The following is a 210,576-nucleotide window of genomic DNA, read 5'->3' as shown; positions in this document are numbered from 1 at the left end:
GCACTGTAACAAATCATCTTTAAACACCTTTTCAATGCCATCTTTGTGTCATTTAAAAGGAAGTCAACCCAAACATATTTTTTTTCAAGAATATGTTCTATGCAGGCTCACTAGTCTAAACACGGCACTCTGATTAATATTGCGTTTGTGGAATATGAAAAATCCACCCATTTTTAGATAGCACAGAGGGCGGCCATTTTGCCACTTCTGTCGACTGAAGATGACATTGAAGTTGCTCAGGACTCGAATAACCACAAATCATGGCTCAGCTTCAGACAACAGCCGCGATTGGTCATTATCTACTCTGAGATGGCTAAAAGTGGGTGCATTTTGCTGCTTAATTTATATTCCACAAACGCAATATTAATCAGAATGCCGTATTTCAACTAGTGGGCCTGCATAGAACATATTCTGGAAAGAAACATGTATGGGTTGACGTCTTCTTTAAAGGAGGTTCATGGGGCCTAGATGGGTACATCCCACCTGTGTAGCATACTGAAATATCTCAGCATCACATATTAACACCAAGATGTCAAACTGTGCTTTGAAAGCCATGTCATTGTGTCACATTAAAAATGTTCATGGCCTCAGCAGGCATGTCTCGCTTGCTAGGGATGTTCAATACCACTTTTATTCAGACCCATACTATTCACTCTTTGAGTACTCACCGATACTGAGTGCCAATACCTGTAGTACTTTTGATTCCTAACATTTAATTTAACACAAGAACAACAAAATGCGATCAAAGACCTTCTTTGATGATTTGCCGATGTGTCAAACTGGGGCAGTATAGCTCGAACTTCTACCAAGGGTTTACTCAAAGTCAGATTTTTTCCCCCCATACTGTTAAGTACTAGTGACTGGTATTAGCAGTGAGTACCCGATAACTTAAAATAAAGCCTTAGTATGATCATTTTGGGTCGCATGAAGCTACCGTACATATGTAGTACACAGCTGATCAGCATGTCAAACTGTACTGCCAGTCTAATCAACAAGTCTTTAAATCAATATGTCTTTAAATGTCTTCTTCCCTATGCCATTCTTAACATTAAAAGAGGTTCTTGGGGCCTCACCGTGTCTGTCCCACCCGGGTAGTTGGCCTCCAATGAAATATGAAACCGTGCCGCTAAACTAACCAATAAATAGAAATTTAAAAGCCCTTCCGCTGTCATTTTTGTAACGTTGAAAAGGTTCATGAGATCTCGTCATGCCTCTGTAGCACAATAAAATACCTCTAATCGATTTATATTCATAACCCCTTTCAATGTCATTTTTAACATCAAACAAGATTGACAGGTATGTCCCACCTGTCGACAAGTCAAATTGTGTTGGCCTTGGCAAACTAATCAATACCTCTTGAAATCATTTTTCCACATTTGAAAAGTTCAAGAGCGGGCAATCCATGTGATGTATTTCATCAGTGTGGTTCAACCTCTTCAGGCTCAGCTGCTCAGCTGGCAAGAAAAAGTCAATTTGCAACATCTCACATGATGCAATAGCCAGCCTGGATGCAACCATCTTTTTTTTTTTTTTTTTTTTTAAATAACAAGAATGTACATATCCCATTTCGAGGAACCCGTCACGCTACTTTTTGATTGTCTATGTGCGTGCATTTAATTCTGAAGTGGTAATAGTTATACCACTGTGAAAGATTTAGTGGCAAGAAAGGAATTTCCGCCACATGAAGGGAAGAAAGGGAGCTGGTGGAAAAAGCTGTCATTGGCTCTCTCTAGTGGACAAAATGAAGCAAAACACAATTTGTTGCAGCTTTACAGTTCCTCATTTAAATACTAAAGTACTCTTTAGTAATTTAGGGATTATTCTATTTTAAGGAGCTCAAGTACTTAACATACATGCTACTTTCAGCCAGCTGTTCCTTATTTCTATTTTTCTTTTTATCTAATGGAATCTATTGTTCTCATAACAACACTAGACTACTAATACTAGAATCTTTTTTTTTCTTTTGAATGAATGATATAAAAATATGAATAAATAAAATAATGTAAAAAATAAAAACTGAAAAAAACTACAGTATTTATACCACTTACAGGTGTCCCACCCCCCCAGATTAAAAAAAAAGACTAAAATTATGTGGTGGTCAACATTTTAAATCAAATATAAATCCTAATCTATTGCAGTTTGTCAGAGACTATGAATAGTTTTCCAATGTTTTTCCTCCTACCCCTTTTTCATAGCGCTTATCTTTAGGGTTGTGGGTGTACTGGAGCCCAGCTGACTTTTGGCAAGAGGTGGGGTACACCCTAGACCGGGGGTGGGCAATTCCGATCCTCGAGGGCAAGTATCCTGCATGTTTTATATGTCACCCTGCTGCAATCCACCTGATTCAAATAATCAGGATTGGTATGCAGCTTCTGCAGACCTTGCTGATTATATGATCATATGAATCAGGTGTGTTGCAGCAGGGAGCGGTGGAAAACAGGCAATAACACTGGAATTGCCCACCCCTCCCTAGAGTGCATAGTCGCCAGCCAATGGCAAGGTACATATAGACAAATAAGCATTCACGCACATTCAAGCCTATGGATAATTTAGACCAGGGGTGTCAAACTCCGGTCCTCGGGGGCCGCTCTCCTGCAACACACCTGATTCAAAGGATTAGGATTGGGATCAGGCACCTGCAGAACTTGCTGGTGAGCTGATTATTTGAAACAGGTGTGTTGCAGCAGGGAGAGATGGAAAACAGGCAGGACAGCGGCCATTGAGGACCGGAGGTCGACGCCTGTAATTTAGACCCTCACTTGTATGTTTATGGAATGTGGCAGGGAGAACATGTCAAGTGCCAAATTCCAACTGTGAGGCAGTCGTGCGAACCACAAGGACACCATGCCACTCCAAATTATTTATACAGTATTTAAATGTTTTTGTTTTAGCAGTTTGAGAGTTTGGTAAACAAAACATAAATGATATTTAAAAATATGATTTACAATCATGCTTTATTCTTGATTTCTTATAAAAGAATCAAATAAAAGTCTCTCGCAGCACGCTCTTTGCTTTTTCCCCCCCATTCAACTCAACTCCACCTTTTTACGTCTCTTAAATATCCTTTTTTTTTTTTTTTTTTTTTATTAAGTTTGTGATTCAAACCAAAACATCATTGATTGTCAACACAAAAAAAAAATCTATTATAGCACCAGTACAATAAAACTGTACTTTCGCTTGCTCAAATACTGTTCTCAAACCAGGGTCAGGGGGGCAATAAAGGGATCCTAATAAGTATGTGAAGCACCGACCATACAAAGCAACTTTTCATACATACACAAAAGGTCAAATATATTAAGGAATATTAAATAAAGCACGACAAAACGAGGTGTCGACAGATGCAAAGAACACGGCCGCACCGCTCCTGAAAAGTCCCCAAAAAAGTGATTCAGCGAGGGAACGTCAGGGGGGCTGTGTCGTTGCAGCTCTGAGGTCCATCCATCACAAAGGTGAGGAAGAGGAGGGTGGAGTAAAGGTGTTTGGGAAAGGGTGAGGGGGTCCAACGTTTGACTATTGTGCGGAGGTCTCGTCTCTGCGGACCACCGACTTCTCGTAAAAAGCCTCGGATCAAGTCAAGTTAGGAACCTGAAAAGTGAGTGCTCGGACGGAGATGTTTGAGTTTGTCATATGGGGGGGCTACCGACCACGTGGCTTCTCCTCTTCCTCTTCATCATCGTTGTCGTCTTGTATGATGTGAATGGAGGAGCCCAGCAGTCTCTGGAGCTCTGGAACACAGCGCACCAAATCCACCAGCCCATCATCCTCGTCATCTTCCCTCTCCTCGTCCTCGTGCTCCTCCTCCTCCTCTTCTTGGTCCTTGCTGGGGGAATCCAGAGGCAAGCCCACCTGACTGATGAGAACCTGCCGGCCCAGCTCGGTGCGAGACAGGCTTGCCACCTCCAAGAGAGGGTGGCGGGCACGGAAGATCCGCGGAGACATCTTCAGGCGCTTCAGCACGTCCGACAGCAGGAACCAGTTGCAGAAGCTGCAAGACAAGACGGGAAGTGTGAAAAGGGGGACAGCTGATGGAGAAATGACTTTTTTTTTTTTGTTTTTACAGAGTGAAAATATTTCTCTCCTCATACACAGTGAATAGAAATAGTCTTCTCATCCCTGGTCAAGTTCCATTGTTTTGCAATTCTGAGATAAATAATTTCACATTTATCCACCATTAATGTGACCTGTAACCTGAACAGTATGAGAGCAATAACTCCAAATTTAACATGCCTGCTTCCCATTCACACCAGAGACTTTGCAACATAAGTCACATGCACTTTTGTTGCCTGTTGTTCAGACATGAACAGTGGTGTGTTGGGTTATTTTGAGGACCCAGTAAATTTACTACTGTATGTAAACTACTTTACATTGTAACAATGTGTCATTTCTTCGCTGTCCCATAAAAAAAATGAATAAAATATTTATAAATATGTGAGGAAAAACCTACCAGGACTTTATTTGGGGTTAATGAGAGGCACTTGAAATGGTGGAAGGTGTTGAGTTTGAATGTGACCGGGTCATTAAGAACCCAGCCACATCCCCACGAGGACGTGCACATTTATTTTATTGTTGTTGTTTAGTTTTTTTTAAACATCCCCGCCGCAAAGACACCGTGTTAACTCACCCCTGCGTTACAGACACCTGCACATGGTAGCAGGGCAAAAGGGGCTCCGAGGAGAACTCAAACACCAGGCTGTCTTTGTTGGATTCCCCGTCGGTATTCGCGCTCTCGCCCTCCGCACAGTCCTGGCTCTTCTCCGACAGCAGGAAGTCCCAGCAGGGCTCCTCGCCCGTCTCTGCATGGGAGAGAAATGTTGGACGACGATTTAAAAAAAAAAAGTGTGTGTGTGTCACGGGGATTTGAGTCACAATTCCCAAATAACATGATGGAACACCCTGAATTCAATTCAATTCAATCATAAATATGCGGAAAAATACATTACGAAAGTCGCACAAAACCTTGGCTTCATGCTGACATCACAAGAGACCTCAAAAGGATTCAGTCTTTTGATGCAATACATTTTAATGGAACAAGTTCCTATGGTTGTTTTATTCACCTATATTGAAGAGCAGCGTTAATGTTCAAACTGTGTAGAATGTTACAGTGACACTGCTCGTGCAATTGAATGTTGGTCATTCTGGTTTTCGAGGTTACTTGCTGAAAAAAGTTTGAGAACCACTCTTCTAGCACAGAAATATAAAATTCAAGTTTCTTTCCCTCTGCTTTTGATACACTAAAACATTTCAATTGTTTCAACATTCCTCATGCATGATTCGTACTCCTACGCCAGCAGGCCTCGACTCGTCTTCCTCTCAGAGGATGAAGGTGCCTCAAGTCTCTCTTTTTCTAACCACCAACCAACCAGTGTTTTCCTGTTTTACTACATTGGTAGAGAACTTACCGAACAAGGAGCTGCTGTAGAAGTCCCAGTGCAAGGTGGGATCCTGCTCACCACGCCCCTGCAGGTCGGTGAAATACTCTGCAAGAACAACGGTGGGAACAGTGTTGTCATGCCAACTGAATTGTACCAGCAGACAAGTATGAAGATGAGTGAGGTGGCAGCGGAAGTACTGACAAATGTGATGTGCAGACAGATGTAAATATATTGCGGCCAGAGCAGAGATTCGAACCCCCCGAACCTCAGGAGTGTGGGGCAGTCTGCTAACCACTAGCAGACAATGTGCGGCCTCGTTCGTATTTGAACATTAAAAGACATTTAAAAGCAGAGTAAAGAAATAAAAAGTAACTTATTAAAATGAATAAAAGAGCAGACAGTGCAAGAACAAGATTATGGAAAACATGATTTTAAAAATGCTTTGAAGGAAGTTATTTATTGGGATGGAAACGAGCAGAGGTGGGCATTCCGTCTTGCTGATGTTAGACGGAAACTTAAAAAAAAGATGGACTAAATACAGACGGAAGTGGATTTTTGTCTGTCTGTTTAATCATCACTAACGTGATCAAGCTCTCAACGGCCTCACAGTCCATTATTGGCGGACGTCCATTTTGCTGACGAGAGACGGAAACGTACACCAGGTGGCGGTATGCACCAAAGGGAGAATGATGAGTTCCTCAGGCTGACTATGTAGTAATAAAGTTGCTTTTTCATTCACAAGGATGCCAGAAAATCGGGGGACCATATTATACACAAGTACAGAGGGAAAAAAAAAACTTTTTGGGGAAGGGAGGTATTATACTGGGGTGTATGTTATGCACGGGAAATTACAGTACTTTTACTGTAAGTGACTCAGTAAGATGTTGTGATATTACACATTTTTCGTACAGGATGAAGAATATTAATTCGACCCGAGGCGTTAGTAGTAGCAAATTAATCCTTAGGTGGACTTGGTTTTTTTTTCAGAACCGAACCTGCTGAATCTTCAGAACTCCCCGACTAAGTACGATTTTCTATGATATGGCAAAAAAGTCGGGAAATTATTTATTTCATTTTGCTGGACAAATACTCTTACAGTATGAATGTATGTACTGTATGTACTTTGCGAGAATAGTTTTGAGGTTACAGTGGTTAAATTGTCCCGTTTTGTTAGGTATAGTCTAGGATAAATTCATATGGTGAGGGCTAGAGTAGTCATGTTGGCACACTGTGGCATGGGAACAGCCAGCCAGCCTCAACACAGCACTAAACTAATTTGCGAGATAAATAGCATCAGCACTTTACCTTTCAATGTCCATCCAGCAGTGCTATCTATCCATCATTTGAATATGATATCCACCCATGAACTGTTGTTAACATTTCGCTAATCCATCTGGTTGAGGTCCTGTCACTGACAACTGGTTTAAAATAGGGTTAGCCCGCACAGAGATTAAGCAGCAAGTTAGGGCCTCAATATTTACTTCTCATATTTTTGTAACACGCCACCCAAAGTATGGAAGTGGAGGGCGGGAGGTTGCAAATTGACTCCACAAATTGCAAAAAAAAAAAAAAATTGTTAGGTGTGATGAAGTGACACTAAGGTCAGATTTTTAAGATCATATATTATGGACCACATTTTAACAGCCTTCCATTAGCTTCTGTTCCTTGTGGTTAAATTCAAGCCCCCACAAAAATCTTAAACATTATCAAGGTGAAGTAACAGGCTGGTGGCGCTCACCCGTGAGGAAGGTCTTCATGGTGGTGCTGTGTGCCAGTTTGACCGGCGTGTGTCCCGAGTAGGTGGCCAGAGTCGGGTCTGCGCCGTGGTTCAGGAGCAGCCAAACGATGGGAAGGTTGTCGCTAGCCACCGCATCGTGAAGTGGCCTGTGCGGGACAAAAACAACGAAAAAGGGATACAAGATTAAAAATATGATACAAAATAATCCATCTCTGGTTAACATTGAATTGTAACCATTAAATTGGAGAAGGACTGCAAATTAATTTTATTTGACTGATAATATACAATAACGCATTAACTATTGACCTCAAGCAAAATGGTAATGGCTCAGTTTTGACACACACAAAAAATAAATACATGTATAAAAAAATAAACCTATTTTGACCTGAAATATCTTCAAAATGGACAGTGTTCTTACTTCGGATGAGACAGTATAGTTTAATGATAAATGTCATCAAATTTAAAACCTTCGACCTTTTCTGGCTCTCACTGTTGTGCCGCCACTCCTCTTCCGGCCGTGACCCCCCGGCCATATTCAGAAACATTGTCGGCCCCCGCCCCGTTCCGCCCCCCGACCCCCCCCAAAAAAAGCGTCCTTGATCGATGTCGCTGCGGGAGAGACGCTTACGGCAGAGGCTTTTTAAGGATCATTAGCTGGCTAATTTACTATTCGAACCCACAGTGGAAACGCTTCAAACACGCTTCAAAATGCGCCACATAGTACTGTAACGTCTCCCAATGATAAACCATCAGTCTTAGTTCAATGAACGCATTTTTATTAATTCAATCGGCTACTGTGGGCCGTAGCCGACGCCAACACAAGTACAAGAACCATTAGATCCACCCAGTCACACACTCTCTCTCCTTCGTCCTCCGCTCCTCCTCTCTCGCCCGCACCCCCTCCCATCCATCGAGCCGCGCGACGCATTCAACAGGCTCGGAAACAACATATCTCTGCAAAACACGAATTCAACCACCGAAAAGATAACTCAGTTCGTTACAGTACTTTACTACTTACCAAACTGCACGTGCTTACTTCCATTGCGAGGCCCGGGGTTGGTTTTTTTTCGTATTGTATAATTATTTGGGTTCAACAGTCCGCCAGAAATGGCAGTCAACAAGTTACTTGTTTATTTTTCACTTCCTCTCCTTTCCGGCCTTAAAATAAAAGCATACCAGCAAACCCCTACACAGCAAGTTTGCTTTGTCTTATTTCGGGTAGTGAACGCCAGAAGAAGTGCATGAACGCCACCTTGATGTGCCAACGTCAGTTGAGTTGAGTCAGCAATATACTCGTGGACACAAGTTGTTTTGCATTTCATGCATTTAATTTCATTGCGAAAACGATCTGGAAGGTGGCGGCTTAGGGGGAACGTGGGTGAGTAGCTTGTTTACTTTGAGTGATGGGACTTTGCGGCAGCAGCAACGAGCTGCGTGGCTCATCCGTCTCCGTGTGAGAAACTGTATGTCATCGCAACATGTGAAACAGCAACGTGCGCTCAAGCGTGTTTGTATTTCCTCATTGTCACGTCACATAACCCGCGCCTCCCACCTGCAACTGGGGCATACCATTATAAGAGGGGGCGGGGGTCCTGGCCAGGGGTAATACCACAATCCCTATAACAGCAGTTGTCGCTCACGCCGACGCGGGACTAGAAATAAGTATAAATATATTGTATAAATATACATACATACATACATATACATATACATACATACATATATATGTATATATACATACATATGTATATACATATATATATATACATGTACATATATGTATGTATGTATGTATATATATGTATATATATATACACATATGTATGTATATATACATATATATGTATATATATGTATATGTGTATATATATGTATGTATATGTATATATATGTATTATATATTCATACAATATATTTATACTTATTTCTACTCCCGCATTTATACTTATTTCTACATACGTATACATATATATCTATATATATGTATATACATACATACATATATATGTACATATTCATATACATATATACATACATACATATACATGTGAATAAAGTATAGGTGGACACAGCAGCAACAATGAAACGTCAGCTAACGCAGCTCATGCTGACCAACTCAAACTCATATCACCGCGATAGGCAAAAGGCATGACCAACCGTTCTCGGTGTTGGAAGACACCGGATTCCGGCGTCTGCTCGCCCACTTCGAGCCTCGCTACGTGCTACCGAGATACAAATACTTCACAGACGTAGCTCTGCCTGAGCTCTACCAAAGAGTGTATTGTCGCATCAAAAGTTTCCTAAATGAAGGCCTATTATCCGGTTTAAGTTTTGCAAGTGTTAAATGGAGCTCGGATGTCAGTCCTGTGTCGATGTTGAGTCTAACAAGGGAGTTTTTATAAATGAGCGACCGAGCTTGGGGTGTATGGCACGCACGCTGCAGCTTGTTATGCATGGTGCATTACTGTCACAGCGCAGTATAAGTGGCATTATTGCCACAGGGAGATGCATAGTAGCTCGCTTGTGGGCAACAGACACGCTATATCATTTTATAATTCACAAAAAGATTAACAGTGACTTTTTTTCTCGTTGACAAATGCACAAGATAGTTTGTCTATGCATAAGACAATAAATCAAGTTCCTGAATCGTTTCAATTTAGGAACTCAGTGAATAGTTTATTCGTGTGAAGCCTGCATGTGACTATTATTTTTACTTTGATTATATTCTGAACCATGCAATGTTTAGGTGGCATGTTATTTATTTGACTTTTTGCATAATTAAGTCTTTTGAGACTGCTCTTTCAGAATTATGTTCTATCAGTCTCATTCGGAATTATGTTCTATCTGCTTCAGGGTCTGAGATATGAATTATTTTGTAGGTGGCGAAAATGTCAGGTTTTCAAGGGTGACTCCAAAGACAACCGCAGGTTTTCGAGAGATGTCTCACGAGGGGCTTCAGGCTTTAATGGGTTAACCAATGAAACACATCAGAATATACACGTGACGGTGTCGCGAGCCCGCAGAGGATGTTCCGTTATCCTTTCGAGTCATAATGACAGACGCCGTCGAATGCGGAACCTCTGAAATGTGTAACGGTAGTGGTATAGATTAGGGGCTTGTGGACTTTGAACGAGCAGAACCAATCGAACGTGACATATGGTTAAGGCTAGGTTAACACAACAGGCAAATGCGACCCAGATCGGATTTTTTTGCCCATATGCGACCTGTATCAAGATTTATTTTATGACAGTCTGAACGGTTCAATTCTGATTTTTTCAAACCCGACCTGGGTCGCTTTCATATGTGGTCCCGGATCGGACAAGTATCCAAAATCTTTTCCAATGCGACCGCGGTCTGACCGGCCAGGTTGCATACATCCGGCATTGACATCACCCGGAGCCCAAAATGCCCTCCGCGCAGGCAGGAAAGTGCTGACAGCAGGGGATCGAATCTGCAAAGTTGTTTTGAGTAACACTATTGACTTTATATTTTACTTTAATTTAATCCCACTTGAAACATGAAGCATAAAGTGGACATTTATGGCGATCGTAGTAATTCAGCCACGGCTCAGATCGATTAATTTTTTTACGCACGGTTATGACGTGACATTATCGTTAGTGATGTCTCCAACAAATGAGATTTTAAACAGTCGCCTCATTATTTTCCCCAAATACTGTATTTATTTCTACCTCTTACCTATTCGCTTCACACTGTATAAACGCCCCGGCAAGCTGGACCACATTTACTTCCGCAAATACAATGTCGGGAGTGACGTCGACCGTCTCTTCTTCTGCGCATGCGGGTCACGTTGGTGACGCATGTGTTCATACAGCAGACAAGATCGAGGTCGCATTTAAAATGTAATATGAAAGCTCACACAAAAAAATCTGATTTTTGCAAAAATCCGAATTGAGCATTATGACCTGTGGTGTGAACCTAGCCTAAGATATAAATATGTTTGCCGACAATAACAATATCGACGGCTTTGTAACAGAATAGAGGACGGTAATTACCACTTGATTTATTTAAAATTAAAAATAGTGCTTCTCTTGGGCTGACACTTTATTTTTACATCTTCAATTGAAACAGTAAAGATTAATCAACTAGGGCCTGTGTGAAAACCACATGTCTAATCTCTCGAATCTTTAGGAATTATGTTTCTGCTACAGGGGATGAGATATTAAATATTTTGTAGGTGTTTAATTTCTGGGAAAACTTCAGGTTTTCGAGGGTAATTCCAAAGACGCCCTTAGGTTTTGGGGAGCTAGTGAGCCAGGAGCTTTAGGCTTTAATGGGTTAATACCATTTCTATTAAGTGCTAGCAACCAAGTTTGTTCAACACATGTAATGTCACATTAGTTTGTAATAGTGTGTTATTTAGGCTAGTATGCTAGCTAATGCTAAAGAGGGGTTCGGGCTTTTTTGCATTTCTCACAATGCATTGCCGAAGGGACATATTGGAAGGCTAACGGCATTATTCGTCATTAGTCATGCCTTGTATGTATGTCATTGTTGGCTGTAATTGTCAAGGGGGGAGGTAAAAGAGGTTTCTTTAGACTTTCAAAAATCATTACACTGCCGCTTCTTTTCTGTTGCATTTGGTTGAACAACTTGTTGGCCTGGTTGACTGCCGCTTCTGTTCTCTCTCCTGCACTCTCTTCTTGGGGAGGGTGCTAGGTGACAATGACCGAATTGGAAGTCACTGTATGGACTCTGCAGCAACTGATCGGTACAAGATCGGAGGTTGACCACCTCCTCTGAGGAGCTGCTACTGAGATTTCTGCATTGACTAACTGGGCTGGGACCCACTTCACCTGAGGCGTCTTCCTGCAGCGCTTCATCTGAGTGAATGGACCTTTACACTATTTCAATTAACATTGCAGAGCATCATAATATGTGTTGAATGTTTCCCACTTGGCATCCACTGCAGCCTGATCATCCTGGAAGGGGATTCCCCCATCTGTGGTCCCTTCTCAAGGTTTCTCATTTTTCCCCAGATGTTTTTTTTTTTTTTTTTTTTTCCAGAATTTTTCCTTGCCCTCCTGGGGGTTAAGATTATGGGATCTCATGTGAAGCCTTTTGAGACCCTTCTGTGATTAAGGGCTGTATAAATAAATTTGACTGGACTTGACTACAATCCAGGGATTTGTCGACCCCTTCTTTTCACCATGAGCTCTTGCTATGGTTGCAAGGCACAAACCGTCGGTTAGCATGCTGGAGAGAGCTTCATATTTCAACTGGGGCTGAATGATTAATTAATTGCATTTGCAATATAATCACAATTTGATAAAACCCGTTTTACTAATAAAGCTGCGATTTAAATGGCATACGGCTTGGTATGGCATGTCGTGAAAACGAATCTAAATATGTATACTTACCAGCATACCGGGGTTCGCAATGAAAACGCAGAGTTGCCCACCACTATGGTCAACTGCATAGGATTGTGGGATATGTTACTATTTTTAAGCAGAAAGGTAGAACCCCTCCTTTTGATGAGCCACATGTGTTTTTTTAATCTATGTATAATGTGATATATATGTGATAAGTGAACACTATCCATTTTCTTTTCTTTTGCCTTACCGTGTTCCATCCTGAGCACTGCAGTTAACATCAGCTCCATGTTTGAGCAACATCTGGACAATTTGAGTCCAGCCACGAGAGGAGGCCTCGTGGAGTGCCGTGTAGCCTGCGTTGTCTCGCCGATTCACCTCCCTGATGTCCTTTTCTAGACAGTACTGCACCACTTCCTGATAAAACAAACCACCAAAAAATGTTAAATTACTGTTGAATTTAATATTAAATTGAATGTGATTTTTACCTGGTAGCCCAAACGGGCAGCACGCTGCAGCAACGTCTCCCCGGCGTTTTTATTGACAATCAGCCGCCGCACCTCCGGAGGGATCGGACGTTTGGGAGGAGACTCTGGGCTGCTGTTTTTCCCGGGTGAACTCTTCTTGCCGGACGGAGATGATGGCACACTCTTGGAGAGAGGTGGGGGACTGCTGTTTTCTGTGGTTGCGTCCTCATCCAGAGCTGCGGGGACGCCGCGCTTGCCCGAGCTGCCTCGCTTGGTCTTCGTCTAAAACACATGACAATAGAGGAGAGTGACGACTCAAGTCAAATGGAACGCATTGTGATTTCAGTCAATGGCAGACAGATTAAAATAAATAAATAAATCAAAGACAAATGTAGAGCCACAAGGGGGCACTGTTGTCTTATATACCGTACTCATCAAACAACTGCATTTAAAAATGCCAGCTTTAAACATGACTTGGAATGTAATGTATTCACTTAAGTTGACTTGTGTGAAATAGGTTGAATGTAAAATTGACACATAAGAGAAGGTTTTAAATTACCCTGCATTAAGATTTAAACACTTGACTTTGAGGTGTATGTCGTAATCAAAATCAAAATCATATTTGTATTATCTTCTTAAGTATATTAAAACAAGATAACTGTCTGAGGCTGTTGGAGACACTATACTATTACTATCACAAAAGACACTATGACAGGGACAGGACATAAACACAGTTGTTTCATAATCACTATACAAATTGTACTGAACAGCTTGGTCAGAGAACCATGTATTACTGCATTGCTAAATCACAAAAGACGCAAAAAGAGTTCATTGTCTTTTATTGTGACAAGTGGTTAGGTTCTTCTTTTATTATTGATTTCAACTAATCATTGATCAATAATACTTTTTTTTATTTACAGATAAAGTGAGCACCCGCTAGAGTGCAGTTCATCGTTCGCACCGGTGCTACATTGCAGATTTTGAAGTGATCAATTTTTACGGGTTTTTGCAGTACTTCGGCAAGTCTGAATTTAGAGATGTGCGCCTTCAGTGTAGTACCACGCATTGCTGCAACATGGCAGGCAGCACTGAGGTCTACTGGAACAGATGCAGAAAAAGAGAGAGACGATTCCCAACAAATCTCCAGGGCTAGTTGTTGTTGCCACAAAGCAGAGAGAATACAGTATGTTCCTGTGAACTGTTTCATTTACGCTTTAGTTGTATGAGTTGCTGGTCCATGTGTGTTACAATAGCAGTGGTTTGAAATTTTATAATGACTGTAACGTCTATGCTAATTTGTTAGCCCATCTGTGGCGTTTTGGTGGTGTAATGACACCATATGTTAGCATCAAGCTATCTTAAATATTCAACCATTTAACAACAAAATGAACTATCAAACTGCATAGCTCGGCTGGTCCATCCACATGAGAGGGTGACATGGGATTCCCGTGACTCGCGGGATTCCTGAAAAATGGCAGCCTAATCCATATGTCATTTGCTGAGTGACAGCACTCCTCAAGCTGTCGCACACCTTTTTTTCAAGGGTAGAGTTCTATAGGTGAGACACGGCGACCACGGCAAAATATTGGCACTATGCGGCAAATAACCACTCACACACATATTCACACTTATGGGCCACTTGCAACTTGAATTAACGTTTGTTTTTGAATGTGTGAGTAAGTCGTAGAAAATCCACGCAAGTACGGGCAGAACATGCAAGTTTCCCACAGGAAGCTGCGAGGCGCGCAACTGAGGCAAACGTGTAAGCGCTAGTGTGCTGAGCTGCTGTTTTTGATTGTTTGTTTAAAGGCATCTAAAGGCAACTTCAGTGGCAGTCGACTTCAGAAGTCTAGTTGAAAACAGAAGAAATGCGGCTCACCTTTTGCTCATCACTGTCACACAAATGTTTGCTTTTGAACTTCCTCTTCCCAGAAGGCTTGTCGTTGGATTCGAGCGCTACGTCGCTAGCCTGGTAGCGGGACGAGCCCGAACGTGTGAAAGAGGGTCTCCGTGGTGGCGGCTCTGGACTGGAAGTAGCAGGACTTGGACACTGAATCTTCTGGGAATCTGCAAAAATCAGGTTGCATTTTGTTACCATTTCTAACACTTTGCCTCCAGAGACCCCTTACAGAGGAGAAAAAGTTGGTTTGCTGTATTTTGTTACTTTGGATTAGTTGGAGTTTTGATACCATTTAAATTCCAACATATTTGGTCCAGGGATCCCTTACAGGGGAGTCTTTTTTCCAAGAACCCCCTCAAAATCCTAACGCCACGTAAACATAGCAAACATTTGTACCCCTAAATTCTAAGGGAATTAAAAAACTGCCTACTACAACAAATTCAAGGGTTTTTTTTTTAGAGGAAAAACGTTGGAACGTTATGAGAAAAAAGTTGGATTTTTTCAAGAAAAAAAAGCTGCTTGACAACAAAGACACTTTGTTGGTATAAAAATTCATGATTTTTTTTTAAGAATAAAGTCCATCCCTCCATCCATTATCCTAACTGCTTCTCCTCACGAGGGTCGCGGACGTGCTGGAACCTATCCCAGCTGTCATCGGGCAGTATGCGGGGTAAGAATAAAATCTTAAAGCTAAATTTAACAACAGAAATTAACTCATTAATTGAATTTCAAAAATACAACTTTGTAATATTATGCCAGTCATTTATCCCCCGTGTTATTCTTTAAAACAAAGAACAACTCCATATATTGTCGGATTTTTGTAATGATATGCCACAATTATATCGTACACACACATATTTTATGAGCACACACGGACCCCAGATTGAAAACCACTTATTAAAAAAAAGAAAAAGCAGCAGGCCATATCTAAGACGGCTTTTCTCCTTATCTCAGTATCGTACGAAATGATTTCGCGTTTCTCGCCACACACATAAATTATTTTGCGCCACCTGTGACTGCAGAGGCTGCTGTTTCCCGGTGAAGTTACATCTTCAAATTTGCTCTTGCAAATGACGAGTGCGTTACAGATCACTGGTGGACTTTCAAACGGTATCCTTAAACAGTATAGAGAAGAGTCAGGGTGAGCCGCTGAGTTTGATAAGCCAGCTACGTGGATCATGTAGAATCATGAATATAAAGACAACAAACATGCGACCAAATTCATTCTTAACATTCTAATTAATTTGTTAAATGGCTTGATAATGAGATATGAAAATGGTAAATGACTTGTAAGATGTGAATTGAGGGGTATTAATGGAAAAATATGGGTCACTTTTGTTTCCTAAACTTAACAAAATTATTAATATTCCTGATGTTATTGGTCAATATTTTAAAGCATTCAAGGAACCTGGCCAATTTATAATATAATCTAACGCATTCTCATGAACTAAGCCTGTATAGAGTAAAACGTTTAAAGGGCTGGTTGGGATGGCCATGTTTTCACTAACAAGTTCATTTTATATATTTTTTGATTAGGAAAATGAAAAGAGTTGTCATTTTCTATTTTATCCATTCATTTTGGAGAAATTAGGAAATAAGTGACTCCATGAATGAGGCCCCTTGTTAATGAGGAGAATGGCCGCGCCCCCTACCGTTCTATCCTTGTTCGGTCAGAGTCACTGGAGGAACCGATTACAAACTCTCCATTGGAAATCATTGTACTTTCATTGCTTATAACGTCCAAAAATTGTGATCAATTGGCACCAAAATGTTTGTGGACATCCCTACTAATGACCACTTCAACATTTCAAAAGGATTAACCTCTCTGGAGCTGATTTATATGAGGATGAGGAAATTTGGAAGTGAGCAGAGCTACATAGATTTATGCTGGGACGAGCGCACACTGCTTCTTTGATTAAAAAAAAAATTATCACAGTTAGGACGGGTGAGGCATTTAACACCTGTCAGGATATTTACAGAGACTGAAGTGGGAATGAGTGGACGTGCACATTTATTTGGATGAGGAATGGCCACAGTTTTTCGACTGACAACAACCGTTCAATGGAACGTAACAGCCGAAATGGTGCATTCCAATGCGGCCACACTCGGCTGTGGAGTCAGATGCGCACGTTCAAGACACCCCCAGTGTTTGATGAGGTCTTACTCTCGTGGCTGCAAGCGGTCTCGAACAACGCACGCGACTACTTGGGAGTAACCCCGCGACATGAAGACGCAGGCTCATGTTCACCTCCACACGCTGCGCGGACAGTAAGGAGCTAATGTTGTTGTGCTAACGCCTTTTGCTTTCACGGCCTGAAGCTAGTTGTTGCGATTAGCTGTACTGTTATCCTACTGTTAGCTGGGGGGGAAGGGGGGCTGGGGAAATAAAGATCCATGTTTGCCTGATTGCTTGCCCGCTGCCAGTCAGCGTCTGCCACCTGAGAGTTGACACGAGTTTAGCGTAGCTAAATGTCCAAAATATAACCAGTCGGGGTTCGTGTGCGCATTCATGCTCTTGTCCGCTTCTGCCGGTGTAAGCGGAGAAACGATCGCCACGGTATTTTTGATTTTGTGGAGGTGATCACGATGACATCACATTTTATGTCAATAAATCCAAACTATTGTGCAGAACACTTTTATACTCTCACAGGCTGTGGATGGAAAAGGAGGAGAGGAGGGTAAAAAGACAAAGATACTGCAGGCGCACAAATAGACACAATTGATACACTCTGCGCATGTTCAACCGCAAGGAATCCTGGTCTTTGTAGTACAGGAATTGCTTGTATGCGGAAGTACGGTGTTTGGCACGCAACCACCCCAAATACACTTGCAGAGGTAAACAAGCTCAGAGACACAGCACAAAAGCCCACTTTTGGAGCAAGGAGAAAACCGGCTGCTTCATTCCTGTGCTGAGTGACATGAATATCAAGTGTTTTATTGACAGTTGAAAGTAACAAGTGGAAATGATGTCCTTTGAGTTACGACGCTGCGTGTCGCGGTTCACAGTGGGTTATTCAAATGCCGGAGCAACTCTGTCCGCTCAAGTATGTAAACGTGTTATTCCAAATATTTCAGAAATCGGAATTTTGACCTTAAACCAAATATTGACTGCATGTAAACGTAGTCACTATGGAGCTGGGGACAAAATGGTGGAAGAGGCACAGGCATTGTGTAGTCGAAACGTCGTAGGTCGTGTACGTTGCAATTCGAGGACTTCCTGTATATCGAAACAATATCATCAACACAAAAATGGCCCTGTGCAAAGATGTGCAATAAGTTTCATAATGAAATTGTATGCTTTTATCTAGGGGTGGGAATCTATGGGTACCCCACGATCCGATCCGATTCCGATGCCCGCGATTCGATCCGATTCCGATTCAAAGGCCTACGATTCGATTCGATTCGATTCCAATGCATCACTACAATGGCTTACATTTTTTAGTCAATCTAAAACTGACACCTTTTTTAAAACAATTGCATAACTCAAAGAAGAGCAAGGATTTATATTTCACACTTTGACTTTTATTGAAGTGGCAAGGCAACCTTGTTTATGTGTGTCTACACAAATCTCAAAAAGTGCCAATGGCAGCATTTGTTGTAACAAATGTCTGTAACTTCTCATATAACAAAAAAATTATAACAACATATTTAAACTTAATCTGATTTAGCGTAACCTGTATTTTAATACTTTAACTGCAATGTGCATCATCTGATTGACATTACTGTGTAACTTAGCAATGAACGCTGCTTTTATTGAACCTAATGTAGCATCCGATGTAGTATATTTTCTTTTAAATGATATTGCAATTTGCCCTGCGATTGGCTGGTACCAGTTCAGGGCGTACCCCGCCTACTGCCCGAAGAGCACCCCCGCCACCCTCATGAGGATAAAGCGGTATAGATAATGGATGGATGGCTGATATTTCAATTGGTGACCTTTATTTCACATGTTGGACGTGATATTGTGCATTACAGCAGAGGGCAGTGTTGAACATTGTGGGAAAAATGACTGTTGGCTAAGTGAACCAGAGAGCAAGAATCTCCCTGGGCGGACAAAAAGAGGGCGAGACTGAAGAAAGAAAGAGGCGCGCGGTGCTGTTAACCATGGCTGGTTGAAGTACTGTGTACCTGTTCCTCTGTTAAGAGCAATAAAAGTTCAAGCTCATTCCACCACTTACTGTGAGTGGTGTAATTAACACTAATATTAAGCCCTGGGAAATTGCCATCAAACAGAATAGCTTTGTGATTCAAATTATAAAGAAGCATATTTTGTAACAATAAATAACAGACTTTAAACTGTTAATCTTGCAGAAGGTGTGTATATTCTAGGTTTTTGTGTGAGGAAAGAAGTAATCGACATGCTCTGCTCTTATGTTAATACGCGACGAGAATTATATATCGTGGATACAGTGTCACTGTCTGCAACGGGGCTGCGAAAGTCCCTTCCTTCCACAACCGATTATAAATCTTACGCAATGGATTTGGTAATTTTTTCTTACTCTTTCAGCGTTTGGTGGGAGAGTTGCGAGAGCGCCTGACAGAGTAAGTCGGCTGTTTCATCTCCGACTGGTCAGCCTTTCGCCGCACTCAACTCTGGGTGGTCACATGTCATCTTTGTTGGGTTCCCGAAATATTTTTATCAACGTCTCACATTTAATAAAGAAACGAAATGTCTCCAAACCGATGCTCTTAACGAGGATAGCGCCGCTCGTGTGAGGTTTTGTTTGTCCCACCATCTTGTCACGTAAGCCTCGGCACAGACGTCTGACGTACGCATGTAATCGCTTGCACATAGGGGTGGGCGATATGACGATATTAGATCGTTAAGCGGTTTAACATGTTGACGATCTCATGAAGCCGAAAGATTGTTTGATCGTCTACATGGCACATTCCAAACAGTTTCGCTCTATGGCGGCGCAAAGCCACTGGCGCGTATAGCCGACCAACCAATCACAGCATGTACAGTAGTACGTGACACTCCCCACCTTCCTGTTTGTTTGTACAGTAGGAAGCTATAGCGGAACATCACCACGAAGCAGAGTTGGTCCCGAAAAGAAACTCTGCATCCACACTGTCGATTTGGTTTGGCTTTCGCTCGGAGGAGAAAGCACAAACCAGTTATTTGCAAAGTTTGCAGAGACTCGGTTCGGACGTCAGCGCCGACAGCCAAAGCAAACGGAGATCACGGAGACACATGAAAGCCAAAGGCAGCCGCTAGCTGCAAGCTAACACAACCCACGGTAACACAGTCATTTAACAAGAGCACTCCATATGAAAAAGCTAGCAAGCAGTGTCAAGAAGTAACTGAGGCAATGACTTATTACCTTGCTGAAGACATGATTGCCATGAAAACAGTGGAAAACGAGGGCTTTAAAAGACTCTTCAAAGTACTAGACCTGCGTTACGAGCTGTGTTTTTATGTTTACATTATGTTACCTTTTGTTTACATTCACTGCACATTTTGATAAAAATCGTCTCTATTCAAATTAAAACCTGTTCATAAAGCTTAGCTGACATAAAATGTCATTTTTTTCTTTAAGAGTTTTATACACATTTTAAATATGTTTTATGTTTAACATGAGGAAAATGGTCAGAAATGTGCAAATTAGTCTTAAAAAATGATGTAAAAAAAAAGAATCATGATAAAATTGTGGTCGTGATTTTATTTAAAAAAAATTATGATAGGATATTTTTGCCATATCGCCCATCCCTACTTGCACATCTTTTTTTTTTTTTTTTTTTTAATGCTTTAAACATCGAATATTCATACCTCTGAATCGATGCGGAATTGTTTTAATAAAACGAACGATGCACCGAAAAAACAATTAGCGTTCCCACCCCTACTTTTATCTGACTTTGACCAATCAGATAAAATCTTAAGCCCCTATCCCACTGAGAGGCGAACAGTTGCCCCTCTTCCACACCAGCTACTGTTTTCGAAGTCAGCGAATGCTTCGTTCACGTCAGAGTTTGTGAGGGTTCTTTCAATGTCGCACTTGCAAGGATTGATAATGACATCAGTTGCTCAGGGCTCAGGTAACGACCAATCACGGCTCAGCTTGCCAACATCACATGACCAAACTCAAAACAGGTGAGCTGGGATCGGTTATTAGTGGCAAATTGGCTGCTCTCTGAGATGGATAAAAATGGGCGGATTTTGCCGCTTAATTCATATTCCACAAACACAATTTTAATCAGGATGCAGTGTTTAGACTTGTGGGGGCACATAAAACATATTATTGAAAAAAACAATTTTGGGGTTGACTTCCACTTGAAAGGGACAGTGTGTCGAAGTTTTTGTCATCTAGTGGTGAACAAATAGTACATCCTAAGCTCAAAGCGTATGCTTCAGTCCCTCAGAGAGACCACACTTCGCAAGCCTACCACCAATTTCTTCAGCAGGGGTGCATGCAAAATGTCATCACAAACATTCTAGTATCCCCTCAAGCGACGAAGAAAGTGAATTGCATTTGTTACACATGCTGTAGTCACTGATCTGGCAAATTTGCGATCGGGTGATTGTCACCTTCGGGTATCCGTAGAACAAATATGACGGCGGTACGGTAAGGCGCGACCCATGTAATATATTTAGCGATTACTAGACCTATGATTATTTTTAAAAATGTACCTTGATGCCATAGAACATATGTTTTGCATAGTATTGAAATTAATAGTGGGTTTTTAAATTGAATGAACACTGAAAAATCCAAACATTCTAGACACTGTCCCTTTATGGCCAAGGTTAATAATTGCCTACCGATACCGCAATGTGGCTGGCTTACACTACCTTTCTATTAGACAGGGCTTTGGCCAGACTAAATGAAGTTTCTCCTCTCACTTCAACATAGTTCCATGGAACCAAAATGCAACAAGATGGTACCAAAGCACTATTTCGTATTACTTTGTCGAAAATTAGAAATGGTTTGGGTGTGAGCACAATAAATCAGCTAATTACTGAGTTGTTCAACTTATAATAATAGGTTACAATGTATGGTGTGGTGACCCACAAGAGAGACATTCACAGAAACCTGTACCTTTAAGGGAGAAGAAAAGCTGACATGTTTCTGGGTTCAAAGGGATGAAAAACGTGAAAGCGTGAAAGAGACTAGCTTGCTGCTTGCTGTGTAAACAGTCAGTTTTGTATGTCGTATAAAGGGACATGACTTGCCTTCGTCTCCTCATCTCGTCATTTACCACATCTCCACAAGTAGTGACCCAGATGTGAGCAACAATGGCATATGTCAATGCTAGCATCTACAACACAACGGTCAACTTGCCCGACTTTTGGCAACACAACCCACCAGCGTGGTTTCAGCAAAACGAGGCCCAATTCCAGCTGAGAGCGATAGCAGATGTTATGAAATACTTCCATCTGGTGGCAGCATTGGATGCATCGACAACAGCCAGAAGCTATCGGAAAGTACGATGCGCACAAGTCATTTCTTTTGAGGCTGTTTGAACTGTCCGAACTGTAGAAGGCGGACCGCCTGCTTGCCCTCAATAGCTTCAGCGACGGCAAACCATATGAATTCAAGGAAAAAATGCCGGGCCGGGCTGTGCAGGACTCGACTGATACCTCATTTTTGTTCACACACATATTCCTACGGCAGCTTTTGATGCCAGTGCCATCATCTTTTCCAAGATCTGGTGCGCAGTCACCATCAGGTACCAGTACACCCGCAGGATGTGCCCAAGACAAGTCATCACACCCTTCTGCCTTTTTTAGTTCCTGCGTATGCCTTTTGGCTTCAAGGGGTAGCGTAGACGTTTCAGTCGTTTTTAGTCCTTAAGGCGCTGAAAACGTCTGCGCTGGTTGATTGCGGGAGGCTGAATGCTAGAAAAGTAGATCAAAAAAGTTCAAAAACGGTTGGGCAACCCTGGTATTGACGTTTGAGTTAGGCGGAAAGAAAAATGCAAGGTTGCTTTTACAAATGAGTAGAATGACACGATGGACTGATGTGTTGGCAGGTAACAAACATGCTCCTCCCAAACTAAGAACGAACATACCTGCTTTGATTCCAATGTGTGACTCATCAAGGTGCTCTCCTTCTTCCAGTTTGTCCTTCTCAGTGATGTACTCCCCCGTCTGGTACTTTCTGTTTCGGCAATGCCTCCTCCTTTTATGCGCCGGGGCGTCGTCCTCCACGTCGCCCGCCTTGCCCTTGTCCCGGATGTCCCGCTCCGACAATCGGCTGGAGCGAGGCCTCCCTCTTGGACGGCGGACCGGCATCCGCGGGGGTGAAGGTGAGGGGGCCCTTTGAGGGGGTGGCGGTGGTGGCGGCGGCGGCGGAGGCGGGGAAGGCGTCGCAAAGCCCCAGAGGTCCAGTCTGGCCTCGTCTGCACGTCGCCGTCCTCGCCTCAACCTCGGGAAGGAGGCCTCTTTAACAGCGGACTCCTTAGTGGCCGCAGCGGACTTCAAGGCACGAGTCTCGTCACCCTCGGGGCTGCTGCCACCATCTGTAACTGATTAAATCACATTTGAACGTTACTCTCCCACCGGCTCCCGTGCATACAGGTGCAGGTGACACATAGGAAACATTCAAATTTTCAGTTTATCCACCTGAAGAGTAAGAGTAAGCAGCTCAATAAAAGGCTATTCAAAGAAAAGAATAATCAAATCTGACTCTTAAAGGAACAAAGAGAATACCAGGTTTGTTGTGGGGGTCGTGGTCTTTCCGATTGTCCTCTTTACTCTGCGAGGAAAGTCGTTGCTCCAATTCAGATGTTTTTTCTTTCATCTGCTGAAGGACCCAGAGGACGGGATGAATGAACTTCATAAATTCTAGCACAAACATACACTACCCATTTAGCTTTTGGGTAAAATTTCAGAATTAACCTAGAATGCACTGTTACCTTTACAGGTGAATTTAATTTGACCTTGAACTTTTGAATGCCCATTTCCAACTGTTGAATGTTTCAGTGCTTTTTTGCAAAACAGACAAAATTCACAACAGGTGTTTGATCCATGAAAATTCCCAAGGATGTCAACTTCTATACATTTCAGTTTCTCTTACAATATCTCTGTTGCAAATGATGACACTCTGTGACACCATAAATTCATTGACCATTTCGCTCTGCGAAAATCCTGTTTGAAGCCTCATTATTAAGGATGCACCAAATGAAAATTCTTAGCTGAAACAAAAAAACAAATGCAAAGAAACCAAGGCCCAAAACAAAACACCAAAAGCAATTAAAATAACTTTAGGTGGAAGTCAACGCAAACATTTTTTTTTTCAAGAATATGTTCTATGCAAGCCCACTAGTTGAAACAGGGCATTCTGATAAATATTGCGTTTGTGGAATAAGTGTTAATCCACTTGTTTTTAGCCATCTCTGGGGGCGGCCATTTTGTCTTCCGTCGACTGAAAATGACATCACAACTGCTCACAACGACCAATCACGGCTCAGAGCAGTTGCGATGTCATTTTCAGTCGACAGAAGACAAAATGGCCGCCCCCAGAGATGGCCAAAAACGAGTGCATTTTGCTGCTTAATTTATATTCCACAAACGCTAAATTAATCAGATTGCCGTGTTTCAACTAGTCGGCCTGCTGGGAACATATTCGTGAAAAAAAATGTTTGGGTTGACTTCCCCCTTTAAGGGATTTTTTGTTGGGTTGCTGGCTGTGTGTAAAGTTTTAAAAGAATAATTGATTTACATGAGACCAGCATCACGCAATATTTTAAAGTTCTTTTTAATTCCAATCACTATGTGAAAGAATAGGTCAATCTTGGGATAACAAGAGTTATTTCAAAATTCTAAAGGCGTACACGTTAAATCATTTTCAGTAGATAGATGATACAATAGGCGCCATGCATTAAAAAAACAAAAACAAATTGAAAGTCGAGAATGAACAAACACTAGGTTGCTAATTGCACAGTAAGGAACAAACATCACAGTTACGAGGGATTTCTAGTAGATGAAATTCATGAAATTAGTGTTGGAAGCGATGGAAAATTATGAGTCATGACGGCGGGTCAGAGTAATGTCACAAAGGACCTGTCAAACTGTGAACTCAAAAAATATGTAAGTCGACCAATTTACTTCAAAGTTGGCAGAATCATAGAAAAATACATAATAAATATGATGTGTAAAAAATGGCCTAAGTTTTTGAAGGGGGCTGGTCAACTACAAGTTTGGGAAATTTTGACCAAGTCTTATACAGAGTTTACTTGATCCTTCAAGAAACTTCGAAGTAGGACAGTGGTGAGATGAAAAACGTAAACACAGGGAAACACAGAAAACAGCGGTTCTGACGTCACTCATAATGCACGAACATGTGCTCATCGAGTGACCAGTCGTGAAGCGTTCAGCGGCAGGGTACACACAAACCTACTAAGTGCTGTTTGCTTCCGAGCGATGCTCTCGCTTTTACAGCCGCAGGAAAGGCCGCCCTCGCCCCATGGCCGACTGTCACGTCAGGGAATTTTAGGCTAATTTCTCTGCGGCACACCTCAAAAGCAAAAGGTTGCGATAGAGGCCGGGTTTCGCACTAGCCAGGAGAGTGCTTCGTTTATGGCCTTCTCAGACTACACAGACTTTTTTTTTGTTCGCAACGGTCGCGCTGTCAGACTACCAGATAATATTGTGAGACGTCACACTACAAGTCCATCACCGATCAGACCCCGCCCAATCGTCATGTGCTTCCGTAAAGATTCTGTCCATCGACGCAGGTCTATCGCGGAGGCGGCGCAAGCAGCTGTGTAGTCATGTCGACGGAGGCATTATGTGCATGTGCGTTGTTCATAAGTTCAGAAAAGGAAAAAAAAAAAAGAAAAAGAAGAGACTATGGACCCTTTCCTGGATGGTGGGGAGAGGGCAGCACAGACTGTCTATTCTCCAAAAAAGAACTTGATGTAACCAATTTGTTTAATGACGCCGCGCTTGTTTGTTTGTGCGCACCACATCCAGTCGCTCGTCATAAGTAGGAGGGCACTGTCTTCCTATTGGTCAATGCCGAAGAACCAATCGAAGGATGCCGTAGGATACGTCACACACTGTGGCAAGGCGCTTTCATCGTGGTGGTCGTGAAGCGTCCGAGACGCCAAACGACCAATCGTTGAGTATGTCACACAACACGGGCTATGATGCGTCAAGACAACTCGAAGTCGGCTACGAGACACAACGTTTGTGTGCGGCTTATATTCGTGTAGTCTGACGTCGGCATAAACGGTTTTTGCCTCCGTCACCACAACATACTGTTCCAGCGGCGTTGTTTTGGTAATAAAAGTCTTTCAGACCAAAATGCATTTTGGGTGCATCCCTACTCATTATGGCAAGGTACTGTTAATCTGATGTCAAGGACTTTCAACACCAATCGTAATTGAACCAGGAAATGTACTGATCGAGTCATCAAACACCTGTTGTGATTTTTGCCATCCAACTCCTTGTTTGAGAACAGCAAGTAGCGCAAAAAGTAGTGAAACATTGAGCGATTGGACAAAGGTTATGGGGACATTACCAACCTTTTGTGAGCAGCATAATGTAATGTTAACAAGCCCAAAGATAAAGATACTTAACCTTCTTTTGGGGAGCTGCTGTGAGGTCTTTTTCTTTCTCTCCCGCCGTCTTCTTTGCCGACTCAGCCAGTGACTTCTCCTTTGAGGGCTTCTTAGGACTAACTTTCTTCTGTTTAACAGCTTTGGTAGGCGACTCCTCTTTGGTTCCGTTTGTTTTTTTCTCATCACCTCGACCCGGGGACCGGCCCGACAGAACAGATGCAACTAAACCTCCCAGATTTTCATCTGGGGGACCGTCTGACTCTTTGCTGTCTTTTTTCAGCACCTCCCCCTCCAACACTTGGGCTAGTTTGCTCTCCAGCCTGTTGCCATTTGTTGATGCGTTACTTCTGAGGCTATGAGACTGTCCAAAGGGCTTAGAGAAACTGTGCTTGTGTCCTCCCTGATGGCTGCGAATTTCTGCGTTATTCTCAGAGGTCTCGGTGGGTTTCAACCTTTCCGGCCTCTTTCTGGATGGAGTCAAGCCCCCTTGAGACAACACTCCAGGCCACTTTTCCGTGGACCAGTATGCTGGAGGTTCATATGGAGAGGCCTGTTTGGGCGGGATGTCTTTGAGAAGAGTCAGAACATTGTCTTTTCTTGCCACTGCGTGAGCGTCACTTGCCAGAGCGGCTGTTTCAAAGTTTTGCTGCTTCACAATGGACGCGAGGTTAGACAGCGGAGACGGTTTCTCACATGAATCTTCCGCAGGAATGGATGGACTCTGAAACTTGGAACTTTCAGCATTTCCTTTGGGTGTTGAGGAACCTGGTGATAGTTTCCTCTGAACCGAGGACGCTTGGTGGGGAGGATGAGAGGACTGTTGCCAAGCCGTGTGCGGACCCGCTTCTTTGCCAGGCCTCACATGCGAGTTAGTGGCGCTTGACAGTGCCATCATGAGGGCCCCTTTAGTGGAACAGTTCTTGGTGATTTCTGTGCTCGTGTTTTTAACGTGCTTGGCACTCTGGGCATGCTTCGGCCTCTTTCCTCCAGAGGTCACCTGTTCTCCTTGGTCGATTATCGATATAAACTCTTGCTTAGCAAAACTTTGGAACTCATCTGCAAAAGTCCCTTTTCCATCTTTGCCTCGAAGCGTAGAGGCCAGTATGGGACTAGCTACCCCTACGTATGTTCCAGGGATATTTTTAATGGGCTCTTGTGAAGGTCCCTTGCTCCATGCCGGCTTACGTTCAGAGACCTGGCGATTCTGTGGCCGGATCGATTGCTTTTGATGGGATCCATTTCTGTGTGTATTGGGTAAAATGGGATATTGCCCAGCTGCGCCATAGGTTGTAGAATGAGTCCTCTTTGAGTTTGGAAAGTCCATTTTATTTGACTCGCTCTTTTGAGGCTCCTTCGTCGAAAGTGGAGGGTCGTTTGTGCATTTTGGACGTTTCGATTTAGCTGACAAATCCAGGGGTACGTCCCTTGGCTCCAGCGAGCACGCTACTCTATGCTCGTCTGTTTTCAGAGCGCCCATGGCGATCTTGTCTAAGCTGAGGCTCTTTTCCACGTGATTAAGAAGTCTACTCTGAGAGGCGATGGTGGCTAGTGCAGAACCGCAACAAATGGCAGCAGTGGGCGACAATGTGTAGTGGGTTGGTGTTGTGGAGTTCAGAGACGGGTGCTGCAGTGGGAGGGCGATAGCTGGCGAAGCCACCACCGAGGCCAGGGACTTATGTTGCCCGGCAGATTTGGCATTCTTGCTGGACGAATGGTTCGCTTTAAGTTTAGAGGCTTTTTTCTCGGAAGCCGGAATCCGGCCCATGGAGAAGGGATAGTGATAGGTCCGCATGAGGGGCGTCCCTGCTACACCTGAGGTTTGAGGTTGAATGTCTTTTGGAAACTGGCTGGTGGTGGCTTCTCTGAGAGCCGCGATCTGCCCCAATGCTGGTGGGAGAGTGATTTTACAAAGGGGGGAGGAGAAATCGGTGGAAGGCAGGAAGGCAACTGGCTGGGCGGGTTTGAACAAGGAGCACTGGAAACCAGGTGGAGCAGATGGTGTTTGCGTATGTGATTTCTTGCTGTGACTGGGATTGGCCGAGTCCTCCCGGCTGACTTTTATGCCACTCGACCGCTGAGGAGTGGGGAAGGCCCCCGCGCCATCGGCCTTGATTTTAGCGGCCTCTACCACTCTTTTGTCTGTCCTCTTCTCAGCGCCGGCGGGGGCTGAGCTTGACATTGGTTCATTGTTGAGCTGCCGGGGTGGAGAAAGCTCCGGGCTGTGGTTGTAATTACTGGTGTCCGGGCAGGCTCTCGCTGTCTTACAGTCTGTTGTCGGAGTGGTCTTGTTTTGCTGACCAAGGGTAACATCGCCTCGAAACTCGAGGGGCAGCGTTTGGGGAGGATTTCCCACCATGCTCATGGACGCTTTATTTGGACCACTGATCTCTCTGCTCACCGTGTCTCCATCCCCTACATTCATTAGTGAAGAATCCACCTAGGTAATAAAGAAAAGAGCAAGCCATTTTTAATAAGCTACTCACATACAGTAATCCAGCCGTAATAAAAAAACAATGCATACCTGCATAGGTGTTTCTTTAACACAACATGCCTCAAAGGGTAGCTGAGTCAGTCTGATGACAGATTGTATTTAAATACAACAATAGGCTGCAAAGAAAAAAAAACAATTCATGACCATATATGAAATGTTTGATTCAGAATGAGAACATTTTCTTTCTACTAGATTGCCTCTAAGGCCAAAAACGATATACTCTCCGGACATCAAAGTCATCTATCCATGTAGAAAAGAGAAAACCACTCTGTACTTTTATCCATTTTTGTTGCTGTTGTCGCACACAAAAAGGGAATTCTTGTGGTCTTCAATCCCTGTGTAAATCGAAATTGCATGTTCAAAAGTCCAGTCTCAAAATGTGTGTCATTTACATATGTTTTGACTGACTCGTGATGGGGATTACTGAAACGATCTAGATTTATAAAGGACAATGAAATCTCTTTTTTGTCCTCATACTGACATACAGACATACTCCACACCATTATTCACAATCTGGGCAGGGCTGGATGAAATTGCTTGTTCACTTTAAAAACAAGGTTTTTTTGGGCTATATTTCTGTGCTCTATTAAATGGTGACAAACAGGTAGCCTCAAGGTTCTCTGCACTGATGAAGCCTTGCATGTAAAGTGAACAGATACGTGTTAAGCAGGATTGCAAATTGCAAGCAAGCACGTTAGAACAGTAATTTTTCAACTGGTGAGAAGCCGTGGGAGATCATCAGGTGTGCAGGCGTGTTATTTAATTACTACAAATTCAACGGTCTACGTCAGCAACATGGAACAACAGAACAATTAAATACCACGTTTTTGCGTATAAAGTTTGAAGGTGGTCACCTCCGACTAATTTCGGGCCACCGGCGGCTCTCGAAGGTCTGGCAGGAAAACTGTCATCTGACCAGCGCTGTACTAGTTGGGTGTTATTTTTAACTTGCAATTGCAGTATTACGTCGCAGTGATGGGGCGGTGATGTACCAGAAACAGATGGATGTCTCCCCTAAAACTGTCAAAGAAGAAGAAATGAGACGCAATTTTATCTGGTGATTCTGTGGATTTTAAAATGGGTAAATCTTGTATCTTTTGTAACCAAGCACATCTAATTTCTCAGGGAATTAAATGCGCGCTACACCTTTTGTTTTGGGCTTTTTCAGAGAAGTCACATAAAATAAGCGAATATTTCTCAAGGTCGAGGTGGCCACGAGTTCTTTCATTAAAGCAAAACGTTGAAGAACAATTAAGTACACATGCAAAAAAAGCACGCAATACTTCACTGAAAGTGTTTGTCTGAGCCATGCTAATGTCCACAATGGTACAACCTCTGCCTCAGTTTGAGCCAGTAAAAAACATGAATGCTCTTACACGAGATGGCACAAGGTACATAATTAATCTGCGTTATAATAAAAAAAATAATAATAATGTAATCAGAATTAATTTTAATTCTAATTGTAATTAAGAATTAATCTAATCTTGGTGGTGTGGTTATAAGATTTAGTCTAATGTAAAATGTGTGCCTTGGCTCAATAAAGGTTGGAAAACACTGCATTACAAGACACATGGATAAAGAGCACCACAAGTCAGAAAACCGCAAGTACAGATGAGTTCAGAGAACAGTTCTACACGAGAAGACGAGTCAGGAAATCATTTTCGGGGTAAGAAGGATCATCTTAGGGTCAGTCAATAACGGAGCGGGGGGGGGGGGGGTTGTTCACAAGACACCATCTCCAGTGGACGGTGCATTCGTGGCTTAGTTGTCCTCTCTCTATGTGGGCCAACACATGCACACACGGAGCGGTGCAGTTTATGGTGAATGCATCGCGCAGCTACTACTTTCGGCTTTCACTGTCCAGCACGAAGGACGAAAGCGCGGCCAAGTGCAGTCAAACCCTCCTAATGCCGCGAACATCACTCACAAGTCTGATGAGGACAGCACCGACATGGAGATAGTGGCAGTAAAAGGGGGGTCCGTGGCCGCCTCCCCCTCCACCTCCTCCAAAACAGCTCATCTCGAAGCCACATTAACGAAAGCAACAACAAAAACTCCTCAATACCCCAAACGCGTGTCTGCACAAAATCAATATCAAAGCCAAGGGGGATAAAGGATAAAGTCACACACGGGGGGTGGGCGACACAAGTTAATGCGCAAGCAAGCTTGTGTTCCGGAGCGGTCACCGCTGTCACGAAGGAAGGAGGAGAAGAGAAGACGGAACCCGACAACTCCGCGGCCGGGCAGTGGCGACCGCGACTGAGGTTCCCCCGCCGACTCGCACGAAGAGTCGAGCTGCTGTTATTTATCCTCAGTCGACCTAGCGAGCGTCGGGAGCAGCGGCGGGTGTCCCGTCCTCTCTCGCCACTTGCGAGGCTTCCGTACGCGGACCCCGACCCCACGAAACCGCCTGCTACCACAACCGCCCCCCAACACACACGCACACACACACACACACACACACCCCGCACACACACGCGCGCGCACGCGCACACACACACACACACACACACACACACACACACACACACACACACACACACACACCACCCCCTCCACCTTATTTTTCCTCTCTCCCCTTCCGAGTCGCCACATAAAAGATGTCCAATGACACGAACAGCCCGCTCACCCGGATGGAGCGTGAACGTCGCACGGCGGACGGCTCCGTTCCGCGGCTGCCTCTCCGGCCTCTGGCGGTCCGCGGCGCTTCACTAACCTCGACGGTTTTCGGTTCTCAAAGTCCGGGGAGGGGGGGTGGTGAGGGAGGGAGAAGGGGAGGGGGGGGTCGTCAAGACTGTCCGTTCCGTATCTCCAGTCTGGTGGGAGCGAGAAAGCGAGCGAAAGGGGAGAAAGCCTATGGGAAATGTAGTGCTCCACTATCCACGCCCAGGATTAGACGCTGGAGAAGCAGGGAGGGATGGTGACTACAGGTACCGGCATGCACCGCGGCGCAACGACCGCTTCAGGAGGCACGAGGGGGGATCGCGACCACAGCGTAACGGCGGTGGTGTTGGTGGTGCGATTGAATTGGGGGGGGGAGAAAGCCTTTATGTGAGCATGTCACCAAGTCATAAACTGTCACTTTAAAGTTAAAAGTTTTGACAGGTGGCCAAAGGGGAAATGTAGTAAAACGAGGAAACAGTGTAGGAGAATTTTGGGTTCGTTGGTGAAGATGAGGAAGCAAGTGTGCTGAGAGGAAGGAAAGAGCACATGTGCGCTTTCATGGAGGTGTTCCAATCTAATAGCACGTAAATAGCCATTTGATGTCACTGCTGAGAGTTTACAGAAATCCAACTGGGCTCTGCCGTGACGGTTATAGTGTTTATTTGGAGCAAGGTTTACTTTATTTTTTCAGCTCTGGACTTAAATCAGAAATTTGGATACAATGAAATGATACCATTGCAGCCTGGCGATGTGGTTCGTACAGCTGCCTTACAGTTCTAAGGTTCTGGGATGGCCTTCCTCTGTGGAGTTAGCATCATCTCCCTGTGCTTTGGTTGAGTTTTCTTAATCCATATTTCATCCCACCCAAAGCATGCATGTTAAATTTACAGTATTTAAGACTAACTTGACCAAAGGTGTGACTGTGAGCGTGAATGTTTGTCGATTAGTGCCCTGTGATTGACTGGCGACCAGTCTAGGGTGTAAACCGCCTCATACCCAAAATCAGGTGGGATAGACCACAGCTCAGGCGTGACCCTAATGAGGACCGGCACTGTAGGAGATCGATGGATGGATAAAAAAATATATCGTCGCTCTCCTGTGAAAAACACTTCAATGTCAATTTTTACATTAATGGTGTTTCCGCATTACAGACATCGTATTAACGTGAAAAAAAAATGCAAAATTGGACATACGTGTTTTTCACAGGTAAGAGACGATATACTATGTCTTAACACAAGTTTACAATAAATAACAACATGATTAAGAACACATGTGCCATCTTAACAATGACTATTAAAACATAGCCCACTATTTGGGAACAGTTTTGGTTACGGACCTCAAAGTCTTGAAGGCCTTGAATAAATGACGACGCTTAATACATAAACATTCATACATTTTCTACCCCGTGCTGTCAACCACAAGCAATTTACTTTAAGTGTTTGCTTGGTAAAAATCCCACTTGTGTCTACTATATTTGTTTGTTCATCAAACTGAGCTGTGTAATATCACAGACCCCAAATTCCAACTTAAAATATTTTTTTCAAGACTTGTAAGTGTACCAACATGCAAACATGAGCATCATGGAACATGCATCTGTTGTCCATCACAGTTCTTGTCCATCATTTAACTTCGCTCCCAAAATTCCGGTCTCAAAATGGGTATCCTGTCAACTTTTATTAGGTGGCTGAAATCTGTTTTTTTACACATCGAGTATACATTTTGTCAAAGGGCTTTTGGAAACAAAATCACAATATCTTTTTCTTTATCATTAGTTAATGTGCAGTCATTTGCACAAAGTACATGTTCTTGTATAGAATAATTTTCCATCTGCTGAGCAAAAGCCTCAACATAACAGAACAATCACCATCACCCATTTAGATAACGGCACAATATGTACTAGGGGTGTAACGGTATACGCGGGTGTATTAATACGCTTTGGTACGGCATGTTCGGTTCGATCCACTTACGTACCATTTCTGATCAGTTTTTATTAGCGCGAGTTTAGGCGCGACTAGGTGAGTTTTCACACGGACGCTATTGAGTGTTGCATGCGTAGGAGAGTAGGGGCACAGATGAGGAGCAAGTACGCCAGAAGCCGTGATAAATCATAAATGCATGGATAAATGGCATTATTATGGCATACGCAAACAAGCCACAGCTCAATGGTCACTGCGGTCTCCAGTTTGGGAACATTTTGGCTTTCCTGTTAAAATCGCTGATGGAGAAAGGTACGTGTAGAAGTCCCAAAGTTTTGTGACGACATTGCTCCGTGGAGATTGGCGCCTATGTTGCAGGTAGCACGTCTAACATAATAACGCACTTAAAACGGCATTATCCGACTGTGAATGTTTCTTCGACGAGGAAGAAAGCAGTCTTTTTAGCCCAAAACTTCAAACTTAAATAGCGAGATTTATCATATGCTGTTGAACAAGCAAAGATTTCAATGCCTAAAAAGTGTATACAATTACATAAAGATTTTTTAAGTTTACTGTATTTTTTTCATTGTAAAAATAGTTTTAATATAGTTAGCAATAGTTGTAAGTTGTTGTTATTTTTTCAGCACAAAAAGTGTATACATGTACTGTAATGACAACTTGTCTTTAACTTGAATACTTGGATGTGTCATAGGCTTAAGAGATCTTTATTGTTAGTGTATTTATTATTGTGTTGTAATTTTTTAGAATATCACCCAATTGGTTCGCTTTTATTTATTTTTTCCAAAAAATGTACCGTTTACTTGTCATCTTTTCAAAATAAATACTTTTTTTTTTTTAATCTTTTTTTGTAGCCAAAATATACCAAACGGAAGTTTCAAGAAACCCAACCGAAATGTGATTTTAGCGTCCCGTTACACCCCTAATATGTACTATTTATTATTGTGGTTGTAATTTGCAGTGGTTTAGTTGCCGATATTTCTGTGTTTCCCAGGGGTAGTAGCCTTGTATTAGTAAGATGCAACCCAATTCTACACAACTGCAAACTACAAGCACAACATATTGTTAAATTAACATCTCTCCCAGTGTCAATCAAAACAGAGCACGGTTATATTTGTAATGGAAGATACAGCTTTGGATTAAATCTTTTAGCAGGGTCCGACATTAACAGTGGCCCGGTGGCCCTGGACCAGTTGGCACTGTGTCAGGCCACCACGTACCTTACAGACGCTGGCCCAATCAGAACAGTACAAATTTCATTAATAAATATCACAAAATCAACACATTCTTGCTTTTTACCCCAAATATTTTGAGTTAAACTGTAGTACTTTAATACATCAACTAATTATCAAGTCATATTTTCTCTGAAAGCCTTAAATAATGCAGTGTAAAGACGTGAAATGTGAAATAATCATTGGTACTTATCATAATATATCATGAATATACTGGTCATGTACCCTCGTTTTAGCTTCTACAATTGTACCGCAATGTTGTGCATAACGTTCCTTAGTTGTTGCGCTTTGTTTCGCTTTGTCTCGTAGTTAAATTGTCACTCAGGGTGGGTGATATATCGTTATTCTATCGGAATCAAGATATGAACATTGAAGATATTAACATTGAAATAAGGACGAGATGAGCCACGTGACCTTGCCACATTTGCGTTGCGGGTAAAGTCAGTCCAACCAACCGCATGCCTGCTTTCAGGTTTGGTGTTGATAGACAACTAAAACCAGCCAATGACAACCATCTTGCGGTGGGAAGGAGGGAGAGCAGGAGGGAGACAGATGCAGTCGCTGCTAGACGGCACACACACGAGAAATCAACGTCCGGGTCAACAAGAGTTCCGAGACAGCCGTTTGCATTCCAGCAATAAAATATAGTATCTACTGTGCACATATATTGCGTTTAACAACATTACATGACCATTATTTAAATTTAACTTATAGTAGTGGATAAAACAGCAAAGCTTGTGCCGGTAAAAACGTATGAGCAGTCCGCGCTTCCTCTGTCAATTCAATTGAGTAGGAGTCTCGCCTTTCTAAATATCCACAATTTTCTCATGATTATCACTCACGTTGTGTTTCTGTAGCAACGTGCAACTTCCTTGACTGCAACTATAGCTTTCTTTATATTAAAAAAGTCTTGTATGGGGAGCCTCAAACACGCAATCCAGGCTGGCACATTCACATCGCTGGGAGTCCACACATCGGGTAAGTGGCCAACTATTGTTGTTGTTTTTTCCCCAGACTACGTTGGCTTTAGACACATTATTATGTCCTGTGCTGGGGGCCTTAGCAAGTAAAAAGCTAAGACGCCATGTCAAGCCATATGCATGGACAAATTGGTATAGAACAACACGCGTTGATGTAGTTAACACATGCACACATGCAAACACAACAAACACTTCTGTTGTAGCACAAAATTGTTACTTACCATTAAAGCACAGTTGTAGTATAATGTGAATTTAATTATTTATAATTTAGTGCTGACTGTTAATGTTGATGGCTGCCGGTAAATTCAAATAATGAAAAAAAAAACGGCACTTGCTCTTTGTTGAAAAAAAAAAAAAAATCGTAGTTTTCTCCGAACTCATAATAATATCGTTATCGTTTCATTAACAAGATATCTGGAAAAAATATCAAGACGTGAATTTTTTTTCCATATCGCACAGCCCGAATTGTCACAATGATACATCTGAAAATGAATTAGGTAAATGTTGGGAATAGATTAGAAAGGTTCAGAACTGATTTATCTGGGATTGAAAAAGATCTACATTAATCAGCCTTTCCCAAACTTAGTCGGATCCCAAATAGGGCCGTCATCGATTTTTGGAGGGTTGACAATTTTGATTAAAATGTGGTAATTTCTTAAAGGTCTATTTCCATTTTTACTTAAGTCCTTCAAGGGCCATGCGAAAACTGTGCAAAAACATGACAAATATGATTATGAGCCCGTTTTAAGTTATTTCATTGATATATTGAGCTGCAGCATACCCCTGCTGCAAGTATACAAACAACTCACACTCATATATAGACAATTCAGAGTTACAATCATGATAAAAATGCAAGTTTTGGGAACGTGGGAGGAAGCCAGAGTACCCAGAGAAAACCCACACAAGCACAGGGGGAACATACAAACTCCACATGTGAAGCCCCTAGCCTAGATTCAAACCCCAAACCTCAAAAGTGTCTGGCAGACATGCTTACCACTGTTATGACCAGGGCAATTCAACCATTCAGAAAAAAACAGTCACATATACAGTGATCCCAGTGTTCCTCTTTTATTTTTCTTGCCATAAGATGTCACAAAGCCCTGCCTAAATAAGTGTGGTGTCTAGAAAGTACGTTAAGTGATACATCTTGATTGAAAGATAAGCTTTTTATGTTGGTTAGGAGGTTCAGTAAGTTTAGCCTGGGTTGTAAGTGGAATTTACAAAGAGTTTGCACCACGTGTGAGTTTGAAATTACATTAAAGTGTTTTGCGGTAAGTGTTCGTGGTTTATTTTAATTGCTAAAAACAAAAATTAGAGGGTGAGGCCACACTGAAGCGCAGGGGATTTCAAAATGGGATTCATCATCTGTGTCTAATTGCATAATTTGAATTGTTTTCTTTTTGAAATTCAGGCTCATACCATGTCTTGAACACTGATGAGTGATTCAAACCTCGTATCGTACCTCAGAGCTGTGTGACAAACATGATACCCTTATATTAAAGGTCAAAAGTAAGAAATATAATCTTTGAAAATACTTCATTTTCAACCTGGCCCATTTGTTTGTGTGCATTTTGCTTGTGACATCAAGTCAGCAACACACACCTGGAAAGAAAACTTGCACTAGCAAGATGCGTGTCTTCAAAAAAACACACACACACATACTGAAGACAATCATTATACGTTGTACTATAATATGACCATGCACTCATCTCCCTCCATAATCACATTTTGTCTCGGTAGTTAAGCAGCCCTCGCTGTAATTAGTCCAATTGTCGTATTAAACCAAAGGCCTGGATCAGCTTCTTCAAGGCATTTCCTACTTTTCTCAACACTTGTGCTAGTGAGGAACGAGACAAATACAGACACGAGGAGGTGATAGGTGTTCGGGGGCTTGTTTTGTTTTCGCATCCAGCCTGGTGTCGAGGCGGTGCAGTTGGTGACGGGTGGGGGGCAACGCTCAAGCCAGCGGTCCGGACTGAAACTATTTGGCTGCGTGGATCATCGGCATGTGGGAGCCTCTCCGACATGCCCTTCGTCATTCGCCCAGTAATGGCTGCGCACAGGCGGCCACATCGCTGACAGATTGCCCAATGTGAACATGGCAACCTCCGCTTTTATGATAAAACAAATAGAAAGGGACATTTATAAACCACAAACGGGGGGCGACGGAGAAAGAAAAACGGAGCACGATGGAAGCGTCGGGAGTGCCAGTGCCACACACACAAACACATCACGGATCGAGAGCTCCACCGCCCCCGACTGGGGCAAGCGGCAGCACTCTTCCCGGTAGTGAGAGCCCATTCTGGGGCTTGGGCGACCTGTGACTCGGCATCGGGTGACGACGTCAGAAGTGCCCCAAAAAATAATAACAAAAAATATTGCAATTCAGCGTTGATGTTGTCTATCGCTTAGGGCCTATGTGTGTGTTTTAGGGACAAGACACTCGGCTTCAAAGTCCCCCCCCCTCTTTTCCCTTCTTGTGAGACTATTTTAGGCCGCCATGGCTTCACCAAACGAGGATGTCCCGTCTAAGTTCACCTGGAGCAGGGCAACTGGGTATCCATTTTAGCTCAAGTCATTAAATACATCGGGAAGGGAGGTTGATGTTCCTGTTCGCTGGGGTTAATAATGCATCGCTCGTCCACATGATGTCCAAAAAAGCTCGGCACCTGAATGCATCACTTCTCGTGTAGTTTGGGTAACCGCGTACCTCCCAAAGCATTCGCATTCGCCTTTGCAGGCACATGCCGTGTCATCCCAACTTGCTCGTGTGTGTGAGCCCTTAACACACAATGCCGCGGGATAGCAGCGAGACGTCGCTGGGGAGAAGATAAAAACCGGGGGACGACGACAATGAAAACACATGCAGGTCAAAGTTTGGCAGAGTTTGGACTCGTCCTCGATCTCCTTGTGCAGTGTGCGCCCACCTCCCCTACCCGTAACGCCTTTGTTATTAGTAATCGCACGCTATTGCGCTGTCTTCTTACCTTGGCGCTCCGAGCTGTGTGCAGCCGCAAAGCCTGCGTGTGCACACGGCGCAACAAGCGAGCCGTAGTCCGAGGGGAGGGAGGGAGCTTCCGAGCCGGTGGTCCCGCCGGGGTTGCTTCTCCGCTAAGAATTAAGAGAAGTGGTGTTTCACCCCAAAATGTTTTTTTTTGTTGTTGTTGTTGCTTGTCCTCGCGATCTTCGCTCATTGCCCGAGCTTTCGGTCTGCAGCAGCTGGAGATGAGAATCGCGCACCCTGGGTCCTAGCGCCGGGTGGAAGCCCTACAGGTGAATTGAACAAACAGAATGAAGTCCAGTGGGTTTCTATCCTTATGTTCTCGGGAGGGGTAATCCCGTCACGGTGGACCGCACAGGCTTGCATAGAGTGCTTACCTGATGGGAAGTCCAACTACAATCCGGAGGCTTATTTGGTCTTTTGGGAGCACAAATGCAGACAAACCCAGTCGCAGGGGCCTCCACATCCATTTCTCATCAATTAAAAAAAAGAAAAGAATTTGAGAAAATTATCCTATTTGCCGAGCTAGATTAAGTCCTTAAAAACCTTCTTGAGGATTGTTATCAGACTAACAAGTCAATCCTCTCTACTTTTTACTGTAATTGATAAATACAATAATCAACACGAGTGAATTCAGAGATGTTTGAGAATACATTATAAACGAGTGAAGGTAATTTCTGAAAATGTGTGCAAAGACCAAGAAGTATGTGGTAATGAACAGTGGAGATATAACTTGAAACTGTTTTTCACTATTTCAGTTTTCCTGATTTTCTGCTGGTGTGGTCGAGTAACTCACTTGAGCACCTTATCGTTCAAATACAGTAAGTGGTTATCCAGTGAAACTGTGAATTACTTATTCGGCTTACTTAGCCTATTCCTCTCCAAAAATGCAACTTCATTGGATACAACAGTTTACAGAACAGCCATTATTTAATGTGAGGAGATGACACTGCGGACAAGCCCATTGCACACCCACCGGCCAAGGAGCGCCCCGGAAGCCTGTTAGCTTGAGTAGTAATAGTTTATCCTAATTGGAAGAGCTAACGGAAGCCTGTTTAAAATGATAAGTGGGCGATTACTACTTGGTCCAGCCCGACAGTGGACAATTAACGTGCATTTACACAGAGCTGGGCATTCCGTCTATGTGACAGAACGGTCCGTCTATCCGTCACTGACGGACGCCCGTTTTGCTGATGGTTGATGAATGACAGGAAAAAAATTTAAATAGACGGATTAAGAATAGACGGAAACCCCTTTATTTAGTCCGCCATTCGTCTGCAGTCCGTCATTCGTCCATCGCGACGAGGCTTCGATGGCCGCGGCGAGTGCGGCAAGGAAAATAGTGAGTTGGTGTTTCTTGGGGGACAGATTTGAGTGAGGGACCATGCTGTGAAGAGGCTTCCAAAGCGCAGTGAGTCACTATTTCTGTTCAAATATCGTCCAGCAGGGGGAATTTCAGTGAAAGTTTATTCGGACTAGCCGGACTCACGGACAGCCGATTAAAATTAGAGGCGGATTGGCCTATAGAGGGTATTATTTTTTCCCCCCGGAAAAAAAAGGCGAATGACGGATGGCAGAAAGGTACCTACGCTGCAGACAGATGACGAATAACGGACACACCATTTTTTGTATAATGCCCAGCTCTGCATTTACACACTAACATACATATACAAGTTGTCGTAATAATACTAATACCGTATTAATATTGTAAAACTGTTGTGGGATGAGGCGGACATTTTTGGCTAGCTGCAGCCAAGTTAAACTAAACAGAATCGTATGCAAAAAGGGTGAGACCAGGGCCGCCGCTAACCAAATTCGGGGTGGGGGTGTGGCCATGGGTGGTTTTAGGGCTGTCTAATAAAATGCTACAACAATAAACACAAATCAACTGTGTATTTTTATGTACCTGTACTAGCAGCTTATTGTGCAGAGCGGCTTAGTGGGTGGGAATCACCTGTCGCAGTAAACCCATATTTCAACTAAGTTTCCTGGTATTGTCTGTGAAATGAAACTTTCTTTTTCTTCTCTGTCATACAGTAGGCTCTTGTGTTATCTCATCACTGAGCCTTTTGCCCGTTGCAAAGAAACTTTCCAAATAGGTCTGTTTTTGTACTCATTTTGCTAGCTTGTGGGTAATATTAGTGTTAGGCGATCAAGACAATTAGAATCTTGACTTGTGTCAAGAGTATGTCATTGATGAATGTAACACAGAGAATCTGATCCCACTTTTCAAAATAAATAATGTACATATTTTTCAGCCTTGGATAATAAATAAACTGAAAGTACTGTAAGTTTATTATTGTTTCATCTGTGCGGCCCAATGCGGGCCTATCCAAACTGTTCCGTAGGCCGGGACGGGACCACTGTTGAACAGTGTTTATTTTTAACCACACATCATCAACAAAAGGGTCGCTGATGGTGTAGTGGTACACTCGCTTCACTTTTGTGTGGGAAGCGTGGGATCGGTTCCCGCTCCGTGACGGTGTCTGTGTGTGCCCTGCAACTGACTGGCGGCCAGTTCCAGGTGTAGTCCGCCTTTCGCCTAAAATCAGCTGGGATAGGCTCCAGCACCCCCCTGCGACCCTGTTAAATAAGGATAAGATGACACACTTCATCAATAAAAATAAGGTACATATAACTTGGTTCAAGGTCTGAAACGGATAAATCGCCACACTACCTCTATTTGCTTTGTGAACAGAGTCACATAGCAAATTGAATTCCTAAACCAAGGTTCCACTGTATTTTACCTTTTGGACTGCTTTAATACATCTTTGTGATGAAAAGCGCTGCTCTTGTGACTCTCCACTTCATCTCTACTGCATCCTCCTCAGCTGATACTGAAGTCAGTGCTACTGCACCTGGCAAGAGAATCTGGCTCTTACTGTTGTCTATTATGCATATTGGCGTCACCGTGCAAAAAGTTAAAACCTTTTGTAGTTTTGATCAAAAATGTTTTTCTCCCACCTTCTCCTCTTCTCCGCACCACTGCAGTAATTCTGCGTCGTTTTCCTCACAACGCGCCAACAAGTTTCTTTTTCTACCCTTTGCCTTCAATCAAGTCTACAATGTTCATTAGAAATGATGGAATAGTCCATTGCATGAGAAGGGAGTGTAACTCTAGAAACAATCATGATAGACTAAGCATTTTGATGTATTTTTAGTGCTTGGATTGAGACTAGTAATAACTGCTTTGAAGAGAAAGTCAAGTCAAAAATTTTAAAATGCTCTATGCAGCCCTGTTAGTCTAAACACGGTATTATTGGAATAATGGCGTTTGTGGAATATGAATTAAGCAGCAAAATCAACCCACTTTTAGCCATCTCAGGAGGTGTCCATTTTGCCATTTGTTGTCCACTGAAAATAACATCACAGTGCCGAAGGGCTCAGCGTGCGAACGTCACATGATCGAACCCAGAAAACAGGTGAGCCGTGTTTGGTCGCTACCTGACCCCAAAGCAACTGTGATGTCATTTTCAGTTGACAGCAAGGAGCAAAGTGGCCGCCCCCTGAGGTGGGTTAAAAATGGGTGGATATTGCTGCTTAATTCATATTCTACAAACACAATATTAATCAGAATGCAATATTTAGACTAGTGGCGGCGCAAAGAACATATGAATTCAAACTTACGCTTTGAGTGTGTCACTTAGGCACTTTCATGCATGTACACACTCTGGGTGAGGCAACTCTTAAAAGAGAGCATTCCCTGTCAAATCTCGCCATGACCGCATTCCCCCAAAGACCTCCTGCGCACTCTAGAAGCTGTAGAAAGTAGAAAGTCCAGTGCCCAGTGCGCTTGCGCACGCATGCGCACAACGGCGATAAGTATTCGTGGGAATTTTGTAACTTTTTGTTCTACCTGTCGTACGTTCGGTTAAAAGCGGTGAGTACTTACTATTTTCGTTTTTATTGAGTCTTATTTGGCTTTTTCATTGCATCAAAAATATTTTTGGAGTGTGATTTTAGTCATAGGATCCGGTTCCACACATCTTAATAATTTCACATTGAAAGTGTGACATCGTTTCCAAATGGATCTCTATGTAATTCATTTCTCATGAAAACTCCACACCCTGTGAATTAGGGCTACTCTCAGAAATCAACGAGTCATGCGTTTTTGGTGGTTACACGCACAAATTTCCAGGTTTCCAGGTCTATCAGAATTCTGAACGGTAGAATCGGTTTCCCTTGAAAGTGTAAAAAAAAAATGGCTTAAGCATCAATGGGAGCAACAAGTGCCCTGATCTCATAAAATGTCAATTTAAAGTTAATTACTGAATTTTTTTATTGCAAAATTCAAACATAGCAAAAATGAAATATCTTTAGACATGTTTGGTGAAATGAATTTGAAAATGATACTATTCTCTTTCAGACATTTTCTGACTGTTGTCGGATGGGAGAAGGCCAAGTGGTAATATTAGTAATGGCCCCGATCTACCCACTCAGTTGAGACACTTGCATTGTGCAAAGGCTCAAGAAAAAGACCACGCAAGTGAACAAGTCTAGCAGCTAAATGGAATTAGGCCATCATTCATTTGATTATTTACACCAATGCCCCTCTTACAGTGACATATTCAAATATCCTCTTGACACTGCGATACAAGCCAATTGGGGGGAGGGCGGGGAAATAAATAGGAGACCACACCGGAGAACACATAAATATAGTCAAGCTACAAAAAAGAGAAACAAAAATTGGCGAGGAACATCTGCATCATTGGCAAAAAGGGTCTGTCTTTTTGTCTGTCCGTCTATCTATCTATCTATCTATCTATCTATCTATCTATCTATCTATCTATCTATCTATCTATCTATCTATCTATCTATCTCTCTATCTATCTATCCATCTATCTATCTATCTATCTATCCATGCATCCATCCATCCATCCATCCATCCATCCATCCATCCATCCATCCATCCATCCATCCATCCATCCATCCATCCATCCATCCATCCATCATCCATCTATCTATCTATCTATCTATCTATCCATCTATCTATCTATCTATCTATCTAAGAATCAGTTTGGAAAGCTCACACCAACAAAGGTATTTTTAATTACCCCCTCCCGCCCTGCAGAGTGTCTGCTCAGCATTTGAATGTGTGCCTTTTTCAGTGCTTGGACGGAAAAACATCATTCACAACATCTACTTTGTGGCCCTGTTCACTTTGTGAACCTTTTTTTTTTTAGTTTTTCTCCATTGGTTGGCTAATTTCTTGGAACAGAAATGACATTCTTAAAACTAAAAGATCATGTGGCCAAAAAGTCTTACATTTCTGCGCAACAATACAGCTCATTAACAACAGCTCATATCTCTCTGAAAATGGTTCACACATGCTTCAAACTAGATCCCTTTCTCATATAAGGAGCCAGTACCACCAAACCTGTAAAGATCCTTCTCAATTGCTTTGGTTCGTCTTTGGTGCATTAACTTTGTGCTTTTGCCAAATAAAGTATAACCTTGATGGTTCAGCACAACACGCTTAAACACCTGCATAAGCTCATATTTCTACCCAAACAGTTTATTATGTGTCAAAACTACATTTCTCTCTCATTTCCACCCAAATCATCGTCACTTTGACATTGTGTAAGTATTGCAAGTCAAAATGATTAGATGTTTTTTCCCTATGGCAGAAGTTTAGCTATCAGAATGCAATTATTACTATTTCCCTGCTAAGAAAAAAACAGCATGGTTTTGTTATGTTTTCGTGTTGAGCAAAACAGAAGCAAAACAAAACAGCTGAGATGCTGAATGTTCGGTCACTGGGAAACCTGTTCTATGCGCCGACTCGCATAGAGTCACAGCCGCCGAGCAAGACTTGCATGTTGCTGGGGTCCAGCCAGGAGATAGTGAGGGTAGGGGCCAGCTGGTCTTGCTGGTGTCACCAGCTACCGGCAGGGCAAAAACAGCATGTTGGTCTTGCTAGATGGCTTTGACTCAGTAGAGCTGATTGCCCAGTCAACAAGGCTTCGACGGTTTGAATCCTGGCTGTTTTGTTTTGCTGCAACTGATGTTTTGCTCTTACTGGTAACACCAGCAAGACCAACACAAAAACACAACAAAACCATGCTGGTCAATGCTGCTTGTTGTTTTTTCTTTTTGTTTTTTTGTTTTAGCAGGCTTCACAGTAAGAGCAGCCTCCAAAATTTTGACGTCAGGAAATTGTAACCATTTTTCTTCACAGAGTAACTTGAACTTCCATACATTAATGTAGAATACATAAAAAGAGAACGTATACAGTATTTTGTACATGTAAGAAATATAAAAACAAAAACAAAAAAAAAGAAAATATACATCTAGCCTACAGTGCTGTTAAGTTTCACAACAACAGTAACACTTCCACTGGTTGCTGTCATCACCCTTCATCTCCTGGCCATGCACGCGCTGCTCTCAGTTTGGCCATATATTTTCATCCACATTGCAGCGAACATTTTCTGTTGCGATGTAACGAGGGTAAAAAAACAGCGTAAATGTCTCAACCATCCCCTTTGATGTCCTCGCACGCAGCATCCATTGCATGGAGGAGGGATACACTCTACACCTCCAAGCGGGAAAAAAAATCCTCAATCGGATTCAGGATAGGTGAGTGTGGTGGTAGCAGCTCCATTTCATGAACATTTATCAAATGTTCCGGAGAATTCGTAAATGGTTTATGTTCTTGACTAATTTTGACAACTGAACAGACCACTTCGCATAAGATAACTTATACAATGAAATCATGTTTTGGAGAGAACAACCATAAGACTGAGAATCAACATATAATTTAGACCAGCAAGATGTATATATTTGGAAAATGTGCTAAACCTGGGCTCATTGCGTAAGCTACCTGTACATAACCATTTGCAATGATGCACTGAGACATTTGAGAAATATACTAAGACAATTTGCAATTTGATGAAATCAATGAGAAAAGGTATTCGCTTGTGAACAATTGCAAAGTGGTTTGGGGATTTGTTGTTTGACAATGTCATTTCTGCTTCAAGAAATGTGCCAAACCAATGGAGAAAACCTGTGATATGTGCAATTTCAGGCTCCAAAATATTGTTTGTATAAAGGAGTGGCCAAGACTTTTAAAAGCAGTAATTCGTTTTTCAGTGTTTGCTTGTACAAAACAGAGAAAACAAGGGATTTTTTTTTTTAGTTGTCTCATTTTTAAATGTAGTGTGTCCCATGGACATAAAAACTCAAGACATCCCTGTTCAAATGCCAGGATTTTGTGAGACCACTAATGTGACCTATAATCTGCACAACTAAACTGAAGTGGAAAAAAAATAAATGTTTCGAGAGGGGAAGTAAAAACAAACAACTGAAATAATGTGACTGAATTTACAAGGATGCACGAGCTCTTTTAACTGGGGATGTGGCTGTGTTCAAAATCAATGCATCACTTTCCAAGTCATGTGAAATGGGAGTCATCACACATCACCTGCCACCAAATAAAATGCCTCTGATTAATCCTAAATAAGGTTGAGCTGTTGGAGTCTGCATGCAACTTGTACTGTATAACTGTAAATTTGCTGACCCCTCAAAGTAACTCAACACACAGCCATGAATGTACGTATAAACAGCTGGCAACAAAAGTGAGTACATCACGATATGAAAATGTCAAAATTAGCCATTTCCCTGCCCTGTGTCATATAACTTGCTAGTGTTACATGTCATTGTTGTCATGTGTGAATGGGGAGTAGGTGTGTTAAATATGGTCTTATGACTCTCACACTCCCTCATACAAAAACTCTACAGCACACCACCAAACAAAAATGATACAAAAAGACCTGGATACATACTGGAATAAGAAAGATCCTGTCTTAGTTTACTCAACAGTTGACTCAATGTGAAATCTGGGCCTGTTAAACATTTCTACCTTCTGTCATTAAAAGATAATTTAATTGTTCTGCCTGTCATTATACGTTGCTGACATAGACAAATGAAAAGAGATACATTATTTGTAAATAAATAAGTTGAGGACCAATTGAGTGAAATGTGATCTTTTTCCACGACACACCTGAACAAAGGGAATCGCCGGTTTAGCATACAGGTATGTAAATATAAAGCTTAAGTCTATGAAACAACGGTCTCTGAATACATAATCAAGGTACTTGCACTTCTGATGAATAGCAAGTGAATAGCACTTGACAGCTGGCCAATGCCTGGCGATCTGTAAATGTTGCAAACAAATTGCAAATTTTATTTTTTGTGGAGTGGGGAAGTTATGCATTTATCTGGATTTAGCATTTACAAATGGCTTTACAGATGTCTGTATTGTTTCCAGCCGTGTTTCTTGGATGCCAGCACATGGCACGGAAGGTCAGGACATCTTGGCAATCTGTTAAAGTGGCTTAGCCCCGCTGAGCAAATCGGGGCCGCTGTTTGTTGAGCGCTGGCTCAGATTTACATCACATGGGTGGAGACTTAACTAGTAGCGAGTGAGAGTGCACAGTGAACGGACAGCATGTTGTAACATAGTGTAGAGTCATTTCTTTGTAATGAGCTATACGCGCGGATGACACCACTGGCGATTCTAGACAGTTTTACCTGGGGTGGCGAGGAGGTGGAAGGAAGTTGAGTTGGGAGGGCGGATGTTATAACCCCCGCCACATGCACGCAAAGGCACACACTCGCGCACACACGCACACACGCCCCCCCAACCCCCCAGCCGCCACCCCCACCCCACCCCCCCCACCCCCGCCCCCCACACATTTCTAATTCATTTCATTTACTGCATTCTCTGGCTAGTTTTATGTGTGTCACGTGAATAAGATTATTATCTTAGTCTGTATGGGCTATTCAATAACAATTCTCAACTAGGGCTGCCACAAACGATTATTCTGCGAGTCGACTAGTCACCGATAGTAGTTGCAATTAGTTGACTAATTGGATCCTGGAAATTACAGCATATCGCTCCAGCACACTGCTGTTCTTATATAACCATCATTTGATTACAGTCTGAATTATTTAAGGTATGTACAAATTAATAATACAGACAATTCAGATGATAAAACATTCAACTTGTATTAAACTTTGCAGCTTGTACCCGCATTCCTGGCATGATTATAAATAATGGTGTAATACTGTGGCCTTAACATTTTTTTCTGTAAATGTTTAGTGCATTTTTAAAGTGAAACCAACAACTACTGTATACACTATGCATACTTGTACTTGGAATACTATGAAAGTATGTAAAACAAAAAGAAAAATTTGTAACCATACTTCACTCTTTTAATAGATTAAAAAAAATGTAATGCATAAAATAGTGAAATCGTGAAATAGTGATGACAAATTAGGAAAAAGATCTAAATTAAAAACTGAGATTAAAAATTTAGATGGTTTTTAAAAACTAGTGATCTATTTTATTTAGCTTTTATGTAACCATTATTTATCCAAAGACCAAAACCATTTTGCTTTGCTTCACTAGTAGTATGTAAAAGCACTAAATTAATCAACAAAATAAAAATGTGGTATGCAATCTGAAACTGAAAAAAGCCCCTCAAAGGTTAGAAGAACTTTTTTTTAAGCACTGTAACATTGTATTGTAATGAGCTGGGTAATGGATATTTTATTGTTATGTGTTGCTGTGGGGTGGAGGTGTCACTTGAGACAAACATGTCACATTCTGTTACTATAAGTACTTCAATTTATGAGTTCTTCAACACACCATTTGATCGCAATTGTGGCAATGAGCAGCAGGGAGAAAGAGAAGGAGAGAGAGACGGAGTGCCTGCGCGCGCTCTTAGTGTTTTGGCGTGTCACAACGTCCATACACTCAGTGTGTGCTTTGTTATAAATAAGGGGGGGACTTTACTGTCATAATGCCTCCCGTCGATTTTGGAAGACTTTACATATATTACTATACATTGTTTTCAAGATCTTGTTTACTATAGCAAGGCAGCATGCTTCAATGTAAGCTAAATAGCGCTGCAGATGCGTCTCAATAAACCCCCAATATCTAAAAATACTACTTCTAACCACTTTCTCGCATATGGCACACTTGACAGACCATTTGACCATTACATTACTCACTATGGAGACAATGAAAGGAACATTTATAATAAAATTTTGAACTTCGCATTGACTGATGGATTCATTGCCAATGGTAAGGGTGGCGACTGGAAGGTCAAGGCATTTGGTAAAGGTGGCAGCTGCCACCCCTTGCCACCCTGTAAAACTGTCTCTGGTGGACAGGGCACGCACATGGCCAATTGGTCACACATTTGGTGCAGGTAAACAGGACACCACTGTTTCACACACTCCCAACGTAGATAATGGTAACACAAAAGCGGGCTTCTTTCCAGGCAGAATGTGGTTTTGGCTCATGTACTAAAGATGTATTACTACAAATGGAATGTCTCTCATTAGAACACGACTTCAGTAAAGAACAAATTCTTAAATGGGGAAAATTAATTGCATTTGTTGGTTTGTTAGCTAGTCGGCTCCTACTGATTCTTCCTAATGGATTTTTGTTTGGCTTGCGTACGTAAGGATGTTTCATGAAGATTTGACTGTTAATTGTTGTATAGTGTGTATATTATGGATTGTACTAGATGATTGACGATAGAATAAACAATGTACTACTACTACTACTACTACTACTGCTACCACTACAAGATTGGCAGTTATTGCCTCAAATGAAATCCATTTCTATCATCCAATTCAGACTTCAATAGTTTTAATATCTGGTTCATATTGAATCTATTTAAGAGTGGTCTTGATTGGGAGGCTGTTTATGGTTGTTTATTGCTTATTGTTTGTTGGATTCTCATTAGCCCTATGCAATATACAATAGCTAATCTTCCTGGGGTCCACAAAGGTGGAACACAAAACACTTGCACTTACACAACACACATACAAAATATAAGAAGAATGAGGCATACTAACAATAAAATAAAACAATAATATGAATAAATACTAATAAAAAGAAACCATGATAATAATAAATTCAGTAAAAAAAAACAACAACCAACCAAACAAAGAATAAAGCAGACACATTAATGTCACATGTTCAGTGCAAATTTCCCCCTTGCACACTGTACAGATTCCTAAACCACAGTACGCATGCACGTATCATAAAAAATTTGAAAAAAATGAAACAAAACACTAATCCCACTTAAACTCTCACACCCACATTAGCAACCAACTAAATACACCAAAATACTCATGTTGGGCGGTGAACCCCACATGCCTTTGTCATTCTGACTTTATTTTCATTAAGTGATCATTTCTTTGATGCGGCACATGGCACGGAAGGTCAGGACATCTTGGCAATCTGTTAAAGTGGCCTAACCCTTTGTTCTGTTTTGTGTGTGTGTGTTGTTTTTTTGACTGCATGTTCAAAAGACAAAAAAAATCTCTTCTTGAAGGTGGCGTTTGTGATTATATCAGCTAATGAGTAACATCCTGGAATACAGAGGTTAGTGAAGATTTAACATTTGTTCTAGGTTTTCTAATAACTAGATATTTTGAATTAGCTTTTCTTTTAATTGATTATATTGGCTTCTTATGTCAAGTCAAGTCAATTTTATTTACGTATTTAGCCCTTAATCACAGAAAAGCCTCAAAGGGCTTCACATGCCCACAGTTGACAAATATTAACGACATCTCCTGATCTAAGCCCCCAGGAGGGCAAGGAAAAACAAAACAAAAAACATGGAATTATGAGGAAAACTTGAGGAGGGGCCGCAGATGGGGGAATCCACCTTCCAGGAAGACCAGGCTGCAATGGTTGCAGTGGACAACATTGAACACATCATGTGATGCTACACAATGTTAGTATAAATGGTGTGAAAGTCCATTCAATCAGATGAAGATGAAGTGCTGCAGGAAGACGCCTTGACCCAGTTGGTCAATGTAGAAATCTCTATAGTGGTGCCTCTGAGGTGGCTGTCCACCTCCAAACCTGTCCCGGATGTGTACACTACTTGGTCTGAAAAGGTATCTGTTTTGTTTTTAATTCAGACTTCTCATTGTACTGATATGTGTGAAAATGATTAGCCACATATAGCAATACCTCAGAGTTTCATTATTCTGTTAAATTTTCTTGATGAATGAATGATTTTGATGAGGACATCAAGGGCATGTTATAGTGAAACGGACCCTTAAGGTACACAAGTAAGCTACATAAATTGGGAGATTTTCTTTAGGTGGTTGTAGTTGGGTCATTCATCTAATTTTAGAACATTCTTAAGTGTCAAACAAGTGTAAAAAGAACTTAACCATGGTCAAGTGAAATAGCCTTAAAAGTGACAACCGTTGTGATACTATGGAGCAGTGGCGGTTTTTGGTATGTGCAATATGTGCGGCTACACAGTTTAGCGTTTTCATAAAAACGCTATGTGAAAGGGTGTTTTCTTTTGGCATTTTGAGTTGTAAACATTGGCCTTTGAATGGGGAATGTGTGCCCCCTTGTGGAGTTGCTTTGCTATCCATAAGTAGAAGAGAAGAGATGGTGGGTTTAGGGGTCATTCCTCTCCAAATTTACTGTTCATTTGGAGAAGAAACAGTCAAAAGCATTAGGTGCACAATTTCGTAAGAGGAGGAGGAGAAATGAGCAAAGGAAAGGTGGGGTCGAATGAGAGTTGACGTTACATATCGTTCATTGTTTGGTATGTTCTCTTCATACATTCTTCTGAAGCCCTAGAAAAAGCAAAACACAGTAACACACATGCACTGCCAATCCTTTAATGCCTGGTGGACTGAGGTCTCGTGAGGTAGGCAACGCTGATATCCAAGTCTGCGTGTTTTTTGAGACTTCTGAGGTGGACCTTTTCTGGCAATATTGAAAATTCTACAAACTCAAGGGGCACTCAACTTTACAGGTTCTGTTGTATGATGTATAGTAGAAAGGGGAGTAATACGATACATTAAGAGGGCACTGGTGATTGTGGTTTTCATCTCCAAAATCCAACTAACCTTGAGGTTTGTCTTATCACACCACACCTCTCTCACTCTTCCTATCTCATCTCAATTACTGTCACCTCTGTAATATCCACCGTGTAAATGAGTGGCCAAATATCCATGGAAAACACTATTATATGTATGGCACCACGGCATTACTAACTCATATTGTCAATCAAATTGCGTGCCTAAGGAATAGCTCTTGCTTGCCTTGAATTTTGATCCAGCTCATATATGAATCTGTCGTGTTTAATAATGCTGAGTTGCTGAGTTTAAGCCTGTATTAATGTACAAAGCCTGGCTATATATACCTCTCAAAGTGCGCTATTGCATTCCATATGACAAACAGTTATAAATTGGTGTTTTTTTTCACCTTCCATCACTGAAATCCCTTGATCACGCTGAAGGGCTTTGGATAAAATGGCTACTGGTCACCCTACATGGAGACTACATGTTTTTTTTCAAAACCCAGCATGAACAAAAATAACGATGGTATTATCTCGAGGAGGAATTGGATAAATTTCCACCTCTACTGATTGCAAGCCAGCTACATTTTGACTCAACTGCTTCACAACACAATTGCTCACCAATCAATTCCACACAATTGACCAAATTCGATTGCTACGTGTATTAGCTATTTTTGGAACCAAGTAGTCTACCGATTTATTGAGTTTTATATATTTTCCAGAACTGATCGTGATTAATCGTATTTTTCAATTACAATTTATTTTGCAAAGCTTGGAAACGATATTTACTTGAGGAAAATGTTTAAATTAATGTGGAAATTTTTTTAATGTATATTTTGATTCAAGGATTGTTCTACTAGCTCTCTTTAGACCTTGAATACAATTCGTTTCCCGTAAAATGCAACAGTTGAACGATACACCAAAGACAACACAATATACAATACAATACAATTTTATTTGTATAGCGCATTTCATAACAGCTAGAGCTGTAACAAAGCACTTTACATACAAACAACAAAATAGCCACAATACAATGAGTGGAATCAATAAATTAACATAAAACACTATATACAATAGACACTGGAAAAGAGCCGAAAATTTCAGGTCGGGTCAAAAGCCAGAGAATAGAAATGTGTCTTTAACCGGGTATTAAAAGTGGAGAGAGAGGGGGCTTGCCTAACATCCAATTGGAGGTCATTCCAAATGGAAGGACCAGCAGCCGAAAAGGCTTGATCCCCTCTGACTAATGACTATGGTACAGTATTTCACTTTGGCTTTGCAAAGTGCGCAAATTATTTGGGATTTCTCCAAGGAGCCATCGAGCAACTTGTTAAAGTAAAACTACATAAAAGTCTGTCTTTGCGACAGTGACTCTGCTCTAAGTTTGGCTGCAAAGTGAGCAGGGGTCATCTATATATATATATATATATATCCATCCATCCATCGATACCGCTTCTCCTCACAAGGGTCGCGGGGCGAGCCTATCCCAGCTGTCTTTGGGGAATAGGCAGGGGACACCCTGAATTGGTTGCCAGCCAATCGCAGGGCACGCAGAGACAAACATCCACACTCACAATCACACCTAGAGGCAATTTAGAGAGTCCAATCAGCTTACCATGCATGTTTTTGGAATGTGGGAGGAAACTGGAGTACCCGGAGAAAACCCACGCAGGCACGGGAAGAACATGTAAACTCCAGACAGGGAGGCCGGAGCCGGGATCGAACCCACAACCTCTGAACTGTGAGGCGTGCTAACCAGTCGACCACCGTGCCGCCTGGCCTTGTGAGTGACATCTGCATCCGCGCATGAGAGTGTAGTTGGCTGTTGTTGGCTCGTGTATGAATATATTTTGTGTTTCTTTATTTTGTTGTCAGTTCAATTAAGTGACTGAAAGTGCACCGGCAGTTGCGTCTGTTAAGGGAGTAGAGAATGGGTGAAACACAGCCCAAACTATGCTTACATCCAACATTAAGGCAATTATCGATTGGTAAAATATTACAGGAAGGGTACTGTGGTCAAAAAAATGAACAACAATATTATTGTAACAATGTATTACTTAAATGCTGGGTATATCCTGGGTTCAACCCCCCTGAACTGGTCAGGACGGCATTTGTTCAGATAAACATCCAATTCACAGCAACATAGCAGCATCATTGCATCGTTTCTAAAGGTAAGCAATGATTGTCTTTAGCAAAATATGATGTTGGGCTAAACCTAAACATATTCTCAACATTGAGAGGTTTAATCTGGATATTTGGTTCATTTGAGTGTGAAACCAGTGGGGTTCGAACATAGAGATCAATTTATTTGCATGGTTGTCTTTTAGGGGCATTTGTGGGTCGATGTTAGTCTTTTAGGATATAGCTAAAAACAACACTGGGTTCCAGTGTCCCATGATCCATGATCTCCAAACTTCAGACAGACCGGAAACCGGATATTGTTCCTTACTATTTCCGGGTGTCTCATTCATTTTCGTCCCCCCGCAAAATGGCGAATCTTGCCGCAGCTGCTGCTGCCGCCGCTGCCGCGGCTGCTAACCGAGACCCGGCCGTCGACCGTTCACTACGTTCGGTGTTCGGTAAGTCTTTTTTCTGCTTATTTTTGTGGTTTGTAAAAGCTGTGGTCTGTACATTGTTACTTTCGTGAATGTCTGTATGAGCTAAGCAGCTAACACAAGCAGTAGGCTCGAGCTAAGCTTTTGTTAAGCCAAAGAATGAAACAAAAATGAAACTTTTTGTACAGAAAAAAAGAGGCACGTAGGGTGCCATTGTCAACCTAATTGTGTTAAATGTATGTGTTTCAGTGGGAAATATTCCTTATGAAGCAACCGAAGAACAGTTAAAAGACATCTTCTCTGAAGTCGGACTTGTTGTTAGCTTCAGGTGAGCATCCTTCATTCATTCCCCTCTGTTCGTCTTTTATTAAATCTTTTTAGTATGACTGCATTTCATTAAATAAAGCACAATAGTGATTCAAAAGAGATATTGCACATTTTTCATAATTTAAACCAGCCCCCAAGCATCTAAATTATACTACTTCATTTATATAGAGACATTTCACAACAGCTGCACCTGTAAAAAAGCTCTTGACATATAACATAAAATAAGAATAATACAACAACAAATACAGTGAAAGCAGTAAATTAAACACAAATTAATGATACTAACACATATGTGCAGTAGACACTGTAAAACAGCACATCAGGTTCAGTCTCAGGTTGGGTCAAAAGCCAAAGAATGAAAAAATGTCTTCAAACGAGTTTTAACCCTCTCAGGCTCAAATTAAGTTTTAGTAATAGTTTAATAGTACTTCTGAGTAAAAAAAAAGGCTCATATAATATGAATGTGTATTAATTAGGGGATTACCTATTAGTTGTTGTGAATCTGCAACACCTGCCTGGACAGGGTTTAAAGTTGACAATTGATAGTGTAACGAAACAATTGAATTATTTTTTGTTCTATTTAAATGCTGTACTGTATGTTCTTACAAAGCACAGTGTAAAATATCAAAATCTTCAAATATTTGGCACTTTGTTTTTCTCTCGAAACTGCCTCGTCTCGCGCTTCTCCCGCTGGTTGTAAGCCTCGTCAAAGACACACATGCTCAGTAGTGGTAATCCTGGGTGATATAAACAGAAGCATTGTGGGTAAGGCAGTGTCATGGCTAACCTGTGTTAGCAATAGAGTCTGAAAGTTCCGGGACTTTTCACCAAAAATACTTAATACCATGCAAACCTTACTTTCATGGCAGCACGGCAGTGATAAACAAGCATCTAAAAAGGAAGCACGTTGTGACTGATGTCTGGTTTCATTTCTGACATAGGGACAGTCGTGTCTGGATGCTAGCATTAGCACACACAGGTTACCGTGTGTGTTTGATGTAACACGATGTCCTGTTTGGTACGCTAACATATTGTAGTCTCTACTATGGATTACGGAGGCGTTAGTTAGTGAGCACACGTTTATGAACAACCAAAACACAGTGTTTGTATGCCACAGAACACACGTGCTCCCTCACGTATTTCTCCTTTCCCACACTCGGGACCATGCACAGAGTGTTGTGTTTATGAACTTGGACAGAGCAGCACTCTAAGTACCACAACATGACATTTTTGCCACATGCCCTCAACGAAAACACACAACAATGAAACACACAACCTACTAACCAATTACAATATACTAATTTATATTGCAAAAAAAAAAAAACATTCCCCCTAATCTTTAAGTTCCCCCCATGTTTCAGCCAGTTGCATACCACATTTTGATTTTGTTGATCAATTTCAATTTCTTTAGCGCAGTGCAGTTTCCCAATTTTACTTAGCTGATTTCACTACCTTCTACATAAAAAAAAAAAGGCTTGGTGCCCAATAAGAGTGAAATATGTTAACAAGTATTTCCTTTCTGTAAACATGTCAGGAATGCTGGTACAAGCTGCAAAGTGGAACGTACTATCATGATAATTGTCCATCCATCCATCCATCCATCCGTTATCCAAACCCCTTAACTTTATGATTAACTTCTACATTTTTCTATAAGAGAAGAACAGCTCAATTTTACTTGGTTAAAATAAAAAAGTAATAAAAATGAGGCATTTGCGTCAAACTAAAAACTCAATTGCGGCATGTAAGCTGTACTGGATAAGACAGCATTTATCCACAAGCAAGGATTGCTCATTAAAGTTCAATTTCCCATAATATGTCCCATTTAATATAAGACTGTTAATGCTGATTCTCATGACTGTTGTTGCTTTCAGGTTAGTGTATGACAGGGAGACAGGCAAACCAAAGGGATATGGCTTCTGTGAGTATCAAGACCAGGAGACTGCGCTCAGTGCCATGCGCAACCTCAACGGCAGAGAGTTCAATGGTCGCGCCCTACGTGTTGACAACGCAGCCAGTGAAAAAAACAAGGAAGAGCTTAAAAGTATGCATTTCAAAATTGCCATACGTTAGGTGGCACTCCGGCTCTGTGCTGTGAGGTGACTGTGTCAATATGTATGGGAACAGGTTTGGGAACAGGTGCCCCCATCATTGAGTCTCCATTTGGGGACAGCGTCGCACCAGAGGAAGCTCCTGAGTCCATCAGCCGGGCTGTGGCCAGTCTGCCTCCTGAACAGATGTTTGAACTCATGAAACAGATGAAGGTGGGCTGCTTCTTCTCTGCGATGCTCTTTCAAGCATCAACAACATCAAGCCGGAACGAAAATGCCTAAGAGGCCCTCTCTGATTCAGCCTTCAGTATGTCCAAAAATGTACTAGTTGTGCAAGTTTGTGCATCCCGGTGAACAGTTTTCTATTTTCTTGGTCCTGAACGCAACCCCTTGAAAAAGGCACTCAGTAGTAGAGTCTGGAAAGTTAGGAAAAATTAGCCATCGAGGCCGGTTTCACTAATCAACAAGAAATCTCTTTGACATGTCTATCATAACAAGATGCATGAAAAATCCGCAAAGAACCATGCCTAAAATTGAACAAGAAGTCAGAGATTTTAATTTGAGGCAGCCATTTTCCAGGGCTAGGATTTTGACGAGCTCCTGCTAGTGAATTCACCTTATTGAGCCTCAATTGGAAGCAAATGTCCTAAACCAATGACAAATCTATTTTGCATCCGCCATTTTATGTGGCTTGAGCATGATGTCAAAGTTTGATCATTTTGAGGATTCGCCATGAGGCGCTAGGGCCTGTTCGTTGCTTCTTGTGGCTTCATTTGTTAATTTTTTTTTTTTTCGCACCCAAAATCCATCTTCACTGTTCGTTTACCGTTTAATCAGCGAATCAACTCGAATGTGTTACTTATGCTTTTGCAGAAAAACACATGATATTCCATCCATCCATTTTCCGAACCACTTATCCTCCTTGGGCTTTGAAAAATGAAAAATCCATTTTGATCATAATGGTAAATGCAGTGCAAAGAAAGTATTAGCCACCCTTGAACTTTTTGACCTTGGCCACATTTCAGTTTGCAAACATAAATATATATGTACATACATGTATATATATTTTGTGAAGAATAAACACCAAATGTGACACTGTCGTGAATTGGACCGAAATGTATACAATAATTTAAGCTTTTTTTTTCTTTTTTTTTTTAACGAATCAAAAACTGAAAAGTAGGACATGAAGATTTTTCACTCGCTTTTTTGTCAGTGCAGCCAACTAACTCCAGAAGTTCCCTGATGAATTCTGAATGATCTAATGTTGACCTAAATGACTCATGATGATAAATAGAGTGCACCTGTGTGTAATCTTGTCTCGGTATAAATGCACCTGCTATGTGATGGTCTCAGAGGTTTGAGATTGGGGAGCAAAAATGAAGGAACACACCAGGCAAGTCAGAAATAAAGTTGTGTAGAAGTTTAAAGCAGGATTAGGATATAAAAAGATTTCACAAGCTGTAAACATCAGGCAGAGCAGTGTTCGATTAATCATACAGTATTGAAATGGAGAGCGTGTCAGACCACTGCAAACTAGGGGTGTTCTGATCATCCATTAACGTGATTGGCCGATACCGAGATTTGGTGTAAAATTTTCAATTTTAGTGATGCAACTCCCTTTTTTATTATTGTAATTGATTAATCTGTTTTCCTTTTTTTTTTTTTAATATTAAATTAAAGGAAGGTTTCATTAACGTTACATGTGTGTCATGATTAGCCTGCATGTTTAGCCTGGAAAACACATAAGAACTGAAAAATACACCTCTATATTGATACATTTCACTTTTACGGCAACATTTTCAACATATGGGTTAGGTCCAACGAGATGTAACGTTTGCAATTTACTGCTGCACAGAGGACCAAAGAAAAACTATGCCATAATGCATAGCAAAGATTTGCAAGCAGTTGACCAGAAACCGCAAATAACTGGCACGCTACTGCCCAATTTATACAAAGTGTTATTAGGCAAGCTTTGTCGAGACCCCGGTGTGCACAAGGACAGGCAGGCATATACGTGTGCAGCAATTTCCACGGCATGTATGCTAGTTTTGTTAATCCATCTATATCATTTTGCATTGTGTTAAGGTCGCAGACTTTTGCAAGACTAAGTTAATGTGGTTTTGTTCACTTTTACCATGAAATCGTTTTTGTATTTAACTCAACAGGCACATATTTCACACCGAGTACATTAATGTATGGGTAAATTAAGACTACTATTTCATTATGTGTACTTTTTGTAAGATTTTTGTTTGGTGGTGTGCCGTGTGTAAATTAATGTTCATTAGCTCAATGATGGTTGGGAAACACTGCTCTTTAAAATATACTCGATATGGTGTAATAACTGTTGTAAAAATGTTTCTCCTCCTTGTGTAGCTGTGTGTCCAAAACAGTCCCCAGGAGGCACGGAACATGCTGCTGCAGAACCCTCAGCTGGCCTATGCCCTGCTGCAAGCCCAGGTGGTCATGCGCATTGTGGATCCGGAGATCGCCCTGGTGAGTGACCAACCGTCCGCAAGTCTGCCCAAGCTACTCTTCTGTGCAGTTATTAATGAGAAGGCCACTTTTTCAGAAAATGCTCCACCGCCAAACCACAACCCAGCCGCTCATCTCAAGCGGACAAGGGGGAGGAGCACCGCCTGTTAATCCACAGCCTGCCGTGCCCAACATGGCGGCCCCACAGCAGCAGCCCGTGGTAGGCAGAACACTGATAGTAACTCCTGCATGCTGTTTTTGATATGGTCAATGTCTGTGTCCCCAAGTTCTCTTTTTGTCCTCAGTCTGGCATTTACACTCACTCTTGAATTCTTGAAATGGTTACAACTGAGCCAAATGAATGGACATCAAATCCCCCTCCATCGCAGGGTTTACGTTCCAGAAAAACCTAGCATTAAGTGAAAGCCGTGATATAGAAATACACCTTAGGTATGTTTTTATAGCATTTGCAGCACTTACATTTTTTAAGGTCTTTAAACACACTTTTAAAACGATATAAACACATTTAATCATGTATAACATGTTAAGGAAGCAAAAGATGAATGAATAACAAAAATATTATACAAACAGTGCAACATTGTATACTGATGACGATGATGAAGAAGCTGTCATAATAGAGTACATTCCCGTTTTAACGCCGAAATAAAGGTGAAAGGATTTGTTTAAAAAAAAAAACACAACTGGCAAATGTGTCGTGTTGAAATTGAAATTTCGTGTCGAAAAGGTTTGGCCGGCATGAGGATATTACAACTGCGCATTAACATGGTCTCAGCCCATCTACATTGTGACTTGTTTTTTTTTTAATTTATTTACTTTTTACGGACATGATTATTAGCAGTTGCTGACTAGCTGTGCTTTTTCCTCCCTTTGGCTCACATTGCGAACGTCACGGCACACCTGTTTCCTGGGTTTGGTCAGCGAGTCCGTGGGCACTTTGACGTTATTTTCAGTCGACAGTAGGTGGCACTACAGGACAAAATTACAGCCCCCTGAGATGGATAAAAACGGTGCATTGTTGTTGTCCAGTACAGATCCAGACTGATATTTATTTATCATGGTCATGAAGGATTTAACCTGACGAACAATAATAGTTGTAAAATGTCTTGCACAGAACGTTTTCTTGAAAAAGATATGTTTGTGTTTGATTGAAAATTAAAAAAAAATAATAATAAATTGTCTCTGTGCAATTATAATGAGAGTCAATTATTTGTAGATTTTTACAACTCGTGGGCCAACCCAGTCTCTATCCCCTATTCACTGTAATCTTATTGTAACTGTTGCACTGAAGCGAATGTTTGTTGATTTTAATAAAGCTAAGCCACTATTTTGATCAGTGCCAATATAGCTCGTTGGATATATACTGTATATTTTCATCCTTTTAGGGAATTTATGAAAATTGCTGTTGTTATCTGGAGGCTATTACTCACCAACTCCACATTATGACCTCAAATCACAACTATTTTGTAATTGTTATTTTATTTTCCCCCTCTGTTATGTGATCAGGCTGGGATGCATGTCAATGGAGCGCCTCCGATGATGCAGCCTCCCAATATGGGTGTCGTGCCTGGACCTGGACCTGTGGCTGCCCCGGGACCCGCCGTCCCTCCAGGTAATGAGCTGAACAATCGTGGATTGTTTCACATCTGGCGAATGTGCTTCGCTTGTTGCCTAAACTTGGGCTGCTTGCTTTCCAGCTGTCTCGTTTAATGTCATAACATCTTAATTGACTTGACACTTCAAATTCGTACAGAGAAGCTCCCTATAACTGTGGTTGAGTTTTTTTCTCAATCCCAACTGAAAATGTAATGAGATTTAAAAAAAAAAAAAAAAAAAAAAAAAAGATGGGCTTGTTAGTGTCACTCTGTGGTTATTTCTATGGATGTTCCACTTTTTTTCAGCCAGTACGAGTACTCAAATCTTGAGTCTTGAGTTACTTGGTATCAGTGAGTACTCAAATCTTGAGTACTCACTGATACCAAGTAACCCATACAACAAGTACTTTTGATACATACCATTTTTATGAAACCAATGACGGATAATGTTGAATAAAGACCTTTCGTTCATTCTGACAAAAGGCAGAACAGTCACTCTGCAATCGAGAACATAAGTTCCAAATAAAACACAAACAACCACCTCGGTACCACCTCAGTATTCATTTGTAATACATATACAAAAGTGCAAACTAAAACTGACAATTTTTTTTATCAAATAGATTAAAGATAAAACCATTTCATAGGAAAAATACCGATCACGTTACAAAATATAGGTACAGAAAAGGCAGCAGCTGAGTATAGTACTCTGTATAATACATACAAATAAATAAACTAGCTAAGGGTGCCTGTACTGCTTTCAGCGTGAAAAATAGACCTTATTAATGCAACAGAATAATAACGACATTTGATTTTTCTCAGTCGGTGAAAGCAGGTGAATGTGTAAAGTAAGTTTATACATGAAATCCCGTAATGGAGAAAGTCATCATACCACCCAAATTGATTTACTAAATCAACATCTCCATTTTGGTAGCAACACACCAATAACTCTGCAGTCAGACCCAATGCAAGATGAGTGTTTCTGACGGTGTGTTTCCATATATAGTCAATGTAGATTGTGCTGATGCTTGCTGGTTGGAAGGCGCGGATGAAGTGTTTGAAGTGAAAATTATGCTCCTTTGCCAATTTTGACAGGGTTTGCAAATGTGAACTTTTCTTGGCATGGCGTCACCGACAGCCAGTCAGCGTCCAGAACGTAGTTCAGGGGTGTCCAAACTTTTTGTAAAGAGGGCCAGATTTGGTGAGATGAAAATGTGTGGGGGCCAACCATTGCGATTTCAGTTGCTTTAATTTTTCACTCTGTTTGTTACCAGTCACCTTGTCATAGTTTGCATGTTTCGTCTTGATATTGAAAACAGCCAGTCTCTTGGCGAACTAGGCAGATGCAGTTGTTTTGTATTTATTCTGCCAATTTCCACTTGTCCTGGATGCAACGGCCCTATGTTGTCGACTTACTTTTACTTCGCTACACTCTCTCAAAAACGGTTGGAAAGGGCCACACAGAGGTCATGCAGCGACGGGTTCACTTCACTCTGACACCAAACAAGACTTTGAGGATGGTGTGTTCAGAGAGGCAGGGCAAGCTCGGAGTGTATTTCCAAAAGCCCCCGAGCACGGCCACAAGTCTGCTGCCATGTTCTGGTGAAATATCCAATAGTTTTTTTGTACATGTGTATTTTCTATTGTGGTCAACAGTAGGGATAGACCGATTATCGGCCGGGCCGATTATCGGGGCCGATATTTGGCATTCTGGCGATTATCGGCATCTACCTTTTTTTTTTTTCCCATTTTATAATTTAAATTAAATTAAATTAAAAACTGCTTTATTTGTGCTTCTCTCTCTCTCTGTTTGCTGCACGACTGGCCCTGCCTCCATACTAGGCAGATTGGCCCGCCCAAAGCACCATCTGATTGGTTTCTTGTGCAGTGCGTAACAGCCAATCAGCATAAAGCTGTGTGCTTGCTCCCTGCTCGCTCGCTCTCTCTGTCTCCTGGACGAGCTAGGCACATACACGACGGGAGTCGGCGAATTAGTAGTTCAGGGTAATGCAATAGACTTTGCCGAAATTTTAGTAAATGTCAGTCTACTATAACTCACTTGTAACATTACTATGAGCCCTTCTATGTCATATAAACACAAGGGGCAGTTCTGCTCGCCACAGTAAGCTGCCTTGCGGCTCAAGCTAACCACTCCCCCAATGTCACAACAGTTCATTTGCTTTGTGAATGACATGGCTCCTGAGAGAAGTTGCTGATAATATCGGGAAATGGTGATAAAAGTAAGACGTTGTTGAGTGCCAGTGTATGCATGTCTGTGTGTAAGCCACGTAATGAAAAGCTAAACTCAACTTTATTTATAGAGCACTTTAAACAACCACCGCTCCAAGTGCTGTATATGGTGCAAAAATTGACGACAAAGTACTGGATGTGAAAATCCGGTCTTGGAAACATGCTTATTTTTCTGGCTGATAGCTGCGTTGAGGATTCACTTTTATGTTTTTGAACTTTAAAACAAAGATGTGTGAAAGATAAACATTTCAGTTATAGTGGATTTTTAGAAAACGATTTACTGTAAGGAGATGTTTGTTTTCATTGAACTATAAGACATGCAGCTGAGTCCGGGATCTCCCTGCACTTTTTTGTGAGACTTAAAACAAAGTTGTCTATTTTTTAAGATCTAGAAAAGCTTTAACACCTTGTACATCACTACAGTTGTTTAATAAACATGGACTTAAAGGTATTTAAAATAAGTCAAGTTTTGGAGTTTTTATTTTTCAGAAATTTGACACCATTTTACCCTTTCTCTACAAATATAGTCTTCAAATATCGGTAAACGGCCTCCTTGATGACTAATAATCGGTATCGGCCCTGAAAAAAGCATGTCATTGTACCCCTTTTCTCTACAAATAAATATCGGTTATCGGCCTCCTTGACTACTAATAATCAGTATCTGCCCTGAAAAAAGCATATCGGTCTATCCCTAGTAAACAGTACAGACACATTATGTCAGGTGCTGCGGGCCGGTGGAAATTTGAACATGGGCTGCATTTGGACTTTGGACATGCCTGATGTAGCTAGTTAGTCACATGCAGCACAATTATAGACACTCAGTGTAGTGAAATCAGCATTGGGGGACAACATAATCCTGGCCGTCTGTAGGACCGAAAGGTATATAACACAGCCCAATACTGGACTCGAGCTTCCAATACCAGCTGGGACCGAGCTAAAATGCTGCGGGTTTTGGAGGATGGGGAGCGAGGAAATGGGCGTCTCTGGTGAGTGGATTGACTTGTTTACGGCTGTTGGGATGTCACCCAAGATAGCATTTAGCAGCCAAAATAACACAAACACTGGTCACAAGATTGATTAGTGACGGTCCAACTTTTTTTTTTTTTTTTCTGTTGGAGGAAGAGGAGGAGCCCCTTCTCTTGTGCGCGTGAAGCACCCGCCCATCACTTAAATTTTAATTCAACTGCGATGCATTTGATTCTTTTGCATAGCACTTGAGGCAGCCCATGCACCACGAGAAGTGTACCTTACTTTGAGAAGCACTGCTCTACATGATACAGTACACACCTGCTATACAGTATTGCGCCCCAGTTGGCATCCATGGCTACTTGTGGACTTCTAAATGGAACACATCACATTTCCTTGCTATATTGCGGCAGCTAAATCCTCAACCACATCCAGGCAGTCCTCGTATTACGACGTACGAGACCTACGGCGTTTCGACATTACGACACCCTTGCCTCCTCCTCCATTTTGTCCCCAGCACGATAGTGACTACGTTTACATGCAGTCAATATTCGGGTTAAAGTCGAAATTCCGATTTCTGAAACACTCTGAATATCCCGTTTACACGATTGAGCGGACAGAGTTGCTATGGCATTTGAATAGTGTGTATGCCGATGTACGATGTCATGACTGAAATGGACGTCATTTCCGCTTGTTACTTTCAACTGTCAATAAAACACTTGATATTCATGCCACTCACCACATGAATGAAGAAGCTGGTTTCCTCCTCGCTCCAAAAGTGTGCTTTTGTGCTGCGTCTCTGAGCTTGTTTACCTCTGCTTGTGTATTTGCGGTGGGTTTAGCGCCAAACAACCAGCATTCCTTGCGGTTGAGCAATGAGCATGCGCGCCGGCAGTATCTTTGCCTTTTTTGCCTCTCCTCCTTCTCCATCCGCTTCTCAGCAGTAATGCTAAATACAGCATCTTATGATTTTTTTTTTAATCTATTTTCATTTTTATATACGAAATATTTGGACAAATTTAGACTTTAATGGTGAAATCCGACATACGCGGAAATTCGTGTTAGGAAGGAAGGTAGGTAGGAACGGAACTCGTTCGTATAATGAGGACTCCCCGCACTGGTGTTATATAATTTTATTCTTCCAAAGAGCTGTAAGCACTCTGCTTTGCTGTGCAGTATGGGTGGAGGAATGCAACGCATCGAAGAGTCACTTCAGTACGCCAAGCGCACCCCCTCGGCCAATTCTGAAAGCACCGACCCCATCCCCTCACCCCTGCCTTTTGTATTTACTTTGCAATCATCATAAGTTGAAACATTTTCTCTTCAATGATAATTGGGCTGACTTAAATGAGTTTAATTTATGGAATATACTATAGAAGAAAGCATTTTTATCAGGGGTGGGGTTGGGGTTTCGGTATTTGTTAATTTTCTCTTTTCAAAACTTTTTGCGGAAAGTATGGGGGTCGGCTGTAGCTCATCTGGTGCATGCTTTGCACATGTCATTCCTCACTGTGATCCCTAGGCGGCACCACCCCTCTTAATAATAATCGTGCCACTGTTCTTGTCACATAACCACAATATCCTCATTCCCCACGTGGAAATTCATTTCATCTCACGCACGCTTCCCCGATGCTTTTTTCAAGTGCCGCTTTGCTCTCTTGAGTCTTGTCTCCTGTTCTTTTCCACCTTTAACGCTGGCTCAGGAAACCTTCAGCATTCCCCCACAGGATCATCTGCACAAGCTGCTATCGAGCGGCCTCAAGGTATCACCGCCCTCTCCCTCAGTCAGTACCGCAGTCAGGTTTGGAGTGGAGAATGCTCGATAGTGCAAACTCTTTTGTGGTGTGACGTCACATGTCCACGAACATCGCCTAAAGCAGAGGCGGGCAAACTATTGTGCTCAACGGTCACACTTTATTTGTAATAATATAAAGATGTTAACATGCATGTCAAATTGTTTATTTCATGTCAATTTCGACACCCCTTGGCCTTTACGGTGTGTGTGTGTATGGGGGGTTCGTGGTTGGGCTGCTGGAGCCTGTTCCAGCTGGCTTATGGTGAATGGCGGACAACACCCTGAAATGGTTGGTCACGCCAGCCAGTTGCAGGGCACTCACTGAGACGAACAAGCATCCACACCGTCACCGTGCGGAAACCGATCACCCGACGCCCGCACATAAGTCGGCCGAGTGCACCGCTACACCGTCAACGACACTAATATACTCATATTAAAATTATGTATTTATAATGTAATTACAGCATATCAAAAGGTATATGTATGTATTACATGTTTTTTTTTACAATTTATTTTCAATTGGATTAACCAATTATTTAACAAAATAAATACAAATGTTAAACGTATGTGAACTTGTTTATTTTTAGAGGCAGAATGATTAATTAATCGACATCTTATTGATTGTCAATTTTATTTGTTGATAAATTGATTATTGAATAAAGTAAATGTTTAAATGTTACGCATGCTTAAAATTGTTGCTTTTTTATTTTCAATAAATTGCTTAATCAATAATTCACCTAAATTAATTCACATATTTAATGTATGTACAAAAGTTTATTTTAGTATTTTTTTATTTGTAAATACATCACTTCAGTTATGTATTAACATAAGTTAAACATAGTGTATGTGTTTAATTGTTACATTACAATGGTAGGTAACTGCATTTGGTCATGTGATGTTTGCTAGCTGAGCCCTTAGCCACTGTGACACTCAGTTGACAAAATGGCTGCCCCCTGAGATGGATAAAAATGGGTGGATTGTGTATCTTAATTAATATTCCACAAATTAATTATTAATCAGAACACCGTATTTAGAGTAGTGCGGGTGCATAGAACATGTTAGTGTAAATACAATTTTGGACTTCACTTCCCTTTAAAGAATGTGAGCCACCCCTGAAGCAAAGACTCTCAAGTGCACTGTGGGACTTGTTTAGAAAGTAGCACGAGCTGTAACACAATTAAGAGTTGAGAATCTGGGTGAGGGACTTGGCGGGATAATGGCATTTCTCTCATGTTGCGGAACCTCCCACGGAGATGCTGGAGAGAGATCAAGTGCAGCATAGTGAGGTTGTCATTCGTAGTCGTTGATCTTTTCCCCACAGCTTCCGCGTCTCTTCAGCCACCATGTCCCTCACTCGATCCATTTTGGCACAAGATGAGAATAAAGTTACAATGCTACTTATATGACTTGGATCAGCTTAAAGATAATTTCCTGTTCATCTTACACAGTGGTTTTCTCAAATAATACTTCTCTGGGATTCTCTTAATTCCTGTCCCATTATCTTCACCAAACATGCACGGTGCTCCATGTAACCATGGATGTTTTCCCGTATCCCAGGCAGATGGTCTTTTCGGACTTTGTCAAACAGAAAGCATGCCTCCAATCCAAAACGTACACAAGGGTTCAGTTATTAGTCACGAATAAGCTAGTCAAGACATTTATGTAATTCCATAATGGATATATTTTCCATTACGCTGCTAAGTGTACTGAAAGGAAAAAGAAACATTTTGTGAAGGGTCTGCAGCATCGCTCAAGAAAGAACCAGTTCAGTTACGGTGCGAATTTTCAAGTATTTGTGCCACTGAAAATGGCGCACATGACTTCTTAACTCTTTTCTAATACAGTGGTGCTTTGAGTTGAGATACAAGTTTCATTCATTCTCTGACCACGCTCTGAACTCAAAACACTGACATCATAAATCAGTTTTTCAAATACATTGGGATTCATTCCGTGTATTCATTTTACACACTTTTAGTCCCCTCTCTGTCCCTCTCTCTCTCTCTCTGTCTCTGTCTCTCTCAGTTCATGAGCTACCTTGTTCTGTCTGCGAAGCCTGTTAAAAAAAAGGTCAGGGTCTGAAATTTTGTGCAATTTGTGCTTAATTTATTTCTTTTATGCGATTATTATTTTATTGTTTATCAAAGTACTTGAATTTACCTTAAGATTATTTTAAGCTATTCTTTAATTAAATGTTATTCATTTTATTGATTGGATGGACTTTAATTTGCCTGAAGATGATTATTTAGTATTTTCGTCTGATTGAATGGTTGTTTTAAAAAAATAAAAAATGAGACGTTGCTACAGTTACTCAGTACTTGAGTAGTTTTTTCACCAAGTACTTCTTTACTTTTACTCAAGTAATTATTTGGATGACTACTTTTTACTTCTACTTGAGTCATATTATTCTGAAGTAACAGTACTTTTACTTGAGTACATTTTTTGGCTACTCTACCCACCTCTGTTCATAACTAGCCTGTATTCCCAAGACATGTTGCTACGACGGCTTATTAGTGTGATGCCAGGATACACCCAAACATGAATAAAGTCATTAGTCTACATATCACAGTGATGAATGAGTGGGAAAATGCACTTTTCGGTAAATTGCAGTTTTGTTATTCAACTTTATTCTGAATATGGTGGCCAATGTATTCATTTTTTTCTCTCGCTGGGTGACACTTTGTCACACGTCACATATCAAATACATTTTTTCTCATTCTGATTCCTCTAGTAGTTGGCAGTGGTACACCAGTACTTACTGCAGCTCAAAATGTCACATCATTATGGAATAACAACAGAGACATTTAAATGACAAATATTCCCAAAAATCAATGTAAGTCTAAACATATTTTTGGGTTCTTTATTGTTAAATATTGCCGTAGAATATCATTGTTTTGCAGAAGCTGTATTTAGCAATTCAAGAGATGTTCACAAATGCTGTCCATCCACAATTGGTCTGTGAAGCAAGTGCACATTTAAAATATTTTTTGTAGAATATCATCAAATGATCGTTGAGTTTTAAAAAAAAAAAAAAAAATCAAACTATTTTTTTTTTTTCTCCCCATCTCGCCCACCCCTACCTCCAAGTGCACCACAGTACAAGTACTGTACGGGATCAGAGTGCGAAATGTATATTACATACATATTCCATGAACCGCACAGCTCGGAATGGACTACTGTCTGACATGACTGTTTGGCCTTGGATGTATGCTCCCTCCAGAGAGCCCATGTAGAAATGAATAATACTTTGCGTCTCACATCAGAAACAGACTTCAGTCCACCATGCTCAAGTATTCTTCTTGATGTGGTTTCCCTGTCCACTCTAAAATCACATTTTGATTCATAGCAAACAGAGAACAGTCCTCCCCCAAGGCAGAACAATCTTAATTGGATCAATAGTGTCCTTTATACATATTCATCAATATGAGGAATACATTATTCATTGAGAAATTAACATCATTTCCGTATCTGCACCTTTACTCATTTTTGTGCCCCCCCCCAACCCCACCCGCCCCCCGAAATGCAGTCTTCCTTCCATTGCTAGATTCATTTCATACTAAATATTAAATGTGTTTGGCAGGATTTGGGGGTAGATGAAAGCTGCAAATGTTCCTTTGAAAATTGTAACAAACAGGTGAGCTTTGCTTGTGAAACGCCATGTCAGTGAGAGACAACGTGGAGGCACCTGCCGTCTCTTTTAGACAGCCCGCTGCTGTTTATTTATAGCATACATGTCAATGAAGGTGTAATTAACCTTAAAAACACTGACACACCCATCACTTGACATTTGCATGCATACCTCTGGCAGCAATATTCCACCAGCAGATAATGCAGTACTTGTCTTAAGTCTTTCAACCATAATTGCTCTTTCTTCATTTGTGTGTGTTGTGACATCAGACTGCTTGCTGTGGTCTTTTTTTTTTTTCCCAAGCCCCATTGTTCTTCCTCTCTCCCTGGTTTGATTCATGCTGACTAACGGCTGTGTTAATAAATTAGTTGTGAAATGCACTGGCCTGGCCCGAAAAAAGCCAAACACTTTGTTTGGTTTACACCCTATTTTGCTTGATTCTTTATTGACCAAGCCATGTGTCAAAAATGAATGCGTGCACTGTTCTTTTGCAATAGGGAAGACCATTGCTGTGTAAAAACCTGCGGCTTCATTATTCCTCTGGTCATGTGATCTCCTTATGGGGGTTTCCCGCATAATGTTGCTCAACCTTGACCTGACCAACAGAGGCATGCTCTTATCACACTTCCGCCACACACTTTATCACCTGTGCACCCGTCAGACCTCACATTTTAAATATTCAACAGTTGAACTATAAAATGAGCATTCAAGCGGCATGGCTCATCTAGTTCATATGTCTGCAATCCCCTCGTTCTCGCTCATGCTCTCACTGGAGGAACCGATTACAAGCCCTCCATTGGAAATCATTGTTCTTTCATTCCTTATAACGTCCAAAAATTGTGATCAATTGGCACCAAAATTTATGTGGATATCTCTACTAATGACCACTTCAACATATCAAAAGGATTAACCTCTCCGTGGCTGATTTATATGAGAATCAGGAAATGTGGCAGTGAGCAGAGCTACATAGATTTATGCTGGGACGAGCGCACTCTGCTTCTTTGCTAAAACAAAACAAAACACACTGCTACTTTGCTGATCACAGTTAGGACGGGCGAGGTATTTAACACCAGTCAGGATATTTACAGAGACTGAAGTGGGAATGAGTAGACGTGCACATTTATTTGGATGAGGAATGGCCACAGTTTTTCGACTGACAACACGCCGTCCACAATGGAACGTAATAGCCGAAATGGTGCGTTCCAATGCGGCCACACTTGGTTGTGGAGTCAGATGCGCATGTTCACGACACTCCTGGTGTTCGATGTGGTCTTACCTCACTCTGACACCGCTTCACTCTCGCGGCTGCAAGCGGTGCCCGCGACATGAAGACGCAGGCTCATGTTCACCTCCACACCCTGCGCGGACTGTAAGGAGCTAATGTGGTACGCCTTTTGTTTTAACCTTGCCTGAATCTAGTTGTTGCTATTAGCTGTACCGTTATTCTACTGTTAGCCGGGGAAGGAAGGGGGCTCGGGGAAATAAAGATCCATGCTTGCCTGATTGCTTGCCCGCTGCCAGTCGCCGTCTGCCTCCCGAGAGTTGACACGAGTTTAGCGTCGCTAAATGTCCAAAATATAACCAGTCGGGGTTCGTGTGCGCATTCATGCTCTTGTCCGCTTCTGCCGGTGTAAGCGGAGAAACGATCGCCACGGTATTTTTGATTTTGTGGAGGTGATCACGATGACATCACATTTTATGTCAATAAATCCAAACTATTGTGCAGAACACTTTTATACTCTCACAGGTTGACGAGGACAAGAGTAGTAATGTGCATTTGCATTTTGGTGGCGATCGGTCGCTGTTTTAGACAACAGAACTGACAAAGCCAGCAATATTACCACGCTTGGCTCCCTCCCGTGACGTAGACCGCTGAGACTGAAAACATAACATAAGCCACACCCCAAAAGGGGCGGGGAAATTTGTTGTAAATCTTAAAAAAGACCTTAAATCACGCCAGAGTCTTTTGAGGGGGGGCACTTCAGTCCTGATGTCATTACATTACATTTGCATTTACCTGCAAACCTGATATATAAGTGCCAATGTTAAGCTCATCCAAGTGTCCCTTTAATAGCATTTCCATTTTAAAGTAGAACGCCGACTTGAGATACAGTACGTGTTTTGAGTTACGAGCGTGAGCATTAATCTCCAGTCACCGCTATACTCTAGTAAAAAGAGAAGAGGAAAAAACATGTTATTCAGAAAACTGCAAGAGTGCCATTGCACTGTATTTTTTTTCTCAGTTACTTCAAGACTCGATGAATCAACAATCACTGAATCACTACTACTCAACCCTCACAATTCTGAACGTGGTGATGAATGTTTTTGGCCGGCCAGTGTCTAGTCGCATGTCGTCATGTCTTTTATGCCTGCTGTCATGTTGTTTGCTTTCCCCCATAGGAGGGGGCAGCATCCCCCCCAGAGGCCTACTGGGCGACGGGCCCAACGATCCCCGAGGGGGCAGCCTGCTGTCGGTCACGGGAGACACCATTGACCCCAAGTGAGTGTACGGGCGTGTTACGCAAGCAGCGCACCTGGCGACCAATGAACAAGTCATAATGTGTGCGTGCTTTTCTCATTTTGCAACTACCTCTCCTGAATTGCCCACCCTGAGTCATTCCCTATTGAATGCAAGGGGCTGCATTTTTTTTTTTCTCTCCTCAATATTTTTGTCAGTTGGTGTGCTAGGGTCAGTCGCCTTCTGTTATTTGCTTGCGGTTGTCCGCACCCGTCTAGTTCAAGCAAGCACTTGACCAATGCCAACTTTGCGTTTAGCCGAGGCTACATGGGAGCGCCTCCCCCCCACGCCCCGCCGCCGGTGCACATGGGCCCAATGGGAGGCGGACCACCACCGGATATGCGAGGACCTCCGATGGACATGAGAGGGCCGCCGATGGGCGAACCGCGAAACATGATGGGTGACCCCAGAGGGCCACCTATGCTGGAGCAGCGCGGACCCCCGATGGAAACCAGAGGTCAGCCCAAGCAGCCGTGTCGCACTCTTTCACCATGTTACAGCATTGCTGCTAAATGCGTTAGTCATTTACCCTCTCAAAATGAATGAATGAATTTAACCTACCGTATTTTACCAGCCATTGGTGTGATATCAATGAAGGGACCTATTTAAAAAAAAAATAATAATTCACACATACAACACTGGTTATAAGGCATATTATATTTGTGAAGCATTGTATGTTACATAATTTATTCTAATTTAGCTGAATGTTTATTTAATAGATGTAGCGCTATTATCCTAGGTTCAAAGTGGTCAAAAACAACGGGTAGCGCTGCGTGTCTCGCACGCTTTTGTTCGCCGCGCAATTACACGTGGATTGCTTCGAGCGGAGGAGGGGATCCTCTGACAGATGGGGGAAAAAAACAGTTTGAACATAGCTAGTCAATCTGGTGGGCGACAGGGTTGATAGTACACCGTTTTACCGTCTTCTCATTACACCGGGGTGTACGGTAATACTGTTGCTAATTTAAGACTTACTTTGTAGCTCGCGCCGACCACCGTGAATCCGGACTCGTTGCCCAAATCCGCCATCGAATTTTGTTTACCTTTCAGTCAAGTTAGAATGGATTACTAATCGTACTTTTGCCGAAAAAGATGTCATAGTCCCAAAATATGAAACACCCGATTTGATCACAATAGTAAATGGTAATACGTGAAACAAAATGACTCATTTACAACTCCCAACTGGCTGCAAGAAGTTGTCAACACAGTAAAAAATAAATAAATTACAATAAAATCAAAATGTCCATAGCGTTAGAGTATTTCAACCTTCAAGCAGCACCTTCAGGGTGAGCGCTCTAGCCACTATGCCACCAGCAGACACTTTTTGTAGGAGGAGTGGCGAATTTCCGTTCAACTGCAAAAAAACCACTCACCTTTTCGCTCTTAACTCGTTGTATTATTTTGTTTTTTTGATGCACATTGGTTTTTACAAACATCAGACGTGCAGCTATGATACAAGCCGCATGTCTCGTGTCATTTCAACGCGGCAGCCGCTCAGAGTGAAGGCTCCATCTACCTATGCGTATGAAATGAAATGTACATATTTTGCTTCCTTTTTCTAAATGATCGTCAACCCCCATAGCATTTCCAAATGTCTCGCGCAGCTTGGCAATGCCAATGCGCCGGAGTCGTGAGAGCCGCACGACTGGCCAAGCGACTGAGCGTTTGGCTCTGCTGCACGGCCCTTTCACACTGAGCCAGTGCCGTGTGAGAAAGGCTTATATACTTTAAGACGGCAAGTAAGCGCCAGGAAACTCAATTTCAGGATTGTTCCAAAAGTATGCTAATTAACCTTTTGTTTGTTTCACACGACTTAATGTGCGTGTGATGTGTCTTTTGTGTTTGCGCGTCTTCCGGCAGGCCGCGATCCCCGAGCCATGGACGCCCGCGGCCCTGTGGCAGGAGGCCAGAGGGTTCCCATGGCGGGAGGAATGCAGGGCCCCATCCCCCACAACATGGGCCCCAACGCACCCCTCGCGGCACGGCCGGTAAACGTCTCTTCCGCTCCTTGCTTGGTTTTTGTTTTCCGTGTGTTTTATCTGCGCAAGTCATCAGGCGCAAGGCTCGAGTCTTCTTCCTTCTGTCTTGTTTGTTGAGTCACCGTGACATCAACGGTGAACTCGAGCAGCCAGTCTACAATCAGAAGGATGCTGTCCAATTGTTTTTGTTTTTTTTACCACTAGATCACTCATTCATTCACTCTTTCATTTGCATGAATGAACTGATTATTTCCTTTTTTTTAAAAAAAAAGTCAGAAATGTTTAATATATGTTTAGAATTGTTTATTTTACCTATTTTTATTTTAACAATTGACAATAACAAATATTTAACTAGTACTTGAGTGAAATACCAACAAATAATCAAAAAAGCAAAGCAAAGTACCCAAATTTAATGTATACAATACATTGTTTTTAATTTTATTATCTGTAGTTAATTATTTTTTGATTAACGTACAAAAATGGCAACAAAATGTTTTATACAGTATGTGAAATACTTTATTTGAATGAATTGACACATTTTAATGTAATTTTTTGTTAAAATTGTTTTTATCAATTTTTAAAATTCTTAATGATTTTTTTAAAATATATATATTTTTTTAAATGGCAAAATACATCTTAAGTGTTTGAAATATGTTATTAATACAATAAGATTCTCATTGTATTATGTATAAAATATTTATAATATAGTTAAGGAATTTTAAAGTGGGGAAAAAAAGTTGAATGTTGTGTGTTTTCAAAAGATTTCAAATGTGTTTTACCAGTAATATTAAAATAAAACATTCATATTTTTAATGCTATAATATATAATAATTCATTAAGCAATTGCCAAAAAATGGTCAAATGTGAATATAAAATTGTTTGTCATAAATTAGTCCAAATGACTTGCTTTGAATGAATTTAATTATAGAAAATTAAATAAACTGATTTAAAAAAAAAAAAAAAAAAGTAATTTCACAAATGTTTCAATTTATTTTTCAGTTGCTGAATTAGACATTTAATGAGATAAATTAATTATAAAAAAAAAGAATGAATGAATGCATATGAATGAATGACTACCAAAGTTGTGCCATCCCTTGCCTGGCCTTGTAGTAGATTGACTGTAATAAATAATGATACATTTTTTTTTTTACACTGTGCACATTGTATGAAGCATGCTCATGATAATTTTGCATACAGATTAGCATTTGTTTTTTTTGCACATGCTGCAATTGCGTTGTAGTGAGGAAGGCAAAGAACAAGGCAACTAGTGTGCAATATTCTTCCTTGACCCTCCAAAGTGAGCAGCTTCTGTCCAGTCTGGCTAATCATTACTCAGCTTATCAACAAGGCAAATGTCCGCCGTGTTTTTTCTCCACAGGGCCCCGTTATGTCTGGAGTTCCTCCTTCGGGAGGGGCAGGGGCAGGAGGAGGCGGCGGCTTCAGTCCGGCTCAGAACCAAGTTTCAACACAAGACCAGGAGAAGGTAGGTGTCACTAAGGGATGGTCTTCCTGACTCAAAATGAGGGAGGCCGAGGTGCTACTGTTGTCAAAGACATTTATTTCCCTGATGTGCGTACATCGTTAAGCTCTTCTTTTTTTTTTTTTCTTCAATCAAAAACAAAAAAGCTCACTCTGCATTTTTCCAAGTTCTAAGAGCACTTGTGTGTCGTATGTAATCCTTGAGTGCAGGCGCCACACCCTGTTGATCCCTTTTTGCGTCCCCGTTTGCAGGCTGCCCTGATCATGCAAGTCCTCCAGCTGACCCCGGAACAGATCGCCATGCTGCCCCCCGAGCAGAGGCAGAGCATCCTCATCCTCAAAGAACAGATCCAGAAAACCACCGGCGCACCTTGATTGGCCCGCGGACGCCGCGAGGGGGCAGGTATGTGCGTCGCCACAACCCACACCAGGCTCAAGCGCGCCCAGGTGCTTTTGTGCACGCCACCTACACTATGTCATCACTTTGCCACGTTCATTGGGCACAATTATACCTGTTTAATCAATGAAGAAAACGTGATTTCCCCCCCCCCCCCCCCACCATTTCAGCTCTTTAGTTTCCCAAAATTGTCCTTTCCTTTCTTATATTTTGCAAACGTATTCTATATCCTGCTCTTGTTTCATAATTCTAACTTTGTTCTTCAAAAATGGACTTTTACCTCGCGTCATACAGTTATTCCGGTAGCATGACTTTATTCTTTTTCGTTGTTTTCATGAATAGTAAAATTACATTTTATTGTATTTTTGTAAATTTTATGCAGTAATTAAATTGACTATTATTGTTATTCTCATAATATAGAATTTGAATTTTTAATATTACAACTTTTTTCTTGTATGCTCACTACGCTGTGACATTCTTAAAGTAAAATTACTCATAATCATAATGATCTCATAATACTCTCTCGCTTATAGGGACATTTTTTTAAATTTGAATTTTCAAAATTTGGATGATAGCTTGCAGCTAAGAAAAACCAGCAATTCACCCTCTGAAGAAATTTGAACATGATATAAGACACCATTACTGTTATTAGTAAAATACAAATTGAATAGGAACTGGCCCTTTGAAAAGCATTTTCTTGAGTTTAATGATATAATATTGTGACTTTCTTCTTATTCTTTTAGGACTTGCAGCCTGACCTCAACCTGAAGTTTGCCTCTTCATTCGTTTGGATGGTTGTATAGTTTTTTTTCCCATATCCTTTTTTTTTTTATGGAGTCCCGCCAAAAAAGTGTGAACACAAACATATCCCGTCATCCTTTATTTTTCCCCATGCTTCATGAATAAAACAAAACTACTAAAACATGACCATGTATTCTTTATTTACCAGAAACATAAAAACATAATAGAAAATTAGCACTTGAGTTCGCTATTCAAATTGAGCTTAAACATGCCTGTCCTTGGTTTCAGTGGATCATTACCAACACACCACGGGATTTTTTTTTTCCCGGGTGCGCTTCTTCCTTCTTCCGTCTCCAAACAATAGGGATCAAGATAATAAAATTGTATTAGGATACTTTGACAATACGCAATAATGAATCATTGGTTTTGTTTACCGGGAACTGCCAGGCCTCATCATGAATTAACTCATTTTTTTTTTTAAAAAGTGCTTTTCATATTTACAGAAACAAAGTGCTAGAAGTATGAAATTTCGAAAAAGATACATTGGTAACTGCTCGGATGCAAAATACATGATAAATGCAATGTACAATACAAAATATAAACAAAGTAACTGCAGGAAGTCCTCAAATTATGACCTACGCGACTTACGAGGTTTCGACTTTATGAAGCCCGTGCCTCCTCCGCCATTTGTCCCCAATACCATAGTGACTACATTTACATGCAGTCAATATTCGGGTTAAGGTCAAAATTCTGATTTCTGAAACATTCTGGATAACCCCCATTGACATGATTGAGTGGACAGCATTGCTCCGGCATTTGAAGACTTCGTGTATTGCAACATTTGGTGTGAAAGCGTACTGCAAAAAAGAACTATGACGCTCAAGGCCCAAAATTGGTCAGTTACATTTATATTATTACACTGGGAATACAATTTTGGTTGAGTTAGGCTAGACAGCTGTTTTTAGCTCATTTTTGGGTGCGGAGTCCAAAACTGATCTCAGTTTTAAGTTTTTGAGCACCAGTCGAAACATGGCATTAATATTTCATTTGAGGAATATGAGTTTAGCAGTAAAATCCACCCATTTTTAGCCATCGCTCGGGGCAGCCATTTTGCCACTTGCTGTCGACTGAAAATGACAACGCAGTTGCTCAGGGCTCAGGTAACGGCCAATCATGGCTCAGCTTCAGAAAACAGGTGAGCTGTGATTGGTCGTTACCTAAGCCCTGAGCAACTATGATGTCATTTTCAGTCGGCCCAAAATGACCGCCCCCTGAGGTGGCTAAAACGGGTAAATTTTGCTGCTTAACTCATATTCCACAAACGCAATATTAATCAGAATGCCACGTTTAGACTAGTGAAGGCGCATAGAACATATTATTGCAACAAATTTGGGGGGGGTTTGATTACTACTTTAAGAGAAAAGCCAGTACTAATCCTCTTAATTCCTACTATGCTAGATTTCTGTTTGCAGATATTGATAGTACTGACCTATTGGGAGCTGCACACACCTCTCACCGCACTCTCTCTCAATTGTGACTGCACAAACGGAATTATTTTTCAAATTGTTCCCCAGTGTGATATAACTGTTATTCCTTGTAATGTATGACTTTTTTCACAGATTTTTTTTTATCACTCTTCTTTTACACCAGTCTTATTTTTCTAACGTGGCTGTCCTTTATAAAGCACAGCTTTTTTCAGATTATGAATGGTGATTCTTTTGGCCATTTTTAAATTAACACCATATTCTTTTATTTGAGTACTCCTTACAAAGAATTAATTTTTTAAATTTTAAACTTTTTTATTCATCATGATTTTTTGGTGGAAACTTTAATCTTTTAAAATCAAGTCTGTTTTTCTCATGTGTGCAACTTTATTCTTTTTAAATTCTGACATTTTCCTGACAATATTGTTGCTTCATTCTTTTAATTGTGACCGTTTTTCCCCTCACAATAGTGGGACTTTATACTTGTATTATTACTACTGTTAAAATGTGATTCTTAGCTTCCACTTCACATACACAAGTTTGCAGCTTTTGTAATAAACATGTTCATGAGTTGAAGGAAACCCTGTTCTTTAAATATGTTAGCATTTTTTTTTTTTTTTTTTACTAATTAAATAACTTTTATACAATATTTTTAACTACCATCATGACCAGTGGTAGAGCGAATAGGGAGAATTCAGAGCAGTGGAGCACGCCCAGCATTGTTGTCAGATTTTTTTTTTTTTTTTTTCCCCCATGTGCGCTTTCAACACATGCGTGTGTGCCTTAATTAGCAGTGAGCAACATTCCCCAACAGGTCTTCCCGAATAGAAACTGCTTTTATAGTTTTTTTCTCCCCCCAGCTCAGAAATTCTCCTTGTTGAAGTAGAACTTTGTCTTGCGCGGGTCCACGTCAGAGTATTTGGCGCATTTCTTTTCCAAGACCTTGGCCAAAGCCACCGGCCCGCACAAGAAGGTTCCCACCACGGCCCTGAAAATGAAATGCAAAACACGAGACATTTTTGACAATGTTTGATTTGGTTTGGTAATTCAAAGAGGGAAGACGATTGTCTTACGAGGGGTTCTCTTTGCGGACTTGTTCAAACTCCTTATCCCAGTTGGGTCTTCCATAGTGAGTTTTCTGTTTGAGTCCAGTGACCACGTCGGTCTCCTCGTCAAAGTGTACCATGGCATGATTGGCCTTAAGAGAACAGGAAGAGCTGACATGAGCAAACAAAATGGACGTTCCAAAGCCACCCGCAGTATCCAAACCACTAAGGACTCAGAAAAGGCACAAGTGAAACCAGGTATCAGCTCACACAAAGTTGAGCTTGAGAGACTCAGAATGTAGTGCTTTAGCATGTTAGCACAGGTGAATGGTATCCATTTCATGAAATATGGATCAGTTTGACGGCTGTTTGGAATTTGACCACTACTACGCTAAACCTTTTTTTCCTGATCACTGTTTGGTTTCTTTCAGACAACACAGATGAAGTCTAAGTTCTGTATATTTGGCAAAATGGCCAAGGAAAACTATGAGTTCTGTGAAAACAAGTACAGTACTCAGAAGGAGGAATTATTGCCATAGAAGTGGGCAAGTTGTAAAACCCAGATTTGATTGCAGCCATAAATCTTGCAATCACTCACCTGCAAAACAGGCAAAATGAAGTTACCCTACATGAGCTCTTCATGTCATCCCTGACTCCGATCACCCCCCCCACCGAAAAAGATTTATAATTGCCTATAAAAACATTATATGAAGCTCCGCAATTAGTTCCTTGACACCAAGCCCCTACTTCTATATCATACAGAGAGCTGAGCACAAAAACGGAATACGTTGTGTTTTTCAAATATGCAGGGGAACACTGTACAGTAAAAACCATTCAAAACAATCATCGCGGGCGCAAAGGATTTTCATTTTGGCAAGAACATACATGACTCTGATCCCATCCGGTCAGAAAGAGCTTGTAGGTGAGGAAATCCCCAATGCCCCTCTCCTCCATCTCCCGCTCTTGGACCTGCAGGAGGTCGGCAAACCACTCAAAGGCATTTGTCTCCCGGCACAGCCAGTAGAAGTAGATCTGGAACCAGGAAGTAAAAAAGGTACGAAAAAAAGACAACGACAATGAGGCGCTTGCTCAAAGGGTGTGTTTACGTGGGCAGGTTACATCACTTTGCTTCATTCAGGCAAGGGAAAATGCCAGCGTGGGACAAACTAGCTCAACTGGAACAAAAGACGACCACGACACACAGATGGAATTTCAACTACAGATTCAGTGTGACATGCATGGTCAACATTCAAGATGTGTTTTCAAACACCCGTGGGGAATCAATTCTAAATATGTACAGCGATGCCGTGCGATACGACTTTATTCGTTCTGTGACCATGCTTGTAACACAAAACGCTCGTATCCAAAATCATCTTTCCCCATTGAGATGAACGCAAATGCCATTCATTTGTTCCAGCCCCCAACCACCCAAAAAATTAAAAAAAAAAAAAAAAAATGTTCTCATGTGAATTTTCGTTTGTGTTCAATCTTTTGCTTAATGCTACCGCAAAATAAATGCTATTAGCAGACTAAAATGCAAAGCTAATGGGGGGGGTGCTTTAAATGAAAACAAGGTGTGATTTTCTTTGTCTACTGTTTATTTGGATGTTATCCTTCAACTGGGCGTGGCATTAAACACCTTGAAGCCTCCTTTTTGAAGAATGCTTCACTTTTTGCCAAAATGCTGCTTAATGTGAGGTGAATTGACTGCCAAAATCGCCCCAATGACGGCTCATATTAAAATTATTTATTTATTTATTCATCTATTACTATCAAGGCATCATGTAGTAGGACATTTGTCAGGATGATTTTTTTTTTTATAGCAGTTTCCGCATTACATAGCGCATCATTGCACTGCTAACTAAAAAACAAGGCTGTGAACTGAAGGGTAGGTTTTCAAAAGCATACGCAGTGTTGCCAATGGGGGGGATCTTTAAAATCGTGTTTGCTATCATCAGAAATAAAATCAGATCTCAGAAGTGAAAAGCAAAAAAAAAGGAAACCAAAACTTGTTTTGACTGTCAAAGCTATTTGTTTGTCTACGAGCCAAGAGAAGAAAAAGGTCTAATTGCCCAGCCCAAAAATGTACTCGAAAAAAATGGTGCTATAATAGGTTGCCTGAGAATGTCAAAACTCAGTGGCCTAAACCAGTTCGACCTCACCTGAAGTGTGCAAACAATAGGTGTCAGACTGCATGACAGCACGCCTTTTGCCTTGAAAAGACAACAAAAGCAGAAAGCGAGCAGTGTCGTCGCGTGGTTGCGCGTTACCTTTCGCGTGCGCAGAACCGGGTTGGACTCCTTGAATTTGTACCAGATGGACTTGAGGATTGAGGCGAAGGGGGTGACGCCGATCCCCGCGCCCACCAGCATGGCCACCTCGTAGTCGAACACGTCCTCGCTGGCCGTACCGAAGGGCCCGTCCACGCCCATTCTAGTAGGGACCAAAGACACGCGTCGATGTCAAGCATCGAGTTTGGCTGCATTGAGACACCGGTGACCCCGCCGAAGAGCTTTTTGAGTTGGGATAACAATTAAATACAATGTATTGGTCAGTGTGTGCATCATCTCTAAGTGCTGCAATTCCATTGATCGTGCTGCACAGCAATTCTTGCCTTGCATTCGCACAATCCGTTTTTATTTGCAAAAGCATGAGTGTGAATGCTCGTCCCTCAGCATTCACTCAGTAATTGGCAATAAGTTGAGTGGGAATGCTCGTGCTTACGCAAGTATTTTGATGAACACAAACATTTAAGACACACAATCGCGTGAGTGCTTGTCTCTCAGCATTCACAACAAATATTTTGACACGTTAGCTTTTGTGTAAATGCTTCGCAGCATTTTAGAAACACTAACAATGTGACTGCTTGTCTCGGCGCGAACAAAAATATGATGGGCCCAATGCTGCATTGGTGTGAATGCTTTCACAACATTCACACAAGTGTGTAAATAAAAAGCACAAATGCTCCTCCATTGTTTCGCTGCATTGATTGGTGAGTGATTGTCTGTCAGCATTCACTCACTAAAGATTTTCGACGCAACAGCATTAATGTGAACGCCTACCAGCGCTAACGCAAACACAGGAAGTCCTCGAGTTACGATGTATTCGACCTGCGACGTTTCGACTACGACGCCCGTGCCTCTTCCGCCATTTTGTCCCCAGCACCACAGCGTTTCTTGTGCTAGTGCGTGTCTGTGTTTGTTTGCCTCTCTCTCCCTCCCCGCCTTCTTCTCCATCCACCTCTCAGCAGTAATGTACAGTAAAGTACAGCACCTGAATTTTAACGTCTTCCAGAAACACGACGTCAGACATCAGGTTAGTACTTTAGGTTTTTCCTATACAAAATAAGACGTCCATTCCGACTTTAACGGTGACATCCGACTTAGAGCGAAATTCGGGTTACGTCGCCAGCGTAGGAATGGAATGTGTTTGTAAGTCGAAGTCTTCCTGCACGGTTGCTGAGCAACAGCTTTACAGTGAACGCTTGTCTCTGATAGCACGAGTGTGACTACGGTCTTCTCTCAGCAGTCGCATAATGGCAGCAAAACATTTGAAATGAACTGACTTGGGCCCTTGGGCGCCCTCGGGCAGCTGCTGCATGATGCTGATGAGTTTTTCCGTCCAGTCTCCGGCCGAGCGGATGTGCACGCTGAAGAAGTCCTCCTCGGGGGCCGAGGTCATGGTGAACGGGTGCCACTCCAGTTGCGAGATGACCGGACAGTTGAGGAACACGTACTGGCCCACCTCCATTTTGAAGCCGCTCTTGACCAGCTGCAACTCCAGCACCTTGGACGGATGCATCACGATCTAAAAAAGAACAAACAAAACAAAACAAAACTAAAAAAATTAAGGGACGAAGGTGAGATGGAAAGACACGATCCGAATTTCAGTGGAAACTTTACCTTTCGGTATCGGACCGTCTGCAAGTATCGGACCAAACGCAGCAGCCGCTCACACAGGTACAGAATCATCGGACCGATCACCCACATCCAAGTCTGGGGGGATGACAAGAGGAGGATTGTTAGCAGTTATGGCCTCAAGTTTTGTTCGTATTGTTCAAATATGGAGTTGATGCATGTCATCATTTATTGAGGTAAGGCACATACAGTAATTTTCTTAATCTTGGACTTTAGAGAAAAAGCTAAAACATGTCATTAAATAGAATACCATTTCAATGGAGTTTGTGCATGATAATTTAGTGCTGCAATATTATTCATTGTGCTGCTGCTTTTGGTATGCCCGTCTTGGGAGGCAGTATAACACTGTGATGCAGACACAAAGAAGAGTAGTACTTCCGCCACAAAGTGACTCCGTAAGATGCCGTTATATGACCCGTATTCATTTTTCATAGATGACAAACAACATACAGTATGCCTATGGGTACTGTTATATTATCTGTCGACAGGAGTTGCTCCACCGTTTGTATTTTCCCACGTATATGTTTCGTTTGACGGTAAACTTGATCTGGGGTAGGCATTAAACATACCGAAACCTCTTTTTTGATGAATTGCTCACTATTTTCTGCTTATTGTGAAGAGTTGAGTGACTTCACTGCCACCGTGCAATACTCATGTCTTCAGTTTGCGCTCGGAAGATAAAGCAAAAAAAAACACTTTAATACTGAAGCGAGTAGTGACCTGCAGTTTTGTTGCTTGGATGTGTTGGACTTGAACAAGTTCTGACTGTCTACAAGGCCATGAAGGTCTCTAAATGTAGCCTGGGACAGCGGGCAAAGCGAGCTAGCTTGCATTTGAAGCAACGACCGAAAAATACCACTGACGTCACTGATTAATCAACATTGACTCTCATCACCTTATCAATCTAATTCAAATTATTAGTTAGTTCATTAATTCAAGTGTCAGCCGTTATATGCCTAACGTTTTGTGAATGGTGCACGTTCTCACAAAGCTGTCCAAAACAAGAGACCAACCTGCGGAAAGTTCCCTGAAAACTGCGGGACAGGACACTCGGGAATCCGCCCCCACTCAGCGCTGCGGTCCTTGCAGATGGTGAAGTTGTGTGCTTTGGTCTCGGCCTGTTTCCTCACGATGCGCCTGAAGGGGACGCGGCAAGAGTTGATGGCAAACAATACAGCAGAGAGCGAGGAAGGGAGGGCACGGCGGGGCGTTCTCCTACCCGGCGCCATGAATGACGAGGCCGGCGAAGAAGATGATAAAGAGATGGTGCGTGTACCAGAAGACCTCAAAGTAGCTGCGGCGGATGACCTCCATGGAAGACGTGATGATGAGGATGAGGCACAGGGTGATGATGACCCCAGTGATGCCGGCGATGGTGGTGAACACCAAGTAAGTGGGAATTTGCTGCGGGTCCTGACACACAAAAACAACTTCATGTCATCTGTGTTCATTGGCCACTTCATTGGGAACGGCCATTAAAGAGACAAAAGCTCAATTCTGCCTATACAAACCACTGATACTAATACTCAGGTTTAATTGACACTGCCCGAGACGTATTAAATAAAAGTACTAATTCAACACTATTATGGTGAGACTGTGATTTGCGATGGTCTACATCAGAAGGTCTTCCTAATATTTACCTTTTTAGTGGCTTAGTTATTATTATCCATCCATTATCTGATCCGCTTATCTGTTGCCTTAATTATTACAATTATTTTGCTAGAGATTAAAAAGAAAACTAATATATATATATAAAGACATTTCGACATGAAATTGGCGGCTATGTTGCGGCTAGCACGTCTAACATGCACGGCATCATCCGACTGTGAATGTTTCAACTTCCCTCCCGGCTAACAGTAGGATAACGGCACAGCTAATAGCAACAACTAGCTTCAGGCCGTTAAAACAAAAGGTTGTCGGTCGAAAAACTGGGGGCATTCCTTGTCCAAATAAATGTGCACGTCCACTCATTCCCACTTCAGTCTCTGTAAATATCCTGACTGGTGTTAAATGCCTCGCTCGTCCTAACCGTGATCAGCAAAGAAGCAGTGTTTTTGTTTTTTTTAAGCAATAAGCAGTGTGCGCTTGTCCCAGCATAAGGATTCCCAATGGAGAGTTTGTAATCGGTTCCTCCAGTGACTCCGACCGAACAAGGATAGAACGGTAGGGGGCGCGGCCATTCCCCTCATTAACAAGAGGCGTTATTCATGGGGTCACTTATTTCCTCATTTCTCCAAAATGTATTGATAAACTAGAAAATGACAACTCTTTTCATTTTCCTGATCAAAAAATATATCAAATGAACTTGGCCATCCCGGCCCAACTATCCCTTTAAACCACTCAACATAAAAGTAATCTAATCATGATTTTGAATCTAACGATCAAAGCCATGTAGAGTAGAGGCCGACTCACTAGGCTCATTATGCGAATGGGGTTGAGGTAGGTAGTGTTTTTCGTGTCCTCCAGGTCGGACAGCGCTGTGCTGAGCTCATCGTAAACGCCTTGTCTGCTGTTGTTGTACCACTCCATGTTCAGAAGATGAGCGATGACGTGAACAGCTGTCGGGACATGACACAGAGAAGCCACATGGGTCAAACATGACACACGACACACAGTACACACTTGTTTTGAGTTACCAAACACGCCTAATACATTCATTTTTGTGACATACTATGATCAGACACAAGAGCTGTACTCAAAATGGAGCAACACTCGTCAGGTTGAGTTTAGAACTCTCCAATTTTAACACTCGAGTCAGGTGGAAATAGCTCTCAGTTGGATTCAATGCAGTTATTCACCACTAGTGCAAGCTACAACCAGAATAAGGTTAGCCTAACTGCTTCCTGCTTGCGTAGTGTGTAGACGCCAATTGCTCAGCTTTTGCTTTGCTTGCATCCTTTTCAGAGATAAGTGCTTTGCGTTTTTTTTTTCTCTCTGGACTTCTGTCTACTTTTAATATCGAGGTGGCTGTACTTTTTCTTTTTTAATGCGTGAGTACGGCCAATTAGCACAAGACTGCTATTAGCAACAAGGCTAAAAGCAAGATGCCTCCTGTTTCGACTGACGACTACCACAAACTCCTTCAGAAGATGGCAGCGCTGGAGGCAAAAATGGTCGCCTCAAAGTGTTTGTGGAGGTGAATGGGAAATCAGGCAATGAGACCACGCTACCAGTGTCTCCAAACAGTGGACACAAGCATGCTAACAGACAGCTAGCTCCATCCACCAGCCCTCCCTGGAATTTGCTGGGAGCAAAGCCAAAAATGAACAGTTTTCGCCCAACAGCCAGACCTGACCGTGAACCAAGTAATGAGGAGTACCATCGGCTCATGCAAGAGGTCGTATCAACACCAAGAAATCAGTCTTGGACTTCGGTATCAGCAAGAAAAAGGAAACCATTTTACTGACAACGAAAACAAAACGTGGGCATTGAACTGAGAAACTGGTTTGCCTTACTGTCATCTGACCAGCAATTTTCCGTGGCTCACAGCACCAATGAAATGTATGAAAGTGGACCCTCTCAGCAAATGAGATGAGCTACTGGGCCACAAACACTGACAGTAGGCGACAAAGCCTTATTTGGCGTCAAACGTCCACGCAGCAGAAAGCACACAAAAGTTCAGTGTTTTGCTAATGACAAAGTTTCTAATATTTCTGAAAAAGTTGAGAAGATCGCTATACTGAGTATTCGACAGTCAGATCGGTTATAATTCACACAGGAGCATTTGATATGTTGAAAAAACAGTCAGACGCTGAAGTAAGACCCCTCTACAAAAAAATGCAATCTCTGAACGCAGAGGTATTTCTGAGTGGGCCTCTTGCTAGAGTCCGGCAAGAGGATGAGCGCTTCAGCCGGATAATGTCGCTGTCAAGATGGCAAAGAAGCGTCTGTGCTTCTCATTCAGTGAATTTTATTGACAATTTTTACATTTTTGGGAACGTCATCATCTTTTCCAACGCAATAGGACTTATTTTAATAAGCAGGAGATCAAATTACGGACTGCCAACATTGTCCAAAGTGCGCGTCACGGGGCTCCACGTTCTCACAACAAAAGGCCATGTTTATCCGCAACAACAGATAAGACGAGCACACGTTGAAACCCAATCCCCCACACCTCTCCCTCCAGAAGAGACTGATTTCTCCTCATCGGCCCCAACTTCTGGGCCACAACCACCGCTTGATTCAACCAAAACTTTGGAGCAGTCTTTACACTGCCAAACACCACCACCGGACTCACCCCTGGACTGTACATTGCCCCCGAACGACTGCACAAATCCCATCGTCTATGAACGACTCCCTCTCAGATTTCACCGACAAGATGAACAAGCTTGTCAATATTGGAAATCTCACACCATTTCCATCCCCCATGTGCTCACCTCTTACTCCTGATTACCATTTGACCACAGCCACCCCAAGACTCACCACAGCTATCTACCAAACATCTGACCCCACCAAGACTCCGCAAACAGCCACCTACCTGCCTATTTCCTTCTTTGCTCGTAAATAAACTTAACTCCAGTCCGGTCTGATATGTTCTGAGAAACGTTTCTGTGCTTTTATCTCCAGTAGACTTGATTGCTGTCACGGTCTTCTTACTGGACTCCCTCAAAAGAGCATCAAACAGCTGCAGCTGCAGCTCGGGTTCTGACCACAACAAAGAGATCAGAACATATTATTCCAGTCCTAAAGGCTTTATACTGGCTCCCAATCAGCTCTAAAATAGATTTGAAAATTCTGCTACTGGTCTAAAAATCACTTGGTACTGAATACATTCAAGAAATGCTGACAGAATATAAACCCTGCAGCGATCTGAGATCTGCAAAGTTGGGTCACTTAGTGGAGCCCAGAGTTCCGAGTAAACATGGTGAAGCTGCAATTAGCCGTAATGCTTCACACAAATGGAATAAGCTGCCAATAGAAGTGAAGTCAGCCTCGAGCATAAATGCTTTTAAATTCTTTGCTTGTTGTTTTTTTCCTCATACCCTTGATTATGGTCCTCTAAACATTTTTTTTTTCCTTTTAGATATTTTAGAAACTCTTTTATTTCTTTACTTTAAAATATTTTCAAAGTTTTCTGTTAATGTGTTGAAATGTTGTCAATGTACATCCTTTTTTTTTTTTTTTGCACATACATGTCTGTTGTTTTTTTTAACGACCCAGTTTATGAGCCCAGTTTGAGAAACGCTGTTGTATATATACAATGAGGTTAATAAGCATTCTAGCAGTCACGCTTGGTGAGTAGAATCACCCTGTGTCAACATTTAAATGGTATCACCTTTTCTCTGTCTGCCGATCACTGTGCAATAGGACTCTGTCATATAGTCAGAGTTAGGCATTTTTAAGCCTCGCGGAAAAAAAAACTGTTATCATTTGCATGCATCTTTTTCATGATCTCACTCAAACATTAGGGCCCCTTATCAGTGCACTTCCCTGATAAAGCAAAACAAAAGAAACACCTGATGCCTTGTCACAGTGAGGAATTGAATCCACAGACACTCACAGTATCACAACTCATGTTTCCCATAACCTAATGATCTGTTATGAGTACATTTGAGCCTCTCCCCCCACCCCGCGTGACAAGCTCACCTGTCATTAGGGCGATCGTGTAAGCCACCAACTTGTGGAAGTCAATATTTTTGTCCAGCTGCTTCCTCAAACTACGACTGCAACACTGAATAAGAAAGAGCAAATATTTAATTTAAATTTTAGAATTCAATTGAAAAATGTACAGCACCCACATATTTAGACAACTTCAATCACTTAATTCAAAGTTGCAAGGGGAAATTCCAGCCTCCCAAAATTGCAGTGCGAGTGATGATGATGACTCACATTTGAGTACCCATATACAAACAAGGGAGGGGTGGGGGGCACAAGACTTGGGTTACAAAAGATTTTTGTTTTCACAATGCTAACAATACATTTGATTTATTTTCTCCATGTCTTCCTTAAAACACAGCCAAAACTACATATGACATTTTTTGGTGTAAATTTCCTCTTTACACTATACAGTACCTTTGTCAAATTATCACGTTTCATGAACTTGTATAGTGTCTATAGAATGTAGCGCAGAACCTGCTTCTTGACAAACAACATTCAAGAATAATAACAGTAACCATAATCATCATCATCATCATCCTAGTACAAAATGACACTTAAGTGGTGCTTTTCAGGACGCCCAAAGATGCAAGGAACTCAACAAGTTGCAAACTTTTCACGGAAATAACTAATGTATAACAGACTATACGTATACTGTGGTGCCTGGAGATATGAGTAACCCGACATTGTATTTAGAGAAATGAGCCATCGTTTGACAGATTTTTTTTTTTATTTTACAAGCATACATTTTAGATACAAGCACTGTATCGAGGCAGTGAACTCAATTCACAACAACCAGCAGTTTGGTAGATAGTGAACAATTCTTAAAAAAAAAAAGGTTTTTGGTGTTTAGTGCAACTTCAAGTTGAAATAACAGGCATACATTCTTTATCCTGTTATGAATGACCAATATTAGTGTAGCTGGGGGAAGGCCAGAACAGATAAATGGCATTTGTATTCATTGCAATTGGGAAAGATTATTTGAGTTGAGTTTTGAGTTACGAGTGTGGTCATGGAACAAATTAAACTTGTATATCAAGGAGCCACTGGATGGGAACGTATATATGAATTTATTGGAATCATTGGGAATAAAACAGAAATGTGTTTGGTTCTATTAGTCAGTATTGTATTACTGAATAACAAATACCGTCAAGTGCCGTCTTCTTATGACAAACAGCACAAACTGTATGGTCCTTGTTGTTTGTGAAATATTATATTTCAGGTTTTAAAAATGAGCCTAAATTTCCAATTTTTCCCAAGGAAAGTTTACAACTTGTCCAAAATTACTGTCTAGAAATGTTCCATCCGTTTGCAACTCCTTTTTCCCCGTAGGGGTTATAGATCTCCAGAGAAGGCTTTGTGGTGTTGTTGCTCTTTAAGCAACGCATATCCGAACACAAACTGTACCGCAACATCTTGCAATATAATTTTGGGGAAGCTGGCATTAATGGCATTTCCATTCATTTCAGTGGGGAAATATGATTTGAGATACAAGGTTTTGAGTTATAAGCTTGGTTGAGGAACGAATTAAACTCTAATCTCAAGATGTCACTGTATTTATCATAATTATTGCCATTTGTGTTTTACGTGTTCTGAGGCTTTTTAAGTTTCCCCAACCTTTCATTACAACAACATTGCTAGTGGTAGTCTTTTCACACACCCATGTAACTTATGCGAGGGAGGCACTTTTCGTCTTAAATGGCACAAGCTCATAGACAGGATAAGACACTAGATATAGTTTCATATTTGCACATCTTACCACAAGGGAGCCCCGTATTAGGGACAGCAGGTTGCGACACACGGGAAGGAGGATCAGCAAGCAGTTGAAGTTAAGCACGGCGGCAGGAGCCCTGGCCCAGGCCAGAGCTGACTGGGGTGACCCAAAAAAAAAAAATCAAATAAAAAAAATCATGAGTCTGTCAGAGTCTTGGCTGGAGAGTGGGAGGGGGTGGGGAGCAACTTTAGAAGGACTCACCCCTAAGAGGTGCCGCGTGTAAAAGTACTCATCCCCCACGTCGTAGACGAGATAAAACCAGACAAAGAGGAAGATGTTGATGCCCATCCACACCACCTGCAACGTGAAACTTGTCAAATATGCTCATTTATGCCATTTGCGGTACAAATGTGAAGCAGCTCACCAGTGTGACACAGGTAACGCCATTGTTAATAATCCAGTTGGCCATGTTGAACACCTGCAGTGGGATCACATCAGGCGTGCCACAGCTGCACTTTTAAAGGCTGCAGGCTCCTCCTTCAAGCGCGACTAATCTGACACACAAGGAAGTCAGTGACACCCAGTCACACACACACAAATGGCAGAGTGGAATTGAGGAAGCGTAAAAAGTGCAGTATTCCCTGTAGGAGCTGATGGACTGCATTCCGATCAGCCAGGAAGTCCGACAGCGGCGAAATGAGGAAGTGTGAGAAACCTTGATGGGTGGAAGATGTTTAAAAAAATAGCCACTGAAACATCACATCAACAGAGTTCTATACTCGAAGCAATTTGTTTTTAAATATAGACAGTTTATTTTATTAAAGTTTCAAGTCAACAATAAAGTAGTCAAGGCACTGGACGCAAAAAAAAACATGAACATTAATCAGTAAAATGGTGAGAAATCAAAATAGAAGCTCGTTCAGTGGCAGAAATGTAATATGTTAACTTTGTTCTCCATTGTGACAAGTGGATACGTCATTACAAAACTATTACATTTACTTTTATTTATTTTTTCAAATTATGTTTCCACTTGATTGACATTCACTCTACACTGCTCAACATGATGTTAACGATATTTGGCTTCCGGAGGTGAAATTTTACGATGGACCCAAAACACACTATCACCTTTCCAGGTGAACTAAATTTGCTAAACTTTTGAACCAACTATTCAACGTTTTGGGCCTTTTTGCACAGATTGTTGTCTTTTTTTTTTTTTTTTTTAACAAGCAGTTAAACGGCAAAGTTCCACAAAAGGTGTTTAATGGTTGAAAATTTCCAATGATGTTCATTGCCTTTCTGCCTTTCTGTGATTCCTCCAGTGTCTCTTTTGTAACCCGGTAAGGGCACTCTTGACACTCTTAAGCTTGTGGCCACTGCAGTTTGAGAACATCTGATTGAAGCCTTGCAATGGTAATAATGAATTCACCTGAAAACCAAATATCCCAAACTTCTCCAAGTAGAGTATTTTCCTGCTTTAGTCCATCAATCCTGATTGTGTTTGCTCATTTAAGTCCAACTCGACCATGTTTGTTTCCCACAGATCTCCTTGTTGAATCTTTTGCCCAAACCATAAACCAGTTTCATGAAACAAGGCGAGGCCTCCGTCACAGCCGGTCCAAGCAGTTCGACAAGCAGACGAGGAAGACTAATTCCTATTTCTTCGAGTTTGACCTCTTATTGAGAAGACACGAGGGTGTGCAAATCGACTCAGACACACTTTTTGGCTTGAGTACACCGCACACCTGCTTTGGTCGCGGTCCACTGTCAAGGCATTCTTTGTCCCACGTAGACGTGGACATTCTTTAGGGGGTGCAAAATGGACTACGGGGGAAAGGCAACCAAAATAGTTCGCTGAGAAACACAGTAATTGTGTTTTGTGTAGGTACACCTGCACAATCTAAATGCACAGTAAAACGTTACAAAGAATGCTCAGTTTTGAGGTCAAGAGAGATTTTAAAGTAACAATATCGTGGTTGTAGTCTCCTGCACCGCATCACAGAGCTGTTCCCAGTATTTCGGTGGCAACACAAAGAGGATCAAAACAATTTGAATTTGAACGCCAGCCGACTTGGATGAAAGGCAGACTTTACCTCGGAGTGGTCGACAGTCAATCGTGACAGACGGCCATTCAACCCCTTCAACAGGTGGGAACCGAACTTGCGCTGCCTGCTGCCACTACACCAACATTTTAGATTTTATAATTTGGACGATTCGAGCTGAGAGCTAAAGAAAACCTGAAATTGACCATTTCAAGAAATTTGAAAAAGACATCAGAAACCATTACTATAATTTCTAATATACAAAATAGCTAGGAATTGGCCTTATTAAATAAAAGTATTTGTATGTGTTTAATGAATCCATATGAAATATTAGTTGCACTTTATGAATTAATCTACTCCAATATATGGTTTTTTTCTACAACATGCACATTGATTGAGATGTATTAGAAAAACCTATCCAGTATGAGACAGTGATATCAGCCTATTAAAGTCAATGCATCTAAATTTCATTTGCGTCTATAACAACATTTCATGTCAAAATATTAGCCTAAGTGCAGTCATGTGATATGAGTCCAGAAAAAATACATACAGGTCCATGTAGATCTGATTTGCATCTATGATTAAAGAAAATGGCAGTCACTGGGTGATGTCATTTTGGTTCAAAATATTCAAAACAGCTCTCAGTATTCTACAACCAAAATAATCATCACATTGTTACATGAAAAAAATACCACTTCCAACTGAGCATTATTCTCTAGTTTTGATTCAGTGATTCCCAACCACCGTGCCAAGGCACATTAGTGTGCTGTGAGAAATTATCCAATTTCACCTGGTCTGAAATTTGTTATTTCATTTATGTTATTCATTTACTACAAACAATACATCTTTTATTATTCTTCCTATAATTATTATTAATATCTTCTTATGATCTATCTATGCCAGCGATATAAAGTGACAGACAAAATATCCAAATACTCTTCTGCTAGATGACCGAAGGTACAGTGAACCTGTATATCCGTCCACTGGTTGAATTTCACACAAGAGAAAAGTAGTTTTGTGTTAACTTTAACAGGCCCACATTTCACACGGACTAAGTCAACTGAGACGTGTTCATGATTTCAATATAGTTATCCCCGCATATTCGCATTTATGGCCAACAATGACACATGATGGCGCCAAAGCGCTGCCTAAATCCCATGAAATCCCATCCGGCCAGCAACTGGTCCAAGCACATATTTTGAAGTGATACATTCTGTCTGAGGACTAACTTTGTATTATGGGGAGGAGCTAAGTTTTGCCTGGGTTGTTAGCGGAAGATGTTAAGAGTTTTCGTCGCATGTGCATGTACACACACGTCAAGTACAATAATAATAATAGTGCTATTTTTCTCATTAAAAAACAGATTACGTTTTGTGAGTTTTTGAGTGGAATGAATTAATGGCATTCCCATTCAGTTCAATGGCGAAAGATGATGTGAGATAAGTGATTTGAGTTACAAGTGTGGTCACGGAACAAATTAAACCTGTACGTCAAGGCAACACTGTATGGAAGATCATTGAATTGCTCCACCTGTCACTACATGTCACCGGCTTACATAGATGAACAAAGACATTATTTGTGGTCGATAAATAATTTTCAGAGCATCTAAGTGAAACGGAATCATTTGTTGCGGCTCACGTGATGCAGCGCAGCACACTGGTTGGAAACCACTGCTGCTAGATGGTGCAGGTGTTCCTACTATTGCCACCTCAGGCAAATTGCGTGATGTCGTCCAGGATGGCCGTCTCCTGCTGATCCGCGTCGCTGTTGAGGTTCGGCGGGTCAAGCAGCTCGGGCGGCTCGTCGGGCATCAGCACCATGGTTGCGGCGGTGGAGTAGGACGGGGCCATCTTCCTCGTCCGCCCCGAGTCTTCGCCCGCTCCTCGACAGCAGCAGATACGACGCAGGCAGTCGTGGATGTTGTGCCGGAAGAGGCTGCGGCACGGGTGGAAGAACTGATAGAAGAGCAGCATGAAGAGCACGGCCAGGCTGTAGCAGATGAGCAGCTGGACGGCGAGCAGCGGCGCGCACACATACTCGTAGAAGTCCGATTTGAAGAAGTACCACAGTGTGATGAGGAGCAGGTTCTCCACAAAGCGGGCGCCGTAGTAAATGGCCAGCCGGCCCCAGCGCTGCTTGCGGTCTATGAGCTCGCCGTGGCTGAGGTCCAGCTGCACGGCCGACCAGCAGAAGACGTTGATGCACGCGTAGAGCAGCGTGAACAAGCACAACACCACCACCGTGCCCAGCTTGGAGAAGTTCTTCTCCACGTCCTTGGCCAGCGAGCCCTTCTTGGCCCAAAACTCGGCCCAGGGCAGGAAGAAGAAGAAGATCAGGTTGGCCATGCCCACTAGGATCACCCAGTGGGTGAGCGCCGTGCTCATGAGCACCAGGGCGGTGATGCGCGTGGTGATCTCCAGGCCCCGCCACAGGATCATGCACAGGTAGGCGGGCGGCCGGAAGCGCACCTTGTAGTCGTCGTAGCGGATCTGGATGGCCAGGACGCTGCACACCAGGGCCCCGTATATGACGGAGATCTTGGTGATGATCATCAGACTCACTGCAAAAAAAGCGGACGCCATCAAATGTGTTAATCGCACAGTATTACGTGGATGAGAGCAATGGAAAACGGTTAGAGAGGCTGTCAAGAGGATGACGGCAACATTAAAGGAGCTGCAGGAATTTCGGGCAAGTACTGGCTGTTTAGTGACATCAATCACCATCTTACAGTATCTCTGGGCTATGATGTAGGGGGGCAAGACGAAAGCCTTATCATACAAAGACCAAAAAATAAACGTGATACCTCCCAAACACATCTGTGATAATATGTTATGGTCCAATGAAATCAAGGTCAACATTTTGGGCCATAATTCCAAAAGGAATATTTGGTGCAAACTCATCACCGAAAGAACACCATACCAACAGTGAAGCAAAAATGTCAAGAAAAGCTTAGTAAAACATCTTAACTTTAGTTGGGGTTAATCAGAGGCATTTGAAATGGTTACGGGTGTGTGCTGACTGCCATTTAACCTCAGTTTGTAATCGTGTTGATTCTGAACACAGCCACATTCCAATTATAAGACGGTGTGCACACTTGTGCAACTACATTATCCCTGATGTTTATTTTTGCTTCCCCCATCAAAAAGTTTTTTTCCCCAGACTATAGCTCATGTTAAGGGTGGAAAAAGTTGCAAAATAATTTATCTTGGTCTCGTTTTTTAACATCACAAAAACCTGGCATTTTAATAAGGGTGTGTAGATTTCTTATATCCACTGTTTACTCATTTTGGGCTCCTCATTATTCCAATAAGCCGCCCGTTTTCTATACCGCATTTCCTCATCTCACGGGTAACAGGATTGGTCACCAGCCAATACTATTATTATTTTAATTAGAAAATAATTCATGCTCATTTTTTAAATTGAATTATTTCTTTATTTAGTTTTAATCCACATAAAATCAGTTCACCGAATATGTAATACATCAAAAACAAGTTAAATGTGTGAAATGTTTCATTTTACTAATACCTTTCCATTTGATTACTATGATAAATCAAGTACAGAATTTCATGAGATGAATCAAAAAATGATTCAATACATTTTGTTGAACGTGCGATAACTGTGCGATAGAACATGTATTGGCGGGCGATATAAATAGAAAGAGCATTGGCGATATAAATAGAAAGAGCAATGTCTTCCGTGTGACGGCACACGCCAATAACTGTTTACATCAATGAATGTGTGCGTGGTTGTTTGAGGCACTTAGGGCGCAATGCCTCTCTTCCCTTCCGCCCCATGTATTTGAACAGCAAATTTAGCTGCTTTCATGATAATTGCTATCATAAGGTTGAAAAAGAAAATCAGTGTAAAGCACGGACCAGAGAACTAAAATAGAAAATAAGTTAATGTACTGTAATCATCATTAGGTTGTTGTTGTTTTTTTTACTCTTCACATGCAGGTGAGAGGAGGCTCTGCCTCCTTTGACTGCACGTCCCTGCTAGACAACCCCCTTTTAGCCAGTAGAGTAATAAATAAATAGCCACCGGGTAGTTGTGATAGTATAGCATAGACAACAAAAGCCAAATGCACACTGTCTGCAGAGCAGACATGCACCTGTATAGCTGATGCTTACAGCAGAGTTTGAGCATTGTGTAGCAAAATAATTCTACTCTGACCTAAAATGAATCAGGATTAGGAAAAAAACTAAAATGAGACCAAGGGAGGGACCAAGTCGCTCTGGAACAGCGAAAATCCACATATAATTGATGCCCAGTGAAATGCATTGGAGGAGGAGGGGGAAAAATATTTTTTTAAACCCCAAAACTTTTTCAAACAACACAAATTGTGTTTTCCACGAAAAACGGGGAGAAATGTGGAAAAAACAACCTCACCAGAAAAATGCACTTATTGCTAATATGCAAATATGTGACTGCCAATCCATAGGTCCAATGTACAGCATAAACTATTTAAATTATAATCTTTCCTTTGCATTAAACATGCTAAAATCATACTAGAGTGTCAGACTTACACTGCGTTGCATGCTGACCTCCGCCAAGGCCGATCAGTCTGCTTACACGGAAAAATGCCAGTAACCTGTTCTACTGGAGTCCTACAGGCAGTTTACCGTAATATGCATTCCAGAGTGGGTATTTGCAAGGTTTTTGCACAATAGCAGCACCTGGTGAATGACTGTCAACAATCCTTGCCACAACCCTGAATGCATGCAGACTGCAAGCAGCTGAAAAGTGAAAATACATTCCTTAATGTGCACTTTTATCACAGTTACTATTTTTCCTCAAACCATATTACTTTCCTTGAAGACAAAAGAAATAATAAAACATTTTTGAAAGATATGTATTGTACATGTACATGTATATGTATGAGTAAAGTTCTTCCGCTCATGTGTGTTGTCTGATTAGTGACACATTTCAGTCTGGAGGTGCACATACGGTATCTTTACCCACTGACTCTCCTTAAAAGTTGGACATGTGCAATAGCAGCTTGGACCACTGACCAAGGCGGGACGCAAAACGCCTGCACCCCAAGCTGGCCGGCAATCAGTGACTGCCGGTTGTGACGTTGTCTCTGTAGTGGGAGGGTGATCGCACGTAAACGGCAGATCTCGATTTACAAGTTGCGAGTGACAAGTCACTTGACAAGTCAGGCTTTCACAACAACTTTGTTAACAATGAAAGACGCCGACCAAGTGTTATGAGTTACGTGTAATCGTGTATTCATAACAACTATAAGAGAATCAAAAGGCTTTCACAACAACTTGGTGAACTGATGACCGAGTCATGACATCAGTTAATTGGCACATACTTCCTCATTCATACGTGAGAAAATATGTTCTACCACACAAACTGTACCATCTGTACTGTGTTATTACGGCATTGAAGTATTTGATACCGCAATGTGTACAGTTACCATATTTTGCGGACTATAAGCCGCACCTTTATATAAGCCACACCCACTCTATTTAAAAAAAAAACATGTATAAAACATATATAAGCCTCACCTATCTATGTTGAAAAATTAGATATTTACTGCATTTCAAGAACCATTTTGAACTGTAAATGTACATGTATGTACCTGAACAGATTCTTTCCTAACAGTGCCTTTTAACACGGCAGCAACTTTGCTGATTAAAACAGAACAGAAATAAAAGAAAAAAAAATAACCAGTACCTATCTTAATTTCACTGCCCGCGGACACTCCAGTGTGTCAGTTAACTTCCGCATACTACGCAATTCATAAGCTAGTGCATCGCGCCCTCGCCTGTTAAACTCCTCCACCTGCAGTCACATCTTGTTAATGGCAATTGTATTTTATTGTATTGTATTGTAATGTAATTCTGGTTAGAGCGTCCCTAGTAGTGGAAGAAAAATCCACAGAAAAGCCGCACCTTTATATAAGCCGCATGGTTCAAAACCTAGGAAAAAAGTAGCATCTTATCATCCAGAAAATACGGTCGTTGAAGTTATCTTTAAAATACCATTCACATATACACTAGAAAATGTAGGGATATTTAACTTTCGGATGAAATATCAGGGTAACTTCAAATTCACTAAAACTATATTGCGAGGTTTCAACTCGGATATTAGAGTGTCACACGGTGTCAATAGGGTTGCAAAAGACAGATTGGAAGACTCACGGAAAGGCATAAAAGTGGACATCCTTGGAAATTTTCATGGCTCAAATACCTGTTTTGAATATTGCCGTTCAGCTCCTTATTAGTGAAGAGCAAGTTGCACAAAACATACTGAAACCGAGGAGGTCACACTAAATTCACCTGGAAACGGAGCGCCACAAACTTAGAAAATAATTCACCATTAATATAATTATATTCATTCTAATGTTATTATACCTCAGAATTGGAACGATATGTATTGAAAATGTAAAGCAATCCTTAGTTAACGTATAATACAAACGATGATTTTATTGTCGTACCATAATTTGTGCGTGTTATGCCCAGTATTAACATCTGGCTCTCTAACCTTTTTCACGCTTTTAAGAGTCAAAATACTATTTTCCTTTTACCCATTTACAGTATATATCTGATTTTTTTTTTTACCCTAGTTGTTATCGCATACCGTTTACTTTGTTATAGTGCATTTGAGGTTCATCCTGAAATTTCACCCGAAAGCCCAGTAATCCCAAATTTTTGTGAGTGTTAAGTATATATCCTCTATTGTCTTACATCGGATGGGGAGGATGTACTTCTCCTGGATGGTGGCATATAGCTGGAGTGTGAGCTGCGGCGTGGAGCCCAGGAAGGCCTGGATGACGGTGGTGCGCTTGAAGGCGTTCCTGTGCGTGGCCAGGATGCGCTCCGAGCGGCTGACTTCGCACTCTGTGCGCGTTCCCTCGCCCCTCTTCAAGTAAATCTTCCTGGTGATTGTCACGTAAGGCTCTTCCTTCCTGCCAGCTTGGAAGTACACCATCAGGGCATCAAAACACCTGCAAGACAAGCAAGTCAAAGCATGGAGTACTCCTTTACTATTTAATATATTATTGATACCATCAATACACACAAGCAAATTTCTATTACAAGGAAAATAATAGCTAGAGCTTTCATGACCTAAACGTGGCTTGCTAAAGTCCAAATAACACAAACAGACGGACCGATAGTTTGACTATGTCCTAAAACTGTGTGCAATAATGGGAGTTTTAACCAGCGCCAGTGATGAAGCCGATACTTAAAACTTAGCATGTAACAAATCCACTGGACGAAGAGATGCAAGAAATTACACCAGTGAAAAAACTGTGAATAATTTCAATTTACTAAAATCTAAGGCAACATTGCACTCGATTATGGTACAATTTTAGCACTTTTAGCTGCCTTTGTGAAAGATTAGCTGTTGTCCTTGATCAAAACAATTCTAATAAATACAGTATAACTTTACACATAATGCACGTAAAGATCAACATTTGCAAGGCAACTTCTTAAACCTTCACTTATAAAGTACAATATACCAATAAAACGGAGTCGCAGACTGTTTTTCCAAACAATGTTAATGATGGTGATAATGTACAAAAGTAATTCATAGAAGTGCAAAGATCTTTAAAAAAGTGAAGGAGCTAAGATATAAGTCACACTTTCTTTTCATAGTTTGGATCGTCCAGCAACTTGTACTAAGGTTTCAGCTCGGACTCGCGCCCAAAATTCCCATTCCCCAATCATGTTGACAGCAAGATATTGCCGCACGTAGTCCAATTCAGGAAGTGGGACTAATGCAGCAAAATTGTCAACCACAAAGAAAGTAGAAGAAGGAATGGAAGAAGTTAAAGAAAAAATTATGAAAAAAAAAGAAGGCAGAAGAAGAAAAAGAAGAAGAAGAAGTCATGGCAATTAATGTGTGACGCCTGTCCTTTTCCAGCTGCTTCTCACGGCAACAAATGCAGGGACTGCCTCACAAACTAGCTTGCTAGTTTAGCTGCCGCAACAAGGATTTACCATTTATTTAGCATGTGGCATCTGCCGCAACAAGGATTTACCATTTACAGCATCAAAAGGCACAGTAACGTTACGGAGTCTACCTTTGGCCACAATGTGATGAGGGATCTAATTAAAGCAACACTGTGTCATGTCAGTTTTTGTTGATTATGGTGGCGCCATGTGGACAAAAGCGGTGGTGTTTTGACAAAAGGACAGAAGTCAACCACATTTCCCATGCGCGCCAGAGCGTAGTGTCGTGAAAGCCTGAGCTCTCGCTGGCCTGCAAGTTGGACTGAATTACATTTCTATTTCCCGCGGCTGTGTGAAAGATGAATAGCAATGAGGTAATGAATTTAATTTTGTTTGAACAATACTTTTGTTTTTTTTGTTTGTTTTGGGGCTTCTGCCATGACACCAGTAATAGCGCGTGGACGTTCGAATCGACTTCCGTCCTTATAGCGAATGGAGGAAGCGAATATGCTGTAAAGTAATTCAGGACATTGGTATTTTTTTTGTGTGCCAGGGTTGATCCCATCCTCCTCTAAGTTGATTAGTGCCAGTAAAAACGATACAGACCCCCCAAGGGCATAACAAAGTCCCATTCAACTACTTGTAAGTCAATCTTTTCAAGTTTCATGAAAAGAGTTGTGAAAAAAATGTATTAAGGTCGGATTCTTGCCCAGTGCTGCTTTAAGGTAAGCCATTTTAAACTAAAAAGAAAAATGTTTCTGGAGTTTGAAGCAAAACATTTGAATCCAACCGGAACACATTCACTGCCGTCAACACAATTAGGGAACGGGGATTTTGGGTGCCAGTCCGAGCCCTTCTGTTCTTGGTTTCTGTTAAATAAATTTCCCCAAAAGTATATTTCTTATTCATGATGATTATTTTTACGACTGCAACTCCAGAGCCATTTAAAAACTCCTAAGTTGAGTCACTCCTATCTCAAAGCACCACTGTATATGAAATGTACTTAACTCGTTTGTTTATACAAGAAAACCATACTTTAATTTATACATTTGCACTTTAAATTTTTTTCAAAATAATTCAATACATGTTGTTGGGTCCAAAACTAACTTAAATTATTATAGCGTTTCAAAGAATTTTGTCTTAATATTTTTTACATGTTTAAACCTGTTTAGTAGCAAAAAATAAATAATCGTTTGAATAATCGTGATTTAAATGATTACCAAAATAATCGTGATTCCTATTTTTTTCATAATCGAGCAGCCCTAGAAGGGGGGAACAATGTTAAGAGGGTTATGCATTGTCAAAATGTGTATGTGTCTCCTGTATGTTCCTAATATTGTATTGGATGCGGTTAATAGGAGACACTTTTCATTTCGTTAATGGATTTTCATAGTTTATATATGCGTATGTTTGCATATATGCAGATATTGTTTCTTCTTTTTGTAAAATAAAAACAATTGTGGGAAAAAATAAATGTACAGTCAGACAGGAGAGAAGTGACCAGACCTTTTAAAGATGTCAACGTGTACACGCACAGTGCAGTTTATCCTGCAATAAACTGTTATTTTGCGCCATTTTTGTGGACTTTATGATGTAATATAGCATTGTTTAAAATATGAGGTGTCACAAATGCAAAAAAAAGGTGGAAACATACTTTCTTTCTGATGAAAGAAGATCAAAGCTTTCTTTTGGTAGGTTCCATGTTTATATAGCTACAGAATTCAATTTTCTGTAGGCCTTCAAAAATGAGTCAAAATGGTCAAAATGGCTGGCAAGTGCATTTTTTTACTTAGTCTGGCATTGAATGAGTTAAAACATTTTTATTTTTTTTTTTTGGTGAGGAAGGCTGGAACGGATTAATGGCATTTCCATTCATTCAAAGGGAAACGATTATTTGAGATAAGTGTTTTTAGTTTGAAGCATGGTTTTGGAATGAAATAAACTCTTATCTCACGGCACCACTGTATGTAGCACTTCTCACAGGAAGGTGGTTAGCACAGGTGGCTCGTGCTGTTTTAGGCTTCATGATGATTCGGATTTTATAATCGTAATCTTGTCCATGAATTTTATGCCACAGTGTAATGAGAATTAGTATATTATTTTAATTGTTATTTTTTATGAACTGAATTGAGATTATGGCTAAAAGACTTCAAAAAGTGTATGGTAACTAAACATGGGTGCGTTTATTGACTATTGAACAAATACAAAAAGACACCTGAGGCTCCACCAGAGGGCAGCCTGAGGAAAGAAAACACACTTCCCTGACGCCTGAAAGGCTCAACAGAAACTGCCAAGGGTGTGGTCCTGTCAACTTTTTTCAAGGTGAATACTCCCTGTGTTAAGTTGCAGGACAAACAGCACCCTGTTCATATGCAGGGAGGCAAGTTTTCAGCCTCTGACAAGCTTCTGGATACAGAGTTTTTCACAGAAACGACCACAAGCACACAACACTGAAGTGAGGATTCGCAGTGCATCACGCCGTCTCACATCACTCTGCTGGAATGTTTTGCAACGCTGCTGACTGGCTGCTAATTTTGCCGTGTAAACGTGACACACTGGTCCCTGACCCAAATGTTGGCAGCTGGCAGTAAGCAAACTCTTATCACCACCCTCCCCTCACAAACTGATACGACGAGCACTTGTGTGCACTGGCAGAGGGAGCACTCACGCTCTTGGGAGCCAGCTGGGCAATATTGATAAATAAATTAGGCAAGGGAATCAATATGGCGACTTCCTTTTATGGATGTGTCTGCTGGGGTTCGAGCCAAAACACAGAGCAACTGTGTGTCGCCATTCTCTCTCAGGAAATTCTTTCGACAGCTCTTCAGCGAGATCATCCTGTTTGGCACCGCCCACAATTAAGCCAACAGGCCTCCGGCAAGACCATGTATACATTCAGGTGTGCAGGAAGGGGGTGCAGCCAGAAACCACAAGAAGTTTCACGTGCTGGGACAAGTTGAGTGTGACACAGTTATGATGTTGTTTGCCTAGCTGAGTATGCACTTGAGGAGACAAGTGAGGGAAGATTGGGGAAAAAAAAACCCATTCAAAATAGGTACGTCATACAATTCTACGACAACGCTGTGCTGGTCACTATGCAGACAGTGCATGATAGGTTATGAGTCACTGAACGCAAGAAGGCGGCAAAAGACGTTGGACCCAGATTTCACCCATATCTGCTGACAAATGTTGGCTTCAAGTGAGCATGATATCGTCACTGTCCTGTGAAAAATACTAATATGACGATATTAGATCGTTAAGCGCTTTAACGTGTTCACGATCTCATAAAGCCGAAAGATCGTTTGATGTCTACATGGCACATTCTAAACAGTTTAGCTCTATGGCTGCGCAAAGCTACTGATGCGTATACCCGACTAACCAATCACAGCACGCACAGTGCACAGTACGTCGTGACACTCCCCGCCTCCCTGTTTGTTTATATGGCGGGAAGCTATAGCCGAAAGTCACCACGAAGCAGAGTTGGTCACGAAAAGAAACTCCACATCCACAGTGTAGATTTGGTTTGGATCTTCCTCGGAGAAGAAAGCGCAAACCAGTTATTTGCAAAGTTTGCAGGGACTCGGTTTGGATGTCAGCGCCGACAGCCAAAGCAAACGGAGATCACGGAGACACATGGTAGCCAGAGGCAGCCGCTAGCTCCAAGCTAACGCAACCCACGGTAACACAGTCATTTAACAAGAGCACTCCATGTGAAAAAAAAAGGAAGCAGTGTAAAGAAGTGAGGCAGTGACTTATTTCCTTGCTGAAGACATGATTCCCATGAAAACAGTAGAAAACAAGGGCTTTAAAAGACTCTTCAAAGTACTAGACCTGCGTTACGAGCTGTGTTTTTATGTTTACATTATGTTAACTTTTTACATTCACTGCACATTTTGATAAAAAATTGTCACTATTCAAATTAAAACCTCTTCAGAAAGCTTAGCTGACTTAAAATGTCTTTTTTTTCTTTTAGAGTTTTATACACATTTGAAATATGTTTTATATGTTCAACGTGAGGAAAATGGTTAGAAATGTGCAAATTAGTCTTTAAAAAAACGATGTAAAAAAAGAATAATGTTAAATCTTGATCGTGATTTTTTTTTTTTTAAATCGTGATATGATATTTTTGCCATATCGCCCACCCCTATGTCCAATTTTGGAATGTTTTTCAATTTCCACGTTAAAACTATGTTTGTAACGCGGAAACACCATTCGCATAAAGATAAGAAAAATGTAAAAAATTGACATGTTTTTCACAGGAGAGCGACGATATGCTGCTTAACTGCTAAGCTTTGTTGAACTCAAGAAGGAGAATGAAGATATTAGACGGATGCTACAGTGGTGTCAACTGATCAGAGATATTGCATGATATTCTGCTATGCTTTGCTTTGAATTCAGGAACAAGGAGGAAGACATCAGACAAATTAGCACAAAATCGCAATCACACAGGGGCGCTATATTGGTGTCAGATTGGTCTGTCTAGGCCTATAGCGACACTATACTAGCAGAATGTAACTGCAGAGAGTCAATGAGATGCTGCATTCTGTTATGCTTTGCTGAACTGAATAAATGAGGTTCAATTTCATTTTTGAGGCAGAATGTTCCAGTTGCTTGGGGTAAAGCGTTGAAAAGAAGAATGACCAAAAGTGGTGCCCATTTTGAGAACAAAGAGATTAATAAAACACAGTGTGGGTGCTGGTATGATGAGCAGAGATCGAAGCTAGGTGAAAATGCAATGCATTGAACACATGTCTTTGAAGAAATAGCAATACAACTATGCTGGAGTCCAAAGACCGTGAGAGTGCAAGATATGATACTTGATGAGTACTGAATTCAGTCAGGAAAAAAGAAAAGTCATCAATTTGTTTCCCCTTTAACTGCCACGTGTAGTTTCATTAGCAATTTCTCATTTGAGTGTTCAACTACGGGCTGCAGAGGATGTTTTACTGCCCGGCCATAAGCTCAGCCATTAAATCATCCCGAATGTAGCACAGGAAGCCAACAGGCAGCAGAGGCAATGTGTTTACATCGGCTTGAGATAAAGCAGAGGAAGCGGAATGCAGGACAAATGCTACTGTGCTTCAGTGTGCGCGTGTGTGTGCGCTCTCTTTCTGGCCTTTGTTTCATCTACATGTTGCTCAGTGTGATATTCAAAGTGGTCACATGCTCAGTGTCCATATAAGTCAGTGATGCGAGGAGAGCACTCCTCAGTGTGAGCATAAAACAGATACAAGATAACAGCTGCTTCTGGTTTTGTGCTCTGGAACTGAAGTTGCTGGGCGTTCCGAAATCTTGGTTTTAGTGTGTTTGCTTAAAGTCTTGACAAAAAACATCACTCCCTTTTTTCTGTTCGTGTTGAGCTTGGTTTCATCGTACTCAATAACTGATGGGTACAAATTCCAAAAGGATTGGGACACTTGACAGTTAAACCTACAAGACTTTACAATAGAAGACAAAGTGTGAAGCACACAAGTTTACAAAAGGTCTGATAAGATGAATACAGCTGTGCCTTCAAATACGAATGATTTGACCTCTGAGTTTGTTTAAGATACAAACTCCCATTTGTCTGATTTTCTTTTTTGACTTGTGAGCGCTAACTTGAGAGACAAGTGTTGTTTTATAGCCAGAGCTGGGCACTTGACCCTTTTTTGCCGCGCCGGCCGCAACCCTCCGCCCTTGCCCTGGGTACACTTCCGACCTCGACCCCCCGACCTTATTCATAAACATTATCACCACCCACGCCCGGTTCGGCCCCACCCCACCCCCCCCCCCCAAAAAAAACCCCAAAAAACCTGCATGACACCACCGCGGGACAGATGCTAACGGAAGAGGTTTATTTAAAGACCACTAGCTGGCTAATTTACTGTTCAAACCCGCTGTGGACACGCTTCAAAGGCACCGCTAGTACTTACCCTGCTGCGTGTGCTTACTTCCATTGCGAGCCCTGGGGCTGTTTTTGTCCTATTGTATAATTATTTGCGTCCAACAGACGACAAGTATGCAAGCATTCAACAAGTTACTTATTTTCCACACTTCCCCTCGTTCACACCTTCAAAATAAAAGCATACCAGCAAACCACTACACAACAGGCTTGCTACGGCGTATTTCCGGACGTAGGGAAGACGCCAGAAGAAGTGCATGAACTCCACCTTGATGTGGCAGCGTTATACTTGAGTGCTGCGCGCAGCTTAATATACTCCTGGACACAAGTTGTTTTGAAACAGTTAAATTCCAAGTCGGGGGGCGTCGCTTCAAAAGGACAGCGACAACAATAGATATCGTACCTGCTACAACCATAAACGGACCGAGATGACTAGACGATGCATTTCATTTCATCGCGAAAACGATCTGGAAGGTGGCGGCTAAGGGGAATGTGGGTGAGTAGCTTCTTTACACACACATACGTGACGTAACACCCACGCCGCTGAGAAACTAGTTTGCTTTGCAGCAGCAATGAGCTGCGTGGTGGGAAACTATGTCATCGCAACATGTGACATAATGGACCGATCAGAGCAGCAACAATTTCTGATGTGTGCGTGGCATGTGTCGCAGACCTGTCGCCAACAGCACAATGCGTCGGTCATGTGAATCAATGCGGCAGTTCGCTCGCGCCGATGCGGGAGTAGGAAGAAGCCTAAAAAGAAGCCTTTCACTAAGTAGGCTGAGATGAAATGTGGCCGCCTTGCGACCATGTCACACGCATGAGGGCCGATTGGTGGGCCGGACTAAAATCCACTTCCGGCCATGCTCAGTCCAGCCCTTTTTTAAGATTTGTCAGGGCCGGAGGGTCCGACCGGTCCGGCCCCGGGACGAACTGCCCAGCTCTGTTTATAGCAGTGACCCTGAACTGGTCACCAGCCAATCGCAGGTCACAAATACAGAAACAACCATTCACACTCACATTCGCACATTTTAGAGTCTTCAATCAACCGACCATGCATGTTTTTGGATTGTGGGAGGAAACCGGAGAAAGCCCACGCAGGCAAGGGGAGAACATCCAAACTCCACACAGGAAGGCCGGAGCACGGAGTCGAACCCACAACCTCTTCACTGTGAGACGGTTGGGCTAACCAGTCATCCACTCTGCTGCTCCGTTTAATTCTATTCATTCTTTTTAACTATGTTATTGTATGTTTTCATAAAGTACAAAACTATACATGGCCATTTTCCAAATTAAAGGTAATGTTACAAAAAAGAGGTATTATTTTGAAGGAGCTGAAAACGATTGATGGCATTTCTACTCATTTCAGTGGGTCAAGATTTATATAACGCTTTTCTGGACAATCAGACATTTGAGATACAAGTGTTTTGAGTAACAGGCATGGTCATGGAAGGACGTAAACCAGTAAATATTGGCACCACTGCTATCAGATGGCTTATCCATACATAAACAGTATTTGACAGAAAATTTTGCACGTAAACTGATTTGTTAAAAAGACAAGGGCCTTCATGATCCGCGGTAGACCAAAAAAAAAAAAGCCTGGGCTGCGGCTCGGAACACTACGCCAACCGAACCCAAATTTTATCCGTCATCACGCTTGAGAAAAGGCAGCAATGACGAGGCATCAGACTCAAAGCGTTGCCACAGTGTTAAAGATAACGTCATTGCCTGGCTTTTGAGATGCGTATCCAATCGTTCCATATCTTTGCATCGGATTGCAACACAATCAGATTGTTAGATTATCTGCAGTCTGCACAAAAGAGAGCATAACAAAGATGCCATGCGATTTAGTGAAAAGAACACAACCATTTCCACACATGGAAATGCAGCGATTGGCGAATCAAAGCCTAGAATGTCGGCTTTCTAGCCGGGGGTGTGAATTTGAGATCGCCACAGTCTCGCCCTTGTCTCACACCTGCCAAACAAGTTACTGTATCCTTCTTTCTATTAGCCTACCTCCGGAATCAACGTGGGCAGGGCTATTTCTAGACACTTTTAAATTTAAACTCATCAGCCGCATGCAGGGGACACTGATGGGGTCGGCCAAGATAAAGCCATAATAAATATGATGAACGGTGTGCTTGCAAGGCATTAAAAGATACTTCTGGGGGAGGGGATTTCAACAAACAGAACAAAAAAAACAACAATAGCCTAGAACCCTGTGTTGTGTTGTTCATTCAGATGGGATTTACCAGACTTAATCCGCTTTTTATCACTATCGCATTGGAATTATACAAACCATCAATACGAGACAAAAATCAATTTAACAATTCAGAAAGCATATGTATCTAACAACATGTTTGACAAAAAATACAAAACATTTCAATAACCTCACAAGAGTTGATTGTTAACAGTGTTCCAACATGTAATATATTTCATTTTACTAGTTACTTGCATTTGAAAGTAATACATTTCTCCATTACCATCGGTGTAGAGTAATACGTTACTTATTACTTAAATTAAAAAAAAAACTGTGATTAATTGGTTGAATAATGCTTTTGTCTTGTGGTCTCGATATTGTAACACATTATTGGACGTAGAAACTGTAGTAATATTACAAAAATATAATGAGTAACTTGTTATTATTACTTGCTTACCGCCTCAACGTAATATATTAGTGTAACATGTTACTTTTGTAACGTGTGGCACGTGTTACTTTTGTAACGCGTTACCCCCAACACTTATTATTTAAAGTATTAATGTGTGCAGATCACATGTTTTTCTAGTCAAGACGTTTTGCTCTGACCAACCAACCAGAGGATAGAAGAATGCTTGCGCTTTTTGGCGGCCAGCCCTGTAAGGCAATCTGTAATCTGATTGGTTACATTAATAGTCCTATTGTTAATATTGTAATGGCAGAAATTCTGTTTTACCGTCAGCCTTTGTTCATCAATGCGGGCAGTCAAAGGTGGTTCTGACTCCGTAGCGGCACTCCCTTTGATCCACAGCTTTGAATTTTATTCAAGTACTCACACGGACTCAGAAGAACTTTTTATCATCTTGTATTGAAGGTTTTGGAAAGTGAGCAATGTCGTTCAGTACAACGGGTGGATAACATGTACTTAAACTACGGGAACGGTCAAAAGCTGTTTTGCTTACGTGACTACCAGCACACCGTCTACCCCTCCTCCGTGTGCACAAAGGTGTACAAATTCAGTCGCGCATGCGCAGTAAATCTGTAATGAGAAATTATCAAACTAGTTAACTACTTTAAAGCACTGGCTCTCACAAATATAGTTAGTTTTGTGGGCCAGCACTACCGATTCTGAAGGACCGAGGCTGATTGGTCAGAAAAATCTCATCTAAGGCTAGGTTCACAGCGCAAGCAAATGCGACCCAGATTGGATTTTTTGGGCTTATGCAACCTGTATCTGATTTTTTTATGACAGTCTGAACGGCTCAATTAGGATTTTTTTCAAATCCGACTTGGGTCGCTTTCATATGTGTTCCTAAATCGGATACGCGTCCGATTTTTTGCAACGTGACCGCGGTCTGAACATACATACATACATACATCCATTCATCCATCATCTATAGCGCTTATCCTCACAAGGGTCGCGGGGCGTGCTGGAGCCTATCCCAGCCGTCTTCGGGCAGTAGGCGGGGGACACCTTGAATTGGTTGCCAGCCAATCGCAGGGCACACGGAGACGCAACATCCACACTCACAATCACACCAAGGGGCAATTTAGAGAGTCCAATCAACTTACCATGCATGTTTTTGGAATGTGGGAGGAAACCGGACTACCCGGAGAAAACCCATGCAGGCACGGGGAGAACATGCAAACTCCACACAGGGAGGCCGGAGCCGGGATCGAATCCACGACCTCTGAACTGTCAGGCGGCTGTGCTAACTAGTCGACCACCGTGCCGCCACATACACGCGCGCGCGTGCACACACACACACATACACACATATACATACATACATCCGACATTGACGTCATCCGTAGCCCAAAATACGCTCCGCGCAGGCAGAGGGAAAAGTGCTGACAGCAGGGGGATCGAATCTGCAAAGTGGTTTTGAGTAACACTATTGACTTTATATTTGACTTTAATTTAATCCCACTTGAAACATGAAGCATAAAGTGGACATTTATGGTGATAGTAGTAATTCAGCCACAGTTCAGATTGAGTCATTTTTCAGGCATGGTTATGACGTGACGTCATGGTTAGTGATGTCTCCATGAAATGAAAGCCTCTCCTCGTAATTTCCCTAAATACTGTATTTATTTCGACGTCCTACCGAATCGCTGCAATGGAGAAATGCCACGACACGCTGGACCACATTTACTGCCGTAAACACTACGTCGTGAGTGACGTCGTCTCTTCTGCGCATGTGGGTCACTTTGGCGACGCATGCGTTCATACAGCAGACAAGACCCAGGTCGCATTTATAATGTAATATGAATGTTTACACAAAGAAAAAAAAAAGAAAAAAAAGATTTTTTCCAAAAATGCAAATTGAGCATTCAGACCTGCGGTGTGAACCTAGCCAAAGGCTTTTCATGCGCATGTGTCATGTACGAATGCTGAAAAATGAGATGAGAAGTCTACTGTATCTGTGGCACAACCTTTACAGCCCCTTCAAGAGTTTTATTATGTCAACATATAAATAATGCAGGTCCTGCGATTGGCTGGGAACAGGTCCATGGTACCATTGGCGTTCCACTCTTTCCCATTAATGAAGTACTTCAGGAATACATGCCTTGGTGGCAGAAAATCTTCGGATTCCAGTTGACAAATTTAAACGTCCATGGAAGTGAATGAGTTAATGTTGCATCGGTTACATTAGGGTTACATTTGTTAAGGATGCCAATGTGTTACTTGAGACATTGCTTGAACATACTATGAGGGGGACAATTTGATTAATTCAATTACAGTTCTTTGTAAATGTTAAATTGGTTGTTGGGCGACCAGTATCACGCGACAGATTGTGTTCAGCTTCGGTGGTTCCAATAGATCGTGTGGGAGAACATTTTATTCAGTGTGTGGCCTTCTGTTATTTCCATCTGGATTATGCGTCTGCTCACGATGGGAGAATATTATACAAGAGTCCAAACATATTCTTAAATTATCATTATTATCTTTGTAAAAGCGGACTTTTTGATATAAGTCTTGTTCGGAAGCAATCATTAGGTTGTGCAGGTGTGCCTAATGTTGTGTTTGGTGATAGTGTAAAGCTTTAAAGAACCTGTCAAATGAATTCGGAGATCGACCTATAGTGTGCGTCAAATTTAGAAGACATTTTTATTTTCACTTTCCAGGGACTTTAAGAGAATTACTGTTCTGCTAAATATGTCATTGTGTTACCATACACTCTATTGTGGAGACATACAGTGTCAATGTCTTAAAACTTTACTTCTGTTTGCTGACAATCTATACAGCATTTGTGGTGCTAATTTAATTACCGGTACAGTACATATTTTTTATGGTACACACATCTTAGCCTTAAACATAAAGGCATAGAAAAACAGTTAAGATGATTTGATATACAGCAGTTTTGAGCTAGTATGTAGTTAGTTTCTTAGTACAGTGGTAAATGAGCCTCACAAACCGCAGCATAAACTAGTCCATTCCACGCCATGTGTAACACCGAACTGTCATAATAACAGTCAACATCAAATAAAAACACTTCTAGGTCATACTGTAGTAAAAATAAGTCATGCTACCATGTGGGCGCTCTTAATCAAAGACAATTTTGAACATGCTTTTTCCACCATGTTATCTCATTGTGAACTAGTAATTATTCATTTCTTTGTCTCCTCAAATCTTGACTATTGTAATTTTCTTTTCACTTCTCTGACCCAAATTTCCTTAGTCACTAATCAAGTGAGAATGCCGCGGCTAGGCTTTTGTCTATAACTCACTGATTCTGCCACATCACCCCATTCTGTCATCTTTGTACAGACAGCATTTTTATTTTAGGATTCAACACTGTGCAACATTGTCACTTACAGAGCCCTCAATGGTCAGGATCCACCATGTTTGGTGGGTCCTGTGTCTTTTTATTGTCCTGATAGCCTCATTATCTTTTTCAACAACTGCAGATGATGACGCAATGTAAAAAAAAAAAAAAAAAAAAATGTAAACAGGGGTAAAGTCAACAATGATTGAGATCTTGATGGATCTATTGACTGAGATCTTGGGGACAGTGCAACATGAACCAGGGAGCACTGACGACAATGATGCAACAGATTCGGAGAAGCAAGATATTTCCCATCTGGGGCTTCATTCAAAGTAGTGGTGAAGTCGGCAGCTCAAAGAATGATTTGTGGCGAATATGTCTGGTGCTAGCCAAAAGACCACCAACTTCTGGCTTTCCAAAATTAGCCATCCAATCTGAGATAACACACACAATATATATATACATATATATATATTGCCACACATGGATATATAAAATAAATGGAGACAGTCCTAACAGTCCTTAGTAAACTGCAGTAATATTAGTTGTTCTTCAGAGGCTAAAGATATATATGCCTATGATTATTGTTATATTGTCTGTCTGTATGTTTTGCTCTGCCATTTGTGCTTACATATCAGTTGTTTAAAGGAAAGACTGGTGCTATTTATTAGCCTATGGTATTTTGCATTGTTACCATTTAGGTGAAATAGATTAGACTTTAGACTACTTCCATATGGTTGTTTTAAACACACACCATCAAATACTCTTTTTAACGTTTCGTTTGACAATAAACTTAAACTCTGAGTGGCAATAGAGCTTGAGGCCTCTTTTGTGAAGAATAACTACTGCTTCTTGTGAAGTGATTTTAGTTCACTGCCACCATACAGTGCTTGTATCTCAAATTTTTGTAGTAAAAAAAAAAAGGCTGAATCACAGCTCGTATCACCAAAAAAAACTTGTAATTCAGGTCAATCGTACCTCAGGTTAAAAGAATATTTAACTTACCTTATATTTAATTATCAATATCTCTGGTGAGTGTATTAAATTGTTTTTGTCAAGTTATTAGATAGATAATGATAATGTGAAATCCTCCAGATGATATATGTGGCCCAGTTGCAAGCCGTAGATACTTTTACCACATTACTTTTTCTTTTTCTTACACAAGTACCTGTACCTCTACTAAAGTATAGAATGCGAGTACTTTTGCCTCCTCTGCCTATATTTTTTCCTCTTCCCATTTTTTTTTTTTTTTTTATGAACACGGAACACCTACCTGATGATAGGCCCCAGGAGCAGCAGGTGCAGCAGGAGGACCAGCGGCCGGTCTCGGCCCACGTCCCTGTGGATGAAGATGAGGGTCATCTGAATGAGCACGGCCGGCAGGAGCATAAAGGTGATGGTGAAGCCCAGCCAATGCTCGTCGTCCGTGCGGTGATAGCTGCCGCACAGCACGGCGGCGTTGAGCAGCTCCGCACAGTACAGCACCGTGGCGAGCACCACGCCCAGCGGAGGGCGCACTCGACTCGGATTCACCACGACCACAACCTCGCTGTCCGACGCCGGGGGGTCCTCGTAGGAAATCTCCCTCTCCTGCTCCTCCATGGCGACAGCGGGAAAAAAATCCAACTTTTTTCTTCACGCTTTAACCATCCAGGGGACAGGCGTATTTCAATTAAAGAACAGTAGCGTCCATTAGTTCAACACTTAATTCGGCTCCATCTCTGCAACCTGCCACCATTGTTATTTCCTGCGTTCAAAAGAGTAAATACGTCATGTTTGGATACAATGTTAACCCTTAGGAAACGCCTGGTCAGCAGCAGTCGGATCGTTTCCCAGCCGGCGTCAGTGCCGCTCGCTCTCCGTCTGCGTGGAAGTTCCGCCTCGTCACGTCGTCAACTTATCATCGTTAAAACCTTCAAATGTCTTCTTTCCTGGCTCGTCCAACATTTGGGCCTCATGACAATGACTTGGTGGCGGCGTCAGTTGGCGTGATTGTGGTTGCATGTGTTTTCAGCTGTTTCAGGGCATGCACCCTCCGTGGTTGGTGGTTGTGTATAAAGAGCATGCAAGCTCGCGTACAAAACAAACACGATACCGGATGTGGAAACGACTGCCCTGTAAAATAAGAGCACACGACCAAGCGCGGATATCCGGTGTAGGTCCTTTGAAACAAAATGTATATTTAGGTTCTTGGAGGGAGTGGGTCTTCAATCCTGGTCCTGAAGGGTTTCCTGGATGTTTTCCATCTCTTGCTCCTTCTGCAACACGCCTGATTCAAATGATCAGATAATCAGCAAGGTCTACAGAAGCTGGATAATGATCTTGATCATTTGAATCAGGTGTGCTGCAGAGGGAGAGATGAAAAACAGGCAGGACAGCGGCCCTCCAGGAACACGATTGAAGACACCTGTTCTAGGGGATCTCAAACTTTTTGGTTTCTGGGCAGCACGGTCGTCGACTGGTTAGCACGTCCACCTCACAGTTCAGAGGTCGTGGGTTCGATCCCGGCCCCAGCCTCCCTGTGTGGAGTTTGCATGTTCTCCCCGTGCATGCGTGGGTTTTCTCCGGGTACTCCGGTTTCCTCCCACAAATGTAATTGTGAGTGCGGATGTTTGTCTCTGTGTGCCCTGCGATTGGCTGGCAACCAATTCAGGGTGTCCCCCGCCTACTGCCCGAAGACAGCTGGGATAGGCTCCAGCACGCCCCGCGACCGTTGTGAGGATAAGCGGTATCGATCATGGATTGATGGATGGTATTTATGGAATTATTTGGTTAAAAAAATGTTAATCAAAATAGAATATGGTTTATAATTTAGATTCTTCAAAGTAGGCACATTTTGTCCATACAACAGCTTTGCACATTTTTTTCAGTTACCTTAGATGATGCTCTATGACCTGGAATGACTTTCAGTTCACAGCTGTGCCTTACAGAGAGTTAGTAGCATTAATTTCTTGACCACTTATGTGTTTGAGACCATTTGAATTTGAAGGTGTCTCCAAACTTTTGACTCGTACTGTACCTATTATTCAAAAGAAAAAAAATGATTTCACTAATGCAGGGATGCCATACTGGCCATTACAGTTTAAAACTTAGCAAGGGTAACAATACAACAAAACATCAACGTTATGTATGCTATATATTTTGTATACAAAAAAAAAAATTCTGAAGAGTTCCTGTTGTGTGAACGCGGCAAATTTATGCTCAAGTTCCTAATTCTGAGTCTAAGTTACTGGTTTACTGCGGTGTAAAATAGTTTTTCGTGTGGTTTCAAATATTTGTGGATGTATGCTTGTGAATATACAAAAATAGTTTATTTTATACTTGTAGACACCAAATTCCTGATGAATAGTTATTATTTACAGTAACCAACGGTGTGTCACTGGAGACTTCCTTTTTACATATTTTTGGACGTACTGTAGCTGGAAAAGGTAAATACATGGGTGTCCAATAACAAAGCTCTTGAGGCACATCCCTGGAGAGCAGCCTTTCCCAAGATGGTTATTTTTATTGAGTGGCCTATTGTTAAATTATTTCATTTAGACAGGAACACGTTTTCTTGGCAAATGATTCCAGTTTGGTATGCTGAGTTCATGTCTATTGTGTTTTTCAGCATTCGTGCACATAATTAGCAAATCGTTATATCAACCTCTGTGTTTGTACTCTGTGTGTTTGGGTCCAAGGGAGGAACCAAATATGTAACAACATGGAGTCTTGAGCTGAAAAAGTTATGGGAAACCTGTCGGATCGAAATGGACCACACTACCAGCATTCCATTCGCTGTATATGAAAGCATATAAGATAACAATTTATTTAAATCAAAATGTATTTAAGATGCTATCTACTGTAACTGTCCCCCCAGTGCTACTTAACCTCTTGCCTTAACAGAAAAATGTGCTTTTTGGCAGCAGCCTCTCCAGAGAAAATCTAGCAGCTGGATTCTGTCAGGTTCCACGCCAACGGTGCCTTGAAATGTAGTCATCATGATGTTTTTATTTCAATATTTGTCTGAATATTGTCTCCTTAATGATGCTTTTTTCCGCCAGTGGACGCATGTGGAAAACTCCCTCCATTAGCACATGGTTACACGATAATGTCATCTCTCCTAAAAATTATTCCACTGCATTCAACTAAAAATGGATGAGTGTTTTGCAGTATATCATGTTCTTGTCAAAGTAAAAGCACAGAGAAGAACACACTGCAGCTTAGCAGTGGGATACATTTAGCATTGAGAGTTCAGTTGCTTTGCACTTCCATTTTTAGAGTTCACCCACTGGTTGTCCTAGGACTTGTTGCGCTGGGAACTGTACAGTAGAGAGAGAAACAATAACACAGGGTGACTCACTCTGCAACTCATTGACTGTTTAAACGGACATGTCCTCATTTGTCACACTGCTTGTTTAGGTCACGCTCGCTCTCTAGGGCACATGTTAAAATTGAGGTTAAGAGAACCAGTCTGACAGTTTGCTGAAGCGCGGAAAGCAAATGAGCTGCTTGTTTGCTGAAGGGATTTAATTATAGCCAAATGCACATAGTCAAACATTGTAAAGTCTAGGCAATTTTAAAACCAAGCTAAATTTTTAGGGGAAACCGTACTTAAACAATTTGAAGGTCACGCTGACAGCATATTGTTGAGGCTAGTTAAAAAAAAAAAATCCTATTGTAATGAATGAAGATGTTTTCCAAATTTAATTCATCCTGTGATATGTTTGAAGTTCACAGATTCCAACCCTTACAAAAATGTTCAGCTCCACATTATACTTTATACTATTATACTTTACCATTTTTACATTTTTCAAGTCTCACATTTGAAATTTCTAATACTTTTTAGTAAGATAAGATAAGATAAGAATGCCTTTATTGATCCCACAGTGGGGAAATTTTCGTTGTTACAGTAGCAAAGATATAGGTCACACAGGGGCGGCGGCATAATGTGGCCATTAATGTATAACATTGACGGCAAACATTTAGAATCAAACCTATGTAGATATACGCAGTAACATGTGTATATACACATGTGTATACACACCAACCTACATCTACATAAAAAATATGAGGAACACTCATTTCGGCCTGTACATAGTACAGAGGAAAAAATACTCTAAGTGACAGTGCTGCAGTGCTGTAGTGAAATGTAAGGAACAGCATTGGATAAAAATAAAACTAGACTAACAGTAGTGGGGAATGTTGAGTATTGCACGGTATTACAGTAGTGGGGAATATTGGGTATTGCACGATACGAGCTCAGGTGCAGGACTGCACAATTGCACTAATGACCGCCAGTTTGTGGAGACTACACAATGTTCTTGTTAAAGAGTCTGACAGCAGCAGGCAAGAAGGAACGGCGGAATCTCTCCTTTGCACAGCGAGGGTGTAACAGTCTGTCACTGAAGGTGCTATGGAGTGCTGTTAGGGTGCCCTGGAGGGGGTGGTCCGGGTTGCCCAGCATTGATGACAGCTTGGCCAACATCCTCCTGTCCCCCACCGAGTCCACAGAGTCCAGGGAGCAGCCCAGGACAGAGCCGGCCCTCTTGACCAGTTTGTCCAGCCGCTTCTTGTCCCGGGCCGAGACGCCGCCTGCCCAGGTGACCACTCCCTGGAAGATGACCGATGCAACCACCGAGTCATAAAAGTTCCTGAGGAGTGTCCCCTGAACCCCAAAAGACCTCAGTCTCCTGAGTAGGAAGAGTCTGCTCTGACTCTTCCTATAGAGGGCGTCTGTGTTGTCGCACCAGTCCAGTTTATTGTTCAGATGAACACCCAGGTACTTGTAAGTTGAGACTCTCTCAACATCTGTTCCCCGGATATTCACTGGTGCAGGTGAAGAGTGCTGGCGCCTACCGAAATCCACCACCATTTCTTTGGATTTCCCCGCATTGATCAGGAGGCGGTTCTGCTGGCACCAATCCACAAAACCCTGAGTAAGTTCTCTGTACTCCCGATCATCTCCGCCTGTGATGAGGCCGACAATCGCAGAGTCGTCAGAGAACTTCTGCAGGTGACAGGTAGGGGTGTTGTAGTTGAAGTCCGAGGTGTAGAGGGTGAACAGGAAGGGAGCCAAGACAGTTCCCTGTGGGGCCCCCGTGCTGCAGAGGAGCACGTCAGACACACAGTCCTGTGTTCTCACATACTGTGGCCGGTTTGTGAGGTAGTCCTGGATCCATGTGGTGAGGTGGTGCGCCACCCCCGCCCGCTCCAGCTTGTCTCCCAGTAGGGTGGGCTGGATGGTGTTGAAAGCACTGGAGAAATCAAAGAACATGATCCTCACAGTGCTCCCCGCCTTCTCCAGGTGGGAGAGTGAAGTGTGGAGGAGGTAGATGATGGCATCATCCACACTGATGCCAGGCTGGTATGCGAACTGGAGTGGGTCCATTGAGGAGCTCACCAGGGGGCGCAGGTGGACAAGGACCAGTCTCTCCAGGGTCTTCATCAGGTGAGACGTCAGCGCCACCGGTCTGAAGCTGTTGAGCTCCTTCGGGTGGGGGGTCTTTGGCACCGGGACCAGGCAGGATGTTTTCCATAGCTGGGGGACCCTGCCCAGCTTCAGGCTCAGGTTGAACATGTGCTGGACAATTCCACACAGCTGGTCTGCGCAGGATTTGAGGAGCTGGGGGCTGATGCCATCTGGACCCGCTGCCTTCCTCGCCTTCATCTTCTTCAGCTGGTTCCTCACCTGAGATGTTGTGAAGGCCAAGGCTGGTGTAGCTGGGAGCTGGAGTCTGTGGAGAAAAGAGGGGAGGGGGTGACACGCCCAGCAGGAGGAGTAGGTGGAGACTGCAGCAGGAGAGACTGAGTGGAGGCAGGCATCTGATCGAACCTATTGAAAAAGAGATTCAGCTCATTTGCCCACTGCAGGTCCCCCTCAGTATTTACATGCTATTTAAATACTAATAAAATATGTGCAGTTAACAGCAAGCTTTGTCTATAAAACACCACAAAAATGCATTCTCCCTCCAGATGGTAAACTGACTTGGCCGCTTTAGAGTGCCTTGTTGTCAGCCTTGAGTGCACAATGTCACGGAGAGAAGGCAGAAGAGCGAGGGCTGAAAAATAAACAAAAGTCTGGCATTACAGCCAGTGTGTGGACAGGGGTTTTGCACTGGTGCGTGTAGAGTGCCTCGTTTTCGTGACGTGGAAAAGCCCCATTGGTGGGACCTCGTCCAGCCATGGGAGGATTTAGCACATTTTTTCCCGTGGCTCAAACATGAAGTTACTATATTTGTAGGTTGAAGAGAAATGCTAGATGAAGTCGAAGTCATTTATGCAGCTTGTAGTAGAGGTCTTTGATTCACAGTTGACAGGTGGGCGGGGCATGATCGCTTTTCTAATCAAATTTTGCAGGGTTGTTAACAACACTCTTCTCTAGGGAGTGTCAAATTTATTTATGTTCACTTTTCATTGACTTAAAACGGTTAACGTAAAAAAAACAAACTGAGAGCTACACTTTGATATCCAACATATTCCATTATTTCCTCTGGGGGGAGGGAGGGGAGACTGACCACAGAGATCACTCCAAACATGCTATCTGCTTCCTGTCAGATTTAATCTCAGTAAATGAGTTGCGCACGGTACTGAGGAGGAGGAGGAAGCGGACAACACAAATGAAGGCTCATCATTACTAATGCATGCGTTGCTGTGGGTCACTGACTCCAGACTGCAGAGGCGCTGTGCTCATGTAGGGCCGTGGGGGAAAGCGGAAGATGGAAATATCATTATAGAGTAGCAGACGTCAGGCTTGCGCGGTGCAGCCTTTGTTTGAGATCGTTGTAAAGCGGCCTCTGAATCAGGAGGTCAAGCCCGAGTGCGAAATCAACTGACAGGGGTCTTTGAAGCATGTTATGTGGAGCAATCAGGGGTGTGGCGGCTTTGCTTGACCGCAGCTGTTTTGGGTATGTGTGTGTGCGCGGGCGTGTGTGGGGGTGGGTGCGTGCGTGTATGGGTGTGTGTGCGCGTGTGTTTGAGTGTAGCCGTTAGCAGCAGAGGAGGGTGGTACCTGACTGGACATTAGTGTACTGATTTAATGAGATAAACAATCCAACCCTGAATCCACACTCAATATTTATGCACCTTAAGTATAATAACACTATAACTAATATTAGCATATATTACCATACAACTACATGCAACATTTTAATCATATTTTTACTTTTTAGATAAGACTTTCTATGTCTTTTAATTACACCTCAATGCTGCTCTTTGTTTTTGTCTGCACTTTATTGGTTGTCCTGTAGTGTATTGCCAAGACAAGCCTATACAGTATCTCACAAAAATGAGCATTGCCCTCTCACCTTTGTAAATTACTTAACAAAAGATAATGGATGGATAGAGGACATCCATCTTTCTAATTATCTATCTATCTATGGTCAATGGTGTCAAATCCCCCTATTGGGAGTGTACCATGGGTGTCCCGCAAGGTTCCATTCTAGGACCAGTTCTTTTTTCTCTTTACATCAACAACCTTGCAAATGCATTTGAAAACATCCATATACAAATGTATGCAGATGAAGCAGTAATATACACCCCAGCAAAAAATACGCAGGAAGCTGGCCATAGCCTTACAACTGAATTGGCCCATATTCAAGACTAGCTCACAAAATCATGTCTCCTTTTACATTTTAAAAAGACTGTCTGCATGATGTTTTGCAAACAAAACAATAAAATTGTCAATTCAAATGTATTTCTCAGAGGTGATGAGCTCAAACTGGTACAATAATCCAAGTCCCTTGGAGTGGTCCTGGATTCCATTCTTACTTTCAAAAGTTACATTATGAGAATTTCTAAAATAATCAAACTCATCCTTCACAATTCCAGATTTATTTGCTCATCTGTATCAATTAAGGCTGCTAAGATGTTTTTGCATGCTATGATGTTTTCACATATAGAGCATTGTTTTACAAAGTGGTCTCTCACAAATGAAACGACATTTAAATAAATACAGCCATTATATAAAAGAGCTCTAAAAATAGTCGCTAGAAAATAGATTTTGTACCATCACCATCAAATTCTGGAGACGTACAATCTTCTGAGTTTTGATCATTTTAAATATTTTAAATTTGCTTGTAATATTTATTAAATACTCCAAATATTTCATAAAATATATAAATAAGTTCCTGGGATTGAATGGCTGACTGTGAAAAGACATATAAATATGTCTTTGGAATTGAATAAGTTAAGGGAATTTGTAAAGGTGAAATCTATGTTGGCAGCTGAGCCACAAGCTCTGTGGTCAGAGGAGACTGTGAAGTGCCCTACAGATTTTTGGACAGTCGGTTCTGTCAGTCAGAGACTGTAACATCTGGAACACTGTACCACTGCCCCACTTTCAACATCTTCAAGACTGAATTAAAAAACCGGCTAAAAGCAAATCAGTCGTGTAAGCATTACTTGGACCGTGTAAGCATTACTTGGACTTTTAATCGTGTTTTTATTCATCTTCGTTACTTTGTATATTGTGCTTTTATAGTGTGCTTTTTTTCTCTCCATTTTTCTATCCATCTGTCTGTATGTCTGTCCGTCCGTCCGTTTTCTTCAGTATCACACATTGTATACTTTGAATGGTTAGTATGGATGATGTGGTATGAAATGGGTTTTTAAGTATAACTTGCTGTGAATTTCACTGCACAAATAAGGAAACACTTTGGAAAATTGTGCCTCGCTTTGATTTAGTGCACTGTAGACCGCCCCCTCCCCCCCAAAAAAGTCCGTGACTGTGATGCCATCTACTGGTAGTTCTCTTCACCTCAGTAAACTAATTGCATGACGTTGTGTAACTAGTTGATCCCCTCTTGCTGATGTGTAATCCTACTGTCCACAAATATACTGCAGTGCGTTAAGAGATACGATTATTATTTTGTTCTAATCAAATCACGACTCAAGAAGATATAAATGACTTGCCTGTCACTTTTGTTAGCAAGGGGTCTGGGGTCTTTATAAACAATTTAAAGTGTAAATGGGATGCAACAACTGAACAAATGTAATGTTTATTATTAGAAATTATTATGAACATGTGTGTGTGTTCGTCTGTTGTCACAGTTGTATGGCAGCCAATCCCTAGCTTTGATTCGTATGTTTTTAACATCATTATTATCATGCATCGTACTGGTAGGTGTTTCTAAGATTTTGGTTACCCTATTGACCCTTTGTTCCAAATGATTAAGCTGCTGTTTTTTTTGTGTTTTTTTTTCATTTTTGTATGTTGTTGATGCAGTTCATAGCGAATTTGTAAAAAAAAAATTAAAAAAATCTATCAGTGACCCGATTTATGACGTTTTCGAGATACAAACTGTGATTCGGCTGATTTTATTTGCTTTTACCTGCAAGTGAAAACTTGAGATACAAGCGCTGTATGATGGCAGTGAACTCAACACAACATTCCTAAGCAGCAGTTTAGCAAATAGTAAACTATTCTTCAAAAAATAGACTTCAAGCTGTTTAATGCCACTCCTTTAATGTCAAACCAAACATAGACCTAAAAGAATTAGATGTATTTATTTAAGACTTAAGAATGGCCCGCTAGCATAATGCGAACATGGAGTGGAAAACGGCATTGGCGTGCTAACCATAATCATCGATAGTTGCAGTTGCAGTGTTATTATCCTTCAAGCAACAGTTGAACACATATGATGGAGCAATGTGTACACAATATTGTAGACAATATGACAATACTCATATAGGCATACATGTGTATTCTTTATTCTTTGCAACAACAACAAGTAATATTATTGAAGCTTATTGAGTCACAGAGAATATGGTGGCTTATTTGTCTGTATGACTGTACATTCTTATAATGCCTGCCAGTGGAAGACTTCGCTGTACTTCTACTATTAGTAGTCTTTTTTTGTATGCACAAGTATCTGTAATTCTACTTTAGTGCAGGGTGTGACTACTTTTGCCACCTCTGTTTATTTAACATGAATGAATCCTGTATGCAGAATAATTTGGAACACAGTATGACCCAGTGTATCTCACTACAATCAATTGATTTATATTATATAACACTTACCGGTATGTCCATATACTGTATTAAGAAAGCCTGCCTCACATGTACACTGTAGGGTGCCACATGGGCATCTTCGTTGTCAAGGTGATGTCATTTTCCACCCAGTCTAAATGTGTCCATAAACGACATGGTGCCACTTTCAGACATCACGGGTCACACCATGAGACCCATTTAGCCCCCCAGTGGGCTAAACTAACCTAATAGAGATCCCCATTAAGTTACTTTAGTCTTGTTAAAGAGGAGAAACCATGTCATCCAATAGGCCGGGCTGATGGCTCACGCGGTGTCCCTGTGATTGGCTGCGAAACCAAAACACAGGGGCTGCGCCTCCCGCATGGGGTGAGCGGAAGCTTAGCGTGAGCCTGATTAAGTGTTGTAGCACTAACAAACATGCACTAACAAGATGTTAGTGCATTGGTGTACACAAACAATTGCATGGACGTAGACCTGCTTCTGTAAGTAATTTATTACATTTTACAATCGTTTTATTATTCAAATGTATCATTATAAATGAATAATTGTATGCAACAATCATCTGCTAATGTTCGGTTGGAGTCCACTATTGTATGTTTATTTGCTTAGATCAATAAGTGCACGGCTTGTTATTGCTAAGGCAATGCATGCATTTTGTCAAGGTTAATACTCAATACAGTATGTTTTGAGAAAGATAAAGTTAGTTTTATGTATAGGACCAACCAGCCACTTAATTAACTTGAGTGGGCTAATTTCATTTTAGTTGTTTGAAATTTAAGTGCAGGAATGAATACAGAAAAGTGAATGCTATTGAACACTTTTCATGAAATATTGACAGATTTGATGGATGTTTGGACTTAAACCACGATTGCACTTTAATGGCAGTTATTGGGAAAACCTTTAGACCAGGGGTCACCAACTCCTGTCCTCGAGGGCACCTATCCTGCAGGTTTTCCATCTCTCCCTGCTGTAACACACCTGTTAAAATGATCAGGATCGTTATCAGGCTTCTCAAGAGCTTGCTGATGAGCTGATCATTTTAACAGCTGTGTTACAGCAGGGAGAGATGGAAAACCTGCAGGACAGGTGCCCTCGAGGACCGGAGTTGGTGACCGCTGCTTTAGACCCCGTCCCCGTGGAAACAAGTTTGAGTGTCTTCGCAAAGTTTTTATCATTTCTATTTTGCTTCCACATATAACCGACATTTTGGAAGCTCGAATGTGGTCATTTTTGAAACCTGGTCTCTCAGAGTGAATACATTTGAAAACGCTTCCCTTGCATCAACCCACACAAACGTCTCCTTGTTTGCTTCACATTCCTGCCATTTTTGGCATCGCATTGGCTTCTTATTCTCTGTTTTTGCTGGCTTCCTGTGGCAGCATTGTAGTGCCACTTTAGGCCTGGCATGTACACTCCAGCGTTTCACCATCTGTGTGGACAAACACATTTCTGGAAACAAGTCATGTTTACAGGAAACTTTTTAAAAAGGAAAATATTTCCGCCATCTCCATGTGACATGGTTTAGGCTACTCTCCTGCAAAATGACAAGAATTAATTTTGGCCACTTTAGTTCTCAGTGGCTCTATTATGGAGTTACAGTGCATCCAGGAATTACTCACCTCAAAAATGTAAAAAATGTGAAAAAATAAATGTAAAAAAAAAAAGGATAACTTCTGAAATCAGAAGCCAGTAAAAAAATATTCGCCTATTTTAAGAAGGAGTAAAAAATGCTTGGAATATATCAATGTTATTAAAAGTGAAGAAAATGTTGATGTTTTAGCAAGAAACATGAAGTACACATGCACAGCATGATTTGCCTTCACGGGCCACATGAAATGATGCGGCGGGCAGAATCTGGCCCCCTGGCTTTGAGTTTGACACTTATTCTCTCAATGAATAAAAGTTGCACATTAGCACTATGACTATACGAGCTTATTTGCAAATATTTCTATTGCTTTGACACAGAACCCGTTCTCATTCGCTTGTATGGTGACCTAGCGTCAAAGCAAATGGGTCAACTCGTTAACAACACAGGAAAAGCAGGCCACTCTAAACTGGCTTTAGCAGATTATACAAAGACATGACAGATGCACTGGAATGAAAGACCTGCCAGTTTGTGTGTGTGTTTGCGTGTGTGTGTGTGTTTTGTTGTGGTTGTTTTTTTCTGCTGACCTCAGACACTTGCTGTGTAGTACACACTAGATGACCATACACCCCTAAAACAGAGCAGTGTCTCATGCGTATGCAGCACTTGGAAGAAGTTACAGTTGGTTGCTGTCATTGAGAGCAATTTCAGGACGTTTACATGTTTTTCAGAAGCCCTCTTGGAATTGCTGTGCAAAGATTTGCCTTTTGGGGGGCTCGACAAGGCTGGAAACGCAGCACTTTTGATGGGCACGTGTATCCTGGTGAAAATGTGTCGATTCTTGGGATGCCCAACACCAGCCCACAAAACCCGCTCACAAGCAACCCTGGAATGTGAGACCAAATTCAACCCCGACACCAATTTGACTGGTCCACCTTAAATAGGACACATGAAAGACCATCAAAATCCATGCCCCAAATTGAACAGGAAGTCAGCCATTTTGGTTTGAAGAAGCCATTTGGGGTGATTTTCAGGATCGTACTTTGACCACCTCCTGTTAGGGAACTCATCCAAATGAACGCCTATGCCATGTAATTTGAGCAGAGCATGGCATAAGATTTTGTTGATCAATTCAAGAAGAAAAAAAAAATCTTCATTGTACAAAATATATAAACTCCAAGTCAGATGAAAAAAAAGTGTTAGTTTCAATTAATGTTTAGAAGGATGTTCCTGATATACCGTAATCTATTTCATGTTACAGTGGTGCTCAGGTCCAATAAGAGCATAAAAGCGTTAGAGGTAATTGTGGTGCTCACAAGGGATCCGAAATTTTTGGTTTTATTTATTCATTTCTTTTAGCCATTCTTGGATTTTAGTTGTTTTGTCAAGGATTGTTACAGGTATTTCCCCCACATTTTCCCATTTTTATCCTATCTCAGTATTAAAAAAAAAGACATTTATAGGTTGTGTGAGGGGAGGGAGGTAACAGGTGTCGTACACGTGAACACATATTTGATTTTGTTTTTTGCTTAGCTGTGATTGATTATGCATTTCCTTAAACCAACTAGGTTGCATCTCAATAAATTAGAATATTGCATAAAACTTGATTTCTTTCCGTAAGTACTAAAATAAATTTGGTTTTCCCATGATCTTCTAATCTACTCAAATTCATAGGTAACTCTCATCATGTATTTAGGCAAGAGACAGCAAGATTTAGTGACCTCTGTAAAGGTCACACAAATACAAGGCGGAATCATCAGGGACATCATCCAGGTTTATCTCTCATCTCTCAAAGGCACCCACTAATGAAATGTATATTTCAAATGATCATATGAGAGCATTTCACTAGTTGTTATGTAATAGTAGTAGTAGTAATCATGTCCTCTTGTGTTGCCAGATACCGCTTGCAGAGAAAATGGTGGCCACTGTGCACACCTTGCTCACCTCAAGACAACATGTTCAACCTGATGAGCAACTGCTGCACCTGGTTCTCCAAAATCCAGGAGCCTATAAGGTGATCTTAATTGGGATGCATGTCTAGTATATTGTCTCTGTCATTTGAAAAACACTTATCTCCATTTTTTTTCCCATTTTCTTGTTTCTACCTGAATCATGTTTCCGCGTTACAGAAATCGCATTAAAGTGAAAATTAAAAAAGTTTCCAAAATTGGAGATACGTGTTTTTCACAGGACAGCGACGATACTATAAGAATGCTTGTTTTTGACTGATGCTGCAGTGCATGTAAATGACATTATTCTGAGCAGTCTATACAGTGGTGCCTCCAGATAAAAGTGAATGAACTTGGTGGCAGTGAACTCAGTTTACTCCAAAATAAACAGCAATTTGGCAAATAGTGAACAACTCTTCAAAAAAGGCTCCAAGCTGTCTATTACCACTACCATTTGAAGTTTAGTGTCAAACTAAACATGAAACAAAGACAATTATACCTTGAGTATTTCAAATAACCACACAGCATAGCCTTCATTTTGCTACCTTGATGCTAACGCTAATTGGCATCTATGTTGCAGTAGACAAAGAGTACAGCTATTACCGTATATTCTTTATCTTCTGCAAATTATGACTATTATTAGTGGCATTGCCATACTGACGAACTGAGAAGAGCTGAGACGTCTAGTTACTGAGCAGTATCTGTCTATCTTACATTGCCCCCAGGTGGCCAAGCCAGGCACAGCAGAAAGAGCAGCACAATGGCCATTCAATTGATGCAGTGCGACAAATACTGTTGAATTCCTTTTGATTTTATTAAATAATGCAACTACTGCATGTTTGTATAAAGTACAATATTATGGGGTGTTATTTTCCCCTCAGTCAAATATACATTAGAACAATTTCTGTTTTTAGGAAGGTTAGAATGGATGAATCACATTTGCATTCATTTTAACGGCAAAAGATGATTTGAGGTACTCGTATCTCAAGTCACCGAGGTATTGGTAATCTTGTGTAGCTTAATGAATCATTCCATTCGTTGAGTCTCATCTTAACTTTTCTAACTGATTTGATTTCAATGCCAAATATTTTATTTATTTCTTAGGCGAGTGACTGTTCTTGTGGTGGGTCTTGACAAAGCAGGAAAGACGTCCTCCATCCGAGGGATGTTAAGAGGTATCCAACAATGACTTTGTAAATTCTTCGCACGACATAAAACATGATTTCTTCATCACCTCTTTGGTTTTTCCTTCTAAATACTGTGTTTCCACATGTGGTAGCTGTGGGGTCCATGTCTCTTTTGGTCATTGGATGTTATGATTGGAAGCAGATGTGAAAAACCTGGTTATTTTGATTTTCATTTTACAGTACAAAAACCAAAATGGAAATAGAGCTTGATTTCCAAGGTAGTTGTCTGGAACGAGTAAGGAGAAGTCTAAAGCCAATTTGATGTTTAATTTTCAATTATAAAACGAAAATGGAATACAGCACGCCTCGAGACACAAATAAATCGAAATACGGCTCGTATGTTGTTATCCTTTCGGCTTTCCCCTCAGGGGTCGCCACAGCGAATTAAGTGCACGCACGATTCGCATAATTGATATTTGTTTTAAATTACCGGAAGTTGTCACCGACACCATTTCTCAAACTCACCAGGAGATGGCGATATGTACTGTAATGCTCCAGCTCCAGCCTAAATCCACAAACGCTACGAAATAATAATAATAATAAAAATAATAATAATAATAATAATAATGATAATAATAATAATAATAATAATAATAATAATAATAATAATAATAATAATAATAATGATGATACTACTACTACTACTACTACTACTACTACTACTACTACTAATAATAATAATAATAGCAATAATAATAATAATAAAGACATATTAATTTTAATTAACCATTGAAAATCAGACATTGCTTTTGAACTGTGGTTCAGCAGATTTATCTTAAATTAAAAAAAAAAACGAACTCATGAAACAGGCCTGGACAAAAATGTGGCGGTTAAAGACTATGGTGACACACTGGTAAGATTGCATTTTCTTTTAAGCTGGTAATAAGCAACAAAGACATTGTGAGAAAGCTGCCATTGTAGGCTAAAGATAAGAACAGACTATTTAAAGACACTTGTCATTAAAGACACCAGACTCTGAGGTATCAGCAAAGGTGTTCAAAGTGAACAGTACGGGTCTGCACCTGAAATCACATTTTTAATTATTAAACTAATTATTAAAGTAAGGTAAAAATACTCTTTTGTTTTCACTTTTCTGTTTGTATTGACAAGTTTCCTGTTTTGGAGCTGTTGAATTCACGTGTGTCTCTTCTATCCCCTCCTACCCCCTCCAGTCCCGCACGCCGTGGAAGGAGGCCCCACCCAAGGCTGCGTGAGGAGTGAGATGCGGGTGGAGAACTACCTGGTCACCCTGCTGGATGTGGGGGGCTCAGCAGAGTCACAGGGGGCCTGGAGGGAGTATTATGGGGAGGCACACGGTGTCATCTTCGTGGTGGACTCCAGCGACCGGCCGAGGATCAAGGAGGTCAAGGAGGTCCTGGCTGACCTTCTCAAGCAGCCCAGAGTGGCAGGAAAACCCATCCTGGTGTAATTATATGCCCTTTTCTTTTCATTTCTTTCTTTTTTTTTAATTTTTAAAAATTTTTTAAATGTACACTTCTATAAACTATTCCATATCGCTGGCATCGGGCCAAAACCTTGTATCTAAAAAATGGTCACTTTTCAGGAGACCCCAAAATGGCAGGTTTGTTCAACCATTAGCATTGCATTGTGAAAGAGAGCAAGTCTTTTTCAACACTTTAGATTGGTCAATCATGTGCAAAAATAACACGCATGCGACATCACACAAATAAACAGTAAAGATTTTTGAAAAAAGTTTAAATTCACCAAAATGTGATTTATAAGGTTTTTGCCCGATGCCAGTGATATGTGCAAAAGCGCCCTTTTTTTCCCCTGGAGCACTTGCCCCCCAAAATGTGTGTGCGCGCTACTGCTGTGCGCATGGGTGGAGTTTTCTTTCTTTTGGTATTTTAGCTAGACTTTGCGCCAATAGAATTTGGTGTAACGGTGTGTTTGGATGGAATTTAATGTTTTCCCATCCCTGATGCATCCCTAATTTGCATCAAAATCAGGGCGTTACACAGCGCACGCCCGAGCACGCCGTGCTTGACATGCGGAAACAGAAATTAGACTCGCTGGAATTCGTGCATGTCATTGGCACATAAACTGCACATGAGACTCAGTCCGTGCATCGGTGTTCGTCTTTGCAGCTTGGCGAACAAACAAGACAAAATGAATGCCCTGCTGGGAAGTGAGCTGATCGAGATGCTCTCCTTGGAGAAGCTAGTCAACCAGAGCCGCTCTGTGTGCCATATAGTGAGTCCCACAGTAACATGATCCCTGACCACTACCTAACTAACTAACATATACCGACTATGATCCCTTCTCCCCACAAGGAGCCTTGTTCAGCCTTAATGGACCTACGGCGCTGGTCGGACAGGAAGGCGTTACGGGGCCTTCGCTGGCTGCTGCGAGCCGTCTGTCTGGATTACCCAGGGCTGTGCACCCGTGTGGCCCAGGACAGCAAGAAGCCTCTGGAGCCCAGAGAAAGGAAAGCAGAGAAGATGAGAAGAGGAACCAAGAGCGAACGGTGAGTCACACTTCATGCCACTACATTATGGATACCTCCACGCTCTGATGAAATGAATGAATGAAAAATACACAGAACAAGGCTTGGTTTTCATTGATGCCTGTCAAGGCGATAGTCTTTTAACTGTTTTATTGTGGTTGTGGAAGTGCGCACTTTAAGAAGTAAAGATCGAGATTACATTACAAAAATATAAAAAAAATCGGGACCAAACAAAATTGTCACAAAAAGTATACATTCCGAATGATGTGGTCTCAGAGTACTCACAAATATTTTTCTGTTTAATTCATCCATCCATTATCTATACCGCTTATCTTCACAAGGGTCGCGGGGAGTGCTGGAGCCTATCCTAGCTCTCTGTGGGCGGTAGGCGGGGGACACCCTGAGCTGGTTGACAGCCAATTGCAGGGCGGCACACAGAGACAAACAAACATTCGCACTCACAATCACACTTAGGGGCAGTTTGGCGTGTCCAATCAACCTACCAAGCATGTTTTTGGAATGTGGGAGGAAACCGGAGTACCCGGAGAAAACCCACGCAGGCACGGGGAGAACATGCAAACTCCACGCAGGGAGGCCGGGGCCAGGATCGAACCCACAACCTCTGAACTGTGAGGCGGACGTGCTAACCAGTCGACCACCGTGCCTCCCCTGTTTAATTCAACACAATGCAATTATCTTTCATATGGCTCCGATTTCCAATCACGTGATTTGGTCAGGATATCCCTAGTCATTTTTCATAGATAATAAAGAATATACAGTACAGTACGCCTGTGTGAATATTATATAATCTCACTACCGTACGTGGGTTGCTCCAGAATTTGTGTTGAATATCCGTTGTTTCTAAAACAATGATAAGTATCAATGCTAACCGCTATCTTGTCAATGGAATTTTGCAGTGTTAGCATTAAGCTAAGTGGGCTCTCCAAAGACAAAGTTGTGGTTATTTTAAATGCACAAAGTGTAATTCTCTTTGTTTTATGTTTAGTTTCATGGTAAGCATCAGCTAACCTTGGAATGAAAATAAACTGCTTCAGCTTTTTTTTTTTTTTTTTTTATGAATTGTTCCATATTTGCTAAAGTGCTGCCGATTGTGAAGTCAACGCAGAAACTGGCTAACTGACAGCTCTCGAAAAACTCTTAAGTCAGGGTACTCATATCTCAAGGTACAGTTGTACTCTACCTTCCACCCACATTCCCCAAAACATTCATTGGAATGAAAAACATAGGTTTATTGAAGATTCTAAATTGTCCATAGGTATAAATCTAAGTTTGGAAGGTTGCTTGTTTATAAGTGCCCTAAGATTGACTGGCGACCGGACCAGGATGTACCTCAGCAGCTGGGATAGGAATGGAAAATCAATGGATGGATGGAGAATGTGCTTATCTGATGTATAATGTGACATTAACTGAAACCTTAATGTGACTTAATGTTATCCATCCTCACATGTAACCCTAGCATAAGATCCAGCAAGTCAGACCTCCGGCATGTTCACAGACCAAAGGACAAGGAGAAAATGACCAATAGTGAAGGAAAGTTGCAGCCTATTCAGAAAATAATGCAGAAGGTGAATAAAGTTTGGACCGGACTACTTTAAATCTGCCTTATCTCTGACCAGTCATACATGAATTATGGACAAGATGAATTGTAATTGACAGGAGAATACCTTAAAAAAGAAGCTGAAGAAGTCCACCAGGAGGAAGAAAAGGCCGATCAAAGTCAATAAAGACAGACAAAATGAAGAAGCAGTGAGCGAGAAGGAGGAAGAAGAGGCCAGTAAAGCGGAGACTGAGAACGCCGGCCATGGAGAAAAAAACAGTGGCACGCTCATCCTCCCCAGTAAGGGAAGACACACACAGAAGGGCAAGGTGAAAGAGGAGACACCGGATGCGCCTGAATCACCACACAATGATGAGAAGCCCCTCAGAGGTAAGGCCAGGATCATATTTTTAATTAATTAACATTAAATAAATTTTAAGTTTAATTTTACAAAGTATCTTTTAGTGTTTTTTGTTATTCTATAGTTCTTGAATGCTAAAAATGTTTTGTGTTTTTTTTATGGTGACTTGTATAGTGCATTGTTTTTAGCATGTATCATAAACACAATTATGAGCCCCTCTTCCTTTAATTTTTTTTCTTGTACATGGTCATAGCTGGAACATGTTTGGACATCGCTGGTTTAATGATTTTATTACTTATTACTTATTATGATTTCAAACACATCTTATGACATTACCCGTAAAAAATAATGTATGTGTACATGTACATGCAGCAAAGACTTCTTGTAACTTCTTCTGCTCACAACCCAGGCAAAACGTAACTCCTCCCCTACCTACTTACAAAGCCTACCTACTTTGTACAAAGCTTGACTTTCATTGGAGACGTATCGCTGCAACATACACTTCCCTCACACCAATGTACTACTTTTGTATTTGACAGGGCTCTGGTGCCATCTTGTGGCAACTAAGGGCATTTCAGAAAGTGCACAAAAACCACAAATAATTGAGTGTTTCAGTGGAAAAACTAGGTATAGGTTCCATGTAAAAAACCCTGGGCACAAATAAAGTCTTCAGAATTTGAATTAGGTGAATGTGTAAAAAATAAAATGTGAATATGCGGGGATTACTGTACAGTCGTCTTTCGTCATATCGTGCTTAACTTTTGGTGGCTTCACTATCATGGATTTTTATACAGTATATATCACATTTTATATTGCGGATTTCAAGATTTGTTGCTGTATCATGGGATTTTGGAGTGATTCTTTTTTCACATGACTGTTACAGCAGCATAAATTACACAACTGCATTTCTACTCTAAAGTAAAAATCATCAGTTAATTGAATATAGAGCCTTCTACTGCTCGTTAGGACGAATTGTTAACCCTTCAACTGTGGTCAAGGATAGGCAAAGCTGCTTGTGCACTTTCACTCACTTTACTGAACACAGGCTACAAAATAAACAAAAGCACATATTCACACTTGACCTGCCGCTTGCCACCTCTAACGCTGAGTCACTCAACATAGAGTGTCTAACGGTTGGCTGCTTATCGGCCAGCTATGTCTACATTCACTGAGTCCGACGTCCCTCAACAGTTTAGGCCCAGCCTTTTAAAGTCAAACGCATTCAGTCACAGTCACAGATACAGTATACTGTAGAACGTGAGGATTGTGACCCCAAGTGGACAAAAATAATACAGCACCTCGCATTCATATTGCATTGGTATTATTCATAAAGCTTCATAATGTCTAAAAAGCAGATTTTGCCTGTCGCAGGGGTGGTCTGGAACGTAACACCTGCAATAAACTAAGGATTACTGTACTGCAATGTAATAATTTGTCTGTGCAGCCAAGGGGGAAAAGAGGAAAAAGAACAAGGGTGTGAAAGTTAAAAGGAGGAACAAAATCAACACTGAAGGAACATCTGGAACTTCCTCTCAACCTGTGGATCTCTCTGCCACATTTGGTAAGAATTACCCACTCCCCCATCAGACACAAATCACTGGCGTTGGGCCAAAACCTTGTACCTCTGAATTAAGTCACTTCTCAGGAGCCGCCAAAAATTGCAAGTTTGTTCATCCAGTACCATTGCATTGTGAAAGAGAGCAAGCCATTTTCAACACTTTAGATTACCGTCGTCAATAATGTGCAAGAGTAACACCCACGGGTGTGGACTGACCAATAGTATCGATATATGAAATTCACCAAAATGTGACTTCTGAGGCTTTGGCCCGACGCCAGCAAAATTTAAACATGTTGTATTTTCTAATAAATATCTTGTCTCCTCATAGATCTTTACCGAAAAGCCATATTGGCTCTTAAGGAACGTCAAGATCAGGGACAATGAGAAAAAAGCACTGCTTGTTTGACATCACTTCATCCCTCCACTCACCAAAACGGACAGAACACATTTCAATGCATAAATGTCAATTTCCCACTGGATATGTGAGTCTTTCAAATGGGACATTCGATCATGTCGTGGGGGTATATTGTTTAATTAAACAAATCCAAACTGTATGTAAGTATGGTCAAATGTATTTTTAATGTTACATTTTCTAATAAAATTACAAGACTTTGGATGGATGAAAGAATGAGTGGATGCTGGATTGATGGATCAATGGAGTGATGTGTGGGTGGGAGCGTTGGATGCATGGAAGCATGAATAGATCAATGGATTGGTTGGCTTTATTGGTTGGAAGGATGATGGATGGCTTGATGGACAGATTGGTGGCCGGATGGATAGATATAGACTGGGGGTGCACCCCTAGTCTATCCTCAAGGGCCAGTACCGCAGTATCCTGGGTGTTTTATGTCTCCCAGCTCCAACACACCCGATTCAAATGATCAGGATCAATATCCAGCTTCTGCAGAGCTTGCTGTTGAACTGAACCGTCATCAAGCAGCACAAGAAGGCAAGCCCAGTTACCGGTACTTACTGTTTTCCCATTTGAATGGCATGGCCTATCCGTGTTTTTTACAAAATGATTACAATAATCATGTCTTTAATTAGCGTTTGCTAACCCCGTCGTAAAACAAGGAAATACCGCAAATCGGCTACTGTCTCTTTAAGCAGTAGTGCGCGCTCCCGCGGAAGACGAGCAGGTTGTCGGTGCGGGATCACTATTTGGCAAGGCACCCAGGCAGTAGCATCCGGTTCAACGACTCCCATTCATCGCAAACCCCGACTGGACTGCTCAAAAATGCCCTCACCGAGGACCATAACCATCGTGGCCCTTTCCTTCGCCCTCGGCTTGTTCTTCGTCTTCATGGGGACCATTAAGCTGACGCCGAGGCTCAGCAAAGACGCGTACAGCGAGATGGTGAGTGAAGGAGAGGTGGGGGAAGGCCATTGTTCTGTGGATGCTGACCCAAATATTCAACTAACCGCAAAATAACCGCTTACCTTCTCTTTTACGCCACTATTATCTCGTTATATTCTCCAAATAGACCTTATCCTTTAAACATCCTCGCTGGAAAATGGCATAAACTAAACGCCGGCCGGGTTGTACGACTACCAACACATCAGCATACAAACTAGGCCGTACAGGTGTTAGTTTTTCTCGGTGGTTTGGCAAATTTCTTGAAGCAAAATTATATTCTTAAAACTAAAGTATCATTTGTCCAAATAGTCTTTCAGTTCTGTGCAACAATACATGTCCTTAGCAAAAGCGCGCATCCCTCCCAATACTGTTCACATATGCCTCAAACTATATCTCTTTCTCCTATAAGGAGTCAGTACCAGTAAATCTGCAACGATACTTCTCAATTGCTTTGGCTCATTTGCATTCCTTTAGTGGTTTTGCCAAAATTAACCTGGATGGTTCAGCACAACACCATGGATCATCTACAAAATCCCATATCTCTCCCCAAACAGTTTACTTATGTGTCAAAACTAAATTCCTTTCTCATGTAGTCAGTGACCCAAAAATGCGTTGTCCCTTTGGCATTGTGCACGCAATGCAAGTCAAAATGCTGACATGTTTTGTCACTATGTTAGAGGTCAAGCTAATAGAATATAAGGATGTATCAATCTGAGAGAGAGAGAAAAAAAGTATTTCCCTTCTATTTAAAAAAAACAAAAAAAAAAAAAACAGCATAGTTTTGTCTTTTCATGCTGGTCGTGTTGATGTCACCAGCATGATCAAAACAGCAAGAACGAAACAAAACGGTCAAGATTTGAACAGCCGAACCTTTTTTCACCGGGCAATCTGCTCTATAACCTGAGCGACAGCCGCCCAGCAGGATGGCCCAGCCAGGAGCTGCTGCTAGCTGGTGACCAGCTGGTCTTGCTGGTGTTACCAGCTACCTGCACGGCAACAACAGCATGGTGGGCTTGCTGGATGGTTTTGCCTCAGTTGGTAGAGCGTGTTATCCACTGAACCAAGGTTCAACTGTTTGAAACTTGGCTGTTTTGTTTGGCTAGGTCTTGAATAATTCCACCATGGGATTCACATTCTCAGGTTTGAGAATTTATTCCCCTGCGTACGCGCGGCCGACAACGGCTGCACTGCATCACGTGACTGACATGTTGTGCTACACGTCTGAAATTGTTGCTGCACCTAGAATGTAGAATTATTTGTCACAATTGAGAAGAGGATCCGCACCATGCAGCTTGTTGCTGCTGCTGAGAAGCTAGCTAGCTTGGCCTTCTTGATCGATCTCACAAAACAATTAAATGCATCATCTAGTCATGTAGGCCCCTTTGTTCTAACAGGCATGATCTCCATTGTTGTCGGCTGTCGCTGTCACTTTGTTCATTGTTTGAGTACGCTCGCGACTTCCGGTAAGAGACTAACGGTAAAATGTTGCCATTTGTTACAGCGGATTGTGTTTCATGGAGCGGTTTATTTAAAATAGCAACGTGACAAGTGAGTGCCGTCTTTTCTAAAAAAGCATGGAATGAGCACTTCAAGCACCTCTAAAATCCTCCCATAACATAAATATACTCATGAAAAAAAAAGTTTATGACTGAAGTACATTCCTATTCTACTGCCCACATTGCTTTTCTCAAGAATAATGTTTCAGTTGTGCTATTTAAGTCAAGTTTTTAGGTCAAGTGACGCTTCAAACTTTTGAAAAAAGCCTCACGGTCAAATTGTATGATCTTATTGGTGGAAATTTTTTAGCTGAAAATAACGACGTTATACTGTTTTACTCTAATTTGAAGGAATTTTTGGGCCAGATTTTCTAGAAGGTAATATCACACAAAAAAGAATCCCCAGAAAGGCCATTTTTTCCAACACAAAAAACTCAATTTCTTCTGAACCCTTTATCCAATTTTCGAAATTATGGTGGATTGTGCCCATGTTGAAGTGGCAACTCCAACCAGACTCAACATTTTGATGGGTTATAATTTTTAAGATATCTTGTCACTTGCAGGGTTCAACATTAACAGTGGCCCAGGGCCATTTTGTGACTGTCGAGTCACCGGAAGTTCACTGACACCAGAATTACCAAGTCGAACTCTTTTTTTTACCTCTATTAGCCTTTAAAAAAAAACAACGTTTTCTCTAATTTGTCCCATGTGATTTCCTCTAGAAACGGGCATACAAGAGCTACGCCAAAGCTTTGCCAGGCCTGAAAAAGATCGGCGTGACCTCCGTGCTGCTCCGCAAGATCATCGGCTCCCTGGAGGTGGCCTGCGGCGTGGTCCTGACCCTGGTGCCGGGTCGGCCCAAGGACGTGGCCAACTTCATGCTGCTGCTGGTCATGCTGGCCGTGCTGTTCTTCCACCAGCTTGTAGGCGACCCCCTCAAGCGCTACGCCCACGCGCTGGTCTTCGGCATCCTGCTTACCTGCCGGCTGCTCATCGCCCGGCAGAGCGATGAGCGACCAGAGAGGGAGGAGAGCAGGGAGGAGCTGCAGCCGCAACATCAGCAGCATGTCAACGACCAGGAAAAGAACAAGGTCAAGCAGTCTTAAAAACAAAGCATTTTTTTGCGCTGCAGCTACAGTGAAGGGAATCATTGATATTTTTAACACGCATACTGGTGGTTACTCATCTCCTCGACATGACTGTGGACAATCATCCCTGTGGACATGAGCTCACGTCATTGTCTTGTCCCATTCTGAAATTACAGACAGTTCAGTGTTCCCCCGCTACATCGTGGATTTCTCAAGGGATTCAGTTTTTATGTGTTTTTACAGTAAACAGTAGCACCTTGACTTAAGAGCACCCCAACTTGGAAGTATTTCCAGCAATGAGCCATCGCTTGGTCGATTTCTTGCATCAGATGCGTCACCATTTGAGTAAAGTGTAAAAAAAAAAAATGCAGCAATTAACTTGTTCACCGACAGCCGTTTTCAAAGCAGAGTTCCCCATATTTCCGGCCATTCTGGAGCATTTCGACTGCTCTTTCAAGACCACAGCAAAGTTGTGCTCACTGTTTATCCGCATTTGTCACTTCACATTTGTACTCCGTGCGCTGATTCGCAAGCTAACAGCCAATCAGAGTGACCAAATGTCACGACTCATGACGCTGATTCAACATGCTAAAACGCCCACCAGACGCTTCTTGATGAAGTCTGATGTTACGACGGTGTTCGCTACACCAATCAGACGGCGCAATCAGACGCCCCAACGCTTACCAACGTCCGACGTCGTTTTGGTGTATCTAGGCCTTTGGGGTGAAAGAGGGTCTGAAAATATCTGGCAGTGAATGAATTAAGCGCATCCCTGCAAGGGTGCATGCATGGCCAATGACGGATTACACCCTTCCATCACACCTTTTGTCTACAGTCTGACTATTCTTGTCTTGGTGTGCTGTGTTTTAAAATAATAATCGAAAATAGAATTAGAGGCATAAGATGGGGTCAGAAAAGGGTGATTTCTCAAAAGATATTTTTAATAATATTTTACTGTCACGACAAAAAAAAACAAAAAATTGTTTGTTTTTTTAACTGCAAACTCGTCCTATAAGTAATAATTTTTTGTAAATGTATTTGTTCGCAAGGAGTTCAGAGGCATTTGAAGTGCTTATTCCATGTTTTTTCTCCATAGATAACACAAACATGGCGGCCACTTGCCACGTTACTAATACTACTATGAAATGTGCAGTGAGCAACGCTGACTCACCGCATTGTTAAAGTCAAACATCAGTTTGGCGTTTTTGCATGCTGTTTGCCGTTTCTTCCATGAACTGTGTCATCTGTTCTCACAATCGTGAAACGCATCTTCTATTGCCAAGGGGCCCCAGCCCCATCTGGTTGCACATTAGCATCCCAGAAGCTTTCTCAGGCTAGGTTCACGCCACAGGTCTTAATGCTCAATTTGGATTTTTTGAAAGAAAAAAAACCTGATTTTTTTTTTGTGTAAGCGTTCATATTGCATTATAAATGTGACCTCAGTCTTGTCTGCTGTTTGAACACATGCGCCGCCAAAGTGACCCGCATGCGCAGAAGAAGCGACAACGTCACTCCCATACACATGGTGTATGTGGAAGTAAATGTGGTCGAGCGTGTCGGGGCATTTATACAGTGAAGCGGTTAGGTAGTAGGTAGGAATAAAGACAGTATTTGGGGGAAATTATGAGGCGAGGGCTTAATATCTCATTTCTTGAAGACATCACTAACGGTGACGTCAGGTAACCATGCTTAAAAAATGAATCGATCTGAACCGTGGCTGAATTACTACTATCACCATAAATGTCCACTTTATGCTTCATGTTTCAAGTGGGATTAAATTAAAGTCAAATATAAAGTCAACAGTATTTCTCAAAACAACTTGTGGCACAAGCACATTCGATCGCCCTGCTGCCAGCACTTTTCCTCTGCCCGCACGGAGCACATTTTGGGCTCCATATGATGTCAATGTTGGGCATATGCGATATATATGTTTAGACCGCGGCCGTATTGAAAAAAAATGAGATGCGTATCTGATTTAGGACAACCCAGGTCGGATTTGAAAACATCGGAATTGAGCCGTTCTGATACATCTGTTACAGGTCGCATATGAGCAAAAAAATCAGATTTGGGTCGCATTTGCCTGCGGTGTAAACCTAGCCTCAGTCTCTCTTGCTGTCACACCAGGCCACTTCGCCAACAAGCTTGTACAGTCTTCTTCATCATGCAGCAGGGCAGCGTTTGGAAACCTGTTTATGTGTTTGGGAGACACACAGAACCGCAGTTGCTGTCCTCCGGGGATAGTGCTTGTCATCCGTTGCCACCTATGGTGCGAGTCAGTAGCCAAACAAACAACAGAGAGACGGGGGTTGCGATGTAGCGATGGCTGCATTTATGCCACTCATTCCCTCTGCTCATTAAACTCAACTCAAGATGTTTCTCTTTGCGATCAATTGCTCCTACACACAGCTTAGCACAAACACTTTGGTAATTTTCTCTCAGGCAGCCCGTCCCTACCTCACTCGTGCGCACTCCAACCCGCAAATGGCTGATATGAAGATTCAGTATGAGGGCGGACTCAGACTGTTTAATTGGTCCAGTGTGACGAGTTTTCTAATGTCATTGGTCTGATGTAACGAGACTATCGGTAAATCTATTGGTGGTAGCATGAAGCTCGTCAGTAAAAATTCGTAAATAAACCATTTCACATTAAAAGCTGCAGGGTTCAAAACGTGGGGAAAAAAAGTAGTGGATTATAGTCTGGAAAGTACGGTAATCGTAGAAACGTCCACAGCAGTGAATGTGCCAAGTAGTGTAATGCCCTGGCATGTGGGCAAGGAGTCCCACAGTTGCTGTTTAGTAAATGGGACCAAAGAGTCAAACACAAAAATGCAAAATGGGAACACTCGCAAGGAGCAACCACAACTCCTGAAGTCATTAAAAAAAGAAATTGCAGGCCTGAAAATGTTTTTTATATCCATGATATAGCTGGACCGCGATTGGATAACCATGATGTAGCTGGGGATTCATGTTTACTTACAAATGTACTTTTTTTTTTAGTGTGAAATCTGGGCCTCTTTTGTTGAACTCAAAGCTATTAATCTGTTGTATGTATGTAAGCAATGGTTGGGAATCACTGAATGAGAGCATGTTTCTTTCGGTGGACATTTCAGGTCATGAAAGGATTTTTTCCTCAATAAACATCAAATCATTCATGACATATCCACAACATCCGATGCAGAATATCTTTAGAATTAAACATAAACATTAGGCTTATTATTCTCTACCCCCACCATTCCCCCTGCCACGTTTTTAGTATTCACAGAAGTGTGCATGTTCCCAAATGTAAATGACAAAGAAAATACCTGTTTCTCCAGTTACAATACTATCTTTTATTTATTGTCGGTTACAAATGGAATTTTGTAAGTGCTATGTGTTTGTTCTTTGTAAGAGGAGTATTGGGTGATTTTTTGTTTTGTTTTGTTTTAAATGTACCTAAAATGCTCAAATAAAGACCCTGATTATTTTTTTCTTCTTCATTTGCAGTTTGTGGGCATCGATTGTATAGTACACAGAGCTGGGCATACTGTCTGACTATGTGACGGACCGGTCCGTCCATCCGCCTATGATGGCGATAAACGATAGATGGGAAAACGTAAAAAAATAGACAGACTAAGCATAGGCAGAAGCACATTTATTCTGTATATCTAAACGTCTATGGATGCTTCAGGCTTCCGTTTCTCGTTCGCCGTGGTGAGGCTTTTTGACTGCTTCTGGGTCCTAAAAGGAGACTCATTTAGTCCAGCCGCAGTGAGGCTTCCATGCCACGGTGAGTATTTTGATTCAAATTTCGCTCAGCGGGGGGGGGGGGTGAAGGCTGACTGACGTTGGTCAACAGAATCACGAAGGGAATTCCGTTTAAAATGATAGTCGGACCAACATGTAGGCGATTACTATTTAGTCCAGCTTGACAAAAAAACGGAAGACGAACGGCGCAAGGGCATACCTGTCAACCAGTACGTTTTTCCTGTACAAAGTATGTTTTTTTTAATTCCTTTTTTCCAGATGTGTACGGCGTAGAAGGAAATCTGTACGGAAAAACGCAAATTTGCCAATTATGGGTACCATCCGGTATGCACTGAATATCAAGAAACGGCAAATCAAACGAGTTCACCGCGGTAGGCTCCATTCCGTATCGTTTTTTCGCCGCAAACTAAACGAGCAGGTTGATGCTACTGTGTGCATGCGTTTGCCGCCTTGGTATTTCCCATTACATAATTCCGATCACACGTGAACAGAGCGAAAGCACAGTACAATGTAGTTTTAAACTTTTTGGGGATACAATCATCAAGTTGCGATGTCCGAACCTGAATTAAAACGCCCTAAGTTAAATGGAAGATTTGTATCCGTAATAAATGTTGTATTTCTTACAGTAATGTCTGAACATACAAATTACATACAAATACAAATTTGTCTTGCATTTATGGGCAGTATATTTCCATTACTGCAAACGTGTACCTGGTCCCTAATTTTGAGTTATTATTCCAGCCATAGATCGATCAACATAATTCTATGTAGTGCTGTATAATAAAAAGGACTATTTATGTTATTGGTACATGCGTAATCGAAGGACCACAGGCCACTTGGTGTGGGACCCCGGGAGGAACATTGAGCTGGCAATTAATTTGTGCGTATAGTGAAGATTCGTAGTCGTGGAAGCGGGAGTTGTATTGACAAAACAATGCACTCACAGATTTTGATTCATTCACAAGAAAAAAATTCAAAACCTCATATTTTTTATTCATACACACAAGAAAAAAATTCAAAATCTCACAATTTTGTTTTGTACTCACAATAAAAGAATTAAAACCCTCACAATTCTGATTTGTACTCACAGGGAGATAATCAAAACACAAATTATTACTATTACGGATACAAATCGTTAATCACGCATATGTCTTTTTGACAGCCATCTTACGCCATACCGAATGGAGGTTCACCCAGGGAGCACTATCTAGTTGAACCCAGCAAGAGCTTTTCAGAGAACAGCTAGAGACTCCCCAACACTGCAGTCTTCTGCATTGCCCATTGTCAGAAGGGCTCGGGTACTCTCTTCACCTGTGTTAACAGATCTCGAGGTACCAAACCAAGGGTGCCGAGAACAATGGGGAGTCGGACGACTTTGTACTTATGGTATATTATTATTGTTGTTGTTGTTTTATTTTATTTTGTGAATTGTATCAAAACAAAAAAAGCACGCTAGACCGACAAGTTGTTTGGCTGCGTCCATTAGAGCAGTGCTTTTCAAACTGTGTGCCGCGGCACACCAGTGTGAGATATTGTCAAGTGTGCGGTGGGAAATTATCTAATTTGTGTGCCTATGCGAGTGTGCGGTCAAGCGCTTGGCAGCGTAATCATGTATTTACTACATTGTAGTACTCTTCCATACCAGCAGGTGGCAGCAGCAGCATGTAGCCAATTGTCTTTGTTTAGAGACAAGCGAATTAGTGACGCATGTTTATCCAAACAGGCCCATGTTTCACACTAAGTATCAATATGAAACATTATAAAATACTTTTTTCTTTGTGTTTATTTAATTCCTATTCAAGACGTTATAATATAACGTTATTCTTCATGTTAAAAAATGCTTATATACACAATGTAACACTTATCTTGTTAAAATAAGCTTTTTTCCCCACAATTTCAGCTGCTGGTGTGCCGCGGGATTTTTTCAATGAAATAAATGTGCCTTGCCTCAACAAAGTTTGAAAAACACAGCATCAGAGTGCTTGATGTAGCTTTGCTGCAACCTGCAGACTCATTTTGGCAACTGCAACTGTACTACAACGTATTTCTCATTAAAAGCACACACATTAACAAAAACCTGTAAGCAAATAACCTTGTTTCTACTTACACATTATACGGCCTTGGTCCTGACGAGTCAATAATAAGGAAAATATAGTCTGTTTCTATGGCAACGCTACAATCACGCGCACTGATGGCTACTTCCGTGTTCGTGTCACGTGACATCGCGGCTGGCTTCTGGCCGATTTTCAGTGGCATCCAAGCGAGGGAAGACAGTTAACTGACTGGGATTTGTCACCACCCACGACGACAACATGAGCACAAAAGCTCCTTGGAGACGTTAGTGCAACCCACAGAAGCAACGAGAAGCGACAGGGACGACGTCTTCTTTTACGAAGGTAATAAAACAAAAAGATATTGTGTGTGGCGCTCCTTGTTGACGGTCACAAGGATGGCTAGCGTCGGCTAGCAAGGTTGATTTATTTGTGTTTCGCTATATTATTATGGCTGTCCTGGGCGTAACAGGTTTAGATTAGCGCGGTCATCTTGTCGTTTACACGTAACTCGTCGTCACTCAGCCTATTTTTAGAAGCCCCGTGTCGTGTTATTCTAGTGTTATACGGGGCTAATGGTTTGGTAGCCATGGTGCGGTTGTAGTCTATGAATCGGGTCCAAGTAACCACCTCCACGGCAAAGCCTTCTAATTAGAGCTGGTCGGTGTGGTATTTCTGGTCTGGTCCCATCAGGGGCAATGCTTCTCAATTATTTTCTGTTGCGCCCCCACTATAAGTCCGTGCACGTCCCCCCCTAGGAGGAAGAAAACATTTCGGCCCCCTCTCCGCACTCTCCGCTGTGACTAATCATTTGTCTAGAAAAGTGTTATAAGTACAGCTCTGCATTAGTTATAGACCGATATTCTTTTCTTAGGACCAAACGATACCGATTATTAGTAGTCAAAGCAGGGCGATGTCCGATATTTTTAAGCCGATATTCATATGCTGAAAAAATTGGCGTCAAACTTTTTTGAATAAAAATTCCAGCACTTGAGTGTTTAAATGACTTTAAGCACATGTTTGTTACACAGATTTTGTGATTTGCAACATGTTTTTGTAACTGTGTTACAAAAAGTGCTGGGAGCTCCCAGGCTCAGCAGCATGTCCTATGAAGTTAAATGAAAACATAAATATGTCCTTAAGGTTTACTACAGTAAAAGTTCTCAAAAAAATCAATATACTGTAAGAGAAATGTTTATCTTTCACGAATCACTTAACTTAGTTTTAAAGTTCACAAACAAAAAAGTGCAGCCACTGGCTGTTGAAATGAAATGAAAATCTCATCAACGTGACTGTCTTCTCTCCGTTGCTTTTTGTGTTCCTTTATTCTTGTGTGTACCATATGCTGCCTCTGTCTTCGTCATACTGGCTTTCTGTGACAGAAAGTAGTGAAACAGGTACAACTAGGGGTGGGCGATATAGGCAAAAAAAATCTCTATTTAAAAAAAAAACAACTTGATAACGATAATTTGACGATATTCTACAAAAAATACTTTAAATCTGCACTTGCTTCACAGACCAATTGTGGATAGACAGCGTTTGCGAACAACATCTCTTTGAAACGGCTAAATACAGCTTCTGCAAAACATAATGACGACAATATTTAACAAAGAACAAAAAATGATGGACAGTGATCCCTCGCTACTTCGCGCTTCAACTTTCGCACCCTCAGTGCATTGCGGATTTTTCAGAAGCATTCATAAATTGAAAATGAAACAACACAGCCATATCGGGAGCTATATTGCAGAAAGACGCATTGTTTCAAAGATATGAGTTGACTCTGAGGCTTTGTACATACCCGCAGACACTCATAAAAGGCGGTGACTGGTTCCCAGCGCGTGATCGACCAATGAGAGCACAAATGGATTTAATTTTTCCACACACTGTACTGTACGTGAGCTGACTGGGTGCACATCATCGCAGCCTCTCGCGAGTCTCGTCCACTATTCAAATGTGCCGTTGATTTAGTCAGAGTCAAGCTGGATACTTTCTCATCCGTATTTGTAATGATGTGTTTGGATGAATTACACTATGGCATTCTAGTTAAGGCAAGTCAATTTTATGAGAAAAATTAAAACTTAAATGTAGTTTTTAGCGTTCCGTCATGATCGTCAGCTGCCGCGGTCGGCTGAAGCTAAATTCTGATCACAGCCTGCAAGCTTGGTATTTATATTCTTCATTTTGCATTTTTATAGTTAAATTGATTGTTTAACAAGTATTTAGAAGTGTGGGAACCATGTCGGGGTTCACAACAGCGTAACAGAGGCGCAAATCCCCCCAAATAAAACTACAATAAATATCATATAAAAAAAATAAAATAATCGTAAGTCCGACTCTACTTTGCGGGTTTCAATATTTATGTCATTTAGTCTCTGCTGTTATCTTCCATAATGATGTGACATTTTGAGCTGCAGTAAGTACTGGTGTACAACTGCCAACTACTAGACACTAGAGCAATCAGAATGAGAAAAAGGTGTTAACTACAGCAATCAGAATGAGGAAAAATGTATTTGATATGTCACGTGTGACGAAGTGTCACCCAGCCAGAGAAAAAAAAGACATCGTCATGACAACACCCATTCTCATACATTGGCCACCGTATTCAGAATAAAGTTGAATAACAAAACTGCAATTTACCGGAAAGTGCATTTTCCCACTCATTCATCGCTGTGATATGTAGACTTGTGACTTTATTCATGTCGTAATCTGTGCAACGATGCGGACTACAACCGTGTAAACTGAATGTTAACCGATCATTCAGGATGTCACGTTTGGCTTGCTCGCTAAAGTAATGAGTGTGTGTGTGTGCGTGAGTCGGTTTATATTTGTTGGTTCAACTCGGCGACTGTTTCATGAGTGTGTGTGTTTAAGCTTTTGTTTAGCATGCTTGCGTGGTCGCCAAGTTTTCCTCGTAATCCATAGGGTTCGTGGTGCAACAGAATTGCTCTTCACGGTGACAATTTGGCGCATCTAACAATGTTATTCCCACCGACGTCAGTCTTGTCAACCCCCAACCATTACGGTTATCTGTTTTGTGGTCGGATTTGTGTTTTGCTGAGTTGTGATGTTTCCGAGGCTCATGAATGCATCATACGGCAAGCGAGAAAAGCAGCGGAGAACGTGCTTGCTTCCTCTTCTAAAAAACATTCACAGTCGGATGATGCCGTGCACGTTAGACGTGCTACCTGCAACATAGCCTCCGATCTCATGTAGCAATGTCGGCACACAACTTTGGGACTTATCCACGTACCTCTCCCCTTCTGCGATTTTAACAGGAAAGCCAGAATGTTCCCAAACAGGAGACCGCAGTGTACGCGTGGCCCTTCGAGCTCTGCCTTGTTTGCGTATGCCATAATAAGCCATTTATCCATGCATATGTGATTTATCACGGCTTCTGGCGTACTGGCTCTTTTGTGCCGCAACCCTCCTCTCCCATGTGCAACAGTCAATGCAACAGTCAATAGCGCCCGTGCATATAATAAAAACTGATCAGAAATGGTACGCAAGTGGACCGAACCGAACATGCCATGCCGAAACGTATTAATACACCCACGTATACCGTTACACTCCTACAGCGCAACGCAACGCAGCACAGCACAGCACAACACAACACGCTCCGAGCTGGTACGGGATCATGTCTACAAAGATTGAAGTGCAAACGGAATGCTTGTTGTGTTGCAGTTATAGATTTGTTTGTTTTGATAAACGTTTCCACAATGAAAGCGAATGCGATGCCCACCAGTTCAATTCATGGCAACAACTGAAAAAGAAACAAAAAAACAATGGCATCATAAGGAAACCAGCAAAATTGCATTATATGTACTTTTCGAAAATAAAAACACTTTTTTGTTTCTTTGCTTAATTTGCCTTTTATTTAACCTACAAATGTGTCAGATCATTTTGCCTGACCCTGTACAACTGCTGTAAATTCAAGTGACTAAAATACAGACATGTCGAGAGACTGCGAGTGAGCACAGCCACCGCTTTGTGTTTATATAAAGTTAATGGACTCATCGTAACATTACAAGTTGTTGTAGAAGACTGAGATTTATTACAATTTCGGTAAAGTCCCTGCCCTTAATTTACCATTGCTCACTGGACTGGTTTCTCCTCTCCCGGTGCGTGAGTCTTAAAAGGCAGAGCAAACTCTTGGAGCAATACGTATGCAACTTTTCACTGCTGATTGGCTGTTACCAACTGCACGAGCAACCAATCAGATGTTGTGGGCGGGCCAATGCTGGAGAGTCACAACAGATGGAGGCGTGCTGCGACCATGAGAGCCAAAATAACCCAATTTTTAAATAATCACATATCGGCCGTCGGATGAATAAAAAAGGCCGATAATTGCCAAAATGATATGGGGAAATGGGATAATCTCAGTTAGATTATATTTCGAACTCGCTGTGATTAATTTAAATGATGGGTTAATCTCGGTTCTTAACATGACTGTTTTGTGGTTTCGAGCCGGTTCGACTGGGCTGGTTTTAAGGATTCACTTAATACAAACAGTGTTGTAATAAACAATGACAAGTGAGTTGTTTGTCATGAGTAAACGCTTTCAAGGATGAAAAGGTTTACCCATAAACGGTGATTAGGTAAAAAAAAAAAAAAAAGTTCACATTATTGCTAGAAATGTTCTACAAATTATGCTTTGATTTAGGAATTTAATTGCACTGTTATTGAAATGCCAATAATTTGTTTCAGGACCCCAAGAACACCACATTTTTGTTATGTAAAAACATAATAAATGAGAATGTAAATAATTAAATCATTTTTTTGTAAGTGTAATAATAATTTTTCAATTACTGTGTTGGATGTGTTGTTTGTTTGACTATCTGCGACTGTGGCTCTACTTACCTGCATGTAAGGGCATTACAGTATTGCACCCCTGCTAATCGTGGGGGCAAGGTACCTCGCTGGACTGCAAGTAATGAATTTCCAAAAATAATTGACGCTCTCCTAAAAACCGTGAAGTAGAGGTTGAATTTTTTGAATTATTATTTTGATTTTGGGGCGATTTACGCCTCGTGACCCCCGACATGGTTCACGTCCTTCTAAATATTTGTGACACAACAAATTTAACTTTCTAAATGCAACATGAAGAATAAATACCAAGCTGTAGGCTGTGAGAGGAAAGTGTTCTACAAGCTTGGCAGTGAACAATTACGACAGAACGTTGGCTAATAACTACGTTAAAGTTTTAATTTTTAGCCTAAAATTGGCTTACCTTAATTAGAATCTGGCAGTGCATTTTAGCCAAAGATACAATCCAGGTGGATAAATGCACTTTTAAACCCTTGTTGTTGTTCTGCAAAAGCGAAAGTTGGTGTCATTACTTCCGTTCTTGTTGCTTCTTCTTCTCCTTCCTCTTTCCTCTTTCCCCTTTCCTCTTCTTTTAAGACCACGAAGAAGAAGCACTGTCGCTGGATGTAGTCATGGAAATTTAAGTTTCGCTTTGCACAATAACATCAACAAGAACCTTTTGGATAAAATGCAATGCGGGATTCTAGTTTTAAGACAAACTTTAACGAACACTTTAACCCGTTATTCGCCGACGTTTCTTTGTCGTGCTGTCGGTGGCTGAGCGTGCATTGCTCTCAATTTCGGAACACAGCTGTTTACTAGGGGTGTAACGGTACACATGGGTGTATTAATAGGTTTCGGTATGGCATGTTCGGTTCGGTCCACTTTCGTTCGGTTCAGTCCACTTATTACACTGTTGCACGCTGACTGTTGCGTGCGGGAGAGGAGAGTGGCGGCACAACAGTGAGAGCCAGAAAAGAGCCAGAGCTCGAAGGTCCCCGCGTACACTGCGGTCTCCTGTTTGGGAACATTCTGGTTTTCCTGTTAAAATCGCCGATGGGGAAAGGCACGGCATCATCCGACTGTGAATGTTCCTTAGACGAGGGGGCAAAAACGTCAAACTTAAATAGCGAGATTGATCATATTGTAGCGTCTTCCAGGAACACGCCGTCAGACGTAGTTTAATTATCACGTTTTTATTAATCCAAGTAAACTGCTCGCGCTCTTCTTTCTCCACTGCTCCACTCGCTTACCGCACGATGCATTCATGAACCTCGGAAACATCACAACTCAGCAACACACAAATCCGACCACAACACGGATAACCCAATTCGTTACAATATGCTGTTGAACATTTAAAGATTTCAATGCCTAAAAAGTGTATACAATTTCATAAAGACTTTTTAAAGTTACTGTATTTTTTTTCATTATAAAAATTGTTTTAATATAGTTAGAAATAATTGTAACTGTTCTTGTATATATTATTTATCACAAAAGTGTATATATGTACTGTAATGACAACTTGGCTTTAACTTGAATACTTACATGTGTCATAGGCTTTTGCTGCTTAGTGTTTAAAGATTTCAGTGTCTTAATAATTTACAAAATTAAGAGATCTTTATTGTTAGTGTATTTTTCATTCTGGTGTAATTTCTTCACCCGAATGGTTCGCTTTTATTTATTTTTTTGAAAAAAGGACAGTTTACTTGTCATGTTTTCCAAATAAACATATTTTTAAAAAAAAAACATTTTTTTGGTAAATGGTTCGATAATATACCGAACCAAAGTTTCCCAAAAACCAAAATCGAAATGTGATTTAGCGTACCGTTACATCCCCTACTGTTTACTTTTCGGCGCTTATCCAGCTCGACTCTGACTAACTGAACAGCACCTTTGAATAACATTATGAGTTTCCAAACAGAACGTTGTTCAAAAGTGCTGTTTGTTTATTCAGTATGCAGCCAACACAGAGTGCCGCTGTACAGGTGCTCCAAATGCTTCAGTGTGTCAGGCAGTCCAGATTTAAACATTTGAAGCATGAGCTGCTGATTGGTTTAGAACATATGCTGCCTTTGGAAACTAATTAGAAGAGAGAGCGCGCTCTACCTCTCCGAACACACAGACTCACAGAGTAAGCGCCAGCGCCAGACTAAATTACCGAACGCCACCCTGATATTCATTTCCTGACTGGTCCGACTTAGAAGGAAGAAAAATGGCAAACGTGTCAAAATAGTGAGGTACAACTGTAATACGTGAAGTTTAGGTCACAAATGAAAATCCGCAATAAACGAACCGCGAAGTAGTGAGAGAATACTGTACTCGTGATAAAGTTAATATTGCATATCGTAATAGTGTGCAGATTGTGAGTCACTGCGATGACGGGGAGGTCTTTTTGCTTTGCTGATGAAGCGTTTTATTTCAGATTAGGCAATAGCCAGAGGTCAGTCGAGTAGAGCTGGGCAAGTAATCCAAAAGTAATAGTGATTTTGATTTTGACTTCTCTACATCATAAAAACAGAATAGGAGAAAAACAATGTGACAAACAGCGCAGCGTGTGTTCACACCACCCCTGAACACACCACCCTGAACACTGTGTTGCTTGCAGAAAGCGTGTGATGTGTCTATTACTCCGGTTTCCCTAAGATCTGCTTTAAGTTGCTTGGCACCCCAGTTGGGGATTTGCGGATATCTTTGGTTCTGGGTTAGGCTGTGGACAGTCGAAACCGGAGATTTATGTCACCATTCTGTGACAAAAATGCTCTGACTTCACATGCGAGCTTGTGTTTTCATGAGAGACAGCATGGATGCCCTTAAAACTGTGTTGCTTTTTGCTTGCATAATTTTGCAAACCCAGCTACTGCAACCTTGTCCAAGAACACATGTGAAGGAGGATTTTAAGGTTGATTCTTTACCACTTGATAACCGGAGGTGGGTGAGTCACAAAATTTTGCAGGTCCCTCATTTGCCAGTGGCTGGCCAACCCACCCGTCCATAAGTGGCTACGTTTACATGGAACCATTAATTTGGATTAAAAACCTGATTGGAATAAAACAGCTTCATGTACACACTCCATTCGTAATATTCTGTTCCAATCAAGCCCATCCCGATCAAGATTTTATTCCGAATGAGAAAAGTGGTTTATGTCGGTTGTTAATCTAATCGGCGCACATGAAAACACTTATTCTGAAATGTCGGAACAAACCGTCTTTACTGCGCGTGTCTGTGACATCAGTATACGCATTTCTGTTATTCCCGGATAGGCTTGTCATGATACTAGAATTACAACTTCGATACCGATACCCAGTTCAGTATCGATACTCTATACCATTTCGATACCACACGGAACAAATTAAAGCACACGCTTTTTTTTTTTTTTTTTTTTACTGTAAAACTTTTTTTATCGCCCAAAACTTAAATGATCATTAATACAATAGTTTTTTTTTAAAAGGTAGTGCAAAGAAATAATACAACTTCAGTATTTTATTTCGACAACCCTCTACAGTCAATGCCTGGAACACATTTTGTCTGAGCCTGGGGTAGTGCAAAAAAAAAAGGAAGAAGTAGTGCAAAGAACAAAACAAACAAAAATAATAATTATTCATCTGTAAATTGTCTTAACTAGTGCAAAGAAATAACCATACTGTGCAATAACCATAGCACATCATTTTCAAGTTGTTTGAGGTAGTGAAAAAGAATAACACCCACCACTTACAGTAACATAAATTGACAACAAAATCTGTAAGTTATCTGAGTATCTAGACCCACATGTTTATCTATTAAGGCAAGCCAACAAGTCACAGATAATAACAACAATTGTAATAATAAAAACAATTAAAAAAATAATTTAAAATACTTTCAGTTATTGGCTATCTAGAACAGTAGCAGGTAGGGTTGGGCATCGTTTGAATTTGGACGATTCCGGTTCCGATGTTTTGATTCGATTCTGGTTCCTAACGATATGCAATTCCGATTCTTAACAAAAAAAATAAAAATAGAAGGAGTTATTTTTGGACAATTGATATGAACTTCTCTGTTCTTCAATTTCATGAACTTTTTACTATTTGTGAACTTTACCATGGATTACTCAAAAGGCTGTTTTTAACCAGTATTTATTTTAATACATTTGTTTGCATTATTATCTCGTATTAGTTTTCACAAGAGCTTTATTTTTGAGAAGTTCAAGACAATACAATAATGCAGCTTTTACTGAAAACATGCTACTGAACAACAATTGATTGACTAACCTTGTCTTGCTTTAGAAAGAAAATATATATGCCAAACACAACGCTGCATTTTATGGGCAAGCAAGGAAAGGCTATCTAATCTCAGCAGTCTACGTAAACATATGATGCATATGTATGTACAGTGTTTATGTAAAGGCTGCAGCTGCGTATGCTATATGCTAAATATTAGCTGGATAGGTGCAATTGTGTGTTGAACTTGTTGGCTCAATGTTGCCATTAGACGTACTTAGACGATTCTGACTTTTTGGTCATAAACTGCATCGCGTCAGTTCCACGGCGAGGCGTCGGCCGAATGAGTGAGCCGGGCCGCGGCCCGGGAAGGATCAGCGACCCCGCAAAGACCGACCGCTGCCTCCGTGGCGGCTGCTGGGGAGATCCGTCGGCGGTGCCGGGCGCACGCCCAGAGTCGAAGGCACCGCGGCCCGCGCTTGCCGGCCGGTTCGAAGCAAGCGGAGGGGAGGGGGGGCTGACCGAGAGGACCACGGCAGCTCGAGTGGGGGCGAGCTTCCGTGCTATTGCGACGCAGCTTCGGCGGCAGGAGCCCGAGGCTGCGCGCCGTGCCGTGCGCGCACACTTTTTTTTATTTTTCTTTTAATTTGCCGTACGTCGTTTTTAGCTTTTCCGTGCGGCTAACTAGGGAGTCGACGAGCATCTGCACTCGGCAGAGCAGGGAGGGAGGGAGGGTAAGGGCGCACGGGGCAGGCTTCGGCAGTGTGTGCGGGAGCAGTAGACCATTAGGAGCACACGTTGGCAAAGCGCTGTTGGTATCGAAGTCAGTGGTTTGGTATCGGTAATATCGATGCCACAGCAAGCTAGTTTTGTATCCGTTCAAAATGTTTAGTATCGAGTAAGTACCGAAATATCTATATTTTTGACAAGCCTATTCCCTGAAGCTAGTAGAAGCAGAGCGAGCGACAGACATGGCAGGCACAAGACTGAACTTGTTCATTTGCAGCTCCATTAGGAAGTGTTAACTCGACGCAATGGCACAAAATTGGAAAAATATGAGAAATAATACCAACGTTTAAAGTAGAAATGGACGGAGCGATGTTTTGTTGACACGGAAGTCTCTACAGCTTGTTCTTCTCCTACTACTATATCCAGTATACAGGCAGTCCTCGTATTATGACGCGACCTACGTTTCGACTTTACGATGCCCGTGCCTCCTCCTCCATATTGTCCCAAGCACCATAGTGACTACGTTTACATGCAGTCAATATTGGGGTTAAAGTCAAAGTTCTGATTTCTGAGTTGCTCCGGCATTTGGATAATCCATTGTGTACGGTGACGCATGGCGTCACAACTCAAACAGAGGTAATTTCCGCTCGTTACTTCCAACTGTCAATACAACACTTGATATTCATGTCACCACATGAATGAAACGGCCGGTTTCCTCCTCGCTCCCAAAAGTGTGCTTTTGTGCTGCATCTCTGAGCTTGTTTACCTCTGCTTATGTATTTGCATTGGGTTTCGCGCCAAACAACGCACTTCCGCATACAAGCACTTCCTGTACTGCAAAGACCAGCATTCCTTGCGGTTGAGCAATGAGCATGCGCAGAGTGTCTCGATCGTGTCTGTTTGCGCGCCGGCAATATCTTTGCCTTTTCCTCTCCTTCTTCTCCATCCACTCCTAAGCAATAATGCTAAGTACTGCATCTTATGCTTTTTATTTTAATGTATTTTCGTTTTTTTTTTTTTTTTTTTTTAATCTGAAGGATTTTGACATAAATTTCGACTTAAACTGTGAAATCCGACATACGCCAAAATTTGTGTTACATCGCCAGTGTAGGAACGGAACTCGTTCGTAAAATGAGGACTCCCTTTATTTGGTCAATATGTGCATCTAATTTGTTCTGCTTGAAAATGTGATGCATGAACACGCAAGTCCTAATTGGATCAATATTTTCAGTGTCAATGAAAACAGTGCATCCCATCATGAACTCCGAACTCTGATCTGATTAGAAATGCGCCTCCACACCTTCCCGTGCAACAGTATCAGTTTCACCATGTCACAGGTGCATGCATCCTGCGTGTGTGAACGTAAAGGAGAAAAGGAGAGCGAGAGAGAGAGGGAGGGAGCCTCATTCGTTCCTTGCCAGCAATATTATACTGTGTTTGAGTGCACAATATTTACTCTCTATCCTGTTTAAATATTTGTTAGTATTATTAGAGCAAAGCCGCATATTGGAAGAAGCAGTTAAACAACGTCCTCCCGTTTTTGTTCATTTTAGCAACGAAGACAGTAGATAAAAACATCACAACTGAACATATTTGTAACCCAGTATTCATTCATTTATCCATTATTATTTTTTCATCCTATTGGATTTTGTTTTCTTTATTATACTTTAATTTGACCTTATTTTGTCTTTCTGAGTTTAAAAATGTTAAAAGTCCTCTCTCCAGTGTCACCTCATGAGAGACTCCGCTGGTGGGTGGGGCAGGGGAGTCTTCTTGATGTGCTTGTAAATACAGTGGTACCTCTAACGAAATTAATTGGTTCTGGAAGAAATTTCTGAAGTAGAACATTTTGTAAGTAGAGACATGTACTTACCGAGGGGCGAATGACGAGGACGCTGCATAGACATATCTATCTAATCTATCTTATCTATCTGCACACATAGACATATACGATAAAGGTCCCTCTTAGCCAATGGAATGCCAGGAAGATGCTAGACTAGCCAATGGCAGAGCAGCAGGGAATGTTTTACTCCATGGAAAGGGGGAAATTTGGTTTTAAAGAAAGCTGAGTGAGAGGCACATTGGGATTCCTTAGTAATTTACATATGAACAGGCAAAACAACACTTTTTTTTTCTCTCCTAGGGCTAAAGGCTTGTTTATACTCCCGCGTACGCACGGGCGGCAACTGCCGCATTGCATCACGTGACCGACGCGTCTGGGACATGTCTGCAACACATGTCGTGCACGCGTCAGAAATAGTTGTGTTCCTGGTTTCTGAAGCTGACCCATGATTAGTCGTTATCTGGCCCCTGCGAAACTGTGATGTCATTTTGAGTCGACAGAAGTGACAAAATGGCCACCCCCTGAGATGGCTAATTGCTGCTTGACTCGTATTCCACAAACACAATGTTAATCAGAACGCCGCGTTTCAACTCGTTGGCCTAAATAGAACATTTCTTGAAAAAATATATGCTTGGGTTGACTTTCCGTTGAATAAGCAAAATACACGGCTCGTTCGTCATCACACTCCAGCATCTGAGCGCTCCGGCGGATGCCAGAAGCTGCTTTCCCTGAGGTGGGGACATAACCGACGGGCCGGGTGACCGCTGAGGCAGCCTCTCATTCAAGTGAATGGAACCCAGCTGGCATTTACCCGTGTAAGATTTCACCCCAAGCTTCAATATTTACTGTATGATAAATACAGTATGATTGTTAGTGTCGAGGAGACTTTGGCTGGTTGCACGTGTACAACCTAGTGGCGGGCGATGTGGCAAAAATATATCACGATTTTAAAAAAAATAAAATCACGATGATGATTTTATCGTGATTCTTTTTCACATGTTGTTCTAGACTAATTTGCAAATTTTTGACCGTTTTCCTCATGTTAAACATATAAAAAATGTTAAAAGTAAGCAAAACTCTAAAAGAAAAAATAGACATTTTAAGCCAGATAAGCTTTCTGAACGGGTTTTAATTTGAATAGTGCCAATTTGTATCCAAATGTGCAGTGAATGTAAACATAAAAGGTAACATAACGTAAACATAAAAACACAGCTCGTAACGCGGGTCTAGTACTTTGAAGAGTCTTTTAAACCAATCGTTTTCCGCTGTTTTAATTGGAATCATGTCTTCAGCAAGGTAATAAGTCACTGCCTAAAGTTAATTCTTTACACTGCTTGCTTGCTTTTTCATATGGAGTGCCCTTGTTAAATGACTTACCGTGGGTTGTGTTAGCTTGGAGCTAGCGGCTGCCTCTGGCTACCATGTGTCTGATCTCCGTTTGCTTTGGCTGTTGGCGTAGTTTTTTGGGTGCTGTCTCTGTCTCCGCAAGTGATTAAACAGGTTTGTCGTGTTGCCATCTGACGTCCGAACCGAGTCCCTGCAAACTTTGCAAATAACTGTTTTGTGCTTTCTCCTCCGGGGAAAAGCCAAACCAAATCGACACTGTGGATGTGGAGGTTCTTTTCGGGACCAACTCTGCTTCGTGGTGACTTTCTGCTATAGCTTCCCGCTATACAAACAAACAGGGAGGCGGAGAGTGTCACGTACGGTGCACTGTGCGTGCTGTGATTGGTTGGTCGGGAATGCGTCAGCGGCTTTGAGCCGCCATAGAGCTAAACTGTATAGAATGTGCCCTGTAGACGATCAAACGACCTTTCGGCTTTATGAGATCGTCAACACGTTAAAGTCCTTAACGATCTAATATCGTCATATCGCCCACCGCTAGTACAACCTATAATTCCTTTCAGTCGCCACATTGCACACCATAGCCTGGCGAAAGGCGGAGGTGGCAAGAAAAGCCTGGTGGTCCGCCACTGGGGGAAACCCTGTACAAACTCTACTAGTCGCCAGTCAATTGCAGATATTTTCTGGTCTTACATTTTCACTTTCCAGCCGTTGGGTGTTATTGTTATTAATCCTTATTGAATGCAAAGGTGGTTAGTAAAGATTTTGTCAACTCGACGGATTGTTTTTGGTGTTAAATCCATTTGTCTTCTTCCTCGCAGTCAAGCGACTTCCATGCTGCACTCGCTGACGTACAGTTTTTAGCACCCAAGAGGTCGGGAGACGCACCACCGACATGATGTCCTCCAGCGACGACGTTCGAGGGGAAGGTATGAACATTTTTTGTGTCTCTGATGTTTAAAAAAAACATGTAAGCTAGTTTCATTGAAGATAACATTCTGTTTGATGTTTACAAAAAATGTAGTTTAAGTTTAAGTAATTCCCAAGTTGTATGTAACCTTCAAGTCTCATCTTGTGTAATCGCGACTCCAGCTTCGCTTTGCAGTAATGACATAAAACTTTATTTTTGTCTTGTTTTAGTTTAAACCCCGGATATCGCTGATAGTACTCAAAGGAAGTCACCACAGGCTAAAGGACTGACTCATGTACAAAATGTAATTGTGCCGATCATACAATGGTTCCGGGTATCGCAAATGTGGTTGTAATAAAGTTACAGAAATGTTTGTCAACCAATTTTTGTGGTCAACGTAATTGTGTTAGCTGACATTTTTCCCAGACCTAGACTAAATTGGCTATCTGTGCAATCCTAAACGCGAATCAATGTTGATGAGGTTCGTTTAAGACAAAAACTGTCATTGATGTTTAAAAAATGTACATCAGGATCATTAAAAAATTTAATTGCCTTAAGTATTTAATAAAAAAAAAGTATGTAGGTTATGTTCACTTTTGTCAGTTTACGATTCTAAATTGTTTGTTATAAGAACATTTCATCACCGTCCTGTGAAAAACACGTATGTCCCTATTTTGTCATTTTTTTTTTCTTTTTTAATATTCATGTTAATGGGATCTCTGTAACGCGGAAACCCCATTTCGCTCAGCCAGAAATGCTCAGCTTTCACAAAATTGCCCGCCAGGTTCAATAAATACTAAATTGTCTTTGATGTTGACAAAAATAAAATACATAAAACTCATTTTAAACACTCGTAATTGTCTGTGATTGTTGCAAAATGTGTGCTAGGGTCAATGAAGGCCTTAAATTGTCTTCTTGGCTTGCACGAATAAACCCAAAATAGAGCAAAACAGGCATTTTGTTGGTAAAATGATCATGTCATTTGCAGCAAACGCTGAACACATAGGGCTGACCATATGGTAAGTGCAAGCATGCTAAAGGAGCCTCCAATAGTAAACAGACTTGTCTGTTTACATGCCAGCTGCAGTTGTGTTGGATTTGCATTCACTCCAACTCCCATATTGATAACACCTGACTTTAGTCTTTTCATAGACGCTAGCAGTCATGTTGACTGTCCCTTGAAAAAGACAAGTCTACTGTGGTGTGAAAGCCGCCTCCCTATGTAATGTTGACCAGGTCCACAGACATATTGGACTCATTATGTAATCTTTGTAGATAGACGCCGTAGCTTTGACAACTTTAGATAACACGTTTCTGGGAAACGACGACAATATTGAACTGTGTGTGGATTTTGGACGTGAACGTTCAATGACGGAATTGAGATATTTTGTGGGCGTCACTAAAGACTTGACACTGCACTGTTGATATGAGGAAGTTCAGGCGTGAGTTATCATCATGCATTATGACAAGACCACAGTGGTGCGCATGCTACATTCAACACTCGCCTACCACAAGTGTGAAATTTCCTGAGTGCTGGCTTTAGTTTGAGGCTCTCTTGGCATGACAACCACCACGTCTTCTTTTGTTCTCCAAATTAATTTGGTCATGAAAACAGACAAAAAAAAAAAACCCAACATCATGGGTTCTGTAAAAACAAAACCGGGTCGAGTAGAAAGATTGATTAAATGATGCATCACAATTAGTGTTGTTCTGATACCACTTTTTGGCCCAGATACCGCTACCTGGCTGTGCCGTATCCGCTGATGCCAATACTGTACCGATACCCCTCCGTTTGAAAAAAAATCCAAAATAAGCGCTTTTTTTTTGTAATTCTAAAGAATTGCACTCACTTGGATGTAAAATTATTCATATTTAAATCATCACTTGCGAAGTATCTGTAGTAACATATACATACAAAATACATATGTTGAATAAACAGCCTTCATAGCTCTTCGTGCTTGTGAGAGTGAGACATGGGATACATGCTGTATTCACATGAATGTACATTTGTAATAAAGCAAGATGCAGCATTTGTACTTCTAAAATATATTCCGTGATTCTAACCGACCCCCCAATTCGTGACGTCACATTTGTATGCTGCCAGAGGGGCAGGCGGTCGAGTGAGTGAGATAACAGAAGTCCGTTATGTGTTTCTAAAAATGGTTAACACCTGTGCTGTTTATGGTTGCTCTAATCGATCAACTAGAGATTTTATTTTGTGATACCTGCAGTGATTCAAATTAACTGGAGGCAAAAACGAAGTTGTTTGAAAGCAGACGCGCACAATGTCTGTCAAATCTTCGTGACCACTTAACACCATTACAACATTCAAGGTTATGATACGATGACTTTATATCAGTTATTGTTTTCTTTTTATTTTTCAATCAAGATTTACTTTGCACTGCTGTTCAACATTAATCTCTTAATTATATAGGCAGAGCTGGGCAGTCCGTCCCTGAGCCGAACCAGTCGGACCCTCCGGCCTGGCCGGATTCCCATTTTGGGGGCGGAGTGGTGGGGGGGTGACAAATTTAGAAAAATGGCTGGACTAAGCATGGCCGGAAGTTGATTTTAGTCCGGCCCACTAATTGGCCCTCATGCGTGTGACGTGCTCGGGAGGCGGCCAAAAATCATCTCAGCCTACTCGGTGAAAGGCTTCTTTTTAGGCTTCTTTCTACTCCCGGGTCTGCGCGAGCGACAATTGCTGTTATAGGGATTATGGTATTGCCCCTCCGCCCCCTCTTGTAATGGTATGGCCCAGTTGCAGGTGGGAGGCGCGGGTTACGTGATGTGACAATGAGGAAATACAAACACGCTTGAGCGCACGTTGCTGTCTCACATGTTGCGATGACATACAGTTTCTCACACGGAGACGGATGCGCCACGCAGCTCGTTGCTGCTGCCGCAAAGTCCCATCACTCAAAGTAAACAAGCTACTCACCCACGTTCCCCCTTAGCCGCCACCTTCCGGATTGTTTTCGCAATAAAATTAAATGCATCGTCTAGTCATCCCTTTATGGTTGTAGCAGGCACGATATGCATTGTTGTCGCTGTCTTTTTGAAGCGACGCCCCACGACTTGTTTCAAAACAATTTGTGTCCACGAGTATATTCAGTCACTAGCACATCAAGGTGGGGTTCATGCACTTTTTCTGGCGTTCACTACTTCCGGAAATACGCCATACCAAACCTGCAGTGTATACTGGTTTGCTGGTATGCTTTTATTTTTAAGGCCGAGAAGGAGGGGAAGTTTGCAAAATTAACAGGTAACTTGACTACAACTTCTGCGACTTCTTCTTCTACGACTCTTCTCTATAATTATTGGACCCAAATAATTATACAATTATACCGTGTCCACAGCGGGTTCGAATAGTAAATTAGCCAGCTAATGATCCTTAAAAAGCCTCTGCCGTTACCGTCTCTCCCGCAGCGACGTCAATCACGGACGCTTTTTTTTTTTTTTTTTTTGGGTCGGTCGGCGGGACGGGGCGGGGCCCGACAATGTTTATGAATATGTCGGGGGGGTTGCGGCCGGAAGGGTACCCAAGTCAAGGGTGGAGGGCCGCGGCCGGACCGGAAAAAAATGGTCAAGTGCCCAGCTCTGTATATAGGTATACAAATTTCATATACGTTGATGGAACGTTATAGAAAATTTTGCTGAGCGATGTGTTGTAAACTCGTCTTTTTGTTAGCAGTTAGCAAGCTAGGGCGAGCTCGAAAAGCTTCGATGAATCATAAAGACGAGTTCATCTGGACACAAACCATTTCATGAAAGTCGTTTTACACCATTAAACTAGTGATCAATGTACTGTGTTAAACAAAAGCAACATACTTTGCTACGAGACAAAGATCCAGCCGACATGCCCCCAATTTGCAGGCTCTTGATTGCATCAAAGTTCACCCAAGTAACTGCCTCCAATGTGGCGATGTATGTCCTTATAGCGAACTTTTTCACCAAACTAGACATAAGTAGACCGATGACCAATAACGCTAATAATGGATAAGGCTTCTCCTCGTATTTTCCTAACGCATGCGGCTCTCAAATATGCGCGCTGCGTTCAAATAATGATACCAGTATCAATAACCGGCATCGGCGTTTTATTTGTTAGTACCGACCGATCCAATACCAGCGTTTTAATGCGGTATCGGGATACCACCCGATATCAGTATCTGTATTGGAACAATACTAGTTATAAGCAATGAAAGTACAATGATTTCCAATGGAGAGTTTGTAATCGGTTCCTCCAGTGACTCCGACCGAACAAAGATAGAACGGTAGGGGGCGCGGCCATTCTGCTCATTAACAAGAGGCGTTATTCGTGGAGTCACTTATTTCCTCATTTCTCACACATTTATTGATAAAATAGAAAATGACAACTCTTTTCATTTTCCTGATCAAAAAATATATAAAATCAACTTGAAAACATGGCCATCCCGGCCCCACCGTCCCCCCTTTAATACTGCCTCGAAAAGTATAATGAGTCAGTCGATGGCCACAAAGCAAGAGGAAAGGCTGAAATTCTCATTCGGCAAATCAGTGTGCATTGACGGCAAAGGAGGAGGAAGTGATGATCATTCGCCGAATCAGCGGGCAGGACCCAGTCACGTTTCAAATATGGAGGAGTGTCCAGCAGGGATAACAAGGCGCGAGTCCACGTCGTCCGTAGTCTGAAAATGGTTTGGAGTCGGTGGGAATAACATTGTTGGATGTGCCAAAACGGTCACAGTGAAGAGCAATTCTGTTCCACCACGAGTCATATGGATCACGGGGAAAACTTGGCGACCGCCCAAGCACGCTAAACAAAAGCTTAGTAAACACACACACACACCCCCCCACATGCGGCTCGCGAGCCATGGGTTGGCCTGTTCTATAACTTACTTTTGGACCATTTGAGGTCCTTAAAGTTGAGCTTTGTGAATGGAGTTTTATTTATTCCTGTTTATCAGGAACAGTTACTGGAATAGTTTATGCACTTTTCAATCGTGACACTTGAATAAATGTCAAATAGCACTTAAGTTACAACTTTGGAAACACATGCCTCAGGTTTTTTTTAAAATGATATTTAAAGAGGAAGTCAACCCAAGCATATTTTTTTCAATAAATTGTTTTCTGCATGCCCACTAGTTGAAACAAGGCATTCTGATAAATATTGTGTTTGTGGAATAACAGTTATTCCACCCGTTTTTAGCCATCTCTGGGGGTGTAGTCAGCCGTGATTGGTTGTTACCTAAGTCCTGAGCAGTTGTGTCATATTCAGTCGACAGAAGTGACAAAATGGCCGCCCCCTGAGATGGGACAAAAAGTGGATCGTTCCAGCCCTAGCATTTGTTATATGACACATCCAGGTTGGGTTTATATGACCTTAGTGTTTGACAATGTGGATTATTTCAACCCATTTCTTGTACTCTTATTTTTATTATGCTGCTAGACTAGTGATCCTTAATAACTAACAGGAGGACCAAGCCTGTTTATTATACAACACGTCCCGGTTGGCAGGTGATGGAAGTGAGTAGATTGTAGACTTTGTGTATTATCTCGAGTATGTGTCGTTTTGCTTTACAAAAGCAGTTAGAAGCACACTGGACCCAAGTGATTAAACAACTTTACCGCTTGTCTTGTACGTAGTTTCATATTACATATATGACCTTGATACCGTTCTCACTGAAGCACTTTTATGTGAGAGCCAGTAAAAGAACAAAAAATGAACACCGGTGGTCATGTGATCACCACGTCGTGACCATGCAGGTGTTTTGGGCCTCTTGTTTCCTTGAGGTGTTGAGGTCTAACATCACGAGCGCACATTCCTCCTGCTGTTGCCAAAATATGCAGTCATCTCTTTATCACATTCACCCCTGCCAGTGCTCACTTCCTCTTGTGCGTCAGTGTACAGCCAAGTGTCACGCCTGAGCCTCAGACGGCGACGGGTCGCCAAACGCCTTCATCAGCAAACTTCTATGTCGACATTATCGCCACCATTTGAAGCCATAAATAATCAACTTGTAGAAATTGATGGCTCAAAAACAAAAGAACGATTAGGAGTTAAGACATTAAAAGTATTTATTTGTCAAGGTGTTTTTTTTTCAACCAATATTTTATTTTTCTTTCAAGCGGCTTCCTTAATTTGAAGGTCTTTCCCATCGATGTACACTTGCACTGCCAACGACATACAGTAGCACCGAACAGAGAGGAGCTAGTTTACAAAGGCACAGTCAGTGGTGCCAGCTTAGCGATTTGGTCATGTCTGCACAGTCAAACAATGGGGAAAAATGACTAGGACTCTGACCTGCTTATTATTTGTATGCAGTATGCAGTTGAGTACAGTGGAGGTAGGATGTGCTGTTGAGGTCTGTCTTCTCACCCTTCTGCAGGGTCTCTCTTCTCTGATCAAAACCCATCCGAACTGGATGCTCTGTGTCCTTCCCCTCCAGGACCTTCACGATCACAGCGTCACTATGAGAGGATCGGCACGCAAACCGGAACATCGTACGTTGCAGAGTAGCTATGCCGCAAAAAGCCTCTTTGTGTAACACGGAAATGACTGACTTTCTTATCCTTTTGTGCAGTTTCTGTCAGACTCTGATCCACCTGCTGAAGGGCAACATTGGCACAGGGCTGCTGGGTCTGCCTTTGGCGGTCAAGAATGCAGGCCTGGTGGTGAGTCCCCAAAGCCTGTTTCACTTCGCAACATGAAACGACAAAACCATGGCCGAAAACACACAGACATTTTGATTGGGAGCTTACCATTTTGGGCTCGATTGCACTCACGCCTACTTTGGTTAGAAGCGTCCATTTTAGGGTCATAACGACCATTTCCAATTGTCCTTTAAAGATGAATTTGTCTTACCAAGTTTCACTTAGCAACATGAAATTTAGGAGACATGTCTCATGGGGAGACCCACAAGTCGCTTGGATGAAGGCTACTGCTTTGCACGTAAGTGTTCCCTTGATGGACTGCCATTTGGAAGTCACAGTTGAAGCCAGAGGGCAGCCATCTTGCATTGCCTCTTTTACTGACAACTTCTGTTATTGTTCCACTGAAACAGTTATCAGTGTTTTTTTTATGTCAAGATCCATGTATGGAGTAATAAGAGCCTCACAGATAGCAAAATTCACTGGCTGCAATGACCATTCAGAGTACATTATCTTAGTATTGTCAATCGTGACTTACAGAAGATAGGTGTACATTTCACAGCGATTTCTTTCTTGATGGAATTTTCTTTTAGTTCATGGTTCTGACAACATGATACAGATAAGTCTTTGAGTAGCACTCTTAGATATACCTCTGTAGAGAAAATTAATACTTTCATTCTTCCTGGTGAAATTTAGAGCGTATTCCAGACTTATTAGTAGAACCGTAGGCCACATACAGTGGCATTTTCTCCAGAGAGACAGAAATTAATGTGAAAACACTGCAGAGAAATCCATGTATTCAAGTTGGGTGAGCTTAGACATTGGCAACGCAAGTTGGCTGCCAGTGGCTACAGCAAATAACATGGCATCAACAGTTACAGAATCGTAATCTAGTCAGACTGCACCCCAACGCCCCATAAAAAAAAAAAATCTCTATCTTTGTAAATATTTAATTTTTTTTCTTCCCCAACCACCAACAGCCCCCCACAACCTAACCACATTATCCCGTTTTTTTTTTTTGTGGAAAACGCATATTCAATGTTTCTCTTATTTTTTTGTTATGTGCTCGTGTGTGTGTTTTCGTGTGTCCAGCTGGGTCCGGTCAGCCTGCTGTGCATGGGCTTCATCGCTGTGCACTGTATGAGGGTGCTGGTTGACTGTTCTCACCACCTCAGTGCCAAGTAAGCTCCGTTCTCTCCTTATTTTTTACATTTTTGTGATCACATGCTTGTTTGTTTGTCTTTGAATAACACTTACAATCTTAAATATAATTTGTCTTTGCTACAGGGCAATGTTTCGGCCTATTGCTCTTTTTGTCCTTGTGTTACACGACTACTCTTTTCACACTCTTTTCAAACCAAATTCCCACTTCCCTTAAAAGTTTCAGGAGCGCGACCTAGGGTGCATACTCAGCTGTTCGTTTGAAGCATACATTGAAGCAACACGTCGACCGTTCCATTCAGGAAGTCCTAATGTAGTTTACGAGCCACTCAAATGATGCTCACTCTCACATTTCAGAGGTCAGGTGACTAGAAATTTTACAGTTATATTAAATGGAATGTTTTCCATTATTTATGAAGGGACATTGTGGGACCATACATATTGTATTGAGACTTAATTCATTATGCTTAAAATGACCGCTGTGCTAAAATAAAAGAAACAAACTAGGGCTGATTTTATTTGTGGCACAAATATCTATTCAATGAAATATTATATTTTGATATAAAGGCGTATTCAATCATATGTTCTATTTTGATAAGTACATGGTTTGAGCTTTTTGTAACATACCTACATCATGTAAATTGTTACGATCGAAGGTTTTGGACAGGTGTGATACTGGTTCGGCCGCCGTGTGCTGGTGTTGCTCACCGTGGTCCAAGGAATGCTCAGAGAATTCGTGTGAATGCTCAGACACATGGAAAATTAGGCTTTTCTCAGAAATATATTCACAGTACTTAAATGGTGTCTTTACACTTCACTGTCTTCGCACTGTAACATAAAAAACAACAATTAATCCCTTTACCAACAACAGTTACGTCTATTGACTTTCCCCAAAAATATATTCACAAATATTTACATTTATACTGATTCTTTGCACAAGGTCTGAATAAATAAGTTAAAATTAACCAATAACAATACAGAATTAGGATGAATGACAGTTTGTATAAAGTCAGGCTCTAAACGTTTCCTCAAAGTGAACATTACTGTAGAAAATGAAAATAACTGAACAAATATGAACTCACATGAGCTTCAACCCCGCAACTAGAACAACACTGCACCTACAGAAAACCATCCCAAATTGAACAGTAATGTATTCACAGAACATCATGCAAGTCAAAGTATTTATTTCTAATATTTTTGTTATTTATATATCAGCTTTTCTGGATGCTTTGGCTCAGTATCCACTGGGTTACATTATAAATATCCAGTATGGTACAAAAGTTAAAGGCGCCATAGGATTTGTTGTTTATTATTTGAGCCTTAAGGATTAGTCGACTAATCGTGACTACTCTTGGTGATTAGTCGACTCGCAAAATAATATTTTGCGGCGTCCCTAATAATATATAATAAAGTAAACTACAATTTTGAAACGACTGTTTGACCTTCCTAAATTCTGTACAGATGTACAACAGTGCCGAAATAAATGCACTTAAAATGAGCCCTGAAAGTTTTTGTATGATACTAATTGACAACAAAGGGCATTTTCACTTTAATTATTGTGAGTTTTAGTTTGTTGTATAAACATAAGATGTAGTTTCACTTAGTTTTCTTGTTTTTAAAAACATTTTCGATTTTATTTCATTAAATGTTTTTTTTTTCCTCTCAAATTTAGTTGTAGTTATTTTGTTAGTTTTCGTTAGCTATAATAACCATGGCCTTGACTTGCATAAATGTCCTTGTAAGAAGAGGGTTTTGCCATTTCAGGATGAACAGGCAGTCTCTGACGTACGGTGAAGCGGTCCAGTACGGCATGGAGAATGTGTCGTGGCTCAGGAGACACTCGCATTGGGGAAAGTAGGTTAAAATTGTATTTGCTGTACGTTCTCCAGCATCATAACACATATTGTACATGTGTCATTTTTATTGCAATCAATTCTACACTTGTTGTGTAAGCATGCCATGAATAATGTGCGTCCTTTACTTTTAGACAGACAGTCAACTTGTTTCTTATCATCACCCAGCTCGGCTTCTGCTGCGTTTACTTTGTCTTCCTAAGCGACAATGTCAAACAGGTAACATACACACAAGATTTCCATTCACTCCAGCAACCTCCATTTTATCTGTGGTTACTCTGTTCTTTGATCATTGGCCTCAAATCACAGCTCTGCTCTGAAACTTGTACTGCAAAGTAAAACTAGTGAACTTTTGACACCTGCTCATTGCGCCACACGTGGACCTCATCAAATACTACAGGATTTATAGACATGGTCTTGCAAGGCCACTAGATGGCAGTGCCTCTCTGTTGGCACGCTGGTTCAGACATTGGCAGCACCATACAAATGTGCAGTGAAACCAAAACGTCAAAAGTCTTAATTTACACTCTCAAATGAAGTTTAAAAGCCTGTGTTAAGGTTTCATTCTAGGGTTAAGATTTCAAGTTAGTGTGTCAAGCCATGATTAGGTTTTAAATCGGTTTTAAATCTTGCCCGCTTCAGCGCCTGTGTAAGTGGAGAACTGATCTCCACGTTATTTTTGATTTTGTGGAGGTGCACATGATGAGATCATGTTTTATGTCAATAATTCCAAACTATTGTGCAGAACACTTTTATACTCTCACAGGTTGACGTGGACAAGAGTAGTAATGTGCATTTGCATTTTGGTGGCGATCGGTCGCTGTTTTAGACAACAGAACTGACAAAGCCAGCAATATTACCACGCTTGCCTCCCTCCGGTGACGTAGACTGCTGAGACCGAAAAAATAACAAGCCCAGCCCCAAAAAGGGGAGGGGCAATTTGTTGTAAATCTAATCACAAAAAAGCCCTTAAATCACTACAGAATCTTTTGAGGGGGGCATTTTAGTAGTGTCATTTTTACATGCAAACCTATTATAGAAGTGCCAATGTTAAGCTCATCCAAGTTTCACTTTCTCAAAAAATTAGCATATTCTGATAAAGGTCATTATTTTCGTTAATGCAATGATAGAAATTAAACTTTCATATATTTTAGATTCATTGCACACCAACTGAAGTAGTTCAAGGCTTTTATTGTTTTATTATTGATGTTTTGGCAAAAAAGTAAAGAAAAACAAAAATCCCTACCTCAAAAAATTAGCATATGTCATCCGACCAATAAAAAAAAAAAGTGTTTTAAACACAAAAAAGGTCAACCTTCAAATAATTATGTTCAGTTATGCACTCAATACTTGGTCGGGAATCCTTTTGCAGAAATGACTGCTTCAATGCGGCGTGGCATAGAGGCAATCAGCCGGTGGCACTGCTGAGGTGTTATGGAGGCCCAGGATGCTTCGATAGAGGCCTTAAGCCCATCCACAGTGTTGGGTCTGGTGTCTCTCAACTTCCTCTTCACAATATGCACATTTTTTGAGAAGGACCTGTATGTCCTCATTAGCCAATTACATTGAAGTTATTTAAGTCTAGTGTTGGTAGTCTTTGATTTGAGTACATGCCTTTTACATCTCCTTTAGATTTTCCCTCCAGGCGTTCAGTTTCTGAACAGACGACTCAGAAGACCCCGCTTCTAACATATTATTCAATCTGGAGACAATTCCCTTCCCATAGCAATCCTTTTTCATTTCAATTTCCAGTGTGGACAATATGGGAATTGAAATATATTGATTTTGAGCTGATCTAATAACGTTTCTCACCCGAAGATATTTTAAAAAGTGTTTGCGTGGAATATCATACTTGACAACCAGCTCATCAAATGACAATGGTCCAACTGCCGATCCTATGAGATCCCGTACTGTCTTCAAGCCTTTTTCAGCCCAAATCCTGGAGCGAAACAATAATTACCCCATATTGGGCTAAAGTGAGATAAAGGGGACAGTTCACCCATATATTTTTTTACCTGATACCAAGTTGTAATCATATCTCTAACTATAGGGTTATTTGTCTTATTTATTAGCATTCTAACATTTGCTGAGTGTGAGTACTGAGCGAGAGGGAGTTGAACAGAGCAGCTTTCAATATCCATCCAAAGTGGGAGACGTTTATCTGTAAAATAATACAACATGGTCTGTAATTGTGCTGCCCAGTAGTATCATCAAAAGTGGTAGCTATGATTTTCGATTAGTCAACAAAAAACGGACAAAGATTTTCTTTAAGTGGTGGGTGTTATTCTTTTTACTACCTCAAACAACTTGAAAATGATGTGATTGATTGCACAGTATGGTTATTTCTTTGCACTAGTTCAGACAATTTACAGATGAATAATTGTTTTGTTTGTTTGTTTTGTTCTTTGCACTACTTCTTCCTATGTTTTGCACTGCCCCAGGCTCAGACAACTTAAAATGTGTTCCAGGCATTGACTGTACAGAGGGTTGTCGAAATTAAATACTGCAGTTGTACTATTTCTTTGCACTGCCTCTTAAAAAAACTATTGTATTAATGATCATAGAAGTTTTGGGCGATAAAAAAAGTTTTACGGTAAAAAAAAAAAAAAAGAGCCTGTGCTTTAATTTGTTCCGTGTAGTATCGAAATGGTATGGAGTATCGATACTGAACTGGGTATCGGTATCGAAGTTGAAATTCTAGTATCGTGACAAGCCTATGACTAACTACGCTCAAGTGTGGTAAGATTTTTATTCAGTTTTGCCATATTGGCTAAGAGGTTTCATGACCCAGCACCATCCTTGCATTTTATTTATTTATTTTAAGGGATTTTTGCCTTGTTTTGTGGTCCTGGCAGGTGGTGGAGGCAGCCAACGCTACCACCTTTAACTGCCAAGTAGATGGCAACAACCAGACACAGGTGCTAGTGCCCAGCTTTGACTCACGCCTCTACATGCTCTGCTTCCTGCCCGCCTTCATCCTGTTGGTCTTTACGCCCAACCTTAAGTACCTGGCGCCGCTCTCGCTCATCGCCAACTTGGTCATGGCCGCCAGCCTGGTCCTCATCTACTTCTACTCCATCACGGTAAACATCAACGGGTATTTAAAAAAAAAAAAAAGCCTGTGAGATATGCCTGCCGAATATTTGCATGGAAAGTTATTTGTCCACTTTGACACTTTAAGTGGATGGGCACAGGCGGTGAATAACGAGCAGTTTTCTTGAACATTTCAATGGCTAAGGGAATTCTTTCTTTTCTAACAGATTATTTTCAAGTCCAAAAGGAACTTTACATTGATCCATTATTTTTTTTATTTGGTGGGTTTTCTTTTGAAACCTATTTGAATTATTCAAGAAAAAAGCTGTTTTATCAGTGGACTGTTTGTCTTGGACACTTCCGCATGGGGGCTTTAAAAGCAAACTTTAAGATTAAATTAAATTATATTTTCATCTGTTGGACTTTGCACTTTTTTTTTTTTCCTTTACTGATCGACGACTGGCGGAGTGGTGAAATCTATACACATGAAGTTTATAAACGGCGGACCGTTTATAAAATGTTCAAGTGTTGCTTAGTTTTGTCTTAAGTTTGTCTTAAAACAGCTTACCTTAACTAGAATCCCGCATTGCATTTTATCCAAAGGACCTTGTAAAGTTAAGCCGTGATTACCTCCGGCAACCGTGCTTCGTCTCTGTATTAAAAGAAGAACAAAGAGAGAAGAAGACGATGACAACAAAGAAGTAGTCATGACACTGTAGCTCACGTTCCTCTCACAGCCTAGCCTGGAGCTTGGTATTTACCGGTACTCTTCATTTTGCATTTTTAAAGATACATTTGTTGTTCACAAGTTTTTAGAAGGTTGGGAACCATGTCGGGGGGTTCGCAACGGTGTAATAGAGGCGTAAATCCCCCCCAAAATAAAACATTAAAATAAATATAATATCAGATGTAAAAAATAACAATAATTCAACCTCTATTTCGTGTTTTTTCAACTATCACGCGGGGTTCTAGTCCCCATTAACTGCGATATACGAGGGATTGCTGTATTGCTGCTTTGACCATCAAATTTCCCTCATGGAATGAATAAGGTATCTATCTTTCTAATCTATCCATCTATAATAACAAATATTGAAGAAAATAATAATTAATGACCATGGTGAGAGAGTTGTTATGGAAGTAAATGGGTTAGTTTAGGGTTTCAAATTAGGGTTTCAAGGTAGAGTTGGAGTTTCGAAAACACGTTTCAAGTCTGGGTCAGTGATACTAACAAGGGTTTTGGGTTCAAATAAGTGTTTCAAGCCACGGTTAGGATAACGAGGGTATCTATTCTGTCCAATGTTGTCCTGGCCAAGACACTCCTGTAAAGGAGCTTTTTCGTCTCAATGACGTTTTTCTTGTTAAATAATTTCAAATAAATAATGAAAAAAAATACACTTTTTTCTCTTCCATTGTTCCCCTTCCAGCACATCAGATACCCCATTGACCTTCCGGTTGTGGGCCGAGCCAAAGACTACCCGCTTTTCTTCGGGACGGCCATCTTTGCCTTTGAAGGGATCGGAGTGGTACGTGTAGGAACAACAAAGAAGGAGATCGCACGCACGCACACACGGCAAACACTTTGGCACACAGTTGTCGCTATGGTCTATAGGTCCTCCCGCTGGAGAACAAGATGCACAGGCCACAAAGTTTCCCCCTGGTCCTCTACCTGGGAATGGGCATCGTCAGCTTCCTCTACATTAGCCTTGGCACCATTGGGTATATGTGTTTTGGCCCTGACATCGGCGGCAGCATCACCCTCAACCTGCCCAATTGCTGGTAAGATGACGTCAGTGTGACAAGTGTCTGCATTTACAGTCGTTCAGGTCATTTGCTTGTGACCAAAAGAGGACATAAAAGTGTGTTGTCCATTTTCTGATACCTCCAAAGCCTTTAACAGGGGGTTAGGGTAACGTTAGGGTTAAGGTAACCATAATCTTTTTCAGAGTCTGAACACGCCGCCGCTTGGGCCAGTGATGTGAGTGACAGTGACACTATGTCAAATGGTCAGTGGGCGGAGCCAGCTCACAAAAATATCCAATTTTTCATTACGTTTTTACCAAAGTAATCTTTCGAATCTTATTATTTGTGCTTGTACTCCTTCTTAAAAACGTTTTCAGGCTATGAAAATACCTATAATTACAAAAAAATACTTGTAAAGGTATTTCACTTTTTTGGGCACCATCCTTTTTTTAATGTAGAGGAGAGTGAAATAAAATGAGTAAAATTAGGGAAACGCATTGTGCTAAATAAAATTAAACACTTGTGTTGTTTATTTTGTTTTTATTTAACCTTATTCCAAATCGTGTTGTTTTGCTTCTCTAATATGCATAATTTAATCTACTGTATTTTCCCGACTATAAGGTGCACCTTTATACAAGCCGCACCCACTCTATATAAAAAAAAAGTAGCCAAAAAAAAAAAAAAAACCACATAATAGCTGCACCTTTATATAAGCCACACCTATCTATGTTGAAAAATAGGGCCCATGCACGCCGCGTCATCGCTAACATTGCTACCTGGGTAGTATATTGGGAGCGCATTCTAGGCAGCTTGACTACTATTGTTACACACAAGAAAAACTTTGCTGTTTTTCTCGCTTGATTTAGACGGTCGAAATATATTCATTTGGTGAACCCTTGCTGTGTTAGGGGGTGCAGCAAAGCCACCCACGATCGCAAAGGAAGAACATTTAACAACGGACTGAGTTTGTATAGGTTTCCTGCTTGGCGGAAGACCAAGGGAACGAACCCGCGTTTCGGACATGTCAAAACGAAGTCGGGTGGCTTGGTCAAAACGAAGTCGGGTGGCTTGGTTATTGGCTGTAAGATGAAAACATTTCACCATAAACAACCTTCCGCCCTGGGCGACAGTATGTACTGTACGTTTTCATAGCGGTAAGTAGAGGTGGGCGATATATATCGTCATCGATATCATCCCTAATCTTGCTTTCACGATGTGTAATTTTACATTATCGAGTATTAATACTGCCTCGAAAAGCGAGTGAGCCGACGGCCGCAAATAAATGGTCGATCCAAGTTTATTTTCATTTGTTCCGTCCAGTTTTCTTTCTTCCTGTTTTGTTCTGCGTTTTCCTTTACTTTCTTTTGTGGTGGTATCACATAAGAAAGCCAAAGAAAAAGGTCACTGATACTTTGTTATACTGTATTCTACCTGTGCTCACATTTTTCCTTCTCCCTCGTCTTCCTCGCAGGACCTACCAAGCTGTTAAGATGCTCTACTGCTTCGGCATCTTCATCACGTTCGCCTTGCAGTTCTATGTTCCCGCTGAGATCCTTATCCCGTCTGCCGTAGCCCGCGTGTCAGCGCAGTGGGAGATGGCCGTTGACCTGCTGCTCCGCACCGTCCTTGTCATATTCACATGTGAGTACTTAAGTTATGTCGCTATTAGTCAGCAGTCACAAAGAAACGTGCTGTAAATGTGTCACAAGTCATCGCGTTAAGTTCCGTTTCTATGGTCATCATCAAAACGGAACACACTAAAGCCAAAGAATCAGCAAAACCCACTATTGTCTATTTTCCACCAACAAGCCCAGGAACTTTTGAGTTCCTCGTGACAGAATGTTCTGGTAGTAAAAGGGGCCTGTGGCCCATGTGGTTCCACCGCACCTCAAAATTTGGGATAGTTCAGCATTTCCCCTACATAGGCTTTCATTGGATGGCCTGCCGAAGTATATTGACAGCCGCCTGAGAAGATGAAACTAGAATTAAAAGGGGAAAAAACCATGCGCACTCATACTGGTACACTCAACCAAACCACCTCGTTAGAGCCCATCAGCTCACCTGCACTGTGGTTGCAGCATCACTCAGTCTTCAAAACTGGTGTTTCAGAGGTAAGTTAAGTAAACTTTCCACGCCCAAGTCGGAAAGCATTCAATGTCCGAAATGACGCATTGTTGTGTTTAACAGTAACAGTATCTTAAATGCAACATAGCCATGACATCACACACGTGTCCTATTTCTCTTAATATGACAAATGTGTGTAACACTAACATGAACCTTAGCAGCTATAACAACTGTGGTGCAATATGCAGCCAAAATTGTACAGTGTGAGTAGAACTTACTAAAAGAGGGAGCGAGAGCTTTGAGTGCTTGAGTAGAAGTGTAAGTTTCAACTAGATGGGAATATTTTAAGATTTTGACATGTAAACTAACTTTAAGAAGTTATGGGTACATCTGTAATTGGTAGCTGTACAAACAATCTTTGCACTTGTCCAGTTACACACTTTAGCATTAATGCAAATGTCACCAAGTTTGCTGTTCGTGTGCTATAGGCCTACCACTGCTGCGCTTTTTTCCAGTTTTCCATTAAGTGTTCATATAGTTGAGGGAAAAGGGGTGAAAATAGATAATACATACTTGTAATTGTGTTTGAACTAGCCTTAGAATTAGCCCTTTACAGTGTTATCCTATAATTGAAATATCACAACAATATTTATCATGAATTGCTCCTTAGTCACACATTTTGTGCAAGTCAAGCCGTTGACACCGTGCCTCATGTTTTAGCATTAGTATAAATGAACATACCACTGAATCCTTTCAATACAGAAAGGCCTTAGAGATGTTTTTTTCCAAAGCAAAGAAAGATCCATTGCTGGGACAGAAATTGTCAACTTTGTTCATAACTAACTGAAAATGAAATAGTTGCATAAGTGCAATAAATAACCATAATTCCTAAACCTTTGCTCTTGACTAGATTATTTCAATGCACTTATCAAACAGCAGTGCGCCACCCTTCACTGCCCCGCCCCCCACCACAAGTAAATTGTAAACCTAGGAGAAACACTTTAGATTGTCCAAATGAGACTGTTGTCCAAAGGTTTGTACCTGGAACTCAAATATTCTGCTGCAAACCCCACCGTAAATGTTGTTGGGCCCCTCCAAAGTACCATCCCATTTTTTTTTATGACAAGTGATTAACTGATAAATGACTCAGAATTATGTTTAGACAGTAGTAGTGTCCAAAAACATTCTTGGTCCCACCTTGCACTATGCAAGACCAAAAGAGTCAAGATTAAATAAATAAAAACATTTTGAAATAAATACCACTTTCAACAATACACATATGGCCATCAAATTGTACAATAAAGTAATAAGATGAAATGTATTTTATTATTCTTTATGTCATTATTATAATTGAATATTTCATAATTATTTTAACAATGTCCTACTCTTTAAAACCACTTTTTATTTATTTTCTAAGATTTTATAAATGAAAAAAAACATTTTACAAAGTCGATTTATACTTCATAATGTCCATTTCCACAATAGCCTTTTTATTTCATAATGCCGTTTTTAGCACAATGACTTAGTCTGTCGATCAAATCATGAGGTGGAACCAGTTAATTGGCTGATCCTGTACACATCGGTTCATTTGTGGATACTCATTTTATCTCTAATGCTGAGACGCCCGAGGGCCACGAGACAGAATGGCTGCAGGACAGAAGTCATTTTCAGAGTTACTCAGGGAAGTTACAAATTGTTTGGATAGTAACATAAGGTAAGGCCTTGCCCTCAGCCTGAGAGAGGACTGCAGCAGCTGGGTGTTTTTGATGAGGTTGTGTCTGGAAGTTCACGTAAGAGTTCAGCATTGACGCTACCAAATGCTAACGCTGGTGACCACACTCAGAGATCCAACCCAGACCAAGTTATTCTACCGAAAAACAATATTATGAAATAAAAAGGCCATTGTGGATGAGAACATTATGAAATAGAAATTTACTTTGTGAAAAGAAAACAAATCATCATTTAATTATGGCATTATTTTAAAAGGTTATGAAATATTTAACTCATTTGATGCCAAAACGCTTAAATACGTTTCTAGAATCGTTGTTCGTGGGTGCCATAACGTATTTTCAGTTGTTGTTTTTTTTTTTTTACTATAATATAGGTCTTTGCGCGGGTCACCAGTATCAAGGCTTTTCAATGCATTCAGTATGAAAAATCCCCACTAGATGGCAGGAGTGGCCAGATTTTCACAACGGCCTTCTCGACTCATGGGACAGCCCGCTTTCTATATGCAGCGCTTGAAAATGTGTGTGTGTGTGTGTGTGTGTGTGTGTGTGGGTGTGTGTGGGTGTGTGCGTGCTCTATGGCGAAGCCACGTGATGAGATGGCATGCAGAAGCACTGTTGCTCCACAACAGAGCTTTTTCAATCAAAGAAACGTGACATAGTCCCATCGTCATCAATGTTAGAAAGGAAAGGGATGATGTAAGGTGCACGCAATCGTGGTGACCGACGTACATGTGGAAAATTGAATTCCCCAGAAACGTGATTGAGTGTCAATGTACAGTCAGACAGAAGAGAAGTGACCACCCCTTTTAGAGGCGTCAACGTGAACAAGCACAGTGCGGTGTTTATCTTGCTATAAACACTTATGTGACCAAGTGCAATTTTTTGTGTACTTTATGATGTAGTAAAGCATTGATTAGATATTTGAGGTATCAGAAATGCAAAGAAAACAGCATCGAGGTGAAAGTTCTGTTTGAAATGCGTCCTTTCACAAAAAGCTCTTTTTCTCAGAATCTTTCTTGGAAATTTAAACTTAGCAATGTTCAACTGCTGTTTCCTAAAGAATAGTATTGGGCAGAAACATACTTTTTTTCTGATGAAAGAAGAGGATCAAAGCTTTCTTTTGGTAGATGTTCATATAGATACAGAACCAAATTTTCTGTGGACCTTAGAAAATGTGTCAAAATAGTCAAAAACGGCTGGCTTCCCATTTGAGAACATCGTCTGGTACTGAATGAGTTAATTATAATAATTAGATATTAAATAATAGTGAAACACATATCATCATAATATTAACTTCTTTTATTTTACAAATACAATATGTCTTTAATTATCAAAATGGCATTTATTCCAAAATGTTTTTATTCATTTAATTGCGACTCCTTTGGGCTTCCATACTGCACATACTACTAAAAATAATGAATGTACAAGCAGTGTTGTTGTGTGCGGCACTATAGTGTCCTGCTTTCTTGAAAAACACACCTCCTTGAGTTCCAAGCAGTAGTAATCGCTTGCCTCTAAATAGTCCTCTTGTTACCATTGATTTTTCATTATGCCAGGAACTCAGTGGTTGTGCCTGTCAACACCCACCATACACATCCCTCCTCACTCAGGTAGTTACACTGCCTGATTTAGTGTACAGGTGCTAGCTAGAGTATGACTTCCACACATTCAAATGACATTTGCTATAGTGCCGCTGCTTTGCTACTAGATTAATTACGAACCAATGAACCTCACATCCTCGCTGGTTATCTTGACCATCATTTCCGACGGCCCTGGCAAACGCGTACATTCTTCTTTTCTTTTATACATTCATAGTGTCAGTGCTCTTTAAAAAGGATGTCTGTTTTTTACGCCTGTGCTAATTTGCGTGTCTGATCGGCGCTCAAAGAAAATACTCCCCTTTCAATGCAGTATGACTCAGAATGGAATCATAATTAAAGCTGCGAGCGATGAATGGAAACTCACACCCTCATGCCCGATGTGGGCAGACGAAATAAGAGTGTTTTGAGTGGCGTTATTGCATTTACACACTTCTGATAATAAATGGCAGCTATGAATCACCCATGAGACATTTTGGTCAAACTCTGAGCTCTGTGTAATTAGTAGGGATGGGACGAGATCTCGTGCTACGAGATCTCGCGGGATAAAAACACCACGAGATGTCTCGTCCCTGCACAGCACGAGATCTATGTTCTTCTGACGGTGTTTTGGAGTCAGGGTGAATATAGCAGATGTCCTAAAAGGAGCTGTCACCGAATGGGAACTTCCGAGGCCAAATCACGGAGTCGCTGTTGTGACCGACAATGCTCGCAACATGGATGTGGCGATACGTGAGGCTGGCTTTGAGCCACACATTAAGTGCTTATCGTGCAGGCAATGAACGCAACGCTAGTGCGGCTGGTCCAAAGTTGGCCGCGTATCATGTTTGTTTAGACGTGTCAAGCATATTTTTTTTTTCCACCGATGCTCAACAGCAGCAGCACTTTTGACGTTAAATGAAGACAGCTCGAGCTGCCCGCGCACAAACTAATTATGGACGTAATCACGCGCTAAAACAACTTTTTGGACTCGCGATCTAGAGCAGCGGGGTGCCGTATCTGCAGCTCTGAGGAGCCCAGACCTACGACGAATTGCAGAAATCTTGACACAGACGCAGTGACATTCCTCTTGTTGAAGATCGACTGAGAAACAAGTTGAACTCTACAATACAATATAATTTTATATATATAGCGCATTTCATAACAGCTAGAGCTGTAACAAAGTACTTTACAAACAATGCAATAAATTAAAAAATTACAATTAAAATTACATTAGGTATTTTTTCATATTAGAAATTTAGCAAAAATCTCATCTCGTCTCGTTCTTGCGGACTCAAATCTCGTGAGACATCCCGGCTCGTGGGATTTTTGTCTCGTCCCATCCCTAGTAATTAGTTTAATATTTTATGGCGAATCACCAAAGTTCGCTGCTAAGCTCCATGCACGCAATGTGGAAAAGTAAAATATTTTCTCAATTCTTTCTTTTCTCAAAATCTGTCTAGAATACGGTTTAAAAGTAGGGACATTAACAGACAAAGTCTTTAGGTGAGTTTGTCTTTAAAGCACGCTTGACACATCAAACCAAAATGGCAGACTGCCTCAGTCTGTTCGGGCATTGGTTCTTGAGCAGTTTACCAAATATTTAATAAATTTAAAAATTCACTAGTCTCTGGGATAGAATTTTTAAGACGTTGGATCACGTTCTGACCTTATTGACTTGCATTATTAAAGAGTGCCATTATTATGGCAAATGAGTCACCCTCACCACCACCACACTCCTCCCATATGCAATGATGATAACAAATGTCTGTATTTAAAACATTTGCGTCACAATCTTTCTGGTACTCATAGATCAGATTTGGTGGTAAGTGGCAATATCACTTCTACAAATTCCTCTTTGAAGAACCACTGAGACATTGCTGCAATGGCCCTAAAATGGCCACTTTGAACCAAAATTCCAGACTTCCTGTGTCCTTTTGAGCATGGCACTAAAGACTTGTTTTTTGTTGCTCTACACATAATAGACATGGCTCCCAAATTTCATGTTGCTCGGTCAAACTGGCTTTGGGACCTCATTTTGAAAAATTCCAGGATATATTACTAAGACTGGTCTAATTTCAATACCACGCTCTACCCAAATGCAGAGACACACATACACAAATACTCAAATATTTCACACTTTGTCATCATTCATCTGTCTGGAATGAGATTCAGATTTTGCTGCAATCAGACAAAATCTCTCAAACAATTTTGTCTCTTGAAGGACCTCTGAAAATGAACAAAATAACCCTAAAATAGCCTGCCAAATGGCAGACTTCCTGTGTCTTTTCAGTAATGGCTTCTTAAGACTTTTTTTTGTGTGCCTTTGTGACATGCCTACCAAATTTCTTGTTGTTATACATAGTTGCTGGCTGAAGTTTCAAAACATCTATCCGTCCATATTCAACACCTCTTATCAACACTGGGGTGTGGGGGGGGGTGGTTGGGTGTTGCTGGAGCCTATCCCAGCTGACTATGGGTGAAAGGCAGACTACAGGGCACATATGGAGACGAACAAACACTCACACCTACATCCACACCGTCACTAGGTGGGAACCAATCCCACGCTGTCCGCACATAAATGAAAATATGAAAATTTCCCCACTGTGGGATCAATAAAGGCATTCTTATCTTATAAGTCAGACGAGGGTACCACTTAACCATCAGCGACCCAAGTTTCAAGACATTCTGTAGGAATTTCAGGAAGCTAAATGGTGATTTAATTGGCCTAAGTATAAAAACGACAAACAAAGCAATTTCACACTGTGTGCTTGGGCCCTAATAAGCATAGTTTGTTGTTGATGCTGCTCCTGAAGTAGAAGTCATTGAGCCTTTTTGAAAACACTGAAATCAATGAGCATTGACTCAGTAATCTGGTGAGTGGAAAGTGTAGCGTTTCACACATTTAGCAGTGCAGCGTTGTTGTTTTTTTCTTTTCGCAGCGTTGATCCAGCAATTCAGTTGCAAACCTTTAGCTGCATGCAGCTTTAAATGTCCTTCACTAGCCTGGCAAGCCACATCCACTAAGAAAGTTGGTCGGGTCTGGAGACTAAGCCCTTCACCATGGCTGTGCCTCCATTCAAAACAAAGCATCCAATCAACGTTGTTTACTTGCTGTGACGTGTCCTTCATGAGCAAAGTCACTCTCAGTTTTAAATAGCCAGAAGCACATGGAAGCAAACCCAGCAGATGACGGTAGCATTTATTTCAAAAGAAGGCATGTTTTTTTTTTTTTTTTTTGCGACATCACGTCTGCTCTTCGCTGATTGGTTCCTTCGAACTGTCTGTTTGCTCAAGTTTTCCGCGCCTTAGAAATTTGCTTGATGCAACTAGCCACCAGACTGAATCTCTGGTACAGCCCTCGCAGCCCTGGCCACGTTGGGATAGTGGCATGTTGTGGTACTTGCACATTGAGGGTCCAATGAAAAGGATCTGAAATGTCATTAACTGTCAGGATCTAGATGACCTGAAACATTAAATTAAAAAAACACTACACAAGGAAAGAAGACAAGAGAGTTTAACTTATTCTCACGAGGAGAACGAGACAGACATGCACAGTAACAAATCTCCGACCGCTCTGCGCACACTCTGTCTGTTGCCTCTTTTATTTACAAGAGGGTGGTTTTTCTTGTCTCCATTGACATTTGCTCCAACAGTTGGGAATTGTAAATCACAGATTGGAATGCTTTGAAAATAACAAACAAAAAAATGGTAAAACAGACTACTGCAGTAAAGTAATTTAAACCGCTGCAATAAAACAATTTAGAGACAGGATAGTCTTCTTGAGCTAAAGGCACCATTTCTTATGAGCAGATGTTTCTCAAGACCTGTTCTGCTTCTCACACAGACAACCTTAACAAACACGTTTATCCTGATGAGTAAATGCTTTCCAACACTAGAAAAGAGTATATATGGGATAACATATGTACACTTATTCTAACATTAACCCATTAAGGCCTAAAGCGCCCGGCGAAACATCCCTCTAAAATCTAAGGGCCACCTAGAATCATCCCCCAAAACCTGAAGTTTCCCTGAAATTCAACACCTACAAAATAATTGATATCTCAGCCCCTGTAGCAGATGGAAAAATAATTCCAAAAGAATTTGAGAGCTTAGACGTGTGGCTTTCATACAGTGTTGCTGTATTGGTGAGTTTATTATTATAAACCTTCATTTTATATTTTTTTTAAATCAACAAACTTCACACAAGGAAAGCCAATACAACAAACCAAAATAATGTGTGGATAATCAGAGCTCAGCAGTCCGTCCCGGGGTCGGAACAGTCTGTCCTCTGTCACGGACGGACGCCCATTTTTGGTACGCAGGACGGCGAGCGACAAGTTTTAAAAAAGGGACGAACTGAGCATGCGCGGAGGTGGATTTTAGTCCTTCCCACTAATCGTCCCTCTTGCATGTGACGTGGTCGCGAGGTGGCCAAAGTTAATCTCAACCTAGTCGGCGAAATGCATCCGAACACTTCAAATGTGTTACCCTAGTTACCCAACTGCGCAAGGACATTTTTCAACTGGAGGTACAGCGCGAGTTCTACGAGTACGACAAGTGATGAGACCCAGTAGCGCGAGCAGCGTCTGAGCCAGCACACCGGCGAGTGACGCCAGCATGTCGCTTGACTGTCCACTGCTGGAGGAGTACATACGTAGATTTAGTTGTGCTAAAGCTAATTCATACAAATATTGCCATCTTGGTAAGGTTCTACAGCTGTAAAAACCTAAAGAAAATAAAAACATAACAGGTATAACAAGCTCCTTGCTCACGGTTCTTCAAGCGTGGTCGCTTTTTTTTCTTGTCCCGGTACTGGTAGATGGCCGTGTCATATAGCTCGGGATGCCCACAAACCATAACAATAATGTTTTCCTTCATTTTGAGCTCTCCACACAAGACCCGCCAAGTGTATAGGACGCTGTGTGTGACGTAGTCCTCCCCGATGCTGACTGGCTACCGCAAGGCGAAGGGCGAAAAACGTTCATTTGTTTTAGCCGTGCCAAATGGGCAGATTTTCGGTGCTTCGCTCCGCGTCCCACCTCTCCCAATGTATCATCAGCACTGCCGCGCAAGGAACCGCACACGCCCACGCTAACTGCACTCTAATAACACTTGGGTTTAAAATTAACACAATTTTGGCTAAAAAATGGTCAATTTGACCCCACTTCTCGGGTTGTTTATGCAGAAATATATGCATATATATTAGGGGTCTAACGGCTCACAAAAGTCACAGTTCGGTACGTACCTCGGTATGGGGGTCACGGTTCGGTACAGCAATAAGTCTCAAATCAAAAGACTAGGTGGTTTTGTTTTAAATTTAGTTTTAACAGAGGGCTTGGTATTAAGCGGGTTGCTGAGCGGGTTTCTTCTTTCTACCCCAGATTAACTGTATCCGGGTGATGCCGTCTTACATGTGCTAGCATGTTTGAAGTGTTACCTGCAACATACCGCACCGAGGTTGAACAACGCCGGCACACAGTTCTTGTTCGCTCCACCGCTCGCACTCCATCGCCGTCGTACTCAAATCGGAAGCCAAAATGTTCCCAAGCGGCTGATTTGTATAGTGCAGACAGCTCCTCTAGCTCCATGCTTTCTCCCACACTCGCCATTTTTCTTCTACATTTGTTTTGATCTATTTCTTTTTCAAACAGAAAATGTGGCGGTCGCTTGGTGTCACGCGTTGACTTTTTTTCCCCCCCATCAGACGTATTTGTTGTATGACTGCGCACACCGAACCGTGAACCGGGTACGGGACGAAGACAAAAAACGTATGTGTGTGTGTGTGTGTTTGTGTGTGTGTGTGTGTATATATATATATATATATATATATATATATATATATATATATATATATATATATATATATATATATATATATATATATATATATATAGCGTTTATATGTATATAGCGGGCACGGAAAATATTCCGACCCCTTGACATGTTTCGCTTTCTGTGTCATTGCAGCCATTTGCCAAAATCCAAAAAGTTCATTTTATTTCTCAATGTACACTCAGCAACCCATCATTACAGAAAAAAACAAAAATGTAGACATTTTTGCAAATTTATGAAATAAGAAAAGCTGAAATATCATATGGTCATAAGAATACGCTACTTTTTCTTTAGCAGATAGAACACGGACGACAAATTACAAACAGTTATTTTCAAATTCTCGCCCCATCATCATGGAACCCACACGAAGAAGTTAGTATGATGCATTTAAGTTGAAGGCTATTGATCTTGCAAGCCAGGAACGAAACGACTTCATGGGTTTCAGCAAAGATGATTAAAGTGAATGGTGATTTCAAACACAAAAGAAATGAAGATAAATAAATACTGGTTATTTTCTCTTGGTTCTGTTCAGTTTTAATCAGCATGCTGCTGCCATGTTAAAAGGCCCTGTTAGGAAAGAATCTGTTCAGGTACGTACATTTACAGTTCACAATCATTCTGTGAATGCAATGAATATCTAATTTTTCAAAATAGATAGGTGGGCTTATAACCCAGTGCTGCTTATATATAGATTTTTCATTTTCACAGAATTTTGATCTCATCCATGCAACAACAACAAAAAGCAAGAGTGCTCATTCTGACTGGCATGAATTTTGGGCTAGCACAAGAAGCCTTCATCAGATGCAGGAAAAAAATAAAAGATTCATGACTCAAGTGGTGGACAAAATGATTGAAGGCAAACAAAAACAGGAAATGATAGCTAAAATTAAGCAGAGTAGAAATAACATTTTTTCATGAATACTTTTGTTGTTTTGAATGAAAAGGATATTTTTGGAGAATACTATGTTTAGGGGTGTCAACTTAGTGCATTAATTGCGATCAATTAATTACAGTCACAGTTACAGCGTTATTTTTTTTTAATCACATTAATTTTTAATCTCTTTACTGTTTCTGTATGATGAGGAAATCCATTTTGATGTGTGAGCCTGATAGGCTCCTATTGTAGGTGGGAGGGAAACTTCAGGAGCAGAGAGAAGACGTGAAAATGGAGGAGCATGTGAGAGTTGTAGGTCCGATGTATACTACATTTAAAAAACGCCCTGACTGCACTATTGATAAAGGAAAAGTGGTATGCCTTCTTTGTAAGAAGGACTTTGCTTACCAAAGAAGCAATTCAAGCCTACCACATAAATGCAAAGTAACCAGCAGCAACTAAAGCCACAGCTAATGATAGCAAGGAAAATGCTAATGTAGCGAGCCATTGCAAAGCTCTTCGCCAAACCAATCTCGATAACGGTACACGTCTGCGAATGTGAATAGCGATGAGCTTCAGGCCGATCAACATAGTTGAAGACAAGGTATTAATTGAGGATTTGCAAACCGCGTTCAATGACCCATACAAACCACTGCAGGACTGCAATGATGACTAAAATCAGCAAGATGTATGACGGTAAAAAGAAAAGCAAGCTTGATGTTTTGGTGGGGAATTCGGACAAATTTACTATAACCGCAGATCACTGGACCTTAACTCACAACCATGGTTATTCGGGGGTGACTGGCCACCTGATGGTGAGTGGAACTTCTACTCATTTTGCACTAGTCGTAGTCAAAACAGATACCAGGGACATGGTTGATAAATGTGCCAAACAGTTCCTCAAGGTGGCAAATGACTGCATATACACTATAAATACAGATACAGACATATATAAGTGAGATTAAAAATAGATTAATTAGATCAATTAATTACACATCATAATTAATCTCTTGAGTTTTTGAAAGATTTTGACAGCCCGAATTATGTTATCAGTGTATGTGGCCTGACCAACCATTAATAAATGAACCATTGAGTCGTAGCCTTTTAAGATTTGTATTTGAGTACACCTGCTTTAAGGTACATTTATAGTTTTTCCATTGTGAAGACATGATAATGAATGATTGAAATTATTATAAGTAATAAATATATATCGCTGCCATCGGGCTAACGCCTTGTACCTCCGAAATAGTAACTTTTCAGGAGACCCCAAAAATGGTAAGTTTGTTCAGCAATTAGCATTACATCGTGAAAGAAAGCAAGCCATTTTCAACACTTTTGATTGGGTAATAATGTATAAAAGTAACACCCAAGCATGTGGACTGACCAATAGTGTAGATTTTTGAAAAAATAGGGAATTCACCAAAATGTGACTTACATTTACGCTTTGGCCCGACACCAGCGATATATATTTTCTTTAAATACCTCTTTTATTAAATTTGACCTTTTAAACATCCTGTATGTTTATAATTATGAATATAAACTACATTTATAAAAATACTAAATGTATTGGCATGCTACATTCATGTACGCCCTTGGGTTACTTGAAATGTGCTGTATAAATTAAAGCCACTGCAACTTCGACTTGAATACTTCAGTGGTGAGACTTTGAACAGCTAACCATTTTCGGTGCACATGCACTCACACAATTTGTGTTTCTGCTGGAAATGACTACAACAGATAACTAACTAAATGACTATATTCCAAGTATTACTGCGAGTATTTCGTGTTTACCTTAGTCAGTAGCGCCACAGCAGAATCCATTGCTCCGGTGTCCAAGAACGACCCATGGCGTCTAGTTGGTCGTACAATTTGCGCACTTGATGGTCATTTCCACTACGGCTGTCGCGATCCATGAGGTTTTTATAAGTCTTGTTTAATCTTTGCATCTTCCACGGACTTATTTTTCTGCGCGAACGGTTTAAACTCGCCTTGCTTGGCAGTAATAAGATGGTACATACTGGTCGGTCCTTGTCATAGATTTAAAGTTGGGTTGGATGTCTTTTTCCCTCAAAAATGCTCAGAAGAGCCTCCACATATTCGTGCATCTACATATTCATTCACTTTTCCTTCATTTTTAAAATATTGGACGAGCGAGCACAGCAACTGCGCACGAGTTAGCAGTTACCAGTAGCTAAAGGCTAATGGCATTGTGAACAACACACCCCCAAGTTCGACCAACCAATCAGCATTCGTCAGCGCAGCCCGCCGCCGGCAAGAGTTCCTAGTGGGCCAATTTTGGTCCTGGTCGAGATCAGGGCCACCAAACGGCCCTGGGTCAAGTAGTTACCCTGGTAAATATTTTTGGTGGACACAAAAGGCGGAACCACTTTACCAGGGTAAAGTGAAAGGTTCCTCAAAAGGTTCCTGCGGTGGAAAAGGGGTTCTTGACTGACCTATCTATTTGGTCTCCTCTTTCATGCACTTACCGAGACAAAGTAGCTGTGTTTGCTAACCCAAGATTTGCACGAATACTTGAATTACTTGGCTGATAAACAGTCTTTGCCTAATTTGCTTCCCTTCCTCTTGAGCAATTTCAATAAAAAGCGAACCTTTTAATTATTTGAAAGGGAGGATTTCGTTCAGAGCTCTAAGCGAGTCTACAAAAGTGTTTGCTTACTGAATGTGTAGCCCACCTTCTCTTGATAAACAGCCATTATAGGAATCATTGCAAGTGAATCAAGGTCAAACCCGTGCCTTGAATGGAGATTCCCCGTGCCCTCGTGCTGGCTGTGCTCGCCTCGGGACTTTCCTTCATTAAGAAGCCGTGATTGGACCCCATAGCGACTCTTTCCGACAGCGTTACTTACATGCATGTTGATAAGACAATGAAAGGGAATAAATGCATACATGCACCACTTCACGTCCGCGGGTCATTCCGCAGACAGCCAATGATTTAATTAGCACTGTCGTGTGTTGAATGCGGGATTCATAAGACTGACTTTGGGTTGCGGTAAAGGCGGCCAGGGATCAGGAAGAGGAGGACACATTGAGATGGTATTGCAAAAGAGTGTACAGCGTGAGACTGAAGCGGGGAATCATTTTCTGAACACAAGGCATAGCAAACCCCTCAGAGGACTTCATTCTTTGAGGTGATCAGGTAGCGCGTCCTGGTTCCCGGCTATTCTCCAGGGAGACGCTTTGGTCTTTTTGCTGCTGCTGTTGTCAAACAGGTGCATTACTTGCCTGCTTTTCTAATGTGGAATGAAAGCGTATCACACCATGATCGCCATGGCGCCATGATCGGAAAAATTAGTATTCAGTTAAATTGTGGTTTGAGTTGGTTTTTACCTTTTTTTTTTCATCTAAACTCATCAAGATCTCAGCCGAGAGCCGACTAATTCCTATTTAAGTGGGGTACGTGGAAAGAGTGGGGTACATTATCAGCAATGTAGGAGCATAACACACCCACCGTTGCTGTGACTTTCAACTTATCTCGTACAGTAATTACTCTTTATCAGCCATTTTTTTTTCAATACATGCATTTTTTCATGTTTTATGTTTTTATACAATACATTGATATTTTTCTTCATTAAAGCAACACTATGACTGGTATGGTTTTCGTTGATTATGGCGGCGCCATATGGACAAGAGTGTATTGCCTAAAGTCAACTACATTTCCCATGAGCGCGAGCGCCACTAGCACCGCGCTGTGTGTCGTGAAATCCTGGGCAAAATTGTTATTTTCAACCCAACTGTTTTTAGAGTGTAACATGCCCTGGTAGTTGGGGTCTTTCTTTTGGTCAGCAACAGAGTAGTTAACTCGACGTGAATACGAACAGCAGTGTCTATAAACTGAGATTATGCCATTCCTGGTGGGAAAAGGCGTGCGTCTATATTGCAGGAGGCGTTCATTTGTTTTAAATGGCCGATGCAGTCAGCGATTTGAGGAAGTAAGGTTGAGTACATGACTGGGAAATGATTGCCGACTGTGTCTTGAGTAATGAGAACGGAGGGTGAATTTTAAGGGGGCTTCAGTGATACCTATAATTGCAACAATACAGTACATGCGCCTCTTGTGGGTTGTTCTCACTCGCTATAATACACCATTTTATCACCATTTTGAGTTGGGTGTGCTCTGTTGTCGGCTCGTTTCTTCAGAGGGGCTCACATGCACTGTTGAGTCGTTGACAGCAACCAGAAAGGACGGGAGAAGGTTTTACGAGCTTGCAGTGCAAAGGTGGCATGCCGCGGGTGAGCCCGTGCCGCCACTCGATGGGGCTGTCATGTTCCTAGCTTTCCGCTTTTGAGATGTTTGTTCACCTTTTAACGTTACTACGAACTGGTTCACCTCCTGTTGCTGGTTGACTTTTTGAGTTTCATCCCTGCTTCCAATCTTCCCAAGCCATTAAAGATACACTTATGGAGAATGATTTTTCATTTTGGTACGTTCAGTTTTCTGCTACTGAAGGGGGCTTCACCGGTGATCGCGGAACATTGGCATGTTTTCCACCGTATTACTTTACCTTTCCATTTTCACAACCCTTAATCAATATTTGTAAACTGAGGACACTAATTGTTGAAGCTTTGTTGGTGGAATTCATTATTTCGCTTGATGAACACCTTCAGTTGCTCAACTGTCCTGGGTCTCCGTTGTCATATTTTCTACTACGTAACCCATTAAGGACGGGAGCGCACAACCGCTTTTCTACCACTAAAGCCGGGAGCGTTTTTGCATGTTTCTCCCTTTAAAGCCGGGAGAGCGTATATGTCATTTTCTTTTTTTAATCCAATTCTCAGTCCCTCTCCTTTGAAATGCATCAGAATAGACATGTGTCGATGTCGTGAGTCGTCTGAGGATATCCAGAATTTTTTTGAGGAGTAATGGAGGCACAGTTGATCGCAGGAGCTCTGATATAAGTCACGGCAGTGATATAGACAAAATGTCAGGTTTTCAATGCTGACTCCAATGACGACCGTAGGTTCTAGAGAGATGTCTCACGAGGGGCTTCAGGCTTTAATGGGTTAATGTGCCACACCTTTCAAATGGATGACGGGTTTTGACTGCTGGCAGTCAGTCTTTCACTCGAACACACGCTCTCGTAACACGTGCAGAATGTCTCTTGCCATTGTCTTGCTGAAATAAGCAGACATCCATAAAAAAGACGTTGCTTCGATGACAGATTTTGTTGCTCCAAAACCTCTCTGTACCTATTAGCATTATTGGCGCATTCGCAGATGTGCAAGTCAGTCATGCCATGGGCCGAAACAAATTGAAATGTTGACTCATCAGGCCACAGCACACTTTTCCATTGTGTGTCAGTCCATCCAGCCGACAGCTTTTCTGGGTGCTGGAATTTTCCTGTCTTGGTTTGTCATGTTCTGTTTTCACCTAGTGTCTGAAACTGATTAATTGCCAGCCAAATTCATATTCACATTCCCTCTCTTGTCCATTTCAACCTGTGAAAATATAAAGGCGAGTTACACAATATCTAATGTAAGCTTCTATGAGGAAAAGCCCAAAATTGTGTTGTTTTTTTTTTACAGGTTGAAATGAACAATAGTTTGAATGTGCCCATGAATTTTGGTGGCGATTGGTCGAATATTTCAGACATTTAGCAATGCTACATTTTTGTCATATCTCTATAGGCAGACAGGCAGGCAGCCATGACTGTTGTCTCCTGCTAGCTCCAGTGACTTGTCGAGGCAGAATTAGCTTTCGATGGGTGACCAGACAAGATTAGCTGAACGAGATCAGATTCTTACCGTCCACACATGGGGCTCCATGTCTGGGGCACCTGCCCCACTTAGGCAGTTGAGTAGGAGTAGCTCCACGCCACCACCAATCAGCCAGTCAGCCAAAGAGCGCTCAGCCGTGTGCGTCAATTTCGGATAAACAGCTGTGAGACAAGCCCCAGAGGTCGGCATGTCGAAATTTCAAAGTTGGACTTGGATTCGTGTGTGTGTGTGTATTACGTTGATATCCATGTCCATTTTGAAGACCTCCAAGTTACAGGGCCTCAGTTTGAGCGCCACTGCGCTATTAAGGTAATTATTTTTCCTAATGGTTTTCCTCATCTGTTGCAAGGTTTTCATTTTTCATTTTTCCTGGAATCTTGATGATGCTTTTTCGCATGGAGGCAGACGTCAATTATTTCAAAATCATCATTTCAGGACATATTTGTATGGATTTATTCATGAAACGTGGGCTAAACAAGCAGCAAAACATCTTTTTGTCATACTCCACACCCGCAGTCCTACAATTTGTGGCAATCATGGTGCACAAGTGCGCTGTTTACATGGCAAGGTAAACCGTCCTCCGCAACCTCCAGTGCACGGCTTTTTCTTTTTCCCGCACATATGTTCACCGCTCATTACACTGTAAAAGACTGGCGATAAACAAAAAAAAACAAAACAAAGCTAGCAACGGTGTCTGACAATGTCTGTTATTTTCAATCTGCAGTAAGAGCTGTATTACATTCTTCCACTAAAATCACCATACAGGCTGCTGAAATGTGTTCTTTTACTCTACGTTTAATCGTCCCCACGGACCGACCCCTCATGATCCAACTGGCTGTATTTATGCTGATAAGACATTTCCCATGCCCCAATGTACTTGTGATTCTCTAGTGCTTGTCAAGCAAGCCATCTCATTGGTTTTAATATTCTGGACATGGCTTGGTCGGTTTTAATGTTGCATGTTTGTACAGGATTTTTCTTGCTTTTCCCAGAAATAAATGTGTTCTCAAACGCACAAAGATGAACGTAGTGCCCTTTGTGTTATCACAAAGCTAATGGCATTTATGCTAGTTTCGAAGAGCTGGCTACCCATATTCACTAAATAACTCAAGAAGAGTTATGGGAATTTGAATAGCAGAACTGTATTGCCTGACAATACAACTTGGTAATAAGAATGCAATACATGAAAATAAAACTGAAACCGTTTTTTTAGTTTTTTATTTTGCAGCGAAGCAAGACCAGGACGATAGCAAGGAACTTTTAGCACCATTCCATGCTCGCCACCCCTCACCACATTTGGGGTTAACGGCGCAATGCGCCCAGCTAAGCTCATGTCTGCAAAAGGCTTCAGGTGCCGCATGAAACCGGTCAAAGAGCCGCATGCGGCTCGCGAGCCGTGGGTTGGCCAGGCCTGCAGTAAGGGAACAAAGCAAATTGTTACAGTCATCAAGTGCTGTTTTGTACAGACACTTTATTTATTTAATTTTAATATTGAAATAGTGATTTTTTTGCACTGAGCTCCTTTTTCGTTACATTTTTCAGTGCAGCTTTTGAGAAGTGCTGCTTCATTGCCAACCTCTTGTGAGCTGTTTTCATTGAGAAATCTGTATTATTCACACATTATTTTGTTTGTTTTATTGGCTTTCCTTGTGTGAAGTTTGTTGATTTGAAAAAAAACCAAACATATTTATTAAAGGTTTGTAATAAACTCAGGCCTGTGTGAAAGCCACGGTTCAAAGGTCTCAAATTCGTCCGGAATAATGTTTCTATCTGCTAAAGGGGTTGAGATTATTATTTTGTAGGTGTTGAATTTCCGGGAAAAGTTCAGGTTTTAGAGTGTGATTCTAAAGTCGCCCTTAAGTTTTAGAGGGATGTTTCGCCGGGCATTTTAGGCCTTAATGAGTTAAATAAAATAGTGTAAACGTGTTGAGTCCTTTCTGATTGTATGCTTACTCTTCCTGTTACAAAGTGGGTTAATTTGTGTCCTTGACTGAATCATTGACTACATTTACATGCAGCCAATAAACCTTTTAAAACCCGAATATGCAGTATTCAGGACTATGCACTACTCCTGACTTAATTTTATGCCACAACAGAAGTGTTTGTTGTGTTTGCATTCATGCGTGTGTGTGTTAACTGCATCGTGTGTGTTGTTTTGTTCAATTTGACCATGCATGTCCGTAATAAGGATTAGTGGTTCAGATTATGGATGGATGTGTTGTGTGGCTTGAAAAAAAAAAGAAAAAAGTTTACTGTTCACCCTCACACCTGACAGTGGTTATGTATGCATTATTGCTTTACATAATGTGATGTGTGAACGCCCAGCAATATGAACTATGCCAGCCTGGAACGAGTTACAATAAAGTCATATGATACATGTCGGATGGTATAACTTTTTATAAATCCCCCCAAAAATGGTGGCAGTCAGGGAAGCCACGCCGTGTGTTGCGACAGAAATAGGACGTGGGCGATAATCATGAGCAAAGTGTGGATATATTGAAAGGTGAGGCTCACTCCCTTTCAGTTGAATGGACAGGGCTGCTCATGCATTTTTACAACAAACTTTGCTATTTCATTCACTGGTAATTTTGATACTATTAATACGGTCACATAATTTTCTTTGGCTTTCAGGTGAAATTTATGGAAAATATAAAAAGTTCACGCTCTGTGATATCAAATCATGGAAGGATGACATTTAAGTAGAAGGATGCACTGGTGATTTCCTCATCCCAAACAACATCTCACACAATTGACTGAAACACAAATTAACAATGGTGGGTACACTGCAACTAAAATGTCAACATATCAATAACTCGTCATGTGCCTTTGAGCCTCAATTACACCTTGCCAACGACGTCTCATGCTGTTCACAAGTCGACTTATTGTTTGCTGAGGCATGGCATCCCACTTTTCTTGAAGGGCAGCCCTCACGTCATTGAGGTTCTGGGGTGCAGAGTTTCGAGCCTCTACACGACGACTCAGCTGATCCGACAAGTTTTCAATGGGATTCAGGTCTGGAGAAAGTGCAGACCGTTCCATTTGAGAAACACCAGTTTCTTTCTAACATCCGTTCCCTGATGATGCAACCTCGATGAGCTGGAGCATCGTCGCCCATGAAGATGAAATGAGGCCTTTGTTGTTCATGTAGGGGCACAATCACTGGATTCCTGATGTTATTCAGGTAGTTTGGGCCTTCCCAAAGTGCAGGGCGGTTCTGTACCGACTGCACATACCTGCCTACACTGTAACACCGCAATGTAGTGGTCGGTCATCAGCATGGGATGTGGCCAAAGGACGTCCACGTCTACATCTTTATGTTACTCTTCCTGTCTCTGGGTATCGCAGTTGCAACCTGCTGATGACTTTCTGTGGCCACTTCCGTGTGAGAACGTCCTGTTTGAAGCATCACAATGGCAAGGTACTGTTGATCCATTGTGAGGTGTCGTCTTGGTATCGTGACGTCCTAATGTGAACATCACGATGAGGATGAGTGTTTAAACACCAGTTCTAATTGAACCAGGGCCTTTATCGGTGGATTCAAGGAACAAACACCTGTTGTGAATTGTGCCGTTAAGCTCCTCGTTAGAGAACAGCAACTTGTGTAAAAATTACTGAAACATTTAACAGTTGGACATGCATTCAAAAGCTTAGAGAAAGTCCCATTGTATACTTGTAAAGGTTTTCATTCATTTTAGGCTCATCCTGAAATTTCACCCAAAAGACAAATATCCCTATTTATGAGTAGCGTGTGTCTGTGTGTGTATTTATATACTGTATATAAATAGATATTAGGGGTGTAACAACAACCGGTTTGAACCGGAAAACAGTTTTTTGTTTTAAAAAGTGCGAGTGTGCATCAAATCGAATTGTTCCGCTTTGAAATTGATCGAGATACATATTGAATCAAATTGAATTGAATTGAAGGAATTTACACATTTACAGTACTAACAAATTCATTCAAATGTGTGTAATATAATAACAAACACTTGAACGGAGCCATTCTATATCGAATCGAATCGAATAGTAATCTCACTAAGTCGAATCGAACCGAATCGTTCCAGTTTCAAATCGAACCGTCCTTGAAGCGATCGACACAAGAAATTGAGAAATGCTCAAAATGTGACTCCCCCTATCATTCTGTTTAAAATGTGCATTTTTTAATGTAATTTTTATATTATTTCTACAGCCAGGTTGTGCAATGTTGTTTATGTAAATTAAAGCAAAAAAAAAAAAAAACAAGCGAAAGAAAAAGTCCCAGTTAACCGTGCCCCAAATCCAAACAGTCAATTCAGATTGAATCAGCCATTCTGGTTTGAAGCAATCATTTTGTAGAAATTCCATTGAGTGATTGTTGACAAATTCATAATTGGGAGTTTGCCCAAATGAGCCCCAAACAGACCCAGGGAACCTGCAGAGATTATATACAGGGGATACTAAATTGTGAAGCTCTTTTGGCTTACATCATCTAACATGGGCGCAGCAAGGCAAATTTGATCATTTCAAGGATTCACTGAAACATAAAAGAAAACATATTCCTTGACACAATCACTGATCAAGGTAAAATTGGGTGCACAAGCCAATCATCATATGATGTACAAAAAGTTTCCCTGAATTGACTCAGGAAGTCAGACATTTCAAATTTCAGGATGCACATTTTGATGTACTCCTATGGATTGTGCTAAAATGACCCCCAAATGGAAGCACATTTCTTGCCTACTCTGGCAGGCAAATGGGCAATGCTAAATGGTGAAGTTTTTATGCCTACGCTATCTAAATTTGGCACAGCTCGGTGTCAAAGGTTTGTTGATTTCAAGGAGTGGCCATAGGAAACGAGGTGAGAGTGTCCATTTGTCGCTCCTTGCAGCCTTCATTTCCTGTATAATTGTTTCATCTTCTGTTACGTCTCCAGTGTTTCAGCAGTAACAAATGTGGCAGGTGCAAAATAAACTCCCAACTCGTGCAATTCAATCAAAGGCCTCACGAGTGCTGGGAGCTTCCAATCACATCAATCGCATTCAAAGGGCTTGAATGAAATTAAATCAGCAAATACGGCAGCGCAATTTGATTCGGTTTCTCCTTGAACGGACTGATTGAATTAATCCTCTTGTGCACCTTTGGGGAGAATTTGAAGTGACATTTCCTGTTATCATAATATAGTTCCGTCAAAAGACCGTAAACCGGCGTGGATTGAACACCAGTGCGCCTCCTGTTTCCACTTACCCTAACTGTTTTTATTGCTCTAAAAGCGCATCCATCACTGTGAAATGAATTGTTTAAACCCAAGCATTTGTAGGCAACTGCTTAGTGTAGAAGCTAGTTCAGCTTGCTTGCTCAGTAGCCCATTTGCACTGCCTGTCAAAGATGGCTTTTACCCGTGTTGCTATGTGGAAAGCATTGACACGGAAAATGGAGGGACAAAGATGATTGGGGAATTTCAAGGGTAGTAGCAGAGGAGAAGAGATTGTTGAATATGGGATACCCGGTCAGGCTGTCAGCTGTGCGAAAGTGCACGTTAAGATCAGTCTTCGCCTTGTTGTGCATGAAAGGCACAGAAATATGAATGTCGGGATGAAGGCCATGGAATGAGTATCAGAGATGCAAATCTGAAATGTGTTCACTAGGTACTGTGTGAAAAGCACCGTCTTACATATTGTCGCTGTAGGGGTGAAATGTCGTAGTGTATGTCCAAATATGGTAAATTTGATCTTTTTCAAAAATCGATACTATTGGTCTGTCTGTACGTCATCTTTTTGTAATGCATTATTTCCCAATTAAAGTTTGAAAAAATAGCTTTAGAACAAATCTGTTGTGCTCCACTGTCTGAGAAGTATTGTAAAATTCCACCTCTTCCCTGCCTCTGCGGGAGCCGTGCGGCTTGATTTCGCCTCAAGATTGAAAGTCTGGATGTTTTTCAGACAGTGAATGAAAATCTCTTAGCTACATTTGGAAGTGGGCAGCCACGAAAGTTAAAGTGTGCAGATTAATTTCTACCTATTAATCTGCTTAGTCAGAACATTTTATTTATTGCATCACACTGTTTGGGTCACTCCTTGATGCCTTTGAACCCAGCTTGGACTGGACCATCACAAAAACTTAGAGGTGGCCACTCGCCACAGCACATTGGGTGATTTGATACACGGACACCCGGCTACATGAACTGAATCATCATTTTTGTGCATTTTCTGCACTGACAATTTGAGAGAATGTCCTGTTTCAGAAGAAAAGAGCTGTAAAAACACATGTCTTAATACATTTAATCCATTATTAACCGGTAGTTGCATTTCTAATTCATTGGCATTACAAATCCATTCCATATTGCACAGCTCAGTATTAGGTTGCGATGCAATGAGATTCTTGTTGAACGTAGACACTTTAAAATATGCATTAACTTGTCAGTACTGTAAATGCGGCATTTCCTGCAAAGAGATTAATCACCGACTAGAAAATGGGTTGCGCGACAGTGATGACATGACAGATGTACTGATATGTCTATGATGCACCAATTGTTTTGGTGAAAGAGGCCACAATGACCACCAATACCGTCTTACCCTTAGCTTGTCTTTGTTTCATCACTTTTTTTTTGAGTCGTTGGCATCACGCTACCCCCAGGTTGACTATATTAAGCATTATGTAAACATTGAGTGGAACATCTGCAGGGAATGATCCATTCTCTTGTTGAAGATAAACATGTATGTCATTTATCAGTCTGCTGATGTATTCTGAGCAAAGACGGATCATCTCAGTGGAGTGGACACATTTTATATCTCGTCTCAAAATCATTGGTTCAGCTGTCTTGTTTTCACAAAAATGATTGACAGAAACTGTTTTTTTTTTTTTCACCGCCGCACATCCACCACCGTCATCATTATTGTTGAAGTCTGAAGACCGGTCGACAGGTTCTCCCAAGCTTGTTCTAGAGATATGTTTTAACAATAATCTTCGGCAATGTGCACTTATTTTATAATCAGCTATGTTTTCTTTAGCTAGCTAGCACGATTACATTGCACACCTGTTTTACATTCACATTGTTTTACATACACTGTTAGCATTTAGATTCAACATGACCACAGCACACTTGTAATTTAAACACACCATTATCTAAGATAGCTAGCAAACCCGTAGCGCACCTCCATCTTATATAGACTATTTTTTTTTTTTTTTTTTTTACGTACACCATTAGCATTAGCTTTCGGGCCTGCAAGATGGAGCCTAGAAACGAGGTTGAATGACAGTGACTTTCCATAACATCATTCATCTATTAGCGTTGCATCATTAGCCATTAGCGTTAAGTGTTTTCATCCCTGAGATGCCAGTAGGAGGAGGGGAGAAAACCTGTGATTTTTCTTCTTTTGTTTCTGTACCATGAAAGTCACTTGCGTGGACAAATTGGCCCATTGTCGACTGAGCCTTTTAGCCACCCTCATACACTTTAGCTCTTTGACTTGAAAGCTGGGCTTCGTCTCCTGAGGTATGCCCGGCCCCCAATTCCCAACCCTTTCTCCTCTCCCGCCTGGATTGACGGGCGGCAAAGTCTTAACTGTTTTTTGAAGTGCGTCCTTCCATAGCCGAGTGCCGCCTTTGCTTGCTGTCACATGAAAGTCGACCTTGTCGTTGGCCCTTGGGTTAATTTGGCAGCAGGCTGCTATCGATTGCATTCAAAAGCTTCTTTGTCAGACCCTGGTAATGTGTTGGTGTGTATGTGTGTGTGTGTGTGTGGGGGGTGGGGGTGTGCGTGTGTGTGTGTGTGCGTGCGCCAGTTGCCTGTGTTGTAGAGGGCAAATTACTTTTTCTTTTGCGCACACAATAGGAACAGACAACTTGTCCAGTCATCACTAATAGATGCAGACTTGGTGTGTACAGACGCACGCGCACGCAATAAGAACCCACAACTTGTCTTGTCCAATCAACAGGCAACTCGATGCTTGAACTATTTTTTTTTTGTTGTTGCAGTTTTGCTAATTATGACTTTGATTAGCAATTTAGTAATTTTGAACAAGCAGTTTTTTGCATGTTAATCCGGGGGCGTTTGGGGGCGCAGCAGCCGGACTTTATTTATATCTTATGTAAGTCCGTGCGCAGCAGCAGCAAGGAGCTGCGTGATGCTGATCCTTTCCTCCGTGGTGACAAATAAACTACCCTAAAAAGTTGCACTTTCACCAAGGAGGCGAACGAGGAGTCGCTAAGCATGCTAATTGCAGAGTCGGGAAAGACCCAAAATAAGTGCTTAGGTGTACAGTAGACTTTTCACAGAGGTCTGGCTCGAACCGCGTTTCCTCCGGAGAGCCAGCAGCTATGAACAGATAATGTGTATTACAATTACTATGTATTTAAACAAATAAGTAATAAATAATAAATAATAATAACACAGATACATGCATTTTTGCTCTTAAGGAGATTCTGGATTTGTACAACAGACAAAATTCCACGATTTTTTATGTGTTTTATTGATGCCTCTAAGGCCTTTGATCGTGTGAATCACGAAAAATTGTTTTATAAATTGAAAAATAGAGGGGTTCCCATGTCACTTATTAGAATTCAGATTTTCTGGTACTCACACCAAGACAATGTATGTGAAATGGGGTGAATGTACATCTGCCCTCTTCAATGTATGTAATGGAGTTAGGCAGGGGAGTACTTTATCTCCATTCCTTTTTAATATTTATATGGATGAGTTCTCCAACCAACAACAGTTGCAGAACAGGCTGTATGGTAGGAGATGCTATTGTGAACCACCTGATGTACGCAGATGATCTGGTTGTCCTGTGTCCATACAGTGCTGGTTTCCAGCAGCTACTCAGAATATGCTCCCAATACGGCTCTGATTTTGACATGAAATTTAATGGTAAAAAGATCATCATCATCGTCAGAAGTAAGGAAGACAAGAAATGATCTTTTCCTGTCTTCTCTCTCTCTGGTACTGTCCTTAAAACATGTGAGGAAGTTAAATATCTAGGACATTATTTGAGTGACGACTTGTCTGATGATATATCTGATTCAGAGACAATGCCGTATGGTGTATGCACAGGCTAATATGCTGAAAAGAAAATGTAGTATGTGCTCGCAGCCTGCTAAGATAACTCTTTTTAAAACTTTCTGCACCCCAATGTATACTGCCCACTTGTGGCGGCACTACAAAAGGAGCTCCATGCAGAGACTCAAGGTGGCATATAATGATGGCCTGAGAATGCTTCTCAATGTCCCTAGCGGGAGCAGTGCGAGCCAAATGTTTGTGAGTGCTCGTGTCTCTACATGTCCTGCTGTACTCAGGAACCTTATGTTCAGCTGTATGTGTAGAATGTCCAAGTCAACAAACGGCATCATTTCTGCACTGGTAAATCCTGCCCTGAGTACGGTCAGGTTCACTTCAAGGCTCTGGATGGAGGCATTGGCGTCTTAGCTTGTACGTAAATATGAGACATGGGATATTTGTATGTTGTATGTTCTCTGTATTTTTTTTACAGTTTTTACTATGGACCGCCGCTGTGTCCGAAATAAAGAATTGAATTGAATTGAAATAAAAACAAATGATAAATAAAATAAGACGACGGCTACTTAAGCAATTAAGCATACGCTCGAATACTACGACGAAGAGACCAATGTCAAAAGTATATACTTATTGTATCAGCAATGTTATTTGCTTTTGTACTGTTTTGTACCACAGAGTACTGGGTTTTGAGATCTACACAGTAATAGGTTTCAAAATTAGTTTTATTTGATTCAGCTTTGCAATTGTACTTTTTTTTTATTTGTTAGAGCAGCATGTTCACATGGAAACGCAACTTTTGAATGAAAATTTTCACATTTAAATAACCCAATCAGAAATATTCCCATTATGATTTTTACACTCACCATTACTGTTAGGACCAAAATATTCAATCAATACCATGATATGAATTTCAGGCCATATTGCTACGTCCTCAGTCTCTGTTTGAGGCAGTTCAGTGTCTAGCAAAAATATAATAAAAATATTTACATCTTGCATTTATGTACAAAGAACATGTACATTAGTACAAAGCTTAAAACATTTTAGGTTAAAAAAAATGTGTGTATTTACTATATTTATATACTGACACATAATTGCATATTTATACATGATGGCAGGTAGTACAGTAAGTTTTGCCTTACTTGAATTTAAAAACCTTGAAAAAGGACGTCCTCCCTCACAAAACTCTCTTTAGTGTACTTGTATTATTAAAGTAATAGTTTTAATGTGTTTGATGGTATGATGTCATTTTCTGTCATTTGTAAATGTTGTAAATGCACTGAAGCTTCATTTGAAGAAAATCGCAAAGCAAATCGAAATTTTCGAAATCGCAATTTTTGTCAGAATAATCACAATGCATTTTTTTCTCTAAAATCGTTCAGCCCTACAAGGTGGTCTCCAACTGCCCACGTCACATGCGTGGCTGACTACATTATCCGCACGGAGAGATCTTGCAGTTTATGTGCCAATGTCATGCATGGACCCCACCGAGTCTATTTCTGTTTTCGCAATGTCAATTTGGCGTGCGCTGCGACCGCCCTGATTTGCATGCAAATGATGGATGCCGCCATTGGCCGGGAAAATGCTGATTCATCCCAAAATGGAGCACAAGTGCCGCGTTACGCCCAAGTCTACCTGTGCAAAGTCGAGCAAAAACACCAAAAGAAAGAAAACTCCACTAATGCGTGCAGTTAGACTTGCACTGGGAATGAAAATAGGGCCCATCGAGAGGGGAAAAACTATCCCCATTTGACTTCAGAAAAACCCTCCTCTGTTTTGGTACATGACCTGTTGCCTTCTCTGACTACCTTTGCCATATATTTCACCCACATGACTAGCCATTAATAATAGTACACCGACACACAGTGCCAGTTGGCGGTGCCTACACTGAGCAAACATTACAAGAACCCTGTATGATGTATTTATGGTCGCAGGCTTACTGTACTTTCCACCATGGTAATAAACAAGCCACAAATTGAACACTTAATCTAGACCTTAATGAGACCTATCCCTCCGCAGGTCTAATGTTATGTTAGTAAGGTACATTCACATTTGGGCTGGGATTTGAACATGGAAAAGCCAACCGTAGTTTGACCATGTCTGGTTTAGATGAGGAGTAGCTTGCACCTTGAGAAGGTGTCTCTTTATTGTTGCTAAAGAAAGCCATGGCTTTGCTCAATTTAAGGAGGAGGAGGAGGAGGAGGAGACGAGCAGCCGAAAAATAAAAAAAGGAATGGTGCATCTTTTACTAATGGCTTGGGTAGAATTTGAGAGTTTATTCAGTCTCTTGAGCTATAGTTCCACCTCCATCGCTTGGACTTACATTGCAGGCTGCGCAGGGAGCAGTGTCTTCGTAACCCTTTGCGATTCCAACGTCCCACCGGGGGATGCCCTATATATTTGTTATACATAGAACAACTTCAAAACATTCCCGGGCATGTTATATATGGTTAGAAAACTGAATTTCCGCCGTTTCGAATGATACCAAACATTATAACATACAATCATATGTGCAGGCTTGGCAAGCATTTAAGGCAAACAATTGCTAACACAAAAAAAATACGGAACTCACCATTTCATTGCTTTTTAGGCATTCAGGTAAAAATGCCAGGAGGAATTTAAAAGCAACTTAAGCACGTCACGATGTCAACTCTCTTGTGTCCCAAAGATTGGGACATTGAGACACCACATTTTGTCAGGCTTCCTCTCCTGCCTTTACATGTAAATAAGGGCGCCAAAATAGCACTAAATCACTCCACCAGCTCCTCTCCTTTTGGAGGCGCTTGTCTGACGTCATGGCGACACCGCTCTCGATTAAAACATTTTTCATTTTCAGGTGCCTTGCCATCGTGGCAGTTGTCCTCTTGCTGCGCCGCCCAACAAGGCTCCATTCCGTGGTGCCCGTCCGTCCCTTAGGACGCACACAATGAATGGATTTGTCGATGGCACGCCGCTCTCTGCTAAGTGCATTGTGAAATGGGCTTAACGATGGCCCGTGCCACTGCGCCAGGCCACTAGCTACCGTCAGACGCTGGCCTGACCGGACCACGAAGTCACTGAATGTTTTCGGCTGTCCAAATGTGCACGCGCACACACACTGACCAGTAAAGACATGTGACACGTGAATCTTCCCTGTCTTTTTGTCATCACCAGGCACCCTCGCCATTCTGATCCCGGAGCTGGACCTGGTCATCTCGCTGGTGGGCTCGGTCAGCAGCAGCTTCCTGGCGCTCATCTTCCCACCCATCCTGCAGGTGCTCACCTTCCACGGCGAGGGTTTGTCGCCAGCGTCGCTCGCCAAGAACCTGGCCATCAGCCTGGTGGGCCTGGTGGGCTTCCTGGCGGGCACCTATGTGGCCATCGAGCAGATCGTTGCTCGCAACGCGCTGAAACGTGAGCTCCAGTAGCAACAGCATCAAGACTTTTTATTGAAGGCGAGGTGTTTTTATTCATTATCACTGTGTGTGTCCACCATGTCGTACGCTACTCAGTCCGTCAGCTAGTTGCTCGTTACTTTTCACGTTTTGAGTTTGTTGATGTTTAGTCAAACTACCTCAACAAGTTTTATTTTGTAATGTACTGACATGCTTGTTAGTACCTGGCTTTTACCTTTAACCTCCACTGAGGGGCGAGTGTTTGCGAGTGTAGTGAATGTTGATTTGCAGTCAGGGTCCGTTCATGGGTGCAAATGTTTGCCAATAGTTTTAATAGTTTTTGCTCTCGCAAAATTTCCTTGTGACAAGAAAAACTGTCGGCGACCATTAAAATTGTTTGCGAACATCTTTGCGACCTTGAACGAACCCTACGAAAAATCGATATCCGCTATCCTTGCAAACGTTGGCCCCTCAGTGGGATATGGTCTTATTTGCAGTTTTTACCAGTACCGAGCAACAAAATCCAAGTTGCACTTTTATTTTTTGCCTTATGCAGTAAAACCGCGTAGAAAAATGGATGTAAAGATCATACAGACCATTATTCTAGTGTATATTATAATGTTAAAAAGTCGGGTTGTGCTTTGAATTTATAGGGACCAGTTTGAAATTGTTTAAACCAGTGGCCATTTTCTTGACATGGTTTACCAAAGACTTTTTCTTTTTTTTTTTTCTTTTTTTTTTTTTACTTTAAGTATCCACATATGAAACGAGCAGCACAAGGAATTTAAGTTGACAAAGTCAAAAAGTGCACTTGAAGCAAACATTTGCAACTTCTAGATGTTGAAAATTCGAAATGAATGTTGATCTCACTGCCGTTCAACCAAATTCAACATGTTCACTGTCAACACACTTGAAATCTCACTTTGTGAGTTTCCCCACACTTTACTACACTTGGGTGGGGGGGTTAAATTTGTGTGCGGGGTTAGGTTTACAAATTAAGGTTAGGGGTATATTAACACTTAAAGTGTTGCGAGTTTAATCAGTCGCTCTTGAGCTATAGTTAGTTGAATTGTGGGGTTAGCATTGAGGTTAGGATATAGGATGGGGTTCAGGAGTTGGGGTTATAAATTAAATATTTGGTTTTGGGGTTCATTTTGGAATTACGGCTCGAGTGTTATGTTTTGAGATTAGGGTTTTCAAATTTCAGTTTATGGTTCAGAGATAGCGTTTAGGGTTAGTTTTGGGGTTTACGATTTGGGGGATTCATGTTAGTGATGAGGGTTGGATTTAAATTGGCTTCAGGGGTTTTAGGGTTAGGGTGTTGGGTTTAGCGAGCACTGAGGGTTAGGTGTTAAGGTTAGGTAGGGTTTAGGGTTAGGATTAGCGTACCCCTAGGGGATTACTGGATTAATAAACCCAATGAAAGTCCTATCAAAGCCAACCCCGCAAAGACCGAATTCTATCAGCTCTTTTCATCCTTAAACTTTCTTTTTTGATTGTTAAATTTTGCTTTTTTATCCTTTAGCAAAACAAAAAAGTGTGTATTAAAAAAAGTTTTTATTTTTAATTAAAGCAGCACATTTTTTTTAGATCATTGGTGGAAAGTGTAATTAATCACCAAGAACTGTCATTTTCACTTCATCATGTCTATGTGTAATATATAAGTGAGAACCATATGTTATGAGATTTATGTATACAAAAAAAAAAAAAAAAAGACAAACCACCATACGCTGGATTACTTCAATGCACCTTAGGCCTGGTACACAGGAGGATTTTTCACATTTTAAAATATTTTATTTTATATCTGTGATAGACCCCGCGCATTAAAGAAATTAATCAGGCATTTAAGAGTTTTGGTCCTATTGAGTGTGGTTTGCTCCGATGTCAACACAGAACACCACACATAAAGATTCTGTTCCACCACCTGTCAAGAATCCAGTCCTCCAAGGGGGAGGGAGCTCTCATGTTATCACGTGATTTCACATGCACGAAGCCAACAAGACACTTCCGGGTATGCGCCGATGGGTGCCAAGTGTTTCCGAAGAGGAATGGAGGCAGCAGCGTTGTCAATTGGAGATGTTGGCAAAAAAATATTTGCTTTGTAAAATATTTCCTGTCGTCTGGGGAGCCCACTTTTATATATATATATATAAATAAAATTTAAAAAACTCATCAGGTAGAACATGCTTTATTTTTAAGTGCCGCTTCCGTTCCGTCAATCAGGACGCTTCTTGGTACATTCAATTCATGTCACAATTTACGGAGTCAGATAAGTCCACCACTCTCAGCACACCTCCGACCAAAAGATAATCTTATGGGACAGTCTTATAAGACATAAAATTGTCAGCCGTTCGGCATCCGTGGTCAGGAAGGGGCAAAATTGGGCCAAAAACAGCCCGATTGTCTTTTTGAGTGTACCAGGCCGTAGCTGCACTGTGACAGAAGGACTTTGAAAGATGTGATTTATTCACATCGGAACCATAAATCACATAAAAGTGTAATGATCTGTGTTAACTGTTGAACTGCACGTTTTAGTATTTCATTTTGGCAGACAAATGCAGTGTTTGTGCATTTCAATTTCCACTCCTACTTCCCTGCCAACAATAAAAGACATTGAAAACAAACCAAGCATTTTACGTTTGTTGTTTTTTCCAGAGCTTATCACAATTTTGAAGTTGACACAAACAATTCTATGTAGGAAAAGGTCTCACAACCAAAGAAAAGAAGTTCAAAGCCGTGACTATATTTTTTTGTTGTGTTCTTTTTGTCGTCTACTGTTGTCTTAGAGCACGTGTGATGTCAGCAAGTCTCATAAGATTTTAGCTCAGTGAGCAACTCAAGGGTGATTTTTTTTTTTCTTTGTTTAGCCAAGTAAAGCAATTGAGAACAGTTTTTCATTTACGACGCGTGAGTGTTTTGCTTTGCCATAATTGGTACAAAACCAGAGCTGGGCATGTCAGTTCTATTGTCTAAAACGGCGACCGATCGCCACCAAAATGCAAATGGACATCGCTTCTCCACTTACACTGGCTGAAGCGGACAAGAGCATGAGTGCGCTAAATGTCCGAAATATAACCAACTATGCTAAACTCGTGTCAACTCTCAGGAAGCAATCAAATCTTTACTTAACCATATTTATAATTTCATATGTACCTGTGCATGCAATAGACCCTTAGCGCGCGACGTCACATCTGGACGCCGTGTGCAAAGGCTTCCACGTCTGAGGGCAGGCGGTCGAGTGACTTACAAAACAGGCAAAATTTTTGCTGGTGAACACCTGTGCTGTTTACTGTTGCTCTGATCGCACAACTAGAGATAAGAAGTCATCCTTTCTGATACCAACAGTGATTGTAAGGCAGGGGCAAAAAAAATGAAGCAATTATATGAAAGAAGACGAGCACTTTGGCTATCAAATCTTTGACGTGACCGCTTTACACCATCGCAGCATGCTCTAATCAATTTATATCAGGTCCCACAGTACATCGAAAGGAGTCCTTATGGACTATAGGCCTGTCAGGAATCTGTGTAGCCCCAGTTAAGTCGCTTCAGCATTGTATTTGATATTCTAAAATACATTTAGAAATTATTTTCTCAGCCCCCCTATGTATCGGTCAAGTAAAAAGATCCCGGAGCCGTCCCTGTTGATGCTAAATTGGCCAATTTGCAGAGGTGAGTGGCCAGCTGTCATTTGTCATTGTAATCTTTTGAAAACGAGTTGCCTTGTAAATGAGCCTGTGTGTTGGACAGGACTAGTGCTGGAATCGTTAAAAAAAAAAAAAGGCATTCTGCCACCATTGTAGGATGTCATACTTCACAAGAACTGTGCATTCTATAAATAATGTTCCATAATAACTTTATGTGTTTATTGTTATCCACAGGAACATTTCAATGATTACTAGAGTGGTTCTGGTTACCTTGCTTGGAGATTGAAAACTGTTGAGCACAACTCACCTCAAGAGGTCAATATATCTCAACACACCGTTCAAGATAGGCCCACAACTCATCACAGCCCGTGTGAAAGTGTGAGGCAGTTGTCTGGTGATGACCGCAAGGAAGCAATGCTTGGTTTAAAGAACTGAAATAAATTGTATACCAGTTTACAAATGTATCTATCTTATAGATGGATTTGCATTTCCTGGCTGACAGCCAATCAGAGTGATTGTCACTGACACCACTTTGCAGACTGCCGTTGGTTTCTTATTCATTCAATTCATATCTAAAAGCACCATGACAGAAAATATACGAATTTGATACAATTTCTAAACTCTACTTTTTAATTTAGATTTGTTCTCACTTACGCCGTGAATGTGCTGAACAAAATTCTGGACACGTATGCATTCTACTTTATGAAACCATGACAAACAATGACCTCCCTCTGCCATGTTAACATACAAATATCACCAAGTAGGCCAAGATGAAATTTGACCATAGCACATGCATATTGGCTGATTAGTGGGCAGTACTAAAATCCATTTCCTCCCTTGCTAAATTGAGCCCTTTTTTTTTTTTCCCTACTGTTATTGTTGCTGAAATTATGTCAACATCAAGAATGATGTGCCTGAAGATAAACACACATTTTTTTTTAAACTTTCACTTGTTCTTATTAGTACATTTTTGGGGAAGGGGCCGTGTCCTTAGCACTATACACAAAATAAATAAATACCACAAATAAATAAAATAATGAAATAACCCAAGTACTTGCATTGTTTTGACCCAATTTCTTGTGTTCATTTCACCCTTAATTTTGGGTCAAAATGGAATAACCCAATTTTTTGTGTTCATTTAACCCTAAAAGTTGGGTCACAACTGTATAACCCAATTTTTTGGTTCAAATTGACCCAAGTCGGGGTCGGTCCTTTTTTTAACACAACAGTTGGGTCAAATTTAACCCAAAATAGTTATTTGTGACCCAACTGTTTTTAGAGTGGACTTTCAGACCACCTAAGAGGTAAAACAATAATTTAACATGTCACATCAGACACTGATGTCATCCAAATGCGGGATTCTGATTTGCTGTGTTTAAGTGTGCACAGTTGACGTAATATCTCGCCTCGCTTGGTTCTGTGTGAAGAGCACAGGCTGATAAATGCCAGATATTCTGTTATGGCTTTGATGTCTCTCGTGAAAGTGGTTCACAGGCAATTAGCTTTGTAGGCTGACTTTGTGTTGGGCATCAAAGAAGGGATGTATGCTGAATATAAAGCAGCAGAGGAATTAATGGCACATTAAAGATCCACATGTGGAAATACCATATAGACACACACACTCACTATACATTGACTGTATGGAACACATTCAAGTGAACCATGTTCACCTTCCAAAGCTGTAAAAATGACATCTGCACTGTAGTGGGCTAATTCAGTGGACACAGAGGAGGCTGTTAATGGTGTACTAAATTTCTAGAACGTGACCATCTCCTTCCTTGTTTTTTTTCCTTCTTCTTAAAGGGGACTAAACTCAAAAATCAAACCTCTCAGGACTGGCAGGCAAGCGGCCGGTCGGCATGGGTGGCGAGCGACTAGCTGGCGTGACCGAGCAATAAATTAGCTATTTTGTGGTGTATTAAATTAGCGATTGAATGTGATTTTGGTGTGGTGTTTTCTTGATGGTGGAGTCCAGTGGCACGGCTCGAAATACATACAGTAAGCGGTTTGGCATTGCAGTTTGCAAGTCAAAATTCACATTTTCCACCTCAAACAAACACACTGAAACACCAAACTGCGAATGGGCCAGCATCTCTGTGGCAAAACGCAGAGAATCACGGAATGCTAACTCGCTACGCCCAGAACACATCATGATGTAGTTCCGAATATTTTTCAAAAAAATCATCACATTGGCTGCCGCTACCGAGTGCTTTAGTTTTTCTTCCGCTCCCTTTGTGTGGGACTTGGGAGGCGGGAAGCGCGGCAGCCCCGGTGGGTCCCTCATAACCGATCGGGGAAGAGAGTCCCGCTCATGTGTGTCAGCCTACCTTTTGTGCCGAACTAAAGCATATAGCTGTGACGTACGAATCAAGTGTGGATGGTCCATGTATTTTGCAATTCAGGTTAGCTCTCCCAGTGGGAATGTCAGCCGGCTTGCAACCGCACTTACTCAGTGCAGGACCGTAGCTAGTTGTTTGGGGCACATAACCCAAACACAAACAACAAACATGCACACACGCGCACACACTTATTTTAGTTCGATTTTTACAAAAGATAAGTTGTGTAATTTAGGCCACTTTGTGGTTATAGTTTATAGTTTACCATTTCCACTTTTTCCTCTAAAGGAGCCAGGCATTAACAGTTGTCTGTTGTTATTTTATGGACTCAGTAAATTTAAACTGTTATACAAGCTGAACACTCACTACATTACATTTTTTCAGTATCTCATTAGTACCAAATGAAGTTATGTGTGCGTGTGTGTAGTAAATTAGAAACGTGAGGCAGCACAGGCTTGTTGTCACAGTGAAGTCTTTATTAGCTCGGCTCCGTTAGCGGCTTTATAGCAATGTGACAAAAACATTCAGTGAGAACATTCTCTATGGCGATGTGCAAAAAGGTCATGTGAGGCTCCCCACATTCAGCTGGCCTGTACTCCTTGAACGCACCACCGCCAGCAGTTAATCACATTTTCCATCTTTTGAGGCTTTTTGACAACACAGCTGTCACGAGGTCATTTGAAGGCGACAAGAAGATAAAACAAAATGGCCTACAACTTATTAAACAACTATTTGGCCTTCATTGTCTGTCAAATTTGTGGAGTGTATATTGTGTGCATGTATTGCATCGTGTGTATGTAGTAGGCCCTATGTCATTGTAGTATGTGGTGGGTATTGTGCACTTGTGGGGTTGCAGAAACAATGTGTAAAACATTAGCCAGTTAGCAATAGCCAGCTGCTAGCTGAAAAGTGCAAAAGTAAAGCAGTGTAAAAATGATAAGGTAGTAGTGAGGTATCCTATGGAAGTATCATAAATAATCTTTTGTGCACATTTGACATGAAAACAAAGGCAAGAAATCAAAAGTCTTATTTCAGCATGTCAATAAAATATGTCAACCAAAACATGTCAACATAAAGCCATCCATCCGTCCATCCATTATCCAAACCAATGTTTCAGCATATCAATTAACAAAACTTTTCTACAAAAACATGTTTCAGCACGTCAACTTGTCATCTGAACTTGTCAACAAAAACATCAACAAAAACATGCTTGAGCATGTAAAAGAAAACATCTCAGTTAAAAATAGCGTCCACAAAATTTTGGAAACCAAAGTACGGTATGTCAATGAAACGTCATCATGCAGCAGCATGTTTCAGCCAACAAAACATGACAATAAAAATGTTCCAGCACGTCAACAAAAACACATCAGCTAAACATGCTTTGGCGAGTCAACAAAATTGTCAACAAAAGCATGTCAATAAAAGTTTCCAACAAAGATTCAGTGTGTCAACAAAAACATGGCAATTAAATATGTCAACAAAACGTATTTCAGCTGTTAACAAAAATACGTCAGCAGGTCAACAAAAAAGTCAACCAACCCTAACCACTAGACAAAAATACATTTTGGCATGTCAACCAAAAACGTCAACCACAAACACACACACAAATATGTAAACATCACAGTGTGTATAGCAGGTTGTGAACCTAGTTGCATTCATAAAATACTCATTTGAAAATGTCTCATCTACCATCTTATTTACAAATTTTCCCCCCAAAATGTTTTCTACATCCCGTAATCACATTTTAGACCAGGGATGAGCAACTGGCGGCTCACAGCCACATGTGGCCCGTGACCACACTCTGAATGGCCTCTGATTAATTTTCATGAAAATGTCCAACCCCAAAAAAATCTTCAGAAAATGCTGATAAACATTCATTATGTTTTTCACAAGAAATATACTGAAAGAAAAAAATCTGCGAATCTGCGAACCTGCGGTTGCCAAACCGTGAGTTTGCAGGGGTTGACTGTAGTTTTATATATTTTATATTTTATATATTATTTATATCTATATTTATTAATGCATGTATCACAGCCTTTTCTTCTTTTTGTTCTATTTATTGTATTGTTTGTAAAGTGCTTTGTTACAGCTCTAGCTGTTATGAAATGCGCTATATAAATACAATTTTATTGTATTGTATTGTATTAATAAATGTATTATGAAGAATGAAAATATAATAAAAGCATGTATTTTGCACATATTTTGTTGATACATTTTAAATGGCATTTTTGCCTTGCATCTGGTTAGGTAATGTATAAGTAAGTATTATTCAGAGATGGTCATTCCGTCCCAGGGATGGAACAGTCCGTCTCGGACGGACGGCCTTTTTGGAGACGTAGAATGAGAATTTTTTTTTTTTTTAAAGGACGGACTAAGCAAGGACGGAAGTGGGTTTTCGTCCATCCCTGTAATCGTTACCATGGAGCCGCCTTTATAAACTGCCTTTTTCATGTGCATTCCCTGCAGTAGCATTATAATCACAGCCATAGTCTACACATGTAATACCAGAGCTGGACACGACCCTTTTTGCCGGTCCGTCCTCCGTGCGTGACCTAGGTACCTTTCAGGCCTCGTCCTTCCATGCTTATTCATAAAAATTCGACCCCATCCGTCCTCGTCCTTTTAAAGCAGTTCCATTCATCCGTCCGCCCCCACACAAAAAAAAAAAGCGTCCGTGCATGACGCAGTGGGAGAGATGCTAACGGCGGAGGTTTATTTTAGCTCATTAGCTGGCTAATTTACTATTCAAATCCGCACCCACTTCTGGGTAAACAATGAGACGAACCGCTTGCCACCATGAGTTGTACGTGTGTAAGGAGAGAAAGTGAGCGAGTGGAGAGTAAAAGTATAACTGCCTTATTTAACAGTGGTCATTGTTTGTATGTCAATGAAGCGGACGTGAAAGACGTCAGTCTCGGATGAACAGCTGTGACGCCCGGTCCACGGAGCGCTTCCATTGGTCAGCCCTTCAGGTTGCTGATTGGCTCTCTCTCTCTCTCTCATCAGTCCGTGTGTGGAGAAACAAATCACGCAGGAGCAG

The 210,576-nt window shown here is 41.4% G+C and overlaps 7 protein-coding genes across 23 annotated transcripts; 4 read left to right on the top strand and 3 right to left on the bottom strand.

Annotated features, from left to right (window-relative positions):
• Positions 1 to 2,935: 2,935 nt before the first annotated feature.
• On the bottom strand, positions 2,936 to 38,869 carry bcorl1 (BCL6 corepressor-like 1). 11 transcript variants are annotated; one of them, XM_086023728.1, is made up of 13 exons: positions 38,598 to 38,868; positions 29,655 to 29,820; positions 28,831 to 28,916; positions 26,329 to 28,746; positions 23,455 to 23,548; positions 22,815 to 23,270; positions 14,787 to 14,974; positions 12,929 to 13,189; positions 12,691 to 12,857; positions 7,111 to 7,256; positions 5,400 to 5,477; positions 4,622 to 4,793; positions 2,936 to 3,985 (listed from the first exon to the last, which is right to left on the bottom strand). In XM_086023728.1, the coding sequence occupies exons 3-13, from the start codon at positions 28,834 to 28,836 to the stop codon at positions 3,637 to 3,639; spliced, it is 4,335 nt and encodes a 1,444-aa protein (XP_085879854.1). In that variant the 5' UTR covers positions 28,837 to 28,916; positions 29,655 to 29,820; positions 38,598 to 38,868; the 3' UTR covers positions 2,936 to 3,636. The 11 variants fall into 11 exon arrangements, with proteins under 11 accessions (XP_085879854.1, XP_085879855.1, XP_085879852.1 ...); XM_086023729.1 differs by lacking the exon at positions 38,598 to 38,868 and adding an exon at positions 31,430 to 31,562; XM_086023726.1 differs by lacking the exon at positions 38,598 to 38,868 and adding an exon at positions 30,931 to 31,353.
• Positions 38,870 to 53,829: 14,960 nt separating this feature from the next.
• cstf2 (cleavage stimulation factor, 3' pre-RNA, subunit 2) lies at positions 53,830 to 76,410 on the top strand. 2 transcript variants are annotated; one of them, XM_086023346.1, is made up of 14 exons: positions 53,830 to 54,041; positions 54,267 to 54,345; positions 56,216 to 56,385; positions 56,469 to 56,605; positions 58,766 to 58,885; positions 58,962 to 59,084; positions 60,389 to 60,494; positions 65,394 to 65,453; positions 71,511 to 71,610; positions 71,886 to 72,085; positions 73,489 to 73,616; positions 74,986 to 75,090; positions 75,339 to 75,489; positions 76,227 to 76,410. In XM_086023346.1, the coding sequence occupies exons 1-13, from the start codon at positions 53,864 to 53,866 to the stop codon at positions 75,459 to 75,461; spliced, it is 1,629 nt and encodes a 542-aa protein (XP_085879472.1). In that variant the 5' UTR covers positions 53,830 to 53,863; the 3' UTR covers positions 75,462 to 75,489; positions 76,227 to 76,410. The 2 variants fall into 2 exon arrangements, with proteins under 2 accessions (XP_085879472.1, XP_085879473.1); XM_086023347.1 differs by lacking the exon at positions 65,394 to 65,453 and having other exon boundaries at positions 53,851 to 54,041.
• Positions 76,408 to 90,586, bottom strand: nox1 (NADPH oxidase 1). The gene is made up of 13 exons (XM_086023345.1): positions 90,405 to 90,586; positions 90,242 to 90,337; positions 90,026 to 90,136; positions 88,258 to 88,342; positions 85,084 to 85,229; positions 83,891 to 84,084; positions 83,685 to 83,808; positions 82,657 to 82,749; positions 82,320 to 82,561; positions 81,025 to 81,187; positions 79,640 to 79,786; positions 78,782 to 78,906; positions 76,408 to 78,696 (listed from the first exon to the last, which is right to left on the bottom strand). The coding sequence occupies exons 1-13, from the start codon at positions 90,447 to 90,449 to the stop codon at positions 78,570 to 78,572; spliced, it is 1,698 nt and encodes a 565-aa protein (XP_085879471.1). The 5' UTR covers positions 90,450 to 90,586; the 3' UTR covers positions 76,408 to 78,569.
• Positions 90,587 to 90,768: 182 nt separating this feature from the next.
• Positions 90,769 to 114,032, bottom strand: xkrx (XK related X-linked). Of its 2 annotated transcripts, none has more exons than XM_086023349.1 (4): positions 113,048 to 114,032; positions 98,718 to 98,977; positions 94,057 to 94,579; positions 90,769 to 93,974 (listed from the first exon to the last, which is right to left on the bottom strand). In XM_086023349.1, the coding sequence occupies exons 1-4, from the start codon at positions 113,374 to 113,376 to the stop codon at positions 93,830 to 93,832; spliced, it is 1,257 nt and encodes a 418-aa protein (XP_085879475.1). In that variant the 5' UTR covers positions 113,377 to 114,032; the 3' UTR covers positions 90,769 to 93,829. The 2 variants fall into 2 exon arrangements, with proteins under 2 accessions (XP_085879475.1, XP_085879474.1); XM_086023348.1 differs by having other exon boundaries at positions 90,769 to 94,579; positions 113,048 to 113,414; positions 113,559 to 114,032.
• Positions 103,373 to 133,962, top strand: arl13a (ADP-ribosylation factor-like 13A). 3 transcript variants are annotated; one of them, XM_086023351.1, is made up of 11 exons: positions 103,373 to 103,605; positions 113,058 to 113,167; positions 126,226 to 126,342; positions 127,382 to 127,452; positions 128,637 to 128,889; positions 129,573 to 129,678; positions 129,759 to 129,952; positions 131,409 to 131,517; positions 131,609 to 131,879; positions 133,295 to 133,411; positions 133,737 to 133,962. In XM_086023351.1, exons 3-11 carry the CDS (start codon positions 126,284 to 126,286, stop codon positions 133,790 to 133,792), a joined length of 1,236 nt encoding a protein of 411 aa, XP_085879477.1. In that variant the 5' UTR covers positions 103,373 to 103,605; positions 113,058 to 113,167; positions 126,226 to 126,283; the 3' UTR covers positions 133,793 to 133,962. The 3 variants fall into 3 exon arrangements, with proteins under 3 accessions (XP_085879477.1, XP_085879476.1, XP_085879479.1); XM_086023350.1 differs by lacking the exons at positions 103,373 to 103,605; positions 113,058 to 113,167 and adding an exon at positions 123,075 to 123,225; XM_086023353.1 differs by lacking the exons at positions 103,373 to 103,605; positions 113,058 to 113,167 and adding an exon at positions 126,121 to 126,140.
• A 552-nt stretch (positions 133,963 to 134,514) lies between these two features.
• On the top strand, positions 134,515 to 140,816 carry tmem35a (transmembrane protein 35A). Its single transcript, XM_086023354.1, has 2 exons — positions 134,515 to 134,765; positions 136,984 to 140,816. The coding sequence occupies exons 1-2, from the start codon at positions 134,646 to 134,648 to the stop codon at positions 137,365 to 137,367; spliced, it is 504 nt and encodes a 167-aa protein (XP_085879480.1). The 5' UTR covers positions 134,515 to 134,645; the 3' UTR covers positions 137,368 to 140,816.
• Positions 140,817 to 141,097: 281 nt separating this feature from the next.
• On the top strand, positions 141,098 to 204,184 carry slc36a1 (solute carrier family 36 member 1). 3 transcript variants are annotated; one of them, XM_086024248.1, is made up of 13 exons: positions 141,098 to 141,115; positions 143,344 to 143,489; positions 156,878 to 156,985; positions 163,335 to 163,449; positions 163,530 to 163,620; positions 164,689 to 164,777; positions 166,522 to 166,611; positions 166,745 to 166,829; positions 169,466 to 169,693; positions 171,068 to 171,166; positions 171,253 to 171,419; positions 172,855 to 173,024; positions 201,336 to 204,184. In XM_086024248.1, the coding sequence occupies exons 3-13, from the start codon at positions 156,952 to 156,954 to the stop codon at positions 201,587 to 201,589; spliced, it is 1,422 nt and encodes a 473-aa protein (XP_085880374.1). In that variant the 5' UTR covers positions 141,098 to 141,115; positions 143,344 to 143,489; positions 156,878 to 156,951; the 3' UTR covers positions 201,590 to 204,184. The 3 variants fall into 3 exon arrangements, with proteins under 3 accessions (XP_085880374.1, XP_085880373.1, XP_085880375.1); XM_086024247.1 differs by lacking the exon at positions 141,098 to 141,115 and adding an exon at positions 141,179 to 141,322; XM_086024249.1 differs by lacking the exon at positions 141,098 to 141,115 and having other exon boundaries at positions 143,322 to 143,489; positions 163,395 to 163,449.
• Positions 204,185 to 210,576: the final 6,392 nt, after the last annotated feature.

The sequence above is a fragment of the Filicampus tigris genome, chromosome 2 (genome assembly GCF_054856515.1).
Source record: "Filicampus tigris isolate MCC_2025a chromosome 2, RoL_Ftig_1.0, whole genome shotgun sequence".
Lineage (NCBI taxonomy): Eukaryota > Metazoa > Chordata > Actinopteri > Syngnathiformes > Syngnathidae > Filicampus > Filicampus tigris.
The sequence above is the reverse complement of the archived record's forward strand: the minus strand, read 5'-3'. Positions and strand labels throughout refer to the sequence as shown.

Coding starts and splice junctions, on each gene's coding strand:
- tmem35a (XM_086023354.1), top strand. CDS start 134,646: ATGCCCTCACCGAGGACCATAACCATCGTGGCCCTTTCCTTCGCCCTC. Junction 134,766..136,983: donor AAGACGCGTACAGCGAGATG/GTGAGTGAAGGA, acceptor GATTTCCTCTAG/AAACGGGCATACAAGAGCTA.
- xkrx (XM_086023348.1), bottom strand. CDS start 113,376: ATGGAGGAGCAGGAGAGGGAGATTTCCTACGAGGACCCCCCGGCGTCG. Junction 98,978..113,047: donor CTCCTGGGGCCTATCATCAG/GTAGGTGTTCCG, acceptor CTTGTCTTGCAG/GTGTTTTGATGCCCTGATGG. Junction 94,580..98,717: donor GTACATCCTCCCCATCCGAT/GTAAGACAATAG, acceptor CTTTTTTTGCAG/TGAGTCTGATGATCATCACC.
- bcorl1 (XM_086023728.1), bottom strand. Junction 23,549..26,328: donor CAGCAGCTCCCCAAAAGAAG/GTTAAGTATCTT, acceptor TGGGTCCTTCAG/CAGATGAAAGAAAAAACATC. Junction 23,271..23,454: donor CGACCCCCACAACAAACCTG/GTATTCTCTTTG, acceptor TGATTTAATCAG/TTACAGATGGTGGCAGCAGC.
- nox1 (XM_086023345.1), bottom strand. CDS start 90,449: ATGGCCAACTGGATTATTAACAATGGCGTTACCTGTGTCACACTG. Junction 85,230..88,257: donor CACGATCGCCCTAATGACAG/GTGAGCTTGTCA, acceptor ATGTCCCGACAG/CTGTTCACGTCATCGCTCAT. Junction 82,562..82,656: donor AGACGGTCCGATACCGAAAG/GTAAAGTTTCCA, acceptor GTTCTTTTTTAG/ATCGTGATGCATCCGTCCAA.
- arl13a (XM_086023350.1), top strand. CDS start 123,206: ATGGACGTAGACCTGCTTCT. Junction 123,226..126,225: donor ATGGACGTAGACCTGCTTCT/GTAAGTAATTTA, acceptor TTGTGTTGCCAG/ATACCGCTTGCAGAGAAAAT. Junction 128,890..129,572: donor GCAGGAAAACCCATCCTGGT/GTAATTATATGC, acceptor TCGTCTTTGCAG/CTTGGCGAACAAACAAGACA.
- slc36a1 (XM_086024248.1), top strand. CDS start 156,952: ATGATGTCCTCCAGCGACGACGTTCGAGGGGAAG. Junction 166,612..166,744: donor AGACACTCGCATTGGGGAAA/GTAGGTTAAAAT, acceptor CTTTACTTTTAG/ACAGACAGTCAACTTGTTTC. Junction 171,167..171,252: donor CCTTTGAAGGGATCGGAGTG/GTACGTGTAGGA, acceptor TATGGTCTATAG/GTCCTCCCGCTGGAGAACAA.
- cstf2 (XM_086023346.1), top strand. CDS start 53,864: ATGATCTCCAAACTTCAGACAGACCGGAAACCGGATATTGTTCCTTAC. Junction 58,886..58,961: donor TGGATCCGGAGATCGCCCTG/GTGAGTGACCAA, acceptor CCACTTTTTCAG/AAAATGCTCCACCGCCAAAC. Junction 73,617..74,985: donor CACCCCTCGCGGCACGGCCG/GTAAACGTCTCT, acceptor TTTTCTCCACAG/GGCCCCGTTATGTCTGGAGT.